At 51.6% G+C, this 259,886-nt stretch overlaps 8 protein-coding genes, 4 long non-coding RNA genes, 1 other non-coding gene and 1 pseudogene across 21 annotated transcripts; 6 read left to right on the forward strand and 8 right to left on the reverse strand.

Moving 5' to 3' along the window:
• Window positions 1–7,403: 7,403 nt before the first annotated feature.
• Window positions 7,404–15,139, reverse strand: LOC123627413 (annotated as a pseudogene).
• A 9,570-nt stretch (window positions 15,140–24,709) lies between these two features.
• On the reverse strand, window positions 24,710–29,915 carry LOC123627520. The gene is made up of 3 exons (XR_006731322.1): window positions 29,839–29,915; window positions 25,150–25,344; window positions 24,710–24,964 (listed from the first exon to the last, which is right to left on the reverse strand). It is a non-coding gene; the product is annotated as an uncharacterized LOC123627520 (long non-coding RNA).
• A 20,913-nt stretch (window positions 29,916–50,828) lies between these two features.
• On the reverse strand, window positions 50,829–57,225 carry LOC123627525. Of its 2 annotated transcripts, none has more exons than XR_006731323.1 (3): window positions 57,012–57,225; window positions 51,527–51,591; window positions 50,829–50,965 (listed from the first exon to the last, which is right to left on the reverse strand). It is a non-coding gene; the product is annotated as an uncharacterized LOC123627525 (long non-coding RNA). The 2 variants fall into 2 exon arrangements; XR_006731324.1 differs by having other exon boundaries at window positions 51,523–51,591.
• LOC123627526 lies at window positions 56,801–58,800 on the forward strand. 2 transcript variants are annotated; one of them, XR_006731325.1, is made up of 3 exons: window positions 56,801–57,478; window positions 57,577–57,799; window positions 58,213–58,800. It is a non-coding gene; the product is annotated as an uncharacterized LOC123627526 (long non-coding RNA). The 2 variants fall into 2 exon arrangements; XR_006731326.1 differs by having other exon boundaries at window positions 57,577–57,794.
• A 357-nt stretch (window positions 58,801–59,157) lies between these two features.
• LOC123627527 lies at window positions 59,158–60,697 on the forward strand. The gene is made up of 3 exons (XR_006731327.1): window positions 59,158–59,180; window positions 59,673–59,763; window positions 60,257–60,697. It is a non-coding gene; the product is annotated as an uncharacterized LOC123627527 (long non-coding RNA).
• A 5,647-nt stretch (window positions 60,698–66,344) lies between these two features.
• Window positions 66,345–76,510, forward strand: SRP9 (signal recognition particle 9). Of its 2 annotated transcripts, XM_045537139.1 has the most exons (4): window positions 66,356–66,554; window positions 70,264–70,332; window positions 72,057–72,122; window positions 74,378–76,510. In XM_045537139.1, the coding sequence occupies exons 1-4, from the start codon at window positions 66,483–66,485 to the stop codon at window positions 74,495–74,497; spliced, it is 327 nt and encodes a 108-aa protein (XP_045393095.1). In that variant the 5' UTR covers window positions 66,356–66,482; the 3' UTR covers window positions 74,498–76,510. The 2 variants fall into 2 exon arrangements, with proteins under 2 accessions (XP_045393096.1, XP_045393095.1); XM_045537140.1 differs by lacking the exon at window positions 72,057–72,122 and having other exon boundaries at window positions 66,345–66,554.
• A 2,702-nt stretch (window positions 76,511–79,212) lies between these two features.
• On the forward strand, window positions 79,213–108,417 carry EPHX1 (epoxide hydrolase 1). Its single transcript, XM_045537138.1, has 9 exons — window positions 79,213–79,292; window positions 92,867–93,054; window positions 94,339–94,519; window positions 100,190–100,417; window positions 100,944–101,073; window positions 101,462–101,670; window positions 103,808–103,916; window positions 107,431–107,556; window positions 108,050–108,417. The coding sequence occupies exons 2-9, from the start codon at window positions 92,872–92,874 to the stop codon at window positions 108,249–108,251; spliced, it is 1,368 nt and encodes a 455-aa protein (XP_045393094.1). The 5' UTR covers window positions 79,213–79,292; window positions 92,867–92,871; the 3' UTR covers window positions 108,252–108,417.
• Window positions 108,418–109,738: 1,321 nt separating this feature from the next.
• Window positions 109,739–141,015, reverse strand: TMEM63A (transmembrane protein 63A). 6 transcript variants are annotated; one of them, XM_045537137.1, is made up of 22 exons: window positions 135,258–135,457; window positions 132,785–132,864; window positions 130,650–130,716; window positions 129,683–129,720; window positions 127,558–127,700; window positions 126,811–126,862; window positions 126,335–126,443; window positions 125,337–125,407; window positions 123,206–123,286; window positions 122,845–122,968; window positions 122,604–122,737; window positions 121,337–121,474; window positions 119,763–119,916; window positions 117,926–118,032; window positions 117,710–117,796; window positions 117,227–117,289; window positions 114,746–114,908; window positions 113,846–113,951; window positions 112,589–112,756; window positions 111,569–111,684; window positions 111,140–111,202; window positions 109,739–109,906 (listed from the first exon to the last, which is right to left on the reverse strand). In XM_045537137.1, the coding sequence occupies exons 1-22, from the start codon at window positions 135,441–135,443 to the stop codon at window positions 109,739–109,741; spliced, it is 2,418 nt and encodes an 805-aa protein (XP_045393093.1). In that variant the 5' UTR covers window positions 135,444–135,457. The 6 variants fall into 6 exon arrangements, with proteins under 6 accessions (XP_045393093.1, XP_045393089.1, XP_045393088.1 ...); XM_045537133.1 differs by lacking the exon at window positions 109,739–109,906 and adding an exon at window positions 140,933–141,015 and having other exon boundaries at window positions 110,671–111,202; XM_045537132.1 differs by lacking the exon at window positions 109,739–109,906 and adding an exon at window positions 139,978–140,038 and having other exon boundaries at window positions 110,671–111,202; window positions 135,258–135,461.
• Window positions 141,016–141,859: 844 nt separating this feature from the next.
• Window positions 141,860–144,908, reverse strand: LOC123627524 (left-right determination factor 2-like). Its single transcript, XM_045537141.1, has 4 exons — window positions 144,378–144,908; window positions 143,673–143,910; window positions 143,266–143,508; window positions 141,860–142,964 (listed from the first exon to the last, which is right to left on the reverse strand). The coding sequence occupies exons 1-4, from the start codon at window positions 144,901–144,903 to the stop codon at window positions 142,601–142,603; spliced, it is 1,371 nt and encodes a 456-aa protein (XP_045393097.1). The 5' UTR covers window positions 144,904–144,908; the 3' UTR covers window positions 141,860–142,600.
• Window positions 144,909–162,999: 18,091 nt separating this feature from the next.
• PYCR2 (pyrroline-5-carboxylate reductase 2) lies at window positions 163,000–166,910 on the reverse strand. Its single transcript, XM_045537143.1, has 7 exons — window positions 166,734–166,910; window positions 166,391–166,461; window positions 165,222–165,401; window positions 164,893–165,114; window positions 164,609–164,701; window positions 164,262–164,425; window positions 163,000–163,705 (listed from the first exon to the last, which is right to left on the reverse strand). Exons 1-7 carry the CDS (start codon window positions 166,798–166,800, stop codon window positions 163,540–163,542), a joined length of 963 nt encoding a protein of 320 aa, XP_045393099.1. The 5' UTR covers window positions 166,801–166,910; the 3' UTR covers window positions 163,000–163,539.
• A 1,949-nt stretch (window positions 166,911–168,859) lies between these two features.
• Window positions 168,860–171,591, reverse strand: LEFTY2 (left-right determination factor 2). The gene is made up of 4 exons (XM_045537144.1): window positions 171,267–171,591; window positions 170,373–170,610; window positions 169,966–170,208; window positions 168,860–169,664 (listed from the first exon to the last, which is right to left on the reverse strand). The coding sequence occupies exons 1-4, from the start codon at window positions 171,514–171,516 to the stop codon at window positions 169,301–169,303; spliced, it is 1,095 nt and encodes a 364-aa protein (XP_045393100.1). The 5' UTR covers window positions 171,517–171,591; the 3' UTR covers window positions 168,860–169,300.
• Window positions 171,592–183,228: 11,637 nt separating this feature from the next.
• Window positions 183,229–183,335, forward strand: LOC123627613. The gene has a single exon (XR_006731379.1). It is a non-coding gene; the product is annotated as a U6 spliceosomal RNA (small nuclear RNA).
• Window positions 183,336–190,747: 7,412 nt separating this feature from the next.
• SDE2 (SDE2 telomere maintenance homolog) lies at window positions 190,748–201,016 on the reverse strand. The gene is made up of 7 exons (XM_045537145.1): window positions 200,836–201,016; window positions 197,907–198,024; window positions 196,382–196,493; window positions 195,879–196,048; window positions 194,663–194,783; window positions 192,419–192,923; window positions 190,748–191,168 (listed from the first exon to the last, which is right to left on the reverse strand). Exons 1-7 carry the CDS (start codon window positions 200,953–200,955, stop codon window positions 190,947–190,949), a joined length of 1,368 nt encoding a protein of 455 aa, XP_045393101.1. The 5' UTR covers window positions 200,956–201,016; the 3' UTR covers window positions 190,748–190,946.
• Window positions 201,017–223,298: 22,282 nt separating this feature from the next.
• On the forward strand, window positions 223,299–231,994 carry LOC123627531 (histone H3.3A). Its single transcript, XM_045537146.1, has 4 exons — window positions 223,299–223,429; window positions 224,985–225,135; window positions 226,347–226,500; window positions 231,340–231,994. The coding sequence occupies exons 2-4, from the start codon at window positions 225,008–225,010 to the stop codon at window positions 231,466–231,468; spliced, it is 411 nt and encodes a 136-aa protein (XP_045393102.1). The 5' UTR covers window positions 223,299–223,429; window positions 224,985–225,007; the 3' UTR covers window positions 231,469–231,994.
• The last annotated feature ends 27,892 nt before the right edge of the window (window positions 231,995–259,886 follow it).

The raw sequence follows: 259,886 nt of genomic DNA on the forward strand, positions 1-259,886 counted from the left end.
CAGGAATGTGAGAGATGACAATAGCCAAATGGTTGGCCAGCCAATAATGGTATTTACTAACCTGCCAGGCACTTACGTACATTGACTCAGTTAATGCTCACAGTATTCCTATGAGGTGGGCATAGTTATGGGCATCCTCAATATACAGCTCATGAAGGGGGGGCACAGAAAGGTTGAGAGACTTGCCCAAAATCACACAGCTAGTAACTGAGAAATCCAGAAAGGCCAGTTCCACAGCCCACACTCTTAATCTCTGCCCCAGAGGGTCTCTTCTAATTCACTTTACTTCCTCTAATTTAAAAAAAAAAAGGGAAAAAAAGCCTCAAGGTCCAGTTAGGAAATGGAACTAGCACGGTTAAAAACAAAACAAACAAAATACTCTCAATCACTTAACTCCTCATTCTGCCATAAGAAACTACAGAGGTAATCTATCAGGTAAATCACGACATTCCTATCTCCTAGACTATAAATAAACCCTTCCCTGAGGCAAAGATTGGATCCCTAGTGCCTACACTGGTGGCTTGTGCAATGTAGGGGCTTACTAAATGAGTTAAATGAGTCTCCAAACTATGAGCTCCAAATTGATGTTAGGACCTCATTTCCAAAATAGCAATGCTACTGAGAAGTGGCCAGTCATAATTCATTCATTCACCACTCCTTCAGCTTAGATATCCCAGGCATGCAACTAGTGGAGGTTTATAGAGCTTATAGGGATAGAGTTTCTTAAACCAGCTCAGTGAACCAAGACCTCGTATAGAAATGCTAATATTTTTGTTGAATACAGGGTAATAAACAGAATGAAGCCTGTGTGTGTGTGTATGTGTGTGTGTTGTGTATTTTTGGTTTTTTAAAATTACAAACAACTACATACATGTAATGTATAAAATTTGACGATTTTGGACATATGCAGATAACTGTGAGCCCATGTGTATCTTTAAAGGTGTTTTGAGAAGTATCTACATTCTCTTCATTAGTATTCTAATTATTAATAGCATCAGAGAGACTAGCTAGGGAATACCATACCCCGAAGGTGACCCTGTGCTATCTTTAGCTTTGGTTGTTTGCAAAGCAATTGGGCATAAAAGTCTAAGTCTAGGATGAGATTTACTAAAATCTTTGAAAACAACTCATCTATTTCTTCATTTACATTCTTTGAAAGACTTTTTTAGGACTTAAGTACTCATTTAAAATGTATCACCAATGCATATGGTCACAATATTCTAGGGAAAGGCCCTGAATAGAAACCTACTATCCTAGCTTCCCATTCAGGATTTCTTGTCTAACTCAGGTGGCATTTTATATCTGTCAAGCATCTCATAATTAGTTTTTCTTTAAATAACTCCTGTTTTTTGTGGGTTTTTTTTTTTTTTTTGTAATGTTCACAGAGCATCTCATTGTACTTGATTTTATTCAGTGTCTCTCACTTGCAAATATTTCCTTTCAAAAGTTCACAGCCTGGTCTTTTCCTTCTTATTTTTCACTTTATTTTCTCTCCTACTACTAATGAGATGGTGATTCTTGATTTGCTTTATTTGAGTTGTTTATATCCTCAGGCCTCTGTTCAATATCAGTTCTGGTTTGGCATTCTTTTCCTACTGAATGATGCCCAAATTAAGTTAAGAAGCAATTCCTAAGAAAGCTGGCCTGTGATTCTTCATGTTCTTCTGGTATCCCAAGCACTGGACAGTCTGTTTAATTTTGAAAGTTGATGTAACCAGCTAAATTCATAGTTTATGTCAGCTTTGACTCAGGAAGTTCTTTCCAGAGTAATTCTGTTCTAAGACTAGATGGGGAGATGAAGAGCAGGGGAGGAAGAATTAAAGCAGTCTAGGTGGTCATTATAAATGCGTAAAAGTTAGTGACATGGGCAATTTGGTCTCTTGGGTAAGTGCTATTCATTTGGCATCAACCTATCGAATACAAGAATACGGTTTATGTTAACCAGCTCCTAACGATGGGGCTCCCAGTTAGAGAACAATCAACAGAGTATGGCAACAAGGGTCCCTGATGCTAATCTAACTACTCCCACCATTACCATCACCCCCATCAAACAAAAGGAGTTTTCTGCTTTGACCTTGTATCTGGGTTGTTTTATTTGGATTCTGGTTGCAACTGACAGAAACCCAATTCAAAGTAGCTTAAGGTTACTGTGTATTTTGAGTCTGCTCTTCAGGCTAGCTAGATCCAGGGACTCAAGCAACGTCACCATCTGCCGCTCTTAGCTCTGCTTATCTTTGCCTGTCTTTGCGTTTTGCCCTATTCTCTCCTACTATGTGTATTCCCAGTATGATTTTCTAGCAGCAAGCACTGTGATCCCAAAACTAGATAGTCGTTCCAACTGGCAAAGGCCCTGATTGGCCCAGCTTGAGTCATATGATCATCCTGAACCAATCACTGTGACCAGTGGGAGGAGAGCTTTCTAATTGGCCAGGACCAAGTTGCGGGTCCCCCTGTGGCCGGGAGGACGCTCTGTTCCTGGGAGAGGTGGGGCATAAAATAATGCACCGGGCAACCAAATCCAGTGAAGCCCCCTCCACCCGGCTGGGGGGTCTGCCTCTCTGTTCTTCCTTCTCCTTTCCCCTCCCTGCTTCCCTCCAGGGTCTCTGAGAAGTTAGGGGCGTGGTTGCCAAGCACGTTATTTTGTTTCCCTTTGGCCCCTCCCCCGCTGATGCTGAGCTTGGCCATGTGACTTTCTTTGGCCAATGGTGCAACGGCAAATGCGACACCGGCGGAGACTTGTAAGGGCTTGTGCATCGGGGCCTCCCCTTTCTTGCTGCTTTTTGGCGATCTGAGATGTCCGTGGGAAGAAGCCTGGGCCGGTTTGCTAAAGAATGAGAGACCTCCTGGAGTGGCACCAAGTTGTTAAAGATGAGGTCCTGGCCCAGCAGCCTGCCAACCTGCAGATTATGCATGAGGCGTTCTAGACCATTCCACCCCGGTTGAGCTGATCTAGACCAAAAGGACTGCCCAGTTAACCCACAGAATCATGACAAATGATGGTTATTGTTTTAAGGCAACTAAAGCCATGGAGTGATTTGTTACACTTCAAAGTTAACTGACACACCAGTTTTCTTTTTTAAGAACTTCCCATAAGTCTTTGAGTTTAGCACTGGCTACTGCACTGAGGGAGAAATTTGTGTTTTGAAGCTTTTGCTCCAATTACAAGATGTTCAGTTTTGCTCAGGCTCTCCTATCAGGGGATCCTCTGCAGGATTCTCAGAGTATGTGAGCCCTCATGTACCACAACTGCTCACAACTGGTTGGTTGGTTGGTTGATGTTCTTCGGATTTCTTCCTGTAGAAGTGGGCAGGCAATCCAAGATGGGTAAGGATGAGCAGAATGATAAAAGGTAGAACCTCTTAGGGCACCAGATTACCTGCAGATAAGACAGGAGCTCTTGAAGCCGTCAGCAAGAGCTGTGAATTGTATACCAGATGATCTGGATTCTTGTTTCCCTCTCTGCTTGTTTTCCTTTTGTTATCTAGAAATCTTCGGCAAAGTCTTATTCAAATATTCCCAACTGCTCTCAGCTGGTACACAAGGTATTAAAGGAAGCGTCTTTGTCCACGCTCAAGTTCAAGTTTGTAGCAGGACCCGCACCCCTCTCAGGCTATCGGTTTGTTGGCAGAGGTAAATGTCAGGAAGATACCCTCTAATCCACCTAATAGGTTCCTTAGGAATAAACACCTAGGAATCAGGTCCTACCCGGGTACACTCGGCAAAGTTCTCAGTGAGAGACCGTTGTCTGTGTGTCGTTACTCAGGTGGCAGGCATGAGTTGGGGCAAAACCCATGCTTCTTCCCAATTTGGAAAAGACACTGAGATCATCTGTCAGAAGAATTCGATGAGGCCATTTCTCTCAAATGAGGGACGAGGGAAGGAAGCAGATATTCCTGGAGGTCTCAGAACAATATTTTAGATCTTGGCCTCCAGACATACTAGGCAGCAGTCCAGTGGAGTAACTGCAGTGAAGTTAGATTACATGAGATCCAAGAAGGCTGTAATAAGGGAACTGAGAGCTCAAGACACTTAGATCTCAATAGAAGCTGACATGTGGGTCAGGAAGAGGAAAGAATCAAGGCTAGTGGGAGGGGGAGGCAAACTCTTTACAAATACCTGGGGTGCAACAGTCTGGAAGGGGTCCTGGGAACCAGCTATATTGCAAATCAGTATAAATCTGGCTTTGCTGGAGAACCCGTCTGTTTTTTCCACTGGGGCCCCAACCCGCTGTCTGCTGCTCTGGAAAGGTTGACTGTATCGTGATCTATGCCAGAGGACAAGAGACCTATATTAATCACTTCTTTTTAAAAAAATGGTTTCAATGGACAGAAAGCCTGATTGGACTAGGAGAATTCTTTCTCATGTAATGAAAGGCAGGGATGACCAGCATCTCAAACGAGTCAAGACTCTTTCTCTGTTTTTCATTTTTTCCCTCTCTCTGAGTATTAGCTTCTTTCTGTCAGATTGGCTTCTTCACAAGGCTGTGACCACAGCTGCCAGCAGGTCCTGGCTCACCTCTTCCTTGGCCACCAGAGAAGGTCAGGCTCTTCCCCAATAAACCATAGGTGGGGAAAACTGGAGAAAGGCTCATTGACTTACTTGGGTCATGTGCCTTACTTGGGTCATGTGCCCATACCTGACCCAAACGCTAGCCAAGGGCATGAAGGACTTTAAGTGCGCCATCCTGGGTCCTATGCCCAGTTTGAGCAGCTCCCGAAATCATACCCCTGGAGGGAGGGAAGAGAGGCTCTTTAAAAGAAGGGACGGATTATTCCCTGAAGTCACAAATAAAAGAGTTCTAAATTCTTCTGTCTTCCTTACCAAGTTCTGCTGATTCCCAGCGAATCACTGATTTAAGGAATAAGATGGAAAAAAAATAGAGAAAAGTCTAAATAATGGCATAATAACAAGTTCTGAGCTATGTCATTTTCTTTTTGCACTTGATCACCCCCCACGTTTTATTTTCTTTTTTCCCAGATATGCAATAAAAATTGCAAAAACAAGAATGAAAATACAAAGGAAGAAAAAATTTTTTAAAATCAGCAATATTAAAGATAACTCAATCATTGTATTAAGTCTACATACATAAATAAAACAGAGATGCATTTAAACGTAGAAAAATGCTTTTTTAATAAAATTTTTCAAGCTGAGCATGCTGGCTCACACCTGTAATCCCAGCTACTTGAAGGCTGAGGTGGGACGATGGCTTAAGGCCAAGAGTTCAAGACCAGTCTGGGTAACATAATGAGACCCCCAACTCTAAAACAACAGCAATAACAAAAAGAACCTTTTCAAATGGATGTAAAGTGGTGTAAGAAGTCCTTAAAGTAAGTTATTTCCAATTCTAGTGGAGCTTATTAATGACACATTAACAACTAGTTGAGTTGCTTTTTGCTAACATGTGGACCTGGAACTCTGCATTATATTGGCGACAGAATTTTACTGTGAAGTCTCTCCCTTTGATTGGCTGGAGGGAGTGAGAATCCTTCTACATTTGTTTCTGTTTGTCTCTGGACTGCATTAAGACATCAATTCGTAATTAAATAGAACAAAGGGAAAAGCCTGTACAATCAGATCAACTACCATGTTTTTTAGTTTATTTCATTAACCATCTAAGTTCAATTTTTTTTTTTTTTTTTCAGACAGACTCTCACTCTGTCTCCCAGGCTGGAGTGCAGTGGTGTCATCACAGCTCACTGCAACCTCAAACTCCTGGGCTCAAGTGATTCTCCTGTCTCAGCCTCCTGAGTACCTGGGACTACAGGCGTGTGCCACCACGCTGGGCGAATTTTTCTATTTTTTGTGGAAATGGGGTCTCGCTCTTGTTCAAACTGATCTCAAACACCTGGCCTCAAGCAATCCTACCTCCTTGCCCCCCAGAGTGCTAGGATCACAGATGTGAGCCACCGTGCCTAGCCTAAGTTCAATTCTTTTTAATGAAATTTATGGTGGTATAATTTACATGTAATAAAAGGTACACTAAATGTACGTTATCAGTTTTGACAAATTTATATGCTCCTGTGACCACCATCACAATCAAGTTATAGAACAAACTCATCACCCAAAAAAATTCCTTATAACCCCTGCTAGTCAATTTTTCTGTTACCCTCAGCCCCAGGCAACCACTGGTCTGCTTTCTGTTATTATTGCTTAAATTTGTCTTTTCTAAAAGAGTTTCATAGAAATGTAATCAGATAGTAGGTTCTTTCACTTAGCATAATGTATTTGTGATTCTGCAATATCTGGAAGCCATGCCCCTTTACTGCTGAGTAGTATTCCCTTGTGTGGATATACCACACTTTGGTTAAATTTGTTGATCAACGTATCTGTTGGATATTTAGGTTGTTTTCAGTTTGGGGGCTATTATGTACACAGCTGGTATGAACATTCATGTACAAGTCTCTGGATGTGCGTTTTCACTTCTCTTGCATAAATAATTAGGATTGGAATGGCTGGATCACATGCTAAGTGTGTATTTAAATTTACAGAAAATTGCCAGCCTGTTTCCCAAAACTGTTGTACCATTTTACATTCCCACTAGCAGTATATGTGTCTCCTGTGCTCCGTGTCCTTGCCAACACTTGGTATGGTCAGTCTTTTTAATTTTGACCGTTCCAGTGGATATGTAGTGGTATCTCATGGTGGTGTTAATTTGCATTTTCCTGATGACTAATGGTACTGAGCATCTTTTCATGTGCTCATTGGCCATCCACATGTCTCCTTTTGTCTCTCATTATTGCCACTGTCCCACATTTAGGCTCTCATCATCTCCTGTCTAAAATGTAAATTTCTAATTCAATGCCAGCATAAACCAAGGTCTGATCATATCCTAGCCCTACTTATGAGTCTTCCTGGAGCACTACTTTCTCAGAATTAAGTTCGTACTTCTTAGCATGTCATTCAAGGCTTTTACCAATTTAGCCACACAAGACTTTTTTTTAATAAAAAAATTTTTTTTTATTTACTTAGAAGCATTCAGAATGGCAACAAAACAGCTGCAAGTTTTTCTTTTCCTTTTTTTTTTTTTTTTTTTTTTGCAATTACAGAGTGGTATTCGGTTAACAGAACAATGACTTCATATAAGCTGCATCAGAGAAAACTGAAGATGAAAAAACTGCCATCCCCATATATAACTAATTTGTGCTGTGTACCAGCAAGAACCTGCTTTAAATTTCCATGCCAGTGTACAACGCCCATCTTGTACCAGGCAAGGTTAGTGGCTATTGCAAATACCACCAGGACGGGGCTAGCAAAAGACACATTCGGTAGTGTGTTCACTATACACAAAAAGACACTGTACAGTTTAAAAACAAACCTTACACAGCCTTACATTTTCCATTTTTTTCTTTAAAAGGAGTGAGTTTTGTACAGGGCAAGAAAAAAACTGTGCTAGAACCAACTTATTAATCATCATCTTCATCTTCATCTTCCTCCTCTTCCTTCTTTTTCTTGCTTTGCTCAGCCTTGACGACTCCCTTTTTTGCTGCATCAGGCTTTCCTTTAGCTCAGTGTGCAGCAATATCCTTTTCGTATTTTGCCTTCAGCTCTGCAGCCTTCTTTTCCTAAGGCTGCCTGTCCCCTGCCGCAGTTTCCTTCCACATCTCTCCCAGTTTCTCTGCAGCATCACCAATGGGTAGGCCAAGATGTTCTCCTTTGATTTGGGGTGATACTCTGAACAGAACAAGAGAAAGGCCGAAGGAGGCCTCTTGGGTACATTGGGATGCTTGAACTTCTTTTCTGTTTCCATTTCAGGAGGGATATAGGTTTTCATTTCTCTTTCATGACGGGCCTGTCCGCCTTTGGCATATCTGCAAACGCCTTTCTCTTCAGCAGACGTGATCTTGCACATCTCTGAGCACTTCTTAGAAAACTCTGAGTTGACGGAAGCATCTGGATGCTGCTTCTGGTGCCCCTCCCGACGAGTCTGCACAAAGAGCACGTGTGATGACGTTGTGCCTCTCGGCTTCTCGGGGTCTCCTTTGCTCAAGTTTATTCATCCTCATCAAGGCACAGAGTCGCCCAGTGCCTGTCCCACTCTCACTTGCCCCGGGGCTGTCTCTGGTGCTCAGTGTACCGCAATTGCCACACAAGACTTTTGAAGAGCAATTTCTGCCTGCCGTCTTTCCTCCCCATCTTTCCTCCCTGACCCCGGCTGTCCTCCTGTCACACGTGCTCGTGGGTTGGTGGCTTTCCTCACACTGTTTTGTACACCTCGGTTGCTCTGGGCTCTTCTCAACGTGACAAAATATTCACTCTTTAAGGCCCAACTCAAAGATCTCCTCTCTGCGAAGGCCTCCCAACTTGATCAGGTAGGACTGACAGCTGTTGTCACTCACCGCAGGGCACCGGAGTCGGGTGTGGACTGCTGGCCCCCTTTGCTGGAGCTTAACTCCTTAGCAACACCATGGTGTCTTTCTCTCGTTTGCGTTCTGAGGGCCTCATGTTAACGCCTGCATGGTAGCATTGGTTGACTGAATGTGTAGATGGACAACTTAGTAAATAAACGGAAAAATAATTGCCTTTGAGCAAGTTGTTTACCCTCTCTAGACCTCTGCTTCCTTATCTGTAAACTGAGAGAGTTAAAATAGCTGATGTATCATATCTTCCCAGTTCTAATGTTTTTAAAATTCTACGTTTATATTTTGAAATCCCGTAAAATAGTATATTTGAACATATTTCAAAACTGGATGATGGATCAAACGGTGCTAATTAGATAAAGCTGAATTATCACTGACATTTTGAGGGGCAGCTTCTCATTCCCTGCGAAGTGATAAGATAAAAATAGTGGGACTCTTCTCAATTAACTTTGCTGGCAGATGCGATAATGAAGAATTGCACTATTTTAGTCTAAATCCACAAGGCAGCAGCACAGCACATTCTCGCATTTTCCTATAAATTTTTGCCTTTATATTTCTATATGTTGTGTTTTTCTTCTTTTACAGTTTGGGGGAAGACCACAGGAAGAAGAAGGATAATACTTAGGAAACTATAGTCTGCCATTTAGCTGTATAGTCACAATTGAACCAATCTAATAATTATTACTTAAATTTGTAACTTGTAGTATTTATAGTCTAAAAAAAGTTGTTTACTCAAGCATATCAAGTTAAAAATATATCATGGGCCCAGCGCGGCGGCTCACGCCTGTAATCCTAACACTCTGGGAGGCTGAGGCAGGAGGATCGCTCGAGGTCAGGAGTTCGAGACCAGCCTGAGCAAGAGCGAGACCCCCATCTCTACTAAAAATAGAAAGAAATGATCTGGACAACTAAACATATGTATAGAAAAAATTAGCCAGGCATGGTGGCGCATGCCTGTAGTCCCAGCTACTCGAGAGGCTGAGGCAGGAGGATCGCTTAAGCCCAGGAGTTTGAGGTTGCTGTGAGCTAGGCTGACGCCACGGCACTCTAGCCTGGGCAACAGAGCAGGACTCTATCTCAAAATATATATACATACATATATATATATATATGTATAATGAAGACATTTTTTTCATATGGAAATATAACAAATATTTTAAATGATGCAAATTATATATCATATTTTTGACCTATAAATCCAGGAGTTTCTTTTCCACATGATTATCCTGGATAAAGTTAGAAACTAGGCAGTCTCTGATACCTTCGTAACTCCTTTCCAGTATTACAGCATTTGTTAGCTGGCAACAACCAGAGCCAAATGCACAATTTGGATTTCAGATTCACTAAGTGGTAAATCATTTGTAAGACCCAAAATACACAAAGCTGCAGCAGCGACAGTATCCTCCCCAAGCACTTCAGAAGGATCCCGAGCACACTGCCAACATTTATTAATTGCTCTATAAAAAGACACGCAGGAAGGCATGAGCCCCGAAGTCTGACAACGCCAAAACATCATTAGGATGACTGCTCACTGTCATTTAGTTCCGAAGCAAAAGCGGCTCATGGAATTACAGAACAATTAATAATCTTCCAGGACTCCTTCATATGCTTTAAGAGTTCTTGTCCAAATTATGGATTTTCTTCCTCCTCTGACAGTTTGAGTGCCGGGTTGAATGGGCCTACTTTGCATGTCTCTTTCCCACATGAATCTCACCCAACATTGCTGCCGTTTAGGAAAAAATACAGGACTAGGGATCTGATGATCCTTTATGAGTGTCTTTTGTCACCTCCCGCCAGTGCTAGACAAAGGAGGCGTCACCTGGCCATGCTCGCAGTGGCCTGGCAGGTGAGCCCAGCCCGCAAAACTCCGTTCACGCCACCCTCTCCCCAGGCAGGTGCCTGGCTCCAGGCTCCCCGATCTGTTCCACACACGTCCTCCCGCACCAGCCGGCCTCTCTGGGGGGCTGCAGCGGGCACCTGCGGCCACAACGTGTCCCTCCAATCTTGGGGGCTTCCCGGGAGCAGCCTCCGGCCCAGGCTGTGGGAGGGAGTTGATGGACACGCTTAGATCACAAGCCGCACACTGACCACGCAACCGGCCCATCCAAAGGGATCCCACCCTTTGTCCCACTCTCCATTTCGGTCACAGATCATCCAATATGTATGTGTCGCACCTAGGATGCTAAGAAGTGCTCAGAGATCACTTTTGGCTGATCCCATGGCAGTCACCAGAAACAGAGAGATATAACCCCATTCAGGGTTGGGTGACTTTCTCAGACAAAGCAGTTTTGAAGCACAGGGGGCGGGGGGGAATGACCAGCCTTACCTCGAACTGTTAATGCCACCCTTCCAGCTGGGGAGGAGGGGCGGGGGGAAGGCGTGCTTCAGCAGGGCTTATCAAGGCTTGGAAAGTTCCGGTCAAACTGACAAGCAGTGGATTCCTGCTAGGATTCCCCAGGCCACCGGTGGACAGCACTCCCCGGGGGAGCTTCTGGAGTCCTTAGCCCCTGCCTCAGTGCAGCTTTGTCCGTATTAGTTTTAAATTCTGAAGACACTTTTCTTTGGAAAACCATAAACAAAACTAAAAACACCTTTCTGCTTCTAGAATGGAGGTAAAGGTTGAGGATGCTTCAGATGGAACAGTTTGGGCTAAATTCTACGCTCAACAGTCACTGGACAAGTTGACTATATGCGTCCTGGTTCCCAGGGATGAGAGGTTGAGATAATGTTGCTCATCTCACGTGAGATAACTTGTGATGACAGCTTGCAAGTTACTGACATTTCACGCGGTCCACAGTGCTATTCGATCTACCTGTCTCTTCTCTCAGGATAAAAAACACCGGGCTTAAAGAAAGAACGTACACCTTAAATTCAGAAGACCTGGTTTCCAATGCTGCCACTTCTTAGGTATGTGACCTTAGATATGTCACATAGCCCTTCTGAAATTTAGTTTCCTCACGTGTAAAATGTTTGTTACTACCTGCTTTAACCTCCCTATGGGGTTATTGTGAAAATCAAATCAAATGACACAGCTTTTGTGTTTAAATTGATGTAAAAATATTTATATTGAATGTGTTAATATACTGACATTATCAATATTTTTACTTACAAAATGTCTTACAGTCTAATTTGCCCAAAGTTTGATGTTATGAACTTATGAACTGCCACCTTTTTTTAATTCGTGAAAAATTTGTAATATTTTTATGTTATGTATATTTTACCATAATTTTTTTTAAAGTAACATCTCCTAGCAGAAAGTTTAGGGACCCCCCCCCCCCAGTGACACTTCTTTCCCCCAAAGATCCAACTTAGGACCAAATTCAAGTTCCCTGACCAGAGTGTTAGAAATCAAAGACAAGTGCTTATTACTTGTCTAGAATATCTTATTTTGTTCCACTTATTATAGGACTAGCTTAGCCAGTAAATTATATCTTAGTTCTCACTCACCAATCAACAGGAATGTTAAGTGGATAAGTAGGATCTGGGCATATACTGAAAGTATAATTGCACTGGTAACCTAAACTCCAGCAAATACTCTTAACAATTCAGGAAACTGCGAGCTACTTTTCCCTGTAAAATGTCTCAGTTTTCAAAAAGCTCAGGTGTCTCTGTCCCCTTTCAGAAAAGTAAAGTAGTATTACGGCACTTTACTGCATGTCCATCTGTAAATTCATTTGTATTAAAAGCAAATAATATTGATGGAAGCCCCAAAATTCCGTACTTTGAAATACCTGTATACACGGGGCCACATAACAAGGGGTGTAGACAAATACTTGGCTTAATTATAATGTTCGGTCCACCACTCCTAGCCTGGTTTGCGGGAGAGACTGCCTTGCTCGGTGGAATGACTTCTTTAACAATGAACCTTTCATTCACTCGTGATTGCACCAGAGGAATTACCAGTTCTTCAAAATAGCTTTTTAAAGTAAGAAATTAGCTTTTGGGGGGTGAGGAGGGCTGGAAACATGTAGGGGGTGGGAAACTGGATCTAGAGTAATTGAACCTGGGCCACCTAGGACTTGGAAGCCAATTCCAAAACTCGATTCATCTGAGTTCTAATCTGGTGACCCTATTCCCGCTTTTAATGTAAAGAAATCCTTACCAATCGTGCTGGACACAGCTGACACCAGCGGAGAACCCACCTGGTCTGCTCTGCAGAAGGAACAAACGCTGAGCGGGCCATGTGACCTTCTGCCCTCTCAGTCTGGAAGCCATGGTGCGGACAGGTGAGACGGTGATGGGAGAACACCTGCTTACCCTCTGAAGAAGACAATATTTCCTCCAGAATTATCTACACGGCATTGTTCATCTGGGTTGAAGTCTCCTTACAATAAAACAGCTCTGCTCAGGGGGTTCTTATACCAACAAGCAATTGTAGTATTATATGGCCTTATTCGCCAAAGTTATTAATAGCAACGAGTTTTAAGGCGGGAAGCAATGAGTTTTTGGAGGAGGACGAGAAACAGTTCTGGCAGGGACAGCCAGTTTGAACGAGGAGCCGACTGACCCTGGGAGAGGGAACCCAGCTGGACAGCAGCAAGACGAGCCCACTCACAAGGCAGGGAACGGGCAGGCCCCAGCCACCAACTCGGCAACGTCACCTGCATTTTATGCATCAGAACTGAAACTACCTCCCTCCATTCCCACAGCGTTGTGGACGTGAGGACCAAAACCACATGCTGCCTTTGCACTGAATACAAGCAATGCGATTTTGAGAGTGAAAGCAATAGATAAGCCGTGTCCACCGAAGAACCGGGTCCAGGACGGTACATGCTACATTCCCACTGGTAAAAATGGGTTTGTGCAAAAATACAGTTTGAAGAAAATAATCTATTTTTGTCAACAAAAGTGGACAGGGAACATGGTCTGTTACTAACTTGGGTGAATTTATTCTGGAAACCTTTTCTGCTTTAACTTTCAAAGGCCGATCCCAGGAGAAAGCATTCTACTGCTCAGCAAGGGTATGGCCTGATTCACTCACCAGCTATGAAATCAGTCCTGATCGCTGTGGTCAATGCTTGAAAATAATCAGTGACAACAGCCTAAAGGGGTTGCCCTTTTTCTTCCTCTCCTTTTTAGTCCATTTTTTTGTTGGTTTCTATGGAAATCTCTATATTGAGGGGGAGAGGTATTTGCTTACCGTAAAACATGTTTTTTAAGCCAGCGCACTATTTATGGCTATATCGATTTTGGTTTTATGATAACATACATTCAAATATTACATACATGTCTACATATATGAAACTATCTGTAAGTTACAAGCCATAATAATAAAACAAACATTTGTTAAACCCACCCCCCCATTGCCAGTGACTCTCTTCCTTCCCCACCCCTAGGGATAATCACTATCCTAAATTTGTGACTTCTTTGCTTTAAAAATAGTTTTGCCACATACGTAATATTTAATATATTGTTTTGTTTGCTTTTGTTGTTTGGGGGCTTTATAAAGATAACATGCTAGTCCAGGCGAGGTGGCTCACGCTTGTAATCCTAGCACTCTGGAGGCCAAGGGGGCCTCGGCTAATTTTTCTATTTTTAGTAGAGACGGGGGTCTCACTCTTGCTCAGGCTGGTCTCAAACTCCTGACCATGAGCGATCCTCCTGCCTCGGCCTCCCAGAGTGCTGGGATCACAGGCGTGAGCCACCGCGCCCGGCCTATTGCCCATTTTTCTGTTGGGTTTTTTATAAGGCACCTGTTGAAGGATCTGCATCACATTCTCTGGTATTTTGCATGTTGAACCCCGGGCTTAGCGGGAAGATTATTCCTTTGAGGATGGGTTGGGAGTTGAGAAACTTGATTTGGTCTGAAGGGGCGTGGGAGGGAAACCATGGCCGCGTAGGTTTACAGAAGCCTTTTATTGACCCTGGCAGGAGCGATCCTGTGTCTGTCCTCCCCTCTCTCACCCAGGTCTTGCACCTTTTTATTCTGTCTTGAAGTTTTAATAGCTGCTGAAGACAGTACGAGGAGGGTGTCAGCCGTTCCTCGGTGACACCGCTGGAGGACGGCAGCCACCTCCCCGGTCCCTACCTCCTTTCTCGTCGCCCCAACTGCACATCTCATCCCGCTGCACATCTGGCCTTGGGATCACGGGCGCCTTTTCATGTCATCCGCCATCTAATCCTGGGCTGCAGTCCTGGATCTTCTCTTTCACACCCCTCCCTCTCTCGGTTTTCACGGTAAGAGAGCAAACCGCTGCTCGCTGGCTGCGGGGAACGCGGCACTCTGACCGGGGAGCCCCCGTTGTGCCTTTTGCCCGGGTCCCTGCGGGGCTGTCACGCAGCTGTCCCCAGGCCAGGCTGGGTGCTGCGGTTCGGATGTGGTTTGTTTGGCCCCACTGAGTCTCCTGTTGGAATTCGGTTCCCGTGTTGGAGGTGGGGGCGAGTCCCTCCTGAGTGGCTCGGTGCCATCCTCCCGGGCGCCAGCGAGTTCTCACCCCAGTGCCTGCGAGAGCCGCTTGTTAAAAGCAGCCTGGCACTTCCTCCTCTCTGTCGCACTCCTGCTCTCTCGCCATGTGCTCAGGGCACAGGTCGCCTCTGCGGGAGTGGGAGCAGCCTGCAGCCCCCCCAGAAGCACGTGCCGGCGCCCCGCTCCTTGTGCAGCCGACAGAGCCGTGAGCCCATAGGCCTCTTTGTTTCTGCTAATAAATGACCCGCCCTCACGTATTCTCCTATTGCAACACAAACGGACTAAGACAGTGGGCCTCGTCCCGCTGAGGCTTTGGGTAGCAGCGTGCCCACGAAACCACTTCGTAACGCGGTTGGTCCTTTTCCACAGTAACCATGTTATGATCGGGGTCTGTGTTATTAACGAAATCAATCATAGCGTGTAGCCACACCAGTGTCATACAAACGAGAATAGCACACGAGCCTCTGTGACAACATATAACCTAGATATGAGCACGGTTCCTGAGCACACTCATCTGGCCTGCAGCGTGATTTCATTATTGCAGGGCTCCCGGCAGCCCTAGTTTTGCTCTGATGATACCATCCTTGGTAGTAGCATTGGGCCCTGTCTCCCATGGCTCAGCGGTTCTCAGATTGTGTTCCTTGGAGCCCCATTAGTCTGGGGCAGACTTTCAAGTCGACGTCACACCCTTGGCGTCAGCCCTTTAGATGCCAAGACTGTGAGAGCAAAGAGGAGGTGTGGCTTGGCCAGAGCTCTGGGCCCCTCTGCTACAACCGGATCAGCCCTGTGTTTCCTTTTTTATGAATAGAACCCACGTAAGAATTCATTTCTATAAATGCAACTTCTTTTTTAAAAGTGTGACCATCACTGGAGCAGCTCACCTTGAGGCAAACAAAGGTCCTTAAAGTAGCTGGGGCTGCGCTGAGGAGCAAGAGTGGGCTGGCATTTGGTGACGGTTGGTTTTCCCTCAAATGGACACACAGCTCCGAACATTTCTGACGCCTGGTCAAGGCTCCATGGTTGTTCCCCCTGTCCCAGTTGGTAGAACCTTCTGGTTCCTTATTGCGGCAGACTGTGGGTGGGCTGTCTCCCAAGATCTGTGTTCCCTTCTTCCGTAGCAGTGGGGTTTCCGCCCACACACCACTGCCCCCCAGAGGCTCGTTTCCCAGCCCCCCTCGTGGTTCAAGGCATCTCTGTAACTAACTATGCTCGCACCAACGGCCGGTGAGCACAGGTGACAATGTCATTCCCACACCATTTGCTTAAAAAGAAATTGCTTGCGCCGGACTCTTGTTCCCACAAGCTGAGCACTGATATGGTGGTGACCTGCTCTCCCATGCTGACGAGGACAGCTCTGGAGGATGGTGGCACAGCAAGGCAGAAAAGCCCCGGGTCCCTGAAGGGCTGTGTGAAGCACAGGTGCCCCACGAGCCGGGACAGCTCGCCTCCAGATTGATACAAGGTCTATAATCAATCGCCACGGGAGTGTTCTGCGAGCCTATTCTCCAACAGAACCAGAATTTTAGAACCAAGAAACGTCTCAGGGTCGTTCCAACTAGTCCCGGGCTTTGCGTTGTTTTGGGGTAGAGAAGCTACTTTTGGATTTCTGAGGTCTTGAGATCACCGCAAGCTGGGGTTTGGGGTGGGAACAGGTTTTACGCGGAGACCACTAAGGGCACTTCCCTCCTGCCGGGACCTGCAGTGACTGGGGTACAGCAAGGGCAGTAGAAGGGCCCAGGCCAGGCGTGGCTGCTATGAGCAACCAGCTTAGGTCTTCTGGCAAGTTCTCTGGAGACCTCGATCCTGGTCCAACCTCCTCTGCTTACGGAGAAGGAGAGTGAGCCCAAGTGTCTTGCTGAACGTCACACAGTGATTTAGTGGCAAAACTGGGACCGGAACCCAAGCATCCCGACTATCTGATGCTATGACACCATGTTACTTTTGCAGTTGCCTCGATCTGCCCCAGAAACTCCCCACTGCTCTCGAGCCAGGTGGCTGAGGTTTCTGGACCCCTGCCCTGAGGTATATACTATGTCTATGAGCCATGACAAGATGTTTCATCCCATTTTACAATATACAGTCTAAGTCAACCATGCTCATATAGAAATGAATATTTATGTCTGTTGATCTTGGCCGCTTGTCTATTCTCGTGCCACCTGCTTTCCTTCTGGAGTCCCTTCCCTAGAGCCCTGCGCCTGGCAGGGTGACCACCTTCCCCGTCCTCCAGAACTCTCTGCAATTTCCCTCCCTTTACTTAGCAGACCCGGCTCTCTGGCTGGTCCCGCTCCTTGGCCGCTTTTCCCTCTTTGCCCCACGAGGCGCAGCGTGGAAACAGAAGGCAGCCAGGAGTCCCTCAGATGTCAGCCCGTAAGACGCCAAGACAAACAGGACAGATTGCTTGAAAGTGCAATCTTCAGAAATGCAGGGACAAATAAACATCGAGCCTAAGCTTGATATCTGAAAAAAGCCACCCCCCCCACTGCAGACTCTTGGAGCCGGCGGTCTCAGAATGAATGACTGCAGGGCAGGGACGGCACCGTCACGAGAGGGCATATCCTCCGCTGCTCACGCGTTTCTCCTGTCAATGCTTTTCTGATTGAAAAGAAATAAGGAAGCTGCACTTGAGTTTCACTCCGGTGCTTTTTAAGATCAAGCAGGAATCTCACGTTCTTGCATTGCCTTCTATATTTCTGTTCTTTCTCCCCTTTCCTCTTTCTTTTTAAATTTAGGTCACTTAACAGACCAGGGTCATAGCTAAAAATAAATCTTCATTCTCCTGAGCTACCTATGATGTCATTTACTGTGTTCTTAAATCCCCAGAGTCAAACTTCAGGCGTGTAGATACACACGTGCAAAACAAAACCTCCTTTCGCAAGCAGCTTCCAGAAGTTTGTGGCGTTGCTAAGGCCTGAGGCCTAGACTGTTCCAGGGCACAGGCATCCAGCTTGTTGCTGTCCTTCCATATCACTTTCCATTCAGAGGTCTTCCTGGGACGCGTAGCCGAGCACTGACGCTTAACACCTCCCCAAAGAGGTATCAGTAACTCTGTTTTTAACAGAAGGAAACTGAGGCCCAACAAAATGAGGCAACTAGACTGAGTGACTGGGGAAGTTTGCAGCCAAGTTAGATATAAAATTTGTGTTGTGAAAAACCCAGGAATGCAAACTTACCTGGTTTTGGTACCTACCAAAAGGTGATCAGCATGCAGAGGGTTAAACTTGTGGGGCAAATAAATTGTGTGGTGTCAGCTTAGGACAGAACATACTGGGAAGGCATAATAGAAAAACAGTGCTCTCACTAAGCTTCATACCTCCAGCAAATTTGTGGATTGGGGTTAACCAAGGCTGGAATTCCAGAACTCAAGTTTCCCAAGTGCGGCAGGCCGAGGGAATATCTGTTGGCTGCATGGGAAATCTTCAGTCAGCATTCGTTTTCATCTGCACTCAATATTTTGACCCACTATGTAAGTAACTTTCTTTCTATTCTTGCGTTGATAAGGAGCTTAAATCCTGGAATAGAGGAAGAAAAAGTCTATGTCCACTTGGGTCTAGATGTGGCCCACCAGTCCTGGAGAACGCTAACTGCATCCGTTCCCAACCAACTCCTCATGCCTGGCACTAAAAGACACCAGACACCTTGGGCTGCAATGACCATCCTGTGCATTTGTCACTTTACCATAAGCTGCCATGAGTCCCCAGCTGTCTGTGTTAAAATGCTCCATCTCCCCAACAGCTGGACACCCCTTGAGGGCAGAGACTCTCTTATATTTCTTTCGCAGCTTCCACGGTGCACCATATTGGTTATTCTATCTGTCAGGGTCCAAGCAGGGAAGCAGAACCATGTGTAGGTATTAAAGGGTGTATTAGGCGATTGTGGGAGAAGCTGGAGAATCGGTTCATGGGGGCCGTTGGAGGATCAGTCACTAACCAGCTTCCTGAAGCACTGCTGTGAATGGAGCAGTCAAAGTTTGCCAAGGGGCATGGACAGCCGGGCATGTCCGGTGGCTGGGGTGTGAGTGTGCAAGTAGAGCTGGTACAGAAGTCTGTGGGAAACTACTGCCTTTGCATCTGGCGGTGGGCTGGGGCCATGCCGGTCATGGGAGGAATTTCGGGGTGCGGAATGGGAAGCTGGACAAGCTGGAACCCGCGGGTACCCCTGCACCTGCCTGCCACGGCATCAAACCACCACGACCGTCAGAGAACAGTGCTGTTGCTTTGCTTCCACCTTCCAAATCTTGCGCAAACTTCTCTTTTGGCCAGCTCGAACCTAGAAGCATACAGAGAAAGGTATTTAGGGAAACCATCCCAGCGAAAGCAAGTCGACACAGCACAGTGCAAGATGAGCACAGGTATGTAACTGTCGCTCAGAACTCACCTGGTCAGTTTCCGGCATGAGGGGAAAAGCCCTGTCTAGAGTTACGAGATCTGGGTCACGGTTCAACCACTAAAGATGTGTCCTTAGCTAAGTTGCTAACCCCGCTGGGTCTCTGGTCCTCACAGGGGGAAAGAAACAATGACTCATCAGCCCTTGGCAGGTTCGTGCAGAGGTGAGTGAGTTAAAATGTTAGCAGCGAGCTTGGATAAGTTCCAGCCCAAAGTTCTCAAAGACACTAGATTCTGCAACATTATTTCTCTCAGATTTTCCTGCTGTGCATTTAAAGCATGTTTATTTAGAGCTGAGTCTCCCGGCTAAAGTATGGGCTTGAAAATGAGAAATTCCAGCTATTTTTTCCTCCAACTATAATCTTGGTGTGCTATGAAATTTGGAGCAAGTCATTCAACCGCTGTCAACATCTCCTTGGATACAGAATGGGGATAACAACATTCTGAGTCCTTTAAAGAAATGAGGCCCCCAGGGTCCGTTGCCTCAGGCCCTGCAGAGCCCTGGGAGCTTCACCAGGGCAGTGTTCTAGAAGGCTCCCAGGGCTTGCCTCTGTTATCTCTTTGGGACAACAGATGAGATTATGCCAGAGCATGCTAAACCCGCCCTCGCCCACTTCACCTCGAGCTGGAGCTGCAGGGTTTGCTTCCTTTTGCAATATACCATCAAACACAGAAAAACAATCAGTCTCCTGGTTCCAGTCAAATCCGCTGCAAGGAATAAGCAGCCCGCCAGACTCCATCTGTGGAAGTGAGGACAGGGAGCCGGGAAAGGATGGGGAGAGGGATCCGGGCCAGGGCTGAGGAAGCAGAGCCGGAGCATCTGCTCTCTCTGGACCAAGCGCTTCCCACAGACGAGTGGGGAGTTCTGCCAGGGCCTCCCTCCAAGACCGAGGTTATGCGTGTGTCTCCTTAGGTAGGAAAACGATGACCTCAACGGCTCAGAAGGACACAAACTTCACACACTCACATACACATCAGCTTCACACAGTTCACCCCCTAGGGTCTGGAGGGTTTTAACCGCATGGCGAACAGGGGGATTAGGAAAAGATGCGTGATAATATTCTCCCCCGTGTTTTCCATTAACAATGGGTGCCTTCCCAGGCCTGAGTACGTCAGTGTCTATCCGTAATAATTAATATCTGGGGCATTAAACGTTTCCATTCTTTCTACGTAGCATTTGTAAGTGTCCACCAGAGGCTACTAACGAATGTGAATGCACGACGTTTGAACCTGAAGTCGTATCTCTTGCCTTCAAAGGTAACAAAGCTCAGAGTAGCATTTTTTCATCCTAAGCTTCCAGCTGCTCGCCGGGGTGATCTCACGAGGGCGAAGGCTCGCGCTGCACCATCCGCGTTCCCTCCCACGGCCCCGCGGGCCAGGGCAAGCTCCGGCGAGTCTGCCACGGGCAGTGAGTGAGGTCTGAGTAGTTACATAAAGTCAAGCATCAACCTATTTGGTATTTTAAAAGCCCGGCATAAAAATAGCAGTAAAAATATTTCATGATAAAAATAATCAATTCCGAAGCCCTTTATTAGCTTTCCCCCGCCTTTCTTAATGGGAAAACTTTTATGTAAGTTACAGCACTTGGGGCCAATGTCATGTTTGTTATGTTTATATAGTAACCAAAGACTCTGGATAAATATTTATGTAGTTACAAAACCTTTAACAGGCCCCAAGCTTGAAATAATCCAAAAAAAAAAAAAAAAAACCCAAATGCTCCATTTTGGGTAGTTGTAAATCCCCTGTTGTCAACGGCGCTCGGACATTGGAAAGGAAGGGGTAAGCCCGAATGGCTCCCATATGTGTGCCGTGGGCAGGCTTTGCAGGGTGGGGGTGGGAGGGAAAACAGAGGCAGGGGCTGCATGGCGGGTCTGCTGGGTGTCCGACAGTCTGGTCGTGCCCAGCGCATCGCTTTGCACTTGTCAGCTGTCGCCCAGGGCCGCCTGCGTGATAAATGAATAATGGGCCGCCCAGGGCTCTTCTTACACTAAAAAATTCAGCACATATGGTTCTGGCCCGTTCTCTATCCCGTCCTATCCTGTGGTCACTCTGGAAGTACATTTATTCCTGGGCCACAGCAAAGAATGTTCCAGCTTCTAGGAGAGAATTAAAGGCCAACAACTGAGGTCATCGGCCTTTAGGGACAGGACATAAAGAAATCACACGTGAAACCCGGATGTAGGATCATCTAGAAAAATGCCCAGGATCCGTGCGGTGGGAGAGTGGGAAAAAGGGAAAGAATTTAACAGGGGTGGTTCCTTTGAGTACATAAAGACTCACAGCTGCGCATTTGTAATTGGTAACCATTTGAGCAATTTTAAGAGAGAAAGGGTAGCAGACGATGCTCCTTGGCCTGTATACATGACAGTCACCTGGGGCCAGTACTCTACAAAACAGTAATAATACCCGGATCTACCTCCCAGGGGGTCGTGAGACATGAAAACAGCGGTAGGGAAGCTGCTCAGCACAACGTCAGGCACAATGTGAGCTGTCACTGTCCCCCAACTCTTGAGACTCTGGCTCCCTACCCTTGCTGCAGGGAAAGAGTTAATACCAGACACAGTTAGCTAGAATGACTAGAAAAATTGGACATAAAATCTCCCCAAAGGGCTTTTGACTTGGAGGAAGGATGTTTATGGCTCTGTTCCCCGAAAGCTATGGCCCTGGGGGTGTGGGCAGTCTGTGCCCACCAGGAGAGCAACCCACCCCTGCCGAGGCTGCGTGGGTGGAGGGCTGGCTTCCTAGGAACGGAGGCTGCGAGGGCCTCTTAGTCCCGGAATAGTTCAAAGCATTTCTTGAAGCTTTGCTAGCGGGGCAAGGAACACTCAGCAGAACCTGAAATAGCCCCTGTCAGGGCTGATGGCCAACAGCTGTGGCCATGGCAGCTGCTGTGACCCACGTCACTGCACCTGACCCCAGGCATGGGGATCCCTGACAAATGGTCACGAGAGCCTCACATTTCTTATCTGTCTGGAAGCCAGTAGGAGGGGAAAGGAAGCCACACGCTGATCCCAAACAAAGACACCCAGTCCACTCAGGTGAATTTCTTATCCTGCTGTCCCCCTCCTTGCCAGGGAGCCCATGGAGTTTGAGAGAAAGGGACGATGCCCTTACTTTGGTGACATGAGACGACTACTCTGTTATCCTGTGTTTAGGCCAGTTTTCTTTCATTTCAAAATGCAGGTAAATTTCCCATCAGAAAAGAATTCTGCACCTGGGGCTCCCTGAATATTGCTTTGAACTCTGAACATTGTTTAAGCTGGAATAATGATACATCTCTAACATGCTTTGCACCACTGTAGGTGCTTTATAGATATTATTTTATTTAATCTCATAAAGCATATCTCTAACACTAAGATTAAGCAGCCAGTGAGTAGCAAAGGTGGAATTCAACTCACCTCTTTCCTCTACAGAAGGCTGCCTGGTTTTAACAGGAGTCTCTTGAAACATTTTTTTTTCCTTCTTAAAAGTACTTTGTAAAGTTTTCTGATTATAAAAATAATATATGTTTATAATAGAAAATTTGGAAAATATGAAATATGTGAAGAGGTAGTAATTCTACCACTCCATACACAACTGCTGTTAACTTTTTGAATTCTTCTAACATACTTTTCTGCACATATAAGATTCCTTTTTTCCCCAAATTGGGATCTTGAGTCTTTTTAGACTTTCCGAAGGTTTTTAAATTTCCTTGAAATACCGGAAAGTGTATTTCACCCAGGGAAGCAAGTGTGGACGTCTGAAGTTCAAATACAGTTCAGAAAACTGGCCGCACAGTTTCCAGGAGGGGAATAAATTTGGCAAAATGCCTTTTTCCGCCCCGATAGAGGCTGTGAGTGCCTGGCCATTTGTTTCTCTGGCAACAGGACCACTGTTCAGTGGCAACCAATGGCTATTAGTGTCATTAGAAGTTCTTAAACCTCTTTGAGCATTAATCATGCTTCAGATGTTACAAAAACTTAGTGACTGAAAATGTATATACATTAAAGTCTTCAGCTGCTGTCTCAAGGTCATGGTGACTTCAGCTTCATCCTCTTAATTCAGTGTTTCAATCAGACCCCATCAGTGAGATTTCAGCTTCATTATAAACCAAGGAGGCTGCATTTCGCATATATTTCGGCATTTTGTATTTTCCTTTGGCCTCCCCCGGTGGCACATGTGTTCCTTAAAAACATCTCTCCGTTGACAGGCAGCCTGTCATGGGGCCCTTTTGTGGGCAGGAGAGATCACACTCTTTTGATTCTTTTTTTTTTTTTTTTGAGACAGAGTCTCACTTTGTTGCCCGGGATAGAGTGAGTGCTGTGGCGTCAGCCTCGCTCACAGCAACCTCAAACTCCTGGGCTGAAGCGATCCTCCTGCCTCAGCCTCCCGAGTAGCTGGGACTACAGGCATGAGCCACCATGCCCGGCTAATTTTTTTCTGTATATATATTTTACTTGCCCAGATAATTTCTTTCTATTTTTAGTAGAGACAGAGTCTCGCTCTTGCTCAGGCTGGTCTCGAACTCCTGACCTCGAGCGATCCTCCCGCCTCGGCCTCCCAGAGTGCCAGGATTACAGGCGTGAGCCATCTCATCCGGCCACACTCTTTTGATTCTATCTTTGCCCCGAGATGCCGACCAAGAGCATTCTTCCCACTCGGATCAAATGGAATTATTTTTGGTAGAGGCTGCTGCGCTCGAAAGGCAGCTTATAATCTTTTCAAAGGCCCTCTGCGTTGCAGACACATGGCCTCCTTGCCAGTGTGTGTCTAGAATTGCAGTGTTGTCTCTGCCCCCAAGACTACCTGTGACTTCACCCTTTCTGCTTGTGTGCGTCCGCAAAGATAAACGGATTGCTTCGGCGCTGAATATAGCGACAGTGGCATGCGTCATTTCTGACGACTACTTCCCGAACTCCGTCCCTGAGTGTTGTGCGGGATGTTTTCATCCGTTCTCCCCTCCGGTGCGCAGGGGAAGGCCGGCCGCCCGCACCTGCCCGGGGCTCTCACACTCCGCTTTACACAGCCCCGTCCGGGATTTTTATACACTCACTCACCAAACGGAAGGCACGACCCATTTCACTGCAGCTCTGCTGGATAAATATGGAAAAAATGTGGACCTATGTCATGAACCACAATGGTTTTGCGTTCTCTGTAATTTGAAGACAAGATTCCTTTGCTGTGTGTCACCTCCTATATTACCACGGTCGCCCAATATTTCGTAACCGTCATTCTTTGCCAGTGCCCACACGCAAAGATGGGTTTGTATTAAAAAATAAATGAGAACAGCACATTCTGATGCGGTTTAGTGTATCAGCATTTTCCACCAGGAGCTCGTTGCCTGCCCTTCCCCTTTTAGGAAACAAAGGACACGAGGCAGAGCCTACTTATCCTGTCACAGCTCCTGGGGAGAAGGGAGAAGGGATGTCACATAAAAGAAAACCCTTTTTCCTTTGAAATTCCTAAATGTCTAAAGATGGGAGCAGCCACGGGCGGGAATGCTGTGCTGTGCAGGCTGATCTGATTTGGGGACGACCCGTGTTCAACTGGAAAGCTCGATTACTTTCAACACGAAGAATCGGAAAACCACAGTTACAGCAGCTTCCGCCTAGAGGGGTTTATTTTGCTCAGCCAACAAGGAGACCAGAAGTGGGCAGCGCAGGTTGAGTCCCAAGGACTCAGGTTCTTTCTGTTCCACCAGCCTCACCATGTGGGATTTTCGTCCTTGTGCTTGTTGCCTCATGGTGGCAAGATGGCTGCAGCGCCTCTGGGACTCACGACTGATTTTTAAGGTAGGCAGAAGGGGACAGGGCTGCCCTAGCCAGACGGTCTCCTTTCATCTGGAAAGCAAAAGGTTTCCCTGAACCTCCAGCAGAATTCTGCTGTCATCCGATTGGCTAGGACTGTCACATGATCACTCCTCACTTAGGCTTAAAACATGAGTTTTAGCAGGCAGTGTTGTTGGCATGAACATTTGGTTCTGCTAGTGTAAAAGAGGAGGAGTGGGTGCAGGTTGGTCACGTACCTCACAGAGCTGCTGTCCTGAAGATGCTGCCTAGAAGGTGGCCGGGACCGAGGGCAGGCGGCGGACGGAGCAGCATGCTGGCTTTGTTGCAGACGTAAGCGGCCGTCGGCATGATGTGTCCGTAGGGGCACGGGGATCGCGGAGCCCTCGCTATGTGACAGCAGTCCCAAACTTTTTGTTCCTACGTGAACCTTTCTATAATAGATGAATTCCCCATTCCAATTATCGTGAAAATTTGTTGTGTTTAAATTAATGGGAAAATAAGAGGATTATTTTTAAAAAGTACATCTCACCATTTCATCCTCCTGCTTAAAACCCTTCAGGAGCTTTCCACAGTTCTTAGATAAAATCTAAGGCCGGGCGTGGTGGCTCATGCCTGTAATCCCAGCACATTGGGAGGCTGAAGAGGGAGAATCACCTGAGGCCAAGAGTTCAAGACCAGCCTGGGCAACATAGTGAGACCCAGTCTCTACAAAAAATTAAAAAATTAGCTCGGTATGGTAGTGCATGCCTGTAGTCCCAGCTACTTGGGAGGCTGAGACAGGAGGATCCCTTGAGCCCAGGAGTTTGAGGTTACAGTGAGCTATGCACTCCAGCCTGGGTGACAAAGCAAGACTCTATCTCAAAAAAAAAAAAAAAAAAGATAAAATGCACGGTCCTTGGCATGGCCTTTAGAGACCTGCAGGATACTTTGTTTATTTCAACAGCCTCCTCTCCGTCTCTCTGCCCCAGGGCCCTTGCATGTGCCCTTCCTTCTCCCCAGAAGCCTCTTTCTCCATTCTGGGCCCGGCACCCCGGGCTCAGTCTTCAGCTCTGAAATTAAGGTTGCTTAGGGAAGCATTCCTTCACCTGGCTGCCTGGCTTGGGGCACCCCGAGAGGAATTCTGAGTGTTTTGTTCTTCTCCTTAGCATTTATACAAACAATTAATTAATTGGCAGTGAATTGTTTTAAGTCTGCTTCCCCTGCTAAAATGCGAGCTTCGTCAAGGCCCTGATGTTCTTGTTTACTGCTTGATTTGTAGCACCTGGTTGGGTCCCTGCTGTGTAGTAAACACTTAAAAAATATTTATGGAAGGAATGAAATGAAATTTTAAAGGCATGAAGCTGTTTTGCTGACACTATGCGTTGGTGCCCCTCAAAATACAGTCTTCGAACTGCCGTTGGCCTGCAAGTGTTCATTATCAATCTGCGATAAGTCCAGAAATTGAGAGTGTTTGGAAACTTCTCTAGTAATTATCAAAGTGCTGGTATGAAATGAATTGGAAATTTTTTAAAAGTAAAATAGAATCAGTGCATCACAGGTAATTTGGGAAGCACTGCTACAGGTTAGACACTGCAAGCCGTCATTCCATTAACAAAACGTGGACGTTTCTAGAGCTGCAGGAGCTCAGCAGCCAGCGTTAGCGAAGCCGGCGGGTCTGGCAGGTCAATGTGAGCTTCCTGCAAGAGGAAGGCCATGCAGCCCCTCCTCCACCTCCTGAGTGGAGTGCCAACTCCCTAACTTCCCCGCAAGTTATTTAGCTCAGCTGCCTCAGTTTCCCCATGGGTAAATGGGGGCAATAAAAGAACCTACTTCACAGCGTTATTGTGAAAGATTCAGCGGGGCAATTGCATGCAAAGCATTCAGTGCAGTCTGGCTGTAGTGAACACTAGCTGTTTCCTGTCATTATTACTTGCGATGCACGGAAGAGCCGCTTTGCACAAAATAAAAGAGGATTTAAAAAGATAAAACATGGTTTTGATTAAAGTCACACTTGGGATAGAAAAGCACACGGAACAGAGACGGATCTCCAGCCTACGCCGAGAGCAAACAGCTCGCCGGAGGATGTGAGCGAGTGTGTGTGCCCGAGGCGGGCTGAGACCCGGCTCTGACCTCAGCTCAGGGCAAATATTTGCACGGCGGAGCTGGTATATTCGTGCGTGGTTCTTACACGGGAAAGCTTGCAAGCCAAACAGTCAGAGAGAGGGACGAGCTGTTTTCTTTTTTACTGTAATATTCTCTTCTTGCTCAGAAAGTGCCTGAAATTCTATCATCAGGCCTGCACCTTCTTAGCTGAGGGCTTTCACGTAAAATGCAAGTACTGCTTAAAAAGGTTTCCATTGTTCATCGCTTCTCAGTCATTTACACTTTAGTGTAAAAGAGAGCTTGGAGGGTAGAGGCCTTTGCTCCTCCCTTACTCTAACCTGGCCCTTGCCCCCCGCCCCTCGCCCACCCTCGCAAACCCATGCAGAGTGTAGCTCAGTTCATACCTTACACTGGAAGATTTGTTTGACTGTTCCAGCCTCTCTGTTCTCCCTCTTCCCTGATAGGAAGCAGGGTCTGTGCCGCATAACTTAGCACTTTCATTCTGCCATCCGTTGTTCGGTACTGTTTTGTGGGTGTTTATCTAATCAGATTTCTGAGTTCGGGAGCAACTTTTTGATAACTCCTCCTCCCCAAGCACAGGGCTGCACACAGAACTGGTCCTCAATAAACATTTGTTGGATGATGGGGAAGGTGAGGCAGAAAACCCGGGGCACAGGTGTCAGGGGTAAGGCTGGGACGTGGGCTGGACTCAGTCACTTGTGACCTCAGAGAGAGCTTGCTCCAGACAGTGGGGAAGAAGGAAGGAGCAGGAGGGTGAAAACAGTGGAGCAGAAATAGTGGGAAGCACTTTTTACAAAGAGATTGTCAGCAAGCGAGGATGAGAGTCAGGGAGGCCAGATGGAAGGTGGGTAGATGTTTTCAAAGTGGAAGAGACCTGTGTTTGTGCATCCGCAGAAAGGAATGAGACTGCCGTGAGGACAACATCGTAGGTGAAGAGGACAGTTGGTGAATGGCGGTCCCTAAAAGGCATGGGATCAAGGGTCCCAACAGAAGGGTTAACCTTGGCTAGAAAGAGGGACCCTCCTCCCCTTCTGACCCAGAAAGGAAGGCGAGGGGGGTGAATGATGGCACACTGATGCTGGGACATGCGGAGGACGGGGGTGAGACAGGAGTTGGGAGACTTGACCTTCTGAGGAAAGAGAGAACCCAGGTTCTCACCCAGGGCAGGCCACCCCCCCCCCACCTCCATCCCTTTGCTCAGAGTGTGAGGTTGGTAATAGCGCACAGAATGTTGAGTCAGTGCTGAGCTATCAGAAAAGAGAAAAAGGTTACTCAGCCTCGCACTTGGGAGGCTGAGGCAGGAGGATCGCTGGAGCCCAGGAGTTTGAGGTTGCAGTGAGCTGTGATGACACCATGGCACTCTAGCCTGGGCAACACAGTGAGACCCTGTCTCAAAGGAAAAAACGATTACTCAGCAACTGTGAGGACCGGGCTTCTGCCGCTGCCGTGGGTGTGTTGAGGATCCAATGGCCGTTCATTCATCCAGCAGCCACGTGTCCAGCGCCCACCTCGTGCCGGGCACGACTCAGCCCCTTGCACCGTGAGCAAAAGGAGTTTGTAGACTGCAGGAGAAGGCAGACAGGCAAACGGGGAGTGGGGGCACCGTGCAGGGAATGGTGCACTGGGGTGAACACGGGGGGCTGTGGGGAGATGGCCCCGCCTGTAAAGGAGAACTTCAGGCTGCAAAGATTATTCCAGCCTGGCCGTGTGGCAGATCAAAGGCCCAAAGGCGAGAAAGAGCCTGGTATTTCTGGAAACCTGAAAGTGGCACCGTGTGGCTGGAGCGAAGGGCGGGTGGCAAAGAGGAGAAAAGGCCTGAGGCGGGCGAAGGAAGCAGGGGCAGACCACCAGGGGCACAGTCTGTCCCCCCAGGGCCACCCAGCCTGCCCAGGAGCCCAGGTTTTATCCTGCGAGGAGGGAGCGAGTTTGGAGACAGGGAGGCCGGGTAGGAGAGGGCTGTGGCCGCAGAAACAGAGAGAAGCAAGCGGGTTTGGGAGGTTTATGGGAGGAGGAATCGCCGGGGCTTGTTGATTGACTGAATGAGGGAGACAAGAAGGAGGCTCTCGGGTTTCTGGCTTGGGCAGCCAGGTCGGGGGAGATGCCACTCAGTGAAACAGGACACGGGACGGGGACCTAGGCTGTGGGGCAGGATGATGAGCTTGTGTCTGAGCATGTGGACCGTGAGGGGCTGGGGGACTGTGAGGGCAGCCGGCAGCCGACGGAGGGTTCATGTGTCTGCAACAAGAAGAGAGCTCAGCTGGCGGCTCTGGGTCACTGATCGTCAGCCTTGGACGGTGACGATGACAGAAGGCTCAGAGCCCTCGGGATGGACCCGGGGAGGGGGAAGAGGAAGGAGAGAACAGTGCGGTAACGGTGCCTGAAACGGTCCCTGCATGGAGCGGATGCTCAGCCAATGTTTGTGGGTGCGGAGGCTCATTTACTGTGAAGCTGAAGGACTTCAAGCTTCAGGGGACCCCACACGCAAACACTTGTGCCGTCCCTTCTGTGGCTCTGGAGGGGACTACTGTGTGCTCCCGTGGTTTTCCATTTTTATAAAAAATTCAAAAGTAAGATTGTAACCAGTTAAGTTCTGTCTCTACCCTAACTTCCCCTCTACCACCTTCCTCCGATGTCGAGCGACACTGGAGTGGCCGTGGGCATTTTGGGGACGCAGCTAAGAGGACGTTGCACTGGGAGTACATTTAGTATGGGATGCGGGGGACACATGTGGAATACTGTCACCTGCGTGGATATTTGTCACTGGCTATCCCAGTGTAGGAGCAACTTCCAGGAATACTCCCTCACCCACTGTGAAGTCTCACCTGGCATGTCACAAAGGCACAGGGTCAGATGTGATGTCACAAAATGAGCATGTCCTAGGCTCCTGGCACTGGAAATCTGTGGGTGGTGGAGAAACAAGAGCTTTCTTAAAGAGGGGCTCCAAAACTGTCTGAGCTTCAGGCCCCTCCAAATGTGCACCTGTCCTTGGCTGGAGGGGCTGGAGGAGGGATGAATCTAAGTCCTGTCACGGTTGAGGAATAATCGGCTCACGCTTTACTTTCTCTCGCACTTACACACCACAGAGTCTAGTTCAAAGCTTGTTCGTGGTCCCACGAAATCCTTCCAGCCTTCCCGTAAACGGTGTGTCTTCCTAAAGGACGCTCCCGGGAGGACAGCTGGGGCCACCTGTCCTAAGGGCAGACAGCGTCCAGTGGCATCTTCAGAGCTGACTCATCGAGTCTAATTGCCTTTGCAGAACAGCCAGATTCTTTGCACCGAATGCTGTACAAGCGCAGTTGCTACACCTCAGATCCTGACTGCGTTATATTAGATCTCTGGTGGCCTTCATTCATTCATTCCTTCATTCATTCAGTAAACGTACTAAGTCCTTACTACGAGTCAGACATTGGGGGTAAAACATCAAACGAGACACAGTCCCCCTTCTTCAAAGAGTTTTTAGTCTAGCTAGTGGGGGGGTGGCGAGACATTTGAACAGGCGACGACAATGCATGACTCACGCTAGGATTGAGGGTGACGATGAGCACAGCGTTTGCGAAGCACCTGGGTGGAGCCCCCGCCTCGGGCGAGGCGAGTCAGGGGATGCTTCTTGGAAGGTGCGTCATCCCCTAGGCAGGGCTGGAGCCCTGGGTGGGAGGCGGACCTGGATCAAAGGTTCCCAAATCCGGCTGATCCTCAGGATTACCTGGGGGAGCTTGGAGAGTCCCAGGCCCACCCCCAACCTACTGACTCAGAACTGCAGCAGGGTGAACCTCAGGAACCTTTTTCCTCCCCTCCCTTTATTTATTAATTAATTTATTTATTTTTGAGACAAGGTCTCTCTCTCTTTGTTGCCCAGGCTAGAGTGCGGTGGCATCATCATAGCTCACTGCAACCTCCAACTCCTGGGCTCAAGCGATCCTCCTGCCTCAGCCTCCCAAGTGGCTGGGACTACAGGCACATGCTACTGCACCCGGCTAATTTTCCTAGTTTTGGTAGAGATGGGGTCTTGCTATGTTGCTCAGGCTCGTCTTGAACTCCTCCTGGCCTCTAGTGATCCTCCTGCCTCAGCCTCCCAAAGTGGTAGGATTACAGGTGTGAGCCACCGCCCCCAACCAGGAGTCTGTCTTTTTTAAAAAACATGTGTGGTGGTGTTTTTGATCCACCAGATTCGGTGAAGTAAATGACCTTTGTGATTCCACGGGGAGAGGTAGGTGGAGAGGCCCACAGGGACGGGGAAGGCCCCGAAGGACGTGCAATACTGGGCCCGTGACCGTGATATCACATGCCATACTACCTAGTCTGAGAGAATGACGAACAGCCTACGGAAGCATCCACTGGGAGGCCTTGCAAGGATGGCAATGAACTTATTCAACGTGGGAACCAAGAAGAGGAAACAAGAACGACTCCACTTATCATCACTCTCAGTCACCAACTAGGGGATTTGTGCTTCCTGTCTCTGCAACTCTGGGCTCTGCAGGGTTCGAGGTCCTAGTTCCAAAAGGAGAAACGCTCCCACCAGGGGAGCCGGAAGATGTCTCACTGAACGTTTTCAGTGAACCCAGTGGTGACCGGGTGATCCACTGGGTGACTCCTGGTGCTCCCTTACCCAGTTTTGACAGCCAATGGACAAGGACAGCAGCTATGGCCCGAGAACAGCATGGTGGCCAGGGAACAGACACCTCAGGGAGGAGGGTCTGAGTCCCCCCACCAGTTAAGCCCCCTAGACCATCAGAGGTGCTATTTATGGGTGAGGAGAATCTAGAATTGATAGTAGGGGAGGGGGAATGGATATTAATTGCAGCCCTAAGACAAGCCGCGATGCCAGGGGCTGTTGTTCCTCTCCTTAACCTTCCTCTTTCGAGTTCCTTCTAGGAAAGGTGCCCACTGGAACTCTGGAGGAGCTGCTCCCCGAACTTGCACGAAGGCGTAGATCTGAGCAGCAGGAGGGGCGGATTGCCACTTTGTTGAGACGGCTTTATAGTCCCGTCATGCTTCCTTCTCTTCTCTTCCACAAGAGCTGACCCCAGGAGCACACCCTGATAAACCGCCTGCACGGCAAGCCCCGTCTCAGAGACGGCCTCCTGGGAACGCAGCCTGTGACAGGGGCCTTTGAGCACAGACTTGAAGGAAGATCACTCCAGGCAGAAGGGCAGCTGGTCCAAAAGCCCTAAGGCAGGAGCGTCTGCGTGGCCAAGAAACAGCAAAAAGAGCCAAAGTGGCTGTAGGGGACGGAGGGAGTGGGGACAACGGAGGAAGGTGAGATCAGAGTGATGTGATGATAAGAAACCAGACCGCTGGTGGGATTTGGCTTTTTACTGTGCGTGGGCATCATTGCAGGGTTTTGGTAGGAAAAGTAGCATAATTGAACTTAAAATGTCAAAGACTCATTCTGGCTGCTGTCTTGAGAAAAGAGTGTGAGGGCGAGGACGGTCCCAGGGAGACTAGTTAGGACTCTATTCCCCCAACCCAGGTGAGGTGGGACAGTGGCTCAGACCAGGGGGCCGTGGGGAAGATGGGAAACCTGGCCTGATTCCGGATACACCCCAAAGGCAGAGTGGACAGATCCCCGAGAGACGGGGTGCAGAGTGTGACGGAGAGAAAGGACCCAAGAGTGACTCTGAGGTTTCTGTTCTGAACGACCTGAAGAATGGAGTTAAGATGGGAATGTTGTGGGCGGAGCAAAGGGGGAGGGAAATAGGAGTTTAGTTTCATTTTGGATGTTAATTTTAAGACGTCCATTAGACACCCAAATAAAGATGGCTGTTGAGCAACTGGACGTACCAGTCTGGAGTTTGGGGAAGAGGCCTGGACTGGAGATAGACATTAGAATCATCTGCATGTAGTCGTGACTGAATGTCTTCAGATTGGATGAGACCACAAAAAGGCGGGTATGGATGGAGAAGAGAAGACCAAGGACTGAGTCCCGGCTGCTTCATCCTTCGGAGAGCAGGGAGAAGGGAAGATGGAGCAGGGAGAGGGAGGAGCGACCAAGGTGAGGCAGGAGGAACGTCCGTCCGGAGAGTACAGGATCCTAGAAGCCAAGAGAATGAATGAAATGTGTCAAAGAGGAAGGAGGCTCAACTGTGTCGAATTATGCCCCAAAACCAAGTATGCTGAGAGCTAAGGATTGTTCCTTGAATTTAGTCCATGTTGGTAACCTTGACAACATCAGTTTCACTGGAGTAGTGAGGTCAACAGTCTGGCTGGAGCAGATTTCAAGAGAGAGCACACAGCCCACCCTTTTGAGAAGTTTAATTGTAAGGAGAAGCAGAGGAATGGTAGGTAACGGCAGGGTTGGTGGTTAGAGGAAAATACTATTATTGCAATACAGATGGGGACAATGAGGCTTAAAGAAGCCAGGGAGTTTGCCCCTGTTCGTTCAGCTAGTAAGTTGTGGTTTGAGCAGAGATCTCCCTGAATCTAAATGCTGAGCTCTTACTTTTTTAAAAAAAAAAAAAAAAACAGTTCCTTATTGATGAAAACTTACTTGTCTTTAAAATTTTCTGTTACAAAGCTGATGAATATTCTTATAGGTAAACACACGATCACACCTCTGATTGTTTGCTAAAGATGAATTTTCTGGATGTAGAAATCCTAGTTCAAAAGCTGTGCACATGCGTGTAGCTTCGCATCCGCATTGCCAACGGCCTGTGGAAAGGTGGTAGCGTCTACACCTGAGCAGGTCCGTTCCGTCTACACGTACACCTGAGCAGGTCCGTCCCCCGCGTCATTGCCAGCCCTGGGTCTTGCCTTTCTCCCCCTGAATTGCATAGGTGAGAATAATAACGTTTTATTTTGCAGGTGTGCAGTTAGCAGGTATATCCGACCACGTCCGTTTCCCAGCAACGCTTTGCTTCCGTGGATGTTTCTCGTGCCCAGGTCTGGTTGCTCACCGATTACTGTCATTATGAACGCTTGTCTCTTGCTGCAGCAGGTCTGGCTTAGAGGGCAAACTGCACAGAGCTACAGAGAATTTTTAAGTAACAGTAATTTCAGGATAAGAAATTAGGTCTTGGGTGATTTTTGTATCTGAGAGACGGTGGAAGAGCTAAGGCTTTTAGGAAAGCTGGGGGCAACCTAGGAAGGTGTGACAATAGGTGTGATAGGACCCTCCTCTGTGTGACTCTCTATGTGGCTATGACCCGAGGGCATCTAGTTCCAAAGAATCCCCCAAAGGTGTGTGGAAGGGGAGGGAGGTCTCTTTCTAAAATATACTCTGTGGGCCGTAATTCCCAATCTCGCCACTGTGGCAGGGCGTCCTGTTCTACTTTCGCTTTTCAATCCAGCCCTGTCTGGGAGGACAACTGAAACTCCGGCCCTGGCACAGCTGAAAGAAGTATAGATTGTTTTTTATATCAGTAATACACAGTTGTTGTAGAAAGATTAGGAAATAAAGACAGCAGAAAGAAATATAATTAAATTAATAGAAATTCCTTCCATTTCCTCTCAGGTCATTGTTATTTACGTTTTGCTGATTTTGGTTTCCAGATCTTTCCATTAAAATTTTTATGTAGGCCAGGAGCAGTGGCTCACGCCTGTAATCCTAGCACTCTGGGAGGATTGCTTGAGCTCAGGTGTTCTGAGACCAGCCTGGCAATAGCAAGGCCCTGTCTCTACAAATAGTAAGAAAAAAAATAGCAGGGCATTGTAGCACATGCCTGTAGTCCCAGCTACTCAGGAGGCTGAGGCAGGAGGATCACTTGAGCCAGGAGTTTGAGGCTGCAGTGAGCTGTGATTGTGCCACTGCACTCCAGCCTGGGTGGCAGAGGGAGACCCTGCCACAAAAATAAACAAATAAATTAAAATTTTATAAAATAAGCCATCACAGTTACCAAGTTCAACGCTCTGTGGGAATGCCAACAGCTACCTTCCCTCCATGCCCTGGTCTCTTAAGCGACAGGCCCCAAACCAAGCTCATTAATCTTCCCCAGGGGCCCCTGCTCTATAATCCCTATCTTCAATTAATGGCACCACTATTATGTTGTTTGTTTGTTTTGTTTTTTGAGACAGGGTCTCATTCTGTCACCCTGGGTAGGTGCAGTGGTGCCATCATAGCTCACAGCAACCTCAAACTCTGGGATCAAGCGATCCTCCTGCCTCAGCTTCCCGAGTAGCTGGGACTACAGAGACACACACGCCCCGCTAATTTTTTCTATTTTTAGTAGAGACGAATCTTGCTCTTGCTCAGGCTGGTCTCCAACTCCTGACCTCGAGTGATCCTCCTGAGTGCTAGGATTACAGGCGTGAGCCACCGTGCCCGGCCACCACTATTCTCGATACTCAGCAGCCTGCACAAGAAACCACATTTGTCACTTACGACTTCTCCTCCTTTACCTCCCACATGGAAGCAGCCGATTATTTGCACGTGTCCTACCCTCAGCGTGTCTTTTCCGTCCATCTCCTCACAGCCTTGGATGGAGCCTCTTTTGCCGGAGAGAAGGAGGCTGTCTCCTGTGCATCTCTCTGTGGAGGCTTGAGAAGCTTCCGGCGGCTCCGTGTGCAGGGTAGAGCTTCCACTCCTCAGCGGGGCACTGCAGGCCCTCCCCAAACCCGGCCTCGCCTTGCTCTTCAGCCGCATCCCTGCTCCCCGCCCTTCCTGTGCTCCAGACACCTGGACGTCCCCGCGGTGGCCTCCCTGCGCTTTGGTTTCGGTGGTTTGTCCCCCACCGTCCTCTCTGTTTCTCCTCCCCTCTCAGCCCGCTGAACCCCTTCTCATCCGTGAAGGCCAGTGCAAATATTACTTCTCTGTCACTTCCTCCAGGCGGAGACAGCCATCCTGTCTTCTGTGTCCCCATGACAGTTTGCCATACCGCGAGGGAAGCATTGACGGTGTTGGATGCCCCCCGAGAGGCTGGAGCTCACCGAGGTCACAGAGGGTCTCTCAGTCATCTTCGGACTCCGAGGGCCCGCCCCGCCAAATGCCAGGCACGTACTGGTTAAACTGGATTAAGTCAGAAATAGATTCCGGTCACCTGACTCTTCTCCACTGTCTCTTACACTGCCCCAAAGTGAGGACTCACATAGGTGGGGGGACATCACCACGAGGCAGAGTGGACCCGTCTCCCACCCTTCCCACTCATGTCTGTCACCCACTGAAATTCCATTGGAAATTCATTCTTTTGTGTTCGCTATTATCTCTAGTTAAATTACAAATATTCCCGGGAGGGATTAGGACTTTAAGGTATTATCATCACTATTACCCCTACTAAAATTTTCGAGCTGGAGAGAAACCAAGAAGTTGTTAGGTCCTTCCTAAAAAAACAACTAGCCTACAAGAGCCACCTGCAGAAGGAGCTGGCGTCGGGTAATTGTTGAGAGGAGACAGTTCTACGAGCGTGGCAAGGGCCAGTTCTGGGTGAGGTACCACGGAGGGAGGGACGGTGGCACGAGGGCAGATGCTGGCGTGTGCCCGGCGGGAGGGAATTGCATGGTGGGGGTCGGGGGACAGCAAAGACAGACTCCTCCTGCTTCACAATTGGGTCAAATCTCGTCCCTGGGTGGAGGGATGATCCTCAGCTCCGATTTCCAAACACCTCTGGGTGGATCTCCTTCTTGCTAGCGTGCCAGAGAATTCTCGGGTAATCTTCCAATTTTAATTCACTTTAATCTTAAAAATAAATACATGCCTCATGGCATTTTTAAGAGGGGTGGGTGTTTGATGAGATAAAATGAGTGACAATAGGGTGTCACAACTCCAGAAAGGTTTCGTATCGCTGGCTTAGAGTTTCCCAGTGAGTAGGAGTTTGATGAACCGAGAACTGAAACGGCTTCCAAATCACTCTGCCCTACTACGCTGACTCGAAACACATAACCTGCCTACACTGCTGGAAGCATCCCAGCCCCGGGGTGAATGAACCCTGCGGAGCTACTGCTTGGCACTGAGCCCGCAGTCTGAAAAAGGCAGGGAAAGGAGATGTCAGCAGTCAGCAGAGAGCAGCAGGACCCTTAGGGAGGTGGAGCGCGTGACAGACAGGACCGGCCCGGGCGATCCCGCGGGCATCCAGGTTACCGCACAAAAGCCTTCCTGGGAACTCTCGGGACAATGACAGTCTGCAGCCCTGGCTTCACATTTCACTGTAAAAGAGGCCACCACTTGAATGGGCTGTGACGATGCTCCCTTCCGACTCTGCACCGCCCGGGAGCAGAGGGCAAAGGGCAGGCCAGCCTCATTAGCATGTGTCTTAGGGGGCTTGACTGCATGTGGTGGAGCCTTTCGGGGTCGGAAGAGGCAAGAAGGCTCTTCCCGTGTCTGAAGGCGATTCAAGACTTACTGTCACACTTTCTTTTTAAAGCTGTGGATTATGCAGGAGCCTTATATGCAATTATTACCTCGGATGAGTATTTCAAATCGGGATCTTCCTGTATCCCAAAGAGGAGAGCTCGGGGAGACCACAGGCCGGTTCTTCTTCCTTTCAGAGACAAGCAGGTGGCATCGCCGGAGTGCTGACACCGGCACAGGTGACTTCCCGAGGCCCTGCGGCTTGTCCTCGCACCCAAAGAACCACCTCCCTCCCTCTGATCTTTCCTCTTTTGCAACTCTGCGGAGCTACTGACGGAGGGATAAGGCCAGCGCAGGTCAGGGCTTGAAAACACTTTGCCACGGCCGGGCGCGGTGGCTCACGCCTGTCATCCCAGCACTCTGGGAGGCCGAGGCAGGAGGATTGCACAACATCAGGAGTTCAAGACCAGCCTGAGCAAGAGCGAGACCCCGTCTCTACTAAAAATAGAAAGAAATTATATGGACAGCTAAAAATATATAGAGAAAAAAATTAGCCAGGCATGGTGGTGCATGCCTATAGTCCCAGCTACTCGGGAGGCTGAGGCAGGAGGATCGCTTGAGCCCAGGAGTCTGAGGTTGCTGTGAGCTAGGCTGACGCCACGGCACTCACCTAGCCCGGGCAACAGAGTGAGACTCTGTCTCAAAAAATAAAAAAATAAAAATAAAACACGCTACCAGTAGCGGAGCCCTCCTTCCGATGAACCTGTCCCGACCTCGGTGTATAAAACACAAAGGAGTGGGGGTCCTTTGGCTGAACTTTGACGGAGGCCTGGAGCCTGACCCGCCACCCCTGGCCCCCGGAAAGCAAATCTGTCACAAGTTCCAGAACTCTGTCCTCATCCCACTCATAATTTCTCAACCTGCCAGGGCAGTTTTGTCATCGGCACTTCAATGTCTGCTTTAAAATATTACAAAAGCTTTGGCAACGTCCCCCCGGGAGGGGCAGGCACCTGTGTGTGGACCTGGAAGCCAAAACGGTGTGACGTTAGGGGTCTGGGTGGCCAGCACCCGGTCCTGCCTGCTGTCTACGTCCCGTTCCAGCGCCTGGTTGAGAAAAGGCCCGAGGAAGAAGTGGAGAACGGACGCCAGAGGACAGAGAGTGACACACGCCTTGCTGAGCTCGACTTTCCTCGGTGACTAAGGACGCCTCCCGCAAGCTGCCGGCCTGCCCGGGCCTGTCTCACAAGCTGACGGTAGACGGCTGTGACCGCCCGGACTTTTCCCAGACGCCCACGTGCGACCCCTCGGTCACCCCAAAGGCTCCAGGTCAGGTCCCCTCGCCGCGTGCCCCTCTCTGGCCCGGCCACGCGGGCAGTCTCCGTGCTGCGTCAACTAAGGCATCCAAAACGGTTTTTCGGTGGGATTTTTCTGGAAAAGCGAGAGGAAAGGCTCCGTCTCAGTGAGCAGAGAGAGCTGCTTCAGTATTGGAAACAGAGAACCGGAATCTGATCCACCCTCCTCCCAGGACGAGGACGACGTGAAGCCAGCCCGAGCTCTGGGGCCCCTGGCAGGGGCCTGCCAGCCTCGGCGACAGAGGAAAAGCCACCAGCCCTGACTTCCTAACTGCCCTCAGCAGTCGGGCCTCGTGGGTTCTCCATGTTCTCTGCACAGTCTGAGACGAACTCACCAAATGTCCTGCTCTCTGAAAACTGACCCAGCCAGGAGGGCACGTGCCAAGAGTGTTTCTCCTTCTGGTGGCAGGGACAGGTTGCCACACTGCAGTGATCAAAGGCGTGAGGGCCCCAGGTGAGGGGCAGCCCGGCCACGGCCCCAGCTGGGGGGAGCCAGCCAGGCCTCCGCTGTGAGGGTGGGGGGCTCCCGGGGCCGGGGGTCCCCGCACTGATCTCGAAGGACTCAGCACGCTCCGTACTGTCCTGCGAGGTAGCAGCGGGGGGAATAGTGGAGATTCTGACCTCGGGAGCCGATGTCTGTGCTCGAGTCCCAGCCCCTGTAAAATAAGGGACAATGGTCACACCCACGTCCTGCAGCCATTGCAAAGAAGGAATGAGCTGTAACAACATACGTGAAGTCCCAGAGAAGTCGCTGCCTGCACACAGAACGTGCTGTGTAAGCATGAGCTGACTCTACCTTGACCTTGGGTTTGCCTCTGGTCTGTGCCTCAACCTCCCTCTCAGCCCCGCTGCGGCCACCCTCCTCCAAGATTTCTTGAAGGAGCTGAAACGGGGCACGTATCTCGCTATTTCACTGCCCGGCCCTCAATCTCCATCGCTTCTAGACATCCCGAGCTCTACAGTGGGACCTAAATGCTGGAAGAGTTCCAGCAAGTTCCGACATCCCTGCTCCAGGACTTGCTGGCAGCAGACCGACCTGTGATTTGGCTGGAAAAGTCACTTTTCACCTCCTGTCCCAGGCTGCTAGGCAGAGCAGTCATGTCGCCTAGATCTACGCGTCTGCATCTGGCTGGTGATCGTGAGCGACGGATTTGAGCAGCAAAGTGCACGGCTGGGGCCGATCGCTGGAGCTTGCTTAGGGAGGCGACATGCTAGACATTTGGGGATCGTGAACTCTGACTTTTGCTACTTGGCCGCGTGCCCGCCGGCCAGTTAGTTCTTCTACGTTCTGCCTTTATAAAATGGGGATAAGCTGTCTCTGAGATTGTTTGAAGACGAGACACGAACGAGCACGATTGCCAAATACCTCTCTAAATAGCAAGTACAGTAGGCATAAATGCCTTATGTGATGAAATTCAGTCTTCCTTCCTCCCTCTGCAACCTGAACCACCAATTGAATTGCAGCCATCAATCACGCTGTCCCAAGCGCAGCGTCCCCACGATGTGAGTCAGTTCGCTGAGTGTGCAGCCCTGGATGGGGAGTAGCCCCTGCCCTCTGGGGCCCGGTGTCTCCGGCCAGCCGGGGCTGGCTGTGCTGCCGTAAGTGCCCCTCCCCTCCTGGGACACCAGCCAAGATGCTAGGGTTGCACATTTCTCTCATTTCAGAGGAAGCTTTGTTCGGAGGTGGAGTGTTCACAATGGCCTTTGCCATCTAACTCCAGTCTGTTTTCTCCGAGGTAAACTTAACTACCTTTTATCGAGCACCTACTGTACTCCAGGCACGATGCTAAATGCCTTCACCTACATTATCTTGTTTAATCCTCGGTGAGGGAGGTGTCATTATCAGTCCGATTTTACCCGAGGAAGGAGACGCCTGGGGGAGTTACACGAGTCCGAGAGGCAGCACAGAAATCACGGAGCAAGCCGGGGACCCCCGCCCGGCGCTCACGGTCACTCTCCCCTGTTTCCTTCCATGCCACTGTCCTGCATTCAGACACTTCCCATGTAACAGAAAATCGAGCTGAAGTCTGAGAAGGCGCTAACTAGAGAGTCCAAGGCAGTGGGGTCTTCGGCCCCCTCCACGGGGAAGATGCTGCAGGGCTGGCTCTTGGGGTCCCTCGTCCCCACTTTGTCCTGGAGACCGGCGCACAGGCGCTGTCAGAGCGTTTCCTGCTCACCTGAGAGGCTGGCTCTGGGCTGTCAGTCCTACAGCAGGGCCCCTAAGGCCCCATATTATACTCAGCTTGATCATCAATACTCATTTCCGCTAAACCATCCGCCCCGTGAGAGGCCCACTTGCTGACGAGCCTCCTGCAGCTTGTTGATGTTGGACTCTGCCTGTGGTGCCAGCCAGAAATGGCACGGGGGAGGGAGGACCCTTTCCACGCTCCTTACAGTTCTCTGTGTAGAGAAAAAGTACTGATCGCTAGTCCCTGCAGCAGTGAGAACTGACATGCGGTGCAAACTACTGCCTAGAGACCTGCTGATTTTTTTAGCTTGCCAAAATCAGGGAAGGAGGACTTTCTGACGGTTCGCTTGGGGACTGGGGCAGAGACTGACTGCAGGTTCCTGTGGAATGTCCACCTCCTTCTTCTCCCTTAATTCTAGAACTCCACATTTATGTGGAGCAATGTGCCCAGCTAGTGTCTACATTTGCAAGCTTTCTGGCCACTGAAATATAATGGGATATTAATAGTATGTGTAAAATTTTCAAGCAGTCTGGTGAGAGGGAGCTGAGTCAGATGGGCAGGTCGCCCTTTGGTTGCTTGCTTGCCCCTCTCCTCTCGTCCTGCTGCCTGGGATGCAGGTGTGATGGCTGACATGCCGCTGCCCTCTTGGACCATTGGGTGGCCTTGGGGATGGAGGTCAGTGCTAAGGGTGGTGCAGGAGAAAGCCAGAAGCAGCTTGGGGCACCTGCCAACTCCCTGGAGCCACCGTTCCTGCCCTGGACCAAATTCCAGTGGAATTGTTTTACAGGAGAGAATGAACCTTTGCTCTCTGTTGTATAAAGTCTAACTTAATCCTAATAGATTCTGTTTGATAGAAGGACCTGGAATTTCTAGCTAGTCACTTGAGCCCGATCTGCTCTATCTGCCCCCTAAACACACATACCACAGTCTTCTTTATAGTGTGATGAAGCACACGTTGCATGCCCATCTGTACAGGGTTAGGGACAGAGACTTTTTAGGGAGTACTAAGTGAAAGCCTGAACTCAGTCTGCTGTGGAACAAGTGTATATCGAGCAGCCACCAGGTGCCAGGTGCTGTGCCAGTCACATGGCTACTCTCAGGACACTCATGGGCCATTTAAATGGGGCAAAGCCCGGGCAACAAAGAGAGATCTCGTCTCTACCAAAAAAAAAAAAAAAAAAATTAGCCAGGTGTGGTGGCGCGTGCCTGTAGTCCCAGCTACCTGGGAGGCTGAGGCAGGAGGATCGCTTGATTCCAGGAGTTCGAGGCTGCTGTGAGCTGTGACTGCAGCACTGCACTCTAGCCCAGGTAACAGAGCGAGACCATGTCTCTAAAAAAATAAATAAATAAAATAAAAAATAAAAAGAGTGAGATGGGTACCGTGAGGTGGTGCTCTAACAGAAAGGAGTTCCCTAACCCGGCCTTGCCGAAGGCTTCCGAGAAAACGCTGGGGTCTATAGGGCAAGTAGGAGCCAGTGCGGTTGTAGAGCAAGGGTGGCCAAATGAGCTTTGTGTAGATGACACACGATCCCTTTTAATGCACTACAGATGTCTTTCCAAACAGGATATGACCGAGCAGCGGATTCTTGCTAAGCTTGCAATGATCTTGAAATGATCAATACTGACAGCCGCTTCATTGCTGTACCCTCGGTTTAGAGGGGAGTTCATATTTTTCCTTCTTTTTCTTTCACCACACTCTTTACTCCCTCCTAGGGTCTACAGAAAGGAAAAAAAAAATGTGTGTGGATCACAAAGTCTGGTCCTGTGTCAAGAGTAGATTTGGGGAAAGGTCAGACTGGGCTATCCAGATGGATCTGCAAATTCAGTACGTGGTCCCGGGCTTTGGCCTTGGCAACGTGCAGGGTAGGGAAGCCTCCCTAGTGATCAATGGTCTCTAGGGCACCAGTTTGACTTTGTCACCGTCAGTCCTGATCACACCGAGGCAGCTCTAGGTCTACGGCCTCTGCCCTGACGTTCTAAGTTTTCATTTATATTCAAGATGAGACTGTATTTGATTATGAGTAACAGAAACTAACCCAAGCCCGTTTAGCTTAAGCACAAAAGAGGAAGTCATGGGGGACGGGTTAAGGGCTTTCTTCGTGCACTCCGTGGCAGGAAAGCCGCTATGTGTGAGGAAGACACTAAACAGGGACCAGAAGGTACCAGGAGCCCCAAGTTCACAGGATAATAAATAAATAAATAAATAATTCATTTAAAATGAAAAAGGAGCTTAAAGGTCATGCCTTCGCTCCTGGTTTCTAGTGTGTTCTAGAGATCAGTCCAGACTGAATCCCTCCGTCTCAAACCCAGGTCCCGTGGCAAAGACACTTTCGGAAACCCATCCTGGGATGGAAACCGTGGCCAGGGAAGAGGCAGCAGAGCGACGGAGCTGCGGAGCCCACACCTGCCACCCTGGGGACGGGAGTGGACATCGTGGGTGATGGAGGGTCAGTGCCTGTCCCCATCTGGGCACGGCAGCCCAGAGCCGAGGAGTCCCCAGACTCTTACCTTCCCCCCCAAATCCTCCCCGATCTGTGCTCGGACCACCAGGTGCAGCCCGAGCTGATCTCTCAGACAAATGTCTGCACCGGGGCTGGAACGCGAGCTTTGGAAGGGCCGGCGATTTCCACCTGTTCTGTTTGCTCCTGTGACCCCAGCGTCCAGAGCAAGGCTTGGCACCGTGGTGGGCACTCAAATACTCGGTACCTCAAATAATCAAATTATAACAACTGCTCCATTCTGTGCCGTCTTGGAAAAGGAAGGGATATGGGATGGCAGCCGGAGAGAGGGGAGAGCAAGGCAGAGAGAATGAGAACAGATCTTAGAAAACCTCCCTGAGGCAGTTTGTCGGCCCTGACTTACCCAGCTTCTAGGGCCTGGAATTATGGCTCATGGAGCAGCAGACAAGCCCCGATCCTGCGTTCATCCCTCCAACAAGCACCTACGGGGCTGCTCCCAGGTGCCAAGTCCCGTTGTGTCCTGGCACCCACAGGCCTGGGTGTCATGCCCTTCTGATCCCGAGATCCCTGGCTGGCTTGTAGCCTGTCGCGTCTCTGTTCGCTCATTGGCAGATAGATCACAGGGTTACTGAGAAGATTAAATGATAAAATACATAAAATACGTCCTTGTAGGTAGTGACTGTTTTGCAAATGTTTTTGACTCCTGCAAAGGCTATGGGGTTTTGCAAAGGGTGGGGAGGTGGGGCTCTGGGTAGAATCCTAACTACGTAATTTACAACAGGTCTGGTTCTTAGAGGAGGTGGAATTGATTAATACAATTATCACGTCTCACACAAGAACAGCCCTGCCTTCACCTGGCTCCGTTTGTAGAAAGTGCTCTTCTTTCCGTATGAAGGCAAAGCTTCCGCCGTCAGCAGGAAGCCGTGTCCTTAGCACGGGTTGTCTGGGGGCAGGACGGGGTTTGCACTGGGCCCTACATACCTTCCCCCCACTCGGGGTGGGCAGCTGTGGCATGGCGTGGCCAGGGGGTCACCGGGCCACCGTGGCCTCCCGCGCTCGGCCCCACCCGTCCTGGCTTCTGCTCCCCGGTTTCTCTAGCACAGCTCAGCCTCTGAATGAATCCCCGCCGGGGCCATCCCAGTCCCGCAGGTTCATTCTGGGTCTCCGTCCACTGTCCCCACTCTCCCGGGGGGGGGTTCCCCCGGCCACCCGCACCCTGCGGGAGAGACCGTCTCAAGGACCCCCTGGCCCCCCCCAAGCCCCCTCCCGCCCTGTCTCCCACGCTCCCTGGTTTGTGCTCGAGGGTCACCCTCTCCCCCGGATGTCCCATTATCCACCTTCAGCAGTTAGGAACCAGCGACAGCCTAAACCAAATGGAGAAAGCAAGAGAAATTTTAAAGAGGAAGAAAAAAGAACAGATAATTTCAAAAGGACATTAAGCTCTATTCAGGGACACAATCTCCAATCAACAAAATGAAAGGCGAGCCCCACGGGACCGGCTGAAAGGCAGCCTGGTGGTGAGAGTGTTCCAGAGTGTTCTTCTCACACAGGGGAGGGGCCCCTCCCCAGCCACGAGCCCCACCCTGGGGATCAGGTCCCCAGCCCGAGCCCAGGGCCTCCCGGCCACCACGGAGCTTCCTCCGGGCCACAACTCACAAAGGCTCGCGAGGGGGTAACAGTGGGACCCGCTTGGCGGACAGAATTCTTTGGCAGAAAAACACAGTCTGAGTCAGCCCTGAGGGATAATTAACCCTCACGACGTTTCCTGGAGAACTGAGCGCTGGCGAGGCCGGGGGTGCAGGAAGCCTCGGGCTGCTGAAGGGAAGGGGACACGGGGACAGTCGGGCCCGGACCCCGGGCAGCACTGTCACCTGCCCTGCTGGCCCACACCTGATAGTCAGGCCTCAAGATTGTTCTGGGGACTCAGAGATGGCCCTTATTTTTCTAGACCCTCTTCCCGGAGGCCTGTTTCCACGCAGGGCCGTTTCCTAACTCGCAGGCCAGGTGGCACATGGACAGGCAGGGCTGCCCGCCGCGTGCCCGTCAATGTGGTCCCTGCGCTCAGGGGAGGACACAGGCCAAACGTGGGACCGGACCAAGCCTGGGGGAACTCGCCCCCCGGGTGGAAAGGTGAGACCTGAAAACGCAGGAAAGACAGCCTCTGTCGATCACAGAGTCACACATCCAGTGTGACAGGGGGACAGGCCTTTCCTTGAGCCCAAAGAGGTCACTTTACGCATTTAGACCAGGAGCTCCCATGGGTGGGGCTCAGGCTGGGCCCCAAAGCCCCCAGGCACCTGCTGTCCACACACCTTCTGTGCGAAGCCCTTCTTTGCCCCAGCGGGTGTGGCAGTTGGCAACATGGCTAGGGACACACTGTCCTCTGAGCCCACCCTGGCTCCTTGGCAGGCACTGGAGAAATTACGGATGGGGACGAGGATTCTGACGCTCTCTCGTCAACACTGGAAATGAAAAGGAGCCTCAGAGCCCCCAGCTCCCCCCACTTTGTGCCAGGCCTGCGGGAATGGGGGGGCAGCTGAACTGGAACTTGAAGACAGGGCTTCCCGTGGCCGTGGGGGCTCGTGCTGATCCCAAACACAAGGCTGGTCCCTGAGCGCTTGCTGAGCAGGGGACAGAGCCCCACCTCTGGCAGCAGCTCCTCATAGGGTCACCAGGCCCTCACTCAAAAGGCACCAGCAGGCCGGGTGGTGGGTGGGAAGCCATTTGGCTTAGAGAAAAACAACCACAGATCCGATTTCAAGGCTTTGAGCCTCACCACCCCCTCCTTCCAGGCTTTTCTCAATAGCTGCATTAACTGGAACCTGGCAGAGGGGAGGTGGGAGCAGACGCACACCCGGCTCTGCAAGAAGCTCCTGCGCCCCACGCCCAGCTCCCGCTGTCTGTGCAGGGGGCAGTGGAGGGGCAGCCAGGACTCTCCTCTGTGGCAGGGGACAGTGGAGTCCGTAGGCGGCTCCAGGCCCATGAAGGACCAAGCCTGGGTGGTTCTGACACCAAGAACAAAACGCCTGCAAGATCCACACTGGGAACTCAACCAAGAAGGAAAAAAAGAACAAACAAGATCAATTTTTATTTCCCCCAAATTTTCCTAAGCCAAAGCTATGAATGTTCAGAGACTTCTTTATCCTACATGGGGACCCTCCCCCACCTCCTGAGAAAGGGGGTGAAGTCCTGCCCGATTCCCACCGAAACATGTCTGAGCTGTGAGCTCCAAGTGGTGCATGAGTTGCTTCTCCCAGGGCGGGTTAGTTTCAAAGCTGGGGACAGGTTAGGGAGTTGGGGTGGGAGGAATGTTTAAGAATGACAGCCTCAGCGTCACAAACCTCCCTCGAATGGTGCCCTCTCCAACCCTGGGCGCTGGGTCTGATGAGCAGGGGAAGGAGGCATATTTGGACAGGGGGAGCCACACCTGAGACTGTCCCCCTGACACCAAACCAAAAGTGTCACTTGCACTTTGTCTTTCAAGCCCCCGCCACCCTTGTTCCCTGAGCCGTGACTATGCTCACAAGAGCCATCCAGGTGGTATCTGCAGTCATGCTGACCTAGAGGGACTTTCTCTTTATCAGATTCTTGGTCCGGGTATCAAACCTCTGACAGCCAGACCTACCCCAGGTACTTCCGGTTCAACAGAAAGCAGCCCAAGCTAATAAAAGAAGATGTATTAATATCTCAGAGGCCACGCCACAAAGCCGGCTACTTCCAACTGTAGAGCCAGCTCCAACCAGGGCCAAGACAGAAATTAACAATATTTTGCATTTTAAACAACTTAGGAGTCTTTCAAAGGGCACTGATTGGTGCATAGCAATTAACAACTCAGTGATCAGTTGCAAATTACTAATAATTGCTATCATTTCAAGTGTAGGTTTTTTCCCCTTTCATTCTCTTCCCTCTCTTCTCTGTTTCTGTTTTTAAACGGAGAAATGTTTATTGATCTTCCTTTAGACAAGGTGTGGGGTAGGACGCACGGGGGATAAGAAGACACACCAGCCAGGTATTTGCATTTGCTACATTCATAGGCTGGCTGGGGTAGTAATATCGGTACACACGGGGGAAAGTAACCAAGCGCCAACAGACGGAGAGCTGGTGAGTGCCGGCTCCCGGAAGGTGACAGTTTCACAGGATGTTCAGGGGGCTTGGCGTTAAGCTGCTCGAGGGCTGTAAACTACTCCTGTTTCCAATGAGCTGCTTCCTTCTACATCAGTGATTCCCAGACATGGAGGTCTGTAAAATACTGCAAGTACTATGAAAACACTGTGCTACGGCCAAAACGTTTGGGAGACACGCAGGTTTCTGTATTGCAGAACATCATAGAAACTTCCAGGGCCAGAGTGCGCTGTGAATCAGCCTAAGACTGCGTATGCAGCAGGACCCACGCTTAACCTTGACACAGCCCCTCCTCCACGCCCTTTTTCCCACAACCGATACAAATTAACATCTTTCTAGAACTGTGATCCTGGAGAGTCTAAATGTTCTAACTGCTTAGAAGGCAAAAAACAAGGTGCTCAAGCCTCACTCTCTCCACGAAGGTTTCCCCAAAAGTCCAGCCCATGCTTATCTCTCTTTCCTCAGATTTCCGAAAGCCCTTCGGTGTTACCGAGTTAGCGCCCACCCTAGTCTGTGTCCCCTCTGTGTATACAGCTCCGTCTTGCTCACGCCACCCGGCTCAGTGCAGAACATATACAGCAAGTGCTTACTAATGACGATTTGTGTAGCTACTAAATACGCTTCAATGTTGTGGATAAGAGCAGAGCCCGGAACTCGGGAGGCCAGAGTTCAAATAGTGGTTCTGGCTTATTAACTGTGCAACTTTGGGAAAATCACTTAACCTCTCTGTTTCCTCAATTGTACCTCATAATGTTGCTGTGAGCATTAAACTAAAGCGTCCACCATGTAGAAAACGTTGAATAGACGTTAGCTGTTTTTATCGCTAATCCCAAGCGTGTTCTATACCTGGTCACCGAGCAAAGGACAGAGCACGGCCAGTGCACAGAGAGCCCGATGTGAGGGGCAGTGCCTCACACTCTCACAAAACACAGAAATATCGTCTCTTTATCCCTTCTAAGATCCCAAAGCACTTTAAAAATCTCAGCATATCAATTTTCACAGGCGTTCTCTGACACGGGTTAGAATCCAACATAACCACCCCAGGGAGGGGTTAATGGCCTGCTCAAGGTTACTCGCCAGGGTCAGCCACAGGCTAGGAATAGAAATTGGCTCCGCAGTCCCCCCTTTGTCTCAGCGGCTTCCTCCCCGTGCGGTTCCTGGCAGAGATGAAACGGCCAGGAACGATGCGGCAACTGGAGTGAAGGTCAAAGACCGGCGTCTGGGTTCGGCACAGCCGTGATGCATGATGCCTGTTTTCCTTCATCCTCCCACGGGCAGGCTGTGTGCCCAGCAGCCTCCTGCCCCTCTCTGAGCACCTCAGAATGGTATTCCTGGACCTCCCTTCTCCCAGGATCTGCCAAGGAGAGGGAAGGCAGACACGCTCACGATACCACGGGAAGGCTTTCGGACAGTGATTCCTGCCCGCAGACGTTCCCATCGCTGCGGTCCCACCAGCTCCTTGCCCTTGCCTTGGCCTTGGGCAGAACCCACAGCTCCCTCGCTGCCTCCACGGCAGGAGAAAGTTCTCTGCAGCCAGCCCCCTGCCCCAGCGACCAGGGCCTGAGATGGCGAAAGCCCTCCTTAGGGCTGCAGAAACAATCAAGTGCAGAAATATCACAACAGGAAACCATGTAACAAACCTACGGAGAAGGCCGGTCCTAGGGCGCGCACGTGTGTGTTTTCAACCCCCCTGCCCTCCCTCTCTGGCCGCCCAGAGCTCCGTGTTCACAGTTAGAACAGTGAATCATTCGGGGACGGCCACACCGCATTCAGTGCCTCCCGTGACCACCCCGGGAGTTTGCTGCCTAAGTCATTCGGACAGAATGGGCAAGTGCGGCGTAAGGTTGGCCAGTAAGGGGCAGTGACAGAAGCTGGGGTATCTGGCCTCACCACTGGTGGGGAGAAGTGGTATGTGGAGGTGACAGAGGACAATGGAAGAGCCTGGTCTGCCTGAATCCCCAGTGGCAGTGATAGGGAAGCAGGTGGGAAGAATATAAGGAGGGTGGACACCTGACCAGGCTTGTCAGACAGCCTCTGTCGTCACACACAGGCCTGGAGTGACTACCAGGTGGCCCGGGCTTCCCGCCCTCTGCTCACGGTGAGAAGCTGCATAAGGACGTCAGAGCCCAGGGCTGCAGCCTAGGCCGAGCCCCAGGCAGAGGGGTTCTGCTTCTGATCAGCCACTTACCGTCTGCGGCACCGTTGCCCAGCTGCAGCTTGCATGCAAACTTTTTGTCCAGCATTTCAGCTTGCAGGGCTTTGTGTGCTCTTTACTGCTCTTTATGTAGACAGTGTCACGATGTATCTTCCCTTCCATGGGTTTTTGCCAGCTAGCAGCTTACAAAGTACAGCAGAATAGATAAGAGATGTAAACAGTGCTGCTTTTGTAAGGGAATGTGCTAGAATGCTATTCTGGAACCATGTTCTCTCAAAATTATGCAAGCCTAGAACAGTGTCCCAAAATCTTGTTTTTATATCTTAATATTCATGTCAAATAACAAAATCTGTTCATTTGCATTTTATATGCATTGTAAATACCTTCTCATATACCTTATTTTGTCAAATTTAAGATACCATCGCTATAAAAGTACTTTTTACTTTTGTATGCCAAGGAAAAAAAAAACAACTCCCATTGGTTGTAAGATGCATCCTGATTTAAGAGATAACAAATCGTGAAAAAATGCACATCTTAGAACTGATAAAAATTATGCTTAAGGGAATCTCGTTTTCATCAGGTTCTTGCCATAAGTCAGAGAACAGCACCCTGCGTCTCTCCAAGTCCGATGAGAGGCCAGCCTCCTTTATGGCTGATAACACCAAAGAAACATTAGGAGAAAGAAAAGCAATGGGATAAGGTGGGCTTATGAGATGCTTTATGGATAACCACGTCCACTCACCCCAGCCCTGCTTCCCGGCTCTGCCAAAGCACTGAGCTCATGATCGCTGGAGTGGGATCTGGGCAGGGGCAGGGCGGGTGCCACAGCCCACCCCCAAGCAGCACATAGTGTGTGCCATGGCAGGGGGCCCATCGGTGACCTGGGCAAAGGCTACGCACAGAAGGCATTTGGTCTAAGTGTGCAGGGTGGGCGGGAAGAAGCATCTCAGGACGTCACAAACGCAGGAAGACAGGAAAACACGCAGCCCGAACCGCCTCTGTAGCGACAGCCCATAGTGGGCAACCGAGCCGGAGGGAGGGGCTGGCAGTAGCCTTGGGGACAGTGCACAGGTCAGGGATCCTGGACCCTCCTGTGCTGTGACTGGGCCAAGGAAAGTTTTTGAGCTTGGGAATAACTGATGCAAAATGGCTTTTCAGTGGCGGGGGGAGGGGGTGGGGAGTGGAAAACCCAGCATTGCAGAGAAAAACAAAAACCAGAATTTCCAGAAGACACATTGGCAGTTCTGTGTACGGTGAACTCAATGGGAAGACGTAAAAGGTCAAAGGACTAATGAAAATAAAAACGTAACATTTATTGAGTGCGCTATTGACAGAAACAGAAAATTAAACGAAAGAGCTGTTTTGAGATGGTGGCAGAGATAGTCCACTTAGATGATGCATTTGACAAAGTCGATGAAGCAGCCATTAAGTGGGTGGAGATGGATAAATGACTCTGGAGAAAGGATAGAAAATCAGATTTGGGAATCATTTTCTTTTCCTTTTTTTCTTTCCTTTTTTTTTTTTTTATTTTTTATTTTAGTGACAGGGTCTTGCTATGTTGTTCAGGCTGGTCTCAAACTCCTGGCCTTAGGTGATCCTTGAGGGATTATAGTCATGAGCTACCTTGCCCAGTCGGAATTGTTTTCATAAAAGTGGAGTCAAGGGGTTCTGAAGTCATGAAAAAAGAGATGAAATTTAGCCAAGTGTGGTGGTACAAGCTTGTAGTCCCAACTATTCAGGAGGCTGAGGCAGGAGGATCGCCTTAGCGCAGGAGTTTGAGGCTGTAGTGCACTATGATTGCGTCTGTGAATAGCCACCGCACTCCAGCCTGGACAACATAGTGGGACCCCTTCTCTAAAACAAAAACAAACAAACAAAAAGATAAGATTTAGAAAGAAGAAACTTTAAACGTTAGTTAAACTTTAACTTTAGGAACTCAAAATCTTTTAAAATTACAAAATATTTCAAATGCACAGAACAGTATAGAGAATAATAACAAACATGCCATACCTACCCCCCAGATGTCCAAATGTTACTCTTTTGGTATATTTGCTTCAGATTCTTTTTAACATTTTTTTCCTAAAGAAAAAACAAACATTACAGATACAATTGAGGTCATCCCTGTTCCCTTCTCTCCTTTGCTAGGGATAAACGCTATTCTCCTACTGCTCTGTGGCCCTTTAATTATTTTTGCACTCTTATGACATATAGAGACAGCCAAAAATATGGTTAGGTGTTTTAAATTATTTATGTACATGGTATAATAACACACATATCCTTTAGCAACTTGATTTTATTTCATTCAATATTCATATTATGTTCTAGAAATTCATCCATAATCTCATATGTATATATAATTTCTTCGTTTTTCAGGTTGTAACTATTATAAACAATGTTGTAATGGACAGCCAAGTGTATGTTCCAAGTATATTTGTACACTTGCCCCGAGTTTCTGAGGGGTGTGGATATACACACTTCCAACAGGGATCGCCAAGCTGCTTTCTAAGTGTACGTATTAAACTCTACATCTCTACCAATACTTGTGTTGCTGGACTTCCAAATTTTTGCTAATCCAATGGACACAAGTTGTTGTCTTCTAATTTGCATGTTCCTGATCATCAGTGAGTGTGGACATTTCCATTCACGTTTCTTCTCCTGGGAATGGATGGAATTGCCTGTTCTAATCTTTGCCCTTAATTTCTAGGGGGTTGCTGGTCTTTTCTCTTGTGCTGATTTGTAGGAGTTCTTCATATATTTTAGATAGGAATCCTTTATCAGTTACATGTGCTCTAAACACCTCTCAGGCTTATCTTTTAACACTATTTATAGTGTTTTTAATTATTTTTTTTAACTAGGAAAATGTTCAGTTGCCCGCAAACATTGAGAGAACAGTATATTGAAACCACATGGTCCATTACTTGGACTTAACAATTAGGAAGATTTTGCCACACTTGCCTTACCTATATCTTCCTTCTTTATTTTTGCTAATGTATTTTAAAGCAAATCCCAGATTGCGTGTCATTTCACTCCTACAGACTTCACTAAGCATTGAGACAACTATGGGCATTTTCTTATATAGTCATTGTGTCATGATGACTCCTATCATAATTAACAATTATTCTTTCATACCACCTAAAAGATGGTGATTTGGGATACGGAGAAGTTTTTGATGGGGCCTCAATTTTTCTACTGCAAAGCAGCGATGGACCATCGCCTGGCCTGGGATTACAATTGCTGTCCTTCCTGCGTGACGGTGACCCATGAGTGATCCCGTTACCGATGGAAGGTCTTTCTGCACCCGGGAAAGGCGTGAAATGCCAGCTTCAGTTTGTACCTCTGGCAGCTGCTTACGAAGCACATGGCCACTTCGGTCATTATCTTTCTGACACTTCCGCTGGGAAACGGCCATTGACCTCAGAGAAGGTGGTCTGTCTGCCGCTCGTATTTCCCAGCAACTACACCAACGCCTCCCCCTGCAAGGCCTGGGAATTCCCACATAAAGCTCTTCACAATCTTTGGGGAAGAGGCAGCCAGAGGAGCCCCGTCTCCCTCAGGATGCTCTGGGGGCTGGGGTGGGGTTAATCTGTCTGCTGTGTTCTCATAAGGAAGAAAACAGACCTTTACTGGGGAGAAGACCAGGCTTGGATACAAACACGAGAACGGGACTTCTCAGATCTGTGTGTTCTCCGACTCCCGTCACCCGGAGAAAAACAGTCTGTGGATCTGTCCCCGTACCGCTAACGTGGCGAAAGACCCCGAATTGCTGGAATTAACGGGAAGGCTGGAGCAGCTCTGGATAAGACACCAGTGAGGTCATGTCTGGTTTTTGTTAAATATCCCAAATAGATTGCTCACTCCTGCTAGATAAAAGGTAAAGACATTGTCGTGTTACAAACACAAATCCTGGTGAAAGCAGGGCCCCCGGGGGTCCCCGGACTGGGAGTCTGTTCAGAAGTCCAGTGGCAGCAGCGGTCACGTTAAACATCGTCCAGAGAAGAAAACCAGTCAGCTCTGCGATCTTCGCGAACTCGCTTTTGTTAGGAACCCAGAACACCAGTGAGAGCGTGGGATGCTCGGGTAAGACCCAGACAAAAAGGAGATCCTACGAAAGGTCCCTTCTCTCTGTCTTCAGAAGAGCGAGCTTGGCACAACGACAGCCAGGCTCCACTGGGCTCCTCTTCCCTCTGGGGCCTTTGAGTCTATACCTGGAGCACTTTACAAAGAATTGCCACACACCTTGTTTCAACAGATCCTTACAAGAACCTTGTAAAATAAGCTGAGAATATTGAGGGTCAGGAAGTAGACACCCAGCTCATGGTTGTTTCCTCTGTCCACGGAGAGGGCTGGATAAAGGTCTCTCAGGTAGTTTCTGTCTCGACCTTGGAGCCTCGGACTGTCAGAGGCCTGGGAGAGGCTGGGAAGAGGGCCAGGTCGTTGGCGGAGCTCCTGTTCTGCAGAGACAAATGGAGCACCAGGGACATGGACCTTTTCCCCAGGGACTCTTGCTTCCAGCCAAGCTATCCCACACACTCTCTGACTCTGGTAGGGTCCTTGAAATTTAATTTCACAACTTCCTGGCAGATATCGGGGCAGAGGATGGTAATCCCGTTAGTGCCGGCCAGTCTCCCAGATGGGCCCGAATGCAGCCCGCCTCCCCCACGCCGCGGCTTGGCCGGCCGGCCCCTAATCTTGGTAGCGAGCTCTGCAACCTTGCCAGGAAGTCTCCCGGACATGTGAAAGCAGCTCGGGACGGTGAGCAAACATCGGGGCTGGCCTGGCGCCCCCCATCCCATTCCTCGCCCTGCCTCACCCCCCGTCCCACTCCCGCCCTGCTCACCTAGCTCCATGCACAAGCTTGTGCCACGTGCAGGGCCGGCCTCGCAGAAGCCCTGAGCCCGGTGCTCCCAGACCTGGAAGGACCTGAAATTTGCCTTGAGAGGCTCAGCACGTCTCACTGTTTCTTGCTGCTCCCAATTCCTGCTCCTAAGGAAACTGCCAGCCTCCTTTGGAGTCCCAAGGCTTTGGTAATCAGGAACGAAACAACATAGACGGCGCGGAAAATCACACGGCGGTAAAACAGTACCACAGTGGGACCTGCTAGTCATTGTTAAAGTCAGACCAAAGTGCCTGCCTTTTCCATCATCTCTCGATTATCTGCACGATCAACCCGGTGAACGGGGAAAGTAGAGAGAAAATCACGAACACCCTGTGCGTTTACTTTACAGTTTACAATGTATCTTTTAAATCTAAATACACTTAAAATATTTTATTTCTCTCAATCCTCAGAATAAAACTGTGTCTGGTACACAGTAGATACAAATGTTAATTTCTCTTCCTTCCTCCAGAAGTTGGAAGGGAAGACATTACTTGTCTCCACTTCGCTAAGATGCAAATCAAGGTCATAATTATTCAAGAGCAAATAAATAGATCGCAGTGGACCTTAGACTCAAACTTGGCTTTCCTGGCTACAAATGTTTAGAATTCCGGAACACTGGGATTTAAACATGGCCCCTTCCTTCCTCTTACGTTCCTCACCCGATTAGTCCTGTGATGCAACAGCTTTTAAAACGTCTCAAATGGGTACCAGCCTCACTATTCCCAGGCGCAGTTCTAAATACTTTAAATCTAGTGAGTAATTTAATCCTCATAAAACACTGACGTAGGTATCCGTATTATTCCCATTCTACAGATGAGGAAACTGATGCATGTAGCGGTCAGATTTGCCCAAAGGTACACACGGCTTGCAGGTGGTCGTGCGGGAATATGAACCCAGCCAGGCTGGTTCCCGAGTCTAGGTCCCTGATGCTGCACTGCCCCGGCCTCCACTTACTGGACTGTCACTGCCTGTCTATCTTAGACGTCCATCAGTAAGTCCCCTGAAGGCAAGGACTGTCCTTTCATCCGTATTCCTGAGCCCTGGGCCTTGTGTGTGGCATGTAGTATATGCTCAGTAACCACCTACTGAATAAAGGCCTGGACGACCGGTCGGGAGGGAGAGCAGGAAGAATGCCATCCTGTTGAAACCTAAAATGCCAGCGCTCGCACGGGTCATCAGTTCTTTCTTCTGCTTTTATCTGAGATATTAAACAGTCACCAAAAAAGAAAACCACCCAGATTTCTAATTCCAATCTAGCCCGTCCTTTGCTTGACTTTGAGCGACCAGCGCTCCCACAGGCAGTGCCGGCTCTCGGGGACCCCGTGCAGAGCTGCTGGGGACCCTACGTGAGGTTCACCGCCGGGCTCCCGGGGCCGCCCTTGCGTGTCAGGGTCTACCTAGATCAGCGGCCGCCCACAGAAACCGTCAGGGAAATCAGACCCACAGCCTCTGTGCGGAGGGGGAATCAAACGGTGAGGGCTTCCCAGAACGTCCGAGTGAATCAGCTGCTCGGGTTGGGAAAACTCCAGAACACATGCCCACAGGGGGTGGCAGGTTGTAAATTGAGATCTAATATGAGCCATCTGGAGGGATGGCAGCCTGGAAACTGCCCAGGAGCAAACTTATCTTGGGGAAACGATGAGTCAGCTCTGTCCAAAAACAACAGCTTCTGCGGTGGCCCTGCAGACTCTTGCTGGAGTCGCCAAGGTTGGGTGACTCTATCCAAAGGTTACCTTTGGACTTAAAGTGTTAAAATGCCTGGTCCCAAGCTAGCTCAGGTATAACCGAGTGCCAACATGAGTGAGGTAAACCTACATGGCTCTGTAGGCAGCATGGAGTTCAAGAATCATTTCACAGCCAGATAGAGGCGCCAGGCAAGATGTGCCAGGAAGTACAGGCCTGGCGGTGGGGGGGGGAAGCATTGCCCCCTAGAATTGGGACAGTTTAGCCTTGGTCCTGGAGGACACAGCTTTCCTGTGTCTTCTTCTCCCAGCCACAGTCACTAAAAAGCAACCAATTACCAGGTCTAATTATCTTCCTTCAGCCTCTTTTCTGGCAGCAGCTGCCAAGGCTCTTGCCAAAGCTCTGCTAAACCAACACCCTGATCCAAAAAGCCCCAAGTCGACGAGGAAAGAGCTCTGTGGGCCCGGAGCAGCTGTAAAGCTTCCCGACACCAAGGCAGGGCACAAGAGGGCAGGGCCGGGAGCTTCAAAGCAACTCCCCCCGGAGCCCCCTCGGCCTGAGCATCTGGGTGGATGGAGGAGAGGTGGTGGCCCCGGCCACCTGGAACCGCACCAGAGAATGACGCAACAGCAATCAACACACTGGCCCTTACCCACCCCCCAGGAAGTCGGGAGGCTTTTTAAAGGCCTGTTTGTGCTTGTAGCGGGAGCTCCAAGGTCAGGGCTTGCTTAGCGCGGAGCCTGGCCTCACAGCTGAGCGGAGCTGGGAGATGGGCCAGGGGCTCTCTGCTGCTGAGCCTTGCGGCCTTGCACTGCCAAAGTAGCTTTCCCACTGCTGCCCCTGGGGGAGCCTGAGACCCGATTGGCCTCCTCCTCCCTGGAACAAGAGGTGGCTGGATCCTAAGGGGTGTCCTGAGCTGCAGGGGGTCTCTCTGACTTACAAAAGAGTGAGTCAGTCTCCAAAGCCCCAGTCGCCTCAGGGGCCTGGACTTGCAGGAGCAGGGAGGGAGGGAAACCAGGCTGCCATCTCCTCGGTTTCCAGCCCCGCAGCCCCAGGGGAGGAAGGGCCAGGTGCAACACGCAGGGCAGTTATGAAACCTGAGAAGCAGCTGGAGGGACACTGGGCCGGTGCTTTGGGAACAGGCAGGTATTGTGCGCTGGAGTGCAGCGGGGGAATAGAATACCCATCAGCTCAGGCACAAACACCACCCCCGCCTGTGCACAGGGAGGGCCTTTCCAGGAGCCTGGGTGGTTTCAAACTGGAATGTGAGAGGAAAGCTTGTGCCCACGAGGGCGTTGGTGACTGACACCCAGAAGAAGGGAGGCCCAGCCCTCACCCCTACACAGTTCGATAGATCGCAACGCCCATGCCTGAGACAATATCTCCGAGAATACAGAAACCCCACTGGTCAGTGATTACAGAATAACGTTTTCCTTAAGACTTTGGTGGAGGGTAGTTTCTCCATATGTTGTTGTCCTGGTCATCAGCAAATGTTTCCTGAGCAGGACTGTTTGCACGGTCCTGTCTGGGGTACCGGGTCACAAACGTCAGTGCCTGCCGCGCCCCTGCACCCCGAAGACAGCTTGTAAGAGGTAGCAAAGCTCAGCGGGAGACTGAGCAACCAGACACGCCGGGCTTGCAATGGTCAAACACTTCATCTTTGTACTAGAGACAAAAGCTGTTGCCTGTTTGACTTTTCTCTCTCACGGTGGCTAGAGGCTGGGTAAGGTGAGAAGGGGACAAGAGCAAAGGAGAGAAATTAGGTGGAGAAAGTGACAATGGAGGGAGAGGCTGGGAAGCTGCGGGACAGTGGCCCCCAGGGCTGAGGGGCTGAGGATCCGCTGGGCACCTGCTAGGTCATAATTTCATAACCCCCCCTCCCCGATTATCTTCTCCATCTGCCCCCCCACAGTCACCCTGGGCTCTGAGCTCTGGTAGTTTCCAAACCTTTTCTTCTTTTACTGACTGCAAGAAAGCTGTAGTTATCAGTGTGCTGGTTCCTGCAGCCCCAGGGGCCACGCTAACCCCCCAGGCCAGTCCCAACCCTGTGGCTTCTAAAAACATTGAGACAGGGGGGGGTGGAAGGACCTTCCATCACACCATGCGTCCAGTCCTCACTCTGGTGCCTTCTTTCCCAACAGGGCATTCTAGGCATCTCTGCCACTAAGGTCACCATATCCCTCGTACCCCAACTTCCCCCTGGAGAAGGGCTGCACCTGCTCCCTAAATGCTTGTCTTTTGTGCCTTTGCTTATACCCTCCTTGTGTCCGCAAGCCTGACCATTCTGTCATTATCTGCCCTTTATTTCCAAAATCCAGCTCCTCTGTGTGGCTTTTCCTGATTCCTGCCCTTAATTAAACTATCCCAGTTAACCTTTGATTGCAAACACCGCTTATTATAGCTAGTAGTGCTTACAGACATCGCCTTATTCGTGCTACGTCCCCCCCACCCCCACAAAGCCCAAGTGAGCCCCTGCACCGGGCAGCCCTGGCCCAGGAAATGCTGATGGACTTGTTGGACCCAAGGACTGAAGCTGCGACAGCTGTGATCAATCAAGATTCCGCAGTCACCGTTCCCCAGGCCACCCGGAGTGTTTCCACGCCAGAGCCTGCTGCTGAGTGGAGATGTCATCTGATTTATTAATTAATGCAAACACTGTTCATCCAAACGCTCCAGGGCATGGTTAAAAAAAAAAACCTCAGAACATTTAAAAAATGATAAAAATAGTATTTGCCAGCATAGAAAAAAAAAAACTGAAGTTTTATTCCTAAGCCCTTTCATCCCTGCAGCAACCCCGCCCTCCCCACCCCATCGCACCCCTCCGCCACCCACCCACCCGGTTTAGCCCCCTTTCCCACCTTCCCCACCATGCTGCTTTGGCGCCTAGCAGGATTCCTGCCGGCGTTTGCTAATTGGGTTAATGGAGTGACTGCGTAATTGTTCTCTCTCTCTCAGTCCAGCCCACCGCACTGGCTGCCTTCCTACCTGCCTCTCATCTGTTCCAGGATCACTAATTTGCAACAACAACTTCCATTGTCGTCCACATCTGGGACTTTGGGGTTTTGAGTGAATCTCCCTAAGGTGGAGAACAGAAGATGCTGCTATTTTGGTTTGTCTGGTCCACAATGGGGCCATTCTGCCGGGTTTCTGGGCAGCGAGGGGCTGCCCGGGGGAAGGGGAAACCAGAGCCGGGAAGGGACCCAGCCAGGGAGCTGAGGACGGAGGGAAGGGGGAGGGGCGCAGGCGGGGGAGGGGAGGCGGCAAGATCCTGACCTTTTCTTCCCAGCTACTTGGGTTTGCATTTCATTTTAATCAGTTTCAGATGAAACTGACAAGCCGGGAGCCTCAGGAATCTCAGTGCCCCCACCTTTGGCCTCTGGTTTCTAGAACAACCGGCAGCCAGACTTGGGCAGAGTGTGACCCGGCCTAACCTAGCTTCCCGCGGAGGAGGCAGCACTGAGGGGGGCCTTTCTGACCCCCAAGGTTCAATCAGAGCCTGTTCTCTCTCAACACCCTTGGAAAAAACCCAAAGCTTCCTCCTCCCCACCCCTGTGTGGTTTTTTGAGGTGTGTCCATTCTTGAAATCTGTTTCACCTTAAAGGGATCATTACCTGCCCAGAGTAAGGAAATGGTAGCGTTCTCGGAGTGGGGTGCAACCGGGACAGTGAGACACAGCCTCCAGGGATTCCGAGGTGCCCCTGGGAATGCCCTTGCTGGCGGGGTTGGCATGAGGGTGCTAGAACAGTCTCTGGTCTCGGATTCTTTCGCCTGGCTCCCCTGAAGGGGCTGTTTCTTAGACTGACTTCTATCTCTGCCCTTGCCCTTCCCTCTCACCTTTCCTCGCCCCCCCCACCGCCCCCCAGGCCACCCCTACACTGGCCAGGCAGCTCCTGGGCTTCTGATTAGAACCCAGGGGGGCTGAACGTGGGTCCCTGGGGGGCAGCTCTGGGCTGCTCCCCCAGACACACAAGGGAGAACTGTTTTTTGGCACGTCATACAGTAACACTTTACATTGTTCTCTCTTGTAACTGGTTTACTTCCTGACTCCCCCAAACACTTGGGAGGGGGAAGGAAATGCTTAGACCTCCCTGTTATGGTAGGAGCTCCATCAGTGCTTATTTCTGCCTTCAGTTCTGATTATTTGTAAACTTGTCTGACCCCTGCACCCTCCTCTGCTCTCACTAGCTTGTAAGCTGCTTTCGCATTCACTGCAGCACCCCTGGCGGGTGGCAGCCCTGGAATGGGCGCTCAGCAAGTACTAACGAATTAAACTAGATTGAAAATTCCTGGCAATCAAATAAGAGCCAAGGATCTCTCACGAAAGGAAGTGTTGAGATGGAGCAAAAGGTAAACAAGTGCATCGAGACCACTGGGTGGGGTTTGACCGCTCAGCTGGGGATATGTAGGGAACGAGGGACCGTTTCCTTGGGACGCCTGTCTGTGTGTGACCGTCTGCACACCACTGCCCTCAGCTGGACGCGGAGCCGAAGCTGCCCCAGCTCCACGTGGGCATCGGGACTCCCTCAGGTTTCCTTCCCTCCCGATCTGGGACAGGCCTCCTGGGCAAACCGGTTTCTTGGTTGGCTTCTCTTACCTGGTTTTTTTTTTTTTTTTTTTTACCCTGCCTGCCTTGCATTGAATCCATGAAACCTGGGAAGTCCAAGAGGAACAACGTCTTCTTTGACTTCTGTGGGTTCAATAAATATTTAATAGGTGAAAATAAACATAATGACACACATTCCCATGTGTCAGGAATGCCAGCGGCACTGTGGACTATTATGATTATTAATATGAGAATGCATTTGGGGATCTACACTTGTTCTTAGACTAAAACAGCTACAGTGCTGTTTTTAGAACACAACTGAGGAAAATAAAGATGGACAAAAAGCTTCAAGTAGAATAAAGAGTTCAAAAACAACCAGTCATTCCTCTTTATCTTAGAAACCACCAAACCTTCCTCTTCCTGCCTGCCTCTGCCACCCTCTGGGGAAAGATAGGGCCATGGAAAGGAAGGGAGAGTGAACACAGGTCCTGCCAGGGCTTAGACTGCTCTCTCTTGCTGCGACACGCTTTCTGTCTTCAGTTATAAGTATTTGTGAACTCGCCTTATTTCTTCCCGGACCTCACTATCTTATACTTTGCCCAGCAAAATCACTGACCTATAAAAGCGCTGCAATACAGTTATTGAATTCCACCGGTCAGATATAGTACATGAGTGGCTAATAATTTGCCAATGGTAACAAAATTTTTTTTTAAAAAATGAGGCATCATGCTTACTGCTTAGAAATTGTTTAGATTTGCCAAGAAATTGTTTTCCTCTCCCAAAGTTCAACTCTGGGGTTAGCCCAAGACCCGGCAGGCATTTGGATATGTGAATCTGAGGCTCAGGGAAGACGTCTGGACTAAGTAGAAATCTGGAGTCACACGGCATGTAGGTGGTAGTGAAAACCCAAAGGGTATCGTCCAGGGAGAACCAGAGGGTGAAAACCGAAGCCAGGTACTTGAGATCCCAGTGCCGGAGAACCAGGGGAGGTAGAGGAGGCCAGAATGGAGCCAGAGCAGGAAAACCAGGGAGGTAAGAAGAACGAGGAAGAATGGGGTCAAAAAAGCCAAGCGCTTGGGAAGTTTTAGGGATGAGAGGGTGGCCCAGTGGCCTGGATGCAGCTGTATAATCTAGTCAAGAAAGGATTGAGAGGTGTCTGCTGGAATGGGCAATGTCAAGGTCAGCTGGTGACCCCAGGAATGCAGCTTCCGTGGAGGTCAGGGGGAGTACGCCGTGGAAAACAGACTTTGGTGGGGAAGGGACTGGAAGGGAGGCAAAGACAGGAAAACAATCACTGGAGACAATGAAGATAGAGAGAAATAAGTTTTGGTTTTTACCCTGCACCCAGGCTCTGTTCTACCAATGCAGCTTTTATGCCGACATTAGTTACATTTTCTAAAAATCAAAATTAAGCAGACTCCTCCCTGCTGTGATTAACGTCTGCTGGCTTGCCATTTGCTGGACAATTAGGAGCGAGGTCTGGTGCTAATCTGTTTCGTATCACTTAGTTTCAGGCTTGGCTTCTGCATCACCTGTAAGAGAGCTGCCCTCTTCCCAAACCCTTGAGGCCACAGTGTTTCAGAATTCACAGCGTGTTGGATCCTAGAAAGGTGATATGGTACACATGCAACGTATTACATAATACCACCAGCAGAGTCTGAGCTCCACCCCGAAATCAAACACACCGGTGGAACAAATAAAGACCGAGCAACCTTACTTGGGGTCAGGTCAAGTTTTCCACTAAAGGAGTTACCGAGATACTTTTGTTTTCCAGAGCTTTTCAGATCTGGGGAGGTGGGATAAGGGGTAAGACCACCCCGGCAGCTGTCTGAAGGCTCGAGTGAGTGGTGTGTGTCGAAATGAAGCAGAAAGGATAACCGCAAAGGGTGCAGAGGCCCTGCTCTTCTTGACTGGGAATTAAAGGAATTTCTCTTTTTCTGGCATCGTGTGTGTGTGAGCAATTTATAGAGGACACTCTCTGAGAGCCCTTTGGAAGCCATGTTTCCACAGCTGGAAAGGAATAACCTAGTTTAAAGAATGCATCCGAGTGTAGCTGAGGATATTCAAACATCAAGGGCAGTGCCCTTCCTCCTCATCTTGATTCCTCTCCCTCTGCAGGGGCTGGAACTCACAGCGTTGGGGACCCTCACCACAGCTTCACTGCCATCCTCCCTGCTCGCCTGACTGTGAGCTCTGAGGCGGGGACCGGGTCAGCCTTGCTCACTGCTGGGTCTCCAAAGCCTAGCATGGCTCCTGGTATTCGCCCTTAATGGGCACTTGATATAGCTTTTGCTGAACTGAACTGAAATTAATCTTTTGTGTTCCTTGCTGTGACAGAAGGCACAGTTGGCATTGTCTTAACTTCCATTATTTTCATTTTCAGGCAAAAACTCCTCCTCCCCAGGGGTCACTCTGTCTGCCTCTGCTCCCCATTCTTGTTAACTGAGGATCTGGGGCCCTGGCTCTTGCTGCCTTCTTCATTTTATCCCTTTTCTTACTCATAAGTGTCTTTAATATTTGTGTGGACAATCCAAACTATCAACCCAGCCTCACCAGGAGTTATTGTTTCTCTGAAATGTTAAATGTGTCCAATTCGACTATAACTTCAGTTCCTCTTTCCAATTATACTGACTCCAGATCTCCTTGAGGCTGCTCTCTTTTGGCCTAATTAATTACCACCTGTCTAGCCTGGATCCCATGATTCATCACTTCGCTCACTCTCTTGCCAGCACCTTCAACATTTTTGACCCTTTGTTCTTCTTCCTCACGTGGCCTACAAATCCCTAACACCTGCCTTTTCCATTCCAAGACACGGCTCTGGGTGGTGCTGGAGGCAGACCTCAACTGAGGCTATTCCCAGAGTACGAGCTCCAGTTTCAGCTGGGTTTTCAACTCTGATATACTGTTTTTGAGTTTCTGGTTGCCTTCCTTATTCCTCACAATGGCTTTTCCCAATCATCTCTGAAAGGCTCCAAACCTATCCTTACCCTCCTTTTTTAGAAGATGGTCTTGCCTCTCAGGTGAGAAAGAAAATTTACCATCTTGCCCTTGTATCTACAAACTCACCTATACCTTCACTCAACTTTTCCTCCTTCCCCACCACCTCAAAGGCAAAGGTGAACCTTCTGTTTTCACTCACCTGGGCATTTGGTCTTCCCTTTCATGTTTCTCCTGAGATCTTGCTTTCCTCTCTGTCCTGTATTTTCTTTTCTTTTCTTTTTTTTTTTCTGGAGGCAGAGTACCACTCTGTTGCCCGCCTAGAGTGCAGTGGTATCATTATAGCTCTCTGCAACCTCAAACTCCTGGCTGAAGTGATCCTCCTTCCTCCTGAGTAGCTGGGACCACAGGTGTGCACCACCACACCCAGCTAATTTTTCTATTTTTAGTAGAGATGGGGGTCTCGCTGTTGCTCAGGCTGATCTCAAACTCCTGAGCTCAAGTGATCCTCCCCACCTGGCCTTCCGGAGTGCTAGTACTACAGGCAGGAGCCACCGTGCAGGCCTCTCCTGCATTTTCAATCTCTACATCTTGTATGAGTCCTCTCCTAAAAGTTACAAATACGCACAAAATATTTCCATCTCAAAACATAACACTCTCTACCTGGTGTCCCCTTAGGGCCTTCTTCTCATCTCTTCCGTTCATGATGAGTGTAAGGCAGCTGCCCTCACTTTTCCACTTCTTCAGCCACTTGCGGTCGGTTCCACCCTGAATCCCAGCCCAACTGAGGTTCCGCTGTCACAGGTCACCAATGACATCCCCCTGACCATGGTCGGTCAACTCATTTCAATTCTCTGACATAAGTGACTGCTCCCTCCTCAAAACCCTCTGTTCCCTTACTTCCTGGATACTCCCAGTCTCCTTTCACCTCCCTGATAATTTCTCCTCTGCCTCCTTTGTGGACCCCACTTCCTCTCTCTAATCCTTTGTACATGTGGCTCTTTCCCAGGGTTTGTTTTGCCCTCTGTCTTCTTATGCTGTGACCTCTCCCTGAGAAGGCTCAGCTGTGACCTATCTGCTGACTCCCCTGGGCTACCAGACGTCTCCAGCTGGATGTTCCAAAGATACCGCATGCTCATCAAGTCCAGAGCTGAACTCACTGTTTTGCTCAGTATCTCCCAAACCTGTTATTCTTCCTTTTCCCCTGTATCAATCAATGGCACCCCCACTTCCACTGGCTTGGGAGTCATCTACTGTTTCCTCTTCTGCATACCCCACATCCAATCATTCACCAAGTAAATATTGAATCTGTATCTTTTTCATTCCTAAGCCAGTGCCCTAATTCAGATCCATGGCCTCTTCTGCCTGTATTACTACAATAGCATCTTAAGAGGTCTCCCTGTCTCCAGGCTTGCACCACTTCAATGCAGTCTTGGTTTGCAGTTGCAGCCTTATAAAATGCAAATCTGCTTAAAGCCCTTCAGTTGAAGGAAAAACTAATCTATTGTAGCAGAAAGCAGATGAGTGATTGTTTGGGATCAGGGTAAGGGTGGGGAGGATTGAACATAAAGAAGCATGGGGGAATTTTCTGGAGACGAAGAAATGTTCTACGTCTAGAGTGTGATACTGGCTATGTGGGGATATGTATATTTACCAAAATGCATCAAACTGTACACTTAAAACTGGTGTTTTGCAGAGAGCAGGTGGTACGTGCCCATAGTCCCAAGCTGCTCAGGAGGCTGAGGGGGGAGGATTGCTTGACCCCAGGAGTTTGAGACCAGCCTGGGCAACGTAGCAAAACCATGTCTCTAAAAAAATAAAAGATTAATAATAATAACTTTAAAAATCAGTGTTTTGGTTGGGCACAGTGGCTCACACCTGTAATTCCAGCACTTTGGGAGGCCAAGGCAGAAGGATGACTTGAGCCCAGGAGTTCGAGACCAGCCTGAGTAACATAGGGAGACCCTGTCTCTACAAAAAAAAAAAAGAAAGGAAAATCAGCTGGGTGTGGTGGTGTGAGCCTGTAGTCCCAACTACTCGGGAGACTGAGGCAAGAGGATCTCTTGAGCCCAGGAGTTTGAGGTTGCAGTGAGTTATAACGACGCCACTGCCCTCTAGCCCAGGCGACAGAGCAAGACCCTGTCTCAAAAACAAAAAGCCAAAAGCAAACAAAAAACCCCGGCGTTTTATTGTACATAAGATACTCCTCAATAAACTTGACCAAAGAAAGATACCCATCTGTGTTGCTCACTGCCGGGAGAAGAAAGTTCAAATTTCTTGCCCTGGCATAAGCGATGGTATGTCTTCTTCCCTTGCTTTTTCTCTCCCCCACTCCCTAAACACCAGTCACATTAAAGACACTGCGGATCTAAAACGCGCCAGGCGTCCTGCGCCTCTTCCCCACCTGCTCAGTCTGCGTCGCCTCTGCAAGCCTCCCTTGCACTCACAGGTGACCATTCCTCCCTTGCACTCCGCTAACCCGACATAAATGTTTATCCTATAAAGTCGTCGGCTGCTCCTTCACTAGGCCCTCGTCGGCTCCATTCTCGCATCTCCGGCGCCATCACAGAGCCGCCCCATCTTCCCGGCAGGACCCCGCTGCCCGGCGCCGGGGGCAGCGGGACGGACGCCACTCCTCCCGTTCTGTAAGCGGCGTTGCGGCAGCCGCCCTCGGTCTCGCGCGGGCTCCCGACTTCCCGCGCATGCTCCCAGAGCCACACGCGCAGGGCTCCGCCCCCTCCCGGCAACACCCCTCCTGCCCATTGGGCGAGCGTGGCCGCCGCTGTCCAATGGCGCGAGGCGTTGGTGCGAGGAGGCGCCACCATCTTGGGGCGCTGGGACGGCTGCGTCGGCGGGCGGCCGCGGGAGGTGGGCGGGTAGGTGGGCTCCGTCCCGCGGTCTTGCCTGTCGCCTGTTCCGCCCTGGGCCACGATGCCGCAGTTCCAGACCTGGGAGGAGTTCAGCCGCGCGGCCGAGAAGCTCTACCTCGCCGACCCCATGAAGGTAAATTCCTGGCGGGGCCGCTGCTTCCCTCCCCGGCCCCAGGTCTGGATGTCTTCCCTGCAGTCCCGAGCTTCCCCGGCGCTCCCAGGAGGTGCTGGGGGTGACCAGAGACGGACTCCGGCACGTCTGATGGTTCCTGCTGTCTCCTTCCCTTCCCCCTGGCCCAGTGGCCCAGTGAGGCCCTGAAACTCGCAGCAATGGGGGTCATTTCATCCCTGCGCAGTTCGCTGCTCCCGCCGGCCTGCGGCCACCCCCGGTCTCTGAACTTCCTTTGTGCGCTTTGTTTGGTTTCCGTGTCCGTAAGGCCGGGGCTCCTCCCCCTGCGACTTCAGCTTCTTGCCGCTTAGTTGTTAGGGTTCTCTTTTCCGGTGCCGCCAAGGCGTAAGGATACGTCGTGTGTCTACAACGGTGATGTTTTTCTGTCGCAGCTCAGACATCTTGAAAGATCCCGATCTGGAAGCATCTGCAGCCCCCGGGATAGCGGCTCTTAGCCTGTGGGAGTCGTAGGCCTTTTGAGAACAGGAGAATGCCTTCACCCTTTCCTCTGAAAAATGCGTCTATGCGTAAATGTTAGCAGACCATTTCAGGGGGCTCGTGGGCCCTGCAAAAATTATAGGAAGGGGATGCCAGAGATTAGCTCATGATTGAAAAGCAAAGAAGTCAAAGTGATGGGAAGTTTAGCATTCGGGTCTTGATTTTTCTTTCTCTCTTTGAGTTTTGGCTTCTCTTATTGTCATGTCTAAAAATCATTTGAAGCATCTCCTTGTTGATTAAAAGTCCTCCTTTTTAGAACTCAGCATTTTTTAAGGGATTTTGTACTGGAAAGCCCAGGCCTGATCATGTGTGATGTCCTCGTGTTTTCTGGCTGTTGTAACTCAGTCAGATTCTCCTTTGTGTTCCATTGATTCCCCACTCAAATGTGACTGAATCCCAAGTCAAATTAGGTTCTGTGGGAGACACAAAGGTGAGTAAGATTCAGCCCAACCCTTAAGGAGCTGGTATTGGCGGGTATTCTAGATAGATACATTGTGTTGTGAATGTACCCCTCAGAGAAGAAAGAAAATTAAAAGCAGTTAATCTCAGAAAATTGAGGTTCAGGGTTTACTATGTGAGACTTCTAATCGATCATTAAGTAACATGAATTATGTTTTAAATGTATATAGTGGGCCGGTAACCTGTGATTCCAATGCTACATACTGTTTACAGTGTTCATCAGTTTAAAGTGTGCAGCAAGATAATGTTGATAATTATGATTAAAAATAGTTTTAGACCCATAGAGACCTAGATCAGTAACAGGAAGCTGTAAAACATTCCTAGTACTATTCTTTACACTAATATGACATAATGAGGAAACAAATGAGATATTTTTGAAATTGAGTGATTTGTTTATGGCAGTGGTGCTTTCTGGCTGTGTCATTTGGTTGGCTTCCCTTGCTCACAGAGCCAGTTTTTTTCTTCATTCAAGCAAATGCGCCATGAGACCATACAGGATTTTTGTCCAGAAGTCCCCATGGTGTGACCTAAAAATATTTGAAAAAGCGGTAAAGAATATATGAAGTCACATCAAGAGTGACTATATTTTAAGAATGTGGTAGTAGTGGTAGGGAAAATGAAAATAAAATAGTAATTACAGAGCACCTCTGTGAGCAAAGCATGGCTAGAATAGACAAGAGAGGGAGAACCTTCTAATTCTTTACCCAGTCAGAAAATTCCAGTGGCCTAAAAACTTGTGCATTCTCATGATAACCTTATACTGGTTTTTGACTGATCTTTTGATAGGGGAGGGGATGATTGCACAAGGAGAGCTTGCCTGACAGTTTTATTCACTGCCTTTATGTTGCAGGCATTTTACATACATATGTATTTTATATGTGATAGGCATTATATATTTTATATGTTCATGTATATTTATAACTTATATGAACAATTACAGCAACCCATTGAGGTAGATAAACAATATTATATGTATAAATGATTTGTCTAGTCTCTAAGAGACTAAGCCAAAATTTGAGCCCAGGTCTTTGAACCCCACGTCCATTCTGTTTCTGCCAGGGTTAAAGAAGAAATTTTGTCAGGACTCTAGAATCTGCTTTCCAAAATGCTCTTATCATCTCTCCCCACACTTAACTTACTGATTATAGCCATCTTCTCTTCTTTTCTTTTCTTTTCATTTCTTTTCCTTTCTTTTCTTTTCTTTTTTCTTTCTTTCTTTCTTTTTTCTTTCTTTTTTTTTTTGACAGAGTCTTGCTCTGTTGCCCAGTCTGGAGTGCAGTGGTATCATCATAGCTCACTACAATCTCAAACTCCTAGACTCAAGTGATCTCAAAGTGCTAGAATTATAGGCACAAGCCACCGTGCCCCACCTGCCTGTCCTCTTTTACTGTTCTCACTTGCATTGCTCTAACTGAAGATGGCATTGCTGTTGGCCTGTATAATAACCTAATAACCTCTTAGTTGGTCTGTCTGTCTCCCTTTTTTTTTTTTTTCGAGTCAGGATCTCACAATGTCACCAGGCTGGAGTGCAGTGGCACAATCATAGCTTGCTGCAGCCTGGAACTCCTGGCCTCAAGCAGTCCTCCTGCCTCATCCTCCCAAAGTGCTGGGATTATAACTGGGCACGACTGTGCCCAGCCCGTTTGCTTTTTTAGTCTGTCTTCGTGCCCTTACCACAACTGTCCAAAAAACAATAATTGAATTCTCTGTCTCCTGCTTAAAAACTGGTTCTTCACAGATTATTGGAAAAAGTCCCAACTCCCAGTCCGCAGGCTGACCTGACCCTATTGCTAGTCTTCATGGCTTGTCTCCCACCATTTCACCCTCCTCACCTCTGGTCTCATGAAGCAACAGAATTCATCGTATCTTTGTTCAGAATGGTTCTTCAGCCTTTCTCCTACCTTCTTCCCTAATGGGAAAAAAAATGCATTTCCAAAGCCACCTCTTTACACTTTCCTTTCTCCTAGTCTGAATTACTTGTTTTCTGTCTTTAGCATTTTACCTGTATTTGCCTTTATAGGCCTTCATTCATTCTTTCTTGTATTTTGGTTATTTTGGTTAGCTGAATTCAAATTTCCTGCGTAGATAAGAATCTTGATTTCTTCTTCAGTGGCATCTCTTCATTGCATCTGACACCCCACGTGTCCCATAAATTACCAAATGTACCCCCTTGTGGTAAGATAGGCCTTCTAACTCTCATTTCTCCTAATGAAATCAATGAGTATTCTTTTAAATGAGAATATGGATGTATTTGGGGAATTTTCAGTACATCTCTTTTCAAACTGGCTGCAAATAGAATGCCCAACTTTTTTTTTTTAAGTCTTTGAAAAAATAAATTACAGCAATAGGAATGAACTAAAATGACTTTTTTTGAGATATAAAAGTAAAAAAGTTTATTTTATCCTTTAGAAGGACAGAGAGAATATGAGAGAGAGAGAGAGAGAGAGAGAGAGAGAGAAGGGGGGGCAGGGAGGTGTTGTGGCATCGCAAAGAAAGGGAAGGGAGATGCCAGTAGCCAGGCCACGTGGCTTGCCTCTTTTGTGGGGTAAAATGACTTTATTAGCCTCGTTTCAATTCATAGGCTTATAGTAAAGATGCCTTAAGATGTTTCGGGTATTTATTGTAAAAGGATGCTTTTCAGCCCACCTGAAGACTAAATTATCTATGAGAAACGTTATCTGTCTTCACTGTTTCTAAATATGTATTTTTATTTCAGGCACGTGTGGTTCTCAAATACAGGCATTCGGATGGGAGTTTGTGTATTAAAGTAACAGATGATTTAGTTGTAAGTATACATTTTTATTTGTTGTATACTCTTAGATTTGTTAGAGTTAATTATTTGTTTGAAGTTATTTACTTAGAATTTACAGATTACCCATTAGGATGCTTATTTTGCACTTCATTCCAAAATGAAGAACGTCATTCTAGAAGCTACTTTTATAGACCCTCAGGAAATAATTTAACCTGCTTTATTAGTGTAGGATGTTGAGTGTAGTTTAATCATTTCTCTCTTCAGACCTTAAGCAAGAGGAATGTAGTGACCAAAACTGGATGTGAGTGAGTCTCCTTCTTGGTGTATGAGAAGTAAAGGAAGGTATTTGAGCAACAGTTGTCGGCTTGGCTTTATTGTCATGTCCCTCTCCTGCCTTGATCTGCCCACTCTTGTTACTTTCTCACATCCCATTTCATTCCTTAACCCTCCACCACCTGGCTTCTGCCTGTCAGATCCCACGGAACCCGCGCGTGGTGCCAGCGCATCAGCAGCCCCTTTGTCTCCCGACCCAGTGGTCTCATCAGTTCACATCTTTCTTAACCTCCTTGATGCTTTTGATACCAAGAACTGCTTTTTCATGGAAATTATTATTTTGGCACTTGTGGCTCCATTTTATTTTGGTTTCCTTGCTCTACATTTCTGTTGTTTCTTTCTTTTTAGCTAATTATTTCTTTGATGTGCCCCCATAAATATTTGTTTCCCCAGGATTCTGTCCTTGGTTGTCTTTTCATACCACTTCTTCAGGAGCGATCTATTTAGTCGAGTCCAATACTGCCTGTATCTGTCTCTACTTGCAGATCTGTATGTTTAGCTCATATTTTTCTTCTAACTTCCTGACGAGCTCTACATCAAGCATCCTTCCCTCACGTAGCACTCAAAGTTAGCCTGTCTAGAGTGAAATTTATCATCTCTGCTCAAACCGGTTTCTGCTTCTGTCCCTACCTTTAGTTGCACTGTCTTCCACCTGATTAGAAACGTGGGGATTGTGTTTGGTCCCTTCCTTGCCTTCATTCTCATGTCCATTCTTCAATTGAAAAGCTTGAATCGATCCCCTGCAACACCACACATACGCTGTGCTAGACACTTGAAATTTTTGATTCAAGCTCCTTCATCTCGTTTCCTGTTGCGAACGCTCCATCTTCACTGCTACTCTCTTAAGTTTGGGATCGCGTCACTTGTCTGGACTACTAGAATAGTCGCCTAGCTGTATCTGCTTAGAGTTCATCTCACACTGCTGCCGGAATGATTCCTAAAAGTGAGAATTTGATTGTTACTCCCTTGCTTAAAAGCCTTTAAAGGCCACCCTCATATCCCTTTTAATCTCTTTTTTGTGATACTTACGAGCTCCCCTAGTGTGCTGTGCAGTCCTAGGCCTCTGTGCTTTTGAACATTGTGTTCTTCCTTTGCAGTGTTGAATCCCACCCTCGCCCATTGTGGCAAGACTGCTGCTTTCAAAACTCAACTCAGGAGCATTGTTTCATCTCTTTTCTTTTTGGCTCTTTTTGTGCTGTATCACAGTTCTTTTATCACATTTATCTTTTTAACAGACTCTGAACTTTAGGACAATAGAGATAGATCAGTAATATTCTTCCCTGTACTTTCAGTGCCTCGTATGATGTCTTGACCCAGAGGATACTCAGTAAACATTTAAAAAATATTCAGTCTTTTAAAAATTTTATAGTGTGATTTTTAAAATCACTTTTTGCCTTTGGTCATATACTATATTTGTGTTCAAGGTTCCTTTGCGAGGTTGCATGAAGTCAGTCAGACCTTTAGTGATGACCATGTCTTCTAAGAACCAGGTGAATTTGGTGAAGTAACTGAACACGTGAAAAGGAAGAGTGATTTGGGGTGTAGCGTGCTGCTCACGAGATCGGAATCCCAGCCTAGCCCTTCACTAGCATGTTGGCCTTGGAAATGTTTGGACTAAAAATTTGGCCTTTTGGGTCCCAGTTTCCTCATCTGTAAAGTGCTATAGTGATAGTCTATCTAACAGGGTTGTTGTGGAAAGAAAACCATATGAAAGTACCCAGCATTAGTGCTTGCCACTGGTAGATTCAATAAATGAATTCTGGACTCTTGAGCATTCCATACTGACAAAAATTTTAATTGTGACTGTCACATAGTGGTTAGGTGTGCTTGCTAAAGAGAAGCCCTTATGTCCTGTTTTAAAAATAGGAGGGAATGCAGAATTAGTTTTAATACAAAGGGCTTTATCTCCAGTTGATGGTCCCCCCACCCCCATAATGATTAAACATAGTTAAGGATCCATATTAAACAATCTGAGAAAGAACTTTTATTTAACATTGCTGATTTGCATGACAAGATCAATATATGAAAAATACTTTTTGTTTCCTTTCTTAAAACTGCTGAGAATTAGTTCATATCTAGAAGATACCAAAGATGCAATAGACCATCCTGTTAAATAGGAAATTTATAAATCCCCAGCAGTTAAAAACTATTTTCTAATTGGTCTTTTAAAGAAGAGTGACTTCATTCTTTATTATCACCGTATAATTTTGACTTTTTTTATGATCTCATATATGCATAATTTTTTCTAATCTCATGACTGATTTATAATATTCTCTGGACCTAAAACCTTTTTTTATCAGAAACTACAGTGAGAAGGTATGTACATTCTCCCAAGCACATAGGCTAAAATTTGAAGGATGAGGCCAGGCGCGGTGGCTCATGCCTGTAATCCTAGCACTCTGGGAGGCCAAGGTGGGTGGATCGCTCGAGGTCAGGAGTTCAAGACCAGCCTGAGCAAGAGCGAGACCCTGTCTCTACTAAAAATAGAAAGAAATTATCTGGCCAATTAAAAATATATATAGAAAAAAATTAGCCAGGCATAGTGGTGCATGCCTGTAGTCCCAGCTACTCGGGAGGCTGAGGCAGTAGGATCACTTAAGCCCAGGAATCTGAGGTTGCTGTGAGCTAGGCTGACGCCACGGCACTCACTCTAGCCCGGGCAACAAAGTGAGACTCTGTCTCAAAAAAAAAAAAAAAAGATGAGCTAAAGAAAAATGGACTTATATTACAAAATGAAGAAGCTGCCAGCTGAAAGTTGATATTTTTGAAGATTCTAGAACAAATGGTTTTATGATCAACCATAAGCAAATCTTTTCATTTTATTTTTTATTTTTATTTTTTTGTAGAGATAGGATCTTGCTGTCACCCAGGCTGGAGTGAAGTAGCGCAATCATAGCTCACTGCAGCCTAGAACTCCTAGCCTCATGTGATCTGCCTGCCTCAGCCTCCCAAGTAGCTAGGACTGCAGGCGCGTGCCCCTGTACTTGGCTAAGGCTTTTTTTGTTGTCTTTTTTTGTGTGTGTGTATGTGTGTGTGTGTGTGTGTGTGTGTGTGTGTGTGGGGCGAGGACTCTCACTGTACTGTCCAGGCTGGTCTTGAACTCCTGACCTCAAGCGTTCGTCTTGAGTGCTGGGATTACAGGTGTGAGGCACATGTGCTTAGCCACAATAAGCAAATCTTAGGTATCTTGTCTAATGAAGAATTTGGTTTGGTTTAAAAATTATAATAAGTCCCTTCAGGAAATCAAGATTGAACAGATTTGTCTGATTTAATTTAGGTGTTGACTAGCTATAAGCAGGGAGTTCTAGATTTTTTTTTTTTTTAATTATCATCATTGAACACCCAATTTCACCAACAGAGAAAGGGATCTTAAGATTTCTGAACTTTTTCCCAGCAAAACTCAGCTACTTAGGGCCAAATCCCAGGGAGAAAATACCTAATTCTAAGCCTTGAGCTCTTCTCAACAGACCATGGCAAGGTTTAATGTATTATTTAACTGCTCATTTTTGAGAAGCTTCTGATAGACTTCGTTTAGTTTTCATCCATACCACTGGCATTTAAAATACTGTACTGTAAGGAATGTAATTGCTGGAGGCTGGGAAACTTGAGTACAATTTCCTTAGTATGACCCCCAGAGACAATAGAATGAAACAATGGTAGGAAAGACTCTCAGATTTTTACCCAATTATGTCTTTTCTCCATTGCCCATTTTACGTGGTTAACATGTACCTTTAAAATTTGACAGTGTTTGATGTATAGAACAGACCAAGCTCAAGATGTAAAGAAGATCGAGAAATTCCACAGTCAACTAATGCGACTTATGGTAGCCAAGGAATCCCGCAGTGTTGCCATGGAAGCAGACTGAATGGTTTGCAGTGAAGATTCTGTTTGTCATGTTGTTAGGAAGTAAATATCTTTTGAATTTGAGAAAATGTTGGAACAGAAAATACTTTATGTAACGAAGTGGAGCCAAGAGATCATTTTTTGTATTTTCTTTTTAATGTTTGCTTTAGAGAGCTAGGAATGTAAATGGTTTCAATTAGAAAACCTTTATTTATTTTTGGAAATTGAACGAGAATTATATCTATCTTGGAAACGTTTTGTGGATTGTTTGATGTTGGGTAAAATATATAATTCTCTGATAAATTTGTATCCATAATTTGAAAATGAGATATCAAGAAAAGCCAGTTCTTCCATCAATTTAGTTGATCTGGCTTTAAAAGAAAATGAAATGTAACCATTTTGATAGATGAGTATATTTCTTTTGGAGCATAAAATTTGTGCTGTTGATGACCAATAAACATAAAATGTGGTAACTGGAATTAACTATACACCATAATATACCTGATTATGTACAGTAGTGTAGTCTTATTATATCTAAAAAAGTAATAATAACAAGTATGCTTTATGTTAACCTCTCCACATTTAAGCTATAATTTTTAGTGTAAGGGATTTGTGTTATCATCACCTTGTTGAACAGTGACTAGCTTTGCAAAATCTGGTTTTCAGTGATCAGAAACAATAGCAGTTATTTGAATTCATGAATGGAATGATGATCACTGTGATGGACTGAAACCACCGTATTACAGACATGTTTACTACGCATTTTTCAGCTATAGTTTCTCAGAAGGGCTAAGAATTATTCAAACTGTTAAATTTTTGCATACCTCTCTGACACCCCTGCCCGTTTTCTCTCTTTACTTAACCAAGGTGTTACGCATGACTGTCATAACTGTTATATTTTCCAGTAAACCATAAATGTGATACTATTTGATATCTATCCTATATTTGTAAGTTGAATTTTACCATCTAAATGTAACGTTCACATGCTGATGCCACAAGAATGAAATGAAGGCAGTACCCTAAAATAGCTTTTGAAGAAATGTGTCGTGTTCAGCAACATGTTAGCATAGGAAGATCTATTAACCGTATGAATTTTGGGATGTTTCAGAGGAGTCAGTAAATAAAATATTGCACAAATATATATCATTTGTTGACCTTTTTAACTTCTCAAGAATTACTGATTTCTTGACTGAAGTACACTATATTCATTTAGTCTAAAGTGAGCCTAGTGATATTGAGAGTAAGTTCTTTAGTATGTTTTATCATAGGACTTTTTCTGAGCTGTACGTTGATGGCACGGTTGTTTTCTTGAATTAGGAAAGTAACATCATTCAGTGTGGGGTTATTTTGGCTTTGGATTTTTCCCCCCAGAATTAATGGGATCATTGTAGTTGTGGGGGAGGTTTGGCCTTTTTTTCCCATCTACTTTTTAACACCGTGGAGATGACCTGGGAGGGAAGGACTGGTGTTTGGGTTCGAGTCCGTGTAGCCTGTAGCAGCGTGGTTAAGAGCAGAGACTCCAAGTCAGACTGCCCGGCTTGTAATCTTGGCTCCACTATTTCCCAACTCTGTGGTCTTAGACGAGATACTTCTTTCAGCCTTCATTTTCTTCTCTGGAAATGGGGCTAACAATATCACCTTCCTTGTAGGACTACTAGGATTAAATGGCATGATCCATTTTAAGCTTTTGGCACAGTGCTTAGAATATAGTAAAGCTTAATAAATTGTAGTTGTTCTCATTGTTTTGATTCCTGTTTTTCAGGGGAGAGAGTATAAGTAACCAGCTCTTATGTTTTCTCTTAATTCTAAAGGAGTGATTATTTACAGGTAATATCTGCCTTTTCTGCTGAGCTGTGCCCTTTATTAAATGTCATTTTTTGTACTTGGGGAAACAAAACAAAATTGCCTCCATGGAAAATGTGCTTTTTGTGCTAATGTGGGGGGAAACTGAAATCCTTAAATTTAAAACTTGTGTTTGCTGTGTCTGTACAAAATAAAATGATTACTTAAGACAGCTAATCGATGATAAAAAGTATTGAGCCTCTTAAAGACCATTTACTGCGGTGCTGTGTACCCTGGGTGTTTTCTTTTATCAGGAAGTATTTCTAGGTGCTGGAATCACATGTTCTTGGTTTTATTTATTATTTTTATTTTTATCCAACTATTTTGTGTTATATTTGATCAAATGCTGCTGACTCTAGGGTAATCCAAATAGTCTAGTAATTGAGATTCTTGGTACAGTTAGCAGTTTAGATAATTTCATTGTGTTCTTCTCTTGCAGAGATCTTTTTTCTTAGAGCACAGAGCTCATTAAATGATGCTATTAGGCTACATATGTTCTCTGATGTGAAGGGTCAGCTTCTCCCTTTCAGGGTCACCTAGCCTGCCACCCCTTTTTCTTTTTTTTGGAGACAAGGTCTTGCTCTGTTGCCCTAGCTAGTGTGCAGTGGAGTCATCACAGTTGGCTGTAACTTCAAAGTTCTGGACTCAAGTGATCCTCCTGCCTTGGCCTCCCAAAGTGCTGGGATGACAGGCGTGAGCCACTGTACCCGAGCACCTGCCAACTTCTTATTCTTAAAAATATAAAATCCATTAGTTACAGCTTCAAGTCATGGATTAGAGGCAGTGTTGGCAGGATTTTATAGTTGGTATCTTCTATTAGAAATATCTAACATTAACAACTGTATGATGGTAATAGTCTTCAAAATATTATAAACTAATTTAAAATGAATGAAATGTGAGAGAAATTAATTGCCCCAAAACAGTAAGCAGGAGGTCTTATCCTATCTGCCTACTAAAAATGAAAAAGAAAACCAAATTCCTGTGTAATGGTGTCGCACCCCAATTGTTTGTCTCTTTAACTAAATGCCTCATAGCAGGGACGGCAATGTTAATAGTATTTAGTATTTTTTCTCTTAAAAGAGGGAAAATGTCTGTTTAGTCCCATGGTTAAAATTAACGATGTTGACAGAAGTAAACATATGTTATCCCTCTTTCTTATATTAAAAGTACTACAGGTTGAGTATCCCTAACCCAAATTCTGAAACTTTTTGAGCACTGACTCGGTTCTCAAAGGAAATACTCACTGGAGCATTCAGATTTTCAGATTAGGGGTGCTCAGCCAGTAACTATAATGCAAATATTCCCAAATCCGAAACACTTCTGGTCCCAAGCATTTCAGATAAGATACACTCGACCTGTAGTTGGGCTGGTTCCAGGTGAGGTGGAGCAAGCATGTTCCACCGTGGCTTCCCACTGGGGCTGCACGGGGCAGCCATTCAAAGACTCGGAAAAGAAAATAGCAGCAGGCAGATTTGGAAGATCCCCAGAGTTTGAAGTACTCCTGAACCAGTGAGGACTCTACCGTTTTTCCCCGCTGGGATCCCTCGAGCCAGAACTCAGCACACCGGAAACCTGGAGGTGAGAACTGGGGTGCAGACTGCCAGAAGCCCTCTAGATCTGGGTAGATTTCATTCTTTTGTACCCATTAACCAACCCCTCTATGTTTCTTTACTCTGTTGATTGTTTCCTTTGCTGTGCAGAAGCTTTTTGAGTTTGATGTGATCCCATTTGTCAATTTTTGCTTTGGTTGCCTGTGCTTTTGTGTCTAACTCAAGAAATCTTTACCCAAACCAATATCCTGAAGCGTTTCCCCAGTGTTTTCTTTTAGTAGTTTCATGGTTTCAGGTCTCAGATTTAGGTCTTTAATCCGTTTTGATTTGTGTGGGAGATAGAGGGTTAGTTTTATTCTGCATGTGGATATCCGGTTTTCCCAGCACCATTTGTTGAAGAGACTGTCCTTTCCTCAGTGTATGTTCTTGGCGCCTTTGTCAGAAATGAATTGGCTGTAAATGCATGGATTTATTTTTGAGTTATCTATTCTTTTCCAGTGGTCTATGTGTCTGTTTTTGTGCCAGTATCATGCTGTTTTGGTTACTGTATCTTTGTAATATATTTTAGAGTCAGGTAATGTGATGCCTACAGCTTTTGTTCTTTTTGCTCAAGATTGCTTTGGCTATTCTGGGTCTTTTGTGGTTCCATATGAATTTCAGGATTGTTTTTTTCTATTCCTGGGAAGAATGTTCCTGGTGGTTTGATAGGGATCGCATTGAAACAACTGCACCTCTGAGCACACGAAGGGATGTCGGGGGGTCAGGAGGTCCCGAGGGTGTCACCCAAGGTGAAGGGGGCAGGTTTTCTAATGATGAGGGTCCCGGCCGCACCTAACGCTCTTCCACAAGCCAGAAGAGCCCCAGCAACCACTGGGCCGGCCCGAGCTCCTTGCGAACGGGAGGGACTTACGCAGTTCAACGTCTGTACCCCATTAGTCCTCCCCGCGAAGACCTAAGCGTGCTCCCGTGCTGCTCACGCTGTCAAGACAACTTTGTTTTTAAATTGCCCAATATGCCACGGACCAATGCGTTTGTAAAATACACTGAATTGCTATAAAGATGAAATTAAAAAGACACACACCGTGCAAGCTTGGGTTTTGGTTTTAGAGTCAGCTGACAAAGTTACGGGATCAAATTGCTGTAGGAGTTTGCAGCGCTTCTCCCTCCGCGTCTGGACTCGGCCCGCGGACCCCGGCGTGGCGGGTTTGCCAGGCGGAGGTGGAGCCTGCGGGGCGGGGGGGGCTTTTCTGGGTCGCTCGGGTAGCCTGGGGGGCGGGGCGGCGCCGGGGCCCAAGGCCGGGCACGCCCCGCTCGGAGGCCGGGCCTGGGCGGGGACAGCGGCGGGGCGGCCGGAGTCGCGCCGAGGAGGAGCCGGGGAGCCGGAGGGACCGCGCGTGCCGCCGCCGGAGCCTGCGAGCCGAGACCGTGAGCGCCCGGGCGGCGGGGCCGGGTGGGCCGGGGGCCGGGGCCGCGGTGGCACTCGCAGGCCGCCCCCTCGACCGAGGGCCCCGCGCCCGCCGCTGGCGCACAGCCGCCGCCTGGGGCCGAGCCGGGGACGAGCCGCGCGGGTCCCGCGGGCGGACTCGCTCGCTCGGGGCGGGGGTTCCGCGGCCCGGACGGGGTGCACGGGCACGCCTGGCCGGGGGCTTGCGGCCCCAGCGGCGCCCCGGGTCTCTTGGCGAGCGTTGCTTCCGGGGGTATGTGTCGTTCCCGCAGTGACCTGCACTTGTTTGTCGCCCAAGTCCTAGGACCGATCGCATGTTAGCAGAGACGCACTTTCTTGTCATCTCTGTCTGCCACCCCGGACCCCCTTCCCAGCCCCGCTCTTCTCCCTGCAGGGGCCAGCTCGGCGCCCGGCGCGCACGGGAGCTCGGGGTGAAGGTCGCCCTGCGCTGGGAGCCTGGAATGCGGTCGGGCCGGGGCTGGGGTCCAGTAGGGGGTGATCCTACGTTGGGTTTGTTTTTCTGCCTTAGAGTTGCGCCCCGCCCCGCTCCCCACCTCCCAGTGTTTCAACTTCAGGCTCCACAAAGCCCGGATCCGCCCGGCTGGGCGGCCACTCCCCTCCCGGCCCGCAGCTCCGCCCGGCTCGGCTCGTGGGCGCGGTGGGACGCGAGGGAGACCCGCGCGTTGGCCGCTCGGCCGCCAGTGCAGCGCCTTTGCTGCGATTTATGCGCTTTTGCAGACATTTGTTGAGGACACTGGGGTTCATGCGTGTTTCTGTGCGTTCTGCAGCCTCCTCGCAGTGTAGCATAATCTGAAATAAACGTTTCCAGGAAGCCCCGCTGCTCCAGAAGGGAGCATTGTTTTCTGGTGGGACGGTTGCTTCCTTCAGGGAGTTGGGCTGGGGGGATCCTGGCGGGGGCAGGGATCTTGCACCGGCCCCACTTGGTCTGACTTAGCAGCAGAAACTCTGGGAATGTTCTGCAAACAGTTTTCCGTTCTCAAATTTCCACATCTAGGAGGGGCTACGGGATGACTCCTTGCATTTCTCTGGGGCGGCGGTGCCAAGGGACAGGCCCCGGGGCACAGCCGGAATTTGCCGTTATTGGGTTTGCAGTTCTGGGGCCCGGGCTGGGTAGACAATAAATGAAATAAAATCGTGAAATATAAAGTATGGTAGAGGCTGAAGTGCGCTATGGAGAAAATAAAGCATTAAAGAGGGAAGAGAAGTGTCAGGTGGAAAGAGAAGTCCTCGCGGAGGGGCGACACTTACGTACACCGGAGGCGTTAGGGGACTGTGCACCGGGCCAGGGACAAGCAAGTGCAAAGGCCCTGGAGGCAGGAGGGGCCCTGGCATGGATGGTCCTTGTGTGTGTTTGCTGGGGGTGGGCAAACTAAAACAGCTAGTGTGGGTGGCCCGCTGGATAGCTCGGTCTGTGGGCAGGAGGCCCCCAGCTTTCTGCTGCCTTCGCCCCAGTTCCAGGAAGGGAAGGGACCGTCCAGAGGAAATGGCTGCTCAGCAAGGCCGCTGGGGTGAACCTCAACACCGGCTGCTACAGCGGTACCACGTGCTCTCTGATGGTCCCACCTGCCTCGCAGCCGTGCTCTGAGTACGCTGGCTGGCCCGGACCTGGGGGGGGGGTCTGTGGGCTGCTCCGTGGGCAGAGGGACCGCTAGAGAAAGGGCATCTCAACCGCAGAGGAGGCGGCGAGCCTCTCCCCGGTCTCCTCTTGGGGTGCCTGGTTCCTGCCTGGTGTCTCCATCGAGCACAGCTGGAGCTCACAGGATGCCCCGTGTCACCAGTGCACAGTGCCCCGTGTCCCGTGGACATAAGGGCCAACGTAACCAGCTTGGTGACGGCTTACCCGGCACCCCGACTCTTCTGCTCTGGCATCTTGGCACAGACCGGGACATGTGGATGCAGGGGCTTCCCAGACACTCACAAGAATGGAACGTGGCTGGGCGTACACGGCAAAGGACGGCCAAGCATGAGCCGGTCACCCTTGCCAAAGAAGTAGCTTGGGACATACCCACTCGAGGCTGGAGTAGGCACAGGTGGAGCAGGCAGGTGGTGATTTGAGGGGCCTCTAGGATCTCATGCTCAAAACCCACCTCTGCTAGGGCCCTAAATCCCACCAGTAGCAATTTATTCCTTTGAGAGGTCATACAGTGATGTAGAAAGAAGATTGGGGCCAGGCACGGTGGCTCACGCCTGTAATCCTAGCACTCTGGGAGGCCAAGGAGGGAGAATCGTTTGAGCTCAGGAGTTGAGACCAGCCTTGAGCAAGAGTGAGACCCCTTCTCTACTAAAAATAGAAATTAGCTGGACAACTAAAAATATATAGAAAAAATTAGCCAGGCATGGTGGTGCATGCCTGTAGTCCCAGCTACTCGGGAGGCTGAGGCAGTAGGATCGCTTGAGCCCAGGAGTCTGAGGTTGCTGTGAGCTAGGCTGACGCCACGGCACTCTAGCCCGGGCAACAGAGTGAGACTCTGTCTCAAAAAAAAAAAAAAGAAAAGAAAGAAAGAAAGAGGATTGGCCTAGAAAGAAAACCTGGCTCCTGTCCCCTCCCTGGACCTCACTGCATGAAATGAGGAGGTTGGGCCGCCATTCTGCAAGGCTCCTCGCAGCTCTAACCCGTGCTGAGTCTGTGGTTAAGTCCATCCGAAGGAATCTGCAGGAGGGAAACGGTCAGTTCTGATCGGGCCTCAGTGGGCCCTGTAGCCTACGCAGGGTCCACTGGGGACACTTCAGGTACAGCGTAGGTGGGGCAAAGCCTCAGACAGAGGTCAGGGGCCTGGGGTCAAGGTGGGAGAGTCACCACCCAGCGCAGCTGGCCTCCTGGGGTCCCTGTGGGCTGCCTGCGGGTAGTTCTCTACCCAGACCTCGCAGCTTGGGAACAGAGTCTCCAGGGGGCTGTGTGGGTTCCGTGGGGAGGTTGTGGCAGAGAGGAGGCACCCCGGCAGGTCCCCTAAGAGGGGACCAAAGCTTACCCACGGATCCAGCCACCTTCCTCTCCTGAGGAGGGGGGAGGTGGTGGACGCTCCAGGGAGAGCTCCCTCTCGCCATGCAAGGGACTGTGCAATGCTGTCCCCGCTTATATAACTAAACTCGTTACTGTGCAAACAAGTTCCCCAGCGCAGCTTCCTCCACCCTCAAGGCTTATTTACTTTCCTGAGGGAAGTCACAGTTCACCCTTTCTCCCCAGAGCAGCTGTTTTCACTCTGGCGGTCTGGCCTGCAGCAGCGTCCCATCCCACGGGCCAGAGCCCAGGGTGGTCTTTCTGGACTGGCGTAGCTCCGTAGTGACGAGGGCAGCTCAGGGTGGGCTGACTCTCTGACTAACCCTTGGGGGGGGGGAAGTGGCAGAACCTGCTTGCCCGGCCACGTTGTCCCCGTGAGGAAGCAGAGTAGGCCCAGCAAACCCAGCCAGTCACCAGGTGGGGGGGCACGGTCGCCAGGTGGGGGAAGCGGCCCTGCTGGCTCCTGGCTGTGTGCCCAGGGCCAGGACTTGCAGCACCTGCCAGGAAGGCTGTTCTCAGGGTCACAGTGATGCCCTGTCAGGGTAGAACATCTTAATTTCAGTTACCCTCAGGAGTTTGCATTGAACTTCATAAGTATATTTAGCATTTTGGGACTTTTTATTCCTTTGTGCAGCCTTGGCATTGCCACAAGGTAAACACCACCAAGATAAAGCAACCCAGGGTCTTCCTCCGAACCCGGACCCTTGGCCTTGGCGCTGCTCTTGGTGAAGCACACCCGGCCCGGCCTCCCACGGCTCTCCGGGTCACCCTGCCAGGGCCGGGCTGCCAGCGCTCTCCCGTTACACGCTATTGAGGAAGCTTCCAGACCGCAGAGCACGTTGTTGAGGGAGGGGAGGGAGGAGCAGAGAGCAGCTCATGGTGGGCAGATCCGACAGGCGTATGGTGTGGCCGGCTGCTGTTGTCCCCTGAAACAGGAGTCTCTCCCTGCCCGGCAGGACAACGGCAAGGATTGAGATGCCGCGGAAGGCGATGCTTCGTCCTCACAGGCAGCGAACTGCGTTCCGCTTGGGTTTTTTCGCTGGTCGTTTAGAACCAGTGGAAAACGCACCAGCTCTTATCTTAATTGGCAGAAGGTGAAACTCCAGGGCAGGAGCCCGTGAACCCCGCCATGCGGAGACAGTGCCCTGACCTCGGTTGTGTAACGTAAAGCCCGCACGCAGGGTCGGAAGGTCGTGTAAATGAGCCTGCGTGGCCTTTAGAGACTGCGGAGTGGCCGTGTCCTCTCTGAAGGTGCGAGGGCAGCCCGCCCAGCCACGGGGTCCTCCCTGCCCCCGTCCAGACCCTCCACAGCAGGTGGGGCGACCGAGGCCTGGAGAAACGGAGCCACTGACCTGGGGCTACAGCGCTGGGAAGGGGCAGGGCCTGGCGCGTCACCGCGGGCGCTGCTCCTGGACCACGTTTCGCCCCAGGGCCAACCCCGAGTTGCGATCTTCCCATCCGTCCAGATGCGCAGCTGGAGCGGGGTGGAGGAGAGTCCCTCCCGGGGAAGATGGTGACGTGCCCTTCACCCAGGGCCCCGGACAGCGCCCCCAGCCCCAGAAGGCCGTCCTCCCACGCTGTTTTTACCTCCTTTTACTCCCCTTTGTTTTGCCTGCAAACTGCACTTTTCCTCTCCCCTTGGTGTCTGGCTCTCGCACAGAGATAAACAAGGCGCTTGGCCTGCACAGTGCTCGCCACAGCCCGGCTCGCCTGTGTCCCGCCTCCCCATCCTGCGTCCCTGGGGGCCCCTGGGGTTCAGGAACAATGGCTGAGGGTGCAGAGTCCACGTGGGATTCCCTCCAGAGTTTGCCGCCATCCCTCCTGGGCCGCCCAGAGCCGTCTCCGCTGGAGCGAGCGAGGCTGGGAGCCGGAGTGGCCGTGGGAAGCCCCCGGGAGCCCCGTGGCTTGGCGGCTGCCAGCAGGGACTTAGCAGCAGGAACTCTCCCGGCCCGTGTTGCCTTGGCAGGCTGGCCCTGGGATGGCAGGGAAGCCATCTGTCTTCCCTTCCACTGGATGTTCCCTGTGCCTTTGCCCGGGGAGGAGCAGAGAGGCCGGGGTGCAGGGGAGGGTGGTGCAGGGGGGCAGGCCCGAGGAAGCACACAGACCCTCCAAGTCCACATCTGAGGGGCACATGGCGCCATCGTGTTCCAAAGCGGCAGGTGACCCCCAGGAGGAGCATGAGGCTCTCACGCTGCTGCGCGTCGGAGTTGCCGGCAGGAAAGTGTGGCACACGCGCCATCAGGGCCAGGCCTGCCCAGCCCCGGCGCGGCCGACCACCGCTGGGCCTTTGCTCTGGAAAAGCATTAGGTGGGGCGTCCTGCCCGGTGATGCACTCCGCCAAGGCCGGGCACGCGGGGAAGTGCTGAGTCACAGTTAGCAAGCACCTCACTGCGATCTTAGGAGCACTTTCTGACCGTGCGGGTCTGACCGCTGGCCTGGGGTTGAGGGCGCGGAGTCTCCCCGGGCAGGTGGGCACACCTGCCCCTCGTGGTGCACAGCGGATCCTGAGTCTGACCTGTGCTTAGATCCCAACCCTGACGACTGCAGCGCGCTTGGGATACTGGCTCCTCCGTCTTTTTGGGGAGGAAACTTGCTTTAGTGCCACTTGCCATCTATTCAACTCTTTCTGAATCTTACGTCCATCTCTACACACGAGGCTAAGAAGTGGGGTATATATTGTTCCTCGAGGAGAATTCAGCCATCTTTTTGCTCAGAAGTTCTGATAACTTTCTGTGCTGTCATTCAGAGCATGTTTAAATGCTCTCTTTCCTTCAGTGAGTATTCACTGAGCATCCGGTGAATGCCAGGCCCTGGGGCTCCAGGGGACATGCAGACAGGGGCAGCACCCCCCGGGGGGCTTACAGCCAGCGGGGGAGGCCCACGTCACATAGTCACACAGACCAATGTGATGGTGACGAGGGCCAGGACTGACAGGTGCGCCATGCTGGAATGGGTCAGGGGAGGCTGCCCAGAGGAGGGACGCTCAATCTGAAATCTGAAGGACGAGTGGAAGGGCAGGGGATGAGAAGGGGAGGGAAGAGCTTTGCAGATGGAGGGAGCAGCCTCACGAAGCCCTGCCTAGGACACAGCACGGCGAACACCAGGAACTGAAAGACGGGGTTGGGGGCGGGACCTTGGGACAGGTAGGTAGTCGGGTCACAGCCCTAAAAGGCCACATTACCCAGCGTTGCTTTGTCCCAAGGACAGTGGGAAGCTCTTAAAGGTTTAACAGAGGATGTGACGTAGTCAGATTTGCGTTTCCAAAGGGTCAGTCTGGCTGCAGAGGGACCAGTGTGTTGGCGGGGGCAGAGCAGGTGTGAGTGGGCTGGGCAGGGGGCTTTGTAGCCATCCCGGGGAGTGACCGCAGGAACCCGGGCCAGGTGTGGCAGTGGAGATGGATTCGAGATGTATTTTGGCAGTGGAGCTGCCGGAACTTGCAGATACGTGTGGGTGGGGTGAGGGAGAGGGGTTTCAAGGACGTCACCTGAGTTTTTGGGTTGGCAGTGCCGGTCACCGTGAGACCCCGGGAGAAGACCAGGTTCAGGGGGACAAGATCTCAGTGCAACTTCACATGCACTGGAGAAGGTTTTGACGCCGGGTACTGTCTGGGCCACAGGTGGCTCTGCTCAAATGCACTTAGAGCTCTTTGTCCACACCTAATCACTCTGTCACACTCAGCTGCAAGGGGGGCCAAGAAATGTATTGTTTGGCTGAGCTTCTCCAACTAAAATAAGAATTCTGTTGCTAAGGAAAAAGAAGAGAACATTGCAGGCTGTCTGCCACGACGTCCGGCTCTGACAGCGTGTTTGCCGTGATCGCCAGCTCGCTAAGGACAGCTGGGGTGAAACATCGAATTCTGAGTAATCTCCTATCCTGGTCACCTTTCCGCACGCAACCACGGAATCCTCACATCCCCAAGTATATTTCCGTACCTCCCTTTTGTCAGTATGTAATTTACAGAAGGGTCCTCTGAATTGCAAACATAATTTCTGAGTTAAAACCCCTGGGTCACCTTCGTCACGGTGAAACAATTTATAGAAGAGATGAGCAGCTAGGACAGTAATAAATGCAACAAGTACACTCTGAAGTTTGGAATCATCAACTCCTAACCAGCTGGATCCTTGTGATTCTTTGTTTAAACCATGTACTTTGTTATTTCCGTGCCTTTGCACATATCCTCCTGTCTGCCTGAATTGTTTTCATCCCACCATTACTTTCTGCTTGGTAAACTCCTATTCATACTTAAAAACCCTGCTCAAAGACTTTAAAACCCTGCCCAGTGAAACCTTTGTTGCAGACTTAACGTCTCTTACTTTTGCACACTTCGCTTCCATCTGTGTGTATACATTTTTGTATCTATCACTAGAAGGGTGTTTGTGACCCGTTTGTCCTACTAGAATGCGAGCTCTTACAGCTACAGGGCTGGATGTTATTCTCCGGCCCGTAGTCACACTTAGTGTTGCTGACCCAACCTCTAGTCCAAAAGGATGTTTGTATTTATTTCCAAGGCACTAATCCAAATCTCTTATGTACTTTCAAAAAAACCAAATAACTTCTTGGTACTTTACAGACAAAATTCAAGTAGCAGAACAAGAGTTCACTTAAGCTTCAAGTATCCATCTTAAGAAGTACTGTGTGTTTTAAAACTTGTATTTTTGCCTTAAGTGTAATAGAAATACTGAGTTCAGTTAAATTATTAAACCGATTTACCTTTTAACAGTACCAGGGAACAAAGTACCCACTCTCTTTGACCTCCTGTATTTAAAATTGTCCTTTGTAAGTCAGACCCAGAAAGATGAAACAAAAATAAGCTAATCAATTGCTCCGCTTGTGTTGCTGCGAATCAATCTTTTACGGGTAAAGGTCACCAGATTGCAAGTAAGTTATGCAGATTTGCAACAAAAACTGCACTTTCCTCACCAGGCCGGTGAGTCATTTTGTTGCCAGGGGTAAGACCAGATGCCTTCATTCTGGAGGGCTTCCCCTCCCACCCCGTGTGTTCTGCACCAGCAGGAGCTGAGCACACAGAAGAGATAAATGCAGCTCTTTCTCCCTGGAGAGGAGAACACATAGCCAACCGAGTTCCGCCCCCTGATGCTGGGAATGTAGCTTCTGAGAACAGATAGGAAAGGGGAGCGGAGACGGTCCCAGGGACGCGGCTGGCAGGACGCTGGTGGCCAGATGTGCACGTGGCCTTGAGCTTTCCTTCACCCTCCCCAGTCGCGTCCTTGGTGCAGACACACGGGGAGGGCGGGGAGGGCGGCAGCTGCTCCCAGACCACAGGTGTCCTGTGCCCTGCACTGTCCCGCGTCCTGCCTGTTTACGTCCACACTGGCTGCGGCGGGACCCTGGGGTGTGGGCTAAATAATCTAGCAGGGACAGGGGCTCCTCTGGGGTCTCTTCCAACCCGGAGATTCTGCACGGTGATGAGGGATTTAGGGGAAGGGAGAGGAACACAGGTTCGCTGTATGAGCACCTGCTTCGAGCGGGGCAGTCTCCACGAATAGCCCGTCAGGCCAACGTTGTTACCCCCATTTTGCAGATGAGGCCAGAAACACTCGGAGAGGGCCGGTAACTTGCCCAGAGCCCCTCAGCCGGTCAGCGAGGGAGCTGGCGTTTGAACCACCCGGAGAGGAAAGCAAGCTAGAAGCCCCCTTGCTGTAAACTCTGAGTAGTTCCAGCTCTTAAAATCCAGGGTTGTCCGCGTCGCTGTTTGCGGAGCACCGTGGCCAGGGGGCTCCCCAGGAAGGCCAGGCGGGCTCCTCCAGTGGTCCCGTGGGCCCCCACACTTGCCCGGCTTCCCAGGCACTTGCCTTTTCCTGACACTCGGTGGCCTGGGAGATAGTGCCTTCCCCGGGACCCGAAGATGAGGTCGGCCCCGCTGCTCCCCACCCCTTCCAGGAATCCGGCTGCCCTGGCCGACTCCTGAATCAGCAGGGTCTCGCTGAGTGAAGGATGAGGGTCTGGGGGGGACAGTTGGAGGGCACCACGCTGGCTGTGGGGAGGCCGGGACGGTGGCACCGTGGCTCGTGGTGGAGCTGTCCTGCCGGGACTGCTCGGTGACCCCGAATTGCATCAAGGTTCTTCAGCACCACCTTGTCTGGGCTGCACATGGACCTGTCCCCTTTCTGCACGTCCTAGTCACTGGGGGCTTTGAAAACTGAGCGCTTCAACCTCAGTTCTGATGTCTGTCAATAAAGACGAGTTTGGCTTGTCCTTGTCCTTTATGTGAACAGAATCCTGAGGTCTGTGCTCTTTTGTGTCTGGTGTCTTGTGCGCAGCGCTGCTCGTGGGATGCAGCCATGCTGTCACGTGTCATCGTAGATTGTTGGTTCGTGTTTTGGGCGGAGGGACAGGGTCTCACTCTGTCACCCAGGCTAGAGTGCAATGGCGTCATCATAGCTCACTGGAGCCTCGAACCCCAGGGAGTTTGCTCATTCCTGTCGTGTAGTATTCCACGGCGAAGCCCTCCTCTTCCTCTGGGGGGCCAGGTGGCCCTGAGAGGGGGAGGGGAGGGCTCTGCCATCTGCCTAGTGCCACCCTCCCCGGCCCAGGCCGCTGCTGCCAGGGGCTGCCCTGTGAACAGTCCTCGTCCTCACTGTGGGTGGTCTCTGCTTCCAGCCGCCCGACCCCAAGGAGCCCACCCCGGGGAGAAAAGAGGGAGCCGCCTGCTGGCTCCGCACCCTTGTGTGCTTTGTGGAGAGCAGGCCGGGCAGAGTGGCTCCCTCTTGCTGGCCTCAAACCTTTGCTTTCTTCACACTCTGCATACAGCAGGGGCCCTGGTGGGGGAGCTCGGGGGCCTGAGGGCTGGGCGCCTGGCACTTCCTAGACCCTCGCTGCCCTGGGGGTGGGGGGTGCGTCTGTGGTTCTCCCAGCGAGGAGCCCCTGGGCAGGGCCCGGCCTCCGCCCCCGCCCAAGGCCGGCTGACCCCCGCCCCCCAGCACAGGGAAGGTCTTGTTTGTTATTATTTCATTTCTCGAGAAAAGACACGCAGTCCTGGAGACACGCTGGGCAGACGTCCGCAGCTCCTGTGCCGGCGTGGTTTGTCTGTGCCCTGGGCGTCCCAGAGAGCTGGTGTGAAGGCTTGAAGCTGCCAGCAGGTGCTGAGAGGGGACAGGGTGGGGAAGGGGCGTGCGACACACCCAGGGACAGACTGGGAGGGAATTCTGTGGCCACAGATTCTAATCCTCACAATTGCAGCGGGAGTTAGGGCAGGGCCTGCTCTTACTCTTGCCTTGAATAAGTGAAAAGGAAAGTCAAGTTCAGTGAACGTAGTGGCTGGGTTTTGCATGTACCACGGCTTATTACATCGCTTCAAAACCCACCTGCAGACAGTCAACACCTGCTCTTACCCTGGGCTAGTCCAGGACACCTTTCTCTGTGTGCCGTTAAAACCTGCTATTAAGTAAAGGGCTATGACTGGGTGGCAAAGTAACGCCCTGCAGTAAAGCCTGTCTGTCATCTGAGACCGGAAGCCCTAAGCCACCCTCCTGGAGCCAAGTACGGATGTTCTTGTTATCCTAATGAGAATGTGGGAGATACGGTTTTTAAATTTCTCTTTGAGTGTGTTGTTTTGCCCTCCTCTCCCTGGGTGATGCTCCTGGGGGTGCTGGGGGGGCCCTTGTAACGCCCCTCGTCCGGATTCCCTTTGCTTCGGTGGGACTTGAACACTGATCATGGCAGCGCCGTGTCTCTGGGGTCAACGTGGTTCAGTTTGCCGTGCGAAGTCCAAGGCTGATAACCGCGCTGTGCACACATCAATCAGCTGAGTCAGCCGTCCGCGGTTGTAAAAGGGCCGCGGCGAGCGGGGAGCAGCCCCCGCCTGTCCCACGGCGCCTAGAGTGTCACCGGGGGGTGCGGAGCTCCCAGCTCTGCTTCCCAAAGAGGCGACTGCAGGCAAGAACAGAGAGCCCTGGGGGCTCCGTGAAGGCTCTGGGACCATTCTGCACAGAAAGGGGAAACTTGGGCATTTCTATCCCAGAGGGAGGTGACAACCGTGACTCTCGGTGCTGAAGTCAGGTAAGCAGGGTGGATTGTAAAGGTCACTTGGGCGGTGGATCCCTCTTAATTTTCATTACGCCTGCCGCTCCTTTGACATCATGCAGAGTTGTCTTACCTGCGTCCAGCACATCTGCAGCTGTCACAGATATGGGGGGGCTGCCTCGCGGTCCCCGGGCAACGCCAGGGCTGGGCACCGGGGCTCCAGGTGGTGACTGGGAGGGACACGGTCTCTGCCGTCCCGAGCTCCGGTTCACTGTGGTGGGATCTGCCTGCCAAGTGGGCTGCGTCCGTCTGCTCCTGCTGCTGGGGCAGCGCTGCCCTCTGCCTCCCGCCGCCCCCCACACGCTCCCCAGGTGCCCCCCAGTCCCTAACCCTAGTCCTGCCTTCGATACTGTCTTCTCAAAGGCCGGGATTTCCTGCCAGGGAGACGGGGTCTTTCTAGAAATGGAAGAAGCCTGTGCACGTTTTCTTCTCTGAATACCTTAAACTAGGGGGACTCGGGTCCCCAGCTGTCCCTTGCTTTGTTTTATCTGTGGGAGTGCTGGTCCCGTCTGATCGGCTGACATGCACAGGGGACTTGGGGCCAGGCGCTCTTGGAGCTTGGCATCGGAACATGAAAGCCGTGGCCTGTCTTGGCTGGAGATAAAATAGACCCCAACACACGCCGTGCTGTGTCTCCAGCTGGGACGGCCGAGGCCGGCTCCCGGGCACCTGGCAGACCTTTGGTAAACACCGAGACCTTGAGCCACTGCAGTTTCACCACCCGATGAGCACGATGTGTTGGGGGTTCAAAGGTGGGCATGCCGGGTGTGGGGTCCCAGGGAGAGGGCTGCAGTGGGTCCTAAGACGTGTGCCGGTGACTCTGAAAGATGGGAGAGGGGGTTGCCTCTCTGGAAAGCTGTCGTGGTGATGTCGACATGGGGTGATGAGGGCCCTGGTCCAGAGGACAGGGCCAGGCGTGCAGGGAGGGGGCTGAGTCTGAGTGGCATCGGGGCTTGGAGGTGGACGGACGTGGAGGGAGAATCAGAGACGGCTCCAGGGACCGAGCGTGGAAGCCAGTATTCAGCGGGATCGTTCGGCAAACGGGATTACGGAGCCGACTGTCCTCCCTGGATCTCTGCTGGGCTGTGGGAAGGGGCGGGAACCGTCACACACCCCTGTCCCCGTCTCTGTTGCGAAGCTCCTTTGCTGGGCCACTGTGGACGGGCATTTCCAGAACGGCTCCAGTGGCCGCGTTCTCGGCTTAGAGGGGCAGACTGTGTCTCGCCGGGTAGAGTGCCGTGGCGTCATCCTAGCTCACTGCGACCTCAGACTCCTGGGCTCGAGCGATCCTCCCGCCTCGGCCTCCCAGCGTGCTAGGATTACAGGCCTGAGCCACCGCGCCCGGCCAAGGGGCAGCTCTTGACAGGAGCAAACCCCCAGCAGAGTCCCCAACAGCTGACATGGAGCAAAGCGAGCCCTCCTCCTGCCCTGGGTTTCCACGACGGAGTCAGGGGTGGTGCTGGGGAGGGGTCGGCTGGGGCCTCGTCCCAGACGCGCTGGTCTCTCCTCCTCTTCCGACCCGGCCCTAACCGCGCTGCGGCCGCAGCACCGCCTGTGACTCTGACGTGAGGACAGAGAGCACAAACTGGAACATTCTGTGGGTGCTTTCCCCGGGGACACGCAGGACGAGGTGTCAGACGACAGCGCTGGCTGGCGTCTCCCTGGTACCGCTTTGCTGAGACTAAGCTCTTCGTCCTGAGCCCTCCTGGGAAAAAACACTTGGGCGTCGGAGCCCTGGGGATTAAAACGCGTGAGCGTCTGTGAGATGCGGCAGGCAGCCGGGCTACAGAGACGGAAGGTGGACTGGCGCCTGCGGGGGCCCCGGCTGGGAGCGGCCGTGGAGGCCTGGTGGCCGCGGGGTGCAGGGTGTCTCTCTGTGCCGAGGACACTATTCTCACGCCGGCTGGTTGCACAATGCTGTGAATGTCCCCAAACCACTGGATTGCAGATTTCACACGGTGAATTGCACAGTGTGTGGATTGTATTTCAGTAAAGCTCTTGCACGGCTCCTTAACACAGAACTTGATCTCCCAGCACGGCAGCCCCCCCACCCCCCGGGTGCCCGGAGCACAGGCCGCTCCCCAGGACAGGCAGAGCAAGGGGCCCAGGCCCACCGCCCAGAAAAGCGGCCCCTCGTCTCCTGGAGAGACTCCTTCTCAGCAGCTCGTGCCAGAGGCCCCCGATAGGAACAGGAGGCCTCAGAAATGCAGCCTCCGACGCCCCCCAGCCCGGGCTGTGCAGACGCCAGCCTGAGTTCCTATTGTCTCAGTCTGAGTAATGATTTTCCAGGCTTAGTAGGATTGTGGGTGATTTTGTCTCCTTTTCTATTGCTTTCCAATTTTTCTATACCATATATATATGTGGTTTTTTAGGTAAGATGTAAATGAAATCAGGGATTGGGAGGGAGAGGTTGGGAAGGGGAGTCTCTGCCTGGTGGGGGGAGGCCTGGCTGGGGGGGTCCCTGTCCCTCACGGCCTGTCCCGCATCTTGCAGGAGCCATGTGGCTGGAAATTCTGCTCGCCGTGGTGCTGGGCTTTGTCCTCTACTGGTTCATCTCCCGGGACAAGGAGGAAACTTTGCCACTTGAAAGTGGGTGGTGGGGGCCGGGCACAAGGCCCACAGCCAGGGAGGACGAGAGCATCCGCCCCTTCAAGGTGGAAACGTCGGACGAGGAGATCAACGTAAGACACCTGGTTCCGGGCACGGCGGGGCGGGCGGGGAAGCTGGGTCGGGGGGATCTCACACTGGGATGGTGGGGGACGGGGCTCAGGACGTGGCCCTCTTGGGAGTCTTCCAGTCTGCTGTGCCCGCCCTGGGCAGGGCAGGTTGCTCCCGAGAGCTGTGCCCAGCGCACCCACTCCCTCCCTCCTGCCCCTTTCCCCTCTCCAAGGCCCAGCGGCACCCGGGCAGGAACGGGGGTGCCAGCAGGACCCAGTTATATGCATCAGAGGTCACAGAAAGCAGCCTGGCCTCTCAGCCTGATCCACGCCCGTTAGACTTGCACCCTTTCTCCTGGTCTGTAGTTTTTATCCCCTCTGAGTTACAATGTATCATTCAGTAATGTCCCTCAGGGGTCTGCAAACCGTGGCCTGAAGCCCAAGGCTAGCCTCTGCCACCCATCTTTGCATAGCCCCCATGCCAGAAAGACTTTGTACGTTCTTAAATGGTCAGGGGAAAAATCAAACGAATAACGATATTTCATGACATGTGACGATTATATGGCGTCCACAGTTCAGTGTCCATAAACAGTTTTATTGGAACACAGCTGCGCCCATTCATCTGCGTATTGCCTGCGGCTGCTTTCCCATCATTTTGCAGCTGGAAAAGTCTAGAATATTTACTCTCTGGCCCTTTACAGAAAAAGTTTGCTGACCTCTGCTATATAGAAGCCTTGGTAAATTAAAGATGAATATTGTTTATACATTTAAAAAATGAGAGATGGGCCAGGCACGGTGGCTCACGCCTGTAATCCTGGCACTCTGGGAGGCCGAGGCGGGAGGATCGCTTGAGGTCAGGAGTTTGAGACCAGCCTGAGCAAAAGCGAGACACCCGTCTCTACTAAAGATAGAAAGAAATGAGTCACACAACTAAAAAACTAAAAATAGAAAAAAATTAGCTGGGCATGGTGGCGCACACCTGTAGTCCCAGCTACTCAGGAGGCTGAGGCTGGAGGATCAGTTCAGCCCAGGAGTTGGAGGTTGAAGTGAGCTAGGCTGACACCACGGCAGTCTGGCCCAGGCGACAGAGTGAGACTGTCTCAAAAAAAAAAAGGCCATCTGAAGTCTGCAGTGAAGAACACGGAGGCTTTGGGAGCAGCCAGTGATGTGGGAAACTGCCTTGCCCCTACTATGGCACAGCGTCTTGGGGCTGCGGGGTTTGTTCTCTTTTTCTGGAAACAAACTTTGTCTTGTGTCTTCCCCTGTCCTCCCAACCCTCCCTCCCTGGGGTCCTGCCTTTCGGCCCAGGACTTACACCAGAGGATCGATAAGTTCCGCTTCACCCCGCCTTTGGAGGACAGCCGCTTCCACTACGGCTTCAACTCCACCTATCTGAAGAAGGTCATCTCCTACTGGCGGAACGAATTTGACTGGAAGAAGCAGGTGGATATTCTCAACAGATACCCTCACTTCAAGACAAAGATCGAAGGTACGTTTTTAAAACTCCAGCCAGAGAGGGAGGTGTGTCGTGGGAACGGCCTTCTTGCGCAGTGTGACTTACGGTCGGACAAAGGTGGGGAGACGCAGAGTCCAGTTATAGGTCACGGAGATGCATTTAGCCATTGTGACCTTACCCGAATGCAGAAGTAGCGCAGTCCCCACAAACTCACCGGTCTTTAGCGCCAGACAGGAAAACATACAAGTAATCTAAAAACTGAAGAATTACGGAATCCCGTCCAGGGATGTGGCAGTCTTTGAGAGGAGGGACGGAGGTAAGATTTAGACCTGGGCATGGCCTCAGTCAGCTCAGCCCCTTCGTGAGGCTTTGGAGTCCTTGACACTGTGACTGTTGAGAGATGCTCAGCCTGTCGGTCAAGATCCTGTGAAAAACTGTCCTGTCTGCAGCTCTAGACTTCGTGTCCCAGCTGCATCACGGGTTGCCACACAACGTCACCAGGAAGAGAAAGTATCTTTCAAAATTTTCTTGGGAAGGTAACCCCATGATCATTTGGGAAGAGCTAACAGTTTCCTTAGTAGAAAAGCATTTTCTAGCCCCAGAAAGATTTAGAATCAAATATGGAAATGTTTAAGAAACTCAAACCCGTACTGTTAATTTTTAAAATTTCATTTATTATTATCAATTTTTAATTGTGGTAACATACATGGTAAACATAAAATTTTTTGAGGAATGTCCATATCGTTTTCCGCAGAGGCTGCACCGTTTTACTTTTCCACCAACAATGCACAAGAGTCCCCGTTTGTCCCCATCCTTGCCAGCATGGTTATTTTCTGTTTTTTGATAACAGCCATCCTAATGGGCATGGAGGAATATCTCACTGTGCTTTTGATTTGCGTTTTCCTAACCATGAGTGATGTGGAGGAATTTTTCACGTGGTACTTAGGGGCCCCTTGTATATCTTCCTTGGAGAAATGTCTGTTCAAGTTCTTTGTCCATTTTTGAATCAGGTTAATTCAAATTTTTGTTGTTAAGGTTTAGGAGTTCTTTATATACTCTGAATACTAATTCCTTATAATATATTTGCAAATACTTTCTCACATTCTGTGGGTTGCCATAATATTAATTTTTTAATATTAATATGGGGTCTCCGTGTTGCCCAGGCTGGAGTACAGTGGCTGTTCAGAGCCAGGATCGCAGTGCACTGCGGTCTTGAACTCCTGGACCGTGGGCATCCTCCCACCTCAGCCCCCTGAGCAGCTGGGACTACAGGCACGCACCACTGCGCCCACCTTATAAATTGTGTATGTTAAGGAAATTGTGCATGTTTGCAATTTTAAATATTTGTTATGTTTAAGAGAATTTGGCCTTTTCAAGTAACAGTTAAGATTTTAATTTGCTAAAATTCTAGGAATTACTTAAACTGTGTGAAAGACAGGTCAGATCAACTCAAGTTCTTACAAAAGGAAACGGAAATTAGGGAATGTTGAAAGGCGCATCATTAAGCAAGTTTAGAAATGCAACCACCCATTAACCAAAGAGTGTTAACGTTTCCTGGATTTATAAACACATGGTGCAAGATGTGTCAGCTGAACTCAAATGCGTACTGAAGACCCAGGTTTTTAAATGTGTAAGTTGAGTAAGTTTAAGAATAATTTTAGAAACCAAGTTAATCTCTAAATATTCTGTTTTGCACATAAAAACTGAGGGTCCCTCGGGGTCACTAGAGAGCTCACAGGGACGTCTGCACCGTAGGCAGGGCATGCCCTGGTGGCCGGGGCGCTGCCCTGAGAGCCGTGAGAACTTGAGTTCTCAGCTCAGTTCCCGGCCCCAGGTCCCACTCCAGGGGGAGGGTGGGGGGACCATGAGAAAGGACGGATGGATACCCTGGCCCGGAGCAGCCTGGCCAGCAGACACCTTGTCCTCCGGGCACGAGGAGGCTGGGCCTGAGGGAAGGGCGGCTGATGGGAAAGCTGAGTATTGTAGAATCCGGGGGATTCGTGTCCTGGAACTGGAGCCCTTCCTGGAGCTCAGGCAGGAGCACAAAAAAAAAAAAAAAAAAAATCAGACAGTGTTTAGGTCAAATTTGGACTCCTTGTACCTATTGCTGTGGTTTTTAGAGGATTTTGGTGTCTTCTCAGAGCCTAACGAGAGGATCCGAGCCGCTTCCTCCAAGCCAGCTTGCACACAGGTTGTTATCTGTATTGTAATTCCCGAAGCTTCCAAATTGCCTGGCGTCCCTGAGTCTGACTTGGACCCCTCTGCTGTCCCAGCCCTTCAGTGTCCATCCAGCAGGTGTTGACAGGGCACTTCCTGTACCCAGGGGCAGTGACACGCATGGTGAGGGCTGCTAGGAGGGAGGAGGCTCCGGGAGTTTTGTGAGCCCCACATTCTTCCTTCAAGTGTGAGGGAAGGCTTCCTGGAGGAGGTGGCTTCCAAGCTGAAACGAGTAGGGGTTTGCCAGGTGTGTGGGGAAGGGGTCGCAGGAGGAGGCAACAGCATGTTCAAAGACCTAGAGGCCGGAGGCGGTAAAGGGCTGTGTCCCTCCTGGAGGCCGAAAGCTTGAGGCCAGAGCCTCAGCCCGCTGGACATCTCGGGGTTCCTCGGGACACTGGTGTTTACAGTACAAAACTTCCCCCGGGAACGAGCACTCCACAGGGGGCAACGTCCGGCACTGAGTTCACCGTGGACTTAGTCCTTGTGTGGCTCTGGCACACTTCCCAGGGCTGGCGGCCTGCCCTTGGCCTTGGTCCTTGCGGCACGGAGCCTCCCGCTGGGCTCGGGCTTGGAGCCCACGGTGCTGAGCCAGCAGCCTCTGGTCCCCGCGCCCAGCCAAGCTTCCCTGCGCCCCCAGCCGGGGTTGGTCCACGAAGGCCCCCTACCATGCTGCGCTGTGTTTTCTGCTGTCCTCCTCTGTTTCCTCTTGCTGTCCCTCCACGTGTGGGGCCTTTTCAGGGTCATCTGTCCCTGCTCTGACCCCTGGGCTCCTGGCTGCTCACAGCCCACCCTCTCAGCCCTACCCCAGAGCTCTGTCCTCGTCCTTAGTGGCCTCACCGTTCGGTCTCCCAGACAGTAGCTCCTGCCCCTTCCCTGCCCGTTCCCTGCGATCTAGCCCAAGTCCCGGCCTCCCGTTGCCGGAGACCAGTCTCTGTTCCCAGAGAGCCCGAGAGCTGGCAGGGGCTTCAGCGGCCCCTGGGCACGTCCAGCCCAGCACGTCCGGAGAGGAGGAGGGAATCGCTTGGGGCCCCAGCTCCCCAGACTCCCAGCGTGGCCCTGTCTCCGTCACCCTCAGCTGTGACACCCCCACCCCCTCCGAGCCCAACTCTGGCTTCCTGAGCCCACCCGCCCCCTGGACCCCGGCCAGCAGCCCTGTCCCAGAGCGTCCTGCGGGTGCCACACACCCGCGGGGAAACCGGGGTGAGGATTTCCTTCCCCAAAGGCGAAGACGGGCCCCTGCAAACTGCGAGGTGTGGGCTTTTCAAAATGCCTTAATTTTAAAAATTCAAATATTTAAAATTCAACAAGTGCAGAAGGGAAAGAGGGACCGCAGGGGAAAGGGACGCCTTTTTCCGGCCCTGCCCCCAGCCGGCGACCGCGTCTGCCCTCTGTGTGCGCGGGGACAGCCCCTGCGTGTGTACGCGTGTATCTTTTCCTAATTTTAACCACAAATGAGGATGTGGTAGAATTTGAATTAAAAATGATCTCACAGCGTGCAGGGTGTTCCAAAGGAGGTAAAACTGCCTACTAAAATAGGCTGTAGAACAGGAGCAAGTTTAGTAAGAGAGAAGGACCCCAGGATATATTGTTCAGTGGAGAGAAGTTAGGTTCGAAAATAGAATGTATGCAGGGTTCTATTTTTGTTAAAAGTTATAGTCTCTGAGTCGTTTTTTAGAAGTTTGAACTGTCACGGGCAAGAGGAGCCTAAGGAGACAGGACAACTGCGTGTAACGTGCTATTCTGGGTGGGATGCTGGGGTAGAACATGGCCATTAGGTAAAAACTAAGGAAATCTGAATAATGCTCCATTGTGGGTAGATACCAGTATCATTCAGCCTTCAACAGGGAGGAAATCCTGCAATATGAGGCGAGGAGGATGAAGCTTGAGGACGTTATGCTGCAGGAAAGAAGCCAGACGCAGGAAGACGGAGCCTGCGGGATTCCGGCTGCACGAGGAATCTAAGATAGACTCGCAGAAGCAGAGCGTGGAGCAGTGGCTGTCAGGGGTGGAAACGGGAAACGGGGCATTGCTGATCAACAGGTGTGAAGTTGCAGGTGTGAGCCGGGTGTGTGGCCCACACGTGTTGTCCCTGCCACTCGGGAGGCTGAGGCAGGAGGATCACTTGAGCCCAGGAGTTCGAGACCAGCCTGAGCAAGAGCAAGACCCCGTCTCTACTTAAAAAATAGAAAAAATCAGCCAGGCGCAGTGGTGCACACCTATAATCCCAGCTACTTGGGAGGCTGAGGCAGGAGGATCGCTTGAGCCCAGGAGTCTGAGGTTGCTGTGAGCTAGGCTGACGTCACGGCACTCTGGCCAGGGCAACAGAGTGAGACTCTGTCTCAAAAAAAAAAAAAGAAAAAATCTGGATGGACAGCACAGTGTTCTCTTCAAATAGTGGGATGACATGTGATTCCCCCCTTTGGTTTATCTGTGCCCTTGAGTTTTCTGCAGTACACACGTGTATTATCTGTGTAATGGATTAACAACAGAATAGAACCTCGGCCCTCCTGGTGGAGGGCATGGCCGGCCTCCCAGCCCTCGCTGCCAGAGCTGTGAGGCCCCGGTGCTGCCAGGGACGCCGGCCTGGGGCGGGACCTGGGCTCTGGCTACACCGAGGCCCCAAGGGAGTCGGGAGGAGCCTGCAGCCCGCTCACCTGCCTTGGCTATGAGGATGTTCCCCTCACTGTACTTAAAAAAAAAAAAAAAAATCCTCCACTTACAAAGAGTTATGTTTTATAATTAGAAAAAGATAAACGTTTCCTCAATGTGTATGAAAAAGTTACACGTTTAATGTATGTTCCTCTTAGAATTATTAGAAAGTTTATATCCCACAAACAAGGAAGTAAAAGCACTGGCTTTTGTGCCGGGAGGACTGCTTGTTACATTTTTGGAGTTTATCCTCCCAGGCTTTGAAAGTTCACACACACATAGTGTAAATACAATGCACACACATATGTGATAGTTTACAGAAATTGGATCACACGGTGGGTATGATTTGGCAGTTTGCTTCTGCCGCCAGCAGTGGCTACTGATCTACGTTAAAGAAATACCTTTCTACGCCGTCCTTCTAAGTGACTGTCTTGCACTGCAGCATACTGCCGAACTCTAGGCTGCTCCGTTAGTCCTCTCCTGCTAAACATGTAGGGCTTCCCTCCACCCGCTGATGTTTAAATTACTGAACAAGGGTTTTATGGAGACCTGCTGTGAGCCGGGAACCGCTGTGGGCTCTGAAAACCCAGCAGCACCTGGCCCTGCCCTGGGAGCTCGTGCCCTCGGGCGGCTGGGGGGTGAGGACGGCACGGCCCTGCAGGGAGGCTGTGCAGGCTGAGCAAGGACACCTGTGTGGCTGGAGCACTGGGAGCACCTGGCCAGCGCCGGCTGTTTCGATTTAATCAACCCCGTGGCGCCAACGTGCAGGGCCCGAGCACGCACCCTCGGGGCGTTTCGGGACTGCGCCCCGCCAGCCTGACCGCTCTGTCCCCGCAGGCCTGGACGTCCACTTCATCCACGTGAAGCCGCCCGAGCTGCCGTCCGGCCGCAGGCCGAAGCCCTTGCTGATGGTGCACGGCTGGCCCGGTTCTTTCTACGAGTTTTACAAGATCATCCCGTTCCTGACCGACCCCAAGAGCCACGGCCTGAGTGACGAGCACGTTTTTGAAGTCATCTGCCCTTCCATCCCGGGCTACGGCTTCTCAGAGGCATCTTCCAAGAAGGGTACGGGGGCTGCTGGAGGTCGAGTGGCCGCCGTGTCCTGGCGCACTGTGGGCCGGGCGGGTGGGTCGGCCCCGGGGGGCTGGGGAAGCGGGGTCCGGGGGGCGTTGTCAGGTGGTGGAAGGGCCAGCGCATCCCGGGGTCTGGGAGGTGGCGGGTGAGAGACTGTCCGGAGCTGGTCGGGGCCTGGGCTCTTGTTTTCCCAGGGGCTTCCGGCCGGGGCAGGGCCACACCTGGACCCTAGGCTGCTCCAGGCCAGCGAGGCTGGCCAAGCCCCCAGGCAGCCCACAGACACGTCACGGGGCCGGCCGAGGCCCTCCCACGCCACACTGTCCCCTCACTGCCCTGCGGAGGCAGGCGCCAGGCACACTGCCGTCCGGGCCGGGGCCTCCGCGGCCAGCTTTGGGCCCAGGACGCCTTGCTGCCTCCCCTCAGCCCGGGGCAGGCGGGTCTGGGGAATGTCACGGGCACCCGAGGGCCCCGGGAGCGACGTCCCTGTGACTCCATTTTCTTCCCCCGTCACAACCAGGCTTCAATTCCGTGGCCACCGCCAGGATCTTCTACAAGCTGATGCTGCGGCTGGGCTTCCAGGAGTTCTACATCCAAGGTGGCGACTGGGGGGCCTTGATCTGCACCAACATGGCCCAGCTGGTGCCCAGGTGAGGCCACGCTCAGGGGTGTGTGTGTGTGTGTCCAGCCTCTAAGCAGTGGGCCTGTGTGCAGGGCAGGCCACAGGCCACCCGGGGAGAGGAGGGAGGTCCCCTGTCCCCTGTCATCGGCTGTGCTTGGGGCTCATGGACTCGGATCCCCCGTTCGGTGTAACACGAGGTTGTGACTCTGGGCCAGGTGAGAGGAGATCAGGGATTCGGCTTTTCTGATGGGCCAAGCTCTAGGAGAGACCTGACCGGAACTTTCTAGAAACTGTATCTTTTCCCCCTAACCTCCCTCCTCCAACTCCTGAGGCCGCCGCAGAGGGACGGGCGCTGAGCGAGGCCGGCACCGCGTTTGGCACCAGCCCGCCTCACCTGGGCCTCTCTCCGCCCTCAGCCACGTGAAGGGCCTGCACCTGAACATGGCCTTGATCTTGAGAAACGTCTTCACTCTGACCCTTCTCCTGGGACGGCGTTTCGGGGGGCTTTTTGGCTACACCGAGAGGGACATGGAGCTGATGTACCCCTTCAAGGAGAAGTTTTTCTACAGCCTGATGAGGGAGAGCGGCTACATGCACATCCAGTGCACCAAGCCCGACACCGTGGGTGAGCACACCGGGGCGGCACGGGGCCGGGGACCTCACCGTTGTCCCCAGGGACGCCGCTCACAGGGCGAAACCCCTTGTAAGGGACTCTGAACTCTTTGCATCTTAAAGTGCATTTTCCCACCGAAGCAAGTTTACGGATGGTCACAGATTCCCAACAGCTCTGTTTGGGTGACCTTGGCCCCGAGCCTGAGTCCTGGGCTGAGAAGCAGAGGGAGGGAGGGGCTTGGGGGCAGGAGGAGGCCTGGGGGCTTGGAGGCTTGGTGGCTCTGGGGCTGCAGGGGAAGGCCACAGGGTGCCCCAGCGCCCGGGGGCAAGTTCCCCGTAGCAGTGAGGGAGGGCCCGGCGATCATTTCTGCCACCAGGGTCCTGTTAAAGGATCATTTAAAAATATATAAAATCGGCCGGGCGCGGTGGTTCACGCCTGTAATCGTAGCACTCTGGGAGACCGAGGCGGGTGGATTGCTCGAGGTCAGCAGTTCGAGACCAGCCTCAGCAAGAGCGAGACCCCGTCTCTACTAAAAATAGAAAGAAATTATCTGGCCAACTAAAAAATATATATATAGAAAAAATTAGCCGGGCATGGTGGCACATGCCTGTAGTCCCAGCTACTGGGGAGGCTGAGGCAGGAGGATCGCTTAAGCCCAGGAGTTTGAGGTTGCTGTGAGCTAGGATGATGCCGCTCACTCTAGCCCGGGCAACACAGCGAGACTCTGTTTAAAAAAAATATATATATATATATATACATATATATATATAAAATCATGATTCTCATATGAATATAGAATGAACAATTGTCCAACATTTTATGTAACTCAGTAATTCAAAAAGGAACCAGTAAAATGTTAAAAAAACAAAAAACAGTTCAAAAACAATTACAAACACTGAAAATAATTGGCTGTGATAGATGCAAACTTTGTCAAAATCCACACAGTAGTGATGAATTCCCAGTGGACGCAGTTCACTGGCTTCTCTATCACGCGCATCGCTGTCGGCCTTTTGCAGTTCGCAGAGCTGTGAAGCAGCTCACGGACAGGGGAGGGAGGGACTGCATAGAATCTGGTTCCGGAAGGGGCCACGAGGTAACTCCCCACTCCCATCTGGGGACACCCCGGATCATCTTGCCCGTGTGGAAGCCTTCAGTGCTCACACGCTTGAGGCAGCTCGTGACCATAATAGCACTTTATAAAACCAAGTATTTTCACAACAGAAGTGACTAGAGTCAACGATAAGTTTTAGGGTATACTTTAAAATAACTGAAAGAGTGAAATTGGAATGTTCCTAACACAAAGAAATAATAAATGCTTGAGGGTGACAGACACCCCAAGACCCTGATTGGATTAGTTCACATTGTGTGTCTGTATCAGAACATCACATGCACCCCATAAATATATACAACTATTATGTGCCCATAATAATTTAAAAAATTTTTGATTTAAAATAATAAAAATCTGCCCAGCTCCAAAAAAAAAACCCAAGTTTTTTTCTCCGATGATGAAATACATGTTCATTGTCAAAAAGTTTAAAAATGCCAAGAGCACAAAACATCTGTAGCCTCTCCTCCCTCCCCACGTCCCCAGACGGCCTTTTGTGCCCCCTTCCCCCCAAGGGCAGCCACGCCCTGGCTTGGGACAGACAGGTGGCTTTGCCTGTATCTGTCCCTTAGGTGGCTTCCTTGGCTCAACATGGTTTGGACAGTCATCGATGCTGTCGTCCCAGCCATTTTTAATGACAACAGTATTTTGGCTTATGGGTGCACGGGTATTTATCTGTCACTGGTCTCCTATTTGGGGCTTTTAGGTTGTTTCTCAGTTTTCAGAGGATACAGACTAAACCCCTCCCCCTTTTTAGAAGCAGCTTTCGCATACACTCCTCACTGGGACTTCGCCAAACCTGGGTCACAGACACTTCATTTTGAAGGAAGCTGCACACATGGCATGTGAATCCCCTGAGCTGGCAGGAAGGGGTGTCCCCATGTATCAGACGTGGGTCCCCAGGCCGGGGGTCGAGGCAGGCAGTGTGAGCAGCGAGAGTTGGGGGGCTGTGCTGGAACGGGGGCTCCCGGCCACGGTGCCCACTGCAGGGCCGGCCCCGTGGTCCCCAGGCCTGAGTCGCCCCCTTGCTCCTTCCCGTGCCAGGCTGTGCCCTGAACGACTCTCCCGTGGGGCTGGCTGCCTATATTCTAGAGAAGTTTTCCACCTGGACCAACTCGGAATACCGGTACCTGGAGGATGGAGGCCTGGAAAGGTGAGACCCCCCCCCCCCCATTCATTTGCCTCTGCGGTCGGGACCCCGGTCCCAGCAGCCAGCTTCCTCACCATGCTCTTCGTCCTCACCTCTGCTTGCTCGGGAAGCTCTACCTGTGGTTGACTTTCTCACAGGTCCTTGCCTGTGACCATCGCAGCCCTGTATTCTGGGCGAGGTCGTCTAGTGACTCGTTCCAGGCCTCACAGTGGGGAGGTCGGGACTAGGACGCAGGGCTCGGCTGCCTACGCTCCTGTGGCTCAGCAGCCCCTCCTGGGATCGGGGTGTCCAGAGGGCAGTGGTGCCCCTTTGTCAAGAGCAGCCAGGGCCTCTCCAGAGCCTGGCGTCAGGCCCACGTGACTGAGTGTTCCCAGAGGGCGGCTGCAGGCAGACTGGGGAGGCTGTCACATTCCCCAGAGCCTTCGCGGCTGCAGCCTCTGCAGAACGTGACTCGAAGGCCCCTGGCCTGCCTCAGGCTCCCCAGGGTCAGCTGTGACCCACCGTCTCCAGGGCCCCTCCCTTTCTCTGTTCCTGCAGTGACATGCCGAGGACCAGACGGGGCTGGGGATGGGAGATGAGGGCGAGGTGAGATAGGATCCCACCCTGGGGCTAGGAGCCCACCTGGGCCGAGCTGTAGCTGCAGCAGCTAGAGCAGTGCTTGGCTGTGGTGGGAGCTCGGTAAGCAGCTGTTGGATGAAGCAGCTCTGAGGACGCGTGCAGAGGGCCGTGGGATCCAGAGGAAGGAGGATTCACTTTGTCTAAGGGGCAGAGAGGAAATGACTGGGAGGATGCATTTGATCTGGGCCTTGAAGGATGAGTAGGAGTTGGCTGGATAAAGGAAAGGAATTCAGGCAAAAAGAAAAGCGATAGAAACGCAATGTTTGGTTAGAAAGGGTGACGCATTCAGGGGCTGGAGCAGGTGCGTTGGGAGCAGGCTGTGCCCTCGTCCCTGCAGGCGGGTCCGAGACCTGTTTCCGCACCCCACGCTCGGCAGGCCCCAGGGGGTCATGGACTCCTTGAGGACCACCCGGGCCAGGGGTCTGGCCCGGCCCCGCCTACAGGGCGCACCAGACTTCGAGTGAGACAGTCAGGATCAGATCCGTCTTCTGGGAAGAACAGTGGGGCGGAAACGGTGGTCGGTCGTGGTAGTTTTTGAGCTGAGGCGGGAGCCGCAGGGGAGGAGGAGGCTCGTGGCAGCTCGCAGAAACAGCGCACAGCGCTCCCGGGTTTATTGTAGCTGCTCCGTTTTCACTGCCCGGTTTTCGTTTTGTCAAAATCGCATTTAAGATATTCAGGATTTCCTAGAGATCTAGGATTTCCAAGAGGAGGAGGGATGAAGGACTAAGAAGAATACGTTCTTGAGTGTGCAGATGTCTTTGGAATCTTCCTTCCCGGAAGGTTCTTCCCACGCACACTCCCCGAGCTCCTGTTCACCAGGGGGACCCTCAGCCTCCCCTCGCTGCCCCGTCTCCAGCTGCGTTAGTGCCTGTAGGACACAGGTGAATCGAATATTCCTCAAAATGTGATTCTGAGGATAAAAATAGGATCAACCAGCTGCACCTAATTGGCCGAAGCAAACTGGCCGTTTTGGTGACTTGGCTTCTGGTGACTCAGCCAACCGTTGCCCTAGAGCTGAGGGGCCGGGCGCGAGGACCAGCAAATGTGCTCTAGTTCGGGCAGCAGTGGCAGGAGCAGGGCCTGGCCCAGGACGGGAGGTGGGATCGGAGGACCGAGGGCAGCTGCGACATGGTGGGAGCAGGGAGAGGGAGACTGACGATGACTCGGGTCTTAGCCTGGCTGCCGGGTGTGGAGGATGAGGAGGAGAGCGTCGGTGTGCGCACACGTATGTATGTGCATGTGCATGTCTGTGCATGCGTGTCAGGGGGTGTCAGAGCTTGCTGTTGTCGTGGACGTGCGGAGTGGGAGATGCTGGCGGGATGTCTGGGTGCAGATGTCCCCTGGGTAACTGGACCCCACGTCTGGAGCTCAGGCGAGGGGTGGAATCGGAGGAAACTATTTACACCGTGTTCCCGGCGGAGTTAGTGGTCAGAGCCATGGTGCAGATCTCAGAGGGAACGGGGACAGCCCCACGCACGGGCGCTGGGGAAGACTCACGGGCTGCAGCGGGAGGGAGAGAGGAGGAGTGTGCTCCTGTCTGGGAGGACAGAACCTGTGAGGCCAGGCAGCAGGGGCAGGTCAGTGTGCAGGGTTGAGGAGGGACAGGAGGAGAGGTCGGGGCAGGAGAAGGGGACAGGAGTGTGGAGGGGAGGGCCCCAGAGTGACAAGAGGCCCTTAGACTGCGGGCAGTGCAGAAAGTGACTGCCAGAGTTGGGTGCAAGGAAGCCCCAGGGCTGGGGTGCTGGAGCAGAGCAGGAAGACCAGGGCCAGGTGGGGCCCAGGTAGGACAAGAGGCAACACCTCCCCTAAGCCAGAAAAGCCTTGAATCTGCAGGGAAGGACGTGGGGGAAATTGCTGCCTGTAGGACTTAGATGTCCCCAAAGATGGTGGCAAGGAAGGTGGTTGGGGGGGCAATGGGAGGGCACACGGCTGTCGGGAGTCTCTGGGGAGGTGGCAGACTTGGCAGCAGGGCTGCGTGTCCTCCCCAGTCTGTGGACATTCGGGTGGTCGGGGGGGCAGAAGGCCACAGGGGTGTCGTGGAAGCAGTTGGCCAGACCTGGCAGGGGCACAGGCTGTGACGCCAGAGGGTCAGGGTGCAGCGGACAGGTGCTCCTGGGAAGAAGGGCTGGAGCCTGGTGAGGCGGAACTGGGGCCGGCAGACCTGGCAGTGCCAACTCTCCGGCCCAGCAGGCCGTCCTAGTAACGGACCTGGATTTTGTGTTGTTTTTACTTCTGATACTGCCACGTGTCTGCCAGAGGAGAAACGGGCACAGACGGGGTGAGCAACTGCCAGCGTCCCAGCGCTCCTTAGCGTGGCTGAGACGAGGCCCCTGGGCTCGTGACTCCCGGCCCTCTCCGTGCAGTGCGGGGTTCGGAGGGAGACCCGGAGGCTGGGCCTCGTTCCTGCATCCGGGAATCCCAAGCCCAGGCTGCTCTGATGAGCGCCCAGGGTCCCTTAGGGTTCCGAGGAGTGGGGAACTCATTGCCTGGAGAAACCCAGGCTCAGAACTGGGGCTCCCTGGAGGGTGGGGCTGGGGGCTGTGGCTTCTGCATCCTGGACCCAATGTCTGGGTTTGGATTCTCCACGTACCAGTAAAGCAGAGATGACAGTAGCCTACGTCCCATAGGTTACTATCGTCAAGAGGAAGAAATAAATTAAATGCAGGTAAGGAGCTTAGAACACGCCGCCTCGTGTGTGGTCAGGACTCTGCGTTACCTGTCACCATAGCAGCTGGTGCCCTGGGCCCAGCCTGCCCGTGGCAGGGGGATCCTGCCCCCCACCTTGCAGTGAGGGCAGCCACGTGGGCAGGGCCTGGCATTTGCACACAGCCCGAAAGGGGCAGCGTTGTAGCACGGCTGCCCCTGGTGCTGAGCGTGGGGCCCGGTGCTGTTTTCCCAGGAAGTTCTCCCTGGACGATCTGCTGACCAACGTCATGCTCTACTGGACCACAGGCACCATCGTCTCCTCCCAGCGCTACTACAAGGAGAACCTGGGCCAGGGCTGGCAGGCCCACAAGCACGAGCGGTGAGCGGGCCACACCCCGAGTGCGGCGTCTGGGGCAGGAAGCGGGAGGGCACTGGGCTTGAACTCAGGTGGGGGCCTTCCCTGTGCCTTTGGAACTGCTCAGGGAGGGAACACCAGGCCGGTCCCCGCCCCGAGTCCCTCAGGGCAGCCCCTGGCCCAGGACACTGGTCTGCTGTGACATTGATGGTTCTGGGATTTCCAGATCCCCTGTGAGACCCTCAGGTGGCAGGAAAAGGGAAGGAAGGTGGGAGTTAGAGGCTGTCCCATGCCCCTGCCCCGGTGGCCCTCCCAGAAAAGAGAGGGCCCTTGGTGAGCTGGAGGGGAGGGGTGGGGGCGAGAGGCAGTTAAAACCCTGGGTCTGGCCTGTTATTTATGGCTCTGTGGGGAGGGGGGGGCAGCTGACCCTGCCCCCAGGCCCTTGACCTCCCCCACGGTGGGGGCAGAGGGGATGCAGGGCCACAGCCTCACCCCTCCGTGGCTCTGTCTCTTCCAGCATGAAGGTCTACGTGCCCACCGGCTTTGCCGCCTTCCCCTCCGAGTTAGTGCACGTGCCCGAGAAGTGGATGAAGTTCAAGTACCCGAAACTCATCTCCTATTCCTACATGGCCCGCGGGGGCCACTTTGCGGCCTTCGAGGAGCCGGAGCTGCTCGCCCGGGACATCCGCAAGTTCGTGTCGCTGCTGGAGCAGCAGTGACTCCCCCGCCCCACCCCGGTTCCCCCCAGGCCTGTCCTGGGGAAGGTGCCCTGGCTGGGTGGCGTCTGCCCTGTCCCTGCCCTGGGGGGAGCCCACACGCACCCACCCCCCACATCCTCCCATGTACGCAGCATGGCTTTGATAATAAACGATTTTACTTCCAAGAGCAGGTGGAACCAAGTGACAATTGTGTGCCCTGACCCCAGGTTGGGTCCCCCTTTCCAGAGCAGAGCTGGCAGGTATGTGGTCTGTGTGGGGGGAGAGCTGCCCTCTGCTGCCCAGGGCCACACTGCACCAGGGTGTCCCCAAGGGACCCATGGCACCAGGCCACCGCCTGAGTGACCCCTGGCACAGGTCAGCATTAAGAGGGGCCTGGGTGAGAGGAGCGCAGGCCTAGCCAGGCCAGGGGCTAGCCCCAGGAAGGTATGAGGAGAGCCACCAGGGCCTAGCCACACCCACCCCTGTTGGGATAGAAGGAGCCTCTGCCCCCCTTCCCGCCCCCACCACTCCAGCGGGGGCCTTGATGGCGCCTGGAAGCAGCAGGGATGAGGCTCTTTGGGCAAAAGCCCAGCCCAGCCCCGGAATCCCACGGGGAAGGAAAAGGCCTGTCCCCTTCCTGCCTGGGGCACTGCTCAAGGGTGGTGTGACAGCCTGGCTTGCAGCCCGGACACCCCTCCTCCTCCCCGGCCACGCCGCCTACTCCTGGCTCCAAGGACGCCCTGCCCTGCCGCCCACCATGGCGGGAGCAGACACAGGTGAGCTGCACGGACCCCCCACATCTGAAGAGGAGAGGCTGTGGCTCACCTGTCTGGTCCAGTGGGCACTTTAGTCGTGGTCCTATGTCCTCTTTGACCCTGACCCAGCCAGAGTGTCCCTGACAATATGACAGAAGAACACAGGACGGGGAGGCGTGTGCACGGCTGGCAGGAGCCGGCCGCAGCGAGCACTGGCTGCTTCTGCCCTGTTCCTGGCGGTCGTCCTGGGAGCGCGGGAGGGCCGGGGCACGGACAGGATGCCCACCCGGACTGTGCATGTGGCCGCGGCTCCTTGGCTGTTGCTGTGCGGTGCCCAGAGGGAGGAATCTCTCGTGCCTGTTACCGGGCACAGTCTCCAGGGCCGATGGGTCTGGGGGGGGGGGCAGATGTCCAACACGCTGGCGACATCACCCCAACTCCGCAGCCAGAAGCTTGGAGGGGGGAGGGGACTGGGAAAAGGCACAGCCGTAGGTGAGCAGCGAGGGCAGGGAGCTGCGTGCGTTACCCTCTCGCCACTGTCACCAGCCCCCAGTGGCACTGAGTGGGCAGTCTCAGCCCCTTCCCCTTCAGACAAAGGCCCCAGGCCTGGGTCTTTCTGGTTCCATCTTTCAGAGCAGTGGAGCTTGGAACAGATGGACTTGGTTGGGGTTGGGGTCCAGCCAGTTCTCCACATGTGTCTTCGAGCCTCCCAGGCTCCCCTGAGCCTGGCCCAGCTGGGCAGCTCGCCCAGCCTCAGGCCTCCGAGTGCGTAGCAGCCACGCCGTCCGCGGGGCTCCGGGCCAAGTGTTCTCCAGGGAGGGTCCCGCTGATGTTGTGGATGGCACCATAGGTCTGCTGCAGCTGCGGGGACAGGGCTGTCCTCTCCGAGGCCAAGCCATGCAGAATCCGAGGCACGTAGGGCTGTCAGCAAATGGGGGGGTTAGTGCTTGGGTGGGGGTGGGACACCCCTTCCCTGCAGTGCCACCCCCTCCTCCCAGCAGGAGGACACAGAGTGCTCCTGAAGGACGCATACAAAGCAGCAGCAACATCAACCTAGGACACCAGGACCCAAACCACGCCCCCTGCAGAACTTCCAGGTGCCCGGGCAAAACAGAAAGCACAGTGCACAGTCCTCATAGTCACACAGAAGGAAGCACGACAGAGGAAACAAAGTTCCCAGCACTGGACTCCAGGAGACTTTCCCACTTGATCTCGGACACAAGCCTGTCTACACAGGCAGCCTTAGAGCAAGGCCAGTGGCACTTTGGGATGCAGAAGGAAGCTGTGTGACTTCCGTTTCCTCCCATTCCCAGGCACGGAGTCCTGCTCCCCTGGTCCCACACCCAGGCTGAGCATGAGGGCGTCACCTCATGCACCTGTCCCGCCTCCCCCTTGCCAGGCTGGTGCAGCCACAGGTGTGTCTGGGTAATGCCTTGCTGAGGACCTTCTCCTCTGGGGCCAGTCCAAGGACACACTGATAAGAGGGCCTGACACCCGGGAGGCAACCACTGGAAAGGACACTGGCTGATACCGGCCGCCGTCTTGCCCTTGGGTTTGTCTTGAAGGCCAGCGGTCACAGCTCTGGGCTCTCGTGGCTCTGCTCTCCTTTCCCAGCCCTACCTAGGAGTGGGACCCTGGAAGCGGGGACACCAGCCAGTGAAGGGGTCCTGCCCTGACCTGTGCCTTCCTCTAAAGCAGGTGCAATGTTCAGTTCTTGAATTCAAAGAGGAGTTTGTGTGACACCCTCTTGGTGCCTGGCGGGACGCTGGCACAGGCTGGTGCACCGCTGGCAGTGCAGCTTCATCAGACCCCAGCTTCTTACAATGTCACCTCACTAAAGCCCCAGACTCACCAGGCATTAAACCACAGAGGAGGAAAGTGAGCAGGGAACTGAAACCAACAGGGATGAGCACACATCCCAGCAAAACCGATGATCCTCCCAGCGCTTAAATGTGCAGGTTAGAACATCCAGAGGGACGGGGGAGTCCTTCTCTGACGTTAATTTAGAAACTTGCCTGCCACGTGATCAAGGGACTTCTATCTTAGCAAGAGATGAGCAAAGCACATTTGCCAGGGCGCATCTGGCTGGGACGGTTACAACCAGAGCGACACAGGGCAGCAAGCACCCGGGGTCAGGCAGCATAGACAGCTTACTGTGAACGGTGGAGGCACCCGGGCCTCTGCCTCACTTCCTTTGTCACCTGCTGATTCTTCTGTCTGCAGATGACAGCAAAAACTTGCAATGAGAAACAGGACTGATCGCCCTGAACCAGCACCCTCCAAACAAACAGACTGTTAACACCCGGAATAATAGTACCAGCTGGCACCCAGCTCCGAGGCAGCCTGGGAGGATGGGGTGGGGGGAGTGCCAGGAGCAGGGTGGGGGGAGTGCCAGGAGCAGGGAAGGGGGAGGGAGGGAAGCTACACATCGCACCCAACCACCCACACCTTTCCCACGGATAAATACAATCTGGAGCAGGCCGCTGCTGCGTTGATACGGGGAAGGGGGCAGAGGGGTGGAGGGTGAGCCCACCATCTTCTCCTCCCGGCACCCAGCTGGGCAGCGGTGGGGCAGGGCTTCACCTTGTAGTTCAGAGGGCTGAGGTGCTTGAAGCATCCGAAGCAGGTGTACGCCAGGCAGACCAGGATGGTGAGCAGCACGACCAGGAAGGTGAACAGGGTGGAAGGGGCCTTCATACCTGGGGACAGATGGATGCTAGCCTTGGGGGGAGGAGGAAGAGGAGGGACTGCTGAGGAAGGGGGCCACAGCTGGTGCAGAAACTGTGTGTGACACCTCCCTCAGGCCGAAAATAAAGGCAGGGCCCAACCCTCCATCCCCACCCCTCACTCCAGCAGCTGGGACCGCGTCTCCACCCCCAGGAGCACGCGGAGTGACCCAGTGAATGGCTAGCAGGGTCCCCGGGCAGACTGCAGGCGCTGGGACGCCCAGTGAGTGGCAATCGGACAGCGTCCTCACCGGGTCAGTGCCCTCCAGCCTCCCGTGCCCTGGGCTAGGTAGGAGGGAAGGTCCCCCAGTCACTTCTCCCTCCTACATGTCCCCACCACCCCCACTGTGAGGCTGGAGGACCTGGGCCACCACCACCCCCAAAGAGCAATCTGAATCAGCTTCCCCATCTCCGCTGGGGATGTCTGGGACCACAGATCGGGCCCTCGTGAGGGTGGCACCTGCGCTCAGGCTAGCTCAGGGGCTGGGTTGTCAACACCACGCCCACTGGGCCTTCTCCTGGGGGTGCTGTGTTCTGATTGGACACCCACCCTGGGGTACCGTGTTCTGATTGGACACAAACCCGGCCCTCTCCGTTCTGATTGGACACCCACTCGGCCCGCCCCTGGGGCACCACATTCTGATTGGACACAAACCCGGCCCTCCCCTGGGGTACCACATTCTGATTGGACACAAACCCGGCCCTCCCCTAGGGCACCACGTTCTGATTGGACACCCCCTCGGCCCACCCCTGGGGCACCGCATTCTGATTGGACACGAAGTTGATGCTATTAAAGCACTGAGGGATCTGACTGGCTGGTGTGGATGCGGGGAGGGGAGGCCCCGGGCCGGTCCCCCAGGCCGGAAGGGCCGCTCACCCAGGCGCAGCAAGGAGAAGAAGTAGAGCCAGAAGAGGCACAGGATGGGAGCGGCCAAGGCCTGGTTCACGGCGGCGAAGTGGATCCTCTTCTGCAGCTTGGCAGGGAGGTAGACGAAGTAGAGGTTGTGCCGGTCCACCATGTGCTTGAGCAGGATGTAGATGAGGCCTGTGGGGCGGGCGGGGCTGTGAGCTGGAGACCCCGAACTCTTAGGGGCGGCGCCTTCCGCCTGGGGCGAGGCCGGGGCTGCTGCTCCGCCGCCTGAACCCGGAACCAGGCAAAGGCACAGCCTGGCTGCTAGTTTTTTCTCTGTGTGTGTCCTCCCCCCCCAACCCCCTCCTCGCTCCTGACCCCAAAAGGGTCGCAGCGTCTGTGATTCTGTCCCCACGGAGCACTGAAATGCCGGACTGCCTTGGGACAGGCCGTTTCACGCTCACACGTCCGGCCTCAACTCTCCCGCGCCCCTCCCAGGCTCACCCCTTGCCCTGTCACAGTCAACAGAGAGGCCCAGGGGTCTCGGCCCAGGGGTCTCAGCCCAGGGGGGCACAGCAGGTGGTTGCTGCCTTTTCTATTACGCCAGGTTCTTTTTAAAAAACACATTTTTGTTTTGAAAGAGTTAAAACGGTAGAATTTAAAAATTGTGCAAGAGAGCATGCAGGGAAAACTAAAACTTCTCCCCCTAAACCTCAGCTATCGCTGCCAACAGGCTCTTGGCTGTTTTCTTCTAGCATCTTCCATTCATCTGCCAGTCCCAGATGTTTTGTTTTAGTGGTCAGGATCTTGGCCTTTGAAGTCAAACAGTCCTCAGTTCAAAGCCTAGCTGTCCTCCTTACTAAGAACATACGAACTTCTTCCTCTATAAATGGGGGATAGAACCAGGGCCTGCCTTGCAGGGCTGGACAAGAATGAAATGTGATAATCCCGGGGGAGGTGGCATCTGCCAGAGCCAGAGCACCCTGCGAGCTCTGACTGCTCCTGCAGCACGTCTCACTTGCTGCTAAAGAATCAGCAAAAATGACGTGGTCAAGCTGGCAGAGAACGTCAGACCGGAAGTCCCGAGGAAGGTCATAGCTGGGAGGCCCAGGGAAGGAATTCATCTAGCAACGAATTAAATTTGGTGTCACGTGGTTCTCTGGCAGCTTGTGGTTCTTGTGGCTACTGTTTTGGGTGCTGTATGAAGCCCTAGTGCTGGCTGTGCCCAGGGGGCTGGGTGGAATCAGGTGCCCACGTGCCCGGGCCAGGCTCCGGGCCACTCACCGAACGGCGCGATGATGGGGCAGGTGATGCTGTAGGCCATGATGACAGTGAAGACGCACAGCATCCAGGCGTACATGGCTCCAAACTCGTACTCGAAGGCCTGGTTCTGGGAGGAGGAGGAGGAGAAGTGTTCACGGGCCTGCTCTGCCCGAACGCCCCTCCTGCACTCCGAGTGGGGAGGGGCCGGTGGCTGGAGGACTTTGGAAATAGGAGGTGGGTCCTTCCATCCCTGCCTCCCCCCACCTGCTCCAGCTTCACTCTGCACACACCCAGACGTCCCCAAGCACAGGGACACACGTTTTCCTAGTGTTCCCCTTGTTCCCATCCTGCCTACCCAGCAGGCCTGTGAGCCCAGAGGGCAGAGGTGGGCTGAGGACAGACTGTGGAGTGAACCCCACAGGCTCTGCCCCTTCCGGGCGGGGGTCCCGGGCCAGCTTAGCGTGCACCTCTGTGAAACAGGGATGCCGGCAGTGCCCGTCTCACGGGAGAGCCGAGCAGTGAGTACAGGAAAGCAGAACTGCTCCCACTCCCCCCGCCCGCGGTACCCACCGCGGCAGAGGAGAATACAAGAGAACCCCACACCATCCAATTGGGGGAATCTCGCAGTAAATGCCACAAGCCCAAACTGCCACTGACAACTGAGGTACTCCGAAGAATTCATGCAAGTAGTCGTCCGTGGGAAGGGAATTTGTTGCCTATATGTGTGTGGAGCCAAACAGGTTAAAATGCAAAACTCCCAAGCCCTCTCATCAGCCCGTGAGTTAGAGCGGAGGCCGGAGGAAGCCCCGCCGCCTGGGCCCGGGCTGAGAAGCACCTAGCACAGAGCCTGGCACTGGCAAGGTGCCGGCTCGCAGGGGTGACAGGCCCGTGGGCGGGGGGAGGGAGTCGGAGGCACAGCACCTGCTTGATGTTCCTGCGGTCGGCGGCCGTCTTGGCCATGATCATGCGGAAGGTGTAGAGGATGAGGCCGGGCAGCCGCAGCAGCTCCATGCCGTTGCCGATGAAGGCCGAGGCGATGACGTAGTTCACAAAGAATGCGCCCTGGTCGGGCAGGAAGACACACCTGGGGAGCAGGGCGGGTCTGTGAGCCAGCGCCACTCTCGGGGGGAGGGCAGGGGGCCCTGGGCTTTCTACCCGTCCCTGCGTCCGTGTGCCAGGCACTGTGCTGGGCACCGAGAATGAAAGGAAGCCCTGACCCAGCTCTCAGAGTTTATGTTCTAGCTGGGGACACAAACAGGCAAACACACAAATACACAGGGTGCTGGGTGCTGCAGCGGGAAGGAAGCAGGGTGGGGGTACCGTGGTACAGGGGGTCGGAGAAGCCTTTCCCAGGAGGGGATGTTGGTGCAGAGATGTGAGGAGGTGAAGGAGGGAGTCACCCAGACACCTGGGAGGGGTGTTCCAGGCACAGGGAACAACAGACTACAGCTCTGAGGAGGTGTGTGTGGCACATCCAGGGACCAGCAAAAGGGCAGTGGGGACTGGACAGCAGCGGGCCGGGGGGAGGGAGAACATGAGGCTGAGAGGGGCTGGGGCCGGCCTGGAGCAGGAGGGCCGCTCCGACGACAGGCGAGGGAGTGGGGGTCAGGAGACCACCCGGACGCCACTGCCATCAGCCCGCGTGGGTGCGGAGGTGCGATAGGGCCCAGTTGTGGATCTACCTTAGAGCTGTCGGGATGTGCTGATGGTCTGCATGTGGCGTGCGGGGGAAAGAAAGGAGACATGGTCAGCCGCTCGGTCTATGCCGGAGCGACTAGACAACACTGCGGGATGGGGAGAGCGGGAGCAGCAGCCGATCTGGGACCAAAGTCAGGAGTTTGCTTTGGGGCAGGTAACGCCTGTGATGCCCAGCAGTGCTCCGGAGGGAGGTGAGGCAGCAGCAGGATATAAGAGCCGGAGGTACAGGCTGGAGTTGCAAACGTGGATGTCGTTTGCATATTTTAATCCAGTAGTTGTCAAGTGGCCCTGAAGCCGGGGGTCCAGCTGAGGTCACCCAGAGTGGGAATGTGGCTCTTGGGGACACGGGCTGAGCCCACAGGCAGCCAAATCTAAAATCGGGCAGATGTGAAAAAACCTGCCAAGGGGGCTGGGAGGAGACACCGTGGGTGAGAGAGCGGAGTCCCGGAGCCCCAGAGCTAAGCGATGACAGCGTTTCAGGGAGGACAGTTAGTTAAATGCGGCAGATGCTGCTGACAGATCACATAGGGTGAGGACTGGGAGTTTGCCATTGGATTTGCCAGTCTTGACATCACTGTCAACCTAGACAGGAGCTCCTTGGGTCTATGTGTATCTGTGTATCTGAACTCATTTGAAATAATTCACAGCATCCGTACAGATAAGCATAGCCAGCCTTCTCTGTAAACATTCCGTTGGAAAAGTCAATTCTGGGCTTTGGGGCCTGTATTAAGACCTATAGGCCAGGCGTGTCATCCTAGCACTCTGGGAAGCTGAGGTGGGAGCATTGGTTGAGCTCAGGAGTTTGAAATTAGCCTGAGCAAGAATGAGACTCCCGTCTCTACAAAAAATAGAAAAATTAGCCAGGTGTTACACGCCTGTAGTCCCAGCGATTTGGGAAGCTGAGGCAGTAGGATCGCTTGAGCCCAAGAGTTGGAGGTTGTAGTGAGCTATGATGACACCATGACCCAGGATGACAGAGCAAGGCCTTGTCCCTGCCATAAAAAAGACCTAATAGGGGGTAGGGTTAAATCCCATCTCTGTTTCTTAACTAGCTAGGTAAACATGGGCAAATTATTTGACATCTCTGAGCCTCAGCCTCCTCATCTGTAAAATGGAGATAACAATAGTATCTACCCCACAGCTTATCATAAAAGTTAAATGAGAAAGAGATGTATAAAGCACTGCGCATCGTGCCTTCTTAAATAACAGCTATTAGTATCAAGTGGGTGTGATACTCGCTTAAAATACTAACAAGGACACATCAGTAATGAGTTCAATTCATTCTCTCTGGCAAAAAAAAAAAAAAAAATTGCCCAGATTAAACAGTCATTCTGGTTGTCGTGTTTGATGATTATTCTCCTTCCTTTCTCCCCGGCACCACTGAGACCCAGCAACTCCCCTCCCTGAGCGTCTCTGTGCTCAGTAGTTTCCAAGCACGGAAGAGACAGCTGCTAATCGAGTTTGCGCCTAAAAGATGACCCACATTTCTGCCAGAGCAGCACAGAGCGGGGCGGCCCCAACCGTGTCTACCAGGAACCTGATGGGGGGGTTGGCCCAGCCCCAGGCCCTGTGTCCCGGGAGGAAGATGCCTGCTGCAAAGCACAGACCACCCACCGCCCCCACCCTCCCACTGCGGCCCACCCCAGCCCCGTGGGACTCTCACCCGAGCCCGCGGCTCCTGCACCCGGCGTGGCTGATACTTACTCCAACCGGATGGTGCCCTCCGTGGAAGTCTTGTCAAAGAGCCACCGGAAGAAAAAATCCAGACTGAAAAACAAATGAATGCCCTAAGAGTCTATTTCTAGAACATTCCATGTCATCACTACCCACATTTTCATTTTACACCACTCTGCAAACAGGCTGAGTCTCAAGATCTACCTTTGTTCTCCACGATGCCAGACACCACAGCGTGACTTACCAAGGCCTGTTTTAACAGAAACCTCCTCAAGATAAACAAAGCCACGATCAGACGCTTCCTAAATGGAAGGTCCTCAATAAGTTTTGTTTTCAAGCTGTTGTTTCTTTGGTTTTTTTTTAAAGGAGAACAATCACATTTCCAGAAGAACCAATGGACCAGCACAACTGCGCTGCAAGTGGGTACAGCAGGCTTGGATATTATTAGAGATTTGCGTCCAAACTCTCCGGACGCGACCCTGATTTGGAACGTAGGCGGGAGGCGGTGTGTACCTGGTGAGGCCCAGGGAGGGCAGGATCAGCACCATGAAGATCAAGAATATGTAGACCTTGGTCATCATGATCCGGTTTTCCCCTGACCTGCAGGACATCAGAGGTGAGCACTCGCCATCCCCCGAAAGCTCCAGGTGCCCCAGCGAGGCCCCTACCACGTGCCCATTGCCCTGGCCAGGGGATCGGAGACATCCATTTCGGGGCAGGGAAACTCACTTGGTCCAGTGGGACTCGAGCAGCGTGGAGTAGTACACGATGGACGGGAGCAGGGCTGAGAAGGACCACAGCAGGAGGGTGGGGAAGAACTGGCTGATGACCGGGTCCTAGGAGGCACGGTCCACAGAGAGAGAGTTGGAGGGGCCAGGGCCACGTGGCTCTGAAGCCGTGAGCTACTGGCATGGTGGCTCAGTGGGCTCCTGGGACAGAGTTTGGTCATCTTTGACCCCCAGAACCTACACTGTGCCAGGCCCAGAGGAGGCAGCCCAGAAATGTTGGCTCAATAAACGATAGCAGCGCCTTACTCTTGCACAGCTTTTACAGCGAGGACAGCAACTGCACGTACAGCTCAACTCCACTTATCTAACTGGCCACGGTTAGATAACCTTCCCCCTTCCCTAGAGGCCACTGACGGCCGGAGCTCTCGGGGCCACCTGCCCACGCACCCCCCCACCGGTCTGGCTGTAGCTTCTCAGGCCTCCAGCGTGCTTGTACCCAACCCCGAGGACGCTGGTTGTACCTGTTACTGTAATGACGTGATCTGAATTACTTTCGCCGATTAAAGGAACGTAAAAATAGAGACATTTTCTTTGAAAACTAAGTTGGACACCCCCGAAAAAGACTTGATAAAGGCCAATCTCTACAAAATGCTGTTGAATTAGATGACAGTAAATTAACTGTCAAAGATCAAAGCGTATGACACCTGGGAAGGGTCTATATTCAGAATGGCTTCGTAAGGATCTGTAAATGCTTGCTTTACTTTAAGGAAACCAACGCTGGAATCACAAGCAGTGAAACCAGGGTGCCGTTTACGTCGAACAGACAAAGGGGAGCTCTCATCAGCAGACCCAGCCTCAGAAGAACAGGCCTGGTCTCGCCATCAAAAAACCGGCAGAAGAGTAGGCACGTACCTGCTTCAAATCTAAACAAAATTGCTTAATATACACTTAGGGGGGTTATTACTATTATCATATATGGAGTCAGATAAGAGCTTCAACTACACGTCAGCTCATTTGATCATCATGACAGCAACCTCACGAGTATAACAGGGTGGGTGTTTTCACTCCAGTTTTTGGAAGAAAAACTCAGAATTCACCAGCTAGCTAGGGAATGGCGACACAAGGACGAGGAGGGCCTCCTGTCCGGCATGCTTTCCCAGGGGATGCCCAACCAATGCCAAGTGGAATTGGAGAAAAGAAAAAAGACACAGGGAGATATTTCAGCAAAGCTAATAATAAATCAATATCTTTTTAAGTAGATGCCAATTTAGGGAGTGGCTGGCTGTGACCGATTGATCTAAGATTTTTGAAAATCATCCATTACCTACATACAATAAATGATTTTATAACAAAGTTGTCAGGAAGTAAAATGTAAAAGAAATAATTCGTGATCCTGCCGCCGCAATCAACAAAGCTCCTTTCGTTCCTTCCCGCCCCGGCCGTGCAGTATCCGCCACACACAGATCACCGCAGCGCACGGGGACCACTGCCCAGAGCTGGTGCCATGGCTGCCACAAAGCCTGTACAATTTTTAACGCACACTTAACATTCTACCAGGCTGAATACACCTCAGTCCACTTCAATACCCCCACTGTTGAACATTTAGGATTAATTACATTAAAGAAAACCTTTTTTTTTTTTTTTTTGCATTACTATAAAGCTATTGTAAGAAACACGGCCATGCCTGCTCAGGGCTTAGACTCACAGGCGTGAGCTGAGCGACGTGGCTTCCTGGTTCAGTCCCTCCACACGCCTCAGCCCCTCTTCCTCCCCCACCAGCCGCCACACCCTCTTCCAGCCAGCCCTCCTGGGATGGGCCTTGCAGAATGGTCACTCACATTCAGTGCGTGGATGGGTTTGGTGACGTTGAACTTGTCCATGGTGGACAGGATGATGGAGGGCGTGGTCAGGAAAAACAGCGCCACGAAGAGAATGAAGTTGATGCCCAGCCACTGGAGCCACCAACGCAGGCCCTGGATAGAGAGGTTCTTCCTGCGGGGTTGAGGGGACACAAGCCCCAAGGCTTATCTCCCAGTGCCCGCAGCTTAGGTGGGTCGGAAGGTCAGAGTCCGGCGGGCCAAGAGACTAGCCCTGGGGCTCCTGCTGAGGCTCATTTGGGCCTCGGGAGGAAAGGCAAGTTCTCTGCATTGACCTTCAGCTACGGGAAGGCCAAGTCTGGGGTCCCTGTGAGCTCAGAGGGAAGCAGGTTATTCCCTGACTTGGCTCCCCTGCTGCAGTCTGGCCAGCACCTACCCAAAGAGAAGCCAGGAGCACCAAGCAGACCAAACACGGCTCCGACATGGCATTTCTTAGACATGTCTGCAATGCTTTGTGACTAACGACACATTCTTCCCAATGGGACCTCGGGCTGGGGTGCCAGGAGAAGGGAGGGAGGGACGAAGGAGCAGAGGCACAGCTGGCACCTGCCCTGGTCTCACCCCCACCCAGAACAGACCCACAAGCCAACCCCAGTTTAGGAGGCCCTATGAACCGAAGGGCAAAACTGCAGAGGCTCAACTAGAATTCACTGGGGGCCGGGCGTGGTGGCTCACGCCAGTAATCCTAGCACTCTGGGAGGCCGAGGTGGGAGGATCGCTCGAAGTCAGGAGTTCGAGACCAGCCTGAGCAAGAGCAAGACCCTGTCTCTACTAAAAATAGAAAGAAATTCTATGGACACCTAAAAATATATATATAGAAAAATTAGCTGGGCATGGTGGCGCATGCCTGTAGTCCCAGCTACTCGGGAGGCTGAGGCAGTAGGATCGCTTGAGCCCAGGAGTTTGAGGTTGCTGTGAGCTAGGCTGACGCCACGGCACTCTAGCCCGGGCAACAGAGTGAGACTCTGTCTCAGAAAAAAATAATTCAGTGGGGACAAGCACCCGAAGCTCCTTCCGTGCAAGGAACTGGACAGGCAGCTTGCTGGGGCTTCTGATGGGGGTGCCCCACCTGCAGCCTTGTGCCTAAGGCTCACCTATGGCCTCCGTGGACACGGCTCACCAGCGTGTCCCCAGGCTAAGGCTGCACCATCCGACATGGGAGCCACAAGCCACATGTGGCTACTGAGCATTGGAAACGTGGCTGATCTGAATTGAGAGGCGCTACCAGTGCATAACACGCACCAGATTTCCAAGACTAAGTAAGAAAAAGAATGCAAAACATCTCAAAATTTTTGAAAAATTGACTGCATGTTGAAATGATAACATTTCGGCTGTCTGGGGAGAGACGAATTATTAAAATGAATTCCAACTGTTTCTTTCTACTTTTTTAACACAGCTACTAGGAAACTTAAAAATCACACACAGGCTCACGTTAAATCTCTGCCGGACGGGGCCTGAACGCCAGGGAGCAACACAGAGGGAGGCGCTGGGCCCCCAGGCCTCTCCCCCGCCCCTTCCCTGGCCCGGGGGCTCACCAGCAGATGTCCTCGGGGTAAGCGGCGAAGGTGACCGTCCACTTGGAGGCACAGAGCTCCCTGCTGTGGGAGGACGGCTGGGGCTCCCCTTTGCAGCGAAGGCCCTGGCACTTGCAGGCGTTGAAGTCCTTCAGGATGCTGCCGGGAAACGAGGACACGCTCGGGGCCCGGCCCACCAGGACGCCACACACACACACACACACACGTGGCAAATGGGAGGCTCGTAGCACAGGGTCTTTGCTTTCCTGTTATTACTCTATTATAATTCACGCTATGTAAGAGCTGCCACGCTTGGCATACTACATGGAGGATTTTGTTTAATCCTCCCAACAACCTTGCAAGCAAGGAACTACTATTCCCATTTCACAGACAGGAAACGGAGGCCAACAGCCCCCAGCACACCCTCCTCCCTCCAGGGAGCCGTTCCCCTCCGTCCTGCCCGTGACGTGGAGCTCTGACCTCAGCCTGCCGCCAGGCCTCTCACTCCCTGGCTTCCTCCCCGGGCTGGAGGGGAGCATCGGCCCACATCGCCTGTTCCCCAACTTCCCTCCCCGGGACTCCCACGGCGACCCTCACCCTCTCAGGGGTTGCAGCTCCCCCCAACCCCGTTAGCCTCCCGTAGGGAACCCATTGGCCCCTTGACCCCTGTCTCAGAACACCCTTCCTCCTTCCTCCACCCCAGCGTCTGCAGGGAGGCATGAAGCCCCTCAGGGAACCTCCCAGGCTCACGATGCCCAGTGATGCCCGGGGTAGGGAGGGCAGGGGAGGGGGCGCTGGCTTGGCCACTCCTTGCTGCATCCCTCTCCCGACCTGCCCCTGCTGCTCCCAAAGCTTGAGAGCATTTTATGAGCTCAGAGCCCCGTGCCAAGGGGCTCTAGGAAAAGCCACTCCCCAGGGCCAGGACCCCCATAGCAGTGAGTACCCTGGAGTGCCCCAGGGGTCTTCCCCGTCAGCTTCGCGTTTGTGGGAAGACGGGGAGTCCACCGGCAGAAGGATCTGTGGTTCCAGAGTGGAGATCTGGAAGGAGGGTGCACGGGTCCCCTGGGAGAATGCAGAGCCAGCAGGACGGATCCCGCACGGCTGGGCGAGCCCGGCAGGGCAGCGGGGCCAGACCACACCAGCCACGCCTGAGCAGGAGGCAGACACGCCACCACAAATGCCAGCGACGTGGGTCAGCTGCACCATCGCCACCCGAGAGGGACAGCAGGTTATCTCAGGGGGGACAAGGAGTCATCCAAGAGGGGACCTGGGACATGCCCACACTCACTAGGTAGCCATGGACTTGTCCTGGAAGGTGACGAAGGCCATTCCCAGGGGCTGGTCCTGGACGTGGCGCTCTTCCTCCGTGATCCTCTCCAGCAGCCCGTCCTTCACGCGCGTGTAGTAGGAGATGGCGTCCTCCTGCCAGAGACACGCCCCCTTGGGATGACGTGGTCCTGGGCAGGTGTCAGGGCACCCCGGTGCCGGCGCCCGCAGTCCCCATGGTGGCGGGGGGGTAGAGCCCTCACCCACTCACACCCCCGCACTTCGCAGCAGCAGAACTGGCCGCAGGGCTTGGGGTTGATGAGGGTGCGCTGGCCCGTCTTCGCCTGCAGGCTCGCGTAATATGTCAGGCTCTTCTCGGCCTTCTTCCTGCGGGGCCGGAGCAGGACGCACACGCTGGGGACTCGTGACCCGGCGGCACGGGCCCCACACCCACAGCCCAGCATCGGTGGCCAGGGGAAAAGGGGGAGTCGGCTTTCTGAACAAGAAAGGGGCCGGGCCTGCCCCCACCGTCCCAGCTGGGGGACCCTGGGCCAGGAGGAAGGAGGTGGCATCTTGGGCGGGACGGGGGTCAGAAAGCTCCAGGTGAGCACGCCGCCCCCTCACCTCTCCTTGCACAGGTACATCAGCTTGGCCACATTGTAGCACAGCTGCACGTCCGCCACCTCGCACGTGGGATACGCGTCCCTGCAGCCGGGGAGGGGAGGAGGCAGAAGACGCCGTTGGAAAAGAGAACAACCCGGGGCCAGAGACGCCGCGTGTCCGAGGGGAAGGATGGCAGAGCGAGCGCAGTGCTGCTTTCTGTGCCGGCGGAGACCCCTTTTCTCCGTGCCTGTCATCCCTCCGAAGGGGAAACTTTGACATTGAATGCAAAGAGCCTTTTGAACAGTGTGAAGCTAACTGCCCAGAACTGACGGTTTATACCCACTGGGCTTTCAGTCGGCTGACAGTTCTCACGGGGGAAACGGACACAGCCCTCTCGCCACGGAAAGGGACAGCGTTACTGTCTGCTCTAGGTCCGTGTCTGCCTTGGGCCCCACTGAAGCCTATTCCGTTCGTAGCCTTTTTGAAGGTCACAGGCCTTTTAGAGGGTCTAAAGAAAGCAAAAGACCCTCAGCCCAGAAAACGTCTACACACATATTAACAATCAGCAAAATACTCACATACTCACCACCGGCAAGGCGCTGTTACATACACTAACTTATATGATCCTCAACACGACCTAGGAGGTTTTCTCCCCATTTTACGGACGAGTAAACCAAGGCCCACAAAGGTTAAGTGGCTTGTGGCCAAAGTCACACAGCCAGTGAGTGTCTGAGCCGGGAGGTGCCTACGCCTCAATGACAATGCCGTAGCCACCACGCGATGTCCCCACGCCAAACACACACACAACCGTGCACAGAACTCCCAGGAATTCCAGGACCCTGTAAACCCCCAGCTTGCTGTGTGCCCGGCACGGTTCTAGATGCTGGGAACTGAGCCAGGATGAGTTTAGTTTTTAGGGAGAGAGACAGCCCACAGACAAGTCAATCATTCAATTAAATAGTGGGACAATTTCCGGTCCCAATAAGAGCTGTAAGGACAAGAACTCCAGCCGAAGCATCCCTGCAGCGAGGCAAGTCCACACGTCCATCCCCGTGGATTGCAACTGTGTTCACTAAACAGGCCTAACACAGGGGCAGGTGTGAGTCACACACTGTTTGCATGGCAGCGCGGGCACTTTCTGTAAGGTTACACAGTGAGTGTTACTGCTGCTTCCACATGGTGCCCAGCTGGCAACTTTGAGTTGTTGTTTCAAAGAATAGAGACAAATGATCCTAGGCCGGATGTGGTAGCTCACGCCTGTAATCTCAGCACTTTGGCAGGCCAAGGCAGGAGGATCACTTGAGGCCAGGAGTGTAAGACCAGCCTGGGCAACATAGCAAGACCCCATCTCTACAGAAAAAAGGAAGGAAAAATTAGCTGGGTGCGGTGGCGCATGCCTGTAGCGCCAGCTACTCGGGAGGCTCAGGCGGGAGGATCGCTTGAGCCCAGGAGTTGGAGGCTGCAGTGAGCTATGATCGCACCACTGCTCTCCAGCCTGGGCAACAGAGCATGGCCGTGTCTCAAAAAAAAAAAAAAATAATAATAAGCTGAAAAAAATCAAACAACTTTCTTCTCTCAGACAAAGCCTTTCCTCCAGCCTCTACCTGCAGGAATTGTTGGTGCAGTTGCTCCACAGGGGCTGCGAGAAAGGAGTTTCTGCCAGGCAGAGTCTGGACTCCGATACAGAGTGCTCACTCAACTGACCCCTGCTGAACCAACACACGCAGGTGGCCCTGAGGTCCCTCCCCCCGAGACCCAGCTCTGCGGGTCGGTGCAAAAGCTCAGCTCACTTATCTCTTATTCTACAAAGCTGACCCTGAGAAGCCCAGGGCGAACCATTTTCTCTTCGTGTGTGCTCTCACGACGCTTACTTGCAGCTGCACCCTGGGTCCACAGGCCAGAAGATGCGGTCCCGTGGGGCAGCCGTGGCTGCAGGCGGAGCATGGGCCACCCAGCTCCACCCTCGCACGGCACCAGCAAAGCCGGAGCACGGCAGCCACTCGATACCTGTGTGGCAGGGCCAGGTCCTTCTGGGGTCTCACCTGGACACCCCGAGGGAAAGGCGGAAGGTGCTCACCTACGGTTTGTGCCCCCGGGACCGAGCTGGCCCTGCCTGGGGGACTCAGCTCCCTTCGGCCCCAGCCCCGCTTACCGGAAGTGGCCCTCCACAGCCTCCTTCTTGGCGTCTCTGGGGAGTCCCGTGATGAACAGCGTCCGCCTCACCTGCCGGAGAAACACGCCAGGGAGAAAAGTCACCGGGACAAGCCAGTTTCCGGGTAGGCCCTGTCTCCTGCCCTGTCGAAAGATGACGGCAGGAAATCAGGAGGCTCAGTTCTCTCCTTCTGTGGCCCGGGAGGGCCCGGGGCATGTCGCTATACTAATATTTACACATCCTCCAGCCTACACAAAGAACCCCTTTCCAAAGCAGCCATGTGAGCCAACACGAGGCGGAGAAAGAACCTAAAAAAGGGGAAGAACCTGAAATGGGGGTCACACAGCTGATCAGAGGAGGACCCCGGCCTGGGACCAAGTCACAGACGCTCCCCTGCCCTGTCGAGCTGGGGTGCCAAGAGAAAGTGCTGCTCCCAACCCAAACCTCCTCTCTCCTTACATCAGTAACTATAAGCCCAGACCCCACCAGGCAAAGGGTGAGCTGGCAGAAAGAGGGGGAAATGTCCAAAACGATCTACCAGGAAATTAAAAAAAAAAGAAAAAAGAAGAGAAGAAGGGAGAGGAGGGAAAGGAGGAGAAGTAGGAGGAGGAGAAGGAAGAAGAGAAGGGAGGAGGAAGGAAGGAGGACGAGGGACGAGGAGGGGGGAGGAGGAGGAGGGAGCGGGGAGGAGGAGGAGGGAGGGGGAGGAGGAGGAGGGAGGGGGAGGGGAGAGGAAGGGGAAGGAAGGAGGAGGAGGGAGGAGGGAGGAGGAGGGGAGGGAGGAGAGAGGAGGAGGAGGGGGAGCGGGAGGGGGAGGAGGGAGGAGGAGGAGGAGGGAGGAAGAGGAAGAGGAAGAAGCAGCAGCAGCAGCAGCAGCAGCCAAGTGTGAGCGTGCCAGCCACACCCGAGGGCCCTCCCTGAGCTGCCCACTGTCACGCCTGGGGCCTGGCCTGGCCTGGCCGTGGGGGGCCCTCCCAGCACCAAGCCCCCGGCCTCACCAGGCTCTCCTCCTTGTACTTGATGGACTGCGTGTGGTGCCGCATGAAGCCCACGGTGAGCAGCAGGTAGATGACGGCGAAGATGGTGTGCAGCCAGAGCAGGTCTTTGCTGGGGGGACACGTGTGCCATCAGGGCGGGGGCCCGGGCCGACCGGGGCCTGGCCGTCTGCAGCGGCGTCATCCCAACGGATCCTGCCGCACAGGCAAGCGGCCCGAGCCCCGCGGCCCCGAGGGAGCACTTTGGGGAGGTCCCCCTCCTGCCCTGACAAACGAGCTTCAGATCCACGGGGTCCCCTAGGTTTCATCAAATCCCACACAAAACAGCGACTGCCTGTGGCGTGGTCGTGCCCATGGCCCAGTGACACGCGACACGCAGCCGCGCGGGGCTTTCGGATGTCACCCGGCGGGCTCTGGCCCACCCCGGCCCGGGAACCCGCCTCTGCCTGGTCACCCGGTGCCCGCCGCGCCACACTCACTCTGTCTGCAGGTTGGCGATGGTCGTCCTCCCAAAGCTGTAGGGGTCTTTGTCTGCAGAGAAGCACAGACACTTAGCTCCGGGGTAACAACCGGGAAGCAGGAGGGGACTTAACCGGGCCTGGCTTGGGGACCTCTGGGGACGAGGGGCACAAGACGCCCGGGCCGGTCCCTCCCGAGCTACCCTACCAAGGCTCTGCTTTCCTCCAAGACGCTCCCTGCTAACTTCTCACCCTGCCCTGCGGGTAAAGTCCAAATTTGAATTTGTTTTACTTTGAGAAAACTAGAAACCTCCTAAGTTGTCACCAAAACCAAGGCTGATGAGACTCACTGGGCCTCGTGAGTAGATTCGAGACGGCACTTTGGAAGCTGCGTTCCCGCGGCTGCCCCTAGACACGATGCCACGCTCTGACTTTGACGGCGTCAGACCTGCTCGGGGTCTACCGAGCGTGACCTCCTGATTCGGGTGAAGCCAGGAAAGTACAAAACACTCTCCGAAAGCCCCTGCTTCTGGAAAGCTCAGGAGGTTTTTCCTCCTACTTAGATAGAACCGGAAATCGGTATCGGGGCCCAGGCTCGGGGTAGATTCTTCCCCGGATCTTCACCCACACGGGCAAGTTCAGGAAGCCACCCTGAGACCGTCCCACGTCTGCGCTGGAGTGTGACTCCCGGGGTCCCTCACCGCGAGCCCCGTCCCCGGGGGCTGCCGCTCTGCCCCCCCACACAGACGAGGACCAGGGGCCGGTTACCCAGCAAGTCTCCCGAGAGGTTGACGGGCAGGATGACGCACAGGGACAGGAAGCTGACAGCCACCAGCAGGAAGATGATGTGCCTCTGGAAGGACAGGTAGTGGATGGCGTCCTCCCCGCACCACTCCAGGATCTGGTCGTCGCTGGCAGGGACACACGGGGAGTCGCCGTGAGCACCGGACAGGCCCGGCCCAAGGTCCCCGCGTGGAGCATGTCGCTTAATCCTCACCACATCCTACGGGGCGGTTCCATTATTGTCCCCACTTTTTTTTTTTTTAACATGTGAGGAAATAAAGGCACAGAAAAACTGCGTCACTTTCAGGATCACACAGCTTGTGACAGCAGAGCTATGACGTGAACCCAGAGCCCATCCCCCCTCAGCCCCTACGCCGATCTCTCGGTGCAGGAACTGCCACCGCTCCCCCGATGTTGCTAGAAACATCCGTGCCTGAGCTGTGTGTGTTTATGTGCACGGGTGAGGTGCATACGTGCAGTCATCCGTAGCTCCTCCCGCTTCTGTGACTCGGTGGCTGCTGGGAGTCCCATCGGGAATGACGTTGGGAACGCGTCTGTCCCTGACCCCCCCCTTCTCCCATCTCCCTCGCAGGCGGGCTGGGGGATTCAGGTGGAGCCAAGGTCTCCAACAGTCTCAGTCTGTCCTACGGCCCCTGCCTCCTCCCTGTGTCCCTGCCACGGCCCCCGAGATGGGGAGGTGGCCTGCTCCACCCTTTCCCACCCTCTGAGTGCCACCCTCGGAGGCTCTGGGTCAACTGGGGACGCAGAAAATCCTGGGTTCAGCCGGCCAGGCCACAGAGGGAGAAGGGCAGGGTGCTCCCCTCTCTCCTGCTCTCCTGAGGGCCCTGCTTCCAGAAGGCCGGGGAAGCCGTGCGCTGGGCAGAGCTGGGTGCTACTGCACAAAAGGGCAGCTCTGCAGGACGGCAGCGTGGGCTCTGCGGTCAGACGGACCCCAGCTCGGCCGCCTCCACCTGGCAGCAGGTCACGCGGCTCACCTGAGCCCCTGAGCTCACGCCAGGACACTGCCCACCCCCTGCTTCCCCAGCGCAGCAGGGGCTCCACGGACACGGGAGGATCAGACGCCCAGCGCTGTGCGTGGTGCGGGTGCGTGCTCAGAGGTTACGCGTGTGGATGTGAGTCCTGCCCACTATTTATCTAGAGCGTAGACCTCTGCAATTAACCACACTGCTCTCACTTCTAAATACACCCCCTCTCCTCCTGCTTCCTGCTCCAGACCAGAGCTCACGGACTCGCCCTCCTGCCCCCGGGGAGCAGCTCCTGCCGAACCTGCCCATGGGCAACACGCCCTCACGTGTGTTAGTTCCTCTGAATCAAGCCACGTCCTATGTTATCCTCAGCCTCCTTTTATAGTTGGGGAAACTGAGGCCCAGAGGCAAGGACTTATTCAAGCACGGTACGGCCCCTATTCTGAGATATCGTTTTCGTTCGTCAACACCTCTGAAGTGGGGGGCACCCTACGGCTACAGCTGATGGTGGCTCAACTGGCAGCATTTTCTTGTGCTTAAAATAAGGCGCCTCTCGCAGCGAGGGCTCCTTAGGGCCGGTGGCACACGGCAGCAGGTGGCAGAGCCGAGACTCTCGTCAGCGCCTCAACTGTTTTAACCAAATGAGGGGAAGGTATTTTGTCTTCGCTTTTCCCTGATTCAAAGACATGCAAACCTGCCTAGAAGTTTCCATCCACATCTAATCACAGTTAAATATTAAGTAGAATAATTCCTGCCTAAAGCAAAAAAGTGAGGTTTAATTAGCTCGCGCAGCATTATGAAAGATGGACACAGGATTTCCACTGACTATGCTGAAATGAATCAAGTTCATCGCCACCTTCCAGAACCCTGTGGGAAGCCCCGAGCCCCAGCAGGAACTCGGTGCCCTGCAGCATGGAGGGTCCATCCAGAGGCCTCCTCCTCCTCCAGTGTCCCTGACCCCGGGGGTTACCTGGGCCACCTTTATTCTCAGCCCCCACATACTGCTTTGAACTTGAACTAAAAAGTATCTAGGAGACTCCCTCTTAGGGTTAAGCATCTTGGCTCCTCGATTGGCCAAACACCCAAACAAGACAGCCCAAACAAAGGCCCAGGGTTGTACTCACTGCAGGCGGAAGATCGCCGTCAGCCAGGGGCAGCACCCCTGCAAACAGAGAACAGGGATTGGCTTCCAGCATCTGTGTCTTTGGGAGGCAGATGTAACCATTGTCTGTGACATTCAATAACCACTTAACCTTCCGTTGTATAAAAACAGTGCTTTTGTCCCCTATTCAGCAAGCTGCCCCCTTGTCCCAAACAGGACAGGGTCCCACACGCGCCCAGTCTTTTGCCATGTGCTCCCTGCACCTGGAATTCTTGCTAAAACCTCTCCAGTTTGGGCAATTTCATGGTCCAATCACAAAACTTGGATCAAGAGCTGATGAAAGCTCGGGGCAGCTGTGGAGAAAGTGGTGTGGGCTTTTGTTTGATTCGTTCAAAATGACTAAGAGGTGGGAAGAGAGAGGAAATAAACCTAATTGATTGGACGGCCCCCTGCAGCGGGAGTGAGAGGGGACAAGGGTGTCTGTAGGTTTTACTGTCCCTCGTAATTCTTAAACTTAACACTCCCTAAAGCTGGGCTGTTACCCAGCTGGAAAGACAAATATTGGTTCATCGTTCACTCAACAAGGATAAGCACCTACTAGGTATCAGGTGCCGGGAACAGGGCTGGGTAAGGCTGGGCTCCTGGCCACGTTTGGCTCATAATCTGCCAGGCGAGGTCAATAATTAACTGTCACACAAAACCTACGTGGTGAGCAGAGAGACAAGCGCTAAGGAAGCCCCGGGGATTCCATAGCCCCTTCTGCCGTGAGTTCACCGAGTCTCACGGTCCCGGGTCATCCAGCTGCCACCTGCCTACGGCACTTCCCAAGCTCGGGTGCCTTGTTGCTGCAGGGAAGAGCTTTTCCCAGCACTTGCCCCTCGAGACCCGCAGTACCGAGTCAGGAGTGTGACTGCCCTGCACCCCCATCGTCACCGCCAGTCCCCACCTGCTATCCCAGCCACAACCACAACTGTCCCATAGACACCAACCAGCTCATTTTCAAAGTCTTGTTGCCCTGAGGAGGAAGTTGATGACAATCTCTGAAATCTGGACTCACTAGAGACACAAAAGAAATGACAGATAATTATTTTTTAGAAAGTCAAAAGATTATGTCCAGTGTCTTGCTGTCTTTTGGAGCTCGGGGCCAAAGCTACCAGTCCTCAATGGCAGGGACAAATATAACTTACTCTGCGAACACTAGAGACAAGGACGGTGACCATTCCCAGGGATGGTATAAACTCTGTGTGACACGGAATGAATGACACGGGCTCAGGGCATCCACTGACCACCTCTGTGGCCACACCCTCACGCCTCAGCACGGTGACAGTCTACCCAAAGTGCCTTCGAAGTGCTGCCTGTTTACAACATATTTCCTAATAAACAAAACTTGGGATCAATACTGTATTTTATCAACTCCAAGACACCACTGGTTGTCAGGTACGAAATTAACTTATCAATCACTAAGAAAGGAAACACGCTGCCAATTAAACTATGGCCGCCATTGATACCAAGGTGCATCCCAGTTTCAGAGATGAGAAAATATCAAAATGGGCATTTTAGAGTTGACAAACTAGAGCATTTTATACTGTGGCATTTTAATCAGATCCTTCCTTCTTTTCAAATTTTTTTTCTTTTTTTAGAGATGGGATCTCACTCTGTTGCCCAGGCTGGAGCGGAGTGGTCCAATCATAGCTCACTGCAGCCTCGAATGCCCGGGCTCAAGTGATCCTCCTGCCTCAGCTTCTCAAGTAGCTGGGACTACAGGTGAGTGTCATCAAGCTCTGCTATTATTTTTTTATTTTTGGGAGAGACAGGGGTCTCACTATGTTGCCCAGCCTGGTCTTGAATTCCTGGCCTCAAGTGATCCTCCTACCTTGGCCTCCCAGAGTGCTGTGATTACAGGTGTGAGCCACCATACCCATCCCAGATTCTTTCTTCTGAGTACCCCCCAAACACACCCTGTTCACTGTGAATTTGAAGCATTTTTAATATGTGAATTTTTGCTTTTTTCTCTTTTCCTACTCCTGGCCCTGCCGTCCCACTGCTAATGGGATCAAACATAATGAAAGTCAACTTTCAAAGCATGTGCAGAGACGCTGTCTCATTTGTCCTTCACAGTAACCCTGTGGGGAAAAGAGGGCAGGACACCAACCCCAGCAAGTGTGAGGACTTGACCAAAGTCACACAGCCAGGCAAGTGGCAGGGCCTCCTGACCCCCAGGCGCTCTTTTCTACCGCTGTGCGCGGCCCTTCTTCAGCCTGCACGTGCTGTAAAGGCATCAGATGTCCCAAAAGGTTGTCCCCAGTGGTCCCAGGTCATCGCCTCGGACTTTCAAAAATGCCAGAGCAGAGACTGTGGGGAAGGAAGGTCACCTGCAGGTACCCCCCCCACTTGCCCCTCCCACACAGGGGCCACAGGGGCGGAGGGTCTGCCTGGTGAACCCCCTGGGAGGCTCTGGGCGGGCGGCTGGGGCCAGTCGCTGAGTTCTGCCCACTCACTTCCTGTTGCTGCATCACAAGGTCCTGGGGTGAGAGCAGCCAGCTGGAGCTGGAACGTCTGGTTGTGCAGATCTAGGATCCCCTTTCACCCTCCGTGTGACATGAACAGAGAGCCCTCAGAGCCCAGGGTGGAACCGGAAGGACCTGAAGTCCGGCTGAGCGAGCCCGGGCTTTGTAAGGAACTCATAAAGCCGGCCCCGACCCGCCTCACCCGGCCCGGCCCTGGCTAATGAACTTCAAAGATGGTGCACTTAAAAATATTCAAGGTGAGAAAGAAAAGGGCATCCTCCTTAGCCGAGGATGCAACCTCGCATATCTAAAGCAACCAGCCTGCAGCCACCACGGGTCACGGGCAGGGCCCGGCCCTTGATTTTCTGTGAGCACCATGAGGGTAACAAGGCTGACCACGCAGCGTGGTGAGGGGCAGAGAGAACACGTTTCTGCTACAGGCCAGGCAGACACGGCCAACGAACACAATCTAACGTCAGCGTCACAGGTGGGCCCTGCCCACACAGAGGGTCATTAGGCCCCAGCCCATTGCAGTGACACACAAACACGCATGAACATTCACACTCATACACACGCTCACACGTCTGCACACACACGCTAAGCAATGTCTTTCTTACCTGTCTGCTTCTGACACCAGGGCAATGCGGCCATAATCCCAGAATCTTCTTCTTATGACGGAAAACACCAAGATTAAAAGCTACAAGTAGAAAAGAAAGCAAGTAAGAGCGTATTGGGTGGCTTCTAATTAACAGAGACAGCTCCTCAGGGCCAAGGCCCACCTGCCCAGACGCGGCAGGGCTAGAAGGGAATCACTCAGGCCCAGAGAGGGCAGCGAGCTGCCCAAGGCCACACAGCGCAGTGGCCCGATGCTTTGCTCACCCCTTTCAGCAGCTCCTGCCACCTGGGCCCCAGCGCCAAGGCTGGCAGAGCTGATGCCAAGCTTGCCCGCGGCCCTCCTGGTCCTGCACGTCACCCCTGTCCTTTGCTGTCAAGACAGTGTCAACCCCACGAGGGCCTCGTCTCATCTCTGCCCTGATCTTCCTCCAGCAAGATCCGAATTCACAGCAGCCTGGGGGACCAGCTCCCTTCTTCACTTTACATACAATTTCATCTTATTTTTATTTTTATTTTTAGAGATTGGGTTCCGCTCTGTCACCCAGGCTGGAATGCAGTGGTGTTATTACTACTCACTGCAGCCTCAGAGTCCTGGGCTCAAATGATCCTCCTGCTCAGCCTCCCAAGTAGCTGGGAGTACAGGTGTGTGCCACCACGCCCGGCTCATTTTTATATTTTTTTGTAGAGACGGGGTCTCACTATGTTGTCCAGGCTGGCCTCAAACTTCTGGCCTCAACCATCCTCCACTTGGCCTCTCAGAGTGCTGGGATTACAGGCATGAGCAACCACGCATGGCTGAATTTTATTTTTATTTACAGAACCAAGGTAGCAAAGCCGCCCCAGGCTGAGCCAGAAATGGTCAGATTTTTACTTTGAGTTTGGCTCTCCCGAAGACAAGCCCTTTGGACCCGCAACACAGAGCACGTGGGCAGCAGCGCCCAGCGAGGGCTCCGGGCTGGCTCGGCCTCAGCAAGCCGGGACAGGCTCCCTGCCCTCAAGACTCAGGGAGGTGGAGCGACGCGTGTTAGTAAGCACCGCCTGACCTACTGGTCAGACACCGGGGCTTCAAAGGTGGGTTTCATTCTCCTGGAGGAAATCCAGACCTGAACCCCACAGGCACCGAGTTCCCGTGGGATTGTCTCAGGGTGAATCAGGGGGTTGGTGATACGTTTTCAAAGGCAGGTGAGTCACGCGGCAGGAAAAACACCGACCCTGCTCAGGAGGTGCTGCCCTCCCTGCCAGGCGGCTGCTGTCTCGGCACGTGCAGTGTGGACATTTCCCACGCATCCACGCTCCCCGGGACCCTCTGGCTCTCCTGTGTCCCCCCCAACCCCCATAACTTTCTGCAATAAAAGTCCAGCCCCTACTCCTGCCTACGCCTTCCTGTCAACCCAGGCTGGCATTTACGACAGCATTCTCGACTTACAGATGGGTTTGAGCTCCGAGAGGTGGATTATTTGGTACTCGGAGAGCTCTTTTTCATGAAAGCAAAGCGGGTAGCACGCAGGTTCTCACATCGGCCCATAAAGAACCAACAATGTAGCAAGACTCTAATGCAACAATGTAGCTCTTAATCCTAGGCAGGAAGGATAGAAGGAGAATACCCTCCTCCCTTTCCATCATTATTGGTGCCAGCAAACTTCTGTTTGGTACCTTCCCTTCCTACCTCCCAGGGCGCTTCCCGCTGGGACTGGGGCCCTCATACCACCCTAACCGCCCCGCCTCAGGTTCCCCACCCAGGCCTGGTCTCCAGCCCCAAGTGGTCCCAGGGTGTCTAATGCATCCGCCCCATCTGCCCCCGTTCGTTCACACGGTCTCTGCCACATGTTAGGAGCCGGCATCCGGAAGGTCCGGCCACCCCGTGGGCATTTGTGAAAAGAAGATGCACTTTGACCTCAGTAAATCTCAGCTAGCCAATGTTGGATCCGTATAAGGAGGAACAATGACACATTTCAAATTGGGGGCATCTTTGTGAGCCAGGAGAGCTGCATTAACGAAAGGCCACCTGCTGAGGGTCAGCTTCTGATTCTTTCAAAACCCCAGGGACCCCAGAGGGGAACGCAGGGTGACATTTGGGAATTGCAACTGCTCTGATTCTGGTCCCCACTCTCCAGTCACAGCTCTCATCCCCGCGAGACGGGCCTTAGAGACACAGCGTGGTGACAGCTCCGCAGTAACGGTGCCAATCAAAGGCTCAGCCATGCGTGTTCTTCACGTGCACAGCCTTGTCCGATATTCTCCAAAATTCTCTGAGGTAGGAATTGTCATCTCCATTCTCCAGAGCAGAAGCCTGAGGTCCACATAAGCTATGTCACACGCCATCACAGAGCTGGTAAGCAGCTGAGTCGGGCTTTAAACCCAGGTGTGGCCGAGTCCTCACCCGAGTTTCCCAAAAGGCCCTGGGTGGGAATTTAAACAAATAACTGGGGGGCCGGGGAGGGGGAGGAGGGGACAATGATGCACCAGAGTTCTTACCAGAAAGCAGATGACATCTATGAGCAGGACAGTGGGGATGCCACCGAAGGTGACCCCCTGGAGCACGGTGCTGTTTTTGGCCGAGTTGTAGCAGTAGGAGTCGTTGGGCCGGTCCCTGAGGCTCAGCCGCTCGCGGGCAGACCCTGCCGTGGACTGCCACAGCTCCAGGAACGGGGAGTCGGTCATCACGGTTGTCCTCCCTGCAGACAGGACAGGGCAGATGGTCAGGACTCGAATCCTCCTGCACTTTCCCCGGCCAGAACCGACAGAGTCACAGGCAGGTAGGTATCTCTCTGCCGCGGGGACCGGCGGGGCACAGGGAGCCAGCAGCAGGGCATCGGGGAGGGCCAGGCCCGCACCCCGCGTGCCTGGCAGTGTCTGCAGAGAATGGCCCCATTGTGGAAACACCGCCAGAGGGTCAGATGGCTGGACTGGGTGCCTCACCCGGGACACAGCAGCCAGACGCCCCAGAAGGGGGAGGCCTGGAGAAACGGGGGGACAGAAGCTGCTGCAGCCACTAACTCGGGCCTCAGACACCAATGCTGGGAAAGCAACTCCCGAAGGAGCCACTGGGAGATCCAGACTACAGGCAGGGGACAGGGGAAAGGGACACAAATGCAGAGAAGACGGAGACACAAGTTAAACAAATGGGGAAGGAGGTAACATTCACATATGCACGATGGTCCCCCCGAAATGGGCCTCAGACGAGCCCTGTTCACAGACTGTCAGAGCTGGGACCTCAGGGACGGGGTCCCATTTGATATACTTGGAAACTGAGGCTCAGGGGGTTAATAACCTTCCCCAAGATTAAGGAGACAGTCGGGGCAAAATCGAGTCCCGAACCCGGACTCCCGACTCCCAGATGCCAGTTCACTGTTCACTGTGCCGCGCCCCTCACAGCCCTGGGAGTTGACAGAGAAACTGAAGGGGGTGGGAGGGGAAGACAGAGGAGAAGGCGAGGAGGTGGTCCAACGGGGAGGGGAGGGAGTCCAACTGGAAGGTCTGGCATTTCCAAAGCAAACAGCTCCACGCCGGGTTGTCGGCCTTTCCTTCCCGAGGCTCCTGGCACCCCTGGTAAAGCCGATGGAACTCTCCGGTGTCTGTCCCAGACGCCAAAGGCCCGGGAGTAGTTAGTGCCCAGGGTCTGGCCTGCTCTGCACACAGCCTGTAGCTGAAGGGCCAGGGGAATGCACACCCCCTTCCTAAAGCACCTGCCCCCCCAGATCTGGCGGAACTACAATTCCCAGGGGACATCTGCTACATCTGGTCTTTCTATGTGTTACAGGGACAAAAATCTTAGCGACAGAAGAGAAAGTTTAGAGAACCCAAACAGATGTTTGATCTGCCTGGTGCAGTGGGGTACGTGTTGGGAGGTGACTCCCAATTCTGAGCCCGGGCTGCAGTGCGGGGGTCTCTGAGTGTCTCTCTCACACAGACTCACACTCACACACACACACTCACTCACACACACACACACACACACACACACACACAGGACAGGAAGTGCAGGAAGGCGAGTGACAGGCCCAAAGGCCTGTGAGCATTCCCCAGAAGCCCAAGTCACTTTCTCACCCCCGTGAGAGACTTGGCAGTGGCTAGAGGTAGTGGGGACTGTGACACCAGAGCCATGGAGTTGGTGGCTCTGAACAGTCACGAAGGCCAGCTCTGGGGCACAGACGTTCTTGTCTTCCCTTTAAACCCCACCCAGTGGCACCACCCCAGTGCAACACCCCAGCCCGACACCGTGAGGCCAGTACCTGCCCCTCCTTCCTGTCCCCACACTGCCCAGACGCCAGGGGAAGGAGGGACGGTGGATGGCCAGGTGGAGGGGGCCTCACCGGAGCTACGTCTGGCAACGGCAAAGACAGCCCCGGCCACCCCTCAAGCTGCGGGGGGCCAGGCCGGGCCGACACTCGTGTCCTGCTCGGCTGTCCTGACCACGGGGTCCTGGGCACCGGCCTCTACTGACTTTCCCGAAGGAACCCAGATGCCCAGTGTCGCATGGGAGCTGCCTCTTTCCAGTTTAGGGGTCTGGATAAAACCCCCGGCACCCCCCCTGCACACAGACCTGCCCGAAGGTCTCTGAACTTGAACGCCCACACAGAGCTTCGGGTCCGGCCCAGGGCGCCCCCTCCTACCCTGGATCTCTCCCCGAACCCCCAGAACCGGGTCCCCGACCGTCAGAGCTCTTGTGCGCCGCGCCACTCCCGTGTCTTCAGCCAGCGTCACCCTCTCCTCCCACGGCTCGAGGCCCCGCGGGGGCCGGGGGAGCACGGGTGGCTGTGGGCTCAAGGTAGGACCCCAAGCCAAGGAGCTCGTGTGGGCTCCGAGGGCTGCGGTCGCCGGAGAGGCTCCCCAAGGCCCCCCGAGGACTAGATCGGGACAACGGAACAAGCAGAATAAACAAGGAAGGCTTGAAAGTGCAGTGGAAAGAAAAAACATCCCCATAAAATGCTCACAGAAGGCGCATTGTCCCCGAAAAGGGGAGGGCACCGTGGTGTTGGGGTTGGGACACCCTTGCCAGAGTCACAGAGAACCAGGAAGGCCCAGGGGAAGGAAAGGACTTGGTGGCCCCTCTTCGCCCTTCAGCCCCAGTCACGCCTCCAGGTGATTCTCCTCTTGCCAAACAGGCTCCCGGTGGTTCTACAATGCTTGATAGGGAGAACTCGGGATGTCTGCCCAGCAAATTGCACCCACCTGGGGCCAGCCTGGGACTCCCTCGGCCAGGTGGCCTGTCCTGTCTGCCCCCCAGGATGAGCACCCAGGTGAGGGCGTGCTTTGGGTGCCACAGTCTCTCTTAGACCCTTCAGCACTGTCATAGCCTGTCCCTGCCCGTTAGACGCATAAAGTCCAGATCCTGCGGAAACATCTCGGTCCCTCCGGCTCTCAGTGGGCGGCCCCTGCATCCCCCTCCCCGGCCAGACAGCACAGCCACCACGGGGGGGCCCTGCTAGGCTGCAGAGAAGGTGGGGGAGGGAGGCAGCGTTGGGACAGCAGCCAAACCAGCACCGAGGCACAGACTGGCCCCCGCAGCAGACTTGACTACCTCTTCGCCTCCTTTCCAGAGGAAGTGTTTGGACATTGTTGGTTCTTGCAACAAGGCCCCACACAAATTCAAGGGACTTTTGTCATCATCAAAGCTACCAAGCATACAGCAAGACTACAGGCAGCACCAAGCCTCTGCCTCAGGAGCTAACTCTGGTCTTCCAGAAGCAGAACAAGGTTGCAAAGCGAGCACAAACTTCTCTTACAGCACCACCACACAGGGCCCAGCAACCTGGACAACTGTTTACCTCTACAGACACAGGCCCTGGAATACGGAGAGATGACAGGGCATCTGGGAGAGACGAGAGGCAGTGTGGCTCACCGGTCTCAGCACCACGTAGCTTAGACAAGTGGCTTAACCGCTCCGCTCCGTGCCTTGCCTTCCTTCTCCATAAAATGGGGGTGACGACTTTCTCTCTTAGGGCTATCGGGAGACAGACCCAACACAACGCGTGCGAAGCACTTAGTCCAGGACGTGGCCCCGCTGAGCAATCCACAGCTGTTTGCTTTTCTTTTAAGTCATGGCTCCAGCTAATGGGAAACACAAGGGCAGGCCCCCACCTGACGTCTTCTCTGTTAGAGCCCAATCAACAGCCCGGAGGGACCTTCGCCCCAACACTGAACAAAGCGGAGGGGTGCGTGGAGGACAAAGGAGGCTTCGGCTTCGGTTCACATCCTCCTTAGGGCACAGCGGACTCCAGGACATCCGGACAGGACAGGTGTCAGAGGAGGGGGGAAGGAGGAAGACAGCAGGCATGCAGGAGGGGGAGGGGAAAATAGGGGCGAGTGTCTTTCCCTGTCCCCAGTGGGTGTCTACACCCCTGCAGGAGTCCGTGGCCAGAAAGGGCCCCAGAACCCCTCCCGCAGCAGCCTGTCCACGGGCGACCACCAGCCCGCGATTAATCACCAGGAACTCTCAACAATGTAGCGGCTGGGACACAACCGCAGAGTTTCGGGCTGGAAGGAGGCTGGAAGTCATCGGGTCCACCACGCTGTCGACCCCTGCCCTTGGGGACACTGCCTGGGACCGAAAGACGGAGGCCACCCCAGGGTCTCAGGTAGCCAGTCTTATCAGGTACCCGAACCTGCGCGGGTTTGGTTTCTCAGCAGAGTCCCCTCGCCCTCCCGCCCCGCCCCTTTCCCAAGTCCCCAGCTCCCCCCTCCTGGGGACTCCGCCAGCCCTGCAGGGAGCGGTCACTGAGTGACAGCCCGGAGGTGGCTTCTGCGTCCCCAGGGCCCGGAGACTCTCGCGCCTGGCCCCGTCGCGCACAGTCCGAGAAGGAAGAGCCCAACGCTGCGCTCCTGGGCAGGCTGGGGGGGCCGCACTCCCGCCCCCACGTCCCGAAGACGAGGGAGGGGACGGGGGAGGGCTCAGTCGCACGAGCAAAGAGCTGGGGCCCGGCGAGGGGAGTCCTGCAAAGCTGTCGGGACGTCCGGGGGGAGCGCGCGGCTGCAAGGGGACGCGGGGGCCCCGGACCGACGCCGCAGTCCCGCCCCGTGCCCCGCACTCACCCCGGCTTGCGGTGGGGGCGGTGGAAACTAGGAGCCGTGCCCGGAGCCCGGCACTTGGCGTGGCCCCCGGGAGGCGGTCCCCCGTCGCGCACGTCCCGGGGAAGGCCGACGGCGACATCCCCCCCCCCCCACGCAGGCCCCCTCCCACTTTACCTGCGGCGGCGGCGGCGGCGCGGCGAGCGCACCTGGGGAGCTACGGGCGCGACCTGGCCGGGCGGGGCGGCGTCCCCACCGCTGAAAAGTTACAAAGTGAAACTCCGGCGCCTCCTGCGCATGCGCAGACCTGCGCCCGCCGCTTGCCCAGTTTGGAGCCGTCGCCCGCCCGGGCCCGGCTCCTCCCGGCTCGCTGCTCCGTGCGCCCGGCTCCTCCCGGCGGGCCGCAAGCCCCGGCCTGGCCCGCGCGTCCCGGGGCGGAGGAGGAGGGCGCTGGCGGGGCTAACGCTTCGGCCGCCCGGCGCGTCCCCGCTCCCCACGCTGGGGGGACCCGGGCCGAGCGCGGGGACCCGCGGGGAGGGCATCTGCAAAGGTTCACGGTCGTACTTTGAATTTCCCCGACGAGCTCTTAGGCCCTCCCTGGGGAGCGGGGGAGCCGGGGCGGGAGGACGCGGAGCTCAGCCGGACTCGGAGCGCACCTCGGCTCCCCCCGGAGCCCCCTGCAAAAGGCCGCGGGCTCCCCGGTCCCCGGAAGGGGCTGGGCCCGTGAAAGCCCCGAGAGTCTCCGTGCGGCCCCACACCGAGGTCGCAGCATGACCCTGGGACGCAGCTACGGCCCGCGTGTCCCGCCGGGAGCCAGGTGCTTCCAGGGAGCCAGTGGCCCCCGCAGCAGACTGCGAGCTCGCCAAGGACAGGACGCGAGGCGGGGTTCAAGGAGGACCACACGCCCAGAGAAGCTGGAGAGCACAGACCACCTGCCGCAGCAAACTGTCCCCCCTCCGCAGGCCTCGGTTTTCCCATCTGTGCAATGAGCGCTTGCACCAAAGCTTCCCCTCCAGCACTAAACCTCCCCGAGCTCTGAACAGCTCCTCGCCCCCTACACGGGCAGCTTTGCGGGTTCTCTGACCTCGCTGCCATTTCTGAGCTTTTATCTTTTACTGTAACGATAAAAATATCCTCCTTACCTCCCTGGCCCTGATTCTGTCCAGGGCTGGGGATGGGTTTCTCTTCCTGCCTCTCTCGGTTCTTCTCTGTCCCCTCTGGCTTCCTCCTTCTCTCCCCCTAAGCCTCTGGCCCCTAGTTACTTCCCAGAGCTTTTCCTCCGCCCCCAGCCCAAGCTCTGCCCTATCCCTCCACAGCTGTGCCATCTCCCCCACCCCCAGCTCTGTCACCTCCTGCTGCCAAAGGCCCCACCGCTGAGCTCCACAGGGTCCTGGTGTGACCCCCTGGACTTCCCCTGGGCTCTTCAGACTGACCCTGTGCAGTCTTCTTCCCACTCCCCACCCCCCACACCTGCTGGTCCTCACCCCTTCCCTGCCTCAATTAGTGCCCCCACCTGCCTGTTCTGCCACCTGCCAGGTCTATGCCGTGGGTCCAAGGAAGTGCAAGTTCTGGCCCCAGCAATTAGAATGATGGAGCCACTGGTGAGAGAGAGGGGGAAAGAGAGAGAGAGAGAGAGATGATTTCAGAGAGGGAAATGATTTCTAAATTGGTTCTTCAGTAAGTTAAGATTATTTCAAAATCAAGAGAAAGCCTTGATGGATCAGAATGCGAGTTGATACAGCCATAGTCCTTGTTAGGTCAGCGTGCAGAGCGCTTGTGAAATCACTATTAAATCTCCAGTAAAAGTGTGGAAGCCAGGGCTTGTTTCTGTTTCGTAGAGAAGGAAATGAAGGTTCAGAGGACATTGAATTTGCACACTGGCAAAGAACCCATGATGTCCACGTTCCAGGCTGAGATCCTGCATCAAAGTCACAGCTCAAAAGCTCCTGTCATCTTTGCATTCTAAAATGTTACATCCAACACTGAACATTTGCTCCCTTTGTTTGCCCAAAATCTAAAGGAGTGACCCACATTCTTGTAGCATCAATGATGATTTTGATAACAGGGTTTTTTTTCTTTATTTTGATGCAGGTAGAATTGAACTAAAGCCTAATCACTATGCCAGGAAAAGTCAAAATGTCAACAACAATAACAACAAACGGATAAATCTGAGAGGACAGGCACTACAGATACAAGAATCTGAGTGCATTTCAGTCCTAACGACCTGTATTACTTAACCAAGACCCTCACCAAGTCTTGGCCAAGTCAAGCTCTTTCCTTTGTTTTACAATCAGGTTGACCTAATCCCTAGAGAACTTTCCACTTCCTCAATTTGCAGAGCTTTGGTTAAAATAGAAGATTACAAAATTACACAATCAAATGTGTTTTAATCATGTCTTGCAAAGCCCTTGTTATCTGGGGTGAGACTGTAAACCCACACTTGACCCCAGGTCTTAGGCCCAGAGTAGTGGCTAGAGCTCAGCCCAGATCCAGTGACAGCACAGGGAAACGATGACAAGTTGTGGTTTCTGCCCTTAGGTTCAGCATCTCAACATGTAAGTGCTTAGGATATAGTGCAAGGAATAATACAAACAGAGAAGACTGGGCTAGGGCTTCCAGTGGTGGAGGAGTCTCACTCCTGGGGAGGAAAAATTGGGTGAGCTAACTTGCCAGAGGAAGCAAATCAAGATCAAGTTGGGAGCAGAGAGCATGTGCCCACCAGCAGTTCAGTAGCCCTCAGCTCTCCTGGGTGCCCTAGAACAATTAAGACACTCACAGAAGCAAAATCCCTCGGTGGCTGCACCGGGCGCCTACGGCTCAAGCCTCCTTGGCATGAGTGCCCCATCTGAGGCGCAGCTGCACTTCTGCACCCTCATGTTGGGCAGGCTGACCACCTGGGGCCTGGTCCTGCCTCCCTCTCTGACACTGACGATCACGGGCAGCGAGGCCATCTCCGAGGGGATGCACTGCCGTGGCCCCAGAAACGGCCACTGGGCGGCCAGGGGACCCGGGGGCTGCAGGCAGGTGCCCACACACTCGTAGGCCAGGAAGCCTGGGGGCTCCAGGACCCAGTTCTCGGCCCACTTCATCCCCTGCAGGTCAACGTACATCTCTTGGCGGCAGCAGCGGGTGCCCTCGGTCACTGGCGTCTCAGGGTCACAGTCGCCTTGAGCTCTGTGTGGGCAAGGACAAGGTCAGAGGTCAGCCGGCAGTGCTGAGGTCAGGGACATTTGAGAGGGAGATATATGATCCATCTCTCATTATGTTCAAAAATGGGATATAGGATGGATAGCCAGAAATAACTAAAAAAATTAATAACTGGTATTTACTGAGGACCCCATGAGGGCAGGGGAAAGAATTCTGTCCATGTCTCATTCATTGCCACAGCACCCTGAAAAGTCGCCCCTGTCAAATTAGGTTTCATTGCCTATTTGTCTCTTTATGCAGGCCCATCAGCTTGACCCTCAGCACCTACCCGTAGTCGCTGAGGTCCAGGGTGTGCAGCTCCAGCCGGGGCTCGCCGTGCCCCGCGCCCCGCGCCCCCTGCCAGGCGAAGCGCACCAGCCTGTGGGCGCCCGAGGGCTGCGGGCCCAGGCGCTCCCTCTGCACCGACACCTGCAGCAGCAGCGGCTGCCGGGGCCGGCTCAGCTGCTGCCAGAAGTTCACGGCCTCGGTCACGTCGAAGGTCTTCCAGCCGCTCTCGTGGACGGACACCAGCCTGACGCACGACCCGGGGACAGAGCCCGCGTCAGGGCTGGGACTGGGACGGGCTCTGTGTCCGGAGGCTCCCGCCCTCCCCGCGTCCCTCCCCGCGTCCCTCCCGCACCCCGCGCCGGGGCAGCAACGCCCCCTCCCCCCGCTGCACGCGAACCCCGACCCCACCTGGAGTCGACGAGCGAGGTGCGGTTGGAGCCGTCGTCGCGGACGCGCAGCCACTCGACGGTGACCAGGGCCTGGGCGCCGCGCGGGGACAGCCTGTGCAGCGCGGCCGCGGGGACCGGCTCCTGGAAGAGCCGCAGCGCGGCCTGCACCAGCTCGCTGTTGGGCGGCAGCCGCTGCTCCATGCCGAACACCAGCAGGTGTGTGTCGGCCTCGGACCCCAGGAACCTGCCGGCCACCTCTGGGGACACCAGGGGACCTCTGAGAGTGGCGGGTCCTAGGGCCAATACCAGGATTTCCCCAATAATCCCCAGGGAGAATTTGGGGGCTGGGAAATGGGTGGGCCAAGAAAGAGAACACTTCCATTCACTAATAAGAAAACTGGGGATCAGGCCCAGTACCCCAAAACAATCACATGGAGTGAGGGCTTATTTACTAGTGATCTCCCCCCTCAGTTGGTAGGGGCAGCTTGGGGACCCTGTGCAAAGAACAGAGACTTCAAATGTACAGCAGTGCAGGGTTCTTTAGGCCAAGAGGGCAGACAAAACAGGAGGGGGGACAGAGAGTGGGAGACAGAGAACCCAGCAAAGGGACATCTGTAGCCACCAGCTCTTCTCCCAGGCTCTGGCCCCTCCCACCGCCCCTGGGACCCACGAGCCCCCCACGGACTCCCCAGGACTGGGGTGCAGCAGGGCGGGGGGGCCTCACCTCGGAAGTTCTGGCTGAACCTCTTCCCGCGGGAGCGGTCCCCGCGGCTGCGCTGCAGCAGGGCCACGTACTGGGCGCGCACGTGGGCAGGGACGGCCAGCCCCTCCACGTCCGCCCTGTCCAGCACGGGCGCCTCGCGGAGCTGCAGCCGCTGCAGCAGGCGGCCCAGGAGCTGCTCCTCGCTCAGGGCCGCCCCGGGGCCGGCCAGGGGCAGCACCCAGAGCGCCCAGCAGAGCCACAGGGGGCACATGGCAGTGAGGAACGGGGGGCTGTGTGTCCCCTGAGGAGGCCGCAGGAGGGTGTGGGGCCCGGCTGGGTGTGCTGAGAGCCAGGGCCGGGCTAGCTTTATAGCAGGCCCTGGGCTGGGCTGGGGGTGGGAGGGGGCAGGGAGGGAGGTCACACCCCTGGGACCTCCTGGGAGCTCAGCAGCCAGACAGGTCCCTGAGCCCTGAGGAGGGGCTGTCTGGAAAGGACAAGGCTGTGGGGACCCTGGACAGCTGGCTACTGCTGTCTGCGTAGTGGTCATGAGCCTCTAACTGGGCTGGGGGTGTCTGACTGCTGAAATTAAGAAGCTTGTTTCTTGGAGTAGAAGTTGGGTGTCTCATTCTCTGCCAGAGGCCCCGTTCCCCTGGTGTGTGGTGTGCTAGCATCCTGTTCCTTACTGGGACAGAACGATCGAACAACCCACAGGAACTAGAACTGCCCAGCGAACACCAGGACTCCGACTAGAGACCCGTCGGGCCTGCAGGAACGAGGACCCATGCTCAGAGGTGCTCAGTGACATCCTGAGCTGCTGGCCGATGGTCAGGAAACCCAGCAGTTCCCGCTGCTCTGGGGGCACCGTCCTAGGCCAGGAAGCCTGGGAGCATTCAGCACTGCTGGGGTTTTGTCCTCTCTCTCTCTCTTCCCTGCTAGTCATAGAATTAGAGTTGAAAGGAACATCTAATCCATCCTCCCCCAATTTTTGAGCTGAGGAAACTGAGGCTCAGAGAGGTGTCAACTTCTCTAAGCTCACACACAGTGATCAATGCCCACGTGAAGTCTGGGGCTTCCAATTCCAGACCAGAGTTCTTTCCTACTCTCAAGTTACTTACAGCTGTTTACAGCCTGGGCCTGGCCTGGCCCGCTGAAAGCAGCCAGGTGGACTCAATCCAGGTGATCGTACCTGGGCAGGGGCAGGGGGGGCAGCCCCCCAGTCTCCTCAGGCTTCCCCAAGACATAGCCCCCCTATTCTGAATATGGATTTGTGGGCTGGTGGAAGAGTTTTGCTGGGGCCATAAAATAGTTGGGTGATCAGCCAGGGTTAGAGCTACCAGATAAAATACAGGACGCAGTTCGGGACAGAGTTATACTAAAAAATGATTTGCTGTTTATCTGAAATTCCAATTTCACCAGTCCTGTGTTTTTATTTGCTAAATCCGGCAACCCCAGCCAGAGGCCAAAAGAAGAAAGCGAATGTGGATTGGGAGACTGTTTACAAAGGGCTGGACTGTGGCGGGAGGGAGGGAGGGCAGCCCACAGCCTTTGTTATGCAGAGGAAGGACGGGGCTGTCCTCCCGCCCCCACCTGTGTCTGGCCCAGGTCAGGCTCTAGCTGGTAAAGTGGCCCCAGAACCAGAGCTTCTGTGTTAGGGAGGAGAGGGGGACAAGGCAGTGACGGGTCGGTACCTGGACTCAGGGCCCATGTGGGCCTGGGCCTGGAGGTGAAGGCACTGTGGCGGGCAGCGGGCAGGCCATCCCGGGGAGATGGGTGAGGGCTGGAGGTAGGGAGGCACATGGGGACAGGGACCTTGTGCTCACAGCCACCCTCCTGCCCCTGATCCGCCAGGATTTGACCCCACCCAGAGGCCAGGCTGCCAGGTGAGGGCAAGGAGAAAACATGGGGGTCAGAGGTCATCTGGGGCCTCTGTAGGTGGCAATGAGCTGGACCCAGGCCTGGGCTCTGAGGTCGGGTCGGCAGAGCCTAAGAGCCCAGGAGGGGAGTCATTTCCAGGTGAGAGCCCAGCATCTGGGGTCCCCAGAGTGGCTGCTGTCCCCTTCCTAGGTGGGGCCAGACGTCACTGTAGATGCTCAGAAAATGCCCCTTTTCTTGCCCTTTCTCTTGCAGTGTTCATATTAACAGAGACATCTGCAGAGTGCCTAGCACAGGTGCCAGGTATACAGAGGTGCTCAATAAATGGTAGGGGTCTGTTACACTGTTACTAATTTTTAAAATGTTTAACTTTTAAAAATGTATGTTAACATTGTTTCTTGGTGGGCGCGGTGGCTCACGCCTGTAATCCTAGCACTCTGGGAGGCCGAGGTGGGAGGATCACTTGAGCCAGGAGTTTGAGGTTGCTGTGAGCGAGGTTGATGCCACGGCACTCTAGCCCGGGCAACAGAGTGAGACTCTGTCTCAAAAAAACAAAAAATAAAACATTGTTTCTCAATTTTGTTTGGTAATGAATACAACTATCATAACATTCAAAAGATCCAAAAGGGAATATAGAGAAATGTCAGTCTCCCTTTTGTCCCTTATCTGCCCATTCAGCCTCCGTCTGTGCTCTTACAAATAGATACATAAATATTTCTTCCCACCACACAAATCTTAGTAATCCATCAACATGGTCTATACCCTGCTTTCTGAAATTATAATTTTATCATCCTACCTGCTTTCTGAAATTATAATTTTATCATCATAATTTTATTTTTTAAACCAGACAGTGAAAATTTCTCCCACCGCTATTCCCCTTTCAAGAGGCAACCAGTGTTCTTAGTTCAATTGATTCTAAGGGGCTTGTTTTCTCTGATATTTAGACTCTTTTGAAATTGGAATTTATAATCACTGGCAGTCACGTGGCAGTCTAGACTAGAATCTTCTGACGATTCCTGGTATATTAGTCTGCTAGGGCTGCCGTAATGAAATGCCACAGACGAGGCGGCCTGAACAAGACATGTATTTCCTCACAGCTCTGGAGGCTGGAAGTCCAACCGGCAGGGTTCTCTGAAGCTTCTCTTCTTGGCTTGCAGACGGTGGTCTTCCCTCTGCGTGTCTGTGTCCACATTTTTTATAAGGACACCAGTCACACTGCGTGCCCTGATGGCCTCATTTTAGCTTAATTACCCCCTTAATGGCCCTGTCTCCGAACACAGTCTCATTCTGAGCTACTGGCGGTTAGGGCTGCAACATGTGAATTCTGGTGGAGCACAATTCAGCCTGTAAATCCTGGTCAGATGAAGAGAGATCCAGCATCAAAGAGCTTGAGGAAATATGGTAGTTTCTTAGGTTTCCTTTAGCGATATTCTACTCTCCGCAAATACAAGCAGATCCCTTTTTTTTTTTTTTTTTTTTTTATTGCCTGGGTCTTGCTGTGTTGCCCAGGCTGAAGCGCAGTGGCTATTGGCACTACTCACAGGTGGGATCATAGCACACTGCAGCCTCAAACTCCTGGGCTCAAGTGATCCTCCCAAGTAGCCGGGACTACAGGGGCATGCCACTGTCTTTCCATTCTTGAGAGCTGTGCGTACATACATTGTGTCCATTTTTCTATTGAGTTGTTGGTTTTTCTTATTGACTTGTAGACACACTTTATATATTAGGGACATTAGATTTTTCTCTGTTAGCTGCATTGCCAATATTTCTTCCAGTTTATTTTATTTATTTATTAATTTATTTTTGAGGCAGGGTCTCTCTGTCTTGCTCTGTAACCCAGGCTAGAGTACAGTGGCATCATGATAGCTCACTGCAACCTCAGACTCCTGGGCTCAAGCGATCCTCCTGTCCCAGCTACTGGAGCTGGGACTACAGGCCTGTGCCATGCCCAGCTGATTTTTCTATTTTTTTTAGAGATGGGGTCTCACTCTTGCTCAGGCTGCTCTTGAACTCCTGACCCCAAGTGATCCTCCTGCCACAGTCTCCCAATAATTTGTTTTTCATACTTTATGTGTGCTGGGTTTTGCTCTTTTACTCTAATGTTTTTATTGAATTATGTTAAATTTACAGATTAATTTAGGAAGCATTGGCATCTTCTCATCTAAGGATGCAGTTTGCCTTTCCTTGTTTGTCTTACTTAAATCTTACATGTAACTTGTTAAATCAATTCCTGGGTAGTTTAGATTTTTTATTTTTATTGAAAATGGCATCTTTTATTCCACGGTACTGCTTAATTATTGTTTGTGTCATTGGAACCTTTGTTTCTACGTGCCGGTTTTGAACCAAATCACTTTTACTGAATCTTTTTATCATTTGCAATAGGTCTTAGTTGATTCTCTTTCCTTTTCTAGGTACAAAATCTTAACATTTGCTAGTAATGATAATTTAATTCCTCTTTTCCAGAATTTATTCCTCTGGTTTCATTCTATTGTCTAATTACATTTGCTGATAGTATCTCCAGGACAATGTTAAATAAAAGTGATGATAGTAGATATCATTGTCTTGTTCCTGGTTTTAATAGTATTATTTTGTTGTTTCCTCATTAAGGAAGTTCCTCAACTGAGCTTTACAGTTGAGCTAAATACATTTTATCATGTTGGGGAAGTATCCATAGTAGGAGTTTTTAAAAATCAAGAATGGATGTTGGCCGGGCGCGGTGGCTCACGCCTCTAATCCTAGCACTCTGGGAGGCCAAAGCGGGAGTATCACTTGAGGTCAGGAGTTCGAGACCAGCCTGAGCAAGAGCGAGACCCCGTCTCTATTAAAAATAGAAAGAAATGATTTGGACAGCTAAAAATATATAGAGAGAGAAAAAATGAGCTGGGCATGGTGGCGCATGCCTGTAGTCCCAGCTACTCGGGAGGCTGAGGCAGGAGGATCGCTTGAGCCCAGGAGTTTGAGGTTGCTGTGAGCTAGGCTGACACCACAGTACTCTAGCCCGGGCAACAGAGCAAGAGTCTGTCTCAAAAAACAAACAAACAAACAAAAAAGACATGCAGAACTAAACTGGAGTGTGTAGGGACATATTCTTTTGCTTTCTTGGGAAAGAAAAAGAAGTCATTTGCTAATAGTGATCATTTTGCTCCTTGTTTCTGATATGTACACCTCTGACTTCTTTCTCAGTTATTCATTTTGAGTATTTGCAGTCATTGTGCACAAATTGTTTAAGAAATACCCCGAGGCTTGCAGAGAGCTGGAGGTGGAAATTGTAAGGCAGTCTGTGTCCCCCATATTCAGCACCCACCAGAGTCCTGGGGAGGCTGCACCCTGATCCTGGTCCGACCTGTCCCACCGGCACGGTGCCCTCACCCTCAGGGCCTCGGCTGGACCGTCTGTCTCCCGCCTGGGTAACCTCCCGCCTGGGTAACCGCGGTCTGGCCAGGGCCCCAACACCGCCCAGCGCTGTCGGCAGCAGAAGCGGGTTGTCCTCTGGCAGATGGTGTGGGTGCCACTGGCTTCTTGACACCCCCCCCCCCCCCCCCCCCCCGCTTCAGGCCTCCCAGTGTGTGGGAAGCTGCCGCCCCCCCCCCGCTGCCCAGGCTCATGCAGCGAGTCTAGGTTTGTTTGTTCTCTTTCTGGCTCAGTCACACCTCAGCCCCACCTGTCTGCAAACCACTTCCTGTTGGAGAAAACCCCTCGAAAGTGAACAACCAGGGTGAGCATTTGATTTCACCAATCTCTGTGGTGCATAAACGTGCACACAGCCCTGTGACCCGAGTACAGATGAGTCCACAAGTGACAGGCTGTCCCCGCTGCTCTGGGCTACGGCTGACACGTGAGCCTCCTTCCTCCTGAGACTTCCTGCTTCCCAGGAGCTCAGTCCAAACACCTTCTTTCCCTTTATTATTCTCTCATTTAAGCCCTGAAATAAAAAATGTTCAAAAAAAGAGAAACACCCACATAAACGAGTCTCTCTCCCCAAATCTTGCCCTGAGGAAGGAGCTTCTAGAAGCCACCCATCTCCATAGGCTCCTCTTCCTGCCTCCCTTTGTCTTCAATTATGTAAGCAAATATTTGCTGATGGTTTTGCCCCGGGAGGCACCTTCTGCAACAGGAAGCTGAGGTGCGGTGTGGGCACCTGGGGGAGGGCAGCACCCTGTAAAGGTGAGTTCCGGGGCCCACGCCCCCAGTGCCCCCGTGGTGGCCAGTTCTAGGGCGTCCCCAGGGAAGGAGGCACGGCCTCACCTGCAGGCGGCTTGTCTGTCCCTTGGCTTTGCCCGCCTCACCTTTTCTATCCACTCTCGCCACTCCCTGGGAGGAACGAGCTGTGAACATTTCCCTAAGCAGAGGCTCAGGGCATTGAAGACCCTTGGCCCCCGTCACAGATTGCTAATGAGAGCACCTGGCGGGGGAGGTGCCCTCCTGGCTGGGTGACCTTGGACAGGTGCATCACCTGCCTGTGCCTCAGGTCCCTTATCTGTGAGGCGGGGCGTTAATCACCTCTGTGCCATGGGCTCTAGTGGGGACTGCTGAGTGCCAGCAAGGGGCACAGGGCCCTCCCGGTCAGCCACAGGCCCGATCTGCATGGCTCTCGTGGCCCGGCCGTGGCCCAGCCGCAAGGGCTTCCTTCCTGGCCCTCCTTCCAGAATCTGCCTCTCCTTGCTTCACCCGACTGACACTAGATGGCCTGTAGAGGGAGGGTCAGTGACTTGTCCAAGGCCACACGGCTGGCGAGTGGCACACACAGGACTGAACTTGGGACTCACTGTAGCCAGAAAGGAGCTAGAGGACGGGGAAAGTTGGGCTTTATTCCTGCCTGGTCCCCGCCCTCCTCCAGGGAAGGCCGGGAGTTTCTGGGGAGACAGCAAGGGCCCAGCCGGGGGAGTGTCTGGAACCCCAGGGGCCCCCAGGCCCTGAGTGAGGGAGGGGGATGGTGTGGGGTTGGGGCAGCCCAGGACACCGGGGACTAGCCTTGGGGCATTTCCAGAGCACTCAGTGATGTCTGGCCCTGCTCAGGAAGGGACAGCAGCCACCCTGGGGACCCCAGATGCTGGGCTGTCACCTGAAAGCGACTCCACTCCTGGGCTCTTAGCCTCTGCTGACCTCAGAGCCCAGGCCTGGGTCCCAAACTCATCTCCTCTCACGAAGGCCGCAGAATGGCCTCGGACCCCGGTGTTTTCTCGTTGCCCCCACCTGGCAGCCTGGCCTCTGGTCGGGGTCAAATCCTGACCTTTCAGAAGCAGGAGGGTGGTCACGGGCACAGAGCCCCCTCCCACTGCCACCTGCGGAAGCCCCACCGTGTCCTCAGGGCCAGTCCCCGGCTGGGCCCTCAGTCAGGCTGGGGAGTGTCCTCTCCTCCCATTCCCTGTCCTCCTCCAGGATGGCAGATCTGGCTTCCGGACGACTGCAACATTTTCGACTGCCCACCTGCAGGCCATCACCTGTGGGCCATCCGCTGGCTGGCGAGGAGCCCAGCCCCTCCTCCTGCATGACAAACGGCGGCGGCTGCCCTCCCTCCTGAGCACTAATGGGTCCACTGTAAACATCTCCCAATCCACATCCACTTTCTTCAGGCTGATCGCCCAATTGGTTTATTTCCCCAGCAAAACTCTTGAACCCATCTGAAATCCACATTCAGGAGGGAGATCTGTGTTTGCAGAGGGATAATAGGTCTGGGGGATTTGCCCTCAGTCTGACTCTGCTGATTTCCCAGCCCACGGCCAATCAACCCCGTCTGTCAGTCCTGTCTCCCCATCTCTCCAGCCGCCGGCCAGGAAGGGCCTCAGGGTCTGGACTGCCCGTTCTAACACCTGGAGGTCTTGGAAGGAGCCTGGGCCTGCTTCTCTTTTCTCCTGTACACTAAGTGGTGGCTTCCTGTGCCACCCATTCATGGCTGTCTCCCAGACGCCCACCCCCAGCCTGGCCTCTCCGCTGGGCACCAGAACATACATCCGAATGCCCCTCGTCCCAGCTGTTCCCAGCTCAGTGCACCCAGCCAGGCCTCCGGACAGAGGGGTCATCTGATCCCTCCCCATCCCACAGCCCCCAGAGTCAATCCCAGCAGGTTTCTCTGGTCTCACTTCCAAGATACACTGACGTCCCCACACGACCCTCTCCCCCTCCTGGGGCAACTGCAATTGCCCCTCCTGCTTCCATTCTCCATCCCCATAGTCCACAGCAGTCTGCGATGATCTTTGATCAGAATATCTATTCTATTAATCAAAACCCTCCAAAAATTAACTCAGAATGGATCGTAGACCTAAATGTAAAGCACAAAACTATAAAACTCCTAAGAGAGAACACAGGAGAAAATGTAAGTTACTTTGGGCTTGGCCATGACGTTTTAAGATACAACACTGAAGGCACGATCCATGAAAGGAGTAAGTGATAAACTGGACTTTATTGAAATTCACTTCTGCTCTGCAAAAGACTCTGCCAAGAGAATGAGAAGACAAGCCACAGACCGGGAGAAAATATTTGCAAAACACATCTGATAAAGGACTGTTATTCAAAACATACAAAGAACTTTTAAAACTCAACAGTAAGAAAACTAACCGCCTGGTTAAAAAGCCGGCAAAAGACCGGAACAAAGATGGACCACCAAAGAAGATACGGATGGCAAGAAAGCATATAAAAAGATGCTTCTACATCATACGTCGTTAGGGATCAACAATGCGTGACACCACTACACAACTATTAGAATAGCCAAAACCCCCAAGACTGACAACACCAAATGCTGGGGAAGTGTGGAGCGACTGGAACTTCCACTCATTCCTGGTGGAAGTGCGAAACGGCACAGCTACCTTGGAAGACAACTTGGCAATTTCTTACAAAACCAAACGTCCCGTTACCACACAATCCAGCAATTACGATCCTCGGTATTTACCCAAATGAACTGAAAACTAACGTTCACGCAAAAACCTGTATACAGATGTTGACAGCAGCTTTATTCCTAATTGCCAAAACTTGGAAGATGTCCTTCCGTCGCGAATGGATAAATAAACTGTGTGTATCCAGACAACAGAAGATTATTCAGTGCTAAAAAGAAACGAGCTATCAAGGCACAAAAAGACATGAAGAATCTTAAATGCATACTGCTGTGTAAAAGAAGTCAATCTGAAAAGGCCCCAGACCACATGATTCCAACTACGTGACTTTCTGGAAAACGCAAACCTACGGAGACAGTGGAAAGATCAGTGGTTTCAAGGGGTCAGAGGGGAAGGAGAGATGAACAGGCGGAGCACAGAGGATTTTTAGGGCAGCGACACTGCTCTGCATGATGCTATACGGTGGACACATGTCCTTATACATTTGTCCGAACCCACAGAATGTACAGAACCAAGAGTGACCCCTAATGTAGGCTCTGGGGTCCGGGTGACGGTGAGGTGTCAGTGCAGGTCCATCCATGGCAACCAACGTACCAGGCTGGGGGGGAGGGGTCAACAACGGGGGAGATTATACATGTCAGGGAGCCGGGGCCATACGGGAACTCTCTGTGCTTTCCTGTCAATTTTGCTGTGAACCTAAAACTGCTCTAAAAAAATAAAGGCTTTTTCCAAATAGTCTCATAAGCATAGAAATAAATAAATAAATATATTATTAAAATCTTTAAAAAAAAAACCCTCCAATGGCTTCTTATTACACTTTGGATAAAATTAAAATATCTTCCCATGACCTTAAAGCCCAGGCTGACCTCTCTCCTCACCTGCTCCCTGAGAAGCAGCCACACAGGCCCAAACATGACGTGCCAGTCTCACCTCAGGGCCTTTGCACAAGCTGTTCTCTCTGCTTGCGAAGCTCTGCGTCCAGATCTTTGCAGGGTCAGCTAATTTTTTTTTTTTTAAGAGACAGGGTCTCTGGCTATGTTGCTCAGGCTGGCCTCGAACTCCTGGCCTTAAGCGATTCTCCTGCCTCAGCCTCCCGAGTAGCTGGGACTACAGGCATGCACCACCATGCCCGGCTAATTTTTTCTATGTATTTTTAGCTGTCCAGCTAATTTCTTTCTATTTTTTTTAGTAGAGACGGGGGTCTCGCTCTTGCTCAGGCTGGTCTCAAACTCCTGACCTTGAGCGATCCTCCTGCCTCAGCCTCCCAGAGTGCTAGGATTATAGGCGTGAGCCACCGCGTCCAGCCCTCAATAGTTGTTGAATGAATAAATGAACTGAAGGATGGGCATTTTAGCTGTGCAAGCTTGGTGAACTTCTCTCCATCTCAATTTCTTTGTAAAACGAGATTCTTTTCAGCTCTAAACCACTAGGAGAGAGAAGAGCAGCGGTTTGGGCTCCTCTCTGTACTAACCCCATTGGTGTTAAGCGCTGCCAGGCTCCCGCCAAGGAAGGTGTGCCAGGACTGAGAAGGGTTGTCAGTTTCCCAACCCTGGAGCCCTCCGAGCACCAGCCCCACGCTGGAGGCAGGGCTGTCCCCTAGTCAGCGGGCCCTGTTGTGGACCGGGAAGTTTCCGGACCTGTCCAGGGCTCAGTTCCAGCGGGAACAGGATTCAGGGTCCACGCAGCAGCCCCGTTTGGCCCTGCACCCGCAGGGTGTGTCTCGACTTCGTCTCCTCCTCTGGAAAATAAGCCTTTAATTTAAGTGTTTTGTCTCTCTAGGTCCAGGAGGGGCTCTGGCCACCCGGGAACTCCCAGAGCGTCTCCTGACAGGAGGGCACCTGGTGCATTTGTCATGGCCCTCGCCTGTGAGGGGGCAGCGCCTGGCATCCCTCGGCCCTGTGACAGCAGGTCCCTGCTGAAACCAGCGGCCCCAGGAAGCCCGCGGCAAGGCCAGGGGGTGGGAGGTTGGGGAGGGGGCACGGCATAGGCCTCAGCCCAGCAAGACCCCTGGGGTGAGAGTCCGGGGACCTAGATCTGACCTGGCTCTGGCAACAACTCATAACCAGGACATCCTGATCCTGTACCCTGGGCCCGAGGGATAGAGGTCCTGCAATTTCAAAGGTAAGTATCTGTCCCCATTCTTTTGGAGCCAGAAAGCTGCACAATGTGCCTGAAGAAGGTGGATCAAGCTATTTGGGGAGAGCTAAGAAGAGGGTCCTTCCTCGTCCTAAGTCAAGGCCCGTCCATCTGGTTCCAGGTCCAGACCTTGCACTTCCAGGGACCCACGGCACAGACCGGGCAGGTGGCAGCACCACTAATTGAGGCAGGGAAGGGGTGAGGACCAGCAGGTGTGTGGGGGTTGGGGAGTGGGAAGAAGACTGCACAGGGTCAGTCTGAAGAGCCCGGGGGAAGTCCAGGGGGCCACACTGTGACCCTGTGGAGCTCAGCGGTGGGGCCTTTGGCAGCAGGAGGTGACAGAGCAGGGGGGGAGATGGCACAGCTGTGGAGGGATAGGGCAGAGCTTGGGCTGGGGGCGGAGGAAAAGCTCTGGGAAGTAACTAGCGGCCAGAGGCTTAGGGGGAGAGAAGGAGGAAGCCAGAGGGGACAGAGAAGAACCGAGAGAGGCAGGAAGAGAAACCCATCCCCAGGCCTGGACAGAATCAGGGCCAGGGAGGTAAGGAGGATATTTTTATCGTTACAGTAAAAGATAAAAGCTCAGAAATGGCAGCGAGGTCAGAGAACCCGCAAAGCTGCCCGTGTAGGGGGCGAGGAGCTGTTCAGAGCTCGGGGAGGTTTAGTGCTGGAGGGGAAGCTTTGGTGCAAGCGCTCATTGCACAGATGGGGAAACCGAGGCCTGCGGAGGGGGATGGACTGGAGTCAAGTGTCCAGCTCACAGGATCCACCCACCTCCCCCGGGCCCAGGCTTCCTCGTCCCCCAGGCCCCGGCATGCTCCGTGCCGTTGGCCCTGAGGCTTTCCTTCGGGAGAACAAAAATCCAATTAAAAAGCTGACTATTTCTGACTCATTCTGGGAGACTCTGCTGCTTCGTTTCTGTAATTAAAAATGAAATAAATGATGAAGGGAGCCGGTCCCCAGGGCTGCGATGGGACCAGCCTCTCCTTGTCCCACATCCGGCTTCAGCTTCCTGCCGCGGGTCCCCAGCAGCAGAGGGACACTGTGGGTGGCAGCGTGAGCTCCCCAGAGAAGACACCAGAGCCCCGCCGGGGACGACCAGCGGGGCCCTCCACAGCCACACTGACTGTCTGACGCGTGTCTGACTCACCGATTGCCACCGGAGCACCCTCCCGTCTCTCCAGGTTCCGGGGTCAGGAGCGCAGCTGCACTCACCGCGCCGAACTCACCAGATGGCGGCCCCTCCGTCGCCGGCCAACCGCAAGGCCTCCGCTCCCCCCCCTGTCCTGGGAGCCCCCTGCCTTCCCGGGCCCCCTCTCTTCCTCCCTTTAAGCCTGTGGATCACCCTCCTCAACTGGCCTCCCTCATCTCTTACCCAGATGTCTGCAAAACTCAAGCCTCTGCTTTCCAACGCTTCCAGAGTTTTCCTTCCTAAACAACAATCTGGCCTGATCCCTTCCCGCTTGAGAATTTCCAGTGGCTACACCTGCCTTCCACGGGGCCAAGCCCAGTGCAGCCTCATCTGCCGTCCAGCCACACGCCCCTGCCCCGTGAGCCCACCCTCCCCAGTCTTCACTCCCCCACGGGAAAGGCCTTACCGATGCTGGGACTTGGCTCCCACCACTCTACGTGGGCACAGGCAGTGCCCATTGCCCAGGGTGCCACTCCTCTGCGCCCTTGCCCTTTGACACCTCTTTTCTAGCTGGAAAACGCCCCCAAATCATCTTCTCAAACCTACGTCCAACATCCCCTTCTTTGCCCCGTCTTCCTGCACACCCACGCCCTGCACCCGGCGCTCTGGTTTTCTTTTAAATGGAGTCTCACTGCGTCATTCGGGCTGGTCTTGAACTCCTGGGCTCGATCCTCCCGTCTCAGCCCCCCGAGCAGCTGAGTGCAGGCACGAGCCACCGCACCTGCACTCCCAGCACTCCTTATTGCCTCAATGTATCGCCCTGTTGGGTGGAATTTGCAGTGGTTCCTTTATCCCCCCACCTTCCCCACCAGATCAGAAGCTCACCAGGGAGCAACACGGTCCGGCCAGGCTGTACTGGCAGCTCCAGGTCTGGTGCACGGTGGGTGCTCATGAGCAAGGACGGAATAAATGAATGCATGAATAAATGCAGGTCTGGGGGAGGCAGGTGTTTCTTGAGCTTCATCTCAGTTAAGCCTTGCACAGCAGAGGAAGTGCAAGGTTATAGGAAGGCCAGCTTCCCTCTCTGTCCTCTTGTCCCCCTCACCTCCATGGTGCCCTGGGGCTTCTCTTTACCTGGGGCTCTATTTCCCAGGGTTGGCCCTGAGTGTCTCAGGACGTTGACGCCATAACATCCGGGGTCCTGGCACGTGAACACTCTGCATTGTGGGTACCGCAGATCTTATAAATATGTATCGACTGGTCATGATACAGCGCTCCCTCTCTGCCTGCTTGCTGGCCTGTCTCCTTGGACGCTGGGACTGTCGGCTGCGGCCACAGTCAGCGAAAGTCAGTTTAATGAGCATCTGTCTGGCTCCAAGGGCTGTGCCAGGTGGTGGTTCTCACACCCGGCTGAGGGTCGGAATCGCCTGCGGAACCCCCAGAGAGACTGATTCCGAGGTTTAGGGTCGGGGGTGAGGGTCTGCCACATTTGGAGAGGCAGAAAAGACAAGGAGAAGGTGTTTCTGGCAGAGAAAATTTGGTGAGCAAAAGCCGGATTGCACAAGTGAGGACGGGTCTGCGGCTCAGACAGAGCTCTGCGGAGTGGAGGGGAATGAGGTTGGAAATGGAAGTCAATAAATGCTAGTTTCCTCGCCTTTTCCCTTAATTAAAAACGATAGGCATCCAGGCGTGCCGGCTCACACCTGTAATCCCAGCACTTTGGGAGGCTGAGGCGGAAGGATCTCTTGAGCCCAGGAGTTCAAGACCAGCCCGAGCACCATAGCGAGACCCTGTCTCTACAAAAAGTTTAAAAATTAGCTGGAGGCCGGGCGCGGTGGCTCACGCCTGTAATCCTAGCCCTCTGGGAGGCCGAGGCGGGTGGATCGCTCGAGGTCAGGAGATTGAGACCAGCCTGAGCGAGACCCTGTCTCTACAAAAAGTTTATAAATTAGCTGGGTGTGGTGGCGCATGCCTGTCGTCCCAGCTATTCAGGAGGCTGAGGCAGGAGGATCACTTGAGCCCAGGAGTTGGAGGTGGCAGTAAGCTATGACGATGCCACTGCACTCTAGCCTGGGTGACAGAATGAGACCCTGTCTCTCTGTGTCAAAAAAAGGAAAAAAAAATTAAAAGGCTGCCAATCGGTGTGGCTTGGGAGCCAGGTCTGGAGCCAGAGGTGCCTGAGCACAGGGGTGTGAACCTCCCCAGAGCAGAGCCTGAGTCTTGTCCCCTGGCTCTGCGTCCGGTCCTGCCGGGTAACCTCCCGCTAAGGATCACAGATTCCTTAACAAATATGATAAACCCAACAGCAGCCTCCGGTTGTTAGGTTATTAGCGCTCACTTCCTGCCAGACACCAAGCCCAGCCCTTTATCTCAGTTAATCGCATCTCAGCCCTCCCAGGTGGCGACTGTTGTCATCCTCACTTTGCCAGATAAGTCTCCGGAGGGTGTAATTCGCCCAGGTCACAGCGAGTAAGTGATCTGACTCCCGGGCTCACCTTGAGCCAGGCTGGTGTGTGTGGGCTCAGAGAACCTACGAGAGGCCAGGGCACCGTGGGCACTTGACGCCGCTCACGTCCCTCAGCCCGGGACGCCAGGGAAAGGGACCCAGGCCTGCGGTCAGCCAGGAGGGCTGTCCTGCTGTCCAGCCCGCGCAGGGCACTGCCAAGGGGCAGAGGCAAAGGCTGCGTGGAGGAAGCAGAGGATGGATTCGGGCGCTTTCCTCTCTCCCCAGCACTGGGCTGCCTGGTTCTGTGAACACATGGAACTGCCGGCCACGACTGCCAGGTGGGCACCGAGCCCGGTCTTTGTTCTGGCTTCTCCCCAGGTCGCCGGGCTGGGGACTCAGCGGTCGGCGCCTGGCGCCCTCTCGTGGCTCAGGGGGGCCTCTCCCGGCCACTGGGCGACAGAGCCCTGGCTGCGTAAGGGACGCTTTTAAGAGCCACCAGTGCAGTCCTCGAGGGTCTGGGAGCTCGTCCGTGAGTTGAGTGGGGAACACTGGAAAGAGGACTCGGACGTGGGGGCTGGGGTTTTGGGGCCACCTCCCGCAGGCACCTTCACATGTGGGATGGGGTCCCCACCTGTCCCTCCCCGCCTCCCAGGGTCCTGGTGCGAATCCTACTGGGTGCCGCGGTGACAGCACCTTGTCAGCTCAGAAGCGCTGGTGTGGAGCAGAGAATTGTGTTCATGAGACAATAACTATTATAACCTCCTGGACACCCAGGGCCACAGTGGCCGGGCGTGGGGGACACGAAGGGCCAAGGAGCTGGCAGGGAAGAGAGGAGGACCAGCAGAGGGGAGGGCTGGGCCACACAGCCCGGGGCCCGGGGCCGGCTCAGCAGAGAGACACATCTGCTTGGGGCAAAGGGACAGAGCATTATTCCAGGACACTGGCAATGACATTGGAAGGAACTCCAAAAATGCTCATTTCTTGTTCCTTTCCCTTAGTCAAAAGGCAGTAGGAATGGCGGTTGTAGTTGATGCTATAAAACAGGAAAAAATGAAAATATCTACTCCTCAGAACAGGTTTCCCAGTGACTCGGACGAGGTCCCCGTCCCCACTGAAGGCCTACGGAGGCCAGTCCTGGCCCTGTCTGTTTGCTGGGTCTCCTTCCCAGGCCCCCCCCCTCTGCCTACAGCCTCACCTGCTCACTCAGGCTTGTTCCTGCCCGAGGGCCCCTCCGTCACGGCAGGGGACATCAGCACTTCCCAAACGGGTCTCAGTTTTAGACATACCTGGATGGGCAGCCAGGCCTGTCTCTTCGCTGGCTGTGTGCTCCTAACTTCCCCAAGGCTCAGTTCTCTCACCAGTAAAATGGGGAGATGGTAACTAGTTGTGATGAATCAATTAAAGATGAAATGAGATCATGGATCCTGCGTGCCACAGCCCCGACCGACCTCCGCGGGCTGTGCACCTGCTGTGCAAATGCATTTCGTTACTCGGGCAATACCCTGTGTGGTTCCTAAATCAACATGCTGTAAAAGGTGTGCAGTGAAGTGTCCTGCTCCTGCCCCACCCTCCCCTGCCACGTTCCCCCTGCCCCCCCAACCGGGTACCCCTTTTACTGGTTTTTTGTGTATCCTTCTTTATCCACTTTCATACTTTGACCTTTCATAAAGGTAGTGTTATCCACCCTGGCTTGGACCTTGGAAAAGTTGCGTTTTATTTTCAAAATACTGCTGATTTCACACAATCACCACGTCCACCCTGTGTTATTTGGTTTGTTGGTAAAAGTGGAGCAGAGGTCAAGGCTTCGCAAGTACGGATACCTGATCAGATGCGCAGAAAGGCCTGTGCCTACGGCCCAGGTGCTGAGTGTGTCTCTCTGCAGAGCGTTGCCTAGCGACAGTTGCAGGGGACATACGCAGACAGGGGACGGAGGAGGGTGTGTTTGTGATCACCAGTGGCCTATGAGTGGGGAGCAGTGGGGAAAAAAATTTAAATCATTTAACTACCAAAATCACGTCTGCTTATTGTGACCAACAGACAAACAGAGAAATCAAGTGGGAAGTCAACCTCAGTCCCACTTCCCCAAAGAAACTGTTGCTAATAGTTGAGGCAGAAGTTTTTGCCCGCACTGTGCACGTAGAGAGCAAAGTGAAGGCCACAGATAAGTGTTTTTCTGGGGTGGGAAGGGAGGCCGCTGTGGGGTGGGATGCAGGGCTGCCCTAGGCCTGGCTGCGCAGGGGGAGCAGTGCCGGGAACCGGGAATGGGGCGGGCAGGGCACGGAGCAGGTGGCGTTTGTTCCCTGTTATCAGGAGCAGAAATCCTGGCACTTCTGCTTGCTCAGTCTTGTTATTGGAGTTGCCACAGCGCCGTCCAGCACTGGCCACGACACCACTGTACCCACATGGAGGAGACAGCGAGACCAGCGTTAGTGGTGAGCATCAGTCCCCCGTGGCCAGCAGGTCCCTCCTGGTTGCCAACACGGGGCCACTGGCCTGCACACACCGCTCTGTGCTGCAGCGGAAAGACCCCATCCCCTCCCCAAAGGGGACGAACGTAGTGGTAGCGGGTTGGCCGGGGGCCGTGTGATGCACATGCTTACACAGAACAAAGCAACACGTGCTGAGTCTGAAACAGGGAGGATGCTGCCACACAAGGTGACAAGTCCAGCACAAGCTTGAGGATTCTTGGCAGGGAACGTTCCAGGCCCAAGGCCTATTCTCATGTAGCCGAGAGCGGGTGGACAGACTGAGACGGCCTTTCCTGGCAGAACATGTCCCTGCCGCTCAGCCTCTAGGCTGCCTCCTCTCCCTTCCCCTGGTTGCCACACCTGAGTCCACATCGTTCCCAGCACTCGGAACAGGGACAGTCTCACTGACTGGGGCACACCCAGGCCTCCCAGGGCGCTCGGCACCGAGGAGCATTCGGCAAATATTTAGTTAGAAGGCTGCGCCCAGCCCCAGCGCCGACTCGTGCAGGGGCGTCTGGGGGCTTTGCTGGGGGCTCAGGTGCCTGTGGGACTGGAATACAAGCTCTAGAAGCTCTGTCCAGGGCTGACACACCGGGGGCTCCCCGGCTGCCTCAGGGGGTTGCTGGCCCTGACTCCGACTGCTGCAGCTCCCACCCCAGGGCCAGTGAGCCCTGCGAGTTGGGCAGCTGGGAGGGGGACGGCCGCCCCCGAGCCCCAGACAGGCCTGGGGTCCTGGGAAGGGATGACCAGAAATGTCCTCCAAGGAATGACCCTCTCCTCACCCTCTCTGAAGGAGGACCTGGCCCCGCCATCCCTGGTGGAAGCTGGGAAGTGGAAGGTCCTCGGCAGGCGACCACTCACCCTGGCCAGGCCGACCCCACGCGCCAAGGCATAGCCGGGGCCTGGCGGTGAGTAGGTGCTCAGTGAACATACGTTGGTGGCTTTAGGCCTGGGGAGGGGGTGCTCTGGTGGGGGATGGAGAAGACAATGTGGGGAACAGTCTCTTGTCATTTGTGGCATGGCGGGCTGGCAGGCCCAGTACGGAGAGGACAGGACTCGGTATCAGACGTGGATTTGAATCCTGACACCACTTCCTACCTAATTAAAATTTGGGCAGCTTATTTCATTTTTTAAAAGCTTTATGGAGTATGATTTACACACCATAAAATTCACCTATTCTAAGTGTACAATTCAATGACCGCATGTGTAGAGTTGTGCGACCACCGTGATCTTACTTTAAATCATTTCCAGGGCTCCAAGCACAAACCCCGTGCACCTCCTCCCATCGCTGAGCCCTGCGGACGGCACGCACCAGCCCACGCGGGAACTGCAGGCTCGGGCCGGCGCACGGCACCCCCGGCTTGGCTCCCAGGAGGCCGGGGAGTTGGAGGCTAAGGACAGAGATGGCCCCAGCGCTGACCTGTGGCACAACCGGGGTAAGCTGCTTACCCGCTCTAGGCCTCCACATCTTCTACAAAGGCAGGAAAACAGCAGCTCCGCCTTCAGAGGGCAGTTCTCTCCTGTGTCTGGGCTGAGCCCACGCCACCCAGGCCACTTGGCTGCTCTCCGCCACGAGCCTGGGCCCATCCTAGAGCACAGAGACTTGGTCCCGACCCTGGGTGGGGTTGGCGCTCTCAGGGCCGGGCCCCCCATGCCTCCCACCCCCACCTGCTGCCCTTGGACAGCACCCTCCCAGACGCAGGGAGGACCGCTAAGCGCCTTGAGCTCTCTAGCATGATTATTTAAGATTAAGAAAAGCAGGATATTAAAAAATAACCTTTATTAAAGCAGCTAGACTTAGCAATGAACACCACGCTCTAAATGGCACACCGATGAAGCAGGGGTTAAACACAAGCGTAGTCTGATTCTGTACACCTTTGCCTGTGATGATGAGGTTGCTCCCTTCCTTTCCGTTTACCAGTTCAGAGAAAAGCCCTGTTCGTGTTTTCTCTCTCGCCTCCTTGCCTTGGCATCCAGCCAGGCCTGCTGTGGGCTCTAGGTGGAGGAGCCCAACTGGAGGTCTTCCCCGGGCCTTCCCCACCCCCCACCCCCAGCTGGGGAGGTGTGCAGGGCCCTGTCTGGCTTCCAGCAGTGACCTTCAGAACACGTGACAAGCCTCACAAAACATCCAGCGTGGGACAGGAGAGGAAACTAGTGCTGCTTGGTCTGACCAGACTCAAGGAGGTTTTATCACAAGGATCTGAAAACTCCTGGAGCCTGCCCTCTCCTTGCACAGCTGGCTGGGGAGGGGTGACGGGGCCCCCGATCGAGGGCTCTGGCTCACAGAGAGGAGGGTAAGGCTGCCTCACTCCTTCTTGCCTCCCGGGGCTGGGCTTCTTGTGAGGAGCTTCCCTGGGCTGAAGGGGGCCAGCGTGGAAACTGTGGGGGATTCCAGCTTCACTCTGTCCAGGAGAGTCTTCTTAAGGGCAGCCGGGGAGATCTTCTCTTGGTCCGCCATGGACTGCAGCTCTCTGTAGACAAAGCCCCAGGAGAGGGGAAGGGAGGGAATAAGGCTTGGAGCCAGAGCTCTGTGAGTCGTCCCCACCCACATAACACTGTTATGTGACACCACCAAGTTCGAACTCTAACACAGACATTCCCCCAAGCTTCTTAGAAGTACTGTTTAATTGAGTATGGGTTTGTCTTATTTATCTCATTTGATCCAAGCTGGACATAGAGCTCCAGGCAGTATCTGGGACTGTATGGGGAGAAAGTGTGGAAAATGACATGGTTTGCAGTCAGACGTGAAGTTGAATCCTACGTCCATCACTTACTAGCTGTTCGACCTTGAGAAAATTGTCTCTGAGCCTCACCTTCTCCATCTTTAAATCAAAGTTAGTCCCAGCTATCAGAACAGCAGTGAGAATTCAGTGGAGTAAGGCCTGCAAGCTCTTAGCTAAACCAAGTCTAGTAACTCGTGGTTGTTAATAGAGCACAGATTCCCACTCTGCTGATGGGACCAGACACAGCAGGTTCTGCAAGACGGCGCCTGGCTCGGCCCGGCGGCAGAGAGCCAGGCAGACTCACCGTGTTCGGATACAGGAGGCCTCAACCGCATCGATGAGCAGAGAGCGGAAGCCCCCACTCTCGAGAAAGTGCAGGGCGTGGATGGTGGCTCCCCCCGGGGAGCAGACATTGTCCTTGAGCTGGCCCGGATGCTGCTCCGAGTCCAGCAGCATCTTGGCAGCTCCCTAGGACAGGGAGGGCACGGCAGAAGAGGAACTCACTGTGCACCTGGGGACAGGCTTCCCCATGCCCATTCTGCTGCCCAATCCCTACCCCTGATTCCCAGCCAACCCCTGCCCCAGCTCAGTGACCCGCAAGAACCCCCATCCCGCACCCTGGTCCCCAACGTGCAGGGCAAAGATACTGACCAGCAAGGCCTGGGCCCCCAGTCGGACTGCCAGGCGCCGCGGCAGGCCCATCTTTACCCCGCCGTCAGCCAGCGCGTCCAGGGCCATGAACGCCTGTGGACACACTCCCTGAGCCCTAGGCAGCGGGCACCCAAGGGCCCTCCCCACGGTCCGCTCTTTCTCACGTCTGGCACTAGCTCCGAGGGTCAGCCTCCTCCAGCAGCCAGCCGTGCGTGCCGCCCCCAGCCCAAGCCTGCTGCCACCCGGGTTTCCTGGAGGGCCCAGCGAGCACACGGGGGCCTCACGTAGGCGGGGCCGCTGCCGCTGAGCCCGGTGACGGCGTCAATCAGATCCTCCTCCACCTCGGTGCAGAAGCCCACGCTGCGCATGAGCTGCTCCAGCAGCTGCCCGTCCTCCACCAGGGCGTGCGTGCCCGTGGCGTACACCGTGGCGCCCTCCCGCACCACCACAGGCGTGTTGGTCATGCAGCGGATCACTTTGGGGGCCGGCTGGAATGCCATCAGCTTCTGTGGCAGCAGAGAGGGCTGAGTGAGTGGCCAGGCTCCCACCCGCTAGCTGCCACCCTCAGGTCACCCCTCCCTCACACAGGCGGCATCAGGGCTGAGACGGGCACCTTCTCCACAGAGCTGATGGTGACGCCGGCCGCACAGGAGACCACGATGTGCCTGGCTTGCACGTCGGCGCCAATCTCATCCAGAATGAAGGGGATGATGTGCGGCTTGACGGCCAGGAACAGGACGTCACTGTGCCTCACTGTCTCCTTGTTGCTTCTCGTCAGGTTCACACCCATCTTCTGCAAGAAGAGACTCTGGACTCACAGAGGGCAGCCTGGCTAAGCCCAGGCCTCCCAGTGAGCAGCTGACCCCCTGCCAAGCCCACTCCCCCGGCTGCAGCCTGGAATTCCTTGCCCTGTTCCCCCAGCCCAACTGACACTAAGTCTCCACTGTCGCTACTGGGCAGGTAAGCACAGGTGCTGGGCATGACAAGCTTCTCCATGGTAACCAGGAAGTGGCTGTCCCCTCTTGCCCACCAATCTTCTGGCACCCAAGGCACCCCTCTGCCAGGTAAGGTAGCTCCATGGGGGGAGTGGTGCCGGGAAAGGTAAAATGCTAGCACCCCGTGGTCAGAAGCAGAGCTGAGTTAGGCTCTATCCCAACCACAGCCACTTTTTCATCAGCCAGCACAGCCTCCGTGTGGCCCAGGGCTGGGCTGGAGGCCACCCGTCCCTCTGGAACTCCAAACTGAGAAGCAGGACCCTCCAGTGCCTGTCACCGGCCTCATTAGCCACCCTCTCCCCCACCACCCAGGTTGTGAGTGAAGACGGGATATTGTGTTTTTGGAGAGCAGAACAACTAATCCGTCGGATTCTTTCCCAACACGTTCATTCACGCCTCCGAATAACAGCGAAGTGGCCACTGCTGTAAAGGAGAAAACTGAGCCTCAAAGTGGCTGCGTACTTTAAGGCCACACAACCACTCAATGACGAAAAATGAATATTTACTGGGGACCTACTATGGGCCAGGAGCTTTCCACATATAATTACCACAGTTCATCCTCTAATCAGGCCAGTGTCTGGATTTGACCCCACGTCTGTCCACCTGGGTGCTCTGGTGACACTGAGCTGCCCCAGAGGGCCGGGAAGGATCGTGATGTTCCCGGTGGGGAGTTCAGCGCCGGCCAAAGACCAGCACCTGGGACCAGGGGCCAGCTGGGCTCCGCTCGTCTCAGGTCATGCTCTCCCGGGCCTCCACCCTCCTCCCCGCACCCCTCGGCCCCACCTACCCTGAGCACGGACACCGTGGGCAGGTCCATTTCCGGGGAGCTGGCCATGATCCTGTGAGCCGACAGGATGCCTGCGGAGGACAGACGCAGCTTTTCCGCGGAGCATCGTGGCCCACCTCGCTCCCATGCGGGGAAAGCAGAATCCAAACCCACAGCGGCGCTAGCTGGACCAGCCCCCTCCCGCCTCCATCCTTTACGCGGTTAACAACAACCTCCTCTCCCCCAGCGGACGGAAACTCCCCTTTCACCAATTCATTCATTCACTCATTCCTTCATTCGTGCTGGCGGGCGGACCACAGCCCAGGCCCAGGGACCGCCCGCGAGCCCGGCTCCACGCGCTTGCCTGCGGCCGTGAAGCCCCGCGCCAGCGCGCAGGCCAGCTGGCCGGCGCCGATGAAGCCCACGCTCATGGTCCCCGCCTCGCGTCCCCCGGCAGCCGCGGGAACCCGCTCAGCGCGGGCCCGGAGACCCCACCGGCCGGCGGCGGGCTGTGCTGGGCTCCGCCCACGGCGCGCCGGGGACCGGGACTTCCCGGCGGCTTCCGGTGGGGCTGGCGGGCCTCCCCTCCGCCGGGCGGACCTCACCCGGCAGCGCCCGCGCCGCCGACGGCGCCCTAGGCAACGTGGCCCCGCCCCGCCAGGGCGGCCAATCCAAGGCCAGGAGCTCCGGACGGACCAATCCGCGGCCGGGCCGGGGCTGCACGCCCGCCTCCTCCGCTCCCGACTGGCAGGCGGAACTTCGGGCGGGAGCTCCGGAAGCCGCTGCCTTCGCCGTGGTGGGACCCAGAGCCCCGCCGGCCCGGAACCTGCGACGCCCACCGGAGGGCCGGGGTCGCCGTCCCGGACCCGGTCACACCGATATGATTTCTGGCGCTGGCGTCGGTTCAAATGGGATCGCGTAGAAGCGGCGGGGGCGGCCGCGTGGTATTTACCTGAACCTGCGTGGGTCCCCGAGTTTGTCTCACTTGTCGCAAGCGGGGCCACTTCCTCTGTTCAGGAAGTGAGCGGCTGCCTGAGGCCCGGCCAAAAGTCTAAGCAGGTCCCCGACTCTTCCAGACGCCCATCCCTCCCGCCCCCTCGCTGCCACTTGCTTTAAAAAGCTCCGCAAATGTGATGTTTCCTTTTCCATCTGTAGTAAATGTAGTGAGGAGCCGCGGGTCACAAGTGACAGAGCAAAGTACAGAGGAAGTGGCGTCCCTGGAGAAGTCAGAAGAGCCGGAGACCCCTAGTGCCCCGCGGTCTCTACTAGCTTTTCTGCAGCCCCTTCCCTATAATCCACACCCCCACCCCGAGCTGGGGTTCGCTTTCTCTGAGCTTCCCTGAGCAAGTCCCCAGGGCCCCAGTGTCCGCACCCTTGAAAGTGGGGACCAAACATTTACTATTGAGCAAAATAATGCTGTATTGCTGCAACTGTTTTTGATTAGAAAAACAGTCCATGCACATCGATGAAAATTTGGAAAATACGAAAGAGGTAAAAATGAGAAAGTCAAAATCACCCACAATCATACTTCCTAAGGATGGTTTCCTGCAGATATTTTTGGTGTATGCCTTACACTATTGTTTTCTATGCGTGTATACTTCACAAGCAATTATGTCTGATGCCTGTGAAGTTCCCTTGGGCTAAAGTTGAGGAGAGGAGAGGCCTGTAGTTTGAACCCAGCCACCCTCAAGGATGGCCCCAGCCATCCTTCAAGGAATAGTTGCAAGAATTAAGGGATGTATGTGACATTGCCTAGCCCAGCTTCCTTGTTCATACCGAATGCTCAGCCACTGTTAGCTTGCTTGTCGTAGCACTGCCATACCAGCACCCATCCCCGCCCCCACTATCGTAGGGGTTAAAGTGCTTTCTAAAGACGAGGCATATGTGAATGATTGTTTACTATTTTTGGAATGGGAGTTGTGCGGGAAAATATCAATATCATAAATGAAAGCCTAATCTAACTTTAGTTATTAGAGTCTTCAGGCCCTTCCTTCACATCATTATGTTGCCCCCATTCCCCATTATTGCTCCCTTCTCGCCTATGTAAAGAGTATTAGAAATTAAATACAGAGACACAGAGTGAAACATCACTTTTATTTCTTCGGATTATCTATATTTAATTGTATTTGCTAAATTAAAAAAAACACATCAATACTTCTGGTTTCTGGTGATAAATTCTCTAAAACAGTGGGGGAAATAACCTAAATATGCACAGGTAAGGCTCAAGTCTCCGGAGAGTGGGAGCAGAGCTAGGTGCTGCCTGATCCCCAGGGCAATGAGGTCTTAGAGCTGAAGCCCAACCCCTCCTTTTTAAGAGGAGACGGTGACCCAAAGCCTTCCATATTTGTTTGAGGTCCCAGCATGTGACCCCATCAGATCCAGGTACCAGGTGTCTTGGTTCCCTGTCCACTCCCCCCGGCCTGAAGCCCTTCACCCTCCCCCTTACCCCACTCGCAGGGGAATGGGGACCTAGGTATGTTCACAGAACTCCAGAATTGGTCAGTATTTGGGGAATGGGGGTTCTTTTTTAGACATCCTCCCTGTCTAGGGGAAACAGGGAATTTTTGGTTTTATTTTAATTCATCATGTAATAGAGTAAATGAGCTCTATTTTCCCAGTTCTCATCATAGGGTTTTGTTGTTCCATACTCAGTGGAGAATTTGCCAGAGAACAGAAACTCTCAGCTGACAATCTAATCTATCCATTGTTCAGCTGTCCAGGAATTTCCACTGGAGCTGCATTATTTACTCATATAAGTGCTTGGGATGGGTGATGGACAAGAAGGACAAAAATGGAAGAACACAGGGCAAAGGTGACATTGGGGCACTAAGATGGGACAGGGGTCACTTGCTAAGTATCAAATAAGACCTACGTTAAGACCTGCTTTCATGCACGCTGTCTAGCAGAGGTCTCAGTGGCTGCACCAGGCACCTACGGCTCGAGCCTCCTTGGCATGAGCGCCCCATCCGAGGCGCAGCTGCACTTCTGCACCCTCATGTTGGGCAGGCTGACCACCTGGGGCCTGGTCCTGCCTCCCTCTTTGACGCTGACGATCACGGGCAGCGAGGCCATCTCCGAGGGGATGCACTGCCGTGGCCCCAGAAACGGCCACTGGGCGGCCAGGGGACCCGGGGGCTGCAGGCAGGTGCCCACACACTCGTAGGCCAGGAAGCCCGGGGGCTCCAGGACCCAGTTCTCGGCCCACTTCATCCCCTGCAGGTCAACGTACATCTCCTGGCGGCAGCAGCGGGTGCCCTCGGTCACTGGCGTCTCAGGGTCACAGTCGCCTTGAGCTCTGTGTGGGCAAGGACAAGGTCAGAGGTCAGCCGGCAGTGCTGAGGTCAGGGGCATTTGAGAGGGAGATTTATGATCCATCTCTCATTATGTTCAAAAATGGGATATAGGATGGATAGCCAGAAATAACTAAAAAAATTAATAACTGGTATTTACTGAGGACCCCATGAGGGCTGGGGGAAGAATTCTGTCCATGTCTCATTCATTGCCACAGCACCCTGAAAAGTCGCCCCTGTCAAATTAGGTTTCATTGCCTATTTGTCTCTTTATGCAGGCCCATCAGCTTGACCCTCAGCACCTACCCGTAGTCGCTGAGGTCCAGGGTGTGCAGCTCCAGCCGGGGCTCGCCGTGCCCCGCGCCCCGCGCCCCCTGCCAGGCGAAGCGCACCAGCCTGTGGGCGCCCGAGGGCTGCGGGCCCAGGCGCTCCCTCTGCACCGACACCTGCAGCAGCAGCGGCTGCCGGGGCCGGCTCAGCTGCTGCCAGAAGTTCACGGCCTCGGTCACGTCGAAGGTCTTCCAGCCGCTCTCGTGGACGGACACCAGCCTGACGCACGACGCGGGGACAGAGCCCGCGTCAGGGCTGGGACTGGGACGGGCTCTGTGTCCGGAGGGTCCCGCCCTCCCCGCGTCCCTCCCCGCGTCCCTCCCGCACCCCGCGCCGGGGCAGCAACGCCCCCTCCCCCCGCTGCACGCGAACCCCGACCCCACCTGGAGTCGACGAGCGAGGTGCGGTTGGAGCCGTCGTCGCGGACGCGCAGCCACTCGACGGTGACCAGGGCCCGGGCGCCGCGCGGGGACAGCCTGTGCAGCGTGGCCGCGGGGACCGGCTCCTGGAAGAGCCGCAGCGCGGCCTGCACCAGCTCGCTGTTGGGCGGCAGCCGCTGCTCCATGCCGAACACCAGCAGGTGCGTGTCGGCCTCGGACCCCAGGAACCTGCCGGCCACCTCTGGGGACACCAGGGGACCTCTGAGAGTGGCGGGACCACTGAGGTGGCAGCCAGGCCGGGAGAGACTGGCCCCGGTTAAACCCCCCCTTGGGTCTGAGCCTCGTTTAGCAACAATCTCCACCCAGCAGGAAGGGGCAGCTCCGGGACCCTGAGCTAACACGGTTTCCTCCAGCGAGATGGGGAGGATCAGAGTCGTCGCAGGGTGCCTGGCCTTGGGTCCAGCTGTGGGCGCTGCGGAGGCGGCTCCCAGCCCCGGGGAGGCGAGAGGCTGCGACAGGGCGCAGGCCCCACGGCACCCCTGACAGCTGAGTATTAATCAGGTGTTGAACGCTATGCATGTCTAGCCACAGTGACTCACTTCCACGATCACAATGCTGGGAGACAGGCAGGACATAGTCAGACCCCTGCGATAGACCAGCACACAGGTGACAGAGCATTTTAAACCCATTTGCTGAAGGTGGGGCTCAGACCAGAGCGGCCATGTGGGCACAGCCCCGGGAAGTCCTGACTGCACCGCAGGACTCTGGGTCCTGCCAGGCCGCCTGCCCGCCTCTGCTCTCTCTTCTCCCAGGCCCGGGCCCCTCCCACCGCCCCTGGGACCCACGAGCCCCCCACGGACTCCCCAGGACTGGGGTGCAGCAGGGCGGGGGCCTCACCTCGGAAGTTCTGGCTGAACCTCTTCCCGCGGGAGCGGTCCCCGCGGCTGCGCTGCAGCAGGGCCACGTACTGGGCGCGCACGTGGGCAGGGACGGCCAGCCCCTCCACGTCCGCCCTGTCCAGCACGGGCGCCTGGCGGAGCTGCAGCCGCTGCAGCAGGCGGCCCAGGAGCTGCTCCTCGCTCAGGGCCGCCCCGGGGCCGGCCAGGGGCAGCACCCAGAGCGCCCAGCAGAGCCACAGGGGGCACATGGCAGTGAGGAACGGGGGGCTGTGTGTCCCCTGAGGAGGCCGCAGGAGGGTGTGGGGCCCGGCTGGGTGTGCTGAGAGCCAGGGCGGGGCTAGCTTTATAGCAGGCCCTGGGCTGGGCTGGGGGTGGGAGGGGGCAGGGAGGGAGGTCACACCCCTGGGACCTCCTGGGAGCTCAGCAGCCAGACAGGTCCCTGAGCCCTGAGGAGGGGCTGTCTGGAAAGGACAGGGCTGTCTGGACGCCACACAGGGTCTGGGGCCTCTGGGGGTGCTGTCTGGGCAGCTCAACAATATTTTTAGTGCCTGTTGCATTTTCCTGGCCTTACCTTAGTCCCATTGTATGAAAAAGTGAGACTATCCTGTGACAAAGAGAGTCCCCTTAGCCAGCTGCTTAAATATCTTTAAATCTCTTTCCGGAGGCTGGTCTGGGTCTAGTTTCTGCATCTAGAAGGAAGGAGGGAAAGGATCCTACATTCCTGCCAGTTCTGGCCACATTCACAGAAGCCCCTCAGTCCCCTCCCTCCATCCTTCAGTCCTTGCATTCCCCCCCTCCCCGCCATGGGTCCCTGAGGATTAGGTCACAGCCCTTGCCCTCCCCCATGACAGAGGGAGCTGGATGCTCTCAGGACAGAAATCTGGCAGCTGGACCGTGTTTGGCAGTGCCAGGGAAGGCCACTTCTGCAACTGTCTTTGCAGTTGCAAGACTGCAGAGTGACAGGGCCCCTTCAGACGGCAGAACCGTGCTGGGCCGTGCTCTGCCCTGTGAGCTGGCTGGCTGTGCCACCCGTGCTCAGCTGCAGCCTAGGTCATCTTCAGATACAGAATAAGGGACAGAAACCTGGAAAGCAGAGGCCAGAGCTTCCCGGAGTTACGTCCTGTCCAAAGCCACAAGTACTGGGGGGATTTGGGGGTGGGAAGCCCCCAGTGCCCCCTCAAACTCACCTTTTAGATGCACTGGGTTCCCATGTGGGTCCCGCTGCTTGCTGGCTGTCTGACTTGCTAGCAAGTCATTTAGTTTCCTCATCTGAAGAAGAGGGTGATAACAACAGGGTTATCGCAGGGTTGGTCTGAAGATGAAACGAAGGTATCGAGTCCAGTGCCTGATAAACTTCCATACGTGTATGCCGATGCTTGTGTGTATGACGTTTGCTGTCATTATTGCCTGCCTGAAATCCACATTGTCAAGGTAGTGGCTTTTCTAAAACTATCAATAACAAGTGGGGCAAACACTTCCTGGTGCTTGCTACGTGCCAGTCATCGCTCTAAGCTCGGAATGTGTATTCACACAGCCGAGGAGGCAGGTGTTAGCTTCAGGTGTGTCTTCCAGATACACCTTGGGAGAAGCAACCTGCCTGCGCTGCCTCAGCCAGTGGCCGGCTTGGGGTGAACGCAGGCGTCTGTCCCTGCAGGTGTTTCCCCCGGGCACTGGCGGGGGGTGGGGGGGCATTTGGGGATGTGCAGGAGGAAGTCCCTCTGCAGACTCAGCAGCCTCACTTGCCCACGTTCTGTCACATGGGCGCTGAGCAGTGAGCATGGAGGAGGACAGGGGCCCAGCAGGCAGGGACCATCCTCCTCCCCCTTCCCAGTGGGGGCACTCCGGCCCCTTTGCAGGTTTGCTAGACAGGTCTCCGCATCATCCTCCTGCTTCTGGCCTCAGGTACCCCAGGCAAAGGGAGAGGGAAACTTCTGGCGCTCGAGGGCGGAATTTGCCCTGGATGAAAGCCCAGGGACATCTGCACAAATTGCCACCAGATCCATATCCATATCCACAAGCATTTGCATATGCGCATACATAGGGGATTTAGTAATGAGGGAAGGACTTACTGTCATTGCAACACTGATAACAGTCTCAGTGGCTGATGGTGCCGTGGGGCAGGCACTCTTCTGTGGCTTTATGTATGCAATTAACCCTTTATTCTCAGGACAACTTGAGGAGGAAGTTGCCATTATTAGTCCCATTTTATAGAGGAAGAAACCGAGGCATAACTGTCACCTGACTTGCCCAAGGTCACACAGCTAACGTGAGCTACAGCCCAGGCTGTGTGCAGGGAAGGAGACAGGGACTTGCTCACACGCGTACACAGGCCGAGGGGCCAGGAAGGGTGGAAATCCTGGCAGCTGCCCCGGGGGAGGACCCGCTCGGGGGGCGGGGGGGGGGGGTCATGACACATGACTTTGGCTGCTTCTCTGTCTCCCTCTCCTTTGCCCTCCCTCCTTCACCCCACGGAAAGTGTGTAATTCACAAGGAGGGATTCAAATCCCATCTTGGAGCTCGTCCCTCACATAGGTTGAGCATCCCGTGAACTGTAAGTCCCCACCCCAGTGTCCGGCCCAAACAGGCCTCCTGCTTGCGCTGAGACAGGCGCACCCGTCTGCAAAAGGGTAGCTGTTGCCTTTCTTTGCAAGTGATTAGCAGGGGAAAGACTTACGTGTTGCAAACATTTGGGCCTTAAGTCATGCCAAAAGGTGCAGAAGTGTCACATTTACAGGCGCCCCGGGACCGGTGGCCCTTAGTCCCTGGAAGCTGTTCTGGGCTAGTGTCCCATAAAAATGCAGTAGTCCATGACCCTTGCCGCTGGGGCAGGAAGCCTGTGGCTTATCACCGGCCGCGGTGGTGCCGAGGATATAACACCCGGGCTGCCCTTGCCTGCCATGACCCCCTCCCCGAGCCCCCCACATCCAGACCCACTGGGAGCTCCATGGGACACGGTGCAGGGCTGAGGGGGGCCAGGCCCTGCTGCTGCTTCCCTGACCTGCAGACCCCCACACAAGCCTGTCGCCCACCTAGGAGGGCCTAAGTCGAGGAGCCCTCCCCTGCTTGTTCCCTGCCTCCCCCAGATGTCTTGCTGGTGTTTCTGGATGGGCCTCTCGGCGCGGACGGAGTCTGGAGCTGGGCCCTCAATGGGAGACGGAGCTCTGCAGTCAGCGTCCAGCCTTGCTGGGCCTGGTCCTGCCTGCAGCGATGGGTGTCTGGGGCCTGGGGCCCTGGGAGTTTCTGGGGGCCACTGGGAACCTGGGCAAGTGGTCCACAGTTAGGAAGCTGAGACCCCTTCCTGACCTTGGGGGACCTCTCTTAAGTGGGGGAGCCTGGGACCATTTAGCACCAACGGTGACTGTGTCCGGCAGATGCCCCGCCGCCCTCCCTCCCCTGCTGGTCTGGAGAATGACAAGGCTCAGAGCCGAAATGACCATCCAGCCCATTCTCCTTCCCCCGGGTCTTACAGCCAAGAAAACTGAGGCTTAGAGAGGTGACAGCTTCCCCAAGCGCACACAGTTAAGGGTTGGTACCCGCAGGCAGTCAGCTCTTCCAATTCCCAGGCCAGAGCTCTTTCCACACCTCAAACTGTTCCCTTGTGCCCAGGCCTGCCCTTGCCCCCTGATCCCAGTGGGCTCATCCATCAGTCCCAGGCAAACTAGGGACTCAGTCAACCCAGGGTCAGGTCTGGGGGCGGGCAGGGAGGCGTGAGAAGCAGACAGAAAGAGGACAAAGTTTCCAGACTGCTGAGGCCCAGGACACAGGCGCTGGGTCCTGGATGTGGATTCCCAGCAGCCTGAAGAGTTTTGCTGGGGAAATAAAATAATTGGGCAATTAGCTAGAGGCCAAAAGAAGAAGTGGAATGTGGATTGGGAGACGGTTTACAACGGGCTGATGAGTTGTCAGGAGGGAGGGCAGCCGCCCTTTGTCATGCAGAGCAAGGAGCCAGGCCTCCCTCGCTGAGGGTCTGGGTAGAGTCTGGCTGTGGGGTCAGGTCAGGCTTGAAAAGCAGAAAAATAGCAAAATAGCCTTTTCTGGCCTGGTGGGAGGGAAGGTGTTTGGAGGACAGGGAATACTACCCAGCAAGCTGTCTAAATCAGACTTCTCCCTCAGAAGATTCCTAAGGGGGAAGTCAGCCAGACTGTTTAGGAACCTGTGCTGTTAGGGGGCTTTAAGTTTTATGAAGACTCTTTGTCAGAGATGTTCTGTTGTGAATGCTCCTAGTGTCATTGTACGAACGCTGACACGAATGCAAATGCTTTGCATTGCCCGTTGTTTTGTTGGCATCAAATCCATTAGGACCAAAGTCTCCTCCAGCCCAGATGGCCTTCAGGCAACCCAGACTTCCTCTCTGTCCTCTCTGGGCCACAGTCTGGGATTTCGGCAGCGGACTCCCCCTGATTCAGGGTTATCTCCCAGCATCCTACCCACACAGCTTGGCCATCGTGGGCCATGATGGGGATGGGCTCCCCGTTTCCCACGTCCCCCCAGCCCCAGCCAGCTTCTCTACAGCCCCACTGTTCTGCCACCTCCCACCTGCCACCAGGTGTGGGGTTGCTCCACGGGGGAGTCCCCGGGGGCAGTGATTTCTGCCCAGAATCACCTGAGGCACCTGTGTAACTACAGTCACCTGGACCCCAGCCCAGGCCTCCTGAATGAACTGTGCCGGGGCCGGGGCCCGGGAACCTGAATGTTCCAGATTCTGTGCACATTAGGTTTGAGAAGCAGGGAAGGGTGAGGAGGGGTCAGGGGGGACAGCAGCCCTGTGAGGTGGGGGGTCGAGGAGGCTGCTGCAGAATTCTGGTGGAAAACCCCATCATACCGTTGAAGTTAGACGTAACCTGGCCCTTCCAGATGATTCCTCAGCTTCCCAATTGCCTGTGATGTGAGAAAACAATAAAACCACCAGGAAAAAAATAGAAAAACATCTTTTCCCAAGGTCTTTTTGGGGCTTTCTCTGAAAATTTGAGAGTAAGAACAGGTGAACAGAAAGAGTGTTTTCCCTCTCTCTAAATACTCTGAACGTATCATGTTCTATGCAAATTAAGCATCATAATATTTAATGATCCAAAGTTAACAATATGTAGGCCAACAGATCTCTGAAATTATAATTATTTCCGTCTTCCTCTAAATTTCTGTTTTTTCTCCACTCGCCCCCCACTACTGCAAAAAACCCTTTTGTGTTGTCTTTCCCTACAGCTTCAATACTTCCAGAAATTTCTATATCCAAGAACCCTGGCGTAGGAGGCGGGAGACCAGGCTGCGTCCCTCTCTGCCTGGGTAACCCCCAGCCTGGCGTTTCCGTGCCGTGCGGGACGGTCCCCATCTTGCCCTGATCAGAAACCGCCGCCATGACGGCCTCCTCCTTTGCTCTCCTGGAAGCTCTTCTCCAGGTCCCAGCCTGGCTTTCCAACCCCGTGTCCCTGCCTGGTCACCAGTGTCCCCTCCCCCAGCCGCTCAGCATCCTGGCCTCTCACAGAAGGGCCCGGAATGGTCACCTGTCTGCTCATTCTCCCTGTCCTGCATGCCCTTCCTCTCCTCTTTGCCTTCCAAGTAACACCTCGTCTGGCAAGTTTTGGCATAAATTTCACTTTCCTCGTGAAAATTCTTCCTTAATGCTCTGACCGCTTCCATCTCTCTCCACCCCGGTCATCACTCTGCTCTCTGGATGCTCAAGAAAACAGCTGGGTGACACTCTCTCCTGGTACCTTAGAGCCATGGTCCCCAAGGCCCAGGCTGCACACCGGTGCCCATCCATGGCCTGTGAGGGACCCGGCCGCAGAGCTCCACCACCCCTGCCGCCCCCCCATCCGTGGAAAAACTGTCTTCCATGAAACTGTTCCTGGTGCCAAAAACGCTGGGGACGCTGCCTTAAAGAGACGTGCTCACGTACAACTCTCTCAGCAAAGTGCTCAGCAAGGGACACGCGCCTGCCCAGCCCTGTGACCACGCTGAGCACTGTCTGGCAAATAACTGCCGCTCACACGGTATTTGCCGACGGAAAGGAAAAGAGAGAGAGAAATTTAACATGGGAAAGGCGACACATGAGATTTTAATCCAGATTACGGCCAAGAATATTCATTAGAGAAACTAGGCCAGGCTCGGGGGCTCACGCCTGTCATCCCAGCACTCTGGGAGGCCGAGGCGGGTGGATCGCTCGAGGTCAGGAGTTCGAGACCAGCCTGAGCAAGAGCGAGACCCCGTCTCTACTAAAAATAGAAAGAAATGATCTGGACAACTAAAACTATATCTAGAAAAATTAGCCGGGCACAGTGGCGCATGCCTGTGGTCCCAGCTACGCGGGAGGCTGAGGCAGGAGGATCTCATGAGCCCAGGAGTTTGAGGTTGCTGTGAGCTGGGGTGATGCCACAGCACTCACTCTAGCCCGGGCAACAGAGCGAGACTCTGACTCAAAAATAAATAAATAAATAAAATAGAGAAACTAGTAACCAACACGTGTAACTTTAAAGTTGAAAAAAACATCCACTTGGCAAAGGGACAGATCGTGAGAAGTGTCTCTCCTGTGCTGACATCTAACCCCCGGTCAGCGTCCCCAGAGCAGCGTGGTGTCCCGTGTGCACTTCCCGTGTGCACTCTGCTCTCCTGTCCCCTGCTGTCCCCTGACCACATCCTCAGTCTGCTCCCTTCCCGCGGGGACCAGCCCTCCTGACCTCACACGGGTCCCTGGGCCTTTCTGTAGGTTCACCCGGTTCTAGACGGGATCGTGTTTTCTAGGCTGCAGTTCTGAGTCCCTCAGGCAGAGGGAGGGATGACTCAGGGGAGAGGGGCCGGGGGGCCATGGTATTGACAGTGAGGGTCATTGCCTGATTCCCTAATCTCCAGGGCCCGCTGATAAGGCAGGGAGGGGGGATTTGCACATGCTGACAAGTAATTGGGAAGGTGGGCTGGGTAAACAAAATACAGGATAATGAATATGGAGTCCCTTGGGAATGGCCTGTCCCGCTGGGCAGGTCCTCTGCCCAGAATCTCCAGCTCCTTATCAATGGCTCAGCTGTCACTGGAGGAAACGAGCTTTTGCCATCCGCTCTGGTGAGAAGCCACAGCGTGCTTTGTCTCCTTCCTGCCTATGCAGCCGGGAATGTGATACTCCAGACAGCAAGCGGCCGACACCCTCTAGAAACACGTTTTGCTTCCTCCGCAAGCAGCCCTAAGCTGTCCCTTGAGCATTTGGCCTGCCTCTTGGTCTTGGAGCGCTGAGAGGTTCCTGGTGGGAGCCGATGAGTTTCCTAAAGAGCCTTTTGCGTGCGTGCGTGCGTGCGTGCGTGCGTGTGTGTGTGTGTGTGTGTGTGTGTCTGATCAAAGACATTTATGGTACAAAATCAAACAGCACAGAAAGGTTCATAATGAAAAGCAACAGTCTCCCACTCCATCCTTCCCCAATCTTTAAAGGTCACTTCTGACCGTTTACCTCCAAAACCATAAATGAGATGTTTATGCCTCATTCCTTAGAATTCTTTTTTTTTTTTTTTCTCCCCAGACAGGGTCTTACTTTGTTGCCAGGCTGGAGTGCAGTAGTGTCATCATAGCTCACTGCAACCTTGATCTCCTGGGCCCCAGCCATCCTCCTGCCTCAGCCTCTCAAGAAGCTGGGACTATAGGTGGATGCCACCATGTCTGGCTAATTTTTTATTTTTTGCAGAGATGGGGTCTCGCTATGTTGCCCAGGCTGGTCTCAAGCAATCCTCCTGCCTTGACCTCCCGAAGTGCTGGGATTACAGGCATGAGCCATCGTGCCCAGACAGGATTCTTACTTTAGACAATATATGTTGGCTCTCTGCTATGAAAAACAAGAATTTAGCTCCTCTCCCCTTTATTCTGCATGTCATTCTACCCCCCAATTATGTTTTCATTTGGACCTTAATTTTTGAAGCTTAAGTTTGCATAATACTAAGGGAGTGCAAATGTTTTTCTTACATGGATACCTCGTATAATGCTTAAGTTGGGGCTTTCAGTGTGCCCGTCACCAGAATAGTGTGCGTTGTACTCAATAGGTACCACCCCCCTCTCAGCACTCCCCTACCCCGCCTCAATTTTTAATAAATACACTGGTACTTTTAGTTCATTCTGTCACTCTTGCAAATTTAAACAATATACTAAAGCCTCTGTTTGGGGTGGGGAACCTGCGGCCTTCTGGATCCTTGAGTGTGGCCCTTTGACTGCATCCAAATTTTACAGAACAAATTAAGGGATTTGTTCTGTGAAGTTTGGATTTGGTGGAGGGGCCGCACTCGGGGACCTGGAGGGCCAGGCCACATGTGGCCTTGAGGCCACAGCTTCCGAACTGCCTGGAGTCCAGCCCCAGCCCAGTGGGAAACATTCCCAGCGGCTCCCCAGTGGTCTTTGCACTTGGCTTCCCGCCTGCCGGAGGCTGACCCCGGGTGTAGAGAGCCCCAGCTTGTGCCACCTTTCTCAGAAGGATCAAGAGCATGAGGGACCCGGTGCCTCCACATCCCAGTTCACAGGCTCAGCACGCATAATTTACGTCCACCTGGGACCCCTGCCTGTCACTCACATTCCATCTCTACCCTCACAACACTGGGGGCCTTTGAGAAGAGAAACTGAGGCCAAAACGCACACTAATTTCATCCAAGTCAGTTCTGTGCGGGCCCCCCCACTGGGATTTGAACCCAGGCCCCCTGATCGGTCTAGGCTGCAGCCCAGCACCTTAATCTCAGGGTAAACGATCTCCTAATCCCAGCAGATGGGCTACACCTGGGCAGCTGGCTAATCCCATCCACGGTTCATTCATCCAATCCACACCGACTGAGGCCTATCGGCCATCAGACACCCAGGGCCAGGAAACAAACACCGGCCTCACCCCCCTCAAGGAGCTTGGGGTTGAGTAAACAGCACACGGACGGGAAGTGTGGCTGGGCCGGGCCCTGCTAATGCTAATGCTAACGGGACACTCATTAGCGTCCCAGCGAGCGGGAGATTGCAGATTTCCCTGCCTTTGCCCTTGGAGGCCCAGGACAGACGCAGCAGCCCCAAGGGACAGGCCCTGCCACCCGCTGAGCAGCCGGTCGGAGAGGCCCCAGCACAGGGATTCGCGGTACAGTCCCTTCAGCCCTGCCTGCACTCTTGCCCAAAGCAAGTGTCATTCCTGCCCCACACAGGACACTGGCAGAACTGCCCGCGGGCCCCAGGTAATGTGACCAGGCTTCACAGCTGTGCCGATGAGCCAGTGCTCAGGGCACCTAAAGAAATAAAACGGGCTCACAAGAAATAAAGTCAGCAAACCTGTGACGCAGACCCGCGCCGGGGACGTTGGCGTCTGCACACAGCAGAGACCCCTGCAGCGGGCACCGTCCCCTCCTGCTTCCGAGTGACCCCAGCACCCGCTCCCAGACCACGTCTCGTGTTGGTCCAGCCACGGCGCCCAGGCCGGAGCCCACGGCTCCATGGTCAGGTGACCCTGGCTGGGCCCCGTGCCTTAGTTCCCACGTGTTTGGAGTGAGGGTGACGATGAGCCTTCTCTGTAGGTTGTTTAAATCAGTCAGTGTTTAGTAGGCACTTAAATAGTTCTCAGAGCACGGAAAGCATGATATAAATTCTTTAAAGAAAAATAAAAGAAGGAATCCAAGAAATTCTTTAGCTGACCCACTGCCTTCCGCTAGGGTTCCATGCATGGAATGGGACGGCCTTAGAACACAGCCTTCATTAACGGGCAGGTGGCCTTGTTCGAGAACCACATTAGTACAGACTTCTTTTGAACAGTTAACAGTGGAGCTGATGAGAGAACATGAGGTAGTCACTACGGCCACTTACAAGTGCCATCTCTGTGCAGTAACCTGGTACGGTGTATCAGGGACCTTAGAAATATTCAGAGTCAGCCGGGCACGGTGGCTCACACCTGTCATCCTAGCACTCTGGGAGGCCGAGGCGGGAGGATCGCTCGAGGTCAGGAGTTCAAGACCAGCCTGAGCAAGAGCGAGACCCCGTCTCTACTAAAAATGGAAAGAAATTATCTGGACAACTAAAAATACATAGAAAAAATTAGCCGGGCATGGTGGCACATTCCTGTAGTCCCAGCTACTCGGGAGGCTGAGGCAGGAGGATCGCTTGAGCCCAGGAGTTTGAGGTTGTCGTGAGCTAGGCTGACCCCACGGCACTCTGGCCTGGGCAACAGAGTGAGACTCTGTCTCAATAAAGAAAGAAAGAAACAAAGGAATAAACCCACACATTCAAAGACATTTCCTTCTGGGCCTTCCCATGAAAGAGCACTGGTGAGAAACGTCTTGCACACTACAGTTGCCAAGCGCTGCCCGAAGGTAGGGGATTTGCAATAATCTATTGCACGTTTCAAAATAGCTAGAAGAGAATAACTGGAATGTTTCTACGTAAAGAAAAGACAAATGTTTAAGGTGATGTACGTATATCCCAAGTCCAGTGATTTGATCCTTACAAATTGTGTGAATGTATTAAATTATCACTGGAACCCCAAAACTATATACACACACTATGCATCGGTAAACAACAAAATGTGTTTTACTGGTGTGAGGTCTCTCGGGGTCGCTACCTCACCCCGGGCTGTCATGGGAGAAGGAGAAAGGAAGAGGGTGGGCGGGAAGATGGAGAGAACGGACCCAGAGGACGCCCCCCCCCCCCCCCCCCCCCGCCGCTGCCGGGCTTTGGGCAGGAGGTGGGGGCGGCTTCGGCTCAGCCAGGAGGGGTTGCTGCAGACACGGGCTCGCCCTACACACCCAGGTGCTTTGGCTGAGTGGGCATCCTCTCTCCCCCCAGCCCTGTCGGAGCGCAGCGTCCTCCCAGATGAAGAAACTGACGCCAGCCAGGTTGCAGGACTTGCCCAAGGTCCCCAGCTGGCTGACAGAAACATTTGTTCCTCTAACTTTAGCCCCAGCAGGAGGAGTCAGGCAGTAGCCATGAGGGCCCTGCAGGTGAGGGGACGTTAGGGCATGAGCTTGTCCAATGTTTCCAAACACGTATTTTATAAAGATTAATTGGTTTTCCTACTTCTTCTATTGCTCACGTAGAAAACTTGGAAAATAAACAGCACTATAAAGAAGGAAATAAAAGTCATCTATAATCATTACCTCCCAGCTCTAAGCTCTGTTACTATTTTTTGGTACATATTTTTCCCCACGCTCTTCCAAAGATTCAGGTCATGTTGTTCACAGATTTGTACCCTGTTTTTCACTTAGTATCATTTTATTATGAAATGAAATATTCTTCAGAAACAGGATTTGCATGGACTGCACCGTGTTCCGCCAACTTTTCCACGGCACGCACTGTGACCCAGCGCCCTTCCCGAGTGCCAGTCAGTCCGTCAGCCCCTCAGCACAACCCTCGGAGGACGACGCCGTCCTATCCCCACTTTACAGATGAGGAACCTGAGGCACAGCGTGGCGAAGTGACTTGCTAGTGACTTAGAGCAGAGATTTAAACTCAGGCCATCCGATGCCAGAAGAAAGGAACAAGTGCCAAGGAGGAAATGAAAGTGTGTGTTTGGGGTCTCATGTAGGTGGGAGGGGTCAGGCCTCTCCGGGGCGCTGACATTTAATGTAACACATAAAGATCGAGCAGGAGTCAGCCAGCCAAGGAGCGGAGAGAGAGGTGACCCGCTCCAGGCTGGAAGCCTGATTTTCACACTGAAAACACCCAAACAGCTAGATTTGCTAAAGATAATTTTGAAACTTGAAAAGGGAAGGAAATTAAATGAATGTCACCTGGAATCCTGTGAGTTTCATTTCTTCTTTTATTCCCTTATAACTTGTATTCATAGATACACCACATTTTAATAGATAATCTATATTCAAATTTGATGGATTATTTTTAAAATTTAGTAGAATTTCGTACTCTTCCCTGTTTTACATATTCACTATACGTATGACTTTGATAGCTAGATGATTTAGTTACATGGGCACACCGTAATTTACTCAATTCTAGTTTTTTTTTTTTTAACTCTGAAGTTATTTCCAGTGCTGGCTTTGGCAGCACATGTACTAAAATTGGAACGATACAGAGAAGATTAGCATGGCCCCTGCGCAAGGATGACAAGCAAATTCGTGAAGCGTTCCATATTTAAAAAAAAAAAAACGACGTTATTTCCAGTCTTTACTATTAGAAACGCTGCTATTATAAACATCTTTGTGCATATAGTGCTTCCTTCTGTCCTATTCCTTGGAGAGGAAATTCACAGATGGTGCTGACATTTTTGCTACTCTGTTTGCCCAATTACCCTCCAAAAGGAACGTTCCCATTTTTACATCTTGATCAATGAAATGAGTCTATCTGTTTCCCAGAATCCTCACCAATACAGGGAATTTTCTTTTCCTTCTTTCTTTCTTTTTTTGGAGACAGAGTCTTGTTCTGTTGCCCAGACTAGAGTGCTGTGGTGTCAGCCTAGCTCACAGCAACCTCAAACTCCTGGGCTCAAGCGATCCTCCTGCCTCAGCCTCCCAGAGCGCCAGGATTACAGGCATGAGCCACTGTGCCAGGCCAAGGACTTTTTTTTCTTGCAATCCCTTCATCTTTCTCTAACTATGTATTCTATGTGTCTATATACACATATAGAACATATGTGCATATTTTGTGTTTCTATAAATATGTGTAATTTGAAAATAAATCACTCTTTGTATTTATTGAGTAGGCTCTTCGCCAATTACAAACTTTGAAATGGAGATGAGTGGGACTTTTGCTATTTCTCTTGAGAAAAATTTCAAATTATTTATGTTGCCCTTGGTTTCTTTTTTTCCTGTGGTTTAAAGATCTCGTATTTTTATTTTTAAAGCTGTTCATTTTTGCCCCATACTCCTAGTTCCCCCGTCTCCCTGCATCTTCACAAAATTGCTGGGAAGTGGGGCTACGATGGCCATTGTCCGTGTCACCTCCCTTGGTTTGATGTCAGGGGAGACTGAGACCTTCGGTCCAGATCTCTGTATCAGGAGGGTACGGGTTTGAGGAAGAAGAAGAGAGGAGGCAGACCAGGACGCCTAGCAGTCTAAATCAGCCAAGGCCATACGCCACCTCCTAATATTAGTATTTTTATAAATAAGCATCTAGGACAAGTGGGCAAGTGACAGCAAATTACAGCAGGCTGCGCCCCCAGACAGCCCCCCAGCGCCCACTCAGCATCTTCACTGAGCCCTGCACCCGGCGGTGACCCCTGTGTGCCATGAAGCCCACATTCCAGCGAGGGGAGACAGACGACAAACAAGCCACCAAACACACCAGATAACGGGGAGGAGGAAACAGGGTGACGAAGAGAGTGACCCGGAATCCCCACTGAGGGGGCAGCTTTGGGGATGAGAAGGACCCGCACGGAAAGGAAAGGACCGGGAGGGTTGTTTCATGCCGAGGGAGCATTTCGCTTTAGAGGGCGATGCAGGGATCAGTGACAAATAAATATGCCAGAAATGCATAAAACGCAGCTATACACCTGCCAACATTCACCTTTGGTAACACAAAAATAAAGCAATGGTTGAAAACGCAAGGATACTCAAACTGCTCCAGCAGAAAACAACAGCAGACCGTTAGGTTTAGGGAAAAAAAAAAACAAAATAGCAAATGATCAGGACTGAGTTGTTTGCCGAGGGAAGAAGTAACAATGTTACCGGATACTCAGCAAGCCTGTAAATGATTGATGCGGGACTTGCAGAATGAAAACTGAGAAGTCAAGAATCAGAAAGAACAGAGCCCAGTGGGATCCAGGCCAGCTGCACCGAATCACCTGTCCCCCACGGATTCCGCGTTTGGGGGTGTGGGGGGTCTCGGGGCTGTCGGGGATCCGGTTACCTGCGCCGCCCCCCGCCCAAGCCGGCCCCGCTCTCATTCGTTAGCGCACAGCGCCCTCTGCTGGCCACGCGGAGAGTTTCCTCTGCAGAAACGGGCAATATTTTGCATGTTCGGCTGGTGGTGACCAAGTCATCAGCGGACAGAATGGCCATGCGTCCTTACACTTCAATTGCTCTCCGAGTTTATTTTACTGTAAAATGGTAACTTCCAGTCATTTTCCTCAATAACCTCCAAAGGCGCCCATGTCTACAGGCAAATGTTTCAAAGTAGATACATACACCCGAGGGGATACACTGTATCCACTGACGGAGGGTGAATGTATTTGGGATTCTGTTTGTGGTTTTATAAAATACATCCTGTTAGTACACTAGTACGTTCATTCATTCAACAGATATTTGTGGAGCACCTTCTACGGGGACCAGGCACTAACAAAACAGACAAAACTCTCTGCCCTGACAGAGTTTATTCTCCTCTAGGAGGGGAGAGAGACGTTTAGTAAGTAAAAGAAACAGTGTGATCATTGGCAATAAGTACTGGGGGGAAAAAAGACAGGGGTGGGTATGGGGGAAGGGGCTGTTGCCGTTTTAAATCAGTGAGAGGTGAGGGACTCATCCCTGTGGTCATTTGGGCGAAGAATGTTCCGGGCGGAGGGAACAGTGTCTTTGTTCAAGGAACAGCCAGGGCGCCCCCCGCCCCCGTGGCTGAGGGGGAGGGAGGCAGAGCAGGTGAGGTCAGAGGGGAAGGGGCAGAGATGCAGATGGTGAGGGGCCCTAACATGAGCAACACTGCAGGGGGTGCAACCCCCCATGTCTTACTCATCAGCTGCACGATTAATGAAGTCTGGAGACGGTGGGTCTGCAGAATAAACTGCACAGTGAGCCCACTGTTTACTGGAAGAGGTAGCTGTGAGCCGTCTGCAAGATAAGCAGAACTCGCGCAGTGTGCCTTCCCACACTAATTGCCATCCCTACACTAAACCCCGAACCGCACCAAGCGATCTACTTGGTGAGCTTTGAGATAATCGGCATCAGGGTCCACTGCAGTGCCCAGTGTCACACTCCTATTTTCATTGAGCATTTGTCTGCGTTTCTAATTCCTTACTACCTTTTCACTTCAAGATGCTTTAGTCTGAAATAGCCTATTTAGCACCCCACGAAAACTTCAGCCACACTTCAGAGCTCAACTCATAGGGCAAACAGACAGCACGAGCAGTGTGCCAGGGGAGGTGCCCCAGCCCTGCACCAGCCGGGCCAAGACTGAGACGCACAGACCGCAGCTCTCGCAGCTTCTGTGCCACTGCCAACCTAGCACGCATCCAGTCCCTGCAGGAGATACTGCCACCTTGCACGTGTCGCAGCTGCCTGACCCTAAAGCTCTCGTTTTGCGTACATTCGTTCCATCTCACCACCAGAGTGGCCCAGGGAAGCAGGGGGGTGCTGAAAGCCCCAAGTCCCCGCAGCCTGATTCAGTGTTGAGACTCAGCTCTCCACACTCATGTTGGACTAAGACGGATCGTTCTGCTGTGCTTGCTGCTTTGCCTTAGATGCGTCCTAGGGTGACATTGCCCAATACAGGAGCCACAAGTCACGTGCGGCTACTGAGCACTTGGAACGTAGCTAGTGTGGATTTAGAAGTGCTGTAAGTGTAAAATACATACGAGATTTCAAACACTCAGCATAGAAAAAGTAAACTATGTCATTAGTAATTTTCTTGTAAATATTATAATTTATAAATTTTCCTATTTTCTTATAATTTTTGTACAATAATGTTGAAATGGTATTTTGAATATATCGGGTTAAATAAAACCTTACTAAAATTAATTTCACCTGCTTTGTAATTTTTACTGTGACTACAAGAAAATTTAAAATTACACACGTGGCTCACGTTACATTTCTGCTGAACAGGGTGCTCGGCAATATGCCAACGGCTTCCATTTATTGGGAACTACAATTTCCAAGCACTGTGCTAAGTGCCTGGCATGCTATTTTATTTGGTCCTAACAACTCTAAAAGTAGATATGGCTCCATTTAGTAGCAAGACTAGGGAACTGATGCTCAGGAAAGGCTATGGAGCTTGTCTGAACAAACAGAAAGTGAGAAAATCAGAATTTCTACCCAGATTCATAACTCTAAAGCCCTGGCCCTGAAGCCCACCACACCGCATGGCCTGCGTGCCAGGGAGAATGAAATACTGCAAATACTTAGATCCAGCCCACCAGTATTACGTAGGGTCCAAATTCTTGGGGTAGTCCTGAATCAGTGACCTGTGAATGGCTTGGGTGTAGGCTCATTTCATAGAGCACCATTAATCTAGTTTTTGTCAAAGGAAATCTCATGAAGGTGAATGAAAAGAAAAAGTAACAACAAATAATACATCATAGATTAGATTGACACTAACGAAATCAGATTTCCCTCCCCAAAACAGACCAATAAGCAGGTGGTTTACAGCAACAGCTTGTGTGACACAAGGCCACTTGTATTCTAGTTCAGACACACAAATTGGGCCATGAAGTTTAAGTCAATACTTTGATCAGAACCAGCCTAGAATTGTTAATACATGGTGTTTAGTTACTAGACTTTCTGGGGGACACCTTTAACCTTGAAAATTCACTAACAGGTCTGGTTCGAGAAGGTAAACCTATTTGTTTACTTCACTCTTGCAAACTGCCATTTGAAGTGACCAAAGAAACGTGACTGAGGAAGTTCAGTATCAGCACAAGCCGCAAGGAGGAAGGTGGCTGTCTCCAAATCAAAACACGTGGGTTAAATGACATGCACCCACAGCAAACGCCCATTTACATCCCGACGTGTGGACCAGTGAGGGTTGGAAAAACTACAGCCACATGGGAGAAGGGCAAGACGGTCGGTTTCTGCTCATTGCGAACTCCTCACTTCTAATTCTAACACTCCGAGAGAGGCAATTACAGAATCACAGTCTTTACTTTGCCAGGCAAGGCCCGTTTGCCTGTGGGAAGCAGGGCAAGGGCTGCTCACGCGTCCACGCTAGATAAAGCGGGGCGCAGCCAGAGCTCCGGCAGCCTGAGGACAACCAGGCCGATCAGCACAGGGGCACCAGCCCAGCAACTCCATGCTGCTGCAAAGCAAAGGAATCCTTTCACCGTGGCCGCTCCAGTCTCCCACAGGTGAACCTCTAATCTTGCAAAGTAAACCTTCACTGAATCTCAATGCTTCCCTTCTCCCTTTGAGTGTGCCTTTAAAGATTTGAACAGGTACCCACCTAATTTGAAGAAAACTCTTTGCAACTGCCCAAACTATAAAGATAACCTTCCCTAAGCCACCAGGTTGACATCCAGGCCTCACTTTCTGGGGACTCTTTCTAGCCAGCGAGCACAGTGGGGTACAAATGCAGGCCCACTCTGGCGAGATGCTGACTCCTCCAACAGCTAAGTCTGGCTTGAGGATTCTCCACTGACCAGCTGCGTTACAGAAATTATCTGAAGAACAGAGAGAAATGTTTGGAGGGAAAAAAAGACACACAGACTTAGGGACTTAAGAGATTACACAAAGTAAAGTTTAGCATAGTTGTAAATGAAGTTGCAGGTGAGAAAACATGGGACAAGAAAAAGAACTGAAGAAATAATGGTCGAAATTTTCCCAAATTTGATTAATGGCATAAATTTACAGAGCCAAGAAGTTCGAACTCCGAGGTAAATACATAGAAAACCTCCCCTAGGCACACCTGACAGCAGCCAAAGAAAAAGAGACATTATATAAAGGCAACAACCATTTGAATCCCACAGACATGTCATCAGAAACAAGGGAGGCCGGAAGTCACTGGGACAAGATCTTCAAAGAGATGAGGAAAAAAAAAAAAAAGGTAAACAGAATTTGTTGCCAGGGGACCTGTGCTACACAAACTGCTAAAGGAAATTCTTCAGGCTGAAGGGAAATACTAGACCTTCAAGAAGGAATGAAGACTATCAGAAATGGTAAATATATGGATAAATACAACTATTTTTCCTCTTAATTCCTTTAAAATGCATGATTATTTAACGCAGAAATATTATAGAGCTTATATTGTCTATAGATTTAATACATATGACAACTATAGCATACAAGAGATAGTAAATGAATAAACACAGTTGTAAGATTCTACACTTTATGTGAAGTGGTACATTAACTCTAGATAGACTGAAAAAGAATATGTTAGTCCCTAGAGCATCCACTAAAAAAATTATGCAAAGAACATAGCTAAAAAGCCAATAAATTAAAATGCAATTCTAAAATAACTAATCCAAACAGAAAAACAGTAAAATGTTAGAACTAAATCTACCAATAATTAATGTTAATAAACACTCTAATTAAAAGGTAGTGACTGGCCAGGCGCAGCACACCTGTAATCCTAGCAGTTTGGGGGGGTCAAGGCAGGAGGATCACTTGAGCCCAGGAGTTTGAGTTTGCAGGGAGCTATGATGATGCCACTGCACTCCACTACTTGGAGAAAGAGAGCAAGACTCTGTCTCAAAAAAAAAAAAAAAAAAAATCTAAAATATCAGACAACTTAATTTATTTCATTATATTAAGAACTTTCTCTTTTTAACAGACTATTTTTTAAAAAAGGCAGAGACAGTGAGAATAGATAAAAATGCAAGACCTAAGTATATGTTGTTTGTAAGAAACTCACTTTACATAGAAAGACACAGACAGGTAGAAAGTCATAGTAACAAAAGGAATATTGTGCAGACAGGAGGCATAGTTAAGCATGAGGCCGGAGTGGCTATATTCACACCAGACAAAGTACACTCTGAACCAACATGTATTACCAGAGATGGAGGGAAATTTCATCATGATAAAATGGTCAATACATTAGGACGTAACATAACCTTGTAACAGAGATTCAAAATATGAAGCAAAAATTGGTAGAATTAAAAAAGAAAGACAATTCCACAATCATAATTGAAGATTTTAACACCCTTTCTTACCAGATAGAAATAAACAAAAAATCATCTAAGACACAGATGATCTAAATGATACTATCAACCACCTAATCTAATTGATATCATAGAACATATTCACCCAACAATTCAAAATACATATTCTTTTCAACTGTACATGGTACATTCACCAAGACAGATAATATACTGGGTCATAAAATAGGTCTCAATAAAATTAAAAGGATTGAAATCACGAAGAAGGTATTTTCTGATCTCAATGGAAGAAGAAATCAGTAAGGTATTTAGGGAAAAAAAACAAAACTTTCTAATTAGACAACATACATCTGATAATTCATGGGTCAAAGAACTCAGAGGAAATCAGAAAATAGTTAGAACTGAATGATAATGAAAATATATTAAAATTGGTTAGCTAACCATTGTACTTAAAAAAGAGTAAATGAAACCCAAACTAACTAGAAGAAAGGAAATAATATAGAAAATTCAATGAAATAAAAACACTTGAGAAAAGTTAAAGCCAAATGTTAGTTCTTTAAAAATCACGTCAACAAAATTGATAAACCCCTACTCACACTGAATGGGAAAGTGAGAACAGAAATTACCAGTATCAGAATGAAGTTATCACCACAGCTTCTACAGACATTAAAAGGATAAGAAGAGATTGCTGTGAATAACTTTATGCCACAAACCTAGTAACTTCAGTCAAATGGATAAATTTCCTGAAAATATAATTTATCTAAATGACACAAGAAGAAAACAGAAATATATATTTATTAAATTAGATTAATTATAAAAATTCTTCCCAGAAAGAAAACTTCAGGCCCAGATGGTTTCACGCATTAATTCTATAAATGTAATAATGAAAAAAGGGATAGTTAGAATCAGGTTGTTAAAAAGTTAGCTTTTACTATCAACGGAATGCAAGAGTCCACGTTACGCAGGTTATAAATACTAGTCTCTAAAGACATAGGGAATCAGCTCCGATGAAAGTCATTTCTTCTTCCCTTTCACAGGCTTGGCAAACAGAGCAGGGTCGATCTGTTCCTTTGCCAGGCCCCTCACGGAGAAGAGCCGGGCCGCCCGCTCCTGCAGGGTGCCGCCGCACTTCAGCCCCAGGGCCACCAGCTCACACTTGAGCCTCTCCAGACCCAGCGGCTCCAGGTCTGCGGCAGAGCCGAATGCCAATAAATCGATAGTGTCCTTGCCGATAACCTGGGGGAAAAAGAGAAAATATTTAGAACAGGCTACTTCCTCTGAATAAATACTTTAACTGTCAACTACATTCTATTTTATAAGAGATTTTCATTTAGTTTACCATAGTTTGCTACTGAATTTTAATACTCATCTAGATGTTATTCCATGGGTATTCTCAATATACATAATCCAGCCTGTCCCTACACTATTACCACAGAAAAGAGCAGGTACCCTGAAGCTTAATTCTAATGAGATTACCACACCTCTGAATCTATGAATTCCATAACCTTAATGCTTTCTATTCTAATAACAAAGATTGATGGTCAGAGTTCCCACTTACATAACTCAAATTCAAATGATGTTCAATAGATCTGCAACTGTTCTATCCACCAAGTGCCTTTACAGATTTTAAGACAAAATTAAATACTTGTAGTAATGCCAAGCAAAGAACCAAAATGTTTATGTTTAGGTGACTTTAAAAAAAATATATTCAAAGAACAGTAACTCTCTCTCACGCTATTTTTTAAAATAGTAAAGCACTGTGGGGACAGACTCTTTATCTTTCTAGTCAATCCTAGTTTTTTTAAAAAAACTATTTTGTTACATTTCTGGAGTAAACCTTGGCTTCATTATTACAGCCAAATCTAAAACACTACTTATGTTTTTGAAGACTCACGCCTGGTCATTAAGAATGCAACAGAGCACCGGGCGCGGTGGCTCACACCTGTAATCCTAGCACTCTGGGAGGCTGAGGCGGGAGGATCACTCAAGGTCAGGAGTTCGAGACCAGCCTGAGCAAGAGCAAGATCTCGTCTCTACTAAAAAATAGAAAGAACTTAGCTGAACAACTAAAACTATATAGAAAAATTTAGCTGGGCATGGTAGCGCATGCCTGTAGTCCCAGCTACTCTGGAGGCTGAAGCAGGAGGATGACTTGAGCCCAGGAGTTGGAGGTTGCTGTGAGCTAGGCTGACGCCACAGCACTCTAGCCCGGGCAGCAGAGCGAGACTCTGTCTCAAAAAAAAAAAAAAAAAAAAGATGAACTATGGAATCAAGGGCACCACCTAGTGGCAAAATAGTGTAAATTCAAGAGCTTAAAAAAATCTTTTTTGGGGGACAAGGCCAGCTTCCCCATCATCTGTATTTCTTAATATTAAACAGAGCCTTTCACTAAGCAGCTGATGGGAGAAGCCACATTTTCATTTTGATGACTTATTATGAAGATTAAATTGACGTGGCTCTAGACATCGACCCCCCAAATCACTTACTGTGCATCCTGGCTGGCTTTCCTCCAGTTCGGCAATGGGAACTTTCCCCCTGTGTTCTCCAGGTGCTACCTCGGCAGCTCTTTCCCCATCAGTCATTGCTTTTGTCCCTTTATCCCTGTTCAGTCCGGCCCCAACTGCTTCCTTTTCTGTGGGTTCTTCACTCTCTGCCTTGTTTCTCTCCTGGGTCTCTGCTGTTTCTAAAACCACCTTGTTTTCCATATGTTCCTTGGCAGATGTCTCTCCCAGCCCAGCACACGAGTCTTCTGAAATATCCTTTCCAGAGTCAGTCACTGGGATTGGTAGTTTTTCTGGTGATCCAAACTCCATACTCACTGCTCCTGCCCTCTGAGAACTGCTGGGAAACTCGCCTGCCACATTGACGCCATAGCTGCCACTTCTGGGAGCATGGAAGCTCATTTCTGAAGTACTAGGAGCTTCTTCACCATCATCATCTGAGCTCTCAGAACTGGACCCTTCTGCAGTCCCCAGTCCTTCCATGCCCAACCTGTCAGAGCAACAGAAAGGTTTAACACTATTTACGGCTTCTCTGTAAAGCAAAGAATTCCAGTTTTTCCAGGAAACAGGCTCTGAAAAAAAGTAGGTAGCTTGAGTTGGAAAGTAGGTAAATTTCAGAAAAAGACATTCATTCCAGAGGTATAAAAAGGAAAAAAAAAATCAATGAGTTTTCCCCTATATTACATTAATTTCAACTGTTGGAAATTAGATAAAATAATCAATAGTTATAAAGAAAAGAAAATCTTATGCTTCGTTCATAATTGCTCAAACCTGGAAACTACACTAACATCTATCAAATGGAGAATGGACAAATTGTGGTACAACTATACCATGCAACGATACTCAGCAATAAAAAGGAATAAACTACTGATACATTGTACTACCATGGATGAATCTTTTTTTTTTTTTTTTTGAGATAGGGTCTCGCTCTGTCATCCAGGCTGGAGTGCAGTGGCACGATCATAGCCCACTATAACCTTGAACTCCTGGACTCAAGTGATTCTCCCACCTCAGCCTCTCAAGTAGCTGGGACTACAGGTGTGCACCAACAAGCTGGGCTAATTTTAATATTTTGTACAGAAGGTCTCACTATATTGCCCAGGCTGGTCTTGAATTCCTGGCCTCAAGCTATCCTCACACCTCAGCCTCCTCAAATGCTAGGATTATAGGCATGAGCCACCACGCCAGGCACATGGATGAATCTTAAAAGCATTACGAGCATTACACCACGTGAAAGAAGCCAGGACACTAAAGGCTATATGACATCCTAGAAAAGACGAAACCATGGGAACAAACATCACATCTGTGCTCAGTAGCTGCCAAGGTCTGGAGGTGGGGGAAGGGAGTTATCTACAAAGGGGCACATGACAATGATTTAGGGTGATTAAAATACTCTATATCTCAATTGTGGTGGTGGTTACATGACTGTTTATTATACATTTTTCAAAACTCATAGAACCAATCAACAAAAAAGGGTGAATTTTACTATAAATTATACTTCAATAAAGCCGATTTAAAAAATAAAGGTAGTGCCACTACCTTTTCTCTCAGGAACATTTAATTCCCATTTCAGAAAGAACACAGAATTCTATGCTGAACTCACAGTGTTACATGATCTTTGGTTAATAATTATCTTTCTATCCCCAAAGGGGAGGCCAACAAGGAAGCAAGATCCATTTGCACTTATCATTTTCTAGAACTTGGCCCAAGGGAACTGAGCTGGCAACCAGACGACCGACTAGGAGGCGCAAGAGAACCATCAGAAGAATGGGCAAGAAAAAGTGCTTTTGTGCTTTTCACCTACACGCGCAAAAGTGGTGAAGAGAGGTCTGGCAAAGTGACAAAGGACCTCAACGATGACTATGAAAAACCAGAGAAAACAGAACCACCTGGACAGTGTAGCTTGACTTCTGCCTGGAATTTTTGAAAGTTAACTCCTTTAACACCGGAAAAGTGACCCAAATATAAAGCTATTTTATGTGATATTCACCATAAAAAAAAAAAAACAAAACAGTATCCTCTAGATTCCGTTAAAGGCATTCACAGCAGAAACCATTACTAGTACGTACAATGTGACAATCATTGAACCTGAAGACTGAAGCAGTCTGGAAATTTTCTGAGCTCCCATCAAACATTATACAAAAATATGTTTATGCCGGATAGACAAGAAGGAAATACATCACGTCAGTCCTCAAAGATCAGTTGGGAATACAAATGAAACACACTTACCATAAGCACTGCCTTTTCCCCGCACTGGCTCCTTGGTCTGCTTTTGATGTGGGAGGCCGGGGCCGCTTCCGACTCTCGCTAACTTCTGCCGACACCATCTTGCTGGAGGCAGCTTGCATACCTAGCGAGAAACGCGAACAACTCAGTTTCTAATAGAAGGACTGGGGTTAAAGAAATTATGAGTAACACCGATTGCAAAAAGAGCTGCAATCTAAAGCTCTAGATTTAAATTTCTTTTTTTTTTTCTGTTGCCCGGGCTAGAGTACTGTGGTGTCAGCCTAGCTCACAGCAACCTCAAACTCCTGGGCTTAAGTGATCCTCCTGCCTCAGCCTCCCGAGTAGCTGGGACTACAGGCATGTGCCACCATGCCCGGCTAATTTTTTTTTTCTATATATTTTTAGTTGTCCAGCTAATTTCTTTCTATTTTTAGTAGAGATGGGGTCTCACTCTTGCTCAGGCTGGTCTCAAACTCTTAAGTTCAAATGATCCACCTGCCTCGGCCTCCCAGAGTGCTAGGATTACAGGTTAAATTTCTTAAGATACCAAAATGTTATATGGTTGAAGTGAAATTAATCTCAAATTTACACAGATTTAAAATAATAAAACACTGATTCTGGGACCAGATTTTTAAAGCACCACTGCCCAATTTGTAACTTTGAAGCTGACAGGTTCATACCTAACCTTCCCCAAACCTAATTATTTATCCTCTTGTGCTAATTATTTGTATACATTTGTCTTTTTCCTATTATGTCATAATCTTTTAGATGTAAAAAGATCCTTTTATTCAATTGTACTCATAATGGGCCTAGCATAATGCTTTGGATGGTAAAAATAAAAGTTAATGAGAATCATTCTCATTAAAAACCATTTTTAAAAAAATGACCTAAAACTGGCAGCACATGCTTGAGATTTAGACATCTCCTGAAGACTTAGCTTATTCCTAAACAAAAACACAAAAACTGTCCTCACCTGGAGCCCACAGTCCTACGGAATTCAGGGGTTAAGTATGCCGAATGTTGTGTGGATATGTGTTCTTTTTAAAAGATATACTGTGTTATCTTTTGAGGGGAGAGGTTCCAAGGCTTCCATTAGATTCTTGGACGTCTATAACCCCCAAAAAGCTTAAGAACTGCTCTCTGTGTGTAGCGTGGAGCAGTCTGGAACAGCTGGCTTTAGGGCTGCCTGCTGCCCACACTAAGGAATCCCCACTCTCACCTTTGAGGACAGAATCCTCCAGGCGCTCCGCCATCTCATGGCACTGCTGCTGGTAGTCGGGGCTAGCGAAGCAGTGCTTGGGCTCCGCCAGCTTCCGCTGCAGGCGCTCCAGCCGCTTCTGCTCCTTCTCAGCCTCGCGCTCTGCTTGCTGTTTTACCCACTCAGCCATTCTGGGGATGAGAGAGGAAGAGAGAAAACTGAATGGATGTATCTTATATACATACGCTTTTATATATAAACTGCCCCGACAAATTAACGCATTCGTGTTCATGTTGTGATATTCTCAGAAAGGTGAGCCATGCCTGCGACTGGCATACAGTAATGGTCTTAACCAAATCCCAAAGATAAATATTAAATTACGGAAAAGGTTAAATCTGATAACAATAAATTAGAGCATAAATATCTCAAGTTTACATTTCCAATACCCATGGTATTTGCATAATCCCTATTGATAAGAAAGTATATCTCAAAAAAAAAAAAACAAAACAAAGTGGGCATCTTACGCTTTTTCATGATTAACATCTCGTAGTCTCCTTCCGCTGAGATCCCGGCAAGCTTCTCGATTGGTTGTCTTCTCAATCTGAGCACCGAGTGCTCGGAGCATAGACCCAAAACCTGAGCAGACAGATTTGGAGAAAGAAGTTAAAACGTGTTTAAGGATAAATAAAAGCTAAATTTGTGAATACGGTCTATATCACAAGATTAACAATGATCTCTACTTTATTTTTTTTAAAGGACATGGACAGGTGGACATCAAGGTTTTAGCAAAGCTAAAAAGACTGATTCAACCTCATACCTTCCACTCTTCATTTTATATTTTTGAAATATCATGCCTGTACGGCTGGGACTTTTATTTATTTATTTTTTTGAGACAAGGGTCTCACTCTGTTGTCCTGAGTAGAGTGCTATGGTGTCAGCCTAACTCATAGTAACCTCAAACTCCTGGGCTCAAACGATCCTCCTGCCTCAGCCTCCCGAGCCACCATGCCTGGCCCCAGCTGGGATTTTTAAAGGGTTTATGCAATGCCAGAGATCCCAAGATTCCCAGATTAAGTACTTAAAAATTATATGGTAGGCTGGGCGCAGAGGCTCATGCCTGTAATCCTAGCACTCTGGCAGGCGGAGGTGGGAGGACTGCTTGAGCTCAAGAGTTGAAGGCCAGCCTGAGCAAGAGCAAGAACCCTTCTCTGCCAAAAATAGAAAAAATTAGCCAGGCATGGTACTCGCCTATAGTCCCAGCTCTTCGGGAGGCTAAGGCAGAAGGATCGCTTGAGCTCAGGAGTTTGACGTTGCAGTGAGCTTTGATGATGCCACTGCTTTCTAGCCCAGGAGATAAAGCAAGATTGTCTCAAAAAAAAAAAAAAAAAAATTATATGGTGAGAAACTTTCAGTGAGCTTAAAAGGAAAGGCAATTTTAAGCTGTCACCTGCTGATATAACATGCTTCTTTCTTGATACAGTTTCAAACAGAGGATGATTATACTCTGAGATATCAGCTCTCTGATAACAAAACCAAATCACTATGGATTTTGAGAAAGGTTAGGGACTACACGTTAGTGCATCAGGAGAAATACCAAGAACTGTTCATATTCTTAAGGTGACTTTAGACTTCTCTTCAATTATAATACAAAACAAAATCTTGATAAAAGCGGGAGACTTTAAAAAAACACTTTCTTTAGCAAATTGGACAGAACGGTCATTTTTCTTCATCTAACCTCTATCAAAGTTTTACTTTTTTAAATGTATTTTTTAAATTCCCCTCTGAGTCTGCTTCCTAGGGAATCTCTCAAAGTTTTAGAGCCTAGGTTCCCTAAAAGCTATCTGGCTGGAGAAGGTAAAAATTATATCATATATTTCTCCCTTACAAGCAATAAAAGAGAAAATATTCAAAATTAGGTAAGTAAATAAAAGATTTCATAAGACAAAACAAGACTGACATACTGCAGACACCAAGGACTTTGTTAATTTAGTACTTATGGCTCAAGACTACAAATGTGCTACAACCAAGTAGTCAACTTTCATGTCTTACCTCCTTTTCCACCAAGAAGTCTGGGTTCCAAACTATACACAGCTCCATCCTGCACGGTGTCACTGGTGTTAATGAGTGCTCCATTGCATTTCACAAAGAAGTATTCCACTGGAACATTCTAGAGACAAGTTTGGGTTTTTTTTTTTAGTGCCTTTTATGAGACAATACAAGTTCCTTATAGGAAGGGACCTAGCTCATCTTTTTATTATTCTCGTTACAAGCAGATAGTATTTGCTTAATTAACATTTGTTAAACTGAAACTGTAAACTACTAAAAGAAAAAAAGTCATTAATATGATGTATTCTGGGTATAATTTTTTCCTAATATTACCTAATCATCATATATAGAAGAAACTTCTGTCCTTTTTTTTTTTTTTTTTTGGAGACAGAGTCTCACTCTGTTGCTCTGGCTAGAGTGCAGTGGCATCATCATAGCTCACTGCAACCTCAAACTCCTGGGCTCAAGCAATCTTCCTGCCTCAGCCTCCCAAGTAGCTGGGACTATAGGCATGCACCACAACGCCTGGCTAATTTTTCTATTTTTAGCGGAGACGGGTCTTGCTCTTGTTCAGGCTGGTCTCCAACTCCGGACCTCAAGCCATCCTCCCGCCTCGGCTTCCCAGAGTGTTAGGATTATAGACGTGAACCACCAACACCCAGCCCGCTTCAGTCTTTTTGATGAACATAAAAACCGCTTCTCTGTCCTTCTCTAATATGTAATCTGAGTCAAAGCAGAAGACTATAGAAGGCTCAGATCCAATATCTCTGGAGGTCTCATTTCCTGACTTTTCTAAACAGGCAAAATCAAGTTGAATATCAAAAGTAGTCAACAAATTTAAAATTGACAATATACATCCTGCAAAGTATAGGTGGGAATAAGGGGGGAAGGACAGAGACAAGAGTATGGTTTTATACTCCCATGGAAGCTTGAACATTTTTAGGACCCGCTGGCAGCCAGTGCTTGTCTCCTCTGCTGGCATCCCCCTGACTTACAGCCAATCATCGCAAAAGCCGAGTGCCTCCAAAAGCACTCTGGACGTTTCAAAAATTCTCAGACCCAGTAATGAAAAGAAAACATATCCTCTTCACCCAGTTACAGGACAATGAGATTAAAAGAAAAAAAAAGAAAAAAATTCTGCAAATCTTTCTAAACAAGCTTCTGATGCTATAAAGTAAAACAATGGAGTAGTATTCTTCAAAGTTATATACAACTAGGGGGCATAAAATTAAATCTACAATATCAAGAATGAAGTGACCTAGACACCAGTGGCGAAGGAAAAATGCATTATTGGTATCTTCCTGAAACAGAAACTACAAACAATTCATTCTGACCACATCACACAGCTATTTCAAAGGGATTTCAATCATCCAACACATTTTAAGTGCCTACTATTCGCCAGGTACTTTTCAGGAGCCGGGATACTACAGTGAATAAAATAAAAATTTTCCCTTCATGGGACTTACTTTCCAGTGGGGGAAGGCAAATAATGAACAAATTATATATTATGTCAAGTGGTGGCAAGCAGGGTAAAGGGGACAGGATATGTTGACAGGTGTGGTGGTGATCTATTTTATATAGCTAGTCAAGGGAAGCCTCTCTGATTAAGTGACATTTGAGCAGAGAATTAAACAAAGTGAGGAAACAAGCTGTGTGTCTATCTGGGGGAACAGCATTCCAGACAATGACAACAGCAAATGCAAAGACTTGAAGCAGAAATAAGTTTAGAGTATCCAAGAAACAACACAACAGCCTATGTGGCTGAATGAAGTAAATACACGAGAGTGATAAGGCCTTAAGATCCTATTTTTTCTGGTCTCACTTTGGATCAGTGTTGAGTTTGAAAACTGTACTGATGAGATAAGAGTTATTTTCAAAGATATTAACATGCAACTATTTTGGAAAATATTCATTCAGATGGTCAAAAACAGTTCTGATGACAATTTTTAGACTGTATTACAGAGCAGGGAGAAAAATGGGGAAGGTGAAAAACCACATTATTTGCAAATACACATTGCTTCTTCATGGAACTGGCCCAAGTCTTCTGAAAATATAGTTTACATTGCAATGTTAACATTTGTTAAGCTTATAAATAGCGAGCAGAGGAAACAGCTTAGGAAAGCAAGGATGAGGTGTGGTTATAAAGAAAAACAGGATTATTCCTATCCTGGCTGAATATTGACAGCGACTTAAAAAAAAAAAAAAAACCCAGACAAAACAGAGCTCTAGATCAAGGGCCAAAATTAAAATTAGATTCAGGGAGACCACTAAACTCTTCAGACAACTGAACAGGTTTAATGTGTCAGAGTTGGTAAAAGGTTACTTAGTTGGTAATTAAGTAAAGGCACCCAAGTAACAAAGTCCCTGATAGGTTTAGTCCCCGATAGGTTTTCAAAAATATGTGTGGACGAAGGAGACCATCAAATAGTTGGTGAAAACATCTACCTAACAGGCCCTAAAAACCCATGCCCTCAACAGGACACGTTTGTGAATACTTGGCCCCGAATCCACTTCCCTCCGCAGCCGTCCTTTGGCCTTGGTTTGAGTATGACATGCTTCTGCAGGCTCGAGCTCACAAGGCTGCGCGATCAGTGACCAAAATGCACGTGACACAACCACAGCGAGAAGGTAAGGACTTGAGCCTTAAAGGTCATCTGGCCCAACTGCACATTTACGAATAAAGAAATGGAAACAACGTGTTTGTAACCGAGGGCTGGACTAAGCGCCTCCAACCGGAGTGAGACAGAACCGCCGCCACGAAACAAAGCAAGGGAAGGTCTCAGTGTCAGGGTGAGGCGCCTTACAACTGGGGAACGCTCAGCCTCAAGAACTGAAAACCCCGGAGAACAGACGCACCTTCGGCAGAGCCGCTGCGCACCCAGCCCTGCCCGTCTGCCTTTTTCCCCTTCCCAACAGGCACCGCCGTCCTCACCCGATCGCGGCAGTGCCGACGGAGAAACTCCCGGACGGAGCACCGCGCCGCGGCACAGCGCACCGCTCTGCACCCGAAGCCGGGGCCGCGAACCCACACCAGCGCCGCGGCCTCCGCCATCTCGCCTCGGCCCTGAACCCGGAGACTCCCCGACACGCTATGCGCCACGACTAGCCCGACGCGTCTCGATGACGTCAGTACGCCTCCCCGCGCCCCGCCCCTCACGCTTCGGTTCGCCCCGCCCCTTACCCGGGGCGGGTCACGTGGGCAGGCCCCGGAGGAGGCGCGGGCGAGGGGGAAGGGAACAGGAAAGGCCTGGCCGGGGCCGATAAGGCGGAGCGCGCCCGGGCGAGGCGTTGCTAGGAGAAGTTGCTAGGGCGGGGCCCGGGGGACCGGCTCTAAAAGGCTGGCGGGGGGTTCGGTGTCGGGCGTCCTGGCCGTGGGCGATAAGGCTGTGACCGAGCGCCGCCCTGGGCCGCAGGCCTTGGCGCTCTTCCCTGACATCTGTGCGGTTATTTTTGGGTCGCGGAGAATCGTGGCCTGAGAGCGCGCTGCTCCCTGGGGGTGTCAGAGGAGAAGCTGCAGTCCCGGAAGCGGGTTTTTGGGGGGGCCGCTTCCTCCCCCGGGGGCGCCCCCCGACCCGAGGGGAAACGACCCCAGAAGGTCCCCAAACAACGGCCCGCGCGGCTTCCCTCCGGGTTTGCGGAGCGTTCTCTCTCTTCCTCTCCAGAAACTGCTTCCTGCCGGCCGCGCTCGGCTTATGCTTATTTCAGCCTGTTTGCGCTCTGCGTTGTCTCCACTTCGGCTCTGCTTTCAAAACATTGCACAGCAAGTGGGCCCCGGTGAAGGCGGTGGCAGGAGTGACGTTTATAGTCACGCTGCTTCAGAAAACCCGCCCGTAACTTTATCCTGCACCATGGAAACACGCTCGGGCGGATTTGCCTGACATAACTTTAGGCTTGGGGAATCTCAGGGAGTCCCTGAATATTTAATATGCTGAGATGATGGTGCTTCTAAAATGCTGAACAATTTGAAAGCCACTAGCGTGAAGAGAGTTGGGTTATCGGGAGATAGCGGTGTCTCCTAAACAAATGTATTGGCCCGCAGAATCGCAGTCTCTGCTGTTAGGATGCTTGGCAACTGAAACTCCTTGCTGAGGAGAAAGCAACAAAAAATTCAGAAATCGTTCAACTGTGGCACTATGAGCAAAAATAGAATCTCAAGGCCTGTGAGGTTGGAGCTTCTATTGTCTTTATTTCACACAGGAGGGAAAGTGAGAAAGGACCTCCATTGGGATTCAAGCAGATAAAGAAAAATTACAAAAAATAATAAGGATATGTTGTGCCTAGAAAGCACTATTTTGCAAAGGTGGTGTCACAGTGACCCTAGGTGGGAGGCTGTCTCACCAGGTATATGTAATCAGCACAAAGTCCAGAAACATCGAGGCTCTCTGTATTCTCCCCGGCTCTCCATCCTCAGGGTTCCTGAGCAGTAATCTAGGGACCTATCTAAGTCTCTTTGTTTATTCATGATTTTTTTCTTTCTGGGGATCAAAAATGACTATTTCAAAGGTCCAGAGTCTTCCTCCACTACAAGTAACCATAAAAAGATCAGTTTAGATCTACATAATATTTTTGTTTTGGGAAAATGCTTTGTATCCTATAAGATTAATTAGTAGTTTCCAATAAGGAAAGTCCACATCAATTACTAACATTTAATCCTCTCAAAACCTGAAGTTTGAATGGAATTGCTCACTTTTTATCCCTCCGTTGCATTTAAATTCCTATTATTTGAAAAACCCCAAGCATTGTATAGGCATTTGTCATTTAAAATATGAAATAAATGTCATTATTAGCTTTTCAATGACACAAATATCCTGAGCAATCTATAATCTGTTGTTAAACCTTCCCAATGAGCACTTCATACCATGATCCTTCACAGAGTAGACATTAAGTACATATTATTTAGATAGTTGATAAATTGCTAAGGCATTAAGTCAAATTAGTTCTTCCCAATGTGTATCAGAAGAAACACAGTTTGTGCCAATATAACACATTCTATCCCAAGGATGCAGAATTCAACTTGGATTGTTCACTGTTAATTCATTTAAACAATGGCAAAATTGAGGTACGTGAAGTTAGGGCTAGGGCCAAGAACACAGTACACATGAGTGGGGACAAAAATCTAGAAAGACAGCCAATTAGCTGGGTTACTGAGGGTGTGTGGTGGTATCCAGTAGACGGTGCTATGTGGCCAGGCTGCTCAGTGATTATGGAAAAGATGAGCCAACTGCTGCCCCCTTCCCTACCTCATGGTGTCAGGGAAGGACAGGAAGGCACGTGTACAGTTATGACAAATAAATGGGGGGGCAGTTCCTCTATTGTCAAAATAATGTAGTCCTGCAGCCCCGCTCCTAGGACCATATTTGGTATTTGGTGTACTTTCCAATAAATCACACTGGCTTTGTTCCTACCTATGTTCCCCAAAAGAATGCTGTAGCCATACATTTGCTTTTTGAGGACTGTTCAGCCACCACGAGAGGGACACTGTGAGAGCATCCTGAGGCAATATGGAATAATTGTTCATTGCCAGGAAATGACAGCACCAGACAATGTTTGTGTGGCAACCCATGACAGAGGCTTAAATGAGCCAAATGCCATGCTGGTCTGCAAAAACCAGCAGCAGAGCTGTATGTCGGCAGTTTTCATAAACAACAGCAAGGCTCCTAAACCAGTCAATCTATATCCACGTGTGACATGCAAGTCACACTTCTGTGTGTTCAGCCATGTTCATGCTCAGAGGAGAGAAAAGGTGGTTGTTAATACCTTCATTATGACAAAAGACAATGGGACAGGCTGACTCTCCTGTGCCACACATGCAAAACTGCCATAAACTCCCAAATTGGCAAGTGTTGCCTTATAGATGGCTCTGGCCCCAGCAACAATGAGGTCAGCTCCTGGGATGGAAAAACAGCCTCTGGGTAGGAGCTGTGTAGTCCACACCAGGTGGGGGACGGTGTGGGGCGGAGCCTGAAGCAAGCCCCAAGATGCCAGGGAAGACACAGTTCCACCCCCCTTCCTTTATTGGGTGGGGTTCCACCAATAAATCCTATCACTCCTAATTGCCCTAGTTATTGCCTTATTCGCATTATCATGACAACACTTGTTCACAAAGCTTCATAGATTATCTTTTTATTTTTTATTTTTTTTGAGATAGGGTATCGCTCTGTCACCCAGGTTAGAGTGCAGTGGCGTCATGATAGCTCACAGCAACCTCAGAATCCTGGGCTCTGTTGATCCTCCTGCCTCAGTCTCCCGAGTAGCTGGGACTACAGGTATGCGCCACCATGCCCAGCTAATTTTTTCCATGTATTTTTAGTTGTCCAGCTAATTTCTTTCTTTTTTTTTTTTAGTAGAGACGGAGTCTCGGTCTTGCTCAGGCTGGTCTTGAACTCCTGACCTCAAGTGATCCTCCTGCCTTGGCCTCCCAGAGTGTTAGGATTACAGGCGTGAACCACCACACCTGGCCTTTTTTTTGAGACAGGATCTTGCTCTATCTCCCAGGCTAGAGTGCAGGGGTGTCATCATAGTTCACTGCAACCTCAAACTCCTGGGCTCCAGCGATCCTCCCCCCTTGGCCTCCCAAAGTGCTAGGATTATAGGCATGAGCCACTGCGCCTGGCCTCCGTTCATTTTAATTCGTGGAAACACACACACTTTTTTTCTCCGTACACCATCAAAATCCACTTTACCATGTGCTTTTTTCTAGTTGTTAGAAGAGATGCTGGTGAGCTACGTCTTTCTTCTTTCTGCCACTCGGAGGATAAGGTAATAACTGAACACAACGGCATTACATGTCCTGTTCATGCTCATGGGCAGAGTCAATAACCACAAAGGAATTTACTGTGTAAAGATGAAAGTCTGTATCATCACAGCTCGCACTGAAGATTTAGAGGCCTGCAGAATGAGTGGCTTGTTCAATTCAATTTAACAACCATTTATTTCTTACCTCCTAAGTGCAGGAAAAGAGGGGTGAGAGGGAGGGAACCTGACAGAGATACCGAGATAAAAAAGATAAGGGCCTACTCTCTAGATGTTCTAAAACCATAATAAATTAAAAATCATTCTTCAAACATCTCAGATCCATAAATGCTATAATAGACACACAGGCACACACAAGCTAGGTCCCAAAGGCACTTAGGGGAGAGAGAGAAAAGAATTGGGGTTTTGAAGGGGTGTGCACTGGGTAGACGGATTAGATAAAAGGAAAGCGTTCATGCCGCCCAGAGACGCACAGACACGCTCTACGGGAAGGTGCAGAGGAGAGCACAGGGTTTGTTCAGGGAATGGAAAGAAGCCTGATGTTACTGCAAGAGCGTACGTGGCAGGGGACCGGGGTGGCCGCCATAGAAGACAATGGCTGCAGAGGCAGATTGGGCTTTAGACGCCAGGCTCACACACCCAGATCTCACTCCGTGAGGAAGGAGAGACCACAGCAGGTTTTGAACAGAAAGGAGGTATGGTCGGATGGGAGTGTTGTGATAGAAAAATACCCCTGGGGAGAGACTGGAGGCGTTAGCAACAACAACGATGGCTGGCATGTATCAGGTGTTATCTCTATTTTACAAGCAGACACAGAAAGGTGAGGTGACTTGACCTAGGTCACACAGCAATAAGGTATCAGAGCCAGGATTTCAGCTCAGGTCTGATGGATTCCACAGCATAAAGCCCATCAGGTGACCGCTGAGCTCCAGAGGGTCCTGCGAGCTGTCAGTGGTGACAAAAGGAAGGGAACGGGATGGAGGCCCTGAGGAAGCAGAATGGCTAGATGGCTCCCCGTCCACTCACGGCGACTTGGTGTCCTCTGAGAGAAAGCACATCACAGAGAGTAGAAGACTATGGAGGAGGACACAAGGAGACATCTGGCCAATCTAGAGTCTTCTTCCTGCCAGAAACCTGCCAGTACGATCACTACTAACTACCCAGCAGGGAAACTCAGGTTCCACTGTGTCTTTGTCTTCAGTGTACTTCCTGCCAGGTTCCTTTTCTTTGCCTTTCCCTTTATATATCTGGGTTCCAGGTGCAGCCCATCAACGTCTGCATCATGAATTTATAATGATATTCTGTATTATCTGCATGAATCTGGAAAATGCCTGTGTGTTTGCATCATAGAGCCTGTGTAAACAGAAAAACCCGATGAGAAGGACCGACGCTGTTATGATATTAATGGGATGCAGATGAAGACATTAGGCCTGCACCTGCCATCCTGAGTTCCGTTCCTTTGTGCGATTCTTGAAAATTTGGAAATATACCTTGTTTGTGCATCAAAACTGTCATTTGTGGCCGGGCACAGTGGCTCACCCCTGTAATCCTAGCACTCTGAGAGGCCGAGGCGGGTGGATTGTTTGAGCTCAGGAGTTGGAGACCAGCCTGAGCAAGAGCAAGACTCTGTCTCTACTAAAAAAAATAGAAATTAGCTGGACAACTAAAAATATATAGAGAAAAAATTAGCCGGGCATGGTGGCGCATGCCTGTAGTCCCAGCTACTCAGGAGGCTGAGGCAGGAGGATCGCTTGAGCCCAGGAGTTTGAGGTTGCTGTGAGCTAGGCTGACGCCACGGCACTCTAGCCCAGGCAACAGAGCGAGACTCTGTCTCAAAAAAAAAAAACAAAAAAAACCGTCATTTGCTGTCGATGAGGCGAGAGGGACTATGTTATAATTTCAATACTGTCTAGGATTTATCTTAGTGTAGGAGTGGCTTCCTGGAAGTACCAGTACCTTTCCTTTGAAACTTCAACGGCCAGATGATGTAACACACGAAGACTCAATTCCTCCATCAGATATTTTCAAATATTCCAATTCTGCTGGCATCTTTTTCACAGTCTGGTTACATATTTATGTTTCACACGTCTTAAACTTAAAAACCTCCCTCAACCCTGTGCCTTCTGTCACTTCCACTCCAGTTCCTTTCCCTCTTCACCAGGTTCTTCAGAGGTTTCTCGGGGCTCGCCCTGCCACTTTCCGTGCACGGCTCCTGGGCATTGCCACCGTGGGCCTCTTTCTCAGCTCTCTGCCATCTGGATGTCCCGTGTGTATCTCAAGAATGCCAGGTGCGGTGGCTCATGCCTGTAATCCTAGCACTTTGGGAGGCCAAGGCGGAGGATTGCTTGAGGCCAGGAGTTCAACACCAGCATGGGCAACGTGGCAAGACCCCACCTCCATAAAAAATTTAAAAATTAGCCAGATGTGGTGGCACATGACTGTAGTCCCAGCTACTAGGGAGGCTGAGGTGGGAGGATTGCTTTGAGCCCAGGAGTTTGAGGTGGCAGTGAGTTATGATGACACCATGCACTCTGGAATGACTGACATAAAAGACTGTGTCTCAAAACAATTTAAAAAAAAGATTAAATATTTCCCCCCTGCTTAAATATTTCACTCCCCTGCTTAACACTCTTCAGTGGCCCCTGGTAGCTCCCGGGGGAACGTCAGATCCCCAGACTGGCCCCTGCCTGATGCTGTGTCTTGAGCCTCACCTGGCCTCCCCCAGTGCACTCTGTGCTGACTACCTGTGCTTCTTCATTCACCTGGTCATTCACGCTGTCCTGTGTAATTCAGCAGGATTGAACCTGTCTCTCCCATCGCTGTGTCCAGCCTGCAAAGGCTCTGACGTTCACATCCTGTGTGGGAGGGAAAGAGGATTCAGGAAGCAGGAGGGGAACCCTTGTTCAAGGTGAACCAGGTCAAGTGAAGGGGGTGATTTGGCTCCAATAATATTATTGCAATTTGGGGGAAAGAATGGTTCTCTGTAAGGATGGAGTCAGTTGCAATTTTATTTATATTCCAATCTAATCTCAAGTTATAAAAAGTTTATCGCTGGGGAGTGGTTAAGAGCAGCAGAGTGATCTGCAGTCCTGGAGATTTGTTTACATAAAGTCTATGGGCAACCAAATGCTCTTACTTCTAATATAGTCAAAGTTACCTGTCTTTCCTTTTTAGCTCAGTATTTTCATGTCTTATTTAAGAAGTCTTTTCCAACTTCAAGGTCTGAGAGATTTACCTATATTTTATCATTAGAGTTTTTGTGTTTTGCTTTGATATTGAAGGTCTTAATCCATTTGGTGTTGATTTTTTATTTATAGTTGGAGGTAGGGATCCAATCTCATCCTTCTTCCTATGGATAATAATTGTATACGACCCCATTTATTGAACAGTCCCTCCTTTCCCTACTGGTCTTAAATACCACCTCTGATATACACAGCAGTTCCATACCATTCCATCCTATTCCACTGGTCAGTTTGCCAGTCCCTGGGCTAGAACTGCACTGCTTTAATTTACTCTATTTCATAATAGGTTTTGTTATCAATAGGATAAGTTGCTCCTGATTGATCTTTTTCCAGATAAGAGCATCCTGTCTTCTACTCACAGTAACAAAACCCCCAAACAACCCAAATGCCTACCAAGAGGAGAGCAGATGGATAAGTTGTGTTTTAGTCCTACAATGGAATATGATTCCGCGATTAAAACAAATGAACTACAGATACACATAACAATATGGCTGAATCCTAGCAAGGGATATTAAGCGAGGTGATGGCCCCTTCTTCAGGGACTCCTAGTTGAATTTGTGCAAGGCAGAAAGACAAACAGTAAAATGTCACCCACATGTAATAAACACACATGGCCATCCATGAATAGTCTTCATACGACGCCTGTCTCTGAAAGGGCTCAGAGCCCTCTGGGTCCACCCTGCATTGCCATTTATTCTGACAACAGCCCACGGAAGGTTATCGAGGACATTTGTCCTTGCTTTGCGAGGCCCCAGCCCTCAGCTCTCCTGGCCTTATGTGGACGGGCCTACCAGGTGTTTTCCCACGCTGGCGGGCTCCCCGGGGGGACCAGACGGGACTCCGGAGCGCACAAGCAGATCCTCTCCCTGTCAGGTGGTAGCCAAGCTGTCCTGTCCCTGACCTCAGCTTGCCTGGCTGCCTCTGAACGGTGTGGGGAAGCACCTTGCCTGGTGACCTCTGGGGTGGACAGGCCTGGTGCTGGCAGGAGCACCTTCTCCGGGCAGAATCTTGGCTCCATCATGAGATCACAGAAAGGTAAAGAGAGAGTGTCCAGCTACTACGTTGTCGGCCTGTTCTTGCTGAAGAGGGCAGATGAAGTAATTTCTGCTTTTCTGGGTTGCAGAGAAGGGACAAAAATGGCCATTCACACAAATATCAAGCACTTTCAAGGGCAACAATAAAGTGGTCCCTCCAACACTTTCCTTCTATAAACATGTTTTTCCTCTAGACCAGTGATTCCCAAACTTCAGCACCACGCAGAGGAGTTGTTAAAACAGACTGCTGCCTCCCACCCCCAGAGTTTCTGACTCTGGAGTGAGGCCTGAGCATTTGCATTTCTAAGTTACTGAGTGACGCTGTTGTGGCCAGATGGCCGGGAGCCACGCGCGAAGAACATGTTGCAGCCCAGGAGCAATAGTTACGACACACGCTTTGATCCTGTACCTGGGAGCATCCTAAAGGCAGGCATTAGAAAATCTGGGGTTCAACTGTACTATCTCTAAGGTCCCTTCCACATCCCGCGATGAGGACACACAGTCAGCAATTTACTGAGGGATCTGTAGTCCAGGAAGCATTTTCCTACAAAACTAATGTTACAACTGGTGGTTGGGGGTCCCAGTCCAAAGCACAGAAAGTCTTTTTAGCCTACGGTTCACCTAAATTAATACGATTGTGACAACTGCAACTCCCGCTGGTCAGTGCGTCTCCTCTTACAGCTCAGCAGGCTGCTGACACAGTCACCGCATGTGCTGGGGACGGGCTTGGGGAGGAGGCATCATCAAGTTGTCACTCGTATATATTTGCCCAGCAAAGAGACTTCCTTCCACGGAAGCATATCCTGAATTGGGCTCAAAGGGCAGTTAGAGACTGAGAGTCGGGGCCTCCTTGGTACGTGTTCGCTTGTTTCCCTGAAGTCTGGGTTGGGAATCAAGGGCTCCCTATGTCAATGTCCCTGTGCAGGGACCAATACCCACAACCAGCCTCTGAGGCCAGAGCAAGGTGCCGCCTGGTCACAGTGCTCGGTTAGTTGATGGCAGATCAAGGTTCAAATCCTATATCTTTTAATTGAGGGCCTGGAATGGAGTCTTTTTATGTGATTTTGTTGTTGTTTTAATTAAATTGTAGGTTTTCTTGGCATGCCAGTCATAGAGGTTTGGGGACTTTTAATCTCACAATTAGTCTAATCAAAGTCTCCCCTGGCAAACCAGGAAATGGTTTGACCTGATCTAAGGAGGAAATTAGCATTTGGTGTGTAATATAACCCTAGCTTTTTGTTCATTGGATCCTTCATTCCTGGAAACACACGCTGGGAGTGGCTGTATGGTCACACTGAGTATAAGCCCTGTCTGGTTAAGCTTCGCTGGGCTTTTCTTTTTTTTTTTCTTTCCTACTGGCAAGTGAGGACATTCAACTTTTCCCAACACATCTGAGGCATGTTCTAACAGCATCTTGTGATTTACTGCTTAATTATAACTGTATCCATGTCTGCCTGAACCTGCAGAAGTATTGGGGCACTTTTCTTTCCATCTAACAGAGGCAGTTGTAACTACAGATTCAGAGAGGACATTTTTTATGGTTAGTGAATTATTGCTAAAGTGGTACCAATCCAAGTCAAGCAAAACAAGGATGCAGGAAGAAAGCAAACAGAACAGAGAGAGGAAACTTGTTCTCAAGGAAAAGGGAGGCTGGAGAAAACCTGAAGTTAGATGTTGAAGTGATATTCTCTAGCTTAGGTGACAACTGGTAATCAAGAGATCACTTGAGGCGGTGGCTCACACCTGCAATCCTAGCGCTCTTGGAGGCTGAGGCAGGAAAATCGCTTGAGGTCAGGAGGAGTTCGAGACCAGCCTGAGCAAGAGCGAGACTTGTCTCTACTAAAAATAGAAAAATTAGACAGGTGTGGTGGCAAGCGTCTATAGTCCCTGCTACTCAGGAGGCTGAGGCAGGAGGATCGCTTGAGCCCAGGAGTTTGAATTTGCTGTGAACTAGGCTGACCTCACTGTACTCTAGCCTGGGCGATAGAGTGAGACTCTGTCTCAAATAAAAAAAAAAAAAAAAGATAAGAAACTAGCCCATATAAGCTCATGCTTGACATGAAATAATAAAGGAATGGAACTGGTTGCAGGAAAAAAAAAAAAAAAGAAGCAGGCTGGTTTGGAAGAGATGGTTTAGGGAGAGCAGCAGTTCTCACAATGTGGCCCCGGCAGCATCAACAGCAACTGGGAATTGTTAGCAATGCAAATTCCTGGGCCCTTGCGCAGACCTACTGAATCGGAAACTCTGGGCTGGGAACCAGCAATCTGAGTTTTAACCAGGCTTCTGGGGGACCCTAGGCCCAATAGAGCAGAATTCTCTCCATCCAATTCATGCTCTGAATATGCAAAAAAAAAAAAAAAACTGTTAAACCAATTATTTAAAGTATTTTGAAAACCATTTTTATTATGTAAAACTTTAAGTTTACACTGCCCTGGAATACTTAGGCTGTTACTATCCTAATATGATGTATTATAAATACAGTAAGATTCTCTCAGCACTTTCAAAATATTCTTAGCTCTGTTAATTTCCAGAGTCAGAAGTAATAAATAATAATAATTGTATATACTTACGTAGTACTTTTAAGCACTTTACCTATGTTAACTCATTTGTTTAGAAAGCCATTAAGAATGTGTTAAATGATGCAAAAATGGCAGGATAAAAACAGACAAATGAAATCATAAGAAGACAGTTGACCAAATGTTTAAGTATTGGGAAATGGACTTTTTAAGCTTGATTCCTTCAGCGAGTCATTTTTTCTGATTGTGGATAGACAGATACTGTTATATATGACCTGCCATATATAAAATGGTAAACTGTGATATTTATAAAGAAATTTCATTAGCATGTGCTCCAGATATATACATATTATATGTATAATTTATATTCTTGCGATTATACTTTGAGTTGGAAGATATAACAAAATACAAAGAGTAGATTTAGGGCAAAATTAACTGTACTACCTCTTAAAATGTGATGCAAAGACTATGGACTTTAATTGTTTTAATTTCTTACTTAACCTTTTTGAGGGGGGAGAGGCAGTCTCTCTCTCTCTCTTGTTCTTATCACCTCTTCTGCCTGGTTCCTCCTTGCTTTTCCCTAGGCCATTTCACCAATGTGTCATTACATGACGTTTTCTTTAGACTGATTTGTAAGGTTGGGAATACTGTAAACAAGTTGATAATGTATAGAGTAGAGGAGATTGTATTGAAGATAAGAACAACTCCAAAAATAGTTGTCTGCCTCTCTGTGTTTTTGTTCTCCCAGTAACAAAGCTCACTGCCTTAAATTATAGTTTGAGACACTGTGTTGAAATGTTTAATCTCTGAGTAATGACTGGATTTTAGTTTCCTAATTGGCATCTGTGGGTTTAGCATCTCTGCCAAAGCCCAAATCTGAGAATGAATACATAGTACAAGATATGGACTGTATGTAAAACACTTCTGATACCTGCCACCTTAGCTCCCGGGCAAAAATGTCATAACAAACAAGGGAAGGATAAATATTACATATTTTTAAATGTCTGCCAACAACTTGCGAGGGCTTACAAGTCAAACTAAAAACCCACGTGTGACTGGCGCACAGTGAAGTATAATTGTAGCTCGAAGAAGCCCCTGACCTTGGGAACATGTCTTGCGTATTTTCGGATGGTATTTTGGGTCCCTGGGAGTAGTTCTATGAAGATAATGCTCCACCCACAACTGGGTGACTTCTTTAAAACCTTGTGAAACCAGCTTGAAAGAACTAAAAGAATAGTTTCGGTAGAGAAGTTATTGGCTTGAACTCTAACCACCAAAATTTCTTTGTGTTTTCCTAGGTGGAGAATCCAGAGAAGTGTCATCTGGACCCCTTCCCTCATTACCATCAGCTTCATACTGTTTGGAACAAGATGCCACTCGCCATTTGCAACATGCCTCTTTGGTGAGTCTGTGACACTCACCGTGGGCGTGGGGCCTACAAGCTCGCATTCCCTGAGTAATAATGTATGTTTCCTTTGGTAGTGTTTGTCCAGCCTGATGTTGCACATGCGTGACGGTGGTGCAAGAGGTGGAATTACAGAACCCCACTGTTCTACCCGTCGAGAATGTTCCCAAGACCGGAGGCCAAATCATAGACTGATGAGAGGCTCCGTAGGCAGGAGGACAGAACTGCTCTTTCAGATGTGGAGAGGGAGCAGAGATTCTGCTTGTCCAGTTTAGCCAATAAGGGGCAACAGACCCCCTACACCTCTGACAGCAGTGTCTTCAGCCTCAAGTAAGAACTCAGGACAGGGGACAGACGGCGGCTACATCAGAAGCTTTGGAGCTGCACAGTCACCCGGAGGCCATGTTACTCTGAAAATGAAAACCACTCTCCTTCCTAACTGTGTGGGACTGAGACTGGAACCTCTCTGTGCCAGAGGGACGCAGTGAGTGACTAAAGGAGGCCACTCCCAAGCACCAAGCCACCACGTGGCTTATGAACAGGAGCAGAGCCACACCGACTCTCACCGGGGCAGCCTCTACCAGTCACGAGGCCATGCCAGGGCCTGCAGCCCCTGGTGACTCGTGTGTCCGCCTGGATCTGATCTTCACATCGTATCTGTCTTTTCCAGAGGAACTCTTACTCTCCCCAAATCCAGATGAGGAGATCCAGTTATGCTTTCACCGAATTCTCTCTACTGCTCTGTAAAATGGGGATTCTTCGAAGCTCAGAAAGCTCAAGTCGCACGCAGCAGGTCGGAGGCCAGGAGAGGAACCCAGGTCTGCCCTACTCCGAAGGTCACATTCTCACTTCCTCCTTTTCCACCAAGGAAAAGTTCCAGTCTTACAGAGAAACACACGCGGCTGTGTAGGCACGCCTCGGCACGAGTGGGTTCTAAGTCTCACTGTGGTGGGGCTCACTGGGTCCAGCTGCGTCAAGCTCGAGGCGACCAGTATGTTGATGACACGAGGCCATAGATTCCCTCATCCCTTAAGAACCAATAACTTCATTCCTGGCCAGAGATGCTGAGTTGACTGTGTTCTTTGGACCTTCTGTCATGGCAAGGTGCAGTTCTCAATCTGGAATAGACAGACTGGCTGGCACTGTCACTGGGAAGGGAGTTCACTTCCCTTTCACGCCCTCCCTTGTACATGGAAGCGACCAACCTGAAGTTTATTGAGCCACAGCCTCTGTACCAGACTGCAGGACAAGGGGGAAGTGTCCCGGAGAAGGCCTCAGGCATCTGCTCACCCTCGTTAATTCTGTGCTAACGGCTCAGACGCACTTTGAGCCTCTTAACTCAAAGCTTCAGGCATCCCCAGGCGGAGCCTGTAGCAGCGGGGCCTAATGGCCCAAGAGGGCCCAGAGCAGACCTGAGCACCGCACCATGTCTCCAGGACCAGGTGGGCACGGGAACTCGAGGCCATCTGTTCACCCACTGTATTTTTAAAAATTATTTTTAAACTCTAAGGGCTGGGGTCAGATGTTTACGATGCCAGCAGGTGAGGCCGTGGGTGCCAAAGCATCACGTACTTCTGCTTTGATATTCTCTGGTCGGTACTGCTGCCCCGCTCTCCCCCGGGCACTTGGAGGGAGAGGGGAGGAGAGAGCTGAGCTGAGTGCTCCTGTTGCTAGTTCTCCACAACGAGGCAGAATGAAAATTTCCCTCTAGTTCCCTCCTGAATCTACTACCTAAGGACCAAGATGTTCTTGATTTGAAAGAAATCAAAGTGGTTTAAATAAAAACTAATGCTATCTGGTTTTAGAAACTCTAAGAATAGAAGCCCCTGCTTTAGAATAGTAACGGTAGATTTTATTCGCTCAAACAACAAATGTATATTGAGAGCCTCCTCCAGGTCAAGCATCATGGCGGGCGGTGTCAATTCACCAGTGAGAAACACACTTTGATTCTGTTCTGGTGGGCTTCCAGTCAAGTGGGAGAGAGAGGGTATAGAAAAATTTAGCTAGATATGGTGGTACGCACCTATAATCCTAGCTCCTTGGGAGGCTGAGGCAGGAGGATTGCTTAAGCCCAGGAATTTGAGGTTGCAGTGAGCTATGGTAACACCACTGCACTCCAGTCCAGACAACAGAGCAACACCCCATCTGAAAAAAAAAAGGGAACACAATCACTGGTTTTTAAAATACATTATATATTAAAAGCATAAAAACATGAATGGGAAAGACATACAATGGTATTCTTGAGGCTAGGTTCTCTGAAGAGGGAGAGAAGGCGGCCGGCGGTGGGGAGGACAGTGTTCAAATGGATTTTAGCCATATCTGTTTTATGTTTGATTTATTTTAAAATTAAAGGGAAATATTTAAAATAAATATGGCAGCTCCTGTCCTGCCGGTTGGTCATGTGGCAGGCAGCAGGGGAGTGCTGGTCACACCCCTGTGTCTGTGATGCCCACAGCACCAGAGAATCCACTAGGATCGGTTTCTGAGAGCTTCAAGAACTCAATAAACTGTTGGCTTCCCTCTGCTACCCAAAATTAATATTGACTCCTACTATCTTGGGTTAGGTTGTTCTAGAATCAGATCTTAAGGCAGTATTTGAGTGTGACTAGTTTTGTTCTGTATGTTTTGTTTTGTCTCAATTTTTTTATCGTGGTGAAATACACATAGCATATAATTTACCACCTTAATCATTTTTTAAGTGTACACTTCGGTGGTATTAATATTAAATACATTCACAATGTCGTACAGCCGTCACCACCATCCATCTCCATAGCAATCTTCATCTTGTGAAACTGAAACTCTACCCCTTAAATAATAAGTCCCCGTTTCCTTCTTGGTCCAGCCCCTAGCAACCACTTTAGTTTCGGTTTCTATGATTCAACTAGTTTCTCTGGGAGGTGATTCCAGGAAGACTAGAGAGGAAGTAAGGCAGGAAAGGGAAGGAAGCCACGCCAGGTGACATTGAGCAAGGTACTGCTATGTAGCTGTGACTGGGGCTCGAGCCTGCTGCCAACTCAGGAAGACAATGCAGCCCGTGCCTCTGAGTTTTCCTACTCACAGGGCGAGGGAGGTAGGGAGCCTCCAGTCCCCGTCCACCATTGGCTGCGGCCTGCTCCCAGGGCATTAACCCTCCAGCACGTCCGTACCTCAGGTGGAATGAAAGCTGTCCTGTGGAGAACGGCAGGTGCTTTCACTAGGATGGCTACTGGAATGTTCTGGAATCCTGAGTGAAGAGGGGATATGGATCCCTGAGATTGCTTCGAATACACTCCCGTATCCTATAGCCTCCCAAGTGAGAAGGTGGCCTCAGTTTCCCTGCTTTCTTATAACCTTTAAGCAATTCTTATAAAATAAATGTATTGTTTTTCTTATTACAAAGGTAAGACATATTCGTTGTAAAATATGTTAAACTATATGTAAGCAAAAGAAGCTAAGGATATTCACCCCCAACGTTTTCTCAGGTAAGTTCGAACTTTCTTCTGGGGAGCTCTCTTTGTCTTTGAGTTCTATAATTTATCTTTTTCAGCCCTGCTATGGAAGAAACTTTACCCAAATATAAATTTATACTTGGAAAAGACTGGGCTGGGTGCAGTGGCTCACCCCTGTAATCCTAGCACTCTGGGAGGCTGAGGCAGGAGGATCGCTTGAGCTCAGGAGTTTGAGGCCAGCCTGAGCTAGAGTGAGACCCCATCTCTAATAAAAATAGAAAAAAATTAGCCAGGCATGGTGGCGTGCACCTGTAGTCCCAGCTACTTGGGAGGCTGAGGCAAGAGGATCCCTTGAGCTCAGGAGTTTGAGGTTGCTGTGAGCTAGGCTGACGCCATGGCACTCTAGCCCAGAGAACAGAGCAAGACTCTGCCTCCAAAAAAAAAAAAAAGAAGAAACCTCCCTTAGGTACACCCTGGGGTGTTCCATTCCTAAGAAATTTAAAGACGTTTATCAATGACAACAGAAAAGAATTTTATTTATTATGTATTTATTTTAGAGACAGGGTCTCACTCTGTTACCCAGGCTGGAGTACAGTTGTGTGATCACATCTCACTGTAACTTCAAACTCCTGGGCTCAAGTGATCCTCTCACCTCAGCCTCCCAAGTAGTTTTTTAAAATTTATTTAATAAAAATTTCTCTTATTTTTTTTTTATAAAAAAAATATCTCTTTCCCTCTCATGTTCAGCCAACCAACCTCCTAAGTATTAATAGCTGGGACTACAGGCATGCGCCACCATGCTTGGCTATTTTTTTTTTTTTTTTTTTTTGGTAGAGACAGGGTCTTGCTATGTTCCCCAGACTGGTCTCAGATTCCTGGCCTCAAATGATCTTCCCACCATGGCCTCCAAAAATGCTGGGATTACAGGCCTGAGCCACTGCGCCTGGCCAGGAAGAATTTTAAATGGATAACTTCAACTAGTACACATATAAAAAAGTTACGTTTATACTATACTATAGTCCATTGAGTATAATATCATCATGTTTAAAAAAACAATGTACATACCTTAATTTAAAAATACTATATTGCTAAAAAATGCTAACAATCATCTGAGCCTTCAACAAGTCATATTTTTGCTGGTGGAGGGTCCTGCCTTGATGTTGACGGCTGCTGACTGACGAGGGTGGTGGTTGGTGAAAGCTGGGGTGGCTGTGGCAATTTCTTAAAATTAGACAACAATCAAGTATGTTGCATCGACCGACTCTTCCTTTTATGAAAGATTTCTCTGCAGCATGCAGACGCTGTCTGACAGCACTTTACCCACAGTACAACTTCTTTCAAAATTGGAGTCAATCTTCAATTTTTTGAAGAACGCTGCCAGCTGCTTTATCAGCTATGTTCATGTAATATTCTAAATCCTTTGTTGTCATTTCAACAGTGTTCACAGCATCTTCACCAGGAGTAGATTTCATCTCAACAAACCACTTTCTTTGGTTCTCCATAAGAAACAACTCCTCAAACATTATTTACAGCAATTCAGATTGCAGCAAAGATTGCAGCAATTCAGTCACATCTTCAGGCTCCACTTCTAATTCTACTGTTCTTGCTATTTCCACATTGGCAGTTACTTCCTCCACTAAAGTCTTGAACCCCTCAAAGTAATTCATACAGGTTGGAATCAACTGTTTCCAAACTCCTGTTAATGCTGATTATTTTGACCTCCTCCCATGAATCACAAATGTTTTTAATGGCACCTAGAATGCTGAATCCTTTCCAGGTTTTCAACATACTTTGCCCAGATCCACCAGATGAATCACTATCTATAGCAGCTATACCCTTACAAAATGTATTTCTTAAATAATATGACTTGAAAGTAGAAATTACTCCTTGATCCATGGACTGCAGAATGGATGTTGTGTTAGCATGCATGAAAAAAACATGAATCTTGTACATCCATGGATGTAAAGAGGCTAAAAACAATACAACCACCACCAAAAAGAAACCAAAACTCCTGTACATCTCCCTGAGAGCTCCCGGATGACCAGGGGCATTGCCAATGAGCAGCAATATTTGGGACAGAATCTTTTTTTCTGAGCAGTAGGTCTCAACAGTGGGCTTAAAATATTTAGTAAACCATGCTGTAAACAGATACGCTATCCTTCAGACTTTGTTGTTCCATTTACAGAGCACAGGCAGAGTAGATTTAGCATAATTCTTAAGGGGCCTAGGATTTCAGAACGGTAAATGAACATTGGCTTCTGACTTAAAGTCACCGGCTGCACTGCCCTCTAACAAGAGAGTTGGCCTGTACTTTGAAGCTTTGAAGGCAGGCGTTGACTGCTCTACCGATTTGAGTCCTAGATGGCATCTTCTAATAGAAAGCTGTTTCATCTACAATGAAGACCTGTTGGTTGTAGTCACCTCCATCAGTTATCTTAGCCAGATCTTCTGGATAATTTGCTGCAGCTTCTCCACCAGCTCTTGCTGCATCACCTTGCACTTTTATGTTATAGAGATGGCTTCTTTCTTTAATCTGCATGAACCAACCTCTGCTAGATTCCAACTTTTCTTCTGCAGCTTCCTCACCTCTCAGCCTTCCCAGAATTGAAGAAAGTTTGCACCTAGCTCTGGATTAGGCTTTGGCTTAAGAGAATGTTGTGCCCTGTCTGATCTACTATCCAGACCACTCAAAGTTTTTCCACATCAGTAATAAAGCTGTTTGCTTTCTTACCATTCATGTGTTCACTGGAGTAGCACTTTTAATTTTCTTCAAGGACCTTTTTTTGGCATTCACAACTTGGCTAACTGGTGCAAGAAGCCTAGCCTTTGGCCTATCTCGGCTTTGGACATGTCTTCCTTCGTAAGTTTAATCATTTCTAACTTTTTTTTTTTTTTTTTTTTTTTTTTAGAGACAGAGTCTTGCTCTGTCACTCAGGCTGTAGTGCCATCGTAGCTCACCGTAACCTGTAACTCTGGGGCTCAAGTGATCTTCCTGCCTCGGCTTCCCAAAGTGCTGGGATTACAGACACGAGCCACCAACACCCAGCCCATTTCTAGCTTTTGATTTAAAGTGAGAGACTTGTGACTCTTCCTTTCACTTGAACACTAAGAGGCCATTGCAGAGTGAGAACCTGTCTCAAAAAAAAAAACCAAAAGAATAAAAAAAAATTACAATAGTAATATCAAAGATCACTGACCACAGATCACCATAACAGATGTAATAATGATGAAAAAGTTTGAAACATTGTGAGAATTACCAAAATGTGACAAAGACAGGAAATGAGCACATGCTGTTGGAAAAATGACGACAACGGACTTGCTTGACCCAGAGTTGCCACAAACCTTCGATTTGTAAACTATGCGGTATCTGTGAAGCACAATAAAGTGAAGCACAATGAGGTATGCCTGTAATGAACTTTTAAATCAGGTTCCGTATGGATGCCTCCAAATCCCTTCCTCTATTCCTTAGTGTACTTTACAAACGTGATCATTTTTCTAAGGATAAAATGACATGGGAAAGGTGAGAAATGCTGCTTTAGAAGACAGCCAGCGGGTCCTATTAAAAGCTGGGGGAAGAACATTCAAGCCTCAGAAAGGGCAAGTGCAGTGACCCTGAGGCAGGGGAGGACCGGATGGACAGAGGTGGCTGGTCTGTGGCACAGTGTGAGGGGAGGGAGGGGGTAATGCCGGGGCCCACACACGAGCAGTTCAACCAAGAACAGCAGGAGGTCACTGAAAGGATTTAAGCAAGAATGTGACCTAATCTGATTTACATGCTGTAAATCTAACCTGTGCATGCTATGGAGCGAACAGGACACAGAGGTGCCAACGTGGAAAGAGAAAGGTCATATAGGAAGTTACTGTGGGAGGCCAGGTGAGAGGTGAGGAGCAAGGAGAGGGGAGGTTATTCTGAGAAGCATTTCAGAGGTAGGACCAATAGCACTGGCCATGGGGGTGGAAGGAAAGGAGGCTCAAGGAGGATACACTTTTTGGTTTGAGCAGCTGAGTAAGCGGCGGTGCCATTTACTGGGCAAGACTGAGGGGAGGGACAGTTATAGAAACGGGGTTGGGATCCAGAGCCGCAGGACAAATGATCCATATTTTCCAACAAAGTCCAAATAATAGAGAATCTGCAGATTTTAAGAGATTTAAGAGGCACATACAGAAATATCTACAGATGAAATGATGTAGTCTAGGATTTGCTTCAGAATAATTCAAGGGGGGGAGGTAGGAGGAGTAAGTAGATGTATAGATGGAACCCAAGATTGGTCACTGCTCAATTATTTTTGAAGCTGAGTGATGGGTACAAGGGGTTCATTACACCGTTCTCCCTACTCTTGTGTATGACAATTTCCACGGAACTGGATGACATCACCTAATAACGAGGTACAGCAAATGGGGAAAGGCCCCAAACTGCGGGTTGGGGGGCGGGCAGTGCTAGGCTAGTAGGACACAGATAGGACCATAGCTGTCCCAGAGTTTACATTCTTCAGGGAGGAAACAGACAACAAGCAAGTGAACAAACGGTAGATTTCAAACCAATGCGATAAAGGGTGATGTGATAAAGTGTGCACGGAGATAGCAAGAGTGGCCAGAAACCTTCCTCTCTGTGAGGCAGTAATCTTGGCAGCTGACTGACAGGAGCCAAGTGGATAGGAATAGTGGTGCTTTTAAAATCCTTTCCATTCTACTGTTTTTTTTTTACTTTTACTTATAAACAAATCTAGATTTGTGGCCATAAGTATCCTATCCTAGAGAAAATAACTTGTAAGGGTTTACTCCTCTCCTCCCATTCCCCATTTTTTTTTAACTCCAAATGTTGAGGCCATTATTAGCTCAAGAGTTCTAGAAGTAGAGCCAATTCAGACTGACTCTTGGGGCCCCTCCAGGACCCCCCCTTGCACTGGCAGCTCTCCTACCCCATTATCTTGGCTCTATAGTCCCCTTCTCCCCTTACCTAAGTTTTTGCAACTCTTGGGGCTCCAAAGCCCCTCCTGCCTTTCCCTGCTCCAGGTGCTACTTCCCTGCACAAGGCGATGCTTCCAGAAATCACAAACTCCATCAGGGCAGGAACGTTGCTTGTGTTGTTCACTGCTGCATTCCCAGCACCCAGAATTGTGCCCAGCACACAGCTAGCACTCAATAAATACTCGTTTAGGAAGAGAACTTTCCTGAAGCCAATATGAGGGTAAGCAGTCACCTCTCCAGGTGGTTAAGTACTCAAACCTACAACTTGAAAGAATGTGTGGCCTACCATAATACAGATAAACATTATTACTTCCATTTTACAAAACAGACTGCTGAGTTGGTTCAAATAATCCAAGATTTCACCTAAAATGGTCTTTTCTTTCCCTCTGTTAGAAAAATTTTTTAAAGCCAAGAAGTCGGAGCTATGAAAAAACCCAGCATACAAAGAGGACATTACCCATGTCATTTAACATTTCTTGAAGATGTGATGAATTTAACCGATGTAGAACAGCCTTCCTGGATAAATCCAACAAAAAATATTTTGGCCTCCCGAAAACAAAACAAACAAGCAAAATAACTCTTCTTGGCTCAAATTATAGGAATTCTTTGCTGGCAGCTCAGCCAAAGCTTTTTGCATATGTGCTTTTAGGACAGGATTGTAGATTGCATGTGTTCTGCACAGCAACCACGGACACTTAACAGTCATTAAATAATAATGAAACAGGAGGCCTGGATATTTTTGTTGTTGTTGTTTCTCCTGGGTCTGTTCCTCACTTAAGTGACCTTGGACAAATCCATTCCTTCCCCTCATATCTGATTTCCATATATCTGTTTCAGGATAATGTTTATGACTAAGACGCTTTCTGAGATCTTCAGATTACAAACGGCAGTTAGTGCCCTTCATCTATGCAATCTATCCCCGTCACTCTCCAGTGGGATGTCCGAGTGACACTTCTGCTGAAAACCTTCACACACGGGTCGTCAATACCATCTAAGGACGGTTCGGATGTTCCAAGGCCAATCAACCGACGAGTAACGAGGGTAACTTGAGCCACGAAAAGTCTTACGCTACTCAGAATTGGGAAATGGGCAAATGTAATGATCCCCACGCCACGTTTGCTCTATTTCTGTGGTTTCCAGCCTTCTCTGCACCACGCAGAAGCTGCAGGCGACATCTGACTACCCGACACTCGGCAATGGCCTTTGCAGAGCACCCCCTCCGAACGCTGACAGGGCTCCGGGGCCCTCGCTGGGGACAGGACGGACTGCCGGGACTGGCGGGCCCGCCCCGGTGCGGTGGCCGCGGGTTCCACACACTGGTTCGGAGGCTGACAAGACACAGCCATCTTGCATGGGCGCCCGGGCCCGGGAAGAGGGCGAGCCCCGTCCCTCGGCCCGGGGACCGCCACCTGCGCGGGGCCGCCCGCCCCGGCCCGGCCGAGTCCGAGCGGCTGGAGTCGGCGGCGGGGCCCGGGCGCGGGCGGGAGGAAAAGCCGTCGGTGCGCCCGCCCGCCGCCGCAGCCCGGTCAGGAAGCGGGCGCGGGACGCCGGGCGCCCACTCGCGAGCTCCCTGGCGGGGAGCGGTCGCCACCGGGGCGCGGCGACCGGCCGGCCGCGTCCCCTCCCCGCCCCACGCGCCCGGGGCCCCGCGGGGGCGGCCCTCAGCCCTCCGCGCCGCGGCCCGAGACGCGCAGGCCGGGCGTTCGCCCGCCCTCTCGGCGCCCCCAACCCGGGCTTCGGGGGTTCTGTGACGTAGGCGCCGGGAGCAGGGTGCGAGCGCAGGCCGGGGCCGGGGGCCGGCCGGGGGCGAGCGGCCGTCGCGGCGGGAGCCCGCGGCCCCGGCGTGTCTTTTGTGTTTGTACACACTCGGCGCGAGGCGGCCGCGAGGAGGGAGCGGGCGGCGCGCGGGGGCGGGGCGAGCGCGCGCCGGCGAACGGGCGCGCGGGGGGAGGGGCGGGGGCGGGGCGCGAGCGGGGAGGGGGACGGGGCGGGGCCGAGCCTTCCCTCCATTGTGTGTGATTGGCTGGCGCGCGGCGCGGGGGCGGGGCGGCGTGTGTTGGGGGATAGCCTCGGTGTCAGCCATCTTTCAATTGTGTTCGCAGCCGCCGCCGCGCCGCCGTCGCTTGCCAACGCCAGCGCCGCCTCTCGCTCGCCGAGATCCAGCCGAAGGAGAAGGGGGGTAAGTTTCCCCGTCTGCCCGCTTCCCCGGAACCGAGCCCCGCTTGCCGTCAGCCCGAAGCCGGGCCCTGGCGGTGCCGGGAGGCGACCCGTGGCCCCTCCGGCTTAGCCCGCAAACTTTTTGGCCCCGAAATGGAGGTGAGGAGCGAGTTTCCCTCTGCCCTCAGGCGGCGGCGGCGGCGGCTCCCCCGTCTCTCGCCGCCTCAGCCCAGCGGCAGCCACCGCCGCGGCGCCGAGCCTGCTCTCCCTCCTTCCCCCGCGCCCTGCGCCTCTTTCTTCGGTGAAATCCCGCCCGCCGCCCCTTCCCCGGACCCCAGACCTTCACCAGGACCCGCGCGGGCCCCTTACCTGCCGCCCCCGGGCCCCGGGCCCCGGGTTTCGGGCGGGAAAGGGGTGGAAATCGCCGCCGCTTCCCACCGCGGGGTAACTCGCTTTTCGCTGCCTCCCCACAGTTGTTGCTGAGCTTCACCATCTTGTCTCTCTCCTCTGGTCACCGACCATATTCTCTCCCCCGTTTCTCTCTTCCCCATTTCTAAAAAGGAGGAAAAAAATTTTAAAAGCGGGACATTTTTTTCCCTTTTTTGGAGAAGCGGAAACTTGATGCATTTGAAATGCAAAAAAAAAAAAAAACTTTTGCATTTTTGGAGGGCGGCACGTGGCAGGGGATCGGGGTATTTTCGAGCGATCGGGTTGTTTTGTCTCTCTGGAAGGGAATCGGATACGTTTCGCGATTGTTTCCATTTTGTTCGGGTCTGGGAGCCGAGTGGGCGCCGGCGCCGGGCGCGGGGCGGGCGGGTCGGGGACCCTGTGCCGAGGGGCCCGGAGGAGGCAAAACCAAAAGTTTACGTGGTGCTTGGAGCGGCCCGGTCGGCGGATGTCGTGCGTTAATTGAAGCCTGGGTGCGGGGCGCTTTGCATTTCATTGCGAAGCCCGTGAGGACTGGACGGGAGGACGGCGCTTTGTAGAACGCTCGTTGGTGGTGGCTGTTGTTCCTCTCTTGTTTTTCGAGACGCCTTTTTGTCAACATCGCCGTAACCATGCAAAACCAAGAATGTTTTCAGATATTTACAGCAATCCATCAACTGCCAGACGCGGGGCGGGGGCGACGAAAGTGGGGGGGGCGGCGGGTAAAACCTTTTTTTTTTTTTTTTTTTGCTGTAATTTGATTCGACCTTTCTGTGGTTTGTGGCTTCGTTCTCTCTGACTTGTTTGTGGATCAAATGTTTACAGACATTTCTAATTTCTACTTTAATTAAAGAAATTGGATCGAAGACTGTTGGGGGGGTCTTTATGTTTTGCCGTTTGTCGCTCAGAACTGGCATTTGGGGAGATGATTGATGCTGATGCTAACAAATTTTCTAGTACTATAGTTTGTTTCGAGAAGTCATATTTGGGTGGTAGACGTAATGGGCAGCCTTTCAAATTATATAACAATACGGATATTTTTTTTTTATACCGATGAAATTTTCCAAATTTGGGGAGGGGGTTATAGTGGCAGGAAAATTTGTATGTTCAGTTGTTGCATACGGTGATTTTTGGTTTTTTAATGCTGGTAGGTAAGTGAGGAGGTCTTGCTACCATGGCTCGTACAAAGCAGACTGCCCGCAAATCGACCGGTGGTAAAGCACCCAGGAAGCAACTGGCTACAAAAGCCGCTCGCAAGAGTGCGCCCTCTACTGGAGGGGTGAAGAAACCTCATCGCTACAGGTATTAAAACAGAAAAGGGAAAAATGGGACCAAGTCTCCTGTGGTATCCGTATTATTGAACAAACAGATGGATAACAGGAAAACTTTTTGCTTTTGGGAAATTGATTTTTTTCCCTTTTGAATATTTACTGCTTTTTGAATATATATATGTACACACACACTGTATATTCATTTCTGTGTACAATTTATTTTTTTATTGGAAACGTGTTAATTTTGAAGACATAATCTGACCCAGAAGCCTGTGGAGACCTATTATAATATGTCACTGATAAAGTTAATGGGATAGATTGACTTTTTAGTTAGCTATTAAGTTAGTAATTTTTAAAAATAGTAAAGTGTTATTTTTTTTAAAATACATTTTTGAGGATATCATTCCCAGCTTTTGGCAAAATAATAATTTAATCAATATCAGGCATTTTGTTTTAGTGAAGTTTCTATCCCTTTTACTTGATTGGTTTGTTTCTGTCTGTATTAGATCGTTTGATTTTCAACTACCTGAGCGGTGTTGTTAAGGGAATCTGCCATTAGAGGGCAGAAGTTGTCCATACTTGGGTAGCCTCTGCAAATTACACAATTAACCTAAAATAAAAGCCCATACAGTGGAAGAAATAATTAAGAATTAGAGGTAAATTTCTTACTCTTCCATGTGGAACACTGCACAATCAGGCATATTTAAATTTAATAATGCATGAGAGATGAACAGTAGTCAAAGAGTAAAGGTATTCTGGGAAATCCAACTTAAATACCACAGTGTATTTTTTAATGAAGTTCATTGAATTGTGTTGGTCTTTAAGGGCTATTAAAAATTGAGGGTGCAGGTGGGAAGAAGGAGAGTGCTGCTAAATTGAGAAGAGTCAACTTCTTTATTAGTGGTGTGACAACCAATACCATCCCAAGTTGTAATTCTTAACAGAAGTTGATTTTTATATGCGTGTATATGTACAAGTTAAAAAATGAAAATAAATAGGGCTTTGATAAACTCCTTGCTAAGAATCTACTTTAATTTCATGCTTTTTGCTTTAAAGGTATTTTTGTTACTCTTAATAGATTTGAATGTTCAGTTCATACATTGACCAATGAAATTTAATAATGAAGCAGAAGAATGGTTGGGTGGTTTGTTTAATTTTTTTAATTAATATTCTTTAAAGCTGACCACTTATCCTTTTGTGTGCTGTATTTAGTAACAGTTTCTTTATTAATTTTTTTTAAAGGCCTGGTACAGTGGCACTCCGTGAAATTAGACGTTATCAGAAGTCCACTGAACTTCTGATTCGCAAACTTCCTTTCCAGCGTCTGGTGCGAGAAATTGCTCAGGACTTCAAAACAGATCTGCGCTTCCAGAGCGCAGCTATTGGTGCTTTGCAGGTAAAATGGGGGGGGGGGGGTGAGAATTTGTGTATCTGCTGTATGCCAAGAACAATTGTAAATCTTTGTGTGTGCTTATATAATTTAGTCATCACAAGCCTGTGAGGTAGTTTGATATGATTATTTCACTGAAAAGACTTCAGAAAGGTTAAGTTGCTCAAGGTCATACACAGGTAATGGCAGGATCATAATTTGAACCCATTTGACTCCAAAGCCTATTTATACCATTGTTATAACATTTTAAGCCTAGTTATACCATTGTTATAACATTTTAAACATTGCACCAAAAACAGTGTTTAAAGAAAACCCTCTAGTTTGGTTTATGGATGCTGCAGGACAGTGAGAAGATGGGACTAGAGGTCTATATTTGTAATCAGTTCTGAGTGTCCTGGACTTGAAGAGGCAGATATAGGTGGAGAGAGCTTAATACCTAGGATGAGAATAGGCAGCATTAAAGAATTACGTATTAAGGTGAAAGGAGCAGTGAGTGGTGGTTAGGACTGGATCGACAAGATAGGAAAGGTCCTTGAAGATGATGCTGGACATATGAAAGGATAGGAATTTGAAGACTTACAGTTTGCTGAAAGGGATTAGGGATTTCAGTTTAAATGGGGAGTGTATTGAATTTAATCTAAATCTCTATCATGTCAGGACTTAGAGAAATACTGTTCTAAAAATGTTTATTTGAACTATTTGTGGTTTATACCAAGATAAAACTTGAAGTTCCCACAAGATATTTGATAAGATAGATCATTGTAACTAATTAACATCAATTGCTTAAATGACCTTTGTTATATTGTGTGGTTGGATTCTTTAGATTCAAGTATCTCAAAATACGGTTAAGACCACCACGGCGGTCAGAAGCATGGGGTTAGTGGGGGTTAAAAATGTAGATTGTTAGGCACCGTTGCAGACCTGAATCAGAATCTCTTGGGGGGGGGGCTAGAATCTCCATACGCTCCATGGGAAGATTTTCAAGGCTGCTGTTGCTGTGCCGGGCTTTTGCTTTATATGTGAGAAAGATTTGATAGGTGGATTCTACCCTGAAATGTAATTGGTCGAGCTGTTTCTATGGTTAGTTGAAACTTCATTTGATTGGTGAATTCCAGGAGTAGACATCCATTAAATTATCAGTGAGTTGAAATTTCAGCTACTAAAATCTTTCCATGCTATTACTTAAAACTTTTTGTTTTAATAATTATTTTCAGTTTCCGTTTCATTTATTACCTAATACAGAGATTATTACTAAGATTCCCAAGCACTACTGATAGAAATATGCTAGTTTTGTTTTCTAATTAGCAGGACTATGCTTAAAGAACACAATACTGTACTTGAAAGTCCAGCGTTTTTTAGCTTAAATGTCAGTAATGTAACCTTGTAAATTGAAAAATTACTTAAACAATCTGGGTAAAGGACTCTAATCTTTTAAAAACTATCGTGTGTAAACTTCCATTGTTGTTATTTTTAAGTTATATGTCATTAAGTGGTTCTATTGGTCTTGAGCAAAATGTTCACCTCTGTTGCCTATAGTTAGTTCTCTTAGCATTAGATAGCTCTTGCCTTTATTGGAAAGAATAACCTTTGTTACAAGGATTTTTTTTTTTTCTCCTGCTTTGTAAAAGGTTTTGCTCTTAAAGGCTAAAGGGAGGATTTGCTAGTGGACATAAGGTAACAGGTTGGGTACAGTGGCTCACACTTGTAATCCCTCCACTTTGAAGAGGCTGAGGTGGGAGGGTTGCTTGAGTCGAGGAGTTCTAGAACAGCCTGGGCAACACAGTAAGACTCCATCTCTAACCCCTCAAAATTTTGTTTTCTTTTTAACTGGGTGCTGTGGCAGGCACTTGTACGCCTAGCTAGCTACTCAGGAGACTGAGGCAGAGGAGGATCCCTTGAGCCCAGGAGTTTGAGGCTGCGATGAGTAATGATTGTGTCACTACCCTCCAGCCCAGGTGACAGAGCAAGACCCTGTCTCTTTAAAAAAAAAAAAAAAAAAAAGGTAATAGATGATGCCAGTTAAATTCCAAGTCACTATTTTTGGCTTTAGAATTACACAATTTACAACTAAAGGATGAGAGTTAGTCGAGTGAGAGTAGTAGAGAAGGTAGTCTGAGTCTGCCACAGATAAACAAGAATTAACTAGCTTAAAATTTAGCCTTTGCCTTTAATGTGTGAGAACTTGAATTTGAATATCCTTGTGTTAAAAATGAACAGTGGAGCTAGGTGTGGTGGCCTGCCCTTGTAGTCCCAGCTACTCGGGTGGCTGAGGCAGGAGAATCAGTTGAGCCTAGGAGTTTGAGTCCAGCTTGAGCAACATAGTGAGACCTGTCTCTTAAAAAATAAATAAATCTTTAAATGAGCAATGGTATTTTGAAATGGTAGAAGAGCCAGACATTGAATACACTCAGTATTCTAAATGACATTTTCCTCTAGTTAGTAAGATGTTTTTTTCTTCTGACATTATTATATTCATTAGGTCATAAATTTATATGGCAGTCGTTAATTCCCATTACAGCTTTTAATGTTTAAGGGACTTTAGGATACAGGTAATAGAATTGAAAATGTATGGGTCATGGTCAAACCCCCTCTCAAATCCGTGGGTATTGACTCTTTTCCCAGAGGTGATCAGACCCAGAACGGCCAAGTTTTGAGACAGCAGTGAGATCTCCAGCTGTCACATGCCATATCTAAGTCGTCCTGGGGGAGCCAATAGATGGTACCGCTCTCAACTCTCTCAGCCGTGGGCCTGACGGCGTGTCCACACTGCAGCTTGTAGTGCTGCATTTCGCAAAAGCGTTCTAGATTTGCGTAATCCTGAGGTGCTGGGTTAAACAAAATTGAACTTTCTTTGCTGAGAAACTTTAGTTCTAGTATCTGGTATGTATTATGAGTCCCAAAGAGGAGACTAAAATATGCCAGTTTTCTAGACTTTCTGCCCACTTCTTAAATATCCCAAGAATGAATCCCTGAATATTACGGACTTTTGCTTTTAATACCTTTGAAATAGGTAACATATGAGGGGTTAATTGCATAGAATAGACACTTTTAAATTTGAGTTAGACATAAAAAACTAGCAAATATTGAACATCTACTTGAGGGCAAGGCATTGTGAGTATTAAATGAGATTTATGTTATCAAGTAACTTAAGGGCATTAAAAGATGGCTGCAATACAAGGTCAGTCAGTATGAGTTAGGAATTAGGAGTTCAGGGTTACCTGCACTGGGGACAGGAACAAGTAGAGTATCTGCTTTCTCCTTTGTGGAATAGTCTTGAACTAAACCTTAAAGGGTAGGTAAACAAGACTTAGTTCTTGATAACAAGTACTAGAGAAAGACATTTTATGGAGGACTAAAAAGGATGAAGGTGTAAATGTGAATAAAATATTTTTTCCATAAAATGAAATAATGTGTAAAACATTTGGATTAGTTGCTGTGTTAATGCTTTTTATTTGGATAAAAGTAGCAACTATAAAATTTTTTGTCTACCCAAATATACTTTGAACAGAGAGATAACTTTTCCTTTTAGAGGAGAGAAAGACAACTGCTCATTTAATGCTCCAAATCTAAAACAGTTGGGTAGATGACTACTAAAACAATGGTAATTTCTTCACAAAATAAGTAAGCAGATGTTTTATTTAGACTAAAAGATTCATCAACTTTTCAGACAGCCATAAGATGTACTAACAATTTGATTTATGATTTAATTTCTGTGGAAACGCCCCGTTTTCACTTCACATGCCTGCCAGTTGTCAATGGTTGATGCATAGAGTAGCAGTTTTGAGTGGCGGTAGGCTTAAGAATATGCCTTGGGAAAGGATCTTACAATCAAGTGGGAAAAACCAGAGGGATGATCTTAAGACTAGAGGGCAGGAAATGCCGGATTGGGGAAGGTGCTTAGTAAGGGCCAGGGGCACATCTCCTAGGCATAATAGATCAAAGTATATAAATAAGGGACTAATTTGTGATGTGTTCTGGGACCTGTAAGTACTCTTGTGATAAAACCGAGGTGTAAAACGGAAGGTGGATGAGGACCATGTGGTGACACCAGTTGTCAGCTATATTGCACCACTTGGCAAGGCAAGGTTCACATGCTGGAGTGGGAGTGGGATTTAGAGGAATGGGGCGATGTCTGGATTGGACTGGATTCCATTTATCTTTGTAAGGATGAGAATGTTAGAGTTTTAAGTTGGATTTCATACTTTATTCAAGACATTTCAGTTTATTAGAAATCAATTAACATGAGAAAAATTAACATTTTCTAATAATTTGACTTGTGTAATTTGATAAAGATTTACAGATTTCAGCTTTTAATTTTCATAAGCTGCCTTCTGAGTTTTGTCCCATAGGTTTTTTTTTTTTTTTTTTTTTGAGACAGAGTCTCACTTTGTTGCCCGGGCTAGAGTGAGTGCCGTGGCGTCAGCCTAGCTCACAGCAACCCCAAACTCCTGGGCTCAAGCAGTCCTCCTGCCTCAGCCTCCCGAATAGCTGGGACTATAGGGATACACCACCATGCCCAGCTAATTTTTTACATATATATTTTTAGCTGTCCAAATAATTTTGTTCTATTTTTAGTAGAGATGGGGTCTCACTCTTGCTCAGGCTGGTCTCGAACTCCTGACCTCGAGCGATCCACCCGCCTCGGCCTCCCAGAGTGCTAGGATTACAGGCGTGAGCCACTGCGCCTGGCTGTCCCACAGGTTTTAAAATGTAATATTTGTTAAAATAGTCAACATCTTGTGAAGTAGGTTTTTAAAGGGTTCAAAAACATTGTTTTAATTCATATGTGTGTCTTAACTGTTGTAAGTAACACCATGAATAATTTTTTCTTCATTACTGTTGCAGGAGGCAAGTGAGGCCTATCTGGTTGGCCTCTTTGAAGACACCAATCTCTGTGCTATCCATGCCAAACGTGTAACAATTATGCCAAAAGACATCCAGCTAGCACGCCGCATACGTGGAGAACGTGCTTAAGAATCCACTATGATGGGAAAACATTTCATTCTCAAAAAAAAAAAAAAAAAATTCTCTTCTTCCTGTTATTGGTAGTTCTGAACGTTAGATTTTTTTTTTCCCATGGGGTCAAAAGGTACCTAAGTATATGATTGCGAGTGGAAAAATAGGGGACAGAAATCAGGTATTGGCAGTTTTTTTCCATTTTCATTTGTGTGTGAATTTTTAATATAAATGCGGGGATATGAAGCATTAATGCAAGTCAAATGTTTCAGTGAACAAGTTTCAGCAGTTCAACTTTATAACAATTATAAATAAACCTGTTAAATTTTTCTGGACAATGCCAGCATTTGGATTTTTTTAAAACAAGTAAATTTCTTATTGACGGCAACTAAATGGTGTTTGTAGCATTTTTATCATACAGTAGATTCCATCCATTCACTATACTTTTCTAACTGAGTTGTCCTACATGCAAGTACATGTTTTTAATGTTGTCTGTCTTCTGTGCTGTTCCTGTAAGTTTGCTATTAAAATACATTAAACTGTACCTGCTTCTGGTCTTTATTATCAACCTTACCCATATAATTCATATTGAAAATAATTTTAGTATCAAATGCTTTGTCACCTTCTGAGAAAGAAGACAATTGAGACATTCAGAAAGTATAAGCTTGGTATGGAAAGGAAACAAGGCTACTGGCATTATTTCTAATGTTTTAGAACTTGCAGATAGTAAAATGTCTTTGCCAAAACCAGAATGATCTTAATTCTTTGGATACGTTGTGTCCTAAACCGATAATTTTCAAACCTAGCTAGTCAACAGGATCACCTGGAAACACTTGGTAGGATATGTATAAGTCAAGTCAACTTTAAGTGTTTATTTTCAAACAGTTTTTTAAATTTCAGCATGTTACTGGGGTACAAATGTTTATGTATACTGCCTTTGCCCCACTGCAGTCAGAGCTTTGAGCATGTCCATCCACCAGACGGTGCACAGTGCGCCCTTAGGTGTGCATATACCCATCTCCCCCTCCCATCTGCCCGACACCCAGTGAAAAAACTTTAACGGTAACAAATGAAAACATGTAATAATCTTTACCTAAAAACTGCATTGGAGATGTGGCTGTTTTAAGATGGTATCTGTTAACCCTGAAGTTATTCAAGCATCAATGGCTGATTCTTAGCCCTCTTTTATTTGGCATCATAATAATTAATGTGAAATGGGGCTAATGAACATTTTAAGACCTGTAACATGCTGGGCACGGTGGCTCACGCCTGTAATCCTAGCACTCTGGGAGGCTGAGACGAGAGGATCACTCAAGGTTGAGAGTTCAAGACCAGCCCCAGCAAGAGCGAGACCCCGTCTCTACTAACAATAGAAAGAAATTAGCCAAACAACTAAAAATATATATAGAAAAAATTAGCCAGGCATGGTGGCACATGCCTGTAGTCCCAGCTACTTGGGAGGCTGAGGCAGGAGGATCGCTTGAGCCCGGGAGTTTGAGGTTGCTGTGAGCTAGGCTGACGCCACGGTACTCTAGCCCGGGCAACAGAGCCAGACTCTGTCTCAAAAAAAAAAAGACCTGTAGGACATCCCTCATGTATTGACAGTTCTAACATTTGAGCGTTTGAAACTTTCCTGGACTCTAAAATGTTAATCTGTAGGCTAAGAACAGACTCATTTTAAGAGCCTGATCCTGATACTCAACATGGCATCCTAGTTTTAGTGTGATCCCCTTTATATAAGCTTCCGATGGCGAGCACTGGCATTGCTCAGTATTTCATCAATACTGGTTCCTAAAAGCCAGTAGCAGTTGTTCAGTGTTCCCTATTTAGTCCAGTTTTTGCAGTGCAAAGGGACAAAGGTAGGCCTGTTCTTGAAAAACACTTTAAAAAGGAGGAAGTTATGTTACCTTCTAGAATCTGATGTGGGCCAATTATTTACAAGTAGACTACACCATCCTTTGAGTTCTTGGAATCGGTCCTGCATTTCGCTCTGAGAGTTTTAGTGAACTAAAAGTATTGTTTTCCTGCCCCATGAACTGGTTATGTTAGCAGTTAATTTTTTATTTAAACAAATATTTAGTGGTATATGCTCATTGTCCAGGTACAATACAATGAATCATACTACGTTGTAAAATTAGCCAGTTAGGAAAAAGGTAGCACAAAGTAGATGAGCTTGGTGTTCTGTTTGCACATGTTTGTGTCAAAGCATGGTATGACATGTATTCCCATACGTTGCCTGTGAAGTAGATAACTTGTTACTATTTACAAATGCAATAGAATTTGGGAAGACTGTTTTAGTTGAGTAGGATCTGACCAATATGCATGGTAGTGTTGAAGTCAGGGCTATCCTATGACTCAAGTATGGGTACGATCTGTCAGCCCTTTGATCCCTCGGTTAATGCTCAGTAACTATTAGGCTGATAATCCTCTTCCCTATTATGCTTTGGAGTGGCTATGTGACAGCCCTGCCCACAGTGAATTGGAGGTGGGCCCAAAATGTGTGGGGACTATAGCTGGTGCCACTTTTTTTTTTCTTTTTTTTTGAGACTAGGGTCTTGCTTTGTTACCCAGGCAGTACTCAAACTCCTGAGCTCCAGTGATCCTGCCACCTCAGCCTCCCCAGTAGCTGGGGTTACAGGTGTTCCTGGCTCTGAAATCACTCAAGTTTCAGCTTGTGAATAGTAAAAGTAACGTACAGAAAATAGCCAAAATAGTACCTGGATTCCCGAGAGGCTGGGTGTGGTGGCTCCGTCCTAAGGCTCTGGGAGGCCGCTAGGGAAGGATCGCCTTGAGCTCCGGAGTTCGAGACCAGCCTCAGCAAGAGCAAGATACCATCTCTACTACAAATAGAAAGAAATTATATGGACAACTAAAAATACACATAGAAAAAATTAGCCGGGCATGGTGGCACATGCCTGTAGTCCCAGCTACTCGGGAGGCTGAGGCAGGAGGATCGCTTAAGCCCAGGAGTTTGAGGTTGCTGTGAGCTAGGCTGATGCCACGGCACTCTAGCCAGGGCAACAGAGTGAGACTGTCTCAAAATATATATATATATGTACTGTAATATATTAATTAGTAAAATAAACATCACACAGCAAACCTATGATTTGAGGTAGCATCTTTAAGTTTAAATTTTGAGTTAATTTAAACACTTTAATAATAATAATAGCTCAGTTTTACAGGTAGTGCTGGCCAGGCAAAATAAAAAAGAGCTGTAGGAGAAGCTGTGGGGATGAGAGAGAGAAGCCGGAAAGATGCTGAGCGCAGAGCCGGCCGCACGCGGCGCGGGCTCACGGTGGGTTGTATTTGGCCGTCATCGTGTGGACCCGAAATGAACAGCTCTGATTCCAAGTGCAGGGGAGGGAGGTGGAGTGTGGGGGCGGGGGGTGGCCAGGATCTCTGCTAAAATGTCACCAGCCTGGAATGTCCTCAAGACACGCATGCCGGGCTTCGCCGGGCGAGGGGCCCGTGCCGCCTGGTGGCGCGTCGCGGAGCTCTGTGGCTCCACTGCCAGCACGGCCGCGGCGACCTCGCGGGCTCCAGGCTGGTCAGCAGATGGCCGCGCGTCAGGTTCCCCCCGCGTCGCGGGCCACTCGGGCTGGCAGTGCCGGCAGCGGCCGCGGGAGACCGACTCCCGAAGGCGCAGCGCTCAGCGCAGGGAAGCGGGGGAGGGACGAGGCCGCCCCTGCAGCCTCCCCGCGAGCAGCCTGCGGGGGGCCCGGAGAAGTGAAGGCCCGGGGTCCCTGCCCTGGGTCCCCTTCGTCCCTCCGAGCCGCAGCGCCTGCCCAGCGCGTCCCCGCGGTCGTCGCTGCAGGCAGCTGCTCCCTGTAACGCATTTCTGAAATCGCCTCCGGACCCGGCTCTTTCCCGGCGCCCCCAGGGGCCAGAGAGACCCTCCTAAAACGCTGGACTCACCCCCGCATCCCACCCCGTGTCACGTGTCACGTGTCGCGCCCCCAGGTCACGCCCCCAGGCCACGCCCCTCCGCGCGCGCAGCCCCCGGCTGGGTTCCCTCCGCGCGGCGACCTCCCTCCCGCGCCATCCCGGGGTCCCCTCCGTGACCCCGGGTCCCCTGCCGGGCCGCCCGCGGCGAGGCCTGCTCCTGAGGCCTCAGCCCTGCCTGGGCCGGGCCCGCGCGCTGTCCCGCAGCCCCCGGGGCGTCGGGTCCCTTCCCCAGGTGGGGCCGCCGCGTGGCCGCCACCCCCGCGGGGCCGCACGTTCTGCGGGAGGGTCGCGTGTCGCCCTTTGGAAAACAAAGCTGGTTAGCGCTCAGCTGCCTCCCGGGCGGGTGGAGGGAAATGCAATATTTATGAACGGAGAAACCATGAGCACGTACACACCGCGTAGACGCTGGCCCGGGCTCGCGGGCAGCGACAGTTCCTGGTCCCGCCGCGCCCGCCCTCGTGCCCCCCCCCCGGCCCGCTCGCTCCTGCACCGCGAAAGTGGGTTTCGGTCCGGAAACCGCCGGGACCTGCGTGGAACGGACCAGGAAACAGCTGTCGGGGAAAGGCCAGGTCGCTCACGCCTCCGAGGGACAGTCCCCGCGCCCGCCATCATCCCTGCGGCGCAGGAAACCGCGCGCCCGGCTGGCACCGGCGACCCCAGGGGTCTGGGTTAGGCTCTGCTGGTGCCTGTGGCCTCAGTCTGGTTCCGGCGCCCGCTAGGAGCTGGGGGAAGGATGGCCAGCACCTGTCCCAGCCTCGAGAAGGCGCGTCCACAGGGGACACTCCGGAGAGGGGGCCCAGGGACTGAGTCCTGGACCCGACGCCGAGGAAGGAGGTTGGGGACGGGGCAGTCGGCCGGGTTAACGTTCACTACGGCCTCGAGGATGACCCGGACTTTCACCGCTCAGGTCCAGAGACAGGCGACGCGGCTTCAAGATCGGTTTCTACTTAGGAGCCAGTCACATGGGATTTTCGCAAAGTGACCAATGATGAGGTCACTGCAAGGCCTGAAGAGCTGTCCCTGTGGAAGAGGGAATCCTAAGCCCTGGAGGAGCCGGGTCTTGGGGACATCAACAGTGGAGGGTATTTAAATGACCTTCAACAACTGTGTCCTAACTTGTCAGCACTCTGGAAGGGGGGCTGCTCAGTTTCTCCCGTTGGCTGGGGACAGCCGTAAGGACAAACACCACCTTCCAGGCAGCATTGCCCAGGCCCTCTGCCTCACCCTGGCCCCTGCCCGGAAGTTGGAACCGGACCATTTTATAAATCTGAGGCTCTGTCCCCCACCTCCCAGAGTGGAGCACTTAGCAGTGCGTCCTAGAGACCAGCGGATTACAAGTGTCCTCAGCAGCGCAGGGATATTTTCCCAAGGGAAGGGTGGTCCCGAGAGTGGAGCGCATCGCCTCACCCTTGGGGGTTTGCGGGGAGATCCCCCCAGGGCCTCCCTTCCCCTCTGCTGGGGTCGGGGCTCAGGGAGCACCGCAGACCCCTACCCATGCCCACTCTTGGGAAATAAAGGACAATAGCTTAGCCCAGAAGATTTCCAGGGACCCTGGAACTTATTAATATTGAAAACGGTTGACAAACAGTTTACAGGGGGATATTTGGCTGCATACGCCGGGTGAACAGATGTTTTTGAATATCTTCTCCGTTATGTGCCAAGCGCCACGCTAAGCTTTCATTCTCAAATCATCGCTGCAGCCCTGTGGAATAAGTATTGTTTTCCCTATTTTGGAAAAATATGGAAACTGAAGCTCATAGCAATGAAACGACAGGCCCGGGTCACAGGACTATTAAGTGGCAGAGTCAGAATTATAAGACAGATCTGACTTCAATCTCGGTAGAAGAATGAATTCAGATTGTTAAGATGGGTACGAAATAGTCGGTAGGTTTTGCAGGCCATAGAAGGACAAAGAGGGACTCACCTTCGGGTTTGGGGAACGGTGTTTTCCAAACTTGACATCAGGGTCCTGTCTCACAGTCTTTGCCATGTCTGTGAACTGCCCGGTGCCAGTTCTGGGTTTTGGTGCTGGGGCCAGGCCTCTGCTTCCTCGCTGGCTCGCTAGTAGGCCCCAGGGGTAGAGAACCACAGCAGGAGACTGCGTGGCTGCAGGAGGAAAGGGGACATCTCCTTCCCGGTGGCTTCCCATGGGCGTCCTCCTGGGAACCTGCCGGCTGCCAGTTCCTGGGAGCGTCACCGCAGCCTCAGTCCTTCAACCCAGCAGCTAAATCCAGTGAGCAGCTGCACTAGAAATACTAGTTAACAACTGTTTACCTCCTTTTATTAAATTTTCTCTATTAGAACAACTGCTGTGGCTTCTGTCTCTTGACTGATGCAGAAATTGGGATGAGGGAGGCATCGTGTGGTAACTGTGAGCGGAGCTACTCCCCCCGCCTGGATCCCCAGGCCCGTGCATTGTGGTAAGCAAAGGACAGCACCATGTAACAGTCTGATCCACAGCATCTACTGTATCCTGCCAGACGGAAGCCCATCCCTTCGAAATGTTGACCCCCAGTGGGCATGGCGCCCCTCACCCATGCCACCTTTCTGTTAGGCCTGCTGCTTCTGAGTGGTGGGGTACGGGGTTAAACCAGTCGACTCCACAGGCAGCCGGCCATTGCTGCTCTTCTTGTGACCAGAAGTGGTGCCATGTGGACTGTTAGGACCGAGAGTGGGGCGTTCTGTAAGCACAGACATGGTGGTGCTGGCAGAAACATTCTGAGCAGGGAAGGCAAATCCACATCCAGAATACCTGTATGATCCCCTAAGGACAAATCTCTGCCCCTTCCGTGACGGGAAGCGTCGAGTGTAGGCCAGGGGCAGTGGCTCACGCCTGTAATCCAGCACTTTGGGAAGCCGAGGCCGGAGGATCGCTTGAGGCCAAGAATGCGAGACCAGCCTGGGCAACATAGTGAGACCCCATCTCTTAAAAAAAAAAAAAATTAGCCAGGCATGGTGGTGCGTGCCTGTAGTCCCAGCTACTTGGAGGCTGAGGCAGGAGGATCACTTGAACTCAGCAGTGCGAAGTTGTAGTGAGCTATGATGATGCCACTGCACTCCAACCTGGGTGACAGAGACCCCATCTCTTAAAAAAAAAAAAAAGGGTCCACCTAACTTTCGGGAGGTGGCTGGCTGGGTCCCCCAATGTGGCCACGATAGGAGCTCAGTTTTGGTCTCTGCTGTTTCAGATGGGCTGTTAGTAGATGGCTGAGTCGGCCTTGGTGAGGGAGCTGGCGCTGTTGAGTCCGTGCGTGGCCTCCGGCCCTGCCACTGTGGCCGCTCTGTTTCAGGGGCCCACTGTGCAGCACTGGGGTGGCTGGAAGAGAGACAGACTCACCTCCGCAGAACATGCCTCGCTCGCCTGATTGTCAAGCGCCCCTTTTGCAGTGACACCCTTTGGGGAGACTCACAGGAGGCCCAGATCCAAGGACAGTCTCATTCCCTGCCCATTTGGACAGAGGGGCCCCAGACCTGCTTGTTGCCAGTCTTCCAAGTGTGTCCTTCCACGTCCCTGCCAACGAATCCACGTAGACCCCACGCTGGCTGTCCCTGTCCAAAGTGGGCAAACGCACATGCCTCTTGTAGTTCTGGCCCCCAGGAAGATTTTCTCTCACCGCTTGTCCTTCTGGGCCACCTGGAACGGGCCATAGCCCTGCAGCTGTCCCCTTTCCGTTGCTGCCAGCACTTTGTGCAGTGCCATCTGCAACCCAGGCCTGAATTTTTGCCTCCTCAGTCAATTCATCACAAGGAACTTTCTGTGAGGGCCTAGAAGGAAAGGAGAGGAGGCGAGGAAGCCAGACTCGCTGCTGCTGGCGTCTGAGCGGCCCGCTCACACAGCCCACCTGTGCCCGCGCGCTCACGCGGCCGTTTCCACGTGGGGAGAGGTCGCTGCTGCGCGTGCGCACTCCCGTGGCGGGGAGTTAGAGGCCATGCGGTACACGTGTGGCCACTTCCCGACCCGGGGCCAGGTGTTCCGTTTCCACCAGGGGCCAGCAGCACGCCAGACAGTTAGTTACCTGCAGAATAGGCCGTGCATTTCCTCCCAAACCCGAGGGGCCTGTGCTGCAACTCCCCTGCTCCTGCTGCTGCTGGCCGGGGACCCCCCCCCCCCCGCGTAGCACCCACGGCCAGGGGCGCCCGGGGTGCAGGGTCGGGAGCGCCAGGTGAGAGAGCAGCTTGCACTGCGCTCGGACGTGCTGCACAGCCTGGTCTGCTCTGGTCCGCAAAATTGTTTCCTTCGCACATTTCTGTACATGGACTCCCGATTTGTCACCTAAATAAATTCACACTCCTCCTAAGCAGTGGTATCTGTGCTGGGCTGATTGTTTTTTCTTATACAGGTATAAAGAAAATAAATGCTTACAATTTTTTTTTTTTTTTTTTTTTTTGAGACAGAGTCTCACTCTGTTGCCCGGGCTAGAGTGAGTGCCGTGGCGTCAGCCCAGCTCACAGCAACCTCAAACTTCTGGGCTCAAGCGATCCTCCTGCCTCAGCCTCCCGAGTAGCTGGGACTACAGGCATGCGCCACCACGCCCGGCTAGTTTTTTCTATATATATTTTTAGCTGTCCAGATAATTTCTTTCTCTTTTTAGTAGAGACGTGGGTCTCGCTCTTGCTCAGGCTGGTCACGAACTCCTGACCTCAATCGATCCTCCCGCCTTGGCCTCCCCGAGTGCTAAGATTACAAGCGTGAGCCACCGCGCCTGGCCGAGAATAAACTTCTATCTTGCTTGAATGACTGGGTTTTGGGGTCGCTGTTATAGCAGCTTAATCTCTTCCTGAATCATACTGGATGTGTCTCAATGCCATGACTTAACCTTCCCCGAGGCAGAGGCACGGAAGAGCCTGAGTAATTCCCTAAAATGAGAAAACGAAAACACAGGGAGGAAAACCCAACCAATGCTCAGGAAGTTATCCTGGTATACGGTCTTCTCTTGTAAGTGCCATATAACTGGTCCCAGCAAGGGGGCTGTGCGACCCCAGAAGGGGGAGAAGCTGCCTTCACATGGTGCCGTTGGGGAGACTCCCACAGAGACAGTGACATCAAACCGAAGGTAGAATTTGAATAGATGGAAAAGGCAATTCAGACGAAGGGAACCCAGCAAAAAGGTGGAGGTGAGAAGGCACCAGATCATTTTGGGGATGCAGAAGAGAAATGACTGTTTAAAGCCAGTTCAATACAAGGCAATACTTTGAGGCTTAAATGCAACACGGCAAATTCACAGGTTAAGTTCCTAAAAGGTCTTTCATGTTTCTACGAGAGAACTGTCTGCAAACAAATCTTTACTTGATGAGAAGTTTAAACATAATTACATCTAGCATATTACATGCATATTTCATTGCTTTATTAAGTCCTTCAAACGACATCGTTTTTAGGGGTATAATTAACCACTTTAAAACACTACCTCACAACAGAATGAAGGCACCATAAACTTCAGATATTCTCCCTAAAGACCCCCTTAGTCTGTCCTGTCTGCAGTGACAATGAAAGATGCCCCTTGATAGTGACCTGGGGACACAACGGTTCTGGCCTGTGGTAGGAGCTCCCTTACTCCTACCACCTTGCGGGTCACAGATTTTCTGGCCACGAGGAAGGGCACTTCAGCCAGGGCTGGACCCTTGTGGAACCCATTCCCCAAGCCTTAAATGCAGCCTTAAATGGCTCCCTGGGGATTTTCTCCTTAGGGGTAAGAGACTGCAGTTTCCAAAGTATATTCATGGCCTTGGGTATTGTTTTCAAGCATTCTGGTTTCCAAAGGGTCCCGGGTCCTAATCCCCAGTTAAGGCCCCGTGCTCAGCATCCCAGCATCGCCCCTGGGGGCCTGTGGACCACGCTCAGGGAAAATGGTAGGTCCCCAATTTTTGGGCACCAGGGACCAGCTTCCTGGCAGACAAGTTTTCCAGGGGATGGCGGGGGAGGTGGAGCTCAGGTGGTGATGCCAGCGACAGGGAGCAGCTGCAGCCACTGTGAATAGACATGAATGAAGCTTCGCTCGCCCTCGCAGCTGCTCACCTCCTGCTGTGCGGTCCAGTTCCTGGAAGACAATTTTTCCATGGATGGGTGGAGTGGGGAGCTCAGTTCCTAACCGTGCATGGCCCAGTACCAGGCTGCGGCCTGGGGGTTGGGGACCGCAGGGTTAAGCCACCACTTCTTCCAAAGATCCAACTTCATTTGTTATAGACCTCCAGGCGCTGTGCTGGGCGCTGGAGGAAGGACGGGAAGCAACTTTGCTTCAACAACACACCTGCCTGGTTTTCCCCCTACCTCTCTGCTCCTTTCCAGGCTGTTCTACCGGTTCTTCCCCATCCCCCTGGCCTCTATGCAATGGAGCAGCCCACCAGGGCCTGACGCTGGGACCCCTTCTCCTCTCTGCCCACACTCCTCCTAACATCAGCACGACGGAGCAGAAATTTAATGCGTAACGTGAAATTATCTAGTAGGCACATTTAAAAAAAAGAAACAGGTAAAACTAATTTTAACAACATTTAATTTAACCCAGTAGAGCCAATTAGTATCATTTAAACATGTAATCAATATAAAATTATTCATGAACGTTTACATTTTTTGTACGAAATCTTCGAAATCCAGCCTGTATTTTACACTTCAGCACACCCCACATTGATGCTAAAGTTTCATCGGAAATCCTGGATCTGAATTTTGATCTCATAAACTCTGCAGTTGAGGAAGATTTGTATACCCCCGTTATTCCAAACACACTTCACAATGTTCTAATAACTGAGTCAAGTATCAGGTTTTAAATTTTAAATTAATTAAAATGAAAACTTTAGTACGTTTTTTTTTTTTTTTTTGAGACAGAGTCTCACTCTGTTGCCCGGGCTAGAGTGAGTGCCGTGGCGTCAGCCTAGCTCACAGCAACCTCAAACTCCTGGGCTCAAGCGATCCTCCTGCCTCAGCCTCCCGAGTAGCTGGGACTACAGGCATGCACCACCATGCCCAGCTAATTTTTTCTATATATTTTTAGTTGTTTGGCTAATTTCTTTCTATTTTTAGTAGGGGGGGGGTCTGGCTCTTGCTCAGGCTGGTCTGGAACTCCTGACCTTGAGCGATCCTCCCGCCTGGGCCTCCCAGAGTGCTAGGATGACAGGCAAAACTTTAGTTCTTTAGTCGCAATTTCCACTAATTGCAAGTGCTCAATAGCCACGGGCAGCACAGAGCAGACTACCTCAGAAAATTGTGGCTTTGAGCCCCAGCAGGCCTGTGTGACAACTCCCGTGTTTATCTGCAGCCCACACGTTTCCTCTGCACCTGAGACCTGCCTGACCGGTGTCCCCTGGGCGTCGCCAGCCTCACCTGCCCAGAGCTGCCCCAGAGACCCACCCGCACCCACCAAACTAGCCGGGCCAGTTTGCTCCACCAGGCCAAAGCCTTGCGACTCTCCTTGATCCCTCTCTTTCTCTCTCCTACCTTGTACCTGGCGGGACAACACATCCTGTCAGCCTTCCCTTCAAAGTGTGGCCAGAATGCCACCCTTCCCGTCACTTCCGCAGCCACCAGCCCAGCCAGCCCCTAGGATGATCTCTCCCGGGACGGCAGCAAGAGCCTCCTGACTGCTCTCCCGCTTCTGTTCCGGCTCCTGCGGTCTGTCGCCTCCACAGTGCGGCGCTTCGAAGTCACAGGTGTCCCTCCTGTGCTCACAACCCTTCCATGGCTCCCCAGCTCCCGGGCCGTGAAGCCCAAGTCCTTACGATGGCCCGCTGGCTCGCTCCTGGGCACCTCCTCTTCACGCTGCTGCAGCCACGCCGGCCTGGCCGTCCCCGGAACGCAGAGGGCCACACGGTGCGCGTGGCTGGCTCGCTCAGTCCCCTCTGGCCTTCCCTCAAAAGTCGCCCTTGCCTGCCCAGCGAGGCCTCCGGGGCGCCCTGTCCAAAACTCAACTTCTCCACTCTCATTCCGTCCCGCCTTCCCGGCCCTCTGTCCCTCGGGCCTTTCTCACTAACATGTCACATACTTCGCGTGTGTTGCTGTCTGTCCCCTCACACCGGAAGCTCCAGCAGGGCAGGGATTTGTCTACTGGGCGACCGATAAACATTTTAAGTGGACGAAGGGACGACTCCGGGGCGGGGAGCAGGGTTGGAGCAGATGTCCCCTCCAGAGAAGCCTGAAGGCGGAGCTGGGGCGCGGGGTCCCGGGGCCTCCCCGCCCGCGACCTCTGCTCCCTGCAGGGTGGGCGCGGGAACCGCGGGGCCCCAGGAAGGCGGCGGTGGCGCGGGCCTTGCCTGGTCACCTCCCGGGCGGCGGGGCGCGGAGAGGCGGGCCGGCCCCCTCGGCGCCGCGAGTGTCGAAGAACTCGGAAACGCAAATCGCAGCTCCACGCGCCAGGCGGGGATTTGCGCGGAGGAGCCGCGGTGACAGATGTCCCTCCCGGCCGGGGAGCGCGCAGGGCGGGCCGGGCTTTGTCCCGGGAGGAGGCGCGGCGGCGGGGTGGCGGTGGCGGGCGCGGGGCACGTGGCCGCGGGGAGGACGCGCGGCCGGGCGGGGGGCTCCGCGCGCGCAGGGACAGGGGCGTGCGCGTGCCCGGCCCCGCGTCCGCAGGCGACCCCCGGGTCCCGCGGCGTCTGTCCCCGTCCCGGCCGCCCGGCCCCGGGGCCGCCGTGTATTTATTTATTTCAGTGCACAAGTCGGGGTCGTCTGTCGCGAAGACGCCAATCTCTCCAGGAAGTTTGCACCTATTAATACTTCGGTTCCTGGCAGCGGCTCTAAGTGCCGGGCGGGGGACGGGCGGCAGCGAAGCGCTGGCAGGAGCGGGAGGAACCTGCAGCTGCTGCCGTCCTCGGGCCCGGGGACAGCCCCTGGGGCTCCAGACTTACCCCCCACCGGGGCCACCGCAGCGTGGGGGCAGGACCTGCCGGGACCCCCGGGGGCGCGGGGAGCCGGGGACGGGGAGGCCGGTTCTGACCTGGCTCCAGCCACACGACGGGATGACACTGGCCATTTTAGAGCTCGTCTGCTCCTCGGTCACCTTGCAGGTTGTGGTTGTCTCCAGTCTGCCCAGGGGGAAGTCCGAGTTTAGAGAAGTTAAATAAATCGTCTGCTCGAGGTCACAGTGCTGCTGCCCGAGGGCGGGAGCCCCAGTTTTTGACACGTATCTTGCAAGAAAGGGTCCCTTGGAAGCAAACGCAACTGTATTCTTCCTGTAGTATCAGCCACCAGAATCCTCCCTTAAGGGGACCCACAGGTACAAATGGAACTCTGGCCCGAGGGGGCGAGCGAGCAGATTTTCATAATCCCCTCCACTCCGGGTCTCTCTGGCCAGTGGCGTCTGCAACACCAATAATCTTGCTAAAGAAACTATTTTTAACACCCCTCAGGTACTTGTTTAGATAAAGACATTTGAAGTGTTGACAAAACCACCTCTAGAGTGTGGGGTCCTAACTAATGCTAACTGTCCCCAAGGTACTGACCAAAGTCATCTTGCACGCGGGGACATCACACTGTCTCCTCCCCAGGATTCTAAAATCACTCCTAGACACGATGGCAACCTTCCTGCTCCGGATTCTCAGCCCTGCTCTTCTCAGAGACTCGGGCCAGCTCTGCATGGAGGACATTGGCACCAGGTCACCAGCACCAGGGCCAAGACTCGGACACGTCTGGGCAAAGGGAAAGTTTGACTCATATTTCTCACTCCAGCCTCCAGGGCCCCCTCTCCTTGGCTCCTGTCCCCTTCTACCCTCTTACCCGTCCACAGGCACACCTGTTCCTCCCAGGCGGCCTGAGCAGCACTGGCCAGTGGCCCAGGGGGGAGGATGTGACAGATTTGGCATGTTTAGGTAGGACTTGCTGACTAGAAAGTCTTCCTGACCCCCTCTCCTGGGAAAAGTGCTCAAAGGAAAGTCCCTAATGGAGCGTGCGGAGGGCTGGCTGTGGCATCCGTCTCCCTGGGATGCCCAGCTTGGTGATCTAGGGGAGGAATTTCAGCCTCCGCTGGCTGCAGTCAGCAGGAGATGCATGTTGGAGGCTTAAGTCCTCAAGCATGGCTGCCTCCTGCGAGCTTTCCCAGCTCTGAGCCACGCCAGCAGCGCCCGCTTCTGTTTGCATTCACGCCCAGGAGGGGTTCGGTGAGGGGGGCTCTGTGAAATAAATGCCCCCTGCTCGGCTTGGGTGGGCCAGGCCTTGCCAGCTGCCTGCGCTTGGCTGCAGAAGGCCTGCCAGGCTGCAGTGTGCAAGGCCTGGAACAATGACTGGTGGCATCAGCTATTTTAATGCAGAGTTAGGCACACAATCCTTGCTAAAAATAAATACAAAGGAAAACCCCAAAGTAGCTAAGCCTATTTTAATACCTTTTATTTTTCTTGTTCCTGGTTCTTTTGTCTTCCCCTTGCTTCTTTGGAGCCGCATTTCACACTGGGCCCACCCTGAGTGTTGTCAGGGCTCCCACCCAGGTCCTGGAGGTGCAGCCCAGTCTTGAGCTGTCTGGAGTCAGGGGCAATAGACCCAACCACCATTCCTTTGAATGCAGTTTACATGAAATGGGATGATGGCCCCACTTCTGAGACAGGATAAGGAAAAAGGAGCTTAGGGGTGGTGAGCCCTCCTCCCATTCATCCGTCCCCCTTCCAACTCTACACAGTCCCTTCCCCGGGGACAAGGGGCGTTTGCAGAGCACCAGCCAGCAGATAAGGGACGTCCTCCTCCTGATGGAGCACAAATCTGAGTGCCTTTGGGCTCCTGGGGCCTCACTGGTTACCTTGCAGAAAGGAAGCAAGGGTGACAGACACCTCTGGGGGAGTCTACCCAGACTGGAACCAGTGAGCCCTCTTTTCTCTGGGAAATGATCCCTATCCACGCAGGGTCAGAAAGGTAGCTTCACCTTCTGTTACTACAGTTCTGCTCACCCCACCCACCCACCCCCACCTCCCCCGCAGCTGACAGGACTGGCAGGTGGACGCCTGGCCCAGCCAGAGCCTCTTGCCTGGGAACTGGAACAGGGAAAAAAGAGAGAAAGAGAGAGACAAAGTCCAACATCTGGGCCCTCTCAGTGAACTCCTGTTAATTCCTTTTTCCCCCGGAGTATGGGTCACACTTTCCTTTTCTTTGAATGTCTTGTAATTTGTTGTTGAAAAATGGACATTTTAGATACTATATTGTACCACTCTGCATTCCCAACCCCTCCCCGACTGCCGTGTCTGTCTGTTTCCCAGCTTGCTTGGGCTCATTCTGTGAGTCTGTCTCCTGCTCACAGGGCGCAGCTGTTGCCATCCCTGCTCAGTTTCCTTTTCTTAAAGAAAAATTTTATCTTTATAGTCAGAATGTTCTAATAAAAATATAATAGTAATAATAATAGCTACCTTTATCTTCTGGGCCTTGACCTGCTCAGGTTTTTCCTGCTTGTTCCACTGGCTTTTTGGACTTAATGAAAAATTCACAAAGTTCAAGAGATTTAAGAGTGCCGAGTGCCTGCCCAGTACCAAGGGGCCAGGGTGGGCGGGCTGGTGGGCCAAGACTTGCTCAAACTTCCCTTGGGGAATGCATGCCATTCTCCCCTCCCCTTGCACTCGGAGAGGTGCCCTGCTGAGTTCCCCAAGCCAGACAGGAGGAGCAAAGCCAGACCCTACAAGGAGTACCCACCCCAGGCAGAGCTACAGCCTGGGAGGCCCTGCCCAGCCCACCTAGGTTGACTGGCCACGGAGCGCTCCCTGGAGGGTCTCCAGGTCTCTTCCAGCCGGGCCATGAAGAGCAGCCAAATAATCCTCCCTAGGATATGGGGACAGGAGGGAGAACAGGTGGGAAGGGTTCCAGCTTCAGGATGCCCAGGTGAGGTGGGGCAGAATCCTGACTCCCTGCGGGGGTGGATGTAGAGGGAATGGGAGAGAAGACCCCCCCCCATTCAGGGGGTCTTTACAGAATGTCCTAGGCACCTATCAGCTGAGCTCTGAGCGGGCTCCAGCCTGAATCGCATGCCTGTCCTTGGCCCTGTGGCCATTTTTCCCAGGGAAGTATTTATTTTACAACAGGATTCATTTCCAAGTCCCTGGTACAAGGGTGGCTCGCCGACAATGTACTCATGGAGAAAAATCCCGTTGCAAATTATTTTGTAAGTGGACAAATCCCTTTGTCAAGCGGATTATCAGCTTCTGCGCGTGGGGACAGATCTCTCCCCGAGTGTACGTACAGGAAGGTTTGCCCAGGATTTCCCAGGCTTGTGTCGAGCAGCGACAGAATCCCAGCGCGGGGAGGAGGCCACTTGCGAGTTGGGGGCCCTGGTTGCCACCTTCTTTTAAAATGCCACAAGGCGGTTGTCTGACGTGGTCCACGCCCGCGACAAGAAAGTTCACACGCGGGACCTCCGGGGGTGGCGGGGCCGCCTTGTCCCCACGGCCGGCCTGGGGGACCTTCGGAATCGACACAGACAGGCAGTGCTCGCTCTCCGTTCACTGGCGGGAAACCGAGGCACAGAGAGCGCCAGCAGCTGCTCCGAGATCACACAGCGAGCGACCTCGGCCCAGCCCAGGGAGCCCGCGACCGCCCCGCGTCCCCGCCAGGCCGCCCCGCGCAGGCGAAGCGGGCAGGGGCCGCGGTGACGCCCCGGTGACGCCCCGCGCGCCCTCTGGTGGCCGCCGCGCGGCAGCGGAGAGCGCGGAGCCCCGGGGCCTGCAGCCGGGCGGGGGGCGACAGCGGCCCGGGGACCTTGTCCGCCAGAAGGAAGCACGTTTGTGCCCGCACCCAACTCCTGCGAAGCCAACAGCGACACGCGTCCGTGACACTCGCGAGAAGCGCCCTCGCGGCCGGGGCCCTGCGGGGAGGCGCGCGAAGAGGAAATGGTGGCTCCTGTCGCCGCCCCGGGGGCTCGTGGAGGGGCGCGGCCGCCGGATCCCCCCGCCCCGGGCCCCGAGGCTGTGCCCGCCCGCGAGCCCCCCGCCCCGCGCCCCTTTGTTCCGCGGTCGCAGAGCCCGGCCCGCCGCCTCCCTCCGCCTCGCCCGCCACGGCCGCCACCAGGGGGCGGCGACAAGGCCCGGCGCCGAGTGACAGCTGGGTCCCGCAGCGCAGCCGGGCGCGCTCTGTCCGCTGGGCCTCGGGAGGGCGCCCCGCGCTCCTCGCAGCCCGGGCCCCGGGGGGCCGCCGCGGGCACAGTGCGGGTGTGTGTCCCAATCTGGCGGGCGACTCCCCAGCGCCCCCGGGTTTTATTAATAAAAATCGCTCTTGTTTACAGAGCCCAGGCAGAGGCGCCGCTTTCCGGGCTGAGACGGAAGGGACAGGGCAGCCCGGGGGCGCTGGGGTGCCGCGCAGCGCGGGGGCGTCGCCTCCAGCCCGGCAGCGGCGCGACACGGGGACGAGCCGCTGACACCCGAGGGGCGGGCGGGGGACTAGCAAGCGCGCCCGAGGCCTCGGCCCTCGGGACCCGGCGCTGGATAAGGATGACATACTAGTTTCTGTTGCCCGGCGGGGGTGGGACCCAGCCGCGGGGGCTCCGGCTGGGCAGACAGGGACAGAAAGGATCCCAGGGGACTTTCTGAGCCTGGCAGGAGCCCAGGGGATTTACGGAGCAGGGAGGAGGCCCGGGAGCAGCAGAAGCTCCGCGTCGTGTGGCTGGAAGGGACGCTGGCCAGGTGGGGACGCCGCTGAGCAGGGTCTGGAGGCTGCCGAGGGTCCCTGCCCCGCGAGGGTGGGGTGAAATGAGCTCCGGTGCTTGCCGCTCATGAAAGGGACAGCTTACGACAACGAGTGCACATGCACACAGTACACGGCCAGCAGATGTTTGCCCAGGCCCTGGAGCGGGGCCATGTCCGGGCCCCTGTCCTCTCCAGCTGCCCCAGACGGGCTCACTGGCGGCGAAGGTGGTTTCCCTGTCCAGGGGGAGGCCCTGCCCGGCCAGGGAAGGCCCAAGGGGGGCTCAGCAAGCTTCTCAGGCCCCCAGCGTCCCTGAAAACCCAGCAAAATCGTGTCTGGTGGTTGCCTTTAGCAAGTCACAGCCCCTGTCTCTCAACATCTGGGTCCTGATAGGGCCTCTTGCCATAACCAGCAGCACCGTCTCGATACATGGGCCACACACTGTCACACTGACCAGATGTCCCTCACACACACTCACCTGTGACACTTGGAAGGGCCTGAGCTCCACAAGCCTGGCCTGGGCCACATAGGAGGTGGCCAGAAATCGAAACCAATCCTGGTGACTAAGCAGAAAAGGAGTTATTGGGAGTGTCCCGAGGAGCCCAGGGACCTGACCAGAAGTCTGGGAATCAGAGAGGGACGAAGGGAATCTGGTGGCCATAGCTCCAGCCAGGCCCAGTCTGGGGAGGTGACTGGGCACCCCCACTACTGGGTTGCAGCGTGGCTGGACGCAGCCCCCGCAGGCCTCAGCTGGATGGCAGGGGTGCAGGGCGCCGGCACCTGAGGGCCATGAAGGGTCTCAGAGGAGCAGTGATCGGGCTTTTAAAAGGCCCCCCTGGCGGGAAGATGATGTGGGGGGCTGCGGCGACAGCCAGAGCCGTTGCAGCTGCCAGAAGTGAGGGGAAAAGGCTGCAGAGAGGCCAGAAGGTCAAGAAAGACGTTGAGGGAGAGGACAGCGGTCACCATGGGGGAACCTGGTGGCCCAGGGAGGTGGCTGGGGGGTGGGTGCAGGGGTTGGCTAGCAGGGCAGCAGGGACTCAGCTTACTGGCACCAGGGGTTATTTTTTGTCTTTTGTCTTAGAGACTTAAAAAGGTACACAGTAAGCGTGTGTGAAAGGAAAGGCCTCCTTCACTCATCCCCAACCCCCTTCCCTCCCCAGAGGTCGCCGTTGTTAGTTTTGCATGTGTCCAGTCCTCCCTATACATTTCAAATGTATAGGTAAACACTAGGTCAGGTTTGGGTTTCTTTTAATAAAAAGAATCATACCGTCTGTATTGTCCCTTAACATGCTTGTTGGGGATGTTTTCAATCCAGCACGCTCCTTTTATCAATTGCACAATATCCCATGGAGTGCACGCTCACCCTCTTGGGGGATGTTTTGGTTGTTTCATTCTGCTCTGTTATGATGAATGCCCAGTTCTGTGCACACATTTGAGTGCGGGGCTGGGATTTGAGAGGAAGAGGCTCCATTTGCGCCCCTGTTGATGTGAGGCACAGGTGTATTGGCTCGGCGCTGAGCAGGCAGCTGGCAGTGCAAGCTGAGCTGGGTGCGAGCGCGGCCGGACTGTGGATTTGGGACTCAGAAGTCCAAAGGCACAGTGTGGGGCCAGGTAAATGGCTGGTTTTGCTTTTGGGCCACCAAAAGGGATGCGGTCCCTGCAGACCCAGATCTGTCCACCAGACGGCGCTGAAGCCAGCAGGATGAGGCCCCGGCTGCAGGGGGCTCCAGGGTGACTCCCTGGCTCCCAGAAGATGCATGAAGATTCCTCCCCCGCCGGCTGCCTGGAGGGTTGGGGGCGGGCGCGGAGCTGGGCAGAAGTGAACGGTTACACAGGGTGCGCCCTGGCCAAGGGCTCAGGCCAAGGTGGGGGACTGAAATTCAGGCTGCAGGACGGGTCTGGACAGCCCCGAGGAAAACTACAGGTGCGCTGCATTGCCGGTGCTTGCAGAGGAGCCAGCTCCTGCGGAAAATGCAGGATCATCAGGACGGGCTGTCCATGCTGAAGGTTTGACGATGACACCAGGGTGGTCCCCGCCCCCAAAGGAGCTCACTGTCAAGCAGAGGAGACAGACACGGGGCAAAGTGCACTGTGTTGTGGGCACTGCTCTAGAGGTCAATTTGGGATCAAACAGGGTGATGTAGGGGAAGGTGCTTGGAAACCCCGAAAGCCTTCACCCAGGTAGGGAGGGTCGCGTTCCTTGTCACCATTGACCCAGGAAAGCTTCAGAGCAGCAGCAGCAGAGCTCCCCTCCCCCTTCCTGCCACTCTCCCACCCAACCCTAAGTTCAGAGCTGGCCCTGCTGCTCTGCCACCCACAGCAGGGCCCGGGCCTGTTTCTGTCCCAGCGTCCGGAGCTGTCCCAGGCTCCCAGGACTGGAGCTCAGGCCGGTTTAAAAATGAATGGATTTGCAGAGGCACATCAGCCCCTAGCTCCCGTTCCCAGCACCCCGCAGGTGCTCAGTTAACTTCGTGGGAAGAGGGAAGGGAGGAGGAAGGATGGACTCTGAGCGACTGAGGTTCCCTTCCCTGGATTTTCCGTGCTGAGGCAAGAGAGGCGTGGCTGCCCCATCCTGTGGGCGAGCATTTCCTACCACTCACGCTTGACACAATGTGGGGTCAACACCCCCCACGGAGCACGGTGTCTGCTTCCCTCCCTGGGATCTGGGGAGCCTGTGACAGCTTTGGAAGTGATGTTCTGCGATGATGCAGCATCACCAGGCGCTCCACCCCCTGCTGCTGCTGCCCCGCAGAGCTAGACATGCCCGAGGCCTCAGCTATGCCAGTCTCGAGCTGGTTGAATCATTTTGGGACAGGAGCCAGATGTGGGAGTGAGAGAACCTTCCAGTGACTCCACACCCCAGGCTTTGAGCTGCCCTAGTAACACAGAATGCTCCAGAGACGAGCCGACCCTGCCCAAATTCTTGAGCAAAATAATAAGCCACTGTATTTTGGGGGTGGTGCTGTTTCACAGCGTCACATCACGAAATGCAAGCAGGGGTGCCCCACCATGCCAGCGTGCTTGGGACTGAAAGGTTTCCAGGACTCAAGACGCTCAGTGTTAAAACTCAGAGAGTCCCAGGAAAATTGGAACAGTTGTCACACAACAAAGCAGGGCTCTCAGACTTAGGTGTGCGCCAGAAACGCCAGCGGACGGACGTGCTAGACACAGACGGCTGGCCACACCCCAGAGTTTCCAACTTAGTAGGTCAAGGGTGGAGTCCAGGGCTCTGCATTTCTATTATAACAAGTTTCCGGGAGCTGCTGCTGTTGCTGCTGCTGGGGGTCCCAAACTTCCAGAACGTTCCAGAACTGGTCTGAGTGAAGGGCTGGGCGTGCCCCTGCACCTCCTCCTAGGTCTGGCCGGGCAGTGTGGTAGGAAATGGAGGGGGTACCAGGAGAAGCCGCGTCTTGCTGGCGGGGTGGCTGGGCGCCATGGAAACAAGGCGCGGCCCAGGAGGGCCCAGCCTCCTTCCCAGAAGGATCTCCAGTCCCCAGGGGAGGAGGGAAGTGAACAAACAAACCGAGGGGAGGCGCGGAGCTCGGCCCTGGCCTGGGCGGGCTCCCGCATGGCCTCTCCCCTCGGGCCCAGCCTTCTGGCAAAGGCCACCGTCCGCCTCCCGGGGCCCTGGCGTGAGTTTCGGAGTTGGCAGGACCGTGGCAATCATTGGCGCAACGTTCTCTTTTAACTGGGGACAAGCCGGCTGTGAGTGACAGGACGCCCAGGTCCGTCCACTCAGAATGAGCTGTAGCCACAAGGGTGTCCCCTCCCGGCCACCTTCCCTGGTGGTCCGTCCTCCCTGGATGCTGACCCCCGCCTCCGCCGGCAATGCCCACAGGGCTGCGCCCACAGATTTAATTCCACTCGGCTCCCCAAAGCTGTGGGCCCGCACTCCCCTCCTGGGTCCCCTTGGGTTTCTCAGTCCTCGTGCACACGAGCCAACACGGTGCGCGGCTGCGGCCGGGGAGAAGTAGAGGGTGGCGGGGAGTGACATTATGACACCTAGCACAGTCCTGCCCAGATTGCAGCTTCCCGAGGCCCACGCCAGTCCGGTTCGGTGGGTCTGAGGTGGCGCCCAGGCACTGACCTTCCCACCACAGCCCCAGGCGACAGGTGAGCAGCACTGCCACATGCCGAGAAGCACCTCCCTGGCAACATCCTCCACAGACGCCCACCCAGAAAGGTGAGAAGGTGACAGAACCCAGCTGAAGCGGGCCTGGGAGGAGGCAGGAATTCATTGGTTCTAAAACCCAGACAGTGGACAGAACCGAGTGCTGTGGTTCGAATGTCCCTGCCGTTGTGACAGTACTGGGAGATGGGCCACTGAGGGGTGATTAGGTCACGAGGGTCCTCGAGAGTGGGTCCCTCCTGATAAAACGGTGAGTTCGGCCACCTCCCTCCACCTCGCCTGCGCGCTTCTGCGGAATGACCCTTGCCGGAGCTGGCGCCAGGCACTGGGCTTTCAGCCTCCAGAACTGTGAGAAACGCATTTCTTTTCTTTTTTTTCATGTTACCCAGTCTGTGGGGTTCTGTTATAGCAGCAGCAAACAGACCAAAACACGGCGCAAAGATGTCCCTGGGACGCACGCACAGTGGGAGCTGAAGCCTGGAACGCAGAGGCCGTGTGTCACCTGGCCGTTTCCCCACCGAGCTGCAAACGATCACCCCCAGCCACATGTCCCACCGGGATGGACTCATTCGCTCCCAAATGAAACAATCCAGCCGGGTGCGGGGGCTCACAACTGTAATCCTAGCACTTTGGGAGGCTGAGGCGGGAGGATTGCTTGAGCCCAGGAGCTCAAGACTGGCCTGGAAAACAGCAAGACCCCAGCTCTACAAAAATTAAAATAAAAACAATTAGCCAGGTATGGTGTGGTGTGCACTTGTAGTCCCAGCTCCTCAGGAGGCTGAGGCAGGAGGATCGCTTGAGCCCAGGGGATTGAGGCTGCAGTGAGCTATGATGACGCCACTATACTCTAGCCTTGGGGACAGAGAAAGACCCTATTTCTAAATAAATAGATAGACAGATAGATATAAAATTCCTAGGGGAGGGCTGATTGGGTCAGATGCTTCTCCCTGGACCGAGGAACTGTGATCAGGTGGGTGGGGCCCGCGTGGGCCCCGCCAGCCAGCTCTGGGTCCGAACCACTCAGAGTCTGCAGGAGGGAAGCGTGGTGGGGAGGGGGTAAGGCCTCACCAGTTAACAAATAAAAACTATATATTTACGGCATACGACATGATGTTCTGATGTGCACATCAGATGTACACACCGTGCAATGACTAAACCAAGGTGACTTATCCATTGATCTCCAGAACTTACTCCTCCTAACAGAAACTCTGTGTCCTTTGGCCAAGATCCCCCCGCTGCCCCCGGCCTCCCTCGCTACATTCCTGCTCCAGTCCGTGCAAGCTGCCCCTAACCCCTGCGTCTCCAGGCTGGAGACTCGCTGTGGCGGCCCGCCTGTACAGGATTCTTGTCCCTGGCACTCCTGTCCCTATGTAGTGGCTTCCACACTGAGCAGGGCTGACCCATGTAATGCACAGGACATTGAGGAAGTGACAGAGTGTGTCTTCCAAGGCTGGGCCATAAAAGGCATTGCGACTTCTTCCTTGCTCTCTCTTGGGCCACTGGCTCTGGGGGAGGCCGATCCCATGCTGTGAGGACACCCAAGCAGCCACATGGAGCAGGGCTGGGACGAGGGAGAGGTGAGTGAGGCGCTTGCCCCAGGCACAGAATTTATGCCAGAAATAGTCCATAACCAAGATACATATTGTAATTCAATTTTTTTAAAATAAAATTAATGCAAAAAAATCCATGATGAACAAAATACCGATTTTTTTTTAAGAGATGGGGTCTCACTATGTTGCCCAGGCTGGTCTCAAACTCCTAGCTTCAAGTGACCCTCCTGACTCGGCCTGCCAGAGTGCTAGGATTACAGGCGTGAGCCACTGCGCCCGGCCCATAGGATATTAATCAACAGAGTATAAAGACAGCATTTGCCACAGGATTTCTAATCCTTTAAGGGATTTCATTACTATAAATGACTCTCCCCCCTCCAGGAGACTCTGCACCACACTCCCAGCCAACTCGCTGAAAAAAGGTTTCTGGGGACAAGTACCTGCCCCCAGAGACACTTGAGGCTTCGGGACATTGCTGGCCTTATGTAGCAAAGGCTGACTCTGAGGGGTCCCTGACCATCGCTGTGGGGGCGGATCCAGGACTGAGCCCCCATGTGCTACACAACCCCGCAGGCTCCCTCTCAACTTCTGAGAAAAGGACCTTAAAAATAAAAAGCAGACAGAGCCCCAGAAGGTGCTTTGCTGAATGCACACTGTGAAGTATAATCATTGACTGAACGTGACAAACCTCTGTCCTCATCTGACTGACGCAGGTTCTCAAAATGCTCCTGGAGCCCAGGGGGTGGACGTTACCTGCGTTCTCGCCACCTCTAGCCGCCTCTGCCATGGCTGCTTAGAAGGTCTAGCAACCCGCTCACGGGGCTGGGTGCACAGCAGCAACCTTCACGACAACCACTCTGCCCGACTTACGAATGTGCGTGCAAATCATAGATCTGTTAAGGGATTAATACCCAGAACAATAAAGAACTTCAACTCAGCAACTGCCAAATAATATAATTCAAAGGACTTGAATAAACATTGCTCCAAAGAAGATATACAAAATTGCCAACAGGCACACGAAAAAAGATGCTCTAAATCACCAATCATTAAGGAGGAAGTACAAATCGAAACCACATGAGAAACCACATCACACCCACTAGGATGGCGGATGTATAAATGAAAATAGTAAGTGCTGGAAAGGATATGAAGAAATTGGAACCCTTGAGCTCTGCTGGTGGGAATGCACAATGGTGAGCCCACTGTGGAAAACAGTATGGGGGTTTACCCCCCTAAATTAAAATATAACTATCATATGCCCCAGCACCCCTGCTCCTGGTTAGACAGCCAAAACTACTGGAAGCAGCGTCTCGAAGAGATTTTTGCATACCCATGTTCACAGAAGCATTTTCCACAATGGCCAAGAGGCGAAAACCAACGCCCACCAATGGATAAACAAAGTGTAGTCTATACATACAATGGAATATTTTTCAGCCTTAGAAAGAAATGAAATTCTGATACATGCTACAACACAGATAAACCTTGGAGACAGTTTGCTATGTGAAATAAGCCACACACAAAAGAATAATTACACGACTCCACTTGCATGAGGTACCTAGAACAGTCAAATTCACGCAGACAGAAAGCAGTATGGTAGTTACGGGGGAGGAGGAATGCTGCTGTTTAATGGGTACAGAATTTCAATTTGGGATGACGGAAAAGTTCTGGAGATGGAAGGTGGTGATGGCTACACAGCACCATGAATGTATCTAGGGCTAATACACTGCATACTTAAAAATGGTTAAAATGGGGCCTGGTGTAGAGGCTCACACCTGTAATCCTAGCACTCTGGGAGGCTGAGGCAGGAAGATCACTCGAGGTCAGAAGTTCGAGACCAGCCTCAGCAAGAGTGAGACCCTGTGTCTACTAAAAACAAAATTAGCAGGGTGCAGTGGCACACGCCTGTAGTCCCAGCTACTCGGGAGGCTGAGGCAGGAGGATAGCTTGAGTCCAGGAGTTTGAAGTTTGAGGTTGCTGTGAGCTAGGCTGACACCATGGCACTCCAACTCAGGCAACAGAGCAAGACTCTGTCCCAGAAAAAAAAAAGGGTTAAAATGGGCTGGGTGCAGTGGCTCATACCTACAACTCTAGCACTCTGGGAGGCTGAGCCAGGAGGATTGTTTGAGGCCAGGAGTTCAAGACCAGCCTAAGCAAGAACAAGACCCTGTCTCTACAAAAAATAGAAAATTAGCTGGGCGTGGTGGTGTGCACCTGTAGTCTTAGCTACTCAGGAGGCTGATGCAAGAGAATCCCTTGAGCCCAGGAGTTCTAGGCTGCAGTGAGCTATTATTGTGCCACTGCACTGCAGCCTGGGCAACAGAGTGAGACCCTGTTAAAAAAAAAAAATCCAAAGAACAGATGGCACAAAGAGAGAAAACAGCAAAACTGTATATTCAAATCCAATCATGCTGATAATCACATTAAATGTAAATTCTCTAAACACGTCAATTAAGAGAAAATGATTGTCAGATTGGATTTTTTAAAAAAGACTCAGCTAGACCCAATAAGAAACCCACTCTAAATATAGACATAGATAGGTTAAATGTAAAAAGATGGAATAAGATATATCATGTAAACTTTAATCAAAAGAAATCAGGAGTGGCAATATTAATATCAAATGAAATAGACTTCAGAACAAGGAATATAACTTAAGGATGAGGTCAATTAATCAAGAAGACACAACAATCATAAATACACATATACTCAATAGGAAGCTTCAAAATAAATGAAGCAAAAGTTGCAAGAAAGAAAGAAAGAGAGAGAGAGATGAGAAAAAGACAAATCCATAATTTAGTTAAAGAACACAAAACTCCTCTGTTGGCAATTGATAGAACAGGTAAACCCTAAGACCACCACACCAAGCAACTTGACTTGCTTCACATTTATAGAACATTCCACCCAGTGACAGCAGACTATATATTCTATTCAAGTAAACACAGAACCTCCACTAAGAGAGACCATTCTAGGACATAAAACAAGTCTCAACAAATTTAAAAGAATTGAAATAATGGAATTAAACTGCAAATCAACAACTGTTAAATGAAATCATTTTACATAGAAATCAAAAGTATTTTGCAAAACCGTACTATCTACTTTTCACAGCAACGTAAATATGTTATAAAAACCCCATGAAATGATAAGCAGCAAAATCAGGAAAATATTATTTTTGGGAGGAAGAAAGGGGACTGGTAGTTGGAAAAGGTACACAGGGCTCAAACTCCTTCACTAATGTTTTATTACTCAGACAAGAGCTGAGGCAGAACGGGCACAATGGCGAACGTGACCCATGTAGGTGGCACACGAGTACTCACATTACACTCTATACCTCTCTGTATGCTTGAATTGCATCGTAATTGAAAATCAGAAAAAAGACCAGGAGGAAAGTTTCCAAAATGGTAATAACTGTTACCTCTTAGTGGTAGGCTTATAATTTTATTCTTTTCAACTGTATATACTGTCTAAATTTTTTATAGTACATGTGTATGGCTTTAATAAAGGTAAAAAAAAAAAATCAATGAAAGTTATGTATTTTAAAACTCACCTGATGAAGGCAGCCTGCTAACCGTGCACTAGAATCTGCTCCTTGGTAACACTTACCCTTCTGTGCCGTGGCTGGACGCTTGGCTGACTGCCCAGGTGGACACACTGCGGCTGGGGTGGGCTCCGCAGCAAGTACTTGCTGGTGCAATGACGGAACGTGAACAAAGGTGAGGCTTTCCCCCTAAACACCGGGCATGGGTCCCCGCACCCCCCATTCCCTACCTGGGTTGAAATGGGAACGAGACCCCGGCAAGCCAGCTTCTAACCACGCGTACAAAAACACCATCTCCCTTAGGACGGTGGAGCAACAAAATGAGATCAGGCCCTTGCGCCGCCTGTTTCCTTTGGCCTGTACGTGAAAGCAAACGATCTTATTTGAGCCATTTTATTTTTGAGTCTCTGTTGCCCCAGATTATCCACTATGCTAATTAATAACGGCAGGAAGGACCACTTAAAGGCTGTACCTTCCATCTCTTGCACTGAAGATACCATTTAAGAACAAAGAACTAACAATCTTTTAAAAATGCAATCTAAACTCACATTAAAAATCATGCAATGCATCTCCACAATTAATCTATAAATTCAGTGCAATATTCCAATGTAAATCTCATTAAGATTTTTCACGAAATGTGACTAATTAAATTCATATGGAAGAGCCAGGCAGTTATCTCATGCCTCTAATCCTAGCATTTTGGGAGGACGAGGCAGGAGGATTGTTTGAGGCCAGGAGTTCGAGAGCAAGACCTTGTCTCCACAAAAAATAAAAAAATTAGCTAGGTGTCATGGTGTGCACCTGCAGTCCCAGCTACTTGGGAGGCTGAGGCAGGAGGATCGCTTGGGCCCAGGTGATGGAGTTTGCAGTGGGCTGTGATGACGCCACTGCACTCTACTCCGGGAAACAGAGTGAGGCCGTGTCTCAAAAAAAAAAAACAAAAAAAACATTCATATGAAAGAAAGGTACAAAAACAGGTAAGAAAAATTACCAAAAGAACAGGATTTACCTTGTATCAAAATATAAAATTATAGTAACTTAAAAAGTGTGATATTAGCACATAAATGGTCAGATAAATGAAACAGAGTAAAGAAACAGGCTTATATAAATGGAAATAAGCAAAAGCCATAAAGGAAAAAAATGAATAAAACTGACAACATAATTCAAAATATCTATGATCAAACACCTACACAAACACCACAAACTGACCAGCTTCTACCTTTCATTACAAAAGGAACCAAGCAAAATAAGCACTTGAAATGACAGTGTGATAAATTCAAAGGGCATTGAAGGACAATAATCTCCTTGGTCTTAAAAAATTTTAAATAAGAAAACTGAAGACTCATAGGCAAATATATGTGAGATAAAAGTCTAACACCAGCCGGGCGTGGTGGCTCATGCCTTTAATCCTAGCACTCTGGGAGGCCGAGGAGGAAGGATCACTTGAGCTTAGGAGTTCCAAACCAGCCTACACAAAAGTGAGACCCTGTCTCTACTAAAAATAGAGAAATTAGTGGCGAGGTGGGGTGAGCCTATAGTCCCAGCTACTCGGAAGGTTGAGGTGAGAGGATCGCTTGAGCCTAGGAGTGAGACTGCAGTGAGCTACAATGACACCACTGCACTCTACCTGGGGTGACAGAGCAAGACTCTATCTCAAAAAAAGAAAAGTCTAACACCAACTCACACGTATTTTGAGAAGTTAGGGAATGGAAATGA

The sequence above is a fragment of the Lemur catta genome, chromosome 25, assembly GCF_020740605.2.
Source record: "Lemur catta isolate mLemCat1 chromosome 25, mLemCat1.pri, whole genome shotgun sequence".
In the NCBI taxonomy this organism is placed as follows: Eukaryota; Metazoa; Chordata; class Mammalia; order Primates; family Lemuridae; genus Lemur; species Lemur catta.

Coding starts and splice junctions, on each gene's coding strand:
- TMEM63A (XM_045537137.1), bottom strand. CDS start 135,443: ATGACCGACTCCCCGTTCCTGGAGCTGTGGCAGTCCACGGCAGGGTCT. Junction 123,287..125,336: donor GCTGTGGAGGGCCACTTCCG/GTAAGCGGGGCT, acceptor CCCCGGCTGCAG/GGACGCGTATCCCACGTGCG. Junction 122,738..122,844: donor AAGTGCGGGGGTGTGAGTGG/GTGAGGGCTCTA, acceptor TGTCTCTGGCAG/GAGGACGCCATCTCCTACTA.
- EPHX1 (XM_045537138.1), top strand. CDS start 92,872: ATGTGGCTGGAAATTCTGCTCGCCGTGGTGCTGGGCTTTGTCCTCTAC. Junction 93,055..94,338: donor CGTCGGACGAGGAGATCAAC/GTAAGACACCTG, acceptor CTTTCGGCCCAG/GACTTACACCAGAGGATCGA. Junction 101,671..103,807: donor CACCAAGCCCGACACCGTGG/GTGAGCACACCG, acceptor TTCCCGTGCCAG/GCTGTGCCCTGAACGACTCT.
- PYCR2 (XM_045537143.1), bottom strand. CDS start 166,800: ATGAGCGTGGGCTTCATCGGCGCCGGCCAGCTGGCCTGCGCGCTGGCG. Junction 165,402..166,390: donor CCACGGTGTCCGTGCTCAGG/GTAGGTGGGGCC, acceptor CTCTTCTTGCAG/AAGATGGGTGTGAACCTGAC. Junction 164,426..164,608: donor TGGGGGCCCAGGCCTTGCTG/GTCAGTATCTTT, acceptor TCCCTGTCCTAG/GGAGCTGCCAAGATGCTGCT.
- LOC123627524 (XM_045537141.1), bottom strand. CDS start 144,903: ATGACCACTACGCAGACAGCAGTAGCCAGCTGTCCAGGGTCCCCACAG. Junction 143,911..144,377: donor GTTCAGCCAGAACTTCCGAG/GTGAGGCCCCCC, acceptor TGGTGTCCCCAG/AGGTGGCCGGCAGGTTCCTG. Junction 143,509..143,672: donor ACCTCGCTCGTCGACTCCAG/GTGGGGTCGGGG, acceptor GTCGTGCGTCAG/GCTGGTGTCCGTCCACGAGA.
- LOC123627531 (XM_045537146.1), top strand. CDS start 225,008: ATGGCTCGTACAAAGCAGACTGCCCGCAAATCGACCGGTGGTAAAGCA. Junction 225,136..226,346: donor AAGAAACCTCATCGCTACAG/GTATTAAAACAG, acceptor TTTTTTTTAAAG/GCCTGGTACAGTGGCACTCC. Junction 226,501..231,339: donor CAGCTATTGGTGCTTTGCAG/GTAAAATGGGGG, acceptor TTACTGTTGCAG/GAGGCAAGTGAGGCCTATCT.
- SRP9 (XM_045537139.1), top strand. CDS start 66,483: ATGCCGCAGTTCCAGACCTGGGAGGAGTTCAGCCGCGCGGCCGAGAAG. Junction 66,555..70,263: donor ACCTCGCCGACCCCATGAAG/GTAAATTCCTGG, acceptor TTTTTATTTCAG/GCACGTGTGGTTCTCAAATA. Junction 72,123..74,377: donor CCATGTCTTCTAAGAACCAG/GTGAATTTGGTG, acceptor AAAATTTGACAG/TGTTTGATGTATAGAACAGA.
- LEFTY2 (XM_045537144.1), bottom strand. CDS start 171,516: ATGTGCCCCCTGTGGCTCTGCTGGGCGCTCTGGGTGCTGCCCCTGGCC. Junction 170,611..171,266: donor GTTCAGCCAGAACTTCCGAG/GTGAGGCCCCCG, acceptor TGGTGTCCCCAG/AGGTGGCCGGCAGGTTCCTG. Junction 170,209..170,372: donor ACCTCGCTCGTCGACTCCAG/GTGGGGTCGGGG, acceptor GTCGTGCGTCAG/GCTGGTGTCCGTCCACGAGA.
- SDE2 (XM_045537145.1), bottom strand. CDS start 200,955: ATGGCGGAGGCCGCGGCGCTGGTGTGGGTTCGCGGCCCCGGCTTCGGG. Junction 196,494..197,906: donor ACTTCTTGGTGGAAAAGGAG/GTAAGACATGAA, acceptor CTGTCTGCTCAG/GTTTTGGGTCTATGCTCCGA. Junction 191,169..192,418: donor AAAGCCAGCCAGGATGCACA/GTAAGTGATTTG, acceptor TTTTTCCCCCAG/GTTATCGGCAAGGACACTAT.